At 45.4% G+C, this 288,358-nt stretch overlaps 4 protein-coding genes and 3 pseudogenes across 12 annotated transcripts; 5 read left to right on the top strand and 2 right to left on the bottom strand.

Moving 5' to 3' along the window:
- The first annotated feature begins 31,092 nt into the window (after positions 1–31,092).
- Positions 31,093–32,021, top strand: LOC120400479 (annotated as a pseudogene).
- A 47,489-nt stretch (positions 32,022–79,510) lies between these two features.
- On the top strand, positions 79,511–80,520 carry LOC120400478 (annotated as a pseudogene).
- Positions 80,521–124,192: 43,672 nt separating this feature from the next.
- Positions 124,193–125,202, top strand: LOC120400477 (annotated as a pseudogene).
- A 12,698-nt stretch (positions 125,203–137,900) lies between these two features.
- On the bottom strand, positions 137,901–157,553 carry SNRPB2 (small nuclear ribonucleoprotein polypeptide B2). 4 transcript variants are annotated; one of them, XM_039532295.1, is made up of 7 exons: positions 157,505–157,553; positions 155,934–156,021; positions 150,127–150,299; positions 145,843–145,983; positions 141,882–141,935; positions 140,205–140,293; positions 137,901–138,279 (listed from the first exon to the last, which is right to left on the bottom strand). In XM_039532295.1, the coding sequence occupies exons 2-7, from the start codon at positions 155,995–155,997 to the stop codon at positions 138,120–138,122; spliced, it is 681 nt and encodes a 226-aa protein (XP_039388229.1). In that variant the 5' UTR covers positions 155,998–156,021; positions 157,505–157,553; the 3' UTR covers positions 137,901–138,119. The 4 variants fall into 4 exon arrangements, with proteins under 4 accessions (XP_039388229.1, XP_039388226.1, XP_039388230.1 ...); XM_039532292.1 differs by having other exon boundaries at positions 157,425–157,523; XM_039532296.1 differs by lacking the exon at positions 157,505–157,553 and adding an exon at positions 157,483–157,501.
- Positions 157,554–161,830: 4,277 nt separating this feature from the next.
- On the top strand, positions 161,831–176,808 carry CCT4 (chaperonin containing TCP1 subunit 4). The gene is made up of 14 exons (XM_039531845.1): positions 161,831–162,119; positions 164,301–164,353; positions 165,536–165,625; positions 166,383–166,491; positions 169,230–169,372; positions 171,523–171,644; positions 171,755–171,887; positions 172,905–173,044; positions 173,416–173,512; positions 173,901–174,011; positions 174,478–174,608; positions 174,739–174,973; positions 176,154–176,267; positions 176,633–176,808. The coding sequence occupies exons 1-14, from the start codon at positions 161,999–162,001 to the stop codon at positions 176,645–176,647; spliced, it is 1,614 nt and encodes a 537-aa protein (XP_039387779.1). The 5' UTR covers positions 161,831–161,998; the 3' UTR covers positions 176,648–176,808.
- A 4,431-nt stretch (positions 176,809–181,239) lies between these two features.
- FAM161A (FAM161 centrosomal protein A) lies at positions 181,240–199,347 on the top strand. Of its 6 annotated transcripts, none has more exons than XM_039528286.1 (8): positions 181,240–181,409; positions 188,208–188,455; positions 190,934–192,109; positions 192,499–192,666; positions 194,584–194,683; positions 197,395–197,549; positions 198,765–198,909; positions 198,994–199,347. In XM_039528286.1, exons 1-8 carry the CDS (start codon positions 181,281–181,283, stop codon positions 199,108–199,110), a joined length of 2,238 nt encoding a protein of 745 aa, XP_039384220.1. In that variant the 5' UTR covers positions 181,240–181,280; the 3' UTR covers positions 199,111–199,347. The 6 variants fall into 6 exon arrangements, with proteins under 6 accessions (XP_039384220.1, XP_039384218.1, XP_039384217.1 ...); XM_039528284.1 differs by having other exon boundaries at positions 198,765–198,957; positions 199,006–199,347; XM_039528283.1 differs by having other exon boundaries at positions 198,765–198,957.
- Positions 199,348–212,934: 13,587 nt separating this feature from the next.
- On the bottom strand, positions 212,935–265,383 carry LOC120401307. The gene is made up of 10 exons (XM_039531100.1): positions 265,322–265,383; positions 260,670–260,776; positions 257,493–257,567; positions 254,685–255,230; positions 252,894–253,040; positions 242,793–242,984; positions 232,079–232,126; positions 224,771–224,912; positions 216,330–216,459; positions 212,935–214,850 (listed from the first exon to the last, which is right to left on the bottom strand). The coding sequence occupies exons 2-10, from the start codon at positions 260,718–260,720 to the stop codon at positions 214,718–214,720; spliced, it is 1,464 nt and encodes a 487-aa protein (XP_039387034.1). The 5' UTR covers positions 260,721–260,776; positions 265,322–265,383; the 3' UTR covers positions 212,935–214,717.
- Between the last annotated feature and the right edge of the window lie 22,975 nt (positions 265,384–288,358).

Raw genomic sequence — 288,358 nt, 5'->3', positions numbered from 1 at the left:
TAAATTAAAAAAAAAGAGTTGTAGACTAGTAGCTGATGAATATTAGATGGAAAAACAGTGATTCAGTTGCTGATGGTTATGTATTTTAGAAGGTGGGGAAGGGATGCAGCCACCATCCCCCTAGTGACTCCCAGAAGTCCGACAGTATGTAATTTTAAACATATACTTCAATATATTTTTGTAACTAGGTTTTAAAATGCTGCTCATTTTTATTGCATTACTCATTTCCCATCAACATATCACATGACTCTTTTTTACCATTTTAGACTATTATCATTTTACTGCATATTACCGTTTTACCCTCAATAGAATCTAAAAGAATTTGATTATTCGCTGGCATGGTAAATAGACTACTTCCATTTTACCATATTCGGTCAAAGATAAAGAAATTATAACTGCAGAATCACCTGACCCATTTTTTAGTCCATAGGTCCTGTGTCCCATAGTATATTCCCTACAGGGATAAATGTTCTTATTTCAACAGAGAATCATGATCATGTTTTTCAAACTATCTTTGTCTGTCTACTCAGCCTGTTCAGTGAATAATCCTAGGTCTATGTGATTCAATATGAAAACATCTAACAGACATAAAGCTTTTGTTTTGTAAACTGTACATTATACATTAATTCTTCAGGGATGTGGTTGTAATGGCGAAGAAAAATTGTCCTATATTCTAACCCAGTACATAAAAGATTATCTCAAAAATTGGAAATCTATTTTATTTATAGACACACATACAAGATATTATGAGAGTTAATAGTTAAACTAGAATGGAGGACAAGCTTTTGACTTCACAAAAGAAAGTGAATGATAACCTTCATAATATGTCATGGATACATTACTTTGTCAGCTGCTGAGAGACAATACCGATTCAATTGAGTCAGTGATCTGCTTTTATTGCAGCAGATGTGAAATATCTGGGTATATTACTGTTTTGTTAATGCAGTTGTATTAAAACTATACTGAAAAAAGTCACTCCTTATTTTGTTGCCAGTGCAAAAAAAAGTGTGTTTTTTAACTCCGGTTAGCCAACCTGGGTTAAAATAGCAATGAACATATGGCAATTCAGCTTTTAATTTAAGTTAACACCTCAAGTTAAAGCCTATGCACATCCTGGCATTGAATTTGCGTTACTAACCTGAGTTAAAAGCCAAGTTGCCATGTCTTGACTGTTACTATAACCCAAGTTAGCAAACTTTTTTGCAGTGAAGATATAGCCTTAGCAGATGTGTGTTCTCTTTACCCCTCTGTGACGTTATTGATATAAATTGGGACCATATAGAACATGGGTTGCAACCAAGGTGCAGCAGGAGACTCACAAAATACAACAAGAAACTGCTAGACTCCAGCTCCAAGTCAAAAAAGCAAGGGAAGAACGGCAGAGACTGTATCCTCTTGAAAATCCAGTTTATAACTGTGTTGATATATGGGGTTACTCTGGGCAGTTTTCTATGTTTAACCAGTTTTGCTATGGCTGGGGAGATGGGAGTTCTAACCTGGGGAGAAATATCTGTTTGTCTGTGCAAGAAAGCAGTTTGTCTGGGAATGAAGTTTCTGAATGTCTGTCTGATGTCTCAGAAGTTAATCTGGAGTTAGATCAAGAGCAGAAAGATCTCATTGGTGAGGAAAATGTTTCTCAGGAGCAGATTAAAGTAGATGGTCAGGTTAAATCCCTAACTGAGGAAGGAGAGGGTAAATTTGTAATGGGTAATGGATTGGTGGCTAGTGCAGCTTGTAGAAGTAAACCTGAAATGGGTAACTGTGATTTGCTAAAAGTAGCTCAGTGTAGTGAAAAGAGCAGCAGCTTGTCTGTTGGGAGAGGCAATGTGCCTGGTAGGGAAAGTTTGCAGGAGACTAGGCAGCCTTGTGAGCTGATGGCTTTGTCTAATCAGCAATTTGGGAAGGGAGGGATAGTGGAAGATGAGTGTCCATATCCCTTACCTGTTTCCTGTGTGGAGAAATGTGACAGTGGAGGGAACGTGCCTGTGTCTGTCAGGAGTATTGACTTGCCTATAAAGGAAGCTACCCCAGTCTCCAAGCAGTTGTCTGTGAACAGCCCTGTGTGCTGGGACAAGGGAAGTAAAATCCCAAGCTGTGTGTCTGGTAAAGGAGAATGTGTCTCCGGCTCTTCTGTGTCTGTGGAGCAGACAGAAGGTGCCTGTCAGCCTGTAATGGTTGAGGTGATTCAGTTGTCTCGAAGTTGGTTGTAAATACAGCTAAAGCCCAGGAAGGGAATGGTCCTGAGTTTGTGTCTGCTGGGGGGAATGGCACTGTGACTAGGTTGCATCCAGTTAGTGTCTTAGCAAAATCCCAGAGACCAGACAGTTCTGGTGCTTGTAGTTTGCCAGTTGCTAATGTGTGGTTGGAAAAGGGTGCAGCAACTCTGTCTGATCAGGGTGATACCCCAGCCAGGGCACAAGGAGAGCATAAAGGTGATTTAATTGTGTTACCGACTGACAGTTTGACAACTTGTAGCAAGAAGGAAAAGATTCCTGAACTTGTTCATGGCCAAGGAAGGAGACTACTTCTGACCTGTTATCTAGAAAGTCTGTAGCATCTGTGGTTGCTCAGGAAGTGTTCCTTTAGAGCAAGCCCTAGGTGAAGAGGGGAAGGGCAGAATTTCTGAGAGGGGTGAATTGCTGCTTAGAGAAGCTCCTAGGGAAAGGAATCCTCATGGTAGCCTGTGCAAGCAGTTTACTGCAACTGAAGGGTGTAAAGTGATTTAATCAAGAAAGTTTCAGTTCCTAACAGCCAGAAATTTTCTGTTGTGAATGGATCCACTGACTTTCCTTTTGAGAGATCCAGTGTGGGCAGCTTTGAAAAGGTCTCAGGTGGAGTAGAAGCTGTTAAGGAAGTTGAGCAGCCCTATAACCACCTGGCTGTGTGTGGCCAGCTTGTTGGTGGGGAGAAAATGCTGTTGGGACAGGAATGTCTCCATGCTGAATCTGTAAGTGAGCAGTCTGTGCTTCAGGATCTGAGGACAGATTCAGTTACTGGTGTTTCAGGGCAGAACAGTTGTATGGCTAAATGCTTGAGGAGGCAGGGGAGAGCAAGCCAGCTCTCACCCTCAGACTCTTTGGATTTGTGTGGTATCTCTGTAAGACAAAGTCCAGCCGTGGAATCCATAGCAGCTAAGAAGTTAAAAGCTAGTGTCTGTGTTGATGCGAATTACTGGGCTGGCAGGGAGAAGAAAGACTTGCTAATGGCTGTTAGCACGGAGGGCCCACCCCATCAGCCAGTGATCTCTGTTAAGCAAGAGAAATCAGGGTTTAATCCTGAAGAACAAGAAGGAAAGAGAAGACTGAATTTTGCAAAGGGAACCCACAGGTTAACCCTAAAAGGCCCAAACTCCAATGGTATTGAGCCAAGGGTGTGGCATGACAAACATGTTTGTAGATGGACACTTGCAATCAATTTGTTGTTATTGCTAATGCTAACTGTAACAATGTACAATGTGCCTAATCTTTTGGAAAATCCCTTGAACATGTTGAAAGGAATACATAAAAACACACTTTATGTTAAAGGGCCTTGCTATACTGATGTTTCACAGTTAATGCCTGTAAACAGTGTTGGAACTTTTCACAGGGGAAAATACATTCCAGACCTGATGTGCTGTATGAGAGGGGAAACTGAGGCACACTACCATATTGCTTTCATGGCTAAATGCCAAGATTCCTGTTCTATGAACAACATCAATATCTACATTGGTGTAATGTTAATTGGGTTCCAAACATTGGCCAAAGCTGGTATGGATAAAGTAGCTGTTTTCTTTAGCTCTTGGCAAGATCACATGAAACATACAGGAACCATGCTGCAAAAGCTAACCAAGTTATACCTTGAGTTTGTAAGGAGATTCATTCATGTTATTGAACAGGACTTTGATAAACCATTTCGGTTATACACTGGTACGGCCTCTAGCCCAACACTAGCTGTAGTGAGACAGACCCAAGGAAAGGGGGCTCTTGGGATGCAGTCAGTGATGTTTTGTCATCCCTTCCTGCATCAATTTTGCGTTGGGGGTGTGACGTTATTGATATAAATTGGGACCATATAGAACATGGGTTGCAACCAAGGTCCTGCAGTGGCACCAAATCTTAGATAAAGGGGGTCATCTAAGGTGTCTAAGACCAGATTATGGGTTGCTGATTATAATTATGCTGTCTATATGTCTGTATCATTTGTAGTTAAAGTTATAAGTATTGGCTCTGTAATGTCTACAGTTTGTATTCTGCTCTGCCTCTGGGAAGTGTCCCAGACAAGCTGATGTTAGCCCGGCATAGCTGGCTTGATGGCCCATTTAAAGAGCCATCAGCTACACAATTGACCCATGGAGAGAAGGCAGACACGCCTTGTGACTCAGCAGAGTATGCAGGGACTGGCTCATGTGACTCAAGGCACCATTTTGCTGTAAATTTCCACAGTGAAGACAAAGGGATTCTTACACCTGGAAAAGTCTATATAAGCCTAATGCCTCATCTCCATCTTGTCTTCAATCCTGCTTCTGACCTCTGGAGGGACTTTGCTACAAACTGAAGCTTTACACAAGGGACTGAAGGACCCATCCCAGTGGGGGATGCTCTCCAGAGACTTAATCTAAACCTGCAGTTTACTCTAGCACTGCTGCAAGCCTGAACTAAGAACTTTGCCATTACTGTATGTAATTGATTGCATTTAACCAATTCTACCTCTCTTCTCTACCTTTTTCCCTTTGTAAATAAACCTTTAGATTTTAGATTCTAAAGGATTGGCAACAGCGTGATTTGTGGGTAAGATCTGATGTGTATATTGACCTGGGTCTGGGGCTTGGTCCTTTGGGATTGAGGGAACCTTTTTCTTTTATTGGGGTGTTGGTTTTCATAACCATTTATCCCCAGGACGAGTGCACTGGTGGTGATACTGGGAGACTGGAGTGTCTAAGGAAATTGCTTGTGTGACTTGTGGTTAGCCAGTGGGGTGAGACCAAAGTCCTTTTTGTCTGGCTGGTTTGGTTTGCCTTAGAGGTGGAAAAACCCCAGCCTAGGGCTGTAACTGCCCTGTTTAAGCAATTGGTCCTGATTTGGCACTCTCAGTTGGGTCCCGCCAGAATCGCTCCGTCACACCCTCTGCTCCTGTTAGCCAGATATAGATGTAGTAAGTAATTCCCATGGTGTTTTGCATAGCATCACATTTTATTTATATAGCATTCAAATATTGCCTCTTCTGCATGATGTTGGGGTGTGGATCCACATCCACAGATTGACTTACTCAGAGAAACTATCCTTCATTGCAGCTGATAAAATAGTAACATGAATATTTTGCATTTCCAGGGAGGAAGGATTGCCATATGATTAGGGAACAGGATGGGGGTTCAGAAGGGTTCTATCAATTCTGCCATGGACTCTTCCCCCCACGTCAAAGGAGATCACTTGAGTGCCCTGTACTTCAGTTTCTCCATCTATATAATGGGGGTGTTATTAGCCTGCCTCACAATGCTCTTGTGTAGTTAAATAAACTGATCTTTATGAAGCAAGTTGAGATCCTCAGATTGAAGGTGCTATGTAAGCATGACATATATTTATTGGGAAAATAGGAATTATCATACCAGGTTAGAACCATCGAGTCCAATACCTAGTCCAAAACAACAGTGACCAGTACTGAATGACACAAGAAGGGGCATGAAACCAAACTAGAGGGAACTGTGGTCTGACCCTGTATGACAATTTGTGTTCCAATGTTTATGAAATAGCATCGTCTAGAGGCATGAATTAGAGTTGGGGAACAGGGTGAGGGAATCCTTTGTTTCCCCCAAACTGGTAAAGATGACAAGCTCCTGTAGATCTTCAAATTCTATGATTGCTATTAAGACCAATACCGAGGGGTGGGGGTGGGCGATTTAAAGGGCTTCAAACAGTAGACCTGCAAACTTGCTCTGTACAGACACAGGTTTGCAATATACTATTACCAATCTTCACAACACTGTCTACTAATTGACACTATTTAAACTTTAAACAAACCCATATTATGCAATGTTGTACAGATGCCAAACTTAGTTGCATCCAGCCTATCTCGAAAGCCTGAACTTAATAACTATTAATAACTATTTATCTTCCTGTCCACACTGCTGACATACAGAATGCAACTTATTCAGTGCTAACATTCTGAAAAAATCAGCCGTTAACCTCTGTACCAATCTATCAATGAATGTCAGCTGACCATTCTGTCTGACCTGGGCCTATGATATTCACCCAAATAATAAGGCACATCTGTTTAACATGGGCTAGCTCAGTATGACCCCTAAATGTTGAAACATCAGGTTATATCTATATTGCTTCAAGGATCATCTCAGAGTTGATTTCTGAGACTAAGGAGCTGAGGCTGATAGAGAACACATCTTTGTTTCATACATTGTTTAAAAGCGGGGAGGATGGTCTCTGGCAGATGTGCAGGAGTAAAGCTAATATTAGCCAAAGTTCTGAAGGGGAACAAGAGGCTTTTACAACTCGTGTTCTCTCTGTGGGTCTGTTCTCCCTGATAAAGAAGATAAGAACGGCCCTACTGGGTCAGACCAAGGGTCCATCTAGCCCAGTATCCTGTCTTCTGACAGTGGCCAAGATGTGGGCATATCATGGATTTATATAGTGGCAACATGATATTTTCTGTCCTATTATCTATCCCTTTCTTAATTATTCCCAGCAGTCTGTTCGCTTTGATTGCCGCTATACGCTGAGTGGATGTTTTCGGAGAACTAGCCACAATGATTCCAAGATCTTTCTTGAGTGGTAACCGCTAATTTAGACCCCATCATTTTATATGTATAGTTGGGATTATGGAGGATAGGTCTGTGGAAGTAGAGAAAGAACTGACAGGGATTTGAAGGGGATTTCAATGCATGACAGTCTCTGTTAGCAAGAGTTAGGCTAGCTGTAACCCTAATAATGCGAGATTTGTAGAAGCGAGGCTTGTGTGAGGTGAGTGGGAAAGAACTATGTGAGAAGTTTTTGCGACCTTGTCAATAAATATGGAATGTAGACTAGAGTCTAAATAGTGAGAAAAATAAGCTATCAAGATGACCTATGTACAAACAAAATGCAGCTGTTGCTTATTGTTTGTAACAAAAGGTATAAATGCTGCTGTAATTGTTTACCCGTAGAGAGACCTGCCTAGGAGGGGGAAAACCCTGTGTCCTAGTGCACTCTCTCCCTCTATGCAATTGCTTGAGAAATAAAGTATCTGACTTTGCTGCACCCAACCAGAGAGTGAGAACTATGTTTTTCTCCGACAGGTCCATCACTGGCTATTAGCCAGGATGGGCAGGAATGGCGTCCCTAGCCTCTGTTTGCCGGAAGCTGGGAATGAGCGACAGGGGATGGATCACTTGATGATTACCTGTTCTGTTCATTCCCTCTGGGGCCCCTGGCATTGGCTACTGTCGGAAGACAGGATACTGAACTAGATGGACCTTTTGGTCTGACCTAGTAGGGCTGTTCTTATGACTAAACATTCACCTAGAGGGGTAAGATCTCTATTCAAATCCCTTCTCCCTCTCAGGTGCAAGGGAGACTTGAATTGGAGTTCTCTGACCTCTCATGTGAGTAGTGTAACCATTGAGCTAAAAGATATGAGGGAAGTCCTCTTCTTAACCTCCCCCTGTTGCTGAGAGAGACATCTTCCTGCAGCCTGAATTTAGGTTCCTATCTCCCTGAAAGGGGATAGGTCTTAGGATACACACTTCTTCATGGCATCTCCCACTGGCCAGTTTAGGCAGGAATCCGCCTACCAATCTGGCTTCTATGAATCCCATTCTCAAGATGAGCAATGCAGATTTATTAATTGGTTCACCACTTAATCAATGGGAAGTGGACATACACCAGTCTTTGCAAAGCTGAGCAAATTTGCCACACACTTTGTACAAACTCACTGTTAAAGATAAACAATAAAACAAATTTATTGACTATAAAAGGTAGACTTTACGTGATATTAAGTGATAGGCAAAAAGTCAGAGTTAGTTACCAAAAGAAATAAAATATAAGCACACAGTCTAAACTCTCAACCCTATTAGACTGGGCAACATCTAGATTAAGCAGTTTTCTCAGCCCACTGGTTACTGAAGTCCTTAATATACAGGTTTGTTCCTTAAACCTGGGCCAATCTCCTCTGTTGGAGTCTTGTCTTCTTCTTAGTGTCTTAGTTACTTGCAGCGTGGTTGGGGGCAGAAGAAGGATCCCAACACATGGCCACTCGGACTGAGGGTATAAAACAGACAATGTGCTTGGAAAACACAAGTCCAGGCATGTCTGGGTGCATTGCTGAGTCTCCAGACAAAGTTGAGTAATTCCCTTGGTGTGGCCTCATGCAGGTGAGTCATTGCATTGTAGCTCCCTTGCTGGACAATGGTGGTTGATGGATTAATTGATACCCTACCTGGGTGTTGGTTACATTCCTTGCTGTTGCCTCTTTGGCGGTAATATCTGGCTGATTCCCCAATTTACAGCATATTTTAGTGACAACCATACAACACAATTCTCATAACTTCATATGCATTAATGATATACATCTATGGAGAGAGAAATGACTTTCAGCAGATTGCAACCTTTCCCCTAATACCTTACAAGGCATGTTTTATATGTAAGTTCACAATTATATACAGATGAGGAATAGGGATGGTTATAGGGTGGTCCCCCAAGGTACAGAATGTCACAGTGTGTACCCCATGGAAGACTGCACACTAGTCCTACAGGCCATCATGACATAGGGAAGCAAGCTGTCTCAATTCTATTGACTGGCATCTACAAAGGATGACAACATAGCTGCCAGCATACAGTTTAGATGTTTCACTAGCCCATCTGATGACAGGCAGCAGGTCCAAACAAGGTGTGCTATTCTGGCAGGCAAACTGCTCAACATCTACCTTAACAACACTCAGTCCTTGAGCAGGGAGTGGATGAACTTCCTGCCTACATGGAGAAGTAGCCTACTATCACAAGGAAGTACTGACTATCTCACTTAGTGACAGGTACAGGTCCCAGAATATCCATAGCTACCCTCTGTAGGGTGTGGCTCATCAGAGTAATAACCAGTGTGATCCAGTGGTAGAGTGTACTTGGACTTTCAGAGAACCGTTGATGATGGTCCTCACCAAAGGCTCTCAAGCAAACTAAGCAGTCCTGGCAGAAGAGGGAAGGTCCTCTCATGGATTAATAACTGGTTGAAAGATAGGAAACAAAGAGTAGGAATAAATGGTCAGTCTTTCACAGCAGAGTGAGGTAAATAACAAGGTTTTCCAAGGATCTGTCCTTAGACTAGTGCTATTCAACATTTTAATAAATGACCTGGAAAAATGAGTAAACAATGAGATGGCAAAGTTTGCCGATATGTTATTCAGGATAGTAAATCCAAAGCTGACTAGAAAGAGTTACAAAGGGATCTCAACACTAGGTGGCTGGGCAAAAAAATTGCATTTCATATGCTATGTTGATAAATCCAAAGTAATGCAAATTGGGGAAGAAAAACAATCCCAGCTATACATACAAAATGATGGGTTCTAAAGTAGCAGTTACCACTCAAGAAAGAGATCTTGGAGTCAGCGCGAATAGTTCTCTGAAAACATCTACTCAATGTCCACTGGCAATCAGAAAAGCTAAAAAAATGGTCAGAACCATTAGGAAAGGGATAGATAATAAAACAGAAAATATCATAATCCCCCTATAGATACAGATAGATAGTTATATCTCCATGGTGCATCCAGACTTTGAATACTGCATGCAGTTCTGGCCCCCCATCTCACAATCGATATCTTAGAATTGGAAAAGGTGCAGAGAAAAGCAACAAAATTTATTAGGCTATGGAACAGCTTCAATAGGAAGAGAGATTAAAAAGAGTTGGACTGGTCAGCTTGGAAAAGAGACAACTAAGGGAGGGTATGATAGAGGTTTATAAAATCATGATTGCTGTGGAGAAAGCGAATAAGAAAGTGTTAGTTACCCTTTCACATAATGCAGGAACCAAGAGATGACTCAATGAAATTTATGGGCAGCAAGTTTAAAACAGACATAAGGAAATGCTTCTTCACACAATGCATAGTCAAATTGTGGAACTCGTAGTCAAGAGATGGTGTGAAAGCCAAAAGTATAACTGGGTTCATAAAAGAACCGGATGAGTTCATGGAGAATAGGTCCATCAATGACTATTAGCCAAGATAAGGGACGCAACTGCATGCTCTGCATGTCCCAAAACTTCTGACCGCCAGTAGCTCTGACTGGACAACGGGATGGATCACTTGATAAAATGCCCTTTTCTGTTCATTCCCTCTGAAGTGTCTGATACCAGCCACTGTCAGAAGACTGATTACTGGGCTAGATGGACCACTGGACTGACCCAGTATTGCCATTCTTACATTTAACCAGAGGTGCTCTGAGTGTAGTAGGAGCTGTCTCATGGGCCCCACAGAGCTAGCAAAACTTTACCCTGCCCTTAACAGACCTATGCCATCCAGGCCAGCCGTACTGACTGAACCATTCGCGTAAGCTGGTCTAACCTCAAATGTGCCCCAGTCTTGCTGCTTCAAAATCTCATGTCCCCACGGAACCACTAGATGAGTGTCAAGGGCCATGTTCCTCACTGCTCCTGGGTGCCTGCATCTTTACTACCATGTACTACAGTGAGAATCTATACCAGAGAGGGAAATTATTAGGGCTGTCAAGCGATTAAAAAAATTAATGACAATTAAAAAAAGTAATTGCGATTAATCACACGATTTAAAAATGTATTGTGATTAATTGCACTGTTAGAAATAATGGCATACCATTTAAATATTTTTGGATGTTTTCTACATTTTCAAATATAATGATTTCAATTACAACACAGAATAAAAAGTGTACACTGCTCACTTTATTTTTGATTACAAATATTTGCATTGTAAAAAAACAAAAGAAATAGTATATTTCAATTCACCTAATACAAGTACTGTAGTGCAGTTCCTTTATCATGAAAGTTGAACTTACAAATGTAGAATTATGCACAAAAAATAACTGCATTCAAAAATAAAACAATGTAAAACTTTAGAACCTACAAGTCCACTCAGGCCTGCTTCAGCCAATAGCTCAGACAATCAAGTTCGGTTACAATTTGCAGGAGATAATGCTGCCCATGTCTTGTTTACAGTGTCACCTGATTGTGAGAACAGGCATTCGCCTGGCATTGTTGTAGCCGGCATTGCAAGATGTGTCAGATGTGCTAAAGATTCATATGTCCCTTCATGCTTCAATCACAATTCCAGAAGACATGCATCCATGCTGATAACAGGTTTTGCTCGATAACGGTCCAAAGCAGAGTTGACCGATGCATGTTCATTTTCATCATCTGAGTCAGATGCCAATAGCAGAAGGTTGATTTTCTATTTGGTGCTTCAGGTTCTGTTGTTTTTGCATCAGAGTGTTGCTCTTTTAAGACATCTGAAAGCACGCTCCACATCTCATTCCTCAGATTTTGGAAGGCACTTCAGATTCTTAAACCTTGGTACCTTCTTTGCATTTTGTCAAATCTGCTGTGAAAGTGTTCTTAAAATGAACATGGACTGGGTCATCATCCAGGACTGCTATAATATGAAATATATAGTAGAATGTGGGTGAAACAGAACAGGAGACATACAATTCTCCCGCAAGGAGTTCAGTCACAAATTTAATTAACACATAATTTTTAACGAGCATCATCAGCATGGAAGCTTGCCCTCTGGAATGGTAGCTGAAGCATGAAGAGGCATATGAATGTTTAGCATATCTGGCACATAAATACCTTGCAATGCCAGCTGCAAAAAAGCCATGTGAACACTTGTTCTCACTTTCAGATAACATTGTAAAGAAGACGCAGTCAGCAGTATCTCCCGTAAATGTAAACAAACTTGTTTGCCTTAGCAATTGTCTGAACAAGAAGTAGGACTCAGTGGATTTGTTTTACATTGTTTTGTTTTTGAGTGCAGTTGTGACAAGAAAAAATCTACATCTGTAAGTTACACTTTCACGATAAAGAGATTGCACTACTGTACTTGTATGAGGTGAATTGAAAAACACTGTTTATCATTTTTACAGTGCCAATATTTGTAATGAAAAAAAAAGTGAGCACTGTACACTTTGTATTCTGTGTTGTAATAGAAATCAATATATTTGAAAAAGTAGAAAAACTTCCAAAATATTTAATAAATTTCAATTGGTATTCTATTGTTAACAGTGCAATTAATCATGATTAATTTTTTTAATCAGTTAATATTTTTTAATTGCTTATGTTAAACTGCGATTAGTCGATAGGATAGTATTTCTAGGACTATCTCTCAAGATGATTGTGAGGTTAAATTAACTCCTGTTCCAAAGACTATGAATCATTTTGAAGGCCCTCTGCAGTGACAGCAGGGAGGGGGTGGGGAAGAGTCTATCTGCCTCACTGCAAAACTTCTACCTAAAGACGAAGGAATGTTAGGAATAATGCAACTCTGCTTATTCTAATACAGTTCCTTGTTCGGTGTTAGAAGCAAGGGACTCTTTCTGTGTTTTGTTTTTTCCAAAGTCACATGACATGGGATACCTTCCTTATTATCAGGAAATCTTCCATTAGGTTGGTTGAAAACATGTATTAGCTAGACATGACAGCAGCATAGTCAACCTGCATTAATTTATGAAAACTTTAACCATTAATGCACTTTCAACTAGAATCTACCAGGTGGAACAAGGAAATTAATCATAATATAGTTTAGCAAATTTCCTTTCAGAATAAATGGAGAGATTTAATTTATACCTTTTCTAACTTCCAGACTTCACAATTGCATTATCAGATTGTATAGTTTGGACAAATGACTTCAGCATGCAGATCACACTGGAACTCTGTCTAATCTTGTGGACGCTGACTGTAATGCAGCTGAAAGCATAACACTTCATGTTTCCTTATTAACTCTCCTATCCGCATCATATAACACGCTGAAGGAGGTGATGGCGGAAGTGAGGTGACAAGAGAACCCTGCATGAGAGATATTTGAGCTAAGTTTACAAACTGGCACCAGACCTCAGGACCCTATGCTGCTGTCTTAGTCTCAGTCTTATATGAGCCAGTTCATTTATTCTGTTGACTTTCCTTTCAGTTTATTTAATTTTAAAAATTAATACAAAATTATATCTAAAGTACTCCTTTGGATTGAGCATAGACCTGTCATCACAGATTATAACAGTTGATTCAGAAACAAATAACAAACTACGGATACACAATGTTGGGAAATCTGTTAACTTTTCCAAGCTCCTAACAGGGATGTTATCTGTTACCAACCCCTCCCCATACCTCCACACACATCTGTGAGCACACACACACACCTTTCTCTTGCACAAAATTTATCAAATGCAAATCAAAGGGATCATACAAGTATCATCCACGCAAGTGGTGGACTGTATTTGAACAAAAGCTCATGAATCTTTTCATCGATATTCTCCCAACTCTATTAGAGAGTGTGGTTGCCAGGTGTGAAATATGCAGAGAAGAGCTGTTCACTGACTTCAAGGTGATGATCAGAAGCACAAACTCCATGCAGAGGTCAAGTGAAAGCCACTCAATGAACTGAAATAGAGAGACATGTCTAAGTAGCTACTAAGGTTAGACATTTTTAAATCAGCAGCTCCAGATAACTTGCATCCAAGAGTTTTAAAAGAAGTGGCTGAGGTGCTCGCTGGACCATTAATGTTGATTTTCAGTAAGTCTTGGAGCACTGGGGACGTTCCAGAAGACTGGACAAAAGCTAATGTGCCAATTTTTAAAAAGAGTAAATGGGATGACCTGGGTAATTATAGACCTCTCAATCTGATGTCCATCCCAGGCAAGATAATGATATGTGACTTGACTAATAAAGAATTAAAGGAAGCTAATGTAATGAATGCAAATCAATATGGTCTTATGGAAAATAGATCCTGTCAAACCGATTTGTAATCTCTTAAAAAAATAAGTGTTTGGTTGATAAAGGTAATAGTTTACCAAGTCTAAGGCTTTTGACTTGGTACCACACAACATTTCGATTAAAAAACTAGAACAGTATACAATTAACATGACACATTAAATGGATTAAAAACTGGCTAATGGATAGGTCTCAAAATGTAACTGTAAATGGGGAATCATCATCAAGTGGGTGTGTTTCCAGAGGGGTCCTGCAAGGATTGGTTCTTCGCTCTATTCTAGTTCACATTTTTATCAATGGCCTGGAGGAAAACATAAAAAATCATCACTGCTAATGTTTGCAGATGACAAAAATAATTAGAGGAGTGGTAAATAATTAAGAAGACAGGTAATTCTTTCAGAGTGATCAGGATCTCTTGGTAAACTGGGTGCAAGCAAATGATACACATTTTAATACAGCTAAATGTAAATGTATAAATCTAGGAACAAAGAATGGAGACCATACTTACACAGTGGGGGACTCTAATCTGGGAAGCAGTGGCTCTCTAAAAGATTTGGGAGTTGACCTGCATAATGGTCTGAACACGAGTTCCCAGTGCAAGGCTGTGGCCAAAAGGGCTAATGTGACCATGGTATACATAAACAGGAGAATCTCGAATAGGAACAGAGAGGTTATTTTACCTCAGTATTTGGCATTGGTGTGACCACTGCTGGAATACTGTGTCCAGTTCTGGTGCCCACAATTCAAGAAGAATGTTGATAATATATAGAGAAGAGCCATGAAAATGACTAAAGATTAGAAAACCTGGCTTATATTGATAGACTTAAGGAAATCAATTTATTTATCTTAACAAGGAGAAGGTTGAATAACTTGATTCCAGTCTATAAATACCTATGTGGGGAATAAATATTTAATAATATTTGTGTGCTCTTCAGTATAGCACACAAAGGTATAACATGATCCAGTGACTGAGAGTGGAAGTTGGATAAATTCAGACAGGAAATAAGTTGTACATTTTAACAGTGTGAGTAATTAACCATTGGAACAACTTACCAAGCATCATGATGGATTCTCTATCACTGACAGTTTTTAAATCAAGCTTAGTTGTGTTTCTAGATTATTTTTTTTTCAAGAAATTCTCTGGTCTGTTGTATGGGAGGTCAGAGTAGAGGATCATACTGATCCCTTCTGCCCTTAGAATCTATGAATCTATGTAGTGTGAGAGCAGATGGTTCTTCTACCTATAGGAATTGCTCACAGTCTCATGTATCAGAGGGGTAGCCGTGTTAGTCTGGATCTGTAAAAGCAGCAAAGAGGCCTGTGGCACCTTATAGACTAACAGACGTTTTGGAGCATGAGCTTTCATGGGTGAATACCCACTTTGTCAGACGCATGTAGTGGAAATTTCCAGGGGCAGGTATAAATATGCAAACAAGAATCAGTCTAGAGATAATGAGGTTAGTTCAGTCAAGGAGGATGAGGCCGTCTTCTAGCAGTTGAGGTGTGAACACCAAGGGAGGAGAAACAGCTTTTGTTGTTGGATAGTCAGTCACAGTCTGTTTAATCCTGAGCTGATGGTGTCAAATTTGCAGATGAACTGAAGCTCAGCAGTTTCTCTTTGAAGTCTGGTCCTGAAGTTTTTTTGCTGCAGGATGGCCACCTTAAGATCTGCTATTGTGTGTCCAGGGAGCTTGTAGTGTTCTCCTACAGGTTTTTGTATATTGCCATTCCTAATATCTGACTTGTGTCCATCTATCCTTTTACGTTGGGACTGTCCAGTTTGGCCGATGTACATAGCAGAGGGGCATTGCTGGCATATGATGGCATATATAATATTGATGGACATACAGGTGAATGAACCGGTGATTGTGTGGCTGATCTGGTTAGGTACTGTGATGGTGTCGCTGGTGTAGATATGTGGGCAGAGTTGGCATTGAGGTTTGTTACATGGATTGGTTCCTGAGTTAGTTACTATGGTGCGGTGTGTGGTTGCTGGTGAGAATATGCTTAAGGTTGGCAGGTTGTCTGTGGGTGAGGACTGGCCTGCCTCCCAAGGTCTGTGAAAGCGAGGGATCATTGTCCAGGATGGGTTGCAGATCACTGATGATGCACTGGAGAGGTTTAAACTGAGGACTGTAGGTGATGGCCAGTGGAGTTCTGTTGGTTAGTCAGATATTAGGAATGGCAATATATAAAAACCGGTAGGAGAACACTTCAATCTCCCCGGACACACAATAGCAGATTCAAAGGTAGCCATCTGACAGCAAAAAAACCTTCAGGACCAGACTTCAAAGAGAAACTGCTGAGCTTCAGTTCATTTGCAAATTTGACACCATCAGCTCAGGATTAAATAAAGACTGTGAATGGCTTGCCAACTACAAAACCAGTTTCTCCTCCCTTGGTGTTCACACCTCAGCTGCTAGAAGAGGGCCTCATCCTCCCAGACTGAACTAATCTCATTATCTCTAGATTGATACTTGCCTGCATATTTATACCTGCCTCTGGAAATTTCCATTACATGCGTCTGACAAAGTGGGTATTCACCCATGAAAGCTCATGCTCCAGTACATCTGTTAGTCTATAAGGTGCCACAGGACTCTTTGTTGCTTTTCACATTTTCTTGTTACCACTAACCTCAGCTCAGAGTAAATCACTTTCTTCTGTGCCTTTGTCATTGTACTTGTCTTGTCAGAGTATGGCAGCAGTGATATTATTGCTAAAGAAAGAGACCGCATACATGTAAAAGAAACCTCCACAATTTTCATTGGAAAGGAAACAATCTGGTCTCATTTCCCTCTTCTCCTGGGTTACCGTCTACCAAAATTTAGAGCTTTTTACAGAGACCATATTTTAACTGTTACCCCAGCCATTGTAGCATGATTAAACAGAGAATTTAGGGGGCTCACTCTTCATGGAGAAACGGAAAATAATATCTCCTAATTCATAATAAACTGGATTGAAAGTCTTTCCCAAGCTGTATGGGAATATAGAGGGTTTTATTCCACATTTTGCCATCCCCTAATGTCACCATTGAATAACATCATTATGCTCATTGTCTTCTAATTGTTGGAACTAATTTGTCCAGATTTATGTGCTCTGTTCAATTAATCTAATGCAATTTAATCTCATAACACTACAAGCTTTATCAGTAGTCACAAAATAACCCCTGAAGAACCCCAAGAGACAAAAATGCTTGTTGAGTTTAGCTGTTGAGGCTGGATGTCTGTGCTTGATGAAAAATGAAGTAATTGTTTGGGGGAAAAGCCTCCAGAAAATTGCTGTTTCTTTCTGAATTCTTTGTCCTTCATTGGACACATTATCCGGCTGTAATTTGGCTTTTATTTTTACATCAATCACAACGCTTTTTTTGTGCCTTTGGTAAAGCTGAAGATTTGAAAATTTCCCCAAAGCCTGCTCCATAAAATCTTCTACAGTTAAAAATACAAAACTGATCTAATGTTTTCCTGAGCTGAATTGTGGACTCTTACCCAGTGCAAAAATGCATGCAAATAGTAAGATGCCTGTTTATCATGAAGTTACATACAAATAAGCCTCATGTATACATATTCTTTGCAATTTTTTCATTATATTCAGTACATTACAGAGGAATGAACCCCCAACGTTTCTAGCTGCATAAATATAGACAATCATTCTTCTTTTTCATAAATAAGGAACCTTTAACTGAATGACTTACATTTTTATCAGATACATTTAATTGATTTCAAGAATCTTTGAGTTACCTAAGAAAAAATGTCAGACAATTTTGAAATTAAATATTTTATTAAACTTCTTGTCAAAAGTCACTTCTGGACTAAGGCTGCTTTTGAAAAACTCATTCAATTTTTTAAAAAAATGAATAATGGCTGAAAATATAAATTAGAAACAAACTGTCATCTAAGCCTGATTCATGGCATTGCTAACTCTTTAATACACTGTGTGGAATATGTGGGACACTTTGATATTGTTGACAGAAATATAAAATTGCAATGAATTTGACCAGATATGTGAGGTATCCGTGAAAATGTTACAATTGACCAAGTATGATAATTTTGTTTGTTTCTATCACCTTTGTGTTACGAGTTATAGATATGTAGGTTTTATCTGTATTTCCAAACTTGTTCTGTGTTTCTGGGTGACACCCACAGGCAGATTGACATCAGCACTGACTAGCCTGCTTGTCTATACTGGCACATGACAGCGCTGAAACTTGCAGAATGTATCTCCCATGAAGCAGCAGTGATACCCGGTGGCCAGTCAGGATGATGTACATGGGTCCCTTGGCGCCGCAGAGACACTGAGTGGCCAGTTGTGGTAAGGCAGGGAAGGTGTTTCTCTAATGGAGGAGCAGTGACACCTGGTGGCCAGTCAGGGAAATGCATACAGTAGGTCTCCCTTGGAGGAGCAGTGACACCCGGTGGCCAATAATGGTAATGCACAGATCATGTTTCCCTTGGCACAGCAGACACACCTGGTGGCCAGTTGGGGTAATGCACAGAAGGTGTTTCTATTGGAGGAGCAGTGACACCTGGTGGCCAGTAGGGGTAATGCACAGAAGGTGTTTCTATTGGAGGAGCAGTGACACCTGGTGGCCAGTCAGGGTAATGCAGAGTATTTATCTTTTACAGCTATCCACCTGGGCCTCTTAACAATTCAGATCCCCTTCACCGTCCAATTGCAGGCCACTTCCCCAGTGGCTTATGGAGGGAACCCAGGTCTGCCCACTACTCTGGGTCCCAGCCCAGGGACCCTAAGAAAAGCAGCCATGTGCTGCTGTATCCCTTTAACTAAACTGCTTTCAGTTCCCTGTGTCACTTCTCCATGGCCCCAGCCTTTACCAATGCTTCACCCTTAACTCAGGGCTCTTCTATGTTCAGTCCCAGCAGCCAACTCGGAGCTCTTCCTCACTCCCCCATCCCTGCCAGCACTGAGCTGTCCATGGTGCTGCAGTCCTTCAGTCTGCTAGGAGCACCAGTTTTGCTCCTCAGGCCCTGAGCAGCAACTGACTCTGGTGTCAATGAGTCCTAAAGAGAAGCTTAGGGATAATGGTAGGATGACAAATGGGAATGAGGATATGGAGGTAGATATTACCACATCTGAGGTAGAAGCCAAACTCGAACAGCTTAATATCAGGGAGTGAATTGGATGTCTGCCCTTGGAGTACATGTATTTTATCCTCCTTTCGAACTGCGCAAGCTAGTAAACACACCAAAATGTGGCATACTGAAAACAGCTATATAAATAAAAACAAAGTAATGGCCCTTAAGTAAAAGCACAAAAAATATGCACCAGAGGCCCAATTTAATAACCTACTCCTACCATAGACCACTAAATCTTCAGGGAAAGCTGCTCTCAAAAAATGAAGCATCTGCCAAAACACTAGCATGCTACAGACTTTTGCAGTTCACAAAACTATCCCTCTTGCATGCATATTATCTGCACACAGAACTCAGCCTTAAAATGCCAAACAAATGTATGAGTCAACTAGAAATAGTCATGCTCTCATCGCAAATATTAATACAATATTTTCTGATACTGGAAAAGAGAGTAAAAGGCACTTCATTCACTCAGACTTACACGATTTCTATGGGATATCAACTCTTAATTTGATACTTCACACACACAGAACAGTAAAAATAAGTAATAAAGTGACACAGACAACAAACAAAACCACTGACAAGTGACAACACTGAAAATACGAAGGGAAGTAAAACATCAAATGGGTATTTTAAATGAATGTTTAGGGCCCACACTCTGTAAATGCAACAGAGCCCTGTAGAAACAGGCAAAATTCCCTTGGTTTCACATTGTGTGTTACCAACTCAAAAACTCAGAGTAGGCTCATTACGTTTTTACAAGCCCCGTAAGTAAGTGGAGCACATTGACCCATGGCTTTGGAGTTTGCAGACAGATCCCTGCTTCCAAGAGCTTGCAAATAAGCTCTCCAAACCTGGAGCGGCTTGCTGTTTATGAGTCAATGGGAGTACTCTGAAGAGCCAGCACTATACCAGATAGCAAAGATCTGGCGTTAATTATTTCCAATACCTCTTCCCAAACAAGACAAGTGAATCCAGACAAGTGATTTCCATTAGGTTTTAGAATTTGTTTGGGGAGAAGCATCTCTCCCCTGTGCCGTAGCCAGTGACAGATTTAGAGTTAGTGGCGCCCTGTGCTCAGCTTCATTTTTGGGGCCCACCCTAGGGACCCAGCCAAGAAAAAGAACATCCTCTCATCGCCCCCCCCTGTTTTTCATTCTCTTTTCCTTCATCCTTCTATATTATGAGTAATAGGCAGTAAATGAAAATAAAGTGAGGCACCTTAATGCAGGGACACTGGATGGTCACTCAGGGTAATGTACAGTTGCTCCATAAGGGAAATGCTTTGTGCAATACCCGAGTGGCCACCCAGTGTCACTGTTGCTCCACGAGGGAAATGCTTTGTGCATTCCTGCAACTGGCCACCCAGTGTCATTCTTCCTCCATGTGGGAAATGCTTTGTGCATTCCCCTGACTGGCCACCCAGTGTCACTGTTGCTCCATGAGGGAAATGCTTTGTGCATTACTCCGAGTGGCCACCCAGTGTTACCCTTGCTTTATGAGAGAAATGCTGTGTGCATTATCCGGAATGGCCTCTTGGTGTCACTGTTGCTTCATGCTCTTGCATCCGACGAAGTGGGTATTCACCCATGAAAGCTCATGCTCCAAAACGTCTGTTAGTCTATAAGGTGCCACAGGATTCTTTGCTACTGTTGCTTCATGAGAGAAACACTTTTTGTGCATTACCTCGAGTGGCCACCCGGTTCCACTGTTGCTCCACCAAGGCAGTTAATTGTAGCTATAAAGGTGTAATGGGAGATGAGAGAAGAAGAACCTACACAACAGTGCAGATTCCGATGATAACTTTTGTTTTTCCCTCTTGTGTGGTGGTTGGTACCAAGGGGAAAGAAGTCAAGCATAAGAGCCCACCCCTGTTGTGAGATGGAAAGCGCGTGAGAGCCATGACACAGTGAGCATTGTTGATACCAGGCTATGGTGATGCTGTCCAGCTGGAAGTGGAGCAGCCATCACTGTCAGTGAGATCAGTGTCTGGTTTGGTGAGGACCCCACCTGGCTCCAGGCAGGGACGCTCTGTTAGGTAGGGCTATGGTTGTAAGAAAAGTTTCCTGACTAGCTGTGGCTATGAAGCAGACAAGGTCCCCGTTATCAGGCGCTGCTCATTTCTCTGGTCAGGAGCGGTGTGTCCTCTGCAACGGAAGGCTGGATCCAGGAGGATGACTCCAGCTGGTGAGTTTCTTGCCTTCCTCCCAAGTTTCTGTCTCTTCTCTAGTGTGTTGATCAACTCTCTCTCCTTGTGTCATCTCCCTTCATAGGACAGGGGCATGTTTGCTAGGTGTGCATCCCCAGAGGCTTGGTTTCAGGAGCTTTGATAACTGAAGCGGGAGGGATAGCTCCCTTATGAATACCCAACCAGCCAGTTAGCTGTAAAATTCTTCTTGGTGTCTGTTCTCTGCCTGCTTTTCCTGTAAAGGGTTAACAAGCCCACAGGTAAAAGAAAAGGAGTAGGCACCTGACCAAAAGAGCCAATGGGAAGGTAGAACTTTTTAAAATTGGGAAAGAAACTTTCCCTTTGACTGTTCTCTGGAGAAGAGGACATGGAGCAGCAATGCTATAAGCAGGAATGCTGTGTAAGGCTTGAACCAGGTATGAAAATTCATCAGAAAATACCAGAATTGCTTATTTGAAACCCCCAAATATGTAAGTAAGTTAGGAATGTTTAGCTAGACGCGATCAGGTTTATTTCTTTATTTGGCTTGTGGACTCCTCTGTGCTAACCCCAGAGGCTTTTGTTTGCTTGTAACCTTAAAGCTGAACCCCCAAGAAAGCTATTTTGGGTGCTTAATTTTTGGAATTGTTCTTTTAAAATCTAGCAAAACCTAAGTTCCAGATGTATTTTCTTCCTTTTTGTTTTTAATAAAATTTACCTTTTTTAAGAACTGGATTGGATTTTTTGTGTCCTAAGAGGTTTGTGCATGTTGTTGGATTAGCTGGTAGCAACAGCTAATTTCCTTTGTTTTCTTTCTCAGCTCTTCCCCGAGGGTGTGGTGAAAGGGCTTGAGGATACCCCACAAGGAGAAATTCTCAAGTGCTCCTCCCTGGGTCAAAAGGTTGTTGTGTGTGTTTTTGCATTTGGGTGGTGGCAGCATTTACGAAGCCAAGGTCAGAGAAAAGCTGTAACACTGGGAGTTTAATACCAGCCTGGAGTGGACAGTATTAATTTTTAAAATTCTTGCGGGCCCCCACCTTCTGTACTCAAAGTGACAGAGTGGGCATTCAGCCTTGACAGGAGTCACGAACAAGTAGGAGGGAACGAAAATCATGCGGGGTAGTGGTAGGGTGAGTATGGCACTGTATGGAACCTGGGGGACACTTTAGGATATTATTAATACCAATATTGTAAAATTGCAATGAGCTGTGCCAGATAGGCCATGTACGGTGATGGGGTTCGGTCACAGAGACCCCTTGGGACTGTCACCTGATGTGCTGAAGCTACCTCTGAGCCCGTTTTTCCTGTCAGCTTGCCTTGTTGAGCCAGACACGCAGCTCCGCTCCAACACAGACCCAGGATCTGAGCCACGTCCCCAAAGCTGCAGGCTTTAACTGAAAACCACTCAGCAGGTACTCTTATCTCCAGCACCCAGATGCCCAGTTCCCAGTGGGATCCAAACCCCAAATAAATCCGTTTTACTCTGTATAAAGCTTATGCAGGGTAAACTCATAAATTGTCCGCCCTCTATAACACTGATAGAGAGATGCACAGCTGTTTGCTCCCCCAGGTATTGATTACTTACTCTGGGTCAATTAATAAACAAAAGTGATTTTATCAAGTATAAAAAGTGGGATTTAAGTGGTTTCAAGTAATAACAGACAGAACAAAGTAAGTTACTAAATAAAATAAATCTTAATACATAAGGCTAACTTAATACACTAAGGATTTAGTTACAAATACTAACTTCTCACCCTAGATGTTATCTCAGGTACAATCTTTTTCAGACCAGTGTTGTAGTTTATGGGTCTAGAAATTACTCACACCCCCGTAGTTACTGTCCTTTGTTCCAGTTTCTTTCAGGCATCTTTTGAGGTGGAAAGGCCATCTCTTGATGAAGACAAAATGGAGAGGCTTCCAGGGCCTTTTATATTCTCTCTCTTGTGGGCGAAAACCGCTTTGTTCTGTGCAAAATTACAGCAACAAGATGGAGTTGGTAGATACCTGGGCAAGTCACATGTCCATGAATGATTCAGCTTTTGGCAGGCCGACGCCATTGGCCATTATGTTTGAAAACTCATGGTGATCGGGGGAGGTCCTGGATGACTGGAAAAAAGCTAATGTAGTGCTGATTTTTAAAAAAGGGGAGGAGGATCCAGGGAACTACAGGCCAGTCAGTCTCACCTCAGTCCCTGGAAAAATCATGGAGCAGGTCCTCAAGGAATCAATTCTGAACCACTTAGAGGAGAGGAAAGTGATCAGGAACAGTCAGCATGGATTCACCAAGGGCAAGTCATGCCTGACCAACCTGATTGCCTTTTATGATGAGATAACTGGTTCTGTGGATGAGGGGAAAGCAGTGGACATGTTATTCATTGACTTTAGCAAAGCTTTTGACATGGTCTCTCACAGTATTCTTGCCAGCAAGTTAAAGAAGTATGGGCTGGATGAATGGACTATAAGGTGGATAGAAAGCTGGCTAGATCTTCAGGCTCAGCAGGTAGTGATCAATAGCTCCATGTCTAGTTGGCAGCCAGTATCAAGCGGAGTGCCCCAGGGGTCGGTCCTGGGGCCAGTTTTGTTCAATATCTTGATTAATGATCTGGAGGATGACATGGACTGCACTCTCAGCAAGTTTGCAGATGACACTAAACTGGGAGGAGTGGTAGATATGCTGGAGGGTAGAGATAGGATTTAGAGGGATCTAGACAAATGAGAGGATTGGGCCAAAAGAAATCTGAAGTTCAAAAAGGACAAGTGCAGAGTCCTGCACTTAGGATGGAAGAATCCCATGCACTGCTACAGACTAGGGACTGAGCGGCTAGGAAGCAGTTCTGCAGAAAAGGACCTAGGGGTTACAGTGGATGGGAAGCTGGATATGAGTCAACAGTGTGCCCTTGTTGCCAAGAAGGCTAACGGCATTTTGGGCTGTATAAGTAAGAGCATTGCCAGCAGATCGAGGGACATGATCATTTCCCTCTATTCGGCATTGGTGAGGTCTCATCTGGAGTACTGTGTCCAGTTTTTGGGCCCCACACTACAAGAAGTCTTGGCACATCAGTTGTCAGTTCCCAAGGGAGTTTCTGTGATCCAACGTATCACAGGGCGGTTTAGGTTGATATTAGGAAAAAACTATTTCACTAGGAGGGAGGTGAAGCACTGGAATGGGTTACCTAGGGAGGTGGAGGAATCTCCTTCCTTGGAGGTTTTTAAGACCTGGCTTGACAAAGCCCTGGCTGGGATGATTTAGTTGGGGATTGGTCCTGCTTTGAGCCGGGGGTTGGACTAGATACCTCTTGAGGTCCCTTCCAATCCTGAAATTCTGATTCTATGGTTCTAACCCCTTTTGCTCCTTTCTGCCCTCCCCCACTGTGGTCCCAAGACCGGAGAAGCTCTGTCTCTGTGCCATGGCCCCAGGGTGCTGCCAGGGTTGGGGGCAGCTGCAGGGGGTGTGTGCTTCCACTGCCCAATGCTTCTGCTGGAGAGCGGGGTTCCAGCATTGGGGCTTCCAGCCTGGCAGCCAGAGCTCTGGGCTTCTGCCACCTAGCAGCAGATTCGATTTCTTTCCTTCTTCTTGGCAGTAGCTGCTCTCCAGCAGCTGGAAAACACTACTAGGAATTACCATCTTGAGGGTCAGTGAGAGCCTGTACAATGCCCAAACTCTTGAATCTTTGCTGTGACTTTGGCGGATTTAAATTTGTTCCTAAATACTAATAAATCTGTGACGTAGAGTGTTTGGGTCTTTTGAACTCCTCTGAATTGTGACCTTGCTGCCTTGTGAGCCATTACCTAGCCAAAAACTTATAGAGCTGCACAGACAAAGAAACTATTGGGCCTGATCCCCAGCTGGTATAAGTCAGTGTAGCTCCATCTAGGTAAAAGGAGCCAGATCCCCAGATGGTGCAAATCAGCATATCTCTAGTAAAGTCAATCGGCCAGACTCCCTAGCTGGACTAAACTGATGTTTTTTAGGAGTTACAGCAATAAAAATAATAATTGATAATAAGTCTATACCACCATGCCAACTTACATCAGCTCAGAATTTGGCCCAATTAACTTTTAAAGTGAGCGATCCCAAGATCCAAAAATAACTTTGTTTGCTTCCTGTTCTCATCCCTTGTAACTATGATCACAGACTTGCCATGAAATCCTTTAACAACACTTACAGTGGGTATAATTCAAAGTAGACTTTAACATGGTCCCAGTGTGATGCAACTTGTGAATAAGTTACAACAGCAAATCTAATTCCAGTTTTCAGCCGCAAGTTTATGGGAACACTAGAGACCTCAAAATTTGCTTCTCAGTGGGAAGCTGATGCGATATGAAGTTTAATTGCTTTCCAAGTGCTGCTGGAATTGGAATTTAGTCTCTAGGTGCATGAATTTCTATGTAAGTTACTTTACCTAGTTCTGCTTCAGCTTACTCCTCAGGAGATAAACGACTGCCAGAAGAAGGGAGTGGGTTGGACAGAGTGAGAGAGGGAAGCTGCCCACTTAAGTCAGGGTCTGCCAGCAAGGACATAAATAGCCATTGCTCCATTCTGAGCTCAGAAGGACCTTAGTATGAAAATTTCACTGAGAGCTGATGGCTTAACGTCCTCCCCATATCCCTAAGCGGGTCATTAGTGACGCACAGACTGCACAGAGGGACCCTAAGAATAGAGGGCGAGGTTTATACATCAGCAAACAGCGCTGTGCTGGCTGGCCAGTGTCATAGTTTAAATAGCTCTCTATCAATCAGGCTTCCCATGCTGTACACACCGAAGGACTTTTTCTTCTGAGCAGGTGAAAGCAGCGGAAAGTAAAGCAAACCTCAATGGGAAAGCTTCGGCAATGCATCCAGAGTAAGTGTTCCATCTGTCTGTCTGTGTGTCTGTCTGTCTGTCAGGCGTCCATCGCCTAGCACTAAATACAAGGATTAGTTGACGCTTGATTACTCTTCCACTAGGGCCATAGTCTAAGTCGTGTTTCCTGGATTTCTTTCTCTCACAGATAAATTAAGCACAAAGGGCCAGATTTTTAAAGGTATTTAGGTGCCTAACTCCCATGGAAATCAGTGGGAGTTAGGCACATAAATACATTTAGAGATCTGTCCCTAAGCCCATTGATGTTAATGGGAATCTTTCCATTCACTTCAGGGACCTTAGACTGGCACCCTAGCTCTGGCTCAGTGTAATTAAACTTTTCCCTTTGATGAATGTGTTTTCCTTTCTCTATCTGTGTTTCGTTGGTTGCTGTGTATTTACCATGAGTTAGGGCTGGTGAAATGTGCTGGATTGTCAGAGCTGGAGAGTGACTTCCACAATTATCACCAGAACAGGTAACACCCCCCCGGCCACCGAATGCCCCAACAATGTGCGTTAGCCATGACTGTGAAAGCCTGCCCTGCCCTTTCTCACACACACTATTTGTGACAGGGGAGTTCAGCCACCACAAGTCATTCAGACCTTGTCCTCTGACAGACCAGGTGGGACAGCTGGTGCCAATTGTGGTGGTAGTTTTTCCTTAGTTGACACCTGCCCAGTAAGGAACTGTACTGAGAACCCATCAACTCATTTCACACATGCTCTTGAACAGCCAGCAGATTGCAATGGTGTGTGAGACCTACCAAGCTGGACTGACATAAATAGATGAGTTAGAGGTGAAAGGATCAGTGACCCACAAACAGTGTAATAGACCACACAGTCCTTACTCCTTTGGATAGACCGTCGTCATATGAAAACAATCCTGACTGTAGGTGCATGGACATCCCATATGAACATATGGAGCCTCACTTTCCTAGGCCACTGCTGGTTTGATTATAACCCATTTTGTTAGGGATTGAAAATCATTCCTCTCTGATGGCCAATTTGAAATGAACTGAGGGTTTCAGTCTGGTTCCTAGAGCCTCATTGTAGAAACCCGTGGTAGGTCCATGAGCTCCAGAGGGAACACATCCCCAGTGAGAGACAGCCCCTGCCCCCAAACAATCCCAACAGACAAGAGACAAAGGCTGGGGTAGGAAACAGAGGGTAAGTGGCTTGCTCGGAGTCCCATCACAGGTTTGTGGTAAAGCCAAGAACAGAACTCAGATCTGCTGAGTTCCATTTCATTGTCCCAGCCCCTGGACACATTGCCTCAGGCTGTCGTCCCCTAGAGTCTGATCTACCCAGATCAAGGAAAAAAATTACATGCACAGGCACACAAAGTATATCTGAAATATACATCCAGCACCAGTGAAACAAGAATACCCTCATGGTGTTGAATAGTTGCTGTTGTGACTTGTTGAATTGTTGCTGACAATAGTTTTCTAATGTCCATGTAAAGTAGCTAGACCCTCCCTTTTCTTCTTAAAGTTTAATCTAAAATTAACAATTAACTATTCGTGGTACCTTGTGATAGGACTGACCCATCCACATCTCTGATTGACAGTGTGACGGAAGACCGTGAGCTGAAATAGCATGTTCTTTTGTTCATCTGAACTCTAAAAATGAAAACACTTCATGTAAGTTTTGGGCTTCCAGAGGCCACTTTCTTTTCAAAAGCAGATTTATTTAATATTCAGGAGTGCAATGGGACATATTGTAAAGTTGTACCAGTAGTTACACTATTTCATAGCTCCACTTAGTGAATAAAGTCAATTCCTCTCTGATCCACAGGTGAGACTTCCTACCTGTACAACAAGAGCTCAGCTGCATATTCCATACTCATAGATTTTTAAAGCCAGAAGGGACCATTATGGACTAGTCTGAAACTCCTGCACAACATAGGCCAGAGAACTTTACCCAGAGATTCCTGCAGTGGATGGCGTATTCTTCCCTATGTTGTAAATGAACACTGTTGGACCAAATAACTAGAGTATTATCCTTTTAGAAAGACATCCAAACTGCATGTGAAGACTCCAAAAGGTAGAAAATACCCCACATTCCTTGGGAAGCTGTTTCAATGGTTAATTACCCTCTCTGTTAAAAAGGTCACTTTTTTCCAATTTGAATTTTTTTAACTTCGAATTCTAGTCAATGAAATCTACTTATGCCTTTGTCTGCTAAATTAAAGAGCCGTCCCCTATTAGATGTCTTCTCCCCTTTGGTAGCCCATGATGAAATCACCTTTTAAATCCTCTCTTTGGTTAGTTAAATAGATTATACACTTTTAGGGTGTCCCTGCACTGCAGTTGGGGGTGTGACTGTAGCCGTGTACACATACCTGAGCTCACTTTAATCTAGCTAGCATGAATATCGATAGCACGAAGCCACAGCAGCATGGTCTTCAGCCTGGGCTATACAAGCTTGCTGAGGACCCTGGGTACTTACTCAGGCAGCTAGCCTGTACTTCCACAGCTTCACTGCTCTTGGTACTTGCACTAGCTAGGTTAAAGCTAGCTTGAGGATGACTACATGAGCTGCAATCACAGCTCTGACTGCCGCGTACACATACCCTGAGTCTCCCACTGCACAAACATGTTTTCCAGACCTCAGATTACCTCTGTAGCTCCCTTTCGGACCCTCTCCAATCTTTCAACATCCTTTTTAAAGGGCCCTAGAATTAGACACAACATTCTAGTAACAGATCATTCCCTTCTGACTTAATGGAAGTTATGCTCACGGAAGAAGGAAAGAATAGTACAAATCAAAATCAGCAATGTGGCACCTGAGATAATTTTATCCATTAAGCAGCCACCAAATTCTTCATATTTGGAGTTTAAAAGTTCTCTGTTTTGCAATGGAACCATGATTCTCAAAGTATTGGCATATAAGAAATATGATAAACAGATAAGCAGACCTATAGATGATCGATAGATTATCCTATAACTAGGGCTGTCAACTAATCACAGTTAATTCACATGATTGATTAAAAAAAATGAATTGTGATTTAAACAATTAATTGTGATTAATCGCAGTTTTAATCACACTGTTAAACAATAGATGCCGATTGAAATTTATTAAATATTTTGGATGTTTTTCTGCATTTCATATAGCATTCTGTGTTGTAATTGAAATCAAAGTGTATATTATTTTTATTACAAATATTTGCACTGTAAAAATGATAAATTGTATTTTTCAATTGACTTCATACAAGTACTGTATTGCAATCTTTTTGTCATTAAAGTGCAACTTACAAATATAGATTTTTTTTGTTACATAACTGCACTCAAAAACAAAATGATGTAAAACTTCAGAGCCTACAAGTCCACTCAGTCCTACTTCTTGTTCAGCTAGTTGCTAAGACAACCAAATTTATTTACATTTATGGAAGATAATGCAGCCCTCTTCTTATTTACAATGTCACCAGAAAGTGAGAACAGGCATCTGCCTGGCACTTTTGTAGCCGGCATTGCAAGGTATTTACATGCCAGATATGCTAAACATTCATAGGCCCCTTCATGCTTTGGCCACCGTTCCAGAGGACATGCTTCCATGCAGATGATGCTTGTTAAAAAAGTAATGTGTTAATTAAATTTGTGACTGAACTCCTTGGGGGAGTATTTTACATCCCCTGTTCCGTTTTACCCACATTCTGCCATATATTTCATGTTATAGCAGTCTCAGTGATGATGACCCAGCATTGCAGATTTGACAAAACGCAGAGAAGTACCAATGTGAGATTTCTAAAGATAGCTACAGCACTTGACCCAAGGTTTAAGAATCTGAAGTGCCTTCCAAAAATCAAGATCTGGGATGAGGTAGGGAGCATGCTTTCAGAAGAGAAACACTTTGATGGGGAAACGACAGAATCCAAACCACCAAAAAAGAAATCAACCTTCTCCTGGTGGCATCTGACTCAGTGAAAATGAACATGCGTCAGTCCACACTGCTTTGGACTGTTATTGAGCAGAACCTGTCATCAGCATGGACGCATGTCCCCTGGAATGGTGGTTGAAGCACGAAGGGACATATGAATCTTTAGCACATCTGGCATGTAAATATAGACTCATAGACTTTAAAGTCAGAAGGGACCATTATGATCATCTAGTCTGACCTCCTGCACAATGCAGGCCACAGAATCTCACCCATATCTTGCGACGCAGGCTACAACTGTGCTATGAGAACACCTGTTCTCACTTTCAGGTGACATTGTAAACAAGAAGTGGGCAGCATTATCTTCTCCAAATGTAAACAAGCTAGTTTGTCTTGAGCAATTGGTTGAACAATAAGTAGGACCCAGTGAACTTGTAGACTCTAAAATTTTACATTGTTTTATTTCTGAATGCAGTTTTTTTGTACATAATTCTACTTTTGTAAGTTCAACTTTCATGATAAAGAGATTGCACTACAGTACTTGTATTAGGGGAATTGAAAAATGCTATTTCTTTTGTTTTTATACAGTTCAAATACTTGTAATCAAAAATAAATATACAGTGAGCACTGTACACTTTGTATTCTGTGTTGTAATTGAAATCAATATATTTGAAAATGTAGAAAACATCCACAAATATTTAAATAAATGGTATTCTATTTTTTTTAACAGTGCAATTAATCACCAGATTAATCATGACTAATTTTTTTAATCGCTTGACAGCCTTCACTATAATCCTTTATTGATATTGACCACAAACACAAGAATGGAGTGTTTCTTTGGAGACGTTCTCAGCTGGTTATGGGCACTCTCTCTCTAGTGATCTTGAGAAATCCCATCCAACCCCAACTATTCCTAGGGTTCATAGGCATCCCGCAAACAGAACCCTCATTTATGTCATAATTAATGTGCTTGTTGCCCAATTCACTTCAAATCTGGCAGAAAAGTTCTACCTCGGTCCTAGGTATAACTGGCCAAATTTAAGGCCGGTATGACTTTTCTGGTGGATTGTAGAGGGGATTCCAGGAGTAAGCATATAATGGAAATAAGTTGTAGCCTTAGTTATGGAGTGACTGCACTTGCTCCATAATAACTGTAAGGTATTTCTATGTGTCAATGCAGGTGAATTATTTCTGACCCATCCCCTGTGCTGAGTACATGGAGAACAGAAACAACGTGACTGTGTTCATCCTCTTGGGACTCTCCAAGAATGCGATTGTGCAGCGGGTCTCCTTTGTCCTGTTTCTGCTCATCTATATGGTGATCGTGCTTGGGAACCTTCTGATCGTAGTCACCGTCAAGTCCAGCCAGCACCTCCACACGCCCATGTACTTCTTCCTCTCGGTCCTGTCCTTCGTGGACATCTGCTACTCCTCTGCCACCGTACCCAAGCTGATAGCAGACCTGTTGGCAGAGGGCAAGACAATCTCCTACCAGGGCTGCATCACACAGCTCTTTTCTGTGCACATTTTCGGCTGCACCGAGATCCTCATCCTCACGGTGATGGCCTACGACCGATACGTGGCCATCTGCAAGCCCCTCCGCTACACAGCGATCATGAACCAATGTTGGTGCAGCCAGATGGTGGTGGCCTCTTGGCTGGGGGGCTTTGTGCATTCCATGGTTCAGACTCTCCTGACCACCCAGCTACCCTTCTGTGGGCCCAACGAGACTGACCATTATTTCTGCGATATCTACCCTTTGCTGAAACTGGCCTGCACTGACACCCATGTGGTGGGAGCCATGGTTGTTGCAAACACAGGGATGATTGCCTTGGGCTGCTTCCTTGTCTTGCTCATCTCCTACGTCATCATCTTAGTCGCTCTGAGGACACACTCCTCTCAGGATAGACGCAAAGCCCTCGCACCTGCACCTCTCACATCACCGTGGTGGTGTTACTGTTCGGGCCCTGCCTCTTCATCTACATCCGCCCTTCCACCACCTTAGCGGTTGATAAGGTCTTTGCCTTGTTTTACACCATTATCACCCCGATAAACCCTATCATCTACACCCTGAGGAATGCCAAAATGAAAAGCGCCATGACAAAGCTGTGGAGCAGAAAAGAGGGTGCTTGGCAAGCAAGATAAATGGAGTGATGTGGGTTGGGAGGGTCTGGTGGGACAGGTGGCAACATTAAACCCAACCAAAGCACAATCGTAACTGGTACTCAGTGGACCCCAGGTTGGCAGCCATGGTAGAGAGACCAGAGACTGGGCTTGGAATTGAGATTCCATGGCAGGACAGAGGCGCATTGGCAGAGGTGCGGTGTGTGTTTGGGAAGTTGTCTCTTGCACTGCCTGTGCTCTACCTGTTCTAGGGTTAAACACTGAACATTGGACTGCAGGGCTGTCATTCTGGAACCTTTCATAGCCTTTAAAGTATGTCTACACTAGGAGTTAGGAATGTGATTTCTTAACTTGTATAGACACACCCGCATTAGGTATAATTGAATTACTGTGCTAATGGTCCTGCTTTGAGCAGGGGGTTGGACTAGATGACCTCCTGAGGTCCCTTCCAACCCTGATATTCTATGATAACAATGGGAATGTTGGTTGCAGTGAGGTCTAATCTAGTCAGCAAACAGCACCAGCGAGCTTTTAAACGTCCAAAGGCACATTCTACCACCATTCTGCACTTTCTCAGCCTATAGTTGAACTGCTCCTTACTACTGTCCAGGTTGCCTGTGTATGGTTTCATGAGCCATGGGAGCAAGGGGTAGGCTGGGTCTCCAAGGATAGCTATTGGCATTTCAACATCCCCAATGGTAACTTTCTGGTCTGGGAAGTAAGTCCCTTCTTGCAGCTGCTCAAACTGCCCGGAGTTCCTAAAGATGCAAGCGTCATGCACCTTTCATGTGAGCGTCATGCATCCCACTTTGATGTCGGTGAAACGTCCCTTGTGATCCACCAGTGCTTGCAGCACCATTGAGAAGTACCCCTTGTGGTTTACATACTGGTTGGCAAGGTGGTCTGGTGCCAAGATAGGGATATGCAGTCCGTCTATCACCCCACCACAATTAGGGAACCCCATTGCAGCAAAGTTATCCACTATGACCTGCACATTTCCCAGAGTCACTACCCTTGATAACAGAATGTCAGTGATTGCATTGGCTACTTGGATGACAGCAGTGTTTGTGGACTGCAATGTAATGATCATGCGCCATCACCTTGAGGATGGAGCCAAAGAAATGGACTCCAAACTTCAATTCAATGTGTCTGCTGTGATCTACAAATTGTCTGGGTCACCGCCCTGCAAGACATGGCCCATCTACATCTATTCCATCATCGGAGATCAACTCTCACTATTTGTAGTCAGGGCTAAAGTTACCATGCCAAATTATTCATGAATCACACCCAGGCAATGGTATGGAAGTTAATTGGCAGCACACGTGTAAATAGTGGTAGACTTTGGCCTAAGGCAGTGGTTCCCAAGCTTTAACTACCCACGAACCCCTTTCACAAAAATGTGAACTCTCATGAACCCCCATGGCAAGAAGACACTTTTACACCTCTGCAGAGACAATCAAAAGCAAATGGTGAAGAAAACCTCTTCACCAACAATCAACAACATTCAGCATTTAAATGAGGTATATTTGATCCCAGAAAGTGCACACGCATCTTCTCATATCCCAAGCTCTGCCAACCTGCTCCAAAAATCCCTCCGCCATTTAATACAGCTCTTCTCAGCCCAGTGGTAGCAGCTGGAGTGCGTGACAAATGCTGGAATTGAACACCAGTATGCTCCTTGCCTTTCTCTAGTCTCGCTCTAGGTGCCTGTGCCAATGCCACTGTGCATACGTGTACTGAATTCAGTCTGTCCTTTGGTCACTCCAATGTCCTCCATCATTTCTTCTGTGATATTCACCCACTCCAAGAAATCTCCTGCTCTGACTTTCTCATCAATAAGCGAGTGCATTTCATCTTTGCAGCCATAGAAACAATAGGCACCATTCTCACCATCCTCATCTCCTACATTTACGTCATCTTTGCCATCCTGAGGATCTGCTCCATGGCAGGAAGGCACAAAGCCTTCTCCACCTGCACCTCCCACCTGGCTGTCGTTTCCATCTTATATGTGACCCTGATCTTTACATATTTATGACCCTCGTCTGGCACCTCAGTGGACTGGGAGAAAATGGTGGCCGGGTTCTATATCCTTGTGATCCCCCTGCTGAACCCCCTGATCTACAGCCTGAGGAACAAGGAAGTGAAGGATGCTCTGAGGATGACAATATACCAAAAAACTGTTCCTCCCTGTATGTAAATATGGGGACTGGTTTTTCTGATCAGTACTGGAGTGCAAATATGAGCTAGTTCTCACTCATTAAGTCATTATGCAGAAATTTCTGTCATCGTGTGATTTACAAGAGAAAACAATATGGCAATGGAACTTGAGCCAGATAATGAAGGAAGGTGCCATGTTCCTTGAAAAACAGTGTCCAGTAACTGTTACAGCTTCTCCTTTATGCACTGATATGCGATTTCTGCAATATAGGCACCTCCCCCTGCGTGTTCCACCTTTTGAACTATATTGGTTAACTTAGCAGATGATATAAAGAGGAGATACTCAGACTGTAATTATTTCCATTTGCCACCACTATTATCTCAGTTCCCACAGCCCCCACCTAAAATCACTGTACAATTAAATAAAGGGAGGGGCACATGGAGAGGTGTTTTTATAGATAGATATTCAGAGAGATGGTTCTGTTTGGGGACAGACGGATAGACACTAGAAAGACAGATGTTTTTCTATGGGGATAGAGACACGTTTCTGTCTATCTAACCCCAGACATAACCACGTCATTAGACACACACAGGAGAAAGGAAGGATGCCAGAGGTTATCGCACTCACCTAAGACTTGTGGCGTCTGAGTTTAAAGTCTGCCCCCGCTGCAGACTTCCTTTGCGATCTTGAGCAAATCACTTAGGGCCAGATTTTTTAAAAGGATTTCAGTTCCTAATTCCCATTTAAATCAATGGGATTTATGTGGCCTAAATACCTTTAAAAACCTGGGTTTAGTCTCCCTTTGCCTTTGTTTGTCACTTGTAACATGGATGTAAGAGAAGGAGTGTGGTGAGCAAGACATGAGAAGTGATTCTTCTGCCCTACTCTGCACTGATTAGGCCTCAGCTGGAGTCTTGTGTCCAATTTTGAGCACCACTTTTCAGGAAAGATGTGGACAAATTGCAGAGAGTTCAGATAGGAGCAACAAAAATGCGAGTGCCATGTCTCCGTGTGGCTCGCAGAAGCAACGGCACATCCCCTATCTGGCTTCTATGCACAGGGAAAGCCAGGAGGCTTCACACACTGCCCGTGCCCCAAGCACCGCCCCTGCAGCTCCCATTGGCTGGAAACCGTGGCCAATGGGAGCTGCACGGGTGTCGTCTGCAGACGGGTAGTGCATAGAGCCTCCTGCCTGCATCTCCCTTTCTGTGCCCCACCCGTGAGCTCCTTCCCGCCCTCTATACCCTTGATCCCAGCCCAGAGCACCCTCCTGTACCCAAACTCCTCATCCCCAACCCCACCCCAGAGCTCACATTCCCCACCCCTCATGCTCTCCCACACCCCAACCCCAATTTTGTGAGCATTCATGGCCCTCCATACAATTTCTATACCCTGATGTGGCACTCGAGCCAAAAAGTTTGCCCATCCCTGGTCTAAGGCCACCAAATGTTCGCAGTTACATGGCCCATGATGCCAGCCTCCAACACTCACTGCTTAAATCTTCAAACAAGCCCCTTCGTGCTTTCTCCCATTCTGACCCCACACTTGGGAGGAGCTCCCTGTAAACATCAGCAAAACGACCTCCTCATCCCAGGGGCTGTTTGACTCTTTAATTATTCCCATGTCCAGCAGGCTTGCCATCTCCTTCTGAACGCACTGCTGCAATGTACCAGTTCTGTGGTAAGCTTTGCTAGGTGCACGTTGTGATCCCACAGTGTTAATCTTAGGTAACTTTTGTGAGTCAGGCCTGGCCTGCTTGATAATACCTGCCAGTCACTTTGCAACACAGCCATGACCACTGTATTTTCAGTTACGTTGACCTCTTCACACACCTCAAAGCTCTCGAGGGGGATATCCCTATGGCATTCAGGCCTCAGATCAGGAACAGGGGCTGTCTTACAATCCTCTGCACAGAATAGCATCTTGACAACGGCTTCACTGTTGTGATGCACTTTTAACCTGTTTATATGGACAGTCCGAGGTGCGTCCCTGCTGTGGGGACCGCGTTCATTGCAGGTAACAGCGTGACCCCTCCCTACCACCTCAGAAGGCCCCTCCCATCAGTTTTGCAATTTGTACTTTTCCACAAGGAATAACACCAGCAGCAGATCCCCTGCATCAAACGATCGCTCACAAGGAGAGCAGAACCCCCTTTATCCCATCGAGTTGGGACCAGGGCCGGATTGGTTAACCAAAACGTCGGATAATTGGATGAATGGGAAAGTGCCAGGCTGCAGCGCCATCTAGGGACCATAGGAGAGATTGCCCACTTCTGGACCTGTGTGCGCTGGTTTCTGGATTAATAGGGAGAGCTGGATAATGGAGGGTCAGGTAAGCAGGGTTCTAGTGTATTGTGATTGTTGATGTCCCTAGGCCTAAATAAACCAAAGTGGTAACCAAAGGTCTTCCATGCTGTGAACTTTAACCAGCCTAAGATGCTAACAGACAGCAAGCAAAATATGTAACTGTCAGCTGTCTCAGCTTGCAGCTGTAGGACAGTTTGAAACAGCAAAAAGCGGCGGGGAGGAGGGGGAGGAAAATCTGCATGCGTTTGTGCTGTGAAGGCCATAGATAAATATGCGAATGGGAACTTTTCTAACACGCTGAGATGTAATGTTTAAAGTAACTGCTGTTGGGAAGGGAGGGGTGAGGGGGAAAACCAAACAAAAGGCTTACACAAACAAGGGGGGTATAAATGCTGGGACCCCGCCTGCGTGCCGGTGTGCAGGATTTGAGAATGCACCTTGCATTCTCCCTGGCACCTTATTTGGGCTCAAATAAACTTGGTTTGCTTCTCCACCCTGGTGTGTTAATTAGTGCGACGCACACCGGGCAACGAACCCCCGCTGTTGCTTTTCCTCAGGCCCTTTGAGCCGGCAACATGATCATCCCATTCTTTCCGAGCTGCTTGGCTTCTAGTGAGGCTTTGCTTCACTATTCCAATTATGGATTTAGGGAAACCTAATTTAGGCTCCTCCCTGTGAAAGGGAAAAGAAAAGTGAAGTGCTTCTGTAACAGCAAGCTTATCAGAATAAATGGTTCCATTTTTTTGTTTCAAAAGGACATTTGGCTTCATAAGTTTATTTTATTTTGGATGAGATTGTGCCTTTCATGTTTTGTGGCACACAAGCAGAAAAGTTAGAGAAAACATAAAATACTCTTGCTGGACGTTCGCAAAGTCTCGCTAATTTGTTTCTTAGGAGCCAGAACAATAACACGTAAGAACCCAAAAACCAGAGGGAGAGAATGTAGGCTACTGCCTATAACAGAGAGGCACAACTCACTGGGGACCTGCTGACTGGCTGCTGCTACGCGCCAATTGTGTGCTGCCCTACTGAGCTCCCTAGCATGCAAGCACACCCAGGAACCCTGCCCAACATTTAAAGTCACAGTATTCAATTTTAATGCAACCACAAATACACCAGAGCATTAACATTTTCTGTTTTACAAGGTCTCTCCTTTTTTGGAACCCTTGTTTCTAAACATGCCATACGGGATTTGAATCAAATTTCAGCGACTAATTATCACATGGGTGGAATCATCATTAATGTGTATTCTGGGTAGTTACATTGTTGGCTTCTTTAGGAAATTTGTGAAAACAGGAGCACTGGGAAAGCCTGCCCCCCCCACAAACACAGATACACACCATACATTTGCCGCCCACTGGTGCTGCTTGAGCAGTAGCATTGTGACATCAGAGATAACCCACCACTCAGCACTCCCTCCCTCCGCTTCATTTTCATACTTGGGGAGAATGATTAGCACCCTGGCTGCCATGGCAACAGCTACCTTTGACAGCTGGTTGCCTCCTTATTACCAGATCATCATCACAGACAGGAAGTTTGTAATGAAACAGGGCCAGATCTGGATAACCAGGACAGCCCCTGCTGTGCTCAGTGGGGTTTGTGCTATGGTACGGTGCTGTGTTCCTTCGCAAAGGGCAGGTGCTTGCTACTTTCCTCAGTAAGGCCTAGGTGAAAACAAGATGCAAAATTCCAGCTCTTTTTCTTGGATATTGTTTATCTGCTTCTTGCACATTCAGGGTTATAGCTGAGAACTTTCACTGACCCTGAAGTTGCATAAAATGAGTTTTGTTTTAATACAGTTTAATTTCATTACTTTCAATACTCTGATAAGCAGAGCACTGAGTGGTAACAGTGGGATTTTCACAAAGATAACAATGGAAATAAAATAGAGACTGAACCAACGCATGAGTAAGAACTTCATTGTTTAAACAGCTTGTAGAGGTGCGGACTACCTTGCGGCGTCTCCTGCTGGTGACTTCTGGGAATTAGCTCGTTCCAGCTCCGGAGCACCCTCTGCAGGCCAGTGATCCACCTGTCCTCTGGTCCCCGTGCCCCTCCCTGGACCCGGTGCCCCTTTAGCTGAGGTGCTGCCCCCTGGTAGTAACCTCTTTCTCTCAGGGTCTCCTCTCCCCGTGGAACCCTCCACCTTCTATCCCCACCTCGCCTAAGTATAAGGCTACTGCCAGTCATTGTCTAGCCCCACACCCTGGGGCAGACTGCAGGATCAGCCACTCATCACCGGCAAGGTTGAGTTTGGACCTGCTGCCTTAGCCTACCCCTGGGCTGCCCTATGCAAACCCCAGGACCTCTTGGCCTTATGCTAGGCCACAGCCTGGGGCTTTCCAGGCTGGAGCTCCCCAGCTCCTCTGCCTGTCCCCAGCCCTACTCCACTCAGGTGCCCTGTCTCTAGCTCCCTGCAGCCAGGCCCGTCTCCCTCTACAAACAGAGCCTGATCCTTCCGGCTTCCCTGGCCTTCATATAAGGCCCTGTTGCTCAGTTTGGGGCGTGGCCCCAGCTGCAGCCACTTCCCCCAATCAGCCAGGGTTTTACCTTGCCCAGCCCCAGCCCTCTGCAGGGCTTTTCCAACCCCTTCCAGGCTGGAGTGGGGGGTCACCCTGTCACACAGCACAGAGATAAAAGATTTTCTTTCTATTAAAAAAAACAAAGGAAAATAACAAACAAAACCTCTTCATTTAACATTACTCACGTTTGCTTTCATCAATAAAATCATTAGGAAATACAAAATCAAGGTTTTTAAACAGGATGGAAAGGTTACAAAGTGAAGCATTCTCAGGTTAGCAAATGTCCAAAGAAGTGTTGCCCTGGCACCCTCAATTCAGTCCTCTTGTGCATTTGCAGGATGATGCAGACTTTAATGACATAATCCCATAATATTTTTCCCCCCACGGGACCCCTGCCTTATTCAGTGTACAGGGTTTTCTTCTCAGGGGCTGTGTACTGAAGGAGTCTGTTGCCTGTAGGATCCCTGCCTCATTTACTGCAGAGTTAACATTGCACAGGCAATGCTCATTCTGGTATTTCCTAACTTGAGAGTGCTTCCCTTTGCAGCCTTTTAGATCTCTGTGCATTTCCTAATGTTTATAGCTTGGTTTACTGAGGAGAACAGTCTTTATGACAACGGGTTCAGGTTTTTTTTTGTGATGTCTCCATTATTTATCTGGTCAGTATCAATATTGTTCGCTTTACAAAACAGAAAAAGGAAGGACACTCCCTGATACAAAGCCCCTGTGATCTAGGGAAGACTGACACATACAAAGAAAGCAGGAGATGTAAGAACTAGGATGTTCTTTCTTTCTTTTGATGAATAGTCATTTATTTATTATGAATTATTTTTATGATTAAAGAAAGGGTGGTGGGTTGGGGAACTTGTGTGGTAAGGATGTTTTATGCAGAAGTTTCCATTGTTTGGCACATGCAGCTGATCTGAAGTGCCATGCAGTGCTAGGTTTGGGGTAACAAGCACTCTCACAATGGCAAAAAGCCTTTTCAGAACTCTGATGCAATCTTCTCTTCATGCTGATCATCTATGGTGGCCTTTAACCTTAGTCTCATCTCAGGTTCTTCCCACCTATGGAATGCTCTCTGGTGATTTGCTGCCTTCTCATGGCATGCCACATTTCTAGCCACATTTTTCCGGTCCTTTGTTCCTGTAGAATGCAATGTGGCTGGAACATTAGACTGGAGGAGTTTGCAACAAAAACAGTATGCAGCATTCTGGGGTTTTGAGTACCTAAGCCATGGCCTCTCCACTTTGTCACCATTGGGGATTTCACACCAGGAATGTGTTGGATGGAAACTTCTATTTTTATTGTCTTTGGGGAACCTGAAGTTTTTCACTTGCTGTGGCCCAGGCAGTACAAGGAAGTCCCTCAGGCTACTGCTCAAGTGGGTCCACAGTCCTGGATCATCTAGACTTAAGGAACTAAACTCAGCAGCAGCTGTTTCTTGTGCCTCCACCACACTCTTCTCTGATCTACACTTTTCTTCAGGCATGTGCATGGTTTACATCCATTTGCGATGGAGATCAGGATGCTGCAGTAGCTGCCAGGTCACCAGCACTCTGACTAACTGGAAGATCAGGCATCTCCTCACCACTCACATCCTCACTGGGGCCGGAAGGCTCAACGTGAACATTTGTGTCTCTGTATCTCAGGAGAGCTCCTTCCTGCTTAGACAGAAAAGCTTCCTTTGCTTTCTTTCTTTTTCTGAATGCTGCCCCAGAGGGGCGTTTTCTTCTTTCACTCATGACTGCTGTTCTGTGCCAGCTAGAGTGGCTCTCAACACTCCGTTGAAGGAGACAAATAAGCAGGCTGGTAGCAGGGCCTGAGTGAGGGAAGATATCAGCCTCTTAAGGGCCTACTTGGCTCCTACTACTTCAGTTGACTGCCTGTTCTCCTCAAGCGGATTCAGGGAAGCAGCAGGAAACAGGAAGCTCCCTGACAAGCTGGTGTTAATCAGTCCAGGCTCCTGGGGGTGCTGGAGAGGTACATAAGAGGCTCCTCCTCCTCTCTCTCCCTGCAGCTCCTGTTGCTTTCTGTTATTCCCTCTCCCCTTTTCTCATGCCTGCCTGATATGTCTCTTGTGCCCCCCTTCCTCCAGCACAGCACTCCACCATCTCTGTGCATCTAGAGCAGAGAGAAAACATACACACCAGCACCAGACACAATTTTCTACACTCTGGGTCCTAGTCGCATCCTCCCACAGTCTGGCACCTGAGGCAGCCGCCTCAGTTCGCCTCATGTTAAGGCCAGCCCTGTCCTGTGGGCATGGAGAACCTAACTCCCATTGAGGTCAGCCGGGGAAGCTGGATGTGCACATTGCAGGAAACAGATGGTCAGGGCAGCATAATCCACTGAAAAAAACGCGTATTCCTAATTGCAACCCAGGCTCTCACTGTGTGGCTCTTGTCCTGCCTCTGTTGGCTGGAGCATGAGCACAGCTTTCTGAGACAGCTGCTGCGTCTGTGGCCAGCCAGCGAAGCGCATTTCCCATTGTCTCTCTTCTGGCTGTGGATATTTGACTGCAGCAGCTCTGCAGAGGTCCCAGCCTCACTCTCTAATGTCCATTCTCCCCTTGCTTGCATGGCGCTTCATGGACCATGGAGTAGCCTCAGGAAAACATCCCAGCTGTGAACACAGGCACCAGCACTGATTCCCCAGCTAAAGTCCCCTTTGCAATCCAGAGAACCAGCCTGGGTTGTCTGGAGCGCAGGGTTTGGCCCACGGTGACTGCAGACACTGCCCCTGCTCCACAGCGACTCCTGGGACCCCTCTAGCCCATCAGCACTCGGCTCTCCCGCATTCTGCTGAGCCGCTGAGATCTGGGGGAACAGAAACCCTTTGTTAGAGACGGAAAATCTCCTCCCAGGAAAACTCTGTCAATGGCTGCCAGAGGCCGTCCATGTGAAACCCCAAATGTGCATCCCCTTGGATTCCCACAGGGGAGATCTCAGCTCATTCACTTGTCACCCGTGGCTGCAGTCTCTGACAGGGGGACCATGGAGTAGCCTCAGGAAAACATCCCAGCTGTGAACACAGGCACCAGCACTGATTCCCCAAGCTAAAGTCCCCTTTGCAATCCAGGGAAACAGCCTGGGTTGTCCGGAGCGCAGGGTTTGGCCCACGCCAAAAACCACGTACAGGGGTTTTTGCCAATGGTCCCTTCTACAGTACCCATAATAGGTGGAGGTTTGGCTTTGTGATGTGAGGTCTGGGTCTGAGAATCAGGGCTCCTGGGTTCTGTGACTCTGGAATGGGGTGTGATCTAGTGGGTGGAGCTGGATTTGTTGACAGTGAGTGAGAGGGGCTTGTGCTGAAGGACCCTGGGTCAATCCTCATCAATTCCTGTGATGTCTACATGTGGCCACGATTTTACTTACCTCTCAATGTAGGGTATTTAGCCCATTCCTGGACACACATTTTAAGGAAGTTTCCATTGTTTGGCATATGTAGTTGATCTGAAGTGCCACACAGTGCTGGGTTTTGGGTAGCAGCATTCTCACAATGGCAATGAGCCTTTTCAGAACATTTTGCCAGTAAAGAGCCTCTGATGCAATCTTCTCTTGATGCTGATCAGAAAGGGTGGTGGGTTGGGGAACTTGTGTGGTAAGGATGTTTTATGCAGAAGTTTCCATTGTTTGGCACATGCAGCTGATCTGAAGTGCCATGCAGTGCTAGGTTTGGGGTAAAAAGCACTCTCACAATGGCAACGAGCCTTTTCAGAACTCTGATGCAATCTTCTCTTCATGCTGATCATCTATGGTGGCCTTTACCCTTAGGCTCATCTCAAGCTCTTTCCACCTATGAGATGCTCTCTGGTGATTTGCTGCCTTCTCATGGCATGCCACATTTCTAGCCAGATTTTTCCAGTCCTTTGTTCCTGTAGAACGCAATGTGGCTGGAACGTTAGACTGGAGGAGTTTGCAACAAAAACAGTATGCAGTATTCTGGGTTTTTGAGTACCTAAGCCATGACCTCTCCACTTTGTCACCATTGGGGATTTCACACCAGGAATGTGTTGGATGGAAGCTTCTATTTTCATTGTCTTTGGGGAACATGAAGTTTTCACTTGCTGTGGCCCAGGCAGTACAAGGAAGTCCCTCAGGCTACTGCTCAGGTGGGTCCACAGTCCTGGATCATCTAGACTTAAGGAACTAAACTCATCAGCAGCTGTTTCTTGTGCCTCCACCACACTCTTCTCTGATCTACACTTTTCTTCAGGCATGTGCATGGTTTACATCCATTTGGGATGGAGATATGGAAGCTGCAATAGCTGCCAGGTCGCCTGCACTCTGACTAACTGGAAGATCAGGCATCTCTTCACCACTCACATCCTCATTGGGGATGGAAGGCTCACCGTGAACATTTGTGTCTCTGTATCTCAGGAGAGCTCCTTCCTGCTTAGACAGAAAAGCTTCTTTTGATTGCTTTCTTTTTCTGAATGCTGCCCCAGAGGCGTTTCCTCTTTCACTCATGACTGCTGTTCTGTGGCAGCTAGAGTGGCTCTCAACACTCAGTTGAAGGGGACAAAGAAGCAGGCTCGTAGCAGGGCCTGAGTGAGGGAAGATATCAGCCTCTTAAGGGCCTAACCGGCTCCTACTACTTCAGGAAATAGGAAGCTCCCTGAGAAGCTGGTGTTAATCAGTCCAGGCTCCTGGGGGTGCTCAAGAGGTACATAAGAGGCTCCTCCTCCTCTCTCTCCCTGAAGCTCCTGTTGCTTTCTGTTATTCCCTCTCACCTTTTCTCCTGCCTGCCTGTTATGTCTCTTGGGCCCCCTTCCTCCAGCACAGCACTCCACCATCTCTGTGCATCTCGAGCAGCGAGAAAACATATGCACCAGCACCAGACAATTTTTCTACACTCTGGATCCTAGTGGCGCCTGCCCACAGTCTGGCACCTGTGGCAGCCGCCTCAGTTCGCCTCATGGTAAGGCCAGCCCTGTCCTATGGGCACGGAGAACCTAGCTCCCACTGAGGTCAGCCAGGGAGGCTGGATGTGCACATTGCAGGAAATAGACGGTCAGGGCAGCATAATCCACTGAAAAAAAACGCGTCTTGCTAATTGCAAATCAGGCTCTCTCAGTGTGGCTCTTCGTCCTGCCTCTGTTGGCTCGAGCATGAGCAGAGCTTTATGAGACAGCTGCTGTGGCTATGGCCAGCCATTGAAGCCAGTTTCCCATCGTCTCTCTTCTGGCTGTGGATGTTCGACTGCAGCAGCCCTGCAAAGGCACCGGCCTCGCTCTCTAATGTCCATTCTCCCCTTGCTTGCATGGCGCTTCATGGACCATGGAGTAGCCTCATGAAAACATCCCAGTTGTGGACACAGGCACCAGCACCAATTCCACAAGCTAATGTCCCCTTTGCAATCCAGGGAACCAGCCTGGGTTGTCTGGAGCGCAGGGTGTGGCCCATGGTGACTGCAGACACTGCCCCTGCTGCACAAAGACTCCTGGGACCCTCTAGCCCATCAGCACTCGGCTCTCCCACATTGTGCTGAGCGGCTGAGATCTGGGGGAACAGAAACCCTTTGTTAGAGATGGAAAATCTCCTCCCAGGAACACTCTGTCAATGGCTGCCAGAGGCCATCCCTGTGAAACCCCAAATGTGCAGCCCCTTGGATTCCCACAGGGGAGATCTCAGCTCATTCACTTGTCACCCATGGCCGCAGTCTCTGACAGGGGGAATGTAGAGGAGGTTTTTGCCAATGGTCCCTTCTACAGGGCACAGAATGGGAGGAGGTTTGGCCTTGTGATGTGAGGCCTGGCTCTGAGAATCAGGGCTCCTGGGATCTGGGGCTCTGGAATGGGGTGTGGTCTAGTGAGTGGAGCTGGATTTGTTGACAGTGAGTGAGAGGGGCTTGTGCTGAAGGAGCCTGGGTCAATCCCCACCAATTCCTGTGATGTCTACATGTGGCCACGATTTTACTTACCTCTCAATGTAGGGTATTTAGCCCATTCCTGGACACATGTGTTACATCTGCTGCTGGCCATCCCTGAGATGTAGGTCCTTCATCCACACAAGGACATGGCACATCAAGGTCAGTCCAGCAGCTCTCATCTGGTCTTCACCTCCACAATGGACGGTGAGCCCTAGCCTGACCAGAGAAAGACAGGGTGGTGTTCTTCAGGGGAATCTGCTGGTGCTCCTGTATTCCCTGCTCCACCTCACACCTCGACACGCTAAGGGTTTTCCAAAGATACCACTAATCTCAGATAAACAAAGCATCTGAGATGAGGTCAGTGTGGGTGGATTTACTGAGCAGACTGGTTCTAACGGAAGAACAGATTTCTCCCCTGCTCTGGGGAGATTCCCATAGGAAAAGTCTCTGATGGTGGGGGTGGGGGCAATGCAAACCCTCAGCCCCTTGAATGGCAGGAAATCAGGACTCGGGGAGTTAAGGGGTGTCTCTGTCCTGCTGAAGGGAGCAGACCTGGAGAGCAGAAAGAGCACTAGTGGCATAGTAGGAAAGCCAGTGACTTCTACCTGTGAAGGTGGCTGAAGCTTCTGGCAGACATTAGAGCTCCGGATCCTTACATCTCCTTTGGGGATCTTTTTCATAGGAATAAAATAAGGACACCACACCGAGAATGACATTTGAATCCCAGGGAAAAGGGATGATCTCAGCCAGGCTACGTACCAGGAACCCATTTTTTGTCCCAAGAGCCACATTTACCCAGATGAGGTTTTCTTCCCCATTTGCTTTCAGGTTATTTACTCACAGTATTCATTTGTTTGCTTTGCCGGGTCTCCACTCTCTGCAGTTGTTCATTGGTTTTAGTAACAATCTTTCAGTTTTTGATTCTCTTTCCTCTTCTTACAGTGTAGCATCTGCTTAGCACTTTTTTCTTAAATAAAAATAAATTTAAACCAAAATCCTGATCTTACATTGAAGAGGAAGGTTTCCGAGAATTTGGCTGCAGAACTTTAGTGTCTGCATATTTCAGTCACTATTAATTATTCACGTGCAGGTCTGATGCAATCGGCACACACAAGAATGCCCATATGCTGCCCGGGGGCCTTAGAATACCTGTTAAAAGAGAAGAAGAGAGTAGATTAAAGGTGGAAATCAACCAATGCATCAGCACGTCTCTGCATCATTGAAGCACCAGGCATAGGAGCAAAACAGGCTAAAAATCCCCATGGTTCTTTCCCACTAGACAGACATCCAAAAAGAAAAAGGCTTTCAGACAATTATTTCCTTACACTCTGACGGGGTGAAATTCAGCCCTGTGCAGCCAGCCAGGGCAAGGTCTGTGCATCACAGCGGGGTTAAGTGGCACTTCACTGCCCAGGTGCTGGGAGACTTCGGTGGCACAGTTTTCCTCCTGGATTGGAACAGCCGGCTGGAATCCTGTGAGGTACAGAGCAGAGAGGTTAGGGCCACAACGTTCACCTCAGAGGCTGAGCTTCTGCAGACTTTTGGGATGTTCCCATCTGAGGAGGAGGATTTTGGCCAGCCCCAGCTCAGAGCTTTCAGTCACTTCAACCAGTGATTCTCTGGCACAGTTGATCTAAAGCAGCTGAACTTTTCAGGCCTTGCCCCCATCTCCGACCCCCCTCCCACCTCGCATTGCCCTCTAACAGCCCTCTCCCTTCTCTCGATCCCTGCCAAGCCCAAATACAGAGCCTAGCCCACAATCCTCCTCTCTTAGACCCTCTCCTCACACGACCCTCCCCTACCTTTGAGAGGATGATCCCTGTGCCCTTTACCCAGCTCCTGGAGAAATCATGGCTCCTCAGGACAACCGGGCAGTGGGTGGTTCCAACCTCTGTGTGGGGTGCGTGGTTTTTCGTCTAAGCATCACTGAGAGCCAGCACGTCTCGATTTCACAGGATGAGTGAAGTCTAGGAAGCGCTGCACTTCTTGAGGACTTCCAACTTTGCCCCATTTATGAATGGCTTCCACCTTATTTGCATCAATGGTAACATCTTCTGGGGAGTGGATGTACCCCCAAAACTCTGTGGAGAGTTGGCTGGAGGTTCCGCTTTTCCAATTCTGTGATGAGACCATGCTGCTGAAACCTCTCCAGGTTTGGATGTGCTGCGTGTGCTGCTCTGGGTTCTCCAAAAAGAGACGTATGTCACCCCAATAGATGACACTGTCCCCAAATACATCACTGATGAAGTGTTTCAAGGTCAGGGGACCCTTAGTTAGCTCAACTAGCATATCAGACCGTTAAAATGTCCATCGTCTGTTTTGAAATCTGTCTTCAATTTGTCTCTTGCCCAAACGAGGGTTAGATTGGAAATCCTTGCAGATGAAGTTTGATGAAACCCTTTGCAGATTTCCTGTGAGCCAACAATTGTGGGATTTGCAGCAGAGGGTCTTCTTCCTCTTATTCACTCCCGGTGGAGCATAAGGCGTCAACCATTCTCCTCCATTTGTTTCATTCTTGAGCGAGGCAGCAAATTTCATCCCACTTCATTCCCATGCCTTTCATTTCCTCTTCAATGGTCCTTCGCCACATCCCCAATGGTCTACCTCTCCTCCTTCTTCCTTGTGGTGTCCATCGTAGGGCAATATGAGGGTGTCTATCAGAACCCATTCTCAACACATGCCCCAACCATCTCCATCTTCGTTGTTTGGCTTCATCCACTATGTTGTTAATGCCCGTTAAGCGGCTCACTTCAACATTGGTGATACGCTGCGGCCAGTGTATGTTAAGAATTCGCCTAAGACACCTTCCTTCAAAACCCCGAAGCCGACTTTCTATCTTCTTGTTGGTCCTCCATGTTTCCACCGCATAAAGCAACACAGAGCGGACGTTCGACCTGTAGATCTCTACCTTGCTTTTCATTTGCAAGATGGCCGACCTCCAAATGTTCTGAAGTCTATAGAATTCAGTTGCTGCAAGACCAATTCTGGTAGATATCTCCTTCTGAATATTACCATCAGCTGATATGTAACTACCAAGATAGTTAAAATCGTTCACCTCCTCCAATTCTACGACACATACTACTGTCTTCGTCGAGCTGGCTGTTTTTATTTTCATTGTTTTGCTCTTACCGGTGTGGATATTAAGTCCCACGCACCTTGCTGCTCTACCAACTCTATCAGTCTTCTCTTGAAGGTCCATCTGAGAGCTTGAAATCAGGGCGATGTCATCCGCAAAGTCACAATCTTCAATATGACCAGAGGGTCCCCATGCGATCCCTCTTGGCCTATCTTCGGTGGCTTTCCGCATCACCCAGTCTATAACCACAAGAAATAGGATGGGCGAAATAACACATCCTTTTCTAACTCCCGTTCTCACATGGAACCACTCGCTCCGCTGTCCTTCATGGCGAACACAACACTTATTATCGGCATACATATCTTTGAGGATGTTAATAACTTTCGGAGGGAATCCATATGTTTTTAGGATATTCCAGAGAGATGGATGGTGGACGCTATCAAATGCCTTCTTGAAATGAAGGTAGTTAATGAACAGTGGCGAGTTCCATTCAAGGGATTGTTCCATTATCATACGTAATACAAATATCTGATCAACGTATCCTCTCCCACTCCTAAATCCTGTTTGTTCTTCCCTCAGGATCTCTTCTACTGCTTGTCTTATTCTCTGTAACAGGACTCTGCAGAAAACCTTCGAGCACTGATAACAGGTTTATACATCTCCAATTATCACACAAATACAAATCACCCTTCTTTGGTAATTTCACAATGATACCTTTCCTCCATGCTTCAGGTACTTTCTCTTCTTCCCATGCCTTGTTGAATAGCTCCTCTAGAATCCCGGCACTCATATTCAGGTCGGCTTTTAGCATTTCTGTGGTTATTCTATCTTCGCCTGGTGCCCTATTTTCTTTTGTCTGTCTAATGGCCTCTTCTATCTCTCACTCTGTGATAGGCCCTTGTTCTACCTCCATCTGAAAACTCGTTTCCTCTATTTCAACTACCTCTTCAGGATTTGGTCTATTTAGAGTCTCTCTAAAATGCTCTGCCCATCGATTAATTTGTTCTTTCTCTTCTATCAATATTCTCCCATCCTTTCCTCTAACTGCTGTTGACCTATTGCTGAACCCTCCTGTCAAAGTCCTCGTGATTCTATACAGAGTTCTTTGTCGCCCCCACTGACTGCTGATTGTGCCTCTCTTGACAGACTGGTAATATAATCCCTTTTATCTTTTCGAACACTTCTCTTCACAGCCTTGTTTTTCTCCCTGTATTCTTCATTCGCAGCTTTCTGTTGTTCACCACTTCCAGTCAGCATACGTAATTTTGCTATCTTCCTCTCCTCAATGAGTATGTATGTATGATCTGAAATCCATACTTTCTGCTCTCTTTTCTTATAGCCAAGCACTGTCTTGCTGGCCTCCGCATATACCTTCTCAACGTTATCACAAATAGTATGTATATTACCAGTTTGCAAATCATTTAGAAGTTGAAACTTTTTCGAGAGCTCCAGTATGAACTGTGCCTTTACCGACGGTTCTTTCAACTTCCTTGAGTTGAAAATTTGTTGCCCATAAACTTTCTTCGTCTTTCTCAGTTTTATCTGAAGCTTACTCAATACAAGGTGATGATCGCCACCTACATCTGCACTTCTTGATACTCTGGTGTCCAACAACGACCCTCTCCACTTCGATTGATCGCAATGTGATCAATTTGGTTCCTGGTTTTCCCATCCGGTGATATCCACGTCAACTTGTGTATTGTCTTGTGTTGGAAAATTGTTCCACCTATCACCAGTCCATTCTCAAGACATAAATCTACAAATCGTTGACCATTATCATTTCTCTCACCAACTCCTTCCCGCCCCATACATGCTTCATACCCGTCGTTATTGGAACCGACTTTAGCGTTGAAGTCGCCCATCAAAATCAGGATGTCATGGCATGGGGTCTTAAGTATCTCTTCCTGAAGTCTGATATAGAACAAGTCTTTTTCCTCTTCCTCGGCTTGTTCAGTAGGTGCGTAACATTGGATGATGGTGGTCTTCGCATATCTGGAGAAGAATCTCGCTCTTATTATTCTGGAGGTAACAGGACTCCATCCTAACAAACTCTTTCTCGTCTGTTTGTCGAAAAGGATGCCCACCCCTTCATGGTGATATCCATCTATGCGTCCTGAATGAAAAATTGTCTCACCAGAGTCCAGTGTTAACATACCAGTGTCCTTCCACCTCATCTCACTGATCCCAAGGATGTTAATACCATATTTTCTCATTTCCTTTGTTACTAATGCTGTTCTCCCTGTTTCATACATTGTTCGAACATTCCATACCGCTATCTTTATTTGTTTTTTGGGTTTAACCAGAGACTCCATCGAAACAGGGACTTCCTTTTGGCTTTGATCCCTGTTTGTCATATTTGGCATCTCTGGCTGGCTACCTACGATTTTGTGAATTTCTGGAGATTTGATTGACATTTCTGTGGCACTTTTTTTTTGTGGCAGCAGAGGGTAATGGTTTCAAATGATCACTTTGTTTAGGAGCTGATTGTCTAAAGAGAGGCGTAGCAGAGTCCCACATTTCTTCTTCCCCAAAAGGGCCTGCTCTTAGGACTGGTTTTCATGATTGTACGCAGGGAGATCCACCATCAGGAAGGCCACCATCAATCAAACCCTAACCCCTCCCCTTGACCCTCCCAAGCCCTACCCGTTGACCCCTTAGTCTCTCCCACCTGTCACCGGAAGTCCCGCCCCATGGGGGGGTTTAACTCCGGGGTCAAGGTGGCCACATGACTGGAAGGAAGGTGTATCATGTGACCCCTCTAAGAACTCCTCCCACCACTCTCTACCAATCAGGATGGTTTTCATCCCAGAAGGACCACCCTGAGAGGAGATTTGACCAGTCAGGGTGAGTTCCGAGGTGGGGTGACCCATCCAGAAGTGGGTCGTGTGACCCCTCTAAGAACTCCTCCCACCGTCATCTACCAATTAGGATGGGTTTGACCCGATAGGACTGCCCTAAGAGGAGATTTTGACCAATCAGGGAGAATTCCGGGGCAGGGTGAGCCGTCCGGAAGTGGGCCGTATGACCCCACTAAGAACTCCTCCCAAGGCCCTCTGCCAATCAGAGTGCAGGACCATTACCCCTTAAGTCCCAGCGCCGGACAGATGAGGCCATCTCTTACCAAGAACACATGGTTTAGAAATCGTGGGAAGGCTGCTGAGAGGAAACCTGGACTCCTTCACCATCCCCGTGAGAACTTCAGACTGTCTTCATCCCAAGGGTCTTTGACTATCCGCGGAGAAAGCGCTACATCAGCGACAGTGCCGAGGAGGAGGAGGGAGTGACCGAGGGGAGCCCTTCGGCCCAGCCATTGATGGATAAACCGGAACCAGAACCCCAAACCCAACTGCTTGTGAGACACCCCAATGAGCATGGTGACCTCTCTTTGTCCACCCACTTAGAGGTGGAATGCGATTGAGGCTGGGGGGAGTCACCGGTGGACAAGGTGAATGGTAAAGACGTCACACAGGTAAATGAATGATTAAGAAGCAATTGCTTCTTAACGGGTAAGGAACCAGGAGTTGTGTAAATCTAAAAACAAACACTGTGGCGCTTACACTGTTTCTGTTCTGAAAATCTCTCAACAGCTCGACAATGCCTTTCTAGACGGCCTGAAAGCCCTGGACAGCGTTGCATCAAGCAGGGAAGATGAACTGGGCCCACCTCGGTTTTGCTCAATGCCGATACGAATTGTTGAAGAGGACTCTGAGCATGATGGCCATGAGGGGTTTCGGAGGAGGCTTGGCATAGAACTAACTGAGCCAGTGCCACGTCGTGAGCGTAAAAAAGTCACGCAGACTATTGTACGCGTTGCTGTTTATGCTGCCCTTAAGCACTGCCTGAGGGAAAAGCTTTGTGAAGATTGCGAGGGCCGTGTCATAGATGCACCAGGCCAACAGCCCCACGACTAAGTGTCTTGGACTTCAAACCACAATCTCCGGGGCCTATGTGCTGAGCTGGGTTTGGAAAGCTGATTAAACACCGTGATTGCCAGAGGTTCTGCTGTGCAATGTCTGTGCCTAAGCCAAGAACATTTAGTGCAAGGGGGGACCTTGTTCAATGCTGTGCAGTTGAGTGGAGCCCCTGACTGTGTTTTAAAGAAAATAACCTGCTTACAGCTGGAGTGAAAAAATTGCAGGCACCTTCTGGTTCATTTTCTTTACAACACAGTCAGGGTCTCCACTCACTCACTTGCACAGCATTTCTCCAGTTATGGCAATCATGTGAACAAGGACCCACAAATTGTGGGGTTTTTGCTATAAAACCTGTTGAAAAATCTCTATTCAGGGGTAAGCCAGTTTGCTGGTCCCCGCCCCCGGCATGCTTGTAATAAAGGGGCCTCGTGTGATTCTGATCCAAACACAACGCGGGGTCATTTATCCACGACACGGCGTGATATTGGCCGTCTAGTCTGCACAAAAAGTTACAGATTCCTGCTTAAGGAAAAGACTATTTGTAAGAAATCTAAAAGGATTCAGCTAGAGAATGGTGAGGGGACAAACACGCAATAGAAAACTTGGTAGCTGTAAATTTTAAAATAAACCCTATTGAAAAGGGCTTTGTGACTATCTGTGTTTCTGTTCAAAGGCCTTTGGCCCTTAAATGAGCTAAAAGTGTTAATGAAGCATCTTGGCTTGGTTTCAAGGAGCTGTATGTCTTTTAAATAAAAAATCAATTGTTTGTGAGAAGCTAGCGCTTGTGGGCTTTGAGTGTAAAAGTGACCCATTTACAGCAAAAAGCTGAAATGTATGTTGTGGGTGGGGGGAAAATCCTAAGAAATGTGTTTACAGTAAAACAAGCAGGCTGTTCAGACCTGTGTTTGAGTACAATACAGTTGACTTATCCTGTTGAACTGAGTGGGTTCCCCCCCCCCACTGAATAGCCAGGGTGACTGCGATTACTTACCCTTGTTGCCATAGGGTTAAATTTGATGGGGGTGGATGGTGAGTTCTGATTAATATGAAATGAAATAAAACCTCAGGAATTCGCAGATGCTATTGGACAGTTTCAATATAACTGCTGGAGTTGGCAGAACTCAATTAGACAGTTTCAGTATGACCCCAGGAGCTGGTGGAACACTATTGGACAGATTAAATATGGCCCTGGAGTTGGTCGAATGCTCTGGGTCATTCTTTCTAGAAAACACCCCCACCCCAAACTTTAAGCATGAAAGAAACGTGTTTAAAAAAAAAACCCAAGACCCAAGACATTCATTGATATCTGCAAAGGGCCCCCCGCTTGGAAATGGGGACTGTTCAATACTCTAAAAAGGCCCCACAGAAACATTTATGTTAACTTGCAGAAAAAAGGAAAAAAGAAAAAAAAAAGCCCTGTTGTGCAGACAGCTTGGTTCCCCCACCCCAGATCACCATAGGGGGTGCTGCGGGAGGGGTGCCTAAAGTCCTTAAGGATCTATTAGTTCAGAGCCGTGGGGATTAAATTAGCCTGCTAGCTACTATGCTGAAGTCTGTTTGAACAATGGGCTAAGATGGTCTAAAAAACTCAGGTCTGTTGGAGACTGTCCATTTCAACAGAAACTTTCTTGGAAGGCTGCCGGACGGCAGACAGAGGTAGGGCTGGCTGGCTTCAACTCTGAAACTATACATTGTATAATGCCACTCTTTGCCCAGGCTGTCTTAGGAAAATCATGGTGCCTATCTTCATTGCAGCATGATCTGCTTAGCATGGACCCAGAACGTTAAGCTGCAGTTCACCACCAGGCCAAGGTAAAAACCATTTTAACTATAGTTGTGCTTAATACTGTTTTAAAAATCTTTAAGTTTTGCACAGTTTGTATAGGGACTTGGTGGTAATAGTAACTAACATTTTTGCTTGTTCTTTAACCTGAAGGCCCAAACACACATGGGAGAACAGGACAAGCATGTGCCTGCAACACTTGATCCCTTAGTGAAAGGGAACTTTTTTGCAACTGACTTTTAAATGCATAGGGGGGTGGGGGTTATTGAAAAGTATATGGAGGCAAACTTGGTTTAGTGTGTTTCTAAAGATGCTAATTTGTGTGTGAGAGGGGTCTGGGCAAGGCATAGGTGTAGGGTTTTAAAAGTACTTGGTTTGTTTCAAACAAACAGGGTTTTTTCCTGTGCAAAATGTGGTTTAAAATGGATTTTAAAAGCAGTTTGGTTTTTATTCTGCAAAATGAGATGTATTTTAAAAAAATGTTTTTGAGGTTTTTGTTGTTTGTTTGTTTGTTTGTTGTTTTTTGGTTTATGTTTTAAGTGGTAGAAATAAACTCAAAACTGGTGTTTCTCGTACAGCCTGAACTGGATGATTTGTTTTAAAGCTGTGACTTTTTAAACAGAAAAACACCGTAATGAATATTTAGTTTTTAAGTTTACCAGACGGTTTCATGTGTTTTATAATAATGCTGTTTGCTCCACAGTACGGTGGAAACATGAGAGATCCTTAGAGCAGAGGGAAAACAAGCTCAGAAGAAAAGGGAACGAGACAGCTGAAAGGGAAAATTCACCAGCATCAGTGACTGATGGATGGAAGAAGCCCAGTAAATATATTTTGCTTATTGGTTGGGTTGTTCTGTGAGGTTTTGTATTTGAAGTGAATACATAGGTGTGGGTGAGAAAGATGGTAAAGTTCAGTTTTGTAAAATGGTTCCCCCCACCCCCCATAGGCATGGGCAACTTTTCTGACAACGCTTAGTCCGCGCTACAAGGACACCTCCTCCAGAACCGCCAAAGAACCAGGAATCTGCTTTGAGACTTTTAACAACGCAAAACAGCACAAGAGTGCAGATGAAGCATCCAGGCAGTCCAAACCTCATATCCGGCAAACCCAAGGGCAAAACAAGACTCTGGTAAACAACAACCACAACTCCAGTTCCTCAGCGGCCACTGCCACAGCAAACCCTGAAAAAACACCCACATTCACAAACCCGGAGCATGCGTTCGAGGGACTCTGAACATGCGCAGAACCACACACATTCACAAACCCACATGTCGGCGGACTCTGAAGGTGCGCAGAACCACACACATTCACAAATCTGGAGCATGCGCTCTAGGGGTTGTGAATAAAACACCAAGGACTGACAAACCATTCTCCCAAAACCATAAGCTCGTCACCGCTCCCCTATATTCTAGTATTTGGGAACAGTTTGATGGTTCATTCAGAAAACTGATGGATGCTGTGTCCCCAGAGGGCGGAGGGGCTAAAGAACGGCATTCTAAAGAGAGTTGGGAAAAATCTGATGCTTCGCTCAGAACACTGGTGACCTCTGTATCCTCAGGGGGCCTAACGACTGACCACAACTCACTTACTAGATGCTGAAACGAGTCTGTTCTTCAAAGAACCGACTGAGCCGAATTCTAAAAGGCTAAACCTTACAGCGCTGAGCTTCAAAGGTGCCTAATGTACGTGAAGCCGAGTGACACGGAGAAAGTGAAAATCAGTCTGTATCTACCAGAACAGGGACAGAATGTACCTGCAACCCCCCAGAAACACCAAAGAGCTCAGAGTCTGTTGCTCAGCAGGTGCTGGATAACGTGAAGAAGCGTTCTAAGAAAAATGCATTCGTACTGCTAAAGAAGCTGGGCCAGGCTACAAATCTCTCTTCATGGAACAATAAAGGGGCTTTTGTGTACAAAGGCTCTGTGGTTAATGGTTCTAACATGCTCGACTTAGTCCGGGCCGTGACCCAGGCAGCGCTCAGTTCCTAGCAGACATGGACCTTAAAGATGGGATGTGTTTATGAATGTCATGGCGGAGCGGAACGTACCACCTTCCGTCATGGGCACTGCGGCCAGGAGAGCTCTATGGAACATCTCACGACCTCGACCGTCACTTAATCCAGAGGTGAAAGTAAGCTGGTGCGGGCCAGTACGGAGTACCAGCCAGAGCCAGTACGCCGTGCCGGACCGCACCGGCTTCCTCGGCCGAGGATATAAAGGGCTCAGAGCTCTGGCAGCTGTAGAGTCCAGAGCCCTTTAAATTCCCCATGCAGCTCCATCAGCTGGGTTGGGGCTGGGATTTAAAGGGCTCACAGCAGGGGGGAAAGTAACTTCCAGGACTTACCGGTACTGCCGGTATCCCGAGGGGGCATGGCCTCAACCGGAAGAGACGGGGCCTCTCAAGATTTAAAGATCCTGGGGCATCGGCTGTGGCTGGGAGCCCCAGGGTCTTTAAATTAACCCTGGGCTCAGGGGCAAATTAAAGGGCCCAGGGCTCAGGCCGCGTGAGCCCAGGCCCTTTAGATTCCCCCCGCAACTCCGGCAGCCGGATTCAGGTGTGGATTTAAAGGGCCCAGAGCTCCCACGGCTGCGGGGAGCACCGAGCCCTTTAAATCTGACCCCAGCCTGGCTGCCAGAGCTGCGGGGGAAAATTAAAGGGCTCTGGGCTCCCTGCAGCCGCCAAAGCTCTGAGCCGTTCAAATCCTGCTCAGGAAGCCGGTGCGGTCCGGCACGGCATATTGGCTCTTCCTGGTACGCCGTACTGGTCCGTAATGGCTTATCTTCATCTCTGCTTCAGAGAACCCACGGCTGCGGGGAGCCCAGAGCCCTTTAATTTCCCCCTGCAGATCTGGCAGTCGGGCTGGGGCCAGGATTTAAAGGGCTCGGAGATCCCGCGCCTGCGGGAATCCCAGAGACCTTTAAATACCCCCTGCAGCTCTGGAAGCCAGGCTGGGGCTGCGAATTAAAGGGCTCAGAGCTCCCATGGCTACAGGGAGCCCAGAGCCTTTTAAATTCCCCCGCAGCTCTGGCAGCCGGGTTCGGGTGTGGATTTAAAGGGCCCGGAGCTCCCATGGCTGCAGGGAGCCAGAGGGTTGCCGGGCTGGGGCCGGGATTTGAAGGGCTCAGAGCTCCGGCAGTTGCTGGGAACCCAGAGCCCATTAAATCCCCCCTGCCCCCGCAGCTCCAGCAGCTGGGCTGGGGCTGGGATTTAATGGGCTCAGCGCTCCCCGTGGCTGCATAGATCCCAGAGCCCTTTAATTCCCCTCCATGCAGCTCCAGCAGCTGGGTTGGGGCTGGGATTTAAAGGGCTCACAGCAGGGGGGAAAGTAACTTCCAGGACTTACCGGTACTGCCGGTATCCTGAGGGGGCGTGGCCTCAACCGGAAGAGGCGGGGCCTCTCAAGATTTAAAGATCCTGGGGCATCGGCTGTGGCTGGGAGCCCCAGGGTCTTTAAATTAACCCTGGGCTCAGGGGCAAATTAAAGGGCCCAGGGCTCAGGCCGCCGCGGAGCCCCGAGCCCTTTAGATTCCCCCCGCAGCTCCGGCAGCCGGATTCAGGTGTGGATTTAAAGGGCCCAGAGCTCCCACGGCTGCGGGGAGCACCGAGCCCTTTAAATCTGGCCCCAGCCCGGCTGCCAGAGCTGCGGGGGGAAATTAAAGGGCTCTGGGCTCCCTGCAGCCGCCAAAGCTCTGAGCCGTTCAAATCCTGCTCAGGAAGCCGGTGCGGTCCGGCACGGCATATTGGCTCTTCCTGGTACGCCGTACTGGTCCGTAATGGCTTATCTTCATCTCTGCTTCAGAGAACCCACGGCTGCGGGGAGCCCAGAGCCCTTTAATTTCCCCCTGCAGATCTGGCAGTCGGGCTGGGGCCAGGATTTAAAGGGCTCGGAGATCCCGCGCCTGCGGGAATCCCAGAGACCTTTAAATACCCCCTGCAGCTCTGGAAGCCAGGCTGGGGCTGCGAATTAAAGGGCTCAGAGCTCCCATGGCTACAGGGAGCCCAGAGCCTTTTAAATTCCCCCGCAGCTCTGGCAGCCGGGTTCGGTGTGGATTTAAGGGCCCGGGCTCCCATGGCTGCAGGGAGCCAGAGTGTTGCCGGGCTGGGGCCGGGATTTGAAGGGCTCAGAGCTCCAGCAGTTGCTGGGAACCCAGAGCCCATTAAATCCCCCCTGCCCCCGCAGCTCCAGCAGCTGGGCTGGGGCCGGGATTTAATGGGCTCAGCGCTCCCCGTGGCTGCATAGATCCCAGAGCCCTTTAATTCCCCTCCATGCAGCTCCATCAGCTGGGTTGGGGCTGGGATTTAAAGGGCTCACAGCAGGGGGGAAAGTAACTTCCAGGACTTACCGGTACTGCCGGTATCCCGAGGGGGCGTGGCCTCAACCGGAAGAGGCGGGGCCTCTCAAGAATTAAAGATCCTGGGGCATCGGCTGTGGCTGGGAGCCCCAGGGTCTTTAAATTAACCCTGGGCTCAGGGGCAAATTAAAGGGCCCAGGGCTCAGGCCGCCGCGGAGCCCCGAGCCCTTTAGATTCCCCCCGCAGCTCCGGCAGCCGGATTCAGGTGTGGATTTAAAGGGCCCAGAGCTCCCACGGCTGCGGGGAGCACCGAACCCTTTAAATCTGGCCCCAGCCTGGCTGCCAGAGCTGCTGGGGAAAATTAAGGGGCTCTGGGCTCCCTGCAGCCGCCAAAGTTCTGAGCCGTTCAAATCCTGCTCAGGAAGCCGGTGCGGTCCGGCACGGCATATTGGCTCTTCCTGGTATGCCGTACTGGTCCGTAATGGCTTATCTTCATCTCTGCTTCAGAGAACCCACAGCTGCGGGGAGCTCAGAGCCCTTTAATTTCCCCTGCAGATCTGGCAGTCGGGCTGGGGCCAGGATTTAAAGGGCTCAGAGATCCCGCGCCTGCGGGAATCCCAGAGACCTTTAAATACCCCCTGCAGCTCTCGAAGCCAGGCTGGGGCTGCGAATTAAAGGGCTCAGAGCTCCCATGGCTACAGGGAGCCCAGAGCCTTTTAAATTCCCCCGCAGCTCTGGCAGCCGGGTTCGGGTGTGGATTTAAGGGGCCCGGAGCTCCGATGGCTGCAGGGAGCCAGAGGGTTGCCGGGCTGGGGCCGGGATTTGAAGGGCTCAGAGCTCCAGCAGTTGCTGGGAACCCAGAGCCCATTAAATCCCCCCTGCCCCCGCAGCTCCAGCAGCTGGGCTGGGCCCGGGATTTAATGGGCTCAGCGCTCCCCGTGGCTGCATAGATCCCAGAGCCCTTTAATTCCCCTCCATGCAGCTCCATCAGCTGGGTTGGGGCTGGGATTTAAAGGGCTCACAGCAGGGGGGAAAGTAACTTCCAGGACTTACCGGTACTGCCGGAATCCTGAGGGGGCGTGGCCTCAACCGGAAGAGACGGGGCCTCTCAAGATTTAAAGATCCTGGGGCATCGGCTGTGTCTGGGAGCCCCAGGGTCTTTAAATTAACCCTGGGCTCAGGGGCAAATTAAAGGGCCCAGGGCTCAGGCCGCCGCGGAGCCCCAAGCCCTTTAGATTCCCCCCGCAGCTCTGGCAGCCGGGTTCGGGTGTGGATTTGAAGGTCCCGGAGCTCCCATGGCTGCGGGGAGCACCGAGCCCTTTAAATCTGGCCCCAGCCCCGCTGCCAGAGCTGCAGGGGAAAATTAAGGGGCTCTGGGCTCCCTGCAGCCGCCAAAGTTCTGAGCCGTTCAAATCCCTGCTCAGGAAGCCCGTTCTGTCTGGCACGGCATATTGGCTCTTCCTGGTACGCCGTACTGGACCGTAATGGCTTATTTTCATCTCTGCTTCTGAGATCCCACGGCTGCGGGGATCCCAGAGCCCTTTAATTTTCCCCCGCAGCTCCGGCAGTCAAGCTGGGGCCAGGATTTAAAGGGCTCGGAGATCCCGCAGCTGCCAGAATCCCAGAGACCTTTAAATACCCCTCGCAGCTCCAGAAGCCAGGCTGGGGCTGCGAATTAAAGGGCTCAGAGCTCCCGTGGCTACAGGGAGCCCAGAGCCCTTTAAATTCCCCTGCAGCTCTGGCAGCAGAGTTCGGGTGTGGATTTAAAGGGCCAGGAGCTCCCATGGCTGCGGGGAGCCAGAGGATTGCCGGGCTGGGGCCGGGATTTGAAGGGCCCAGACCTCCTGCCGCTGCAGGGAGCACCGAGCTTTTTAATTCCCAGCCCAGCTGCCGGAGCTGCGGTGGGAGGGGAGGAGGGATTTAAACGGCTCCCTGCAGCCGCCAGCGCTCTGAGCCCTTTAAATCCCCACTGAGGAAGCCGGTGCGGTCCGGCACAGCGTACTTGCTCTTGCCGCTATGCTGTACTGGCCCGTACCGGCTTACTTTCATCTCTGGCTCAGAACTCCTACGGCTGCGGGGAGCCCAGAGCCCTTTAAATTCCCCCCGCATCTCCAGGAGCTGGGCTGGGACCGGGAATTAAAGGGCTCAGAGCTCCGGTGGTTGCTGGGAACCCAGAGCTCATTAAATCTCTCCCCACCCCCACACAGTTCCAGCAGCTGGCTGGGGCCGGGATTTAATGGGCTCAGCGCTCCCTGTGGCTGCGTAGATCCCAGAGCCCTTTCATTCCCCTCCACGCAGCTCCAGCACCCAGGCTGGGCCAGGGAATTAAAGGGCTGAGAGCTCTCCGGAGCGGCAGGAGCTCCGGGCCCTTTAAATCCTGGCTCCAGCCGGGGAAGGCTCAGGATCCCCACAGCCACGGGAGCTCCGCACCCTTTAAATCCACGCTCGAACCTGGCTGCCAGAGCTGCGGGGGGGATTTAAAGGCCCTGGGGCTCCCAGCCACAGCCGATGCTGCAGAACCTTTCAATCTTGAGAGGCCCCGCCCCTTCCGGTTGAGTCCACGCCCCCTCAGGACTCCGGCAGTACCGGGAAGTCCTGGAAGTTACTTTCACCCTTGACTTAATCATTCCTTTACCTGTGTTCACCTTGTGCGTCGGTGACTCCCCCGAGCCGCAGTCGCATTCCACCTCGAAGGGGGTGAACAAAGAGAGGCCACCATGCTCATTGGGGTGTCTCACAAGCAGTTGGGTTTTGGGTTCGGGTTCCGGCATATCCATCAACGGCTGGGCCAAAGGTCTCCCCTCAGTCGCTCCCTCCTCCTCCTCGGCACTGTCGCTGATGTAGCGCTTTCTCCGCGGATGGTCAAAGACCCTCGGGGCGAAGACAGAGTCCGAAGTTCTCACGGGGGTGGTGAAGGAGTCCAGGTTTCCTCTCCGCAGCCTTCCCACAATTTCTAAACCATGGGTCCTTGGTGAGAGATGGCCTCATCCGTCCAGCACTGGGACTTAGAAGGTGATGGTGCTGCACCCTGATTGGCAGACGGCCCTGGGAGGAGTTCTTAGTGGGGTCAAACAGCCCACTCCCAGACGGGTCACCCTGCCCCAGAACTCGCCCTGATTGGTCAGAATCCCCTCTTGGGGTGGTCCTGTCAGGACAAAACCGATCCTAATTGGTCGAGGGCAGTAAGAGGAGTTCTTAGAGGGGTCACAAGACACACGTCGGGATAGGTCACCCTCCCACCCCAGAGCTCGCCCTGATTGGTCAAATCTCCTCTTGGGGTGGTCCTTCCAGGAGGAAACCCACCCTGATTGGGAGAGGGTGGTGGGAGGAGTTCTTAGAGGGGTCACATGACACACCTGGCTTCCAGTCATGTGGCTGCCTTGACCACGAAGTAATACCCCCATGGGGCAGGACTTCCGGTGACAGGTGGGAGGGACTAAGGGGTCATGGGGCAGGGTTAGGGTCTGATTTATGGTGGGGCCTGTCTACTGCATCCAGGTGTTGACTATGTGCAGGCACATCCGGAGCCAGAGTCCATATCTGCGCCGGAGGTCGAAGCCGGGTGGTCGAAATTGCCGTTGTCGGGGAAGATCAGGAGGAGGAGGCAGGGCTGGAGCGGGTGGCTGCAGGGCCTGGAGCGAGGCTAGAGAAAGGCAAGGAGAATACTGAGACGGGGTTCAGAACCCAAATCTGGAGCCAAGAAGGGTCACGCCAAAGTCATAGCCAGAGACCGGAGTCAAGAGTCCAGCCAGAGTCAACAGCGAGAAACCGGAGGGCAGGGCAGGGCAGGGGGTACATGCGGGCTGGAATGAGGATGACTTACTGGAGCCTGGAGACCCCTCATCGGGGGACTCCCTTCCTAGCAATAACAGAAGGACAGCGGGATGACAAAGATGTCTCTGAGCCTGGGCTCCAAGCCAAGGGGAGCTCCCATCCAGGCTGTGTGCCAGGACCCCGTCACCCTCCCTGTTCATTTCACACTCTCAGACCCCCCTAGCCGGAGGGGAGAATAAAGGGGCAGAAACGAAGGTGCCCCTGGGGGAAAGGCTCTAGGCCGGGACCCAGTCCACTTCCCAGATCTGCACCCAGGATTGTGTGACCAGGCCCACAGCCCTTCCTCTGCATCTCAGTTCCCACCTGCCAGACAGAGAGGCTCCTCCCCTGCCCCAGGGTGTTCGGGGGGAGTTTCCTTCCTGCCTGGGAAGGGCTCAGATACTGGGTGGGTGGATTGGGCCCTGGCTGGGGGATGGTCGGATGGGCACAGGTTGTTACTAGTCCCCACCGCCCCAGTCCTCCTCCCTTTCCCCTGGGTCTCCCCTCACCTCCAAAGAGGGAGCCTTGAAACACAGGGCTCCCAGACCCCACGGACGAGCTGCTGGACCCGCAGGAGAATACGGAGCTGGTGCTGTCACTGAACTCCTGCTCTGGGCTGGGAGGAGGCGCCACAAGTGCCAGGCTGGGGCTGGCGGGAGGCTTCTGAGTTGCCAGGCTGGGGCTGGCAGGAGGCTCCTCCATGGCCAGGGTGGGGCCGGCGGGAGGCTCTTCCATGGCCAGGGTGGTGCCGGCGGGAGGCTTCTCCGGGGCCAGGGTGGTGCCGGCGGGAGGCTCCTCCGGGGCCAGGGTGGTGCCGGCGGGAGGCTCCTCCGGGGCCAGGGTGGTGCCGGCGAGAGGCTCCTCCGGGGCCAGGGTGGTGCCGGCGAGAGGCTCCTCCGGGGCCAGGGTGGTGCCGGTGGGAGGCTTCTCTGGGGCCAGGGTGGTGCCGGCGGGAGGCTCTTCCGGGGCCAGGGTGGTGCCGGCGGGAGGCTCCTCTGGGGCCAGGGTCGGGCTGGCGCAGGGCCCCTCAGCTGCCACGGTGGTTGGCAGCTCCTGCTGGGCCCTGGGGTGCAGCTCCTGGATCCTTGGCTTTCTGAAAAGGAAGCCACAGAGCTGCCGTCCCCGGCTCCTGCCCTCCCCTGGCTCTCTGCTCCATGGCTGAACACGGGACCACCTCCGTTTCGGCCCAGAAGGTGCCTCCGGGTCAGCTAGAGGAGCTGCTGTCTTCCGCCTCCTCCAGCAGGCGAAGCAGCTCCTCCCTTTCCCCTGGCCACGAGCCTCTTCCCCGCCTGCGGGGACAGAGGGGCCGCTCTCCACCTGGGCAGACTGGCTGATGTCTTCTGGCTGTGGAGCCACCTGCCCGGCCTTCCTCCTGAGCATCTGCCTGATTCGCCTCATCCTGGAAGTGAGTGGGGAGCAGCCATGAGTCTGGCTTCAAAGCAGCCTCTCATTAACGAGCCTGCCTGCTCCCCTGCCCACCTCCCCTCTGCTGAGGCAATTTCTCCTCCCAACACATCCCACCGCAGGGCACAGGAACCCTTAACCTGGGGAACAAACCCTGACAAGGGACGGGCTGGGAGCCCTAGTGGTGGGATATTCCCACCACACTGGGGATGGCTCTGGAGAACTCCACTTACTTACTCTAGATCAGATGGACCCGAATGGCAGATGCTCGGGGTTGCTCCTCCCTTCACCCTCCTCGCTCTCCGCACCCAGGTGGCCGGCAACGGGTGCCGCTCAATGCCCTGCCAGCAGGGCAAGGGATAGCAACCAGCGATCGAAACTGGCTGTGAAAACAATACAATGCCACTAGCGGAACACTCCTGAGACACTCCATAGCTGTACCCGGGGCCACCTCCATTTGGGCCCAGAAGGTGCCTCAGGGTCAGCTAGGGGCTTCCTCCTCCTCCAGAAAGCCAGAGCTGGCAGTGCCAGCAGGACTCGATTCCCAGTCTCCCTGGCTCCGAGTGGGACCTGTTGTAGTGACTGACGGATTTGCTCCTTGTCCCCCATCCAAAGCCAATAACACATCTCTGGGTTGGCAGTCATGAGTTAGACCTTCTCAGCACCCCTCTGTCTCCCGCAGCCCTCAGCTGTTCCTTGGACTGCGGTGGCTTGGACGGTAACAGGAGTGGATATTGTTACTGGCTCACTGGGTGCTTCTAGCCAATGAGGGTCTCAGTCTAGCCTCAGAGGCCCACACCCCGAGAACCTACAGGTCAGGGTGGATTGATTTCATTCCAAATGTTTTGTAGTTGTATTTTTGAGTGATTTTCCTAATGAGAGATTGATTCTCATGAAATTCTTAGTGGTGGCCGATGACAGAACACGGAGCAATGGTCTCAAGTTGCACTGTGGAAGGCTTAGCTTGGCTATTAGGAAACACTAGTTCACTAGGAGGGTGGTGAAGCCCTGGAATGGGTTCCCTAGGGAGGTGGTGGAATCTCCATCCTTACAAGTTTTTAAAGGTCAGCTTGACAAGGCCCTGGCTGGGATGATGAAGTTGGGGTTGGTCCTGGCTGCAGCAAGGGGTTGGACTAGATACCTCCTGAGTTCTGTTCCAACCCTAGTCTTCTATGAGGCTAGGAATAGGGATCCATTCAAACATGTTGACTTGCTGGTTTTGCAGGATACAGAAAAACAAAAAGGTTGACTGAACCATTTGTTTTCATTTCAAACAAACTGAGATAAAGAAGTATCTCTAGTTCGTGCACTGAACTGATTGTTCCTGCTCATAACGTCCTTCCAGATTTTAGAAGTAGTAGCTCACACCTCCTCCTCTCTAGCCTTTATTCATATATTACAAGAGGAAAAGAAGCCTTCATCCTTTTCAAACTCCCAATCAGTTTCTTACATTTGAATGAAGTAGCTGCATCAACTGGAATGAAGAAAATATTCTTTCTGCATCTGCAGAAGAGGCTAGTGCTGCCAAAATCTGGCTGAGTGTTTCAATAACTTCTGGACCCCCAGGTTCTTAGGCAATGACTTCCAACAGTTCAGTGCTTTGACTTCCTCTGACACTTGGCAGCAAACATGGACTTCTTCATATATGTAGTTATTTAAATTACTTTAATAGGCTGGAGCAACTAGAGGCCTTAACATCACTTGTCATCATTTCAAATTTTATACTGGATAAGTTTAAAAAAAAAACTTTTTCAATATAAATTTAAAAAACCCAGTTTAAATAAAAAAACATCTCGGGGCGGGGGGGTGTGTGAAAAAGCCACTGATTGGTCTTGCCCTTGATTTTAGAAGAACTACTTCATCTGAGAGAATCAGAAACTGCTTGTATTCTAGTCAAGGAGAGGAGGCAGCAAAATTCACCCTAGCAGTAATCTGTTGGGCCTTATTTGCTCAGTCTCAAACAAACAAGTGTGCAAAACTCTAGCTAGTCTCTTTTATGTAGGCCCAGCTAAGAGGTGGTGGGAGGGGCATTAATGCTGTCTCCCTCCCGGATCCAGTAGCAATTGCACAGGATATTGCCACAAAACCTACATTTTACTGCCAAACTCTCTAAGCCATTTCTCTCCTGCGCTTCCTGGTTTCTAAGTTTCAAATCCACAAAACCTTCCCCTTGACAGTCACTGCCCAGGTGGTGCAGCAGGCAGAGGAACCTGAGCAGTAACATTGTGACACCAGAGGTAACTCGGCCACCTGTCGCTCCCTGACTCCACTAACCCTGAGCATAAACACGAAACCTGAGCCCTGCCTTAGGCATCGCTCCCACGGAAACCTGCAGGTTCCTTTACTGACTTATGCAAATCACCTGTGGAGAGTTAGCACTGACTGGCTGAATTCACTCTCAAGTCACAATGCCCTTCAGCTTACAGCACGAATGGAAGGGGCACAGGGTGGAAATCAGGCTTTTCTGGTGGCCCGTTTTCCAATTGAGAAGAAGGGACAAGAGGGAAGGAGGAAGAGGGAAGCAAAATGGCCACATTCCAAACGCCCCCAGCGAGTCACAGGTTAATTCCAAGCCCAGAGGAAACCACTGTCGTCTGACTTTCTCTTTCACTTCGGCCATAGAATGTGCCTCAAAATAATTCCCATAGGAATTAGAGCAGATTTTTTAGTAAAACACCCAAGCTTGATTTTAAAAGAGGCCAGTTGTGGAAAATCCAGCACAACCCTCAGTGAATTGCTCCAAACTCTGATGGTAAAAATGCTCCTCGCCTTATTTCCAATGTGTATTGGTCTAGCTTCAGCTTCCAGCCATTGTCTGCTCATAACCTTTCTCTGGTAAAGCGAAGATGGAGGCTTGCTGCAGCAAGGCTCCAGGGCTCTGCGAGGTTCCCCCTGCCCCGCATCCCTGTCCTGCCTGGCTGTTGGCAAGGGAGCTCTGTGAGGTCACAGACGCCTCACTCATAGAATCATAGACTATCAGGGTTGGAAGGGACCTCAGGAGGTATGTAGTCCAACCCCCTGCTCAAAGCAGGACCAATTCCCAACTAATTGTCTTTGCTCAATGGGCTGAGTTCCTGCCAAAAGCTTTTGTGAAGTCACTGCCACACCCACCTTTCCCTGGCAGGCCTGACCTCTGCCCCTGGCCAGCCCAGCTGGATGTTTGAGCTGCACCCCGGATCACCCCACTTGCTCATTATTGATTCTGGGGAGCAAGCAGGCTACCCAGTAAAACAGCAGAGTCTGTTCCGCACCCCACACTGAGTTTTTCATAGAGGCTGTGAAACAATTGTTGTGAAACAATTCAGTCTCCTAATGTGGCCTCTATTTCACGGGCTATGAAATTTCACACTCTTAGCACCCAATTAAGCCCAATTGCTTGTAATTCACTAAAAGGCACCTTCCCAACCAGTTATGAGGGTAGGACACCAGGAAACAGAGACTCCACCTCTCCCCTGGGTAATTTCTTCCAGTGCCTAGTCTCCCTCACTGTCATCATTACATTGGAAATTGACAACCTCTGATAAGGGCCCAATTTATGACAATCTTTTAAATAATTTAAATAGAAGAGAAAAAATAACATTCAGTAGAACATGTTCACTGCCAAGCTTTTCAGCCAGTCGCACCACTGATGTGATAGCTAAGGCCCTGGAAGCAAAGCTAGCTGAAATGCTAACCCAGCTTTGGGCAGCAGTAAAGGTGCAGAAAATATTGTCTTCCTTTCAGTTTATTCAAATCGTTCAGTTCAATCGACTAGTTTGTGGAAATTCAAGAAAGCCATTGGGAATTCACAAAACAGGCAAACTTGTTTTCCTCCCTCAATCTAGGGATAAAAACTAGGGGATAGATCTACTGGATCATCAATCTAGAAACATGTGGAGACAAGAGTCTATCATTTCAGTTCACGAACCACACATCAAATTGCCTTTGTTTAAGACATCTGTCAGTTTGAAATGCAAAACATTTTGATACAACTTCTTTTTTATGCTTCTTGTTCTAGCTCTGGCATGGCCTTGCTGTGTGACCAAAGAGAGGTCACTTCTTTTCTCTTTCCCTCGGTATCCTGGGGGATGGAGAAAGTTCTCTCAGCCCTAGCAGGGGAGAGATTGAGCAAGTCAGGCGCGTTAGGGCCCTCGTGCTCTAAAGGACAATGGCTGATTGTTGTTTGGGACAAGAATCCTGACGGATTTGTTACTTGTCCCCCAACCAAAGCCAATAACACATCTCTGTATTTTCAGTCATGAGTTAGACCTTCTCAGCACCCCTCTGTCTCCCGCAGCCCTCCGCTGTTCCTTGGATTAGGGAGGCCTGGATGCTAAGAGAACTAGAATTATTTTACTGCCTTCCTGGGTCTTACTAGCCCATGAGGGTCTCAGTCTGGCCCCCGAGGCCCACACCCCAGACACTAAAGATCAGGATGGGTTGATTTCACTCAAAGTTTTTTGTATTTGCATTTTTGAATTATTTTCCTAATGAAAGATTGATTGTCATGAAATCTTAGAGCTGGCAGATGACAGAACAAAGAGCAATGCTCTCAAGTTGCAATGTGGAAGGCTTGGATATTAGCAAAACTTTTCCCTAGGAGGGTGGTGATGCCTTTGAATCTGCTAGGATAGAGTCCCTATCTTGTATCTATATCTAGAGCCTATATTTTTTCTTACCTTCTACACAGATGACAATGTCTTTGAATCAAATCCACACAGATAAGACAAACGCACGAAGAGAATCTCTTCTACAGCAACTGTCTCTTGGTCCTCGGTGAAAGACCGCGAGCTGGAGGCTTGCTGCAGCAAGGCTACAGGGCTCTCCGAGGTTCCCCCTGCCCCGCATCCCTGTCTTGCCTGGCTGTTGGCAAGGGAGCTCTGTGAGGTCACACACGCCTCATCATCTTTGCCCAATAGGCTGAGTTCCTGCCAAAGGCCTTTGTGAAGTCACTGCCACACCCACCTTTCCTGGCAGGCCTGATGTCTGCCCCTGGCCAGCCCAGCTGGATGTTTGAGCTGCACCCCGGATCACCCCACTTGCTCATTACTGATTCTGGGGAGCAAGCAGGCCACCCAGTAAAACAGCAGAGTCTGTTCCGCACCCCACACTGAGCTTTTCATAGAAGTTGTGACACAATTCGATCTCCTAATCTAGCCTCTATTTCACAGGCTATGAAATTTCACACACTTTGCATCATATGAAGCCCAATTGCTTGTAAGTCACTAAAAGGCACCTTCCAGAATGACAGGCAGTTGTGACGTGAGGACACCATGAAACAGAGACTCCACCTCTCCCCTGGGTAATTTGTTCCAGTGGCTAGTTTCCCTCACTGTCAAAAATGTGTGCCTACGTCTCATTTGAATTTCTCTGGCTTCAGCTGGCAGCTGTTGGTTCTTGTTGTGCCTTTTTTGGCTAGATTGAATTAGCCCTGCCCCATGAAATGCAGTCTTCCCGTCCTACTGGACCCCTCAGCCAGGAGAACCCAGTAGGGCCTCCTAGCTGTTTGTCTGCCCGTCTGGGGACAGGACTTCCTCTCCGTGGGGATATCAGATGCACCTGCAGCGGCAATGCAGAAGTGAGTGCGCTGCATCAGCCCAGGATTGAGCTCAGGGCTTTAGCAGCTTCTGCTCCAGTCACCTCTCTGGGTGCCCGGACTCAGAGCTTCTGGCCCCCTGTGGCTGCAGCCAGTGCTGGGGCACTGGGCTCAGGACTTTCATGCCCCTCCCAACTCCTGCCGGCGCTCTGGGTGCCTAGGCTCGGGGCTTCTGCCTGGCATCTGCAGCGGGGGCTCTGGGCTTCCCTTGCAGTTCCTTCTGGGGCTCAGGGGTCCATTTCTCTGGATGCCCCGAAAATGGTAGGAGCCGAGGTGCTCCCAAGTAGTAGGTAGGAACTGAGGTGCTGCCAACAGCAGGGACCCACCTGCACATCTGGGAACCTCCTCTAGCTTCAGAAAGGTTGCTGGCTGCTGCCCTTGGAGCCCAGCTCTGAAGGCAGCACACAAGTGAGGGTGACAATGCTGTGACCCCCCCACAACAACCTCTGAACTCCCCCATTCTCCCAGGTTGGTCGGGACCCCCATGGTTACAATACCAGGAAATGTCAGGTGGAAACATCTGAAATGGTGACGTCGGTCAATTTCAAGGCAAGAGGGTTTGTAAATTAGTCAAAGTGAGCCCTGAATTTGGTAGGGACGTGGCTATTATGGAGGCCCGAGCAGGTTTGCACTCCCAGTTCTCCTGAAAGGCCGTGGAGAATTCCTGCTGCCTGAGAAACTTCCCAGAACAAGCTACCAGGACTGGGGGGAAACGAAGGAAACCAACCAAAGCCTGAGCTAGGATGGAGAGCATTGATCCAAGCCGTGTTTGAACCCTCCACCCCCACCTGCCTGCCTGCTGTGAAACGGACAGAGGGGCACTGATTTCTAGTTGTGAACTTGCTACAGACCGTGGGCTTCAGCACAAGCCGTACAGCCCATACTCTGAACTCTTGGATAAACAGCAAAGCTGGCTTTTCCGAAACCTTTTCCCCCAGTTCCCTGCATCCACTTGGGATTGTGCCCAGCAGAGGCTGGTGGAGGGGAGGGGAAGGGAGAGGAGGCCATGCAAATGTTGTGGCGTCTGCACTCCCCACAGACACACACACACAGCAATGCAGGGCATAATATCCAGGACAGTAAATTATTGGCCATAACCTACAAAATCCTCAGTGTTGAAGGTCCAATTTCTCTAGAAAACAATGGGAGGGAGGGGTTAGAGAGTTGCAGTAACCACCTGGACTTCCGGTCTCTGGCCAGGCACATCCCCCTCTCCAGAGTTTTCACTGCTATCGTCTCCAAACTGGCCCTCCTGATCTAATGTGAGGTCACATCCTGGCCTTTAGGGACATTGGCAGGATCTTCCCTGTTCCCAGCTGCAGCATCACCCTCGTTATCCTGCCTGATAAGGATCCCGCCAGGGCTCAGCTAAATGGCATGTGGCATGACAGGCTCTTTGCTGGGGGCCCTTGACAGCGCCCAGTCGAGATCTGAATCGGACGGGCACGTGCAGGTGCATTGCATGACTTTTTACTGGACTCCTGGACCCTCTCATGCCGCTGCTGCAAATGTTCTTTCTCGCTCAGTGCTGAGCAGCAGAATGCTCCTTGCCCTTTGGCTGTGCGACATCCAGACATCTAGTCCTGCTGCTCTGAAAGAAACCATCTTCACAGCTCTAATCCTGGCAGATATTGATTAAAATCTTGCCATGCTCCTCTAAGTGTATTTGTGGGCTGGAAGGGACCTCAGAAGGTCATCTAGTCCAACCCCCTGCTCAAAGCAGGACCAGTCCCCAGACAGAATTTTACCCCAGGCCTTAGATAGCCTTGTCAAGGATTGAATTCACAACCCTGTGTTTAGCAGGCCAATGCTCAAACCACTGAGCTATTCCTCCTCGGACTGCTGAAGCTCCCGTCAGGCACAGGTTAATATACAGTGAACCATTGTGAACATAATCTTACTGATTTCAACAGGAATGCTGGTTATTGAACTTAATCAGAATTTATTCCTAGGTTGTGATTTTAATTGACTTCTTATTCATAGCATAGCTCCTGGTTTAATTATGAAAAAGTGATAGACAGGAAGACACTAGACAGATGGATGCTTTTCTATGGGGCCAGATAGACAGAGACACGGTTATGTCTGGGGTTAGATAGACAGAAACACGTCATTAGACACACACAGGAGAAAGGAAGGATGGTCCAGAGGTTATTGCACTTGCCTAAGACTTGAGGGGTCTGAGTTTAAATTCTGCCTCCACTGCAGACTTCCTTTGCGACCTTGAGCAAATCACTTAGGGGCAGATTTTTTAAGGGGATTTCAGTTCCTAATTCCCATTGAAATCAATGGGATTTATGTGGCTTAAATACCTTTAAAAACCTGAGTTTAGTATCCCTCTGCCTCTGTTTGCCACTTGTAATATGGAGGTAAGAGAAGGAGTATTGTAAGCAAGAGACAAGAAGTGATTCTTCTGCCCTACTCCACACTGATTAGGCCTCAACTGGAGTATTGTGTCCAGTTCTGGGCACCACGTTTCAGGAAAGATGGGGACCAATTGCAGAGAGTCCAGATAAGAGCGACAAAAACATGAGTACCATGTCTCCGTGTGGCTCCCAGAGCAGCAGCACATCCCCTATCTGGCTTCTATGCATAGGGAAAGCCAGGAGGCTCCACACACTGCCTGTGCCCCAAGCACCGCCCCTGCTGCTCCCATTGGCTGGGAACCACAGCCAATGGGAGCTTCCAGGGCAGCGCCTGCAGACAGGGCAGTTTGCCCACCCCTGGGCTAAGGGCACACAGTGTCCGCAGTTACATGGCCCATGATGCTAACCCCCATCACTCCCTGGTTAAATCTTCAAACAAGCCCCTTCATGCTTCCTCCCATTCTGCCCCCACACTCGGAGGAGCTCCCTGTAAACGTCAGCAAAACGACCTCCTCATCCCAGGGACTGTTTGAATCTTGAATTATTCCCTGTCCAGCAGGCTTGCCATCTCCTTATATACTTGCTGCTGCAATGGACCAGTTCTGTGGGATGCTTTGCTGGGTGCAGGTTGTGATCCCACAGTGTTCATCTTAGACAACTTTTGCAAGTCAGGCCTGGCCTGCTTGATAAGACCTGCCAGTGACTTTGCAGCACAGCCATGACCACTGTCTTTTCACTTAGGGTGACCTCTTCACACACCTCAATGCTCTCGAGTGGGATATCCCTATGGCATTCAGGCCTCAGATCAGGAACAGGGGCTGTCTTACAGTCCTCTGCACAGAATAGCATCTTGACAACGGCTTCACTGTTGTGATGCACTTTTAATGTGTTTATATGCACAGTCCGAAGTGCCTCCCTGCTGCGGGGCCTGTGTACATTTCAGGTAACAGCGTGACCCCTCCCTACCACCTCAGAAGGCCCCTCCCATCAATTTTGCAATTTGTACTTTTCCACAAGGAATAACACCAGCAGCAGATCACCTGCATCAAATGATCACCCACAAGGAGAGCGGAACCCCCTTTATCCCATCAAATTGGCACCAGGGCCAGATTGGTTAACCAAAACGTTGGATAATCGGATGAATGGGAATGTGCCCGGCTGCAGCGCCATCTAGGGACCATAGGAGAGATTGCCCACTTCTGGACCTGTGTGCGCTGGTTGTTGGGTTAATACGGAGAAGCGGATAATAGAGGGTCAGATAAACAGGGTTCTACTGTATTGTGATCATCCCATTCTTTTTGAGCTGCTTGGCTTCTAGTGAGGCTTTGCGTCACTATTCCAATCATGGATTTAGGGAAACCTAATTTAGGCTCCTTCCTGTGAATGGGAAAGGAAACGTGAAGTGCTTCAGTAAGATCAACGTTACCAGAATGAAATGGTTCCATTTTTTTGTTTCAAAAGGACATTTGGCTTGAGAAGTGTATTTTATTTTGGATGAGATTGTGCCTTTCATGTTTTGTGGCACACAAGCAGACAAGTTAGAGAAAACAATATACTCTTGCTGGACATTCGCAAAGTCTCGCTAATTTGTTTCTTAGGAGCCAGAACAACAACACGTAAGAACCCAAAAATCAGAGGGAGAGAACGCAGGCTACTGCCTAGAACAGATAGGCACAACTCACTGGGTACCTGCTGACTGGCTGCTGCTACGCCCTGATTGTGTGCTGCCCTACCGAGCTCCCTAGCATGCAAGCACGCCCAGGAACCCTGCCCAACATTTAATGTCACAGTATTCAATTTTAACACAACCACAAATGCACCACAGCATCAACATTTTCTGTTTTACAAGGTCTCTTCTTTTTTGAAACCCTTGTTTCTAAACATGCCATGCAGGATTTGAATCAAATTTCAGCGACTACTTATCATGTGGGTGGAATCACCATTAATGTGTATTCTGTGTAGTTATGTTATTGGCTTCTTTAGGAAATGTGTGAAAACAGGAACACTGGGAAAGCCTCCCCCCCAACAATCACACACACATCACACATTTGCTGCCCACTGGTGCTGCCTGAGCAGTAGCCTTGCGACATCAGAGATAACCCACCACTCAGCACTTCCTCCCTCCGGTTCATTTTCATACTTGGGGAGAATGACTAGCACCCTGGCTGCCATGGCAACAGCTACCTTTGACAGATGGTTGCCCCCTTGTTACCAGAACATCATCACCGAAAGGAAGTTTGTAATGAAACAGAGCCAGAGCTGGATAACCAGGACAGCCCCTGCTGTGCTCAGTGAGGTTTGTGCTGCGGTACGGCGCTGTGTTCCTTCGCAAAGGGCAGGTGTTTGCTATTGTCCTCAGTAAGGCCTAGGTGAAAACAAGATGCAAAATTCCAGCTCTTTTTCCTGGATAGTGTTTATCTGCTTCTTGCACATTCAGGGTTATAGCTGAGAACTTTCACCCTGAAGTTGCATAAAATGAGTTTTGTTTTAATACAGTTGAATTTCATGACTTTCAATACTCTGATCAGCACAGCATTGAGCAGGAAAAGTGGGATTTTCACAAAGATAACAATGGCAATAAAATATAGACTGAACCAACGCATGAGTAAGAGCCTCATTGTTTAAATAGCACATATATAAAATATTTTCTTTCTATTAAAAACTAAGGAAATTAACAAACAAAACCCCTTTGTTTAATGTTACTTAAGTTTGCTTTCATCAATAAACTAAACCATAAAATAATTAGGAAATACAAAGTCAAGGTTTTTAAAAGGATTAAACATTTACAAAGTTAAGCATTCTCAGGTTAGCAAATGTCCAAATAAATGTTGCTCTGACATCATTAATTCAGACCTCTTGTGCATTTGCGTGATGATGTAGACTTTAATGACATGATCCCATATTATTATTTTTCCCACAGGACCCCTTCCTTATTCAGAACACAGGGTTTTCTTCTCTGGGGCTGTATATTGAAGGAGTCTGTTGTCTATAGGATCCCTGCCTCATTTATTGCAGAATTAATGTCACATAGGAAATTCTCATTCTAGTATTTCCTAACTTGAGAGTGCTTCACTTTGCAGCCTTTTAGTCCTCTGTGCATTTCCTAATGTTTATAGCTTGCTTTACTGAGGAGAACAGTCTTCATGACAAAGGGTTTGGTTATTTAATTTTTTTTGTGATGTCTCCATTATTTATCTGCTCAGTGTCACTAGTGTGCGCTTTACAAGACAGAAAAAGCAAGGACACTCCCTCATACAAAGCCCCTATGATCTAAGGACGACTGACACATACAAAGAAAGCAGGAGATGTAAGAACTAGGACTTTCTTTCTTTCTTTCTTTCTTTCTTTTGAGGAATAGTCATTTATTTATAATGAATTATTATTATTAAAGAAAGGGTGGTGGATCGGGGAACTTGTGTGCTGAGGATGTTCTATGCAGAAGGAGCAATATGTAAACACACAAAGAATGGAATGGGAGAATGAAACACGCGTGGCATTGGTGCTAGCTGTACTGGTAAAACAGAGAGGGAGGGAGGTGATGTTTAGAAAAAGACCAGATTTTTGATTATGGCCTGTCCCTGTAAATAGCCCTGTCATGGGGTGGCTTGGCATTAAGAGGACTGGAGGCCTGAGCTCAGCCAATCCTCGGGGCTAAGGAGGCCCACCTGAACAGGGATCAGCTGATTCGTGTACTGATCAGCAGGGTGCAGAAGAGGAAGTGGCTGAGAGAGTTGCAGGAACTGCAGAGAAAGGAAGGAGCAGCAAGGACGGCGAGAGAGAGAGTTTGGCAATAACCTTGGAGGAAAGACCCAGAGAGCAGAGACTAAGGCCAACAACAAAATTGCCTTATGCTGTTCTTCTCCTTTTGGTTTGTCTCTTGGAAAATAAATAAAACCCGGCTGGAAGAGTCAGCAAGACTGATCCGTTGTGAGTGCAGCTCTGGAGCCTGGAGGAGGGAGAGATGGATGGCAGGGTGCTGCAGGACCACTCAGACCACGAGGGGGTGCTTGGGAGGAGGTCCTGAGCAGGGGAGGAGTGGGGTTTGGGAGGAGACAGCTCTACAACCAGGGCCAAACAGGAACCCTGAATGTGTGCACCCAACAGCTTTCCTGCTATTTCAAGTTCTAGGCTCCAATCTGGTCGGAAGGTGGCAGTTCAGAACCATCCCTAAATCACATTTAATTCAGCTGTGAAGTTTCACAGACACAAGGTCATGCTCTCAGAATTCAAATAAATTGGAAAACCAGCATCATACATTGCAAGTAGTACCCTGTTCCGGTAAACAGGATGGAACATGACAGGTACCATTGCTGGAGCGGATGCTGCATGCCAGGGACCAAGTCATGCTCTCCACCACACTATTTCAGCCCGTTGGGAATCAATGATGAGAATGATGTTAAATCGACTCAGGGTAACTACACCAGCCTAGTAGAACCACAAAATAGTGCAGTCTGGCCACATCCTGTCCTTCCCCTGGATTGCTCCAACATGCCTCCTATAGCAGGTGCTGGGTCGGGGAGGCAAGGGATGGGTTCTACATCAGCCACAGAGCCCATATCCCCCCAGTGGCAAAAACCTTTGCAAAACTTTTAAAGATAATGCATCTGCATGTGATTATCCCCTGTCCCCTAGAGCAATATGCTGTATTTTAATGAGTCTGCCTGTGCTTGTCTTGATGATCAGAGCTCAAAGGTGCTACAGGGATCCTCTCCCAAATGATGCTATGCCAAACATGAACACACTTCCATCCTAGACTTTGAAATCAAGAAAGACGACATCTCTCAGAAGGTAGGAGTGAACACTATTTCCACTACAGTAGAACTGAAATCTCCTTTTGTTAGTTACAGCAGGTAATAGCACTTTTCAGGTCATCTTACCCAAGGCAGAAATTTGTAGAAGTCAACTTGTTGATTATTTGAATCTATAATGCAGCCATGTGGGAACCGAAAAGAGATTGTTCTGAATCTTTCACATGAATTGTCTCTAATAGTCCATACCTTTTGGAGTGGACCTCCACCATGAGAAACTCAGCCCAAGCACAGCTACTGCCAAATGCAGCAGTCCACTAAATTGCAGCAGATATTTCACCTAAGAGGAAATCCTGGGCCACTGAAACTAATGGTAATTTTGCCATAGACTTCAATGGGGCCAAGATTAAATATGTGAGGATTGATGGTTGAGCATTCTCACAGAGGAGTCTTCTAAACCTGAAGGTCATTCCCCTGGGTACACACGTCCAAACTCTGAGTTTTCAAGGCACAGTGTAAGGCTCAGCTCTTTCTCTGAGTGCCATGTGGAGGTTTGGTTGTGCGGAGCGCGGCAGGTTGGAATGCATATTCATTAACACTTTGTAGAACATCACTCCTTTGCCGAGCAGAGATAATGTCTACAAAGGCTCAGTCCAATGAAAATAAATCATTTCTGTGAATCGGATGGGCTTTCATTGATATGGTCAGCTCAGATGCTCTACTGAGCATTATGTAGAATGTGTTTACATTAGTCTTTTCTCTGATGTTTTTAACTCCATCTTTCCTTGAATTATAGAGAGGGGAATTCTACAGCCTCTTTTGAGAGCACTTTTCGCTTGCAGATAGATAGATAGATAGATAGATAGATAGATAGATAGATAGATAGATAGATAGATGAGAAGGGTGTGCAGGGATAGATAGATAGATTTTTTTAGGATCTGAGATCTGTGAACAGGCAGGAGAGCTCTTTTAGCATTAAAAATGTGTTTATGGTCATCAAGCCTGCACCTCCTTTAAAAGTGGGGGTAGGAAATAGCAGAAATTTGCTATACTGTAACTAGCTGAGCTCTGATTCAGATTCTTTCTTTAGAAGGAATTTGGTCTGCAGAAGCATTTGGATTCACCGGTCTTTTTATGAAACACTGAATAAACACACAGAAATTGCCAGATTCGATCAGACCTGAGCTCCATCTAGTGTCTTGTCTCTCATAGTGGCTAGTAGCAGATGGTGCAAAAGAAGGTTTAATAACCTTCAATAGGCAGGTGTGGAATAATCAGCCCTTCCCCCATCTCACCCTGATTTCTAATAGTTAGAGATTTGTTGAAGTCCCTCCAGTTTCTTCTTAACAGCACTCCTAGGATCTACAGACATTTCCCAACTTCTCAGCTCATCCAGAAGAAGAGCTCAGACCACCAAGGTACTGAGCACCTTAGCCCCAATCCAAAGAAACATATAAGCACATGCTTAACTTTAAGCAACTTGAAGAACGTAAGCAGCCCCATTGAAATCAACATGCTTAAAATTCTGGGTGCTCCACTTCAGGAAAGATGGAGCTAGATTGGAGACAGCCCAGAGGAGAGCAATAAAAATGATGAAAGGTTTAGAAGCGCTGGGGGATGGACTAGATGACCTCTTCAGGTCCTACATTTCTATGATTCTATGAAAAGTTATGCACCTGCTTAAATGTTCTGCTGGACTGAGGGAAGAATGCTCAGCTCCATGCAGGATCAAGCCCTGAATGACCTATTGTTCTTTGCTTGGATGCGTTTGATGAAATAAGTCAAGTCCTTCTTCCTTTCTATCTTCTGTAGAACTGCATGTTAAGCAAGCTGCCTTTGAAGTTGAATAATCATTTTATTTGTTTCACAGTAGCAGCTGTGTTAGTCTCTATCTGCAAAAAGAACAGGAGTACTAGTGGCATAAGGTTTTGTGGACTACAGCCCAATTATTTGTAATATTTGTCTGAATACCGACTGACTGACATGCTATTTGGCCAACACCAAAGAGTGGGTAAAGAAATAAATGACATGTGTGTGTACATATGGCATGTGTATGAATATGTACACACACACACACACACACACACACACTCTTTTTCTTGATCTTTGTACAAAAAACATACCACACATAAATACCTGAGGATCAAGCCTAAATGACCTATTTTTGTTTGCTTGGATGCATTTGATGAAAGAAGTCAGATCTTTCTTCCTTGGTACCTTGTATAGAACTGCACATTAAGCAAGCTGCCTTTGAAGTTGCCTAATCATTTTATTTGTAATATTTGTCTGAATGCTGACTGACTGACATGCTAAGTGGACAAAATCAAAGAGTGGGTAAAGAAATAAATGACACATCTCTGTATGTATGTCATGTGTATGAATATGTACACACAGACACACACACACATACATACTTTTTCTTGATCTTTGGCCACAAAAAACATACTACACATACATACCTCATGATCACACCGGACGTTCACTACCTTTCATCTTGCCAGGGTGTTAGGAATGAGAACCAAGCCATCCCCATAATTTCACAAACTGGAATGTGCGACATGAGCTAAGTACAATTAACAATTGTATGATTTGGCAATCGCTATTGTGACATGGGGTGAGGAAAGAGGTGCATTGAGGATATTGACATACGATGAAACAGGTTTACAGGCAGTTAGTTTCTTATCCCTATAAAGACAGGTTAAAAGATCAATCTATACATAGAATATTTTTTCTTATTATGAATATGTTTCTAAAAATATGTTCACTGTTGTTAATTTTCTCAGAAATATTCACCCCTGGCTACACGCTTTTAGTCTGATCATTAGACGTGCACGTGTGGTAATTTTTCAGCAGCCGAAGAACAAGAAGCTACAGGATTTAGTCAGCATGGCTGCAGTGTCCAGAAGGGATAAATTTGGAAGCTCCATTTTTGAAATATTTTCTCAATGAAAGTATGTCAACCAATAACCAGAGAGTGCGATGCAAACTATGCGTTCCTCCTAACCATGTTATTGTTCCCAGGTGTAATGGAGATCCACGGATTCTACTATTGTCTAAGGTACCAGTCCCACAAAATTGAATATATTCCTTAATGTTATTCATGCGAGGCATTCCACTGAGTCTGTGGGGCTACACTAATAAATGAAATTAAAATATCAGCAGAATCAGGGTCAAAATGTGTAAATCAGACTAACTGGCAGGGTAATGCACTTTCCTAGAGATAAAGGATTTTTTTCTCCCTTAGAAGAAGTGAAAGAGTTCTGGGTTTTCCCATCAGTTGTTCCAGGTTCCATTCAGGAGCGGCTCTAGGCATTTTGCCGCCCCAAGCACGCCAGGCAGGCTACCTTCGGCGGCTTGCCTGCGGAGGGTCCGCTGGTCCCGTGGCTTCAGCGGACCTCCCGCAGGCAGCGGACCCTCCGCAGGCACGCCTGCGGGATGTCCACCGAAGCCGGGGGACCAGCGGACCCTCTGCGGCGGCCGGCAGAGCGCCCCCTGTGGCTTGCCGCCCCAAGCACGCGCTTGGCGTTTTGGGGCCTGGAGCCACCCCTGGTTCCATTCCACAACTCAAAGGGTCTTTACGCATATGACCACAGTTCTTTATATTAGCATACACCGTTTGCATAAGAACTAAGGCCTTCCTTTATGGTTGTTCCCGCAGCTAGCGCTCCAGGCTGAATGAATGGCTGGAGGAAATTGTACGGCAGTGACCGAGTTCATTCTCACAGGTGTGACAGATCGTCCAGAGCTGCAGGTCCCCCTCTTTGTGGTGTTTCTAGTGATCTATGTTATCACCCTGGTGTGGAATCTGGGGATGATGGTTTTAATCAGGATCGACCCCCGTCTTCACACCCCCATGTACTTCTTTCTCAAGAATTTGTCTCTCGTGGATGCCTGTTACTCCACAGTCATCACTCCCAAGATGCTGATGAGCTTCTTAGCAGAGAAGAAAGCTATTTCCTATACAACGTGCATCATCCAATATTTTAGCTTCATATTGTTTGTCATCTCTGAATGCCTTCTGCTGGCAGTAATGGCATATGACCGTTATGTAGCCATCTGTCGCCAAAGCACTGCCTGCAGCTGGTGGCTGGTTCATATCTATGGGCCTTCCTGAACTCCGTGATACACACGAGCGGTTTGTTAAGATTATCCTATTGCGACTCCAATATCCTGAATCATTTTTTCTGTGATATCAACCCACTTCTAAAGCTCTCCTCTTCTGGCACCTCTATCAATCAGCTGCTTGTTTTCCTCTTTGGCAGTCTGATTGAGGTGATCAGCATTGTGACCATCCTCATCTCATACATCTAAATTATTGTGACTGTGCTGCGGATCCGCTCCACCGAGGGCAGGCGCAAAGCCTTCTACACCTGCACCTCCCACCTGACAGCCGTCTCCATGTTCCACGGGACAATTCTCTTCCTGTATTTCCGACCCAGTGCCAGCTACTCGTTGGACACAGACAAAATGGCCTCCGTGTTCTACACTGTGGTGATCCCCATGCTGAACCCCCTCATCTACAGCTTGAGGAACAAGGATGTGAAGGATGCCCTGAGGAGAGCAATAGAGACAAAATTGAGGGCCCATTTTTCCCCAAAGGGTGTCAGAATAGGACAACCAAATCCTTCAGTGGCTTCTCTGCACACATGGGATTTGTCTCCACTACGGGGTGGATCAATGCTGCAGTGATAAATCCACCGGGGGACAATTTAGCAGGTCTAGTGAAGACCCACTGGATCAACAGACTATCACTCTGGCATTGACTCCACCAGAACGAGATAAGTAAGGGGAGTCTACGGGAGAGTTTCTTCTGTTGACCCAGTGCAATGTGAACCCCGTGGTAAGTATATCAAAGCTATATCAACTTGAGTTATGCAACTAACGTAACTCAAATTGTGTAGCTTAGATCGCCCTGTCCCCGTAGCGTAGACCTGCCCATTGGCTCTGATTCAGAAAGTCCTTAAGCACATGTTTAAGTATCTCTCCCTTTGACTTCAGTGGGGCTTAAGCACATGTTTAAAGTTAAACATGTATTTAAGTGCTGCTTTGAAGAGAGATGTGTTCCTGAATAGAGGCCTTATGTGCATAAAAAGGCCATGTCAGTTATTAAATGATGGCTTGCTCCCCTGTGCCTATAATAAAATCCTTTAAAATTGGTTTTTCAGTGTAAGATATAAGAGGTTGATTTAAATATTGTTTAGAATTACTGAATAAAAGGGAAAAGTTCACACTGCAACAATGGATTTATGAGCAATAACCAGGTCTGGTTTTAATGACCAAAAACTTTGACAGATATTTGTTCAATTAAATTTTGTGATTTTGCTTCAATCAGATCCACAGCCCAACTCATCTGTTTTTTGAGAGACATTTGTGTGTGTGATACTATATTCAAAGCTGTGTTTGTTGAAAGGAAGAATGCTCAGTCAGATGTAATATTTCTTCAGTACTCACACTAAAAGTCCCCCACCCAACTCTTTATGAGTTTAGGAGTCACACAATTAAAGAGCAGGTAGTTTAGGTGACCAAACATATACAGACACGTTTTCAAAGATAGTCGTTGGTTGTGAATGCCACTGTTATTGGGATCTCAATGTAAAAGACCTTGGACCTTATTTTCTTAAGTGCTGAGTACTTACAGCTCCCGTTGACTTCAGCTGGAGTGGTGGAGTTTCTGGAAATCAGGACCGAGGGGACTGAAGTTGGGCACGCATAAACAGAGGCTACCAAAATCACTGGCCATTGCTGAATCTTTTGGGTATGGCAAATTACAAGAGTGAATTTTGGAAGCACCAGTCACCTCACAGTACATCTATCATGCAATGTAAGCCCAGGGTTCGAACTCATGCTCAAGTTAAGGCTTAGCCATTTATACAGGGGTGCATGAAACCATACCTGCCGGGATAATAAGAGTGAGCAGCATGGAAGAAGGAAATTTCATGGCATGAATTAAATCTGAATGACACCATTGGTCTTGAATGTAGGTAGTGAATATCTTACAGGAAACCAGCCGCTGTGATGTCTGGGAAGAGTTGGGATGGAGCTTTAGATTTACACTCACTTTTTAACAGGGCTGAGATTTTCAAGGCTGTCTAGGAGATTTAGACATCCAAGTCTCCATAAAATTGACTGGAATTAGGCATCCAGTTCCCCATAGGGAGTTTCCAGTTTCATGTACATTATCACAAAGTTTCTCCAATGAAATATACCTGGTATGTGTTTGGGTTTGAGCTGGTACTTTATAGTGTCTGCTCGCTGAGGGTAAGTTAGAAAGCATTCATACTTTTTAGATCGTTCCAGATTAGGGTGACCAGACAGTAAATGGGAAAAATCAGGATGGGGGTGGGGGGTAATAGGAGCCTATATAAGAAAAAGACCCAGAAATCGGGACTGTCCCTATAAAATCGGGACATCTGGTCACCCTATTCCAAATAATCCTTTTAGATGACCACAATGTCTGTTATGTCCCAGTCACTTGGTTACTGCTGCTTCATAACACATCCCATGAATCAGGCTTCCAAAAATCATGCAATTGGCTTAAAATATTGAGATCGTTTAAAAAATAACACACCCAGCGTTTAAAGAGGGGGCAGGGAAGTGTAATTCTGTTTTGTGCACGATTTTTATAGTTCAGAATTTGGTATCGTAAGAAGGCAAAACTATGAAACACCTCAAAAGTGAGGCTGTCTCCATTTGCTTCCTTCTTCTGGCTCCCCCTTCCCCATTTCATCAAACACAAACAGCTTGTTTTCAATCTAAGGCCTTGTCTACACTACAAGACTATTTCGAATCAACTTAGTTCGAATTTGTGGATTCGACCTTATGAAGTCGAATTTGTGTATCCATACTAAATACACTAATTCGAATTTCTGAGTCCACATTCACGGGGCCAGCGTCGACTTTGGAAGCGGTGCACTGTGGGAAGCTATCCCACAGTTCCCGCAGTCCCCGCTGCCCATTGGAATGCTGGGTAGAGCCCCCAATGCCTGCTGGGGGGAGAAATGTGTCGAGGGTGGTTTTGGGTAAGTGTCGTCATTGAACCGTCAATCACAACCTCCCTCCCTCCCTCCTTGAAAGCGCCTGCGGGCAATCTGTTCGTGCACTTTTCTGGTCAGTGACAGCGCGGACGCCACAGCACTGCAAGCATGGAGCCCGCTGCGATCATCGCCGTTTTCTCCTCCTCGCACTTTATCGTCCACCTCTTCCACAGTCAGCTGCTGAGAAATTGGGCCACTTTTCAATGGTGCTGCAAGTACTGGGGGACCATAGGGGACGTTTTACAAACATCAACGTCGGGTGGCCGGGCAAGGTTCATGATGCGTGTGTTTTCAGGAACTGTGGGCTGCTCAGACGCCTGCAGGAAGGTAGTTTCTTCCCGGACCACGAAATAACTCTTGTGGATGTGCAGATGCCTATAGTCATCCTCGGGGACCCAGCCTGCCCGCTAATGCACTTGCTCATGAAGCCCTATACAGGCGCCTGGGACAGCGACAAGGAACTCTTCAAATACCAGCGAGCAGCGTGACCTGTGACTGTTCAGTTTCTTTACAGAGAAGCTGAACCTGCCCCTGTTTCTTTACCCAGTTACTGTTGACTCTCCTCTTGATTTACATACCCGTTCACCCCGTTACCCCCACTTCCAGCACACGTGTAAAAATAAAATACATGTCCCATTATTACTTAACAAAGGTTTCTTTATTCATGACTTTTCGTGAAAGGGTTGAAACTGGGACGCAGGCTGTGCTGGGTAGGGTGTGCGGTGATGTAAAGACCGCCTCTAAACTCAAGGAATGACAGGCTCCTGCTCCTAGAGCGGTCCGCAGTGCCGGAATGCTTCTTTCAACGGAGCCTGCCATTCCTCTTTATGGAATTCTGTGTGCGGGCGGATATGTGACCTTGTGGTGGAGGAGGACGGATACAGATTCCTCAGCTGCGTGACTCAGCGGTCCAGGACAAGGACCGCTGTATAAGATCTGTAACCGCCCTCCCCCGCTGCAAAGGCACATCTCCCCCGCCCACACAGATCCTGGAAACCACCTCCAAAAACCGACCAGGGTGCCTACTGACTGCACCGTGTGTGTGACCCGCTGCTGATCCTGCCCCCGTGTCTGTAACCTGGGAAAGGTGACTGTCCTATGCAATTAACCACCCCCTTCCCCACGCCCCCCATTCAAACACAGTCTTCTTTGAAAAAACATTACGGAAACAGTAATTAACAGCAAAGCATTTTTATTAATTAAGTACACAGTTAGGGGATGGGACTGGGATTGGGACTACTGTGAGTGTGGAAGTGAAGGACTTCGGCAAAGGTAGGGTATGAGAGCTTTTGGGTACTTGAGCACTGTGCTGTGGTGCAGTGACAGTATTCACGTCTCCGGCCGCCCCTCCTCCTGATTACTTTCGTTGAGGGGGGTATGGGACTTTGTGGCAGGGGAGTGCGGTTGCAGATACAATGCAGGGTGTCTCTGTCCTCCTGCGGTCCTGCAGAACATCCACAAGGCGCCTGAGCGTGTCCGTTTGCTCCCTCACTAATCCAAGCAGCGTTTCAGTCGCCTGCTTGTCTTCCTCATGCCACCTCTCCTCCCGTTCGCTGTGTGAGCGCTGGCACAGAGAGACGGTCTCCCTCCACTGGCTTTGCTGGTCCGCCTCTGCTAGGTAGCAGCCCATACGTTCCTCGAACATCTTGTCCCTTGTCTTTTTCTGTCGCCGCCTAATCTTTGCCAGCCTCTGCGAGGGGGATGCTGTGGCAGGTCTGGAGACAGTGGAAGCTGTGAGATGGGAAACAGGGAGTGAATTCCTTGCAAAGAAACATTTTGGCGAACAATTAACTGAGTCTAGGCTGTCTCTGTGAATTCTGGGTTGAGACCCCTGTGCCTGCTGGGGCACAAATCATTTTCGTGGTGGATTCTGGGTAAATGTCACCAGTCATTCCTTCCTCCGGGAAAGCAACGGCAGACAATCATTTCAAGCCCGTTTTCCCAGAATTGCCCTGGCATACGCCAGAGCGTGGCAACCATGGACACTGTTTTGCCTTTTGTGTTTGTCACCGTATGTGTACTAGATTCCGCTGACAGAGGCGGGCCAGCAGCGCTACACAGTAGCATGCTTTTGCTTTTGCATGACAGCAGAGATGGTTACCAGCCATATTGTACCATCAACCATACCATAAATTGGTAATAAGATGGTAATAAGATGGGCATGGTTACCTGTCCTTTTGCACTGCAACATTTGCTGCTGTCATAAGTGCCCCTGGCCGAGCAGCCAGGGGCGCAAAAGCAAAAACTGGGAATGACTCCCTGAGTCAATCCCTCCTTTTTGGTATCTAAAAATAGAATCAGTCCTGCCTAGATTATGGGCAAGTGTACTAGAGAACCACTGTATCATAGAACCAGAGAGCACAGCTGCTCTGTGTCCGATCCTGCATAAATTATGAGCTGTATGCTATTCACAGGGGGTGCTCCTGCAACAACACCACCTGTTCATTCCGTTCTTACCCCAGCCTTCCTGGGCTACCATACCATTGTCCCCCCACTTGTGTGATGAAGTAATAAAGAATGCAGGAATAAGACACAGTGACTTGTTTGTGAGAAATGACTGGAAGGAAGCCTCCAGCTGCAATGATAGTCCAGGCAGGACATTAAGGAGTGTGGATGAAGGAGCCCATCATCCCTCTGCTAGTCCAGGGGCAATTGAATCTTTTATTTACAATGAAGGGTGGGGGCTGATGGAGCTCAGCCCCCTGTTGCAATGATGAGGACGGTTACCAGCCATATTGTACCATCAGCCATCAAAAATTAGGGACAGGCGCCCTTGATCGACCTTACTGATACTAGTCGGCATGGTTACCAGCCCTTTTGCACTGCCCCATGTGCCAAGAGGCTGATGATGAGGACGGATTTCCATCTTTTTGTACCATCAGCCATCCATAGCGTGGGGGGAGCAAGGATGTTGGTGTTGAGTGCTGCACCATCGCGTCTATCTGCAGCATTCAGTAAAGATAGGGTGACATGTAAAAGAGTCAACAGAGGATTGTTTTCACTTCTGGTGGTGGGTGGGGTGTGTGCGCAAATTGCCGAACTATGCCCTGACCCACCGCAGACACTGTGTTTGACCCTAGAAGCATTTGGAGCTCATCCAAGAATGCAAATACTTTTCGGAGACAGCAGGAACTGTGGGATACCTTGCGTCCTCATTCCCCCCTCCCTCCATGAGCGTCCATTATATTCTTTGGCTTTCCGTTACGCTCGTCACGCAGCTGCGTGCTGAGTCTGTGCTATGCCGTGTGTCCGTAGATTTTTTAAAAATACTTTGGACCAGGCGTAACATTACAGTAATTACCCTAATTAGATGCAGGAGTCTCCGAGCGAGATCACCCTGAGGAGGGTCACTGAAGGAGATAGAGAGCGCATTCTGTGCTCGGGGAGGCAGTGCTCCCTGAGTACCTCATGAAAGCCTGGCGCGGAAAACTGTGCTACCACGGAGCACCCAATAAGGCAGCTCTCCCCAGGAACCTCCTGCGGAGGCTTTTCGATTACCTCCAGGAGAGCTTCGTGGAGATCTCCCAGGAGGATTTCTGTTCTATCCCCATATATATAGAGACCTCCTTTTCACATACTTCAGATTCCTGTTATATTAAGAATAAAAGTTTACATGTTTAAAGCACTTACCAACTGCTCCTTCCCCTGATTCAGGGTCCGGGTTAACGGCCGGGGAGGGTTGGTAGGGGATCTCCGTGACGGTGATGAAGAGATCCTGGCTGTCGGGGAAACCAGCGTTGTAAGCGCTGTCGCCTGCCTCGTCCTCCACAAACCCTTCCTCATCTTCCCCGTCCGTGAACATCACCGAGGAACTGGCCGTCGACACTGTCCCATCGTCACAGTCCACGGTCACTGGTGGGGCAGTGGTGGCAGGCTCCGTAGCGTCCGTTTGCCGCTTTGATTTTTTGGTAGCCTTGTCTGGGGTCCTTGATTTTCACGCGGCGCTGTGTTGCATCCCGGCTGTATCCTCTGTCTCTCATGGCTTTGGAGACCTTCTCGTAGGTCTTCGCATTCCCTGTTTTGGAGCGCAGCTCCGAAAGCACAGACTCCTCGCCCCACACACAGATCAGATCCAAGAGTTCCCAGTCAGTCCATGCTGGGTCCCTCTTTCTATTCAGAGATTACATGAACTCCTCTGCTGGAGAGCTCTGCATCGTTGCAGGTGCTGCGGAGCTCGCCCCGATGTCCAGCCAGGACGTCAGATTCAAAGTGCCCAGACAGGAAAATGAATTCAAATTTTCCCGGGTCATTTCCTGTGTGGCTGGTCAGAGAATCCAAGCTCTGACTGCTGTCCAGAGCGTCAACAGAGTGGTGCACTGTGGGATAGCTCCCGGAGCTACTAAGTTCGATTAGCATCCACACCTAGCCTAATTCGAGCTAGCCATGTCGAATTTAGCGTTACTCCACCTGCCGGGGTGGAGTACCAAATTCGAACTAAAGAGCCCTCTAGTTCAAATTAAATGGCTTCCTGGTGTGGATGGTTGAGCGGTTAGTTTGAATTAACGCTGCTAAATTCGAATTAAAGTCCTAGTGTAGACCAGGCCTTAAAATGCCTTGTTCCAAAATTTTAAGTAACACAACTTTCAAATGCCTGAACAGCAAACGTAACTTTTCTTGTCTGCATGGTAAACACTGGCATTTTTATCTGTTTGAATAATCAAAGCGGTGTTTTCCGTGCCTTCTTGGTTGCAAAGATTTGAACTGCTTCTGCTTCCTGCATGTCCACCGTCTGGGCCAGCTCACGCTCTATTGAGATGGATGCAAGGCTGACCTGTGTCATTGTGGAGTGTAGACGTGTTTTTATTAACTTCAGCTTGGAGAAGCTGCGTTCTCCAGTGGCAACTGTTACAGGAAGTGATAGAAGTATGTGCAGAGCAACAAAAGCATTTGGAAAGAGGCTGGTCATCTTATTTGTGCACATATATTCCAGAACAGCCTTTGGAGTAGATCCCGCTGAAATGTAACTTGAAAGGGCTTTCAGTTTGGGGTCTCTTATGGGATTATCCCCTGCCTCGTAATCAAAATGTCTTCTTCTTCGGTGACTCTTGTATTCTTGAATGGGTGGGAAAATAGCTTCAGTGTGAAGTTCCTCTGCCAACTTCTGTGCACTCTTCAGAACGGTTTGAAATCCCTCATCTGACCGGTCAGACTGTAGGTCTGACTTTGCTTTGTCCAGTTGTTCCATTGCGCCAGATATATCAAGGTCAACACCTTGGAGTCTCTTGCTTACAACATTTATTTCAAACAGTATGTCATGCCACAACACTAAGCCACACAGAAATTTGAAGTTATGTATGTTTCTGGTGATTCCATTTCCCTCTGCTACTGTTCTCCCAAGAACAGTTCCTGTCATAGCATTATCCTCCATAATGACAACTATGGCATCAAACTCAGCCATCAGCCCCACAATTTTAAGGAAGTTTCCATTGTTTGGCATATGTAGCTGATCTGAAGTGCCACACAGTGCTGGGTTTTGGGTAGCAGCATTCTCACAATGGCAATGAGCCTTTTCAGAACATTTTGCCAGTAAAGAGACTCTGATGCAATCTTCTCTTGATGCTGATCATCTATGGTGGACTTTACCCTTAGGCTCATCTCAAGCTCTTTCCGCCTATGAGATGCTCTCTGGTGATTTGCTGCCTTCTCATGGCATGCCACATTTCTAGCCAGATTTTTCCAGTCCTTTGTTCCTGTAGAACGCAATGTGGCTGGAACGTTAGACTGGAGGAGTTTGCAACAAAAACAGTATGCAGTATTCTGGGTTTTTGAGTACCTAAGCCATGACCTCTCCACTTTTTCACCATTGGGGATTTCACACCAGGAATGTGTTGGATGGAAGCTTCTATTTTCATTGTCTTTGGGGAACATTAAGTTTTTCACTTGCTGTGGCCCATGCAGTACAAGGAAGTCCCTCAGGCTACTGCTCAGGTGGGTCCACAGTCCTGGATCATCTAGACTTAAGGAACTAAACTCATCAGCAGCTGTTTCTTGTGCCTCCTCCACACTCTTCTCTGATCTACACTTTTCTTCAGGCATGTGCATGGTTTACATCCATTTGGGATGGAGATATGGATAATGCAGTAGCTGCCAGGTCGCCTGCACTCTGACTAACTGGAAGATCAGGCATCTCCTCACCACTCACATCCTCATTGGGGATGGAAGGCTCACCGTGAACATTTGTGTCTCTGTGTCTCGGGAGAGCTCCTTCCTGCTTAGACAGAAAAGCTTCTTTTGATTGCTTTCTTTTTCTGAATGCTGCCCCAGAGGGGCGTTTCCTTCTTTCACTCATGATGGCTGTTCTGTGCCAGCTAGAGTGGCTCTCAACACTCAGTTGAAGGGGACAAAGAAGCAGGCTGGTAGCAGGGCCTGAGTGAGGGAAGATATCAGCCTCTTAAGGACCTAACCGGCTCCTACTACTTCAGGAAATAGGAAGCTCCCTGAGAAGCTGGTGTTAATCTGTCCAGGCTCCTGGGGGTGCTCAAGAGGTACATAAGAGGCTCCTCCTCCTCTCTCTCCCTGAAGCTCCTGTTGCTTTCTGTTATTCCCTCTCACCTTTTCTCCTGCCTGCCTGTTATGGCTCTTGGGCCCCCTTTCTCCAGCACAGCACTCCACCATCTCTGTGCATCTCGAGCAGCGAGAAAACATATGCACCAGCACCAGACACAATTTTTCTACACTCTGGGTCCTAGTGGCGCCCGCCCACAATCTGGCACCTGTGGCAGCCGCCTCAGTTCGCCTCATGGTAAGGCCAGCCCTGTCCTATGGGCACGGAGAACCTAGCTCCCACTGAGGTCAGCCAGGGAGGCTGGATGTGCACATTGCAGGAAATAGACGGTCAGGGCAGCATAATCCACTGAAAAAACCACGTCTTGCTAATTGCAAATCAGGCTCTCCCAGTGTGGCTCTTCTTCCTGCCTCTGTTGGCTGGAGCATGAGCAGAGCTTTATGAGACAGCTGCTGTGGCTGTGGCCAGCCATTGAAGCGAGTTTCCCATCGTCTCTCTTCTGGCTGTGGATGTTCGACTGCAGCAGCCCTGCAAAGGCACCGGCCTCGCTCTCTAATGTCCATTCTCCCCTTGCTTGCATGGCCCTTCATGGACCATGGAGTAGCCTCATGAAAACATCCCAGTTGTTGACACAGGCACCAGCACCAATTCCACAAGCTAAAGTCCCCTTTGCAATCCAGGGAACCAGCCTGGGTTGTCTGGAGCGCAGGGTGTGGCCCATGGTGACTGCAGACACTGCCCCTGCTGCACAACCACTCCTGGGACCCTCTAGCCCATCAGCACTCGGCTCTCCCGCGTTCTGCTGAGCGGCTGAGATCTGGGGGAACAGAAACCCTTTGTTAGAGATGGAAAATCTCCTCCCAGGAACACTTTGTCAATGGCTGCCAGAGGCCATCCCTGTGAAACCCCAAATGTGCAGCCCCTCGGATTCCCACAGGGGAGATCTCAGCTCATTCACTTGTCACCCGTGGCCGCAGTCTCTGACAGGGGGAATGTAGAGGAGGTTTTTGCCAATGGTCCCTTCTACAGGGCACAGAATGGGAGGAGGTTTGGCCTTGTGATGTGAGGCCTGGGTCTGAGAATCAGGGCTCCTGGGATCTGGGGCTCTGGAATGGGGTGTGGTCTAGTGAGTGGAGCTGGATTTGTTGACAGTGAGTGAGAGGGGCTTGTGCTGAAGGACCCTGGGTCAATCCCCACCAATTAATGTGATATCTACATGTGGCCACGATTTTACTTACCTCTCAATGTAGGTTATTTAGCCCATTCCTGGACACATGTGTTACATCTGCTGCTGGCCATCCCTGAGATGTAGGTCCTTCATCCACACAAGGACATGGCACATCAAGGTCAATCCAGCAGCTCTCATCTGGTCTTCACCTCCGCAATGGACGGTGAGCCCTAGTCTGATCAGAGAAAGACAGGGTGGTGTCCTTCAGGGGAATCTGCTGGTGCTCCTGTATTCCCTGCTCCACCTCACACCTCGACACGCTAAGGGTTTTCCAAAGATACCACTAATCTCAGATAAACAAAGCATCTGAGATGAGGTCAGTGTGGGTGGATTTACTGAGCAGACTGGTTCTAATGGAAGAACAGATTTCTCCCCTGCTCTGGGGAGATTCCCATAGGAAAAGTCTCTGATGGTGGGGGTGGGGGCAATGCAAACCCTCAGCCTCTTGAATGGCAGGAAATCGGGACTCGGGGAGTTAAGGGGTGTCTCTGTCCTGCTGAAGGGAGCAGACCTGGAGAGCAGGAAGAGCACTAGTGGCATTGTAGGAAAGCCAGTGACTTCTACCTGTGAAGGTGGCTGAAGCTTCTGGCAGACATTAGAGTTCCGAATCCTTACATCTCCTTTGGGGATCTTTTTCATAGCAATAAAATAAGGACACCACACCGAGAATGACATTTGAATCCCAGGGAAAAGGGATGATCTCAGCCAGGCTACGTACCAGGAACCCATTTTTTGTCCCAAGAGCCACAATTACCCAGATGAGGTTTTCTTCCCCATTTGCTTTCAGGTTATTTACTCACAGTATTCATTTGTTTGCTTTGCCGGGTCTCCACTCTCTGCAGTTGTTCATTGGTTTTAGTAACAATCTTTCAGTTTTTGATTCTCTTTCCTCTTCTTACAGTGTAGCATCTGCTTAGCACTTTTTTTTTAAATAAAAATAAATTTAAACCAAAATCCTGATCTTACATTGAAGAGGAAGGTTTCCGAGAATTTGGCTGCAGAACTTTAGTGTCTGCATATTTCAGTCACTATTAATTATTCAGGTGCAGGCCTGATGCAATCTGCACACTCAAGAATGCCCATATGATGCACGGGGGGGGCCCTTAGAATACCTGTTAAAAGAGAAGAAGAGAGTAGATTAAAAGGTGGGGAAATCAACCAATGTATCAGCACGTCTCTGCATCATTGAAGCACCAGGCATAGGAGCAAAACAGGCTAAAAATCCCCATGGTTCTTTCCCACTAGACAGACATCCAAAAAGAAAAAGGCTTTCAGACAATTATTTCCTTACACTCTGACGGGGTGAAATTCAGCCCTGTGCAGCCAGCCAGGGCAAGGTCTGTGCATCACAGCGGGGTTAAGTGGCACTTCACTGCCCAGGTGCTGGGAGACTTTGGTGGCACAGTTTTCCTCCTGGATTGGAACAGCCGGCTGGAATCCTGTGAGGTACAGAGCAGAGAGAGGTTAGGGCCACAACGTTCACCTCAGAGGCTGAGCTTCTACAGACTTTTGGGATGTTCCCATCTGAGGAGGAGGATTTTGGCCAGCCCCAGCTCAGAGCTTTCAGTCACTTCAACCAGTGATTCTCTGGCACAGTTGATCTAAAGCAGCTGAACTTTTCAGGCCTTGCCCCCATCTCCGACCCCCCTCCCACCTCGCATTGCCCTCTAACAGCCCTCTCCCTTCTCTCGATCCCTGCCAAGCCCAAATACAGAGCCTAGCCCACAATCCTCCTCTCTTAGACCCTCTCCTCACACAACCCTCCCCTACCTTTGAGAGGCTGATCCCTGTGCCCTTTACCCAGCTCCTGGAGAAATCATGGCTCCTCAGGACAACCAGGCAGTGGGTGGTTCCAACCTCTGTGTGGGGTGCATGGTTTTCCGTCTAAGCATCACTGAGAGCCAGCACGTCTCGATTTCACAGGATGAGTGAAGTCTAGGAAGCGCTGCACTTCTTGAGGACTTCCAACTTCGCCCCATTTATGAATGGCTTCCACCTTATTTGCATCAATGGTAACATCTTCTGGGGAGAGGATGTACCCCCAAAACTCTGTGGAGAGTTGGCTGGAGGTTCCGCTTTTCCAATTCTGTGTTGAGACCATGCTGCTGAAACCTCTCCAGGTTCGGATGTGCTGCGTGTGCTGCTCTGGGTTCTCCAAAATGAGACGTATTTCACCCGAATAGATGACACTGTCCCCAAATACATCACTGATGAAGTGTTTCAAGGTCAGGGGACCCTCAGTTAGCTCAACTAGCATATCAGACTGTTAAAATGTCCATCGTCTGTTTTGAAATCTGTCTTCAATTTGTCTCTTGCCCAAACGAGGGTTAGATTGGAAATCCTTGCAGATGAAGTTTGATGAAACCCTTTGCAGATTTCCTGTGAGCCAACAATTGTGGGATTCGCAGCAGAGGGTCTTCTTCCTCTTATTCACTCCCGGTGGAGCATAAGGCGTCAACCATTCTCCTCCATTCGTTTCGTTCTTGAGCGAGGCAGCAAATTTCATCCCACTTCATTCCCATGCCTTTCATTTCCTCTTCAATGGTCCTTCGCCACGTCCCCAATGGTCTACCTCTCCTCCTTCTTCCTTGTGGTGTCCATCGTAGGGCAATATGAGGGTGTCTATCAGCACCCATTCTCAACACATGCCCCAACCATCTCCATCTTCGTTGTTTGGCTTCATCCACTATGTTGTTAATGCCCGTTAATCGGCTCACTTCAACATTGGTGATAGGCTGCGGCCAGTGTATGTTAAGAATTCGCCTAAGACACCTTCCTTCAAAACCCCGAAGCCCACTTTCTATCTTCTTGTTGGTCCTCCATGTTTCCACCGCATAAAGCAATACAGAGCGGACGTTCGACCTGTAGATCTCTACCTTGGTTTTCATTTGCAAGATGGCCGACCTCCAAATGTTCTGAAGTCTATAGAATGCAGTTGCTGCAAGACCAATTCTGGTAGATATCTCCTTCTGAATATTACCATCAGCTGATATGTAACTACCAAGATAGTTAAAATCGTTCACCTCCTCCAATTCTATGTCACATACTACTGTCTTCGTCGAGCTGGCTGTTTTTACTTTCATTGTTTTGCTCTTACCGGTGTGGATATTAAGTCCCACGCACCTTGCTGCTCTACCTACTCTATCAGTCTTCTCTTGAAGGTCCATCTGAGAGCTTGAAATCAGGGCGATGTCATCCGCAAAGTCACAATCTTCAATATGACCAGAGGGTCCCCATGCGATCCCTCTTGGCCTATCTTCGGTGGCTTTCCGCATCACCCAGTCTATAACCACAAGAAATAGGATGGGCGAAATAACACATCCTTGTCTAACTTCCGTTCTCACGTGGAACCACTCGCTCCGCTGTCCTTCATGGCGAACACAACACTTATTATTGGCATACATATCTTTGAGGATGTTAATAACTTTCGGAGGGAATCCATATGTTTTTAGGATACTCCAGAGAGATGGATGGTGGACGCTATCAAATGCCTTCTCGAAATCAAGGTAGTTAATGAACAGTGGCGAGTTCCATTCAAGGGATTGTTCCATTATCATACGTAATACAAATATCTGATCAACGTATCCTCTCCCACTCCTAAATCCTGTTTGTTCTTCCCTCAGGATCTCTTCTACTGCTTGTCTTATTCTCTGTAACAGGACTCTGCAGAAAACCTTCCCGAGCACTGATAACAGGTTTATACCTCTCCAATTATCACACAAAGACAAATCACCCTTCTTTGGTAATTTCACAATGATACCTTTCTTCCATGCTTCAGGTACTTTCTCTTCTTCCTATGCCTTGTTGAATAGCTCCTCTAGAATCCCGGCACTCATATTCAGGTCGGCTTTTAGCATTTCTGTGGTTATTCTATCTTCACCTGGTGCCCTATTTAATTTTGTCTGTCTAATGGCCTCTTCTATCTCTCGCTCTGTGATAGGCCCTTGTTCTACCTCCATCTGAAAACTCGTTTCCTCTATTTCAACTACCTCTTCAGGATTTGGTCTATTTAGAGTCTCTCTAAAATGCTCTGCCCATCGATTAATTTGTTCTTTCTCTTCTATCAATATTCTCCCATCCTTTCCTCTAACTGCTGTTGACCTATTGCTGAACCCTCCTGTCAAAGTCCTCGTGATTCTATACACAGTTCTTTGTCGCCCCGCACGGCTGCTGATTGTGCCTCTCTTGACAGACTGGTAATATAATCCCTTTTATCTTTTCGAACACTTCTCTTCACAGCCTTGTTTTTCTCCCTGTATTCTTCATTCGCAGCTTTCTGTTGTTCACCACTTCCAGTCAGCATACGTAATTTTGCTATCTTCCTCTCCTCAATGAGTATGTATGTATGATCTGAAATCCATACTTTCTGCTCTCTTTTCTTATAGCCAAGCACTGTCTTGCTGGCCTCCGCATATACCTTCTCAACGTTATCACAAATAGTATGTATATTACCAGTTCGCAAATCATTTAGAAGTTGAAACTTTTTCGAGACTCCAGTATGAACTGTGCCTTTACCGATGGTTCTTTCAACTTCCTTGAGTTGAAAATTTGTTGCCCATAAACTTTCTTCATCTTTCTCAGTTTTATCTGAAGCTTACTCAATACAAGGTGATGATCGCCACCTACATCTGCACTTCTTGATACTCTGGTGTCTAACAACGACCCTCTCCACTTTCGATTGATCGCAATGTGATCAATTTGGTTCCTGGTTTTCCCATCCAGTGATATCCACGTCAACTTGTGTATTGTCTTGTGTTGGAAAATTGTTCCACCTATCACCAGTCCATTCTCAAGACATAAATCTACAAATCGTTGACCATTATCATTTCTCTCTCCAACTCCTTCCCGCCCCATACATGCTTCATACCCGTCGTTATTGGAACTGACTTTAGCGTTGAAGTCGCCCATCAAAATCAGGATGTCATGGCATGGGGTCTTAAGTATCTCTTCCTGAAGTCTGATATAGAACAAGTCTTTTTCCTCTTCCTCGGCTTGTTCAGTAGGTGCGTAACATTGGATGATGGTGGTCTTCGCGTATCTGGAGAACAATCTCGCTCTTATTATTCTGGAAGTAACAGGACTCCATCCTAACAAACTCTTTCTCGTCTGTTTGTCGACAAGGATGCCCACCCCTTCATGGTGATATCCATCTGTGCGTCCTGAATAAAAAATTGTCTCACCAGAGTCCAGTGTTAACATACCAGTGTCCTTCCACCTCATCTCACTGATCCCAAGGATGTTAATACCATATTTTCTCATTTCCTTTGTTACTAATGCTGTTCTCCCTGTTTCATACATTGTTCGAACATTCCATACCGCTATCTTTATTTGTTTTTTGGGTTTAACCAGAGACTCCATCGAAACAGGGACTTCCTTTCGGCTTTGATCCCTGTTTGTCATATTTGGCATCTCTGGCTGGCTACCTACGATTTTGTGAATGTCTGGAGATTTGATTGACGTTTCTGTGGCACTTTTTTTTTTTTGTGGCAGCAGAGGGTAATGGTTTCAAATGATCACTTTGTTTAGGAGCTGATTGTCTAAAGAGAGGCGTAGCAGAGTCCCACATTTCTTCTTCGCCAAAAGGGCCTGCTCTTAGGACTGGTTTTCATGACTGTATGCAGGGAGATCAACTAATTCTGGTCCCAACAATGCATAAATACAGGGAAAAGCAGCTTTCAACCAAGGTGGTAGGTCAATAGGGCAGTCATAGTCCCGGTCCAGAGGTAACGAGTCCACATTTCTTTCGAAGGTATCCATGTTATCTTGGTATTTATCAGGAATGCCACCATCAATCAAACCCTAACCCCTCCCCTTGACCCTCCCAAGCCCTACCCGTTGACCCCTTAGTCTCTCCCACCTGTCACCAGAAGTCCCGCCCCATGGGGGGGTTTAACTCCGGGGTCAAGGTGGCCACATGACTGGAAGCAAGGTGTATCATGTGACCCCTCTAAGAACTCCTCCCACCACTCTCTACCAATCAGGATGGGTTTCATCCCAGAAGGACCACCCTGAGAGGAGATTTGACCAGTCAGGGTGAGTTCCGAGGTGGGGTGACCCATCCAGAAGTGGGCCGTGTGACCCCTCTAAGAACTCCTCCCACCGCCATCTACCAATTAGGATGGGTTTGACCCGATAGGACTGCCCTAAGAGGAGATTTTGACCAATCAGGGAGAATTCCGGGGCAGGGTGAGCCGTCCGGAAGTGGGCCGTATGACCCCACTAAGAACTCCTCCCAAGGCCCTCTGCCAATCAGAGTGCAGCACCATTACCCCTTAAGTCCCAGCGCCAGACAGATGAGGCCATCTCTTACCAAGGACACATGGTTTAGAAATCGTGGGAAGGCTGCTGAGAGGAAACCTGGACTCCTTCACCATCCCCGTGAGAACTTCAGGCTGTCTTCATCCCAAGGGTCTTTGACTATCCGCGGAGAAAGCGCTACATCAGTGACAGTGCCGAGGAGGAGGAGGGAGTGACCGAGGGGAGCCCTTCGGCCCAGCCATTGATGGATAAACCGGAACCAGAACCCCAAACCCAACTGCTTGTGAGACACCCCAATGAGCATGGTGACCTCTCTTTGTCCACCCACTTAGAGGTGGAATGCGATTGAGGCTGGGGGGCGTCACCGGTGGACAAGGTGAATGGTAAAGACGTCACACAGGTAAATGAATGATTAAGAAGCAATTGCTTCTTAACGGGTAAGGAACCAGGAGTTGTGTAAATCTAAAAACAAACACTGTGGCGCTTACACTGTTTCTGTTCTGAAAATCTCTCAACAGCTCGACAATGCCTTTCTAGACGGCCTGGAAGCCCTGGACAGCGTTGCATCAAGCAGGGAAGATGAACTGGGCCCACCTCGGTTTTGCTCAATGCCGATACAAATTGTTGAAGAGGATTCTGAGGATGATGGCCATGAGGGGTTTCGGAGGAGGCTTGGCATAGAACTAACTGAGCCAGTGCCACGTCGTGAGCGTAAAAAAGTCACGCAGACTATTGTACGCGTTGCTGTTTATGCTGCCCTTAAGCACTGCCTGAGGGAAAAGCTTTGTGAAGATTGAGAGGGCCGTGTCATAGATGCGCCAGGCCAACAGCCCCACGACTGAGTGTCTTGGACTTCAGTGGATATAAACCACAAGCTCTGGGGCCTATGTGCTGAGCTGGGTTTGGAAAGCTGATTAAACACCATGATTGCCAGAGGTTCTGCTGTGCAATGTCTGTGCCTAAGCCAAGAACATTTAGTGCAAGGGGGGACCTTGTTCAATGCTGTGCAGTTGAGTGGAGCCCCTGACTGTGTTTTAAAGAAAATAACCTGCTTACAGCTGGAGTGAAAAAATTGCAGGCACCTTCTGGTTCATTTTCTTTAAAACACAGTCAGGGTCTCCACTCACTCACTTGCACAGCATTTCTCCAGTTATGGCAATCATGTGAACAAGGACCCACAAATTGTGGGTTTTTTGCTATAAAACCTGTTGAAAAATCTCTATTCAGGGGTAAGCCAGTTCACTGGTCCCCGCCCCCGGCACGCTCGTAATAAAGGGGCCTCATGTGAGTCTGATCCAAACACAACGCGGGGTCATTTATCCACGACACGGCGTGATATTGGCCGTCTAGTCTTCACAAAAAGTTACAGATTCCTGCTTAAGGAAAAGACTATTTGTAAGGAATCTAAAAGGATTCAGCTAGAGAATGGTGAGGGGACAAACACGCAATAGAAAACTTGGTAGCTGTAAATTTTAAAATAAACCCTATTGAAAAGGGCTTTGTGACTATCTGTGTTTCTGTTCAAAGGCCTTTGGCCCTTAAATGAGCTAAAAGTGTTAATGAAGCATCTTGGCTTGGTTTCAAGGAGCTGTATGTCTTTTAAATAAAAAATCAATTGTTTGTGAGAAGCTAGCGCTTGTGGGTTTTGAGTGTAAAAGTGACCCATTTACAGCAAAAAGCTGAAATGTATGTTGTGGGTGGGGGGAAAATCCTAAGAAATGTGCTTACAGTAAAACAAGCAGGCTGTTCAGACCTGTGTTTGAGCACAATACAGTTGACTTATCCTGTTGAACTGAGTGGGTTTAACCCCCCCCCCCCCCCGCACTGAATAGCCAGGGTGACTGAGATTACTTACCCTTGTTGCCATAGGGTTAAATTTGATGGGGGTGGGTGGGGGTGGATGGTGAGTTCTGATTAATATGAAATGAAATAAAACCTCAGGAATTCGCAGATGCTATTGGACAGTTTCAATATAACTGCTGGAGTTGGCAGAACTCAATTAGACAGTTTCAATATGACCCCAGGAGTTGGTGGAACACTATTGGACAGATTAAATATGGCCCTAGAGTTGGTCGAATGCTCTGGGTCATTCTTTCTAGAAAACACCCCCACCCCAAACTTTAAGCATGAAAGAAATGTGTTTAAAAAAAAAACCCAAGCCCCAAGACATTCATTGATATCTGCAAAGGGCCCCCCGCTTGGAAATGGGGACTGTTCAATACTCTAAGAAGGCCCCACAGAAACATTTATTTTAACTTCAGAAAAAAGGAAAAAAGAAAAAAAAAAGCCCTGTTGTGCAGACAGCTTGGTTCCCCCCTCCCAGATCACCACAGGGGGTGCTGCGGGAGGGGTGCCTAAAGTCCTTAAGGATCTATTAGTTCAGAGCCGTGGGGATTAAATTAACCTGCTAGCTACTATGCTGAAGTCTGTTTGAACAATGGGCTAAGATGGTCTAAAAACCTCAGGTCTGTTGGAGACTGTCCTTTTCAACAGAAACTTTCTTGGAAGGCTGCTGGACGGCAGACAGAGGTAGGGCTGGCTGGCTTCAACTCTGAAACTATACATTGTATAATGCCACTCTTTGCCCAGGCTGTCTTAGGAAAATCATGGTGCCTATCTTCATTGCAGCGTGATCTGCTTAGCATGGACCCAGAACGTTAAGCTGCAGTTCACCACCAGGCCAAGGTAAAAACCATTGTAACTATAGTTGTGCTTAATACTGTTTTAAAAATCTTTAAGTATTGCACAGTTTGTATAGGGATTTGGTGGTAATAGTAACTAACATTTTTGCTTGTTCTTTAACCTGAAGGCCCAAACACACATGGGGGAACGGGACAAGCATGTGCCTGCAACACTTGATCCCTTAGTGAAAGGGAACTTTTTTGCAACTGACTTTTAAATGCATGGGGGGGTGGGGGTTATTGAAAAGTATATGGAGGCAAACTTGGTTTAGTGTGTTTCTAAAGCTGCTAATTTGTGTGTGAGAGGGGTCTGGGCAAGGCATAGGTGTAGGGTTTTAAAAGTACTTGGTTTGTTTCAAACCAACAGGGTTTTTTCCTGTGCAAAATGTGGTTTAAAATGGATTTTAAAAGCAGTTTGGTTTTTATTCTGCAAAATGAGATGTATTTTAAAAAAATGTTTTTGAGGTTTTTGTTGTTGTTTGTTTGTTTGTTGTTTTTTGGTTTATGTTTTAAGTGGTAGATTTAAACTCAAAACCGGTGTTTCTCGTACAGCCTGAACTGGATGATTTGTTTTAAAGCTGTGACTTTTTAAACAGAAAAACACCCTAATGAATATTTAGTTTTTAAGTTTACAAGACGGTTTCATGTGTTTTATAATAATGCTGTTTGCTCCACAGTACGGTGAAAACATGAGAGATCCTTAGAGCAGAGGGAAAACAAGCTCAGAAGAAAAGGGAACGAGACAGCTGAAAGAGAAAATTCACCAGCATCAGTGACTGATGGATGGACCTTAAAGATGGGATGTGTTTATGAATGTCATGGCAGAACGGAACGTACCACTTTCCGTCATGGGCACTGCGGCTGGGAGAGCTCTATGCAACGTCTCACGACCTTGACCGTCACTTAATCCAGAGGTGAAAGTAAGCTGGTACGGGCCAGTACGGAGTACCAGCCAGAGTCAGTACGCCGTGCCGGACCGCACCGGCTTCCTCAGCGAGGATTTAAAGGGCTCAGAGCTCTGGCAGCTGTAGGGAGTCCAGAGCCCTTTAAATTCCCCTTGCGGCTCCAGCAGCTGGGTTGGGGCTGGGATTTATTGGGCTCACAGCAGGGGGGAAAGTAACTTCCAGGACTTACCGGTACTGCCGGAATCCTGAGGGGGCGTGGCCTCAACCCGAAGAGGCGGGGCCTCTCAAGATTTAAAGATCCTGGGGCATCGGCTGTGGCTGGGAGCCCCAGGGTCTTTAAATTAACCCTGGGCTCAGGGGCAAATTAAAGGGCCCAGGGCTCAGGCCTCCGCGGAGCCCCGAGCCCTTTAGATTCCCCCCGCAGCTCCGGCAGCTGGATTCAGGTGTGGATTTAAAGGGCCCAGAGCTCCCACGGCTGCGGGGAGCACCGAGCCCTTTAAATCTGGCCCCAGCCCAGCTGCCAGAGCTGCGGGGGGAAATGAAAGGGCTCTGGGCTCCCTGCAGCTGCCAAAGCTCTGAGCCATTCAAATCCTGCTCAGGAAGCCGGTGCGGTCCGGCACGGCATATTGGCTCTTCCTGGTATGCCGTACTGGTCCGTAATGGCTTATCTTCATCTCTGCTTCAGAGATCCCGCGCCAGCGGGAATCCCAGAGACCTTGAAATACCCCCTGCAGATCTGGCAGTCGGGCTGGGGCCTGGATTAAAAGGGCTCAGAGATCCCGCGCCAGCGGGAATCCCAGAGACCTTGAAATACCCCCTGCAGCTCTCGAAGCCAGGCTGGGGCTGCGAATTAAAGGGCTCAGAGCTCCCATGGCTACAGGGTGCCCAGAGCATTTTAAATTCCCCCGCAGCTCTGGCAGCCGGGTTCGGGTGTGGATTTAAAGGGCCCGGAGCTCCCATGGCTGCAGGGAGCCAGAGGGTTGCCGGGCTGGGGCCGGGATTTGAAGGGCTCAGAGCTCCGGCAGTTGCTGGGAACCCAGAGCCCATTAAATCCCCCCTGCCCCCGCAGCTCCAGCAGCTGGGCTGGGGCCGGGATTTAATGGGCTCAGCGCTCCCCGTGGCTGCATAGATCCCAGAGCCCTTTAATTCCCCTCCATGCAGCTCCATCAGCTGGGTTGGGGCTGGGATTTAAAGGGCTCACAGCAGGGGGGAAAGTAACTTCCAGGACTTACCGGTACTGCCGGTACCCTGAGGGGGCGTGGCCTCAACCGGAAGAGGCGGGGGCTCTCAAGATTTAAAGATCCTGGGGCATCGGCTGTGGCTGGGAGCCCCAGGGTCTTTAAATTAACCCTGGGCTCAGGGGCAAATTAAAGGGCCCAGGGCTCAGGCCGCCGCGGAGCCCCGAGCCCTTTAGATTCCCCCCGCAACTCCGGCAGCCGGATTCAGGTGTGGATTTAAAGGGCCCAGAGCTCCCACGGCTGCGGGGAGCACCGAGCCCTTTAAATCTGGCCCCAGCCTGGCTGCCAGAGCTGCGGGGGAAAATTAAAGGGCTCTGGGCTCCCTGCAGCCGCCAAAGCTCTGAGCCGTTCAAATCCTGCTCAGGAAGCCGGTGCGGTCCGGCACGGCATATTGGCTCTTCCTGGTACGCCGTACTGGTCCGTAATGGCTTATCTTCATCTCTGCTTCAGAGAACCCACGGCTGCGGGGAGCCCAGAGCCCTTTAATTTCCCCCTGCAGATCTGGCAGTCGGGCTGGGGCCAGGATTTAAAGGGCTCGGAGATCCCGCGCCTGCGGGAATCCCAGAGACCTTTAAATACCCCCTGCAGCTCTGGAAGCCAGGCTGGGGCTGCGAATTAAAGGGCTCAGAGCTCCCATGGCTACAGGGAGCCCAGAGCCTTTTAAATTCCCCCGCAGCTCTGGCAGCCGGGTTCGGGTGTGGATTTAAAGGGCCCGGAGCTCCCATGGCTGCAGGGAGCCAGAGGGTTGCCGGGCTGGGGCCGGGATTTGAAGGGCTCAGAGCTCCAGCAGTTGTTGGGAACCCAGAGCCCATTAAATCCCCCCTGCCTCCACAGCTCCAGCAGCTGGGCTGGGGCCGGGATTTAATGGGCTCAGCGCTCCCCGTGGCTGCATAGATCCCAGAGCCCTTTAATTCCCCTCCATGCAGCTTCATCAGCTGGGTTGGGGCTGGGATTTAAAGGGCTCACAGCAGGGGGGAAAGTAACTTCCAGGACTTACCGGTACTGCCGGTATCCCGAGGGGGCGTGGCCTCAACCGGAAGAGGCGGGGCCTCTCAAGATTTAAAGATCCTGGGGCATCGGCTGTGGCTGGGAGCCCCAGGGTCTTTACATTAACCCTGGGCTCAGGGGCAAATTAAAGGGCCCAGGGCTCAGGCCACCGCGGACTCCCGAGCCCTTTAGATTCCCCCCACAGCTCCGGCAGCCGGATTCAGGTGTGGATTTAAAGGGCCCAGAGCTCCCACGGCTGCAGGGAGCACCGAGCCCTTTAAATCTGGCCCCAGCCCGGCTGCCAGAGGTGCGGGGGAAAATTAACGGGCTCTGGGCTCCCTGCAGCCGCCAAAGCTCTGAGCCGTTCAAATCCTGCTCAGGAAGCCGGTGCGATCCGGCACGGCATATTGGCTCTTCCTGGTACGCCGTACTGGTCCGTAATGGCTTATCTTCATCTCTGCTTCAGAGAACCCACAGCTGCGGGGAGCCCAGAGCCCTTTAATTTCCCCTGCAGATCTGGCAGTCGGGCTGGGGCCAGGATTTAAAGGGCTCGGAGATCCCACGCCTGCGGGAATCCCAGAGACCTTTAAATACCCCCTGCAGCTCTGGAAGCCAGGCTGGGGCTGCGAATTAAAGGGCTCAGAGCTCCCATGGCTACAGGGAGCCCAGAGCCTTTTAAATTCCCCCGCAGCTCTGGCAGCCGGGTTCGGATGTGGATTTAAGGGGCCCGGAGCTCCCATGGCTGCAGGGAGCCAGAGGGTTGCCAGGCTGGGGCCGGGATTTGAAGGGCTCAGAGCTCCAGCAGTTGCTGGGAACCCAGAGTCTATTAATCCCCCCTGCCCCTGCAGCTCCAGCAGCTGGGCTGGGCCCGGGATTCAATGGGCTCAGCGCTCCCCGTGGCTGCATAGATCCCAGAGCCCTTTAATTCCCCTCCATGCAGCTCCATCAGCTGGGTTGGGGCTGGGATTTAAAGGGCTCACAGCAGGGGGGAAAGTAACTTCCAGGACTTACCGGTACTGCCGGAATCCTGAGGGGGCGTGGCCTCAACCTGAAGAGACGGGGCCTCTCAAGATTTAAAGATCCTGGGGCATCGGCTGTGTCTGGGAGCCCCAGGGTCTTTAAACTAACCCTGGGCTCAGGGGCAAATTAAAGGGCCCAGGGCTCAGGCCGCCGCGGAGCCCCGAGCCCTTTAGATTCCCCCCGCAGCTCTGGCAGCCGGATTCGGGTGTGGATTTGAAGGTCCCGGAGCTCCCATGGCTGCGGGGAGCACCGAGCCTTTTAAATCTGGCCCCAGCCCGGCTGCCAGAGCTGCGGGGGGGAATTAAAGGGCTCTGGGCTCCCTGCAGCCGCCAAAGCTCTGAAACGATCAAATCCCTGCTCAGGAAGCCGGTGCGGTCCGGCACGGCATATTGGCTCTTCCTGGTACGCCGTACTGGACCGTAATGGCTTATTTTCATCTCTGCTTCAGAGATCCCACGGCTGCGGGGAGCCCAGAGCCCTTTAATTTTCCCCCGCAGCTCCGGCAGTCAAGCTGGGGCCAGGATTTAAAGGGCTCGGAGATCCCGCAGCTGCCAGAATCCCAGAGACCTTTAAATACCCCCCGCAGCTCCAGAAGCCAGGCTGGGGCTGCGAATTAAAGGGCTCAGAGCTCCCGTGGCTACAGGGAGCCCAGAGCCCTTTAAATTCCCCTGCAGCTCTGGCAGCGGAGTTCGGGTGTGGATTTAAAGGGCCAGGAGCTCCCATGGCTGCGGGGAGCCAGAGGATTGCCGGGCTGGGGCCGGGATTTGAAGGGCCCAGAGCTCCTGCCGCTGCAGGGAGCACCGAGCTTTTTAATTCCCAGCCCAGCTGCCGGAACTGCGGTGGGAGGGGTGCAGGGATTTAAAGGGCTCTGGGCTCCCTGCAGCCGCCGGCGCTCTGAGCCCTTTAAATCCCCGCTGAGGAAGCCGGTGCGGTCCGGCACAGCGTACTTGCTCTTGCCGCTATGCTGTACTGGCCCGTACCGGCTTACTTTCATCTCTGGCTCAGAACTCCTACGGCTGCGGGGAGCCCAGAGCCCTTTAAATTCCCCCCGCAGCTCCAGGAGCTGGGCTGGGGCCGGGAATTAAAGGGCTCAGAGCTCCGGTGGTTGCTGGGAACCCAGAGCTCATTAAATCTCTCCCTGCCCCCACACAGTTCCAGCAGCTGGCTGGGGCCGGGATTTAATGGGCTGCGTAGATCCCAGAGCCCTTTCATTCCCCTCCACGTAGCTCCAGCACCCAGGCTGGGGCAGGGAATTAAAGGGCTGAGAGCTCTCCGGAGCGGCAGGAGCTCCGGGCCCTTTAAATCCTGGCTCCAGCTGGGGAAGGCTCAGGATCCCCACAGCCATGGGAGCTTCGCACCCTTTAAATCCACGCTCGAACCTGGCTGCCAGAGCTGCGGGGGGAATTTAAAGGCCCTGGGGCTCCCAGCCACAGCCGATGCTGCAGGACCTTTCAATCTTGAGAGGCCCCGCCCCTTCCGGTTGAGTCCACGCCCCCTCAGGACTCCGGCAGTACCGGGAAGTCCTGGAAGTTACTTTCACCCTTGACTTAATCATTCCTTTACCTGTGTTCACCTTGTGCGTCGGTGACTCCCCCGAGCCGCAGTCGCATTCCACCTTGAAGGGGGTGAACAAAGAGAGGCCACCATGCTCATCGGGGTGTCTCACAAGCAGTTGGGTTTTGGGTTCGGGTTCCGGCATATCCATCAACGGCTGGGCCAAAGGGCTCCCCTCGGTCGCTCCCTCCTCCTCCTCGGCACTGTCGCTGATGTAGCGCTTTCTCCGCGGATGGTCAAAGGCCCTCGGGGCGAAGACAGAGTCCGAAGTTCTCACGGGGGTGGTGAAGGAGTCCAGGTTTCCTCTCCGCAGCCTTCCCACAATTTCTAAACCATGGGTCCTTGGTGAGAGATGGCCTCATCCGTCCAGCACTGGGACTTAGGAGGTGATGGTGCTGCACCCTGATTGGCAGAGGGCCCTGGGAGGAGTTCTTAGTGGGGTCAAACAGCCCACTCCCGGACGGGTCACCCTGCCCCAGAACTCGCCCTGATTGATCAGAATCCCCTCTTGGGGTGGTCCTGTCAGGACAAAACCGATCCTAATTGGTCGAGGGCAGTGAGGGGAGTTCTTAGAGGGGTCACAAGACACACGTCGGGATAGGTCACCCTCCCACCCCAGAGCTCGCCCTGATTGGTCAAATCTCCTCTTGGGGTGGTCCTTCCAGGAGGAAACCCACCCTGATTGGGAGAGGGTGGTGGGAGGAGTTCTTAGAGGGGTCACATGACACACCTGGCTTCCAGTCATGTGGCTGCCTTGACCACGAAGTAATACCCCCATGGGGCAGGACTTCCGGTGACAGGTGGGAGGGACTAAGGGGTCATGGGGCAGGGTTAGGGTCTGATTTATGGTGGGGCCTGTCTACTGCATCCAGGTGTTGACTATGTGCAGGCACATCCGGAGCCAGAGTCCATATCTGCGCCGGAGGTCGAAGCCGGGTGATCGAAATTGCCGTTGTCGGGGAAGATCAGGAGGAGGAGGCAGGGCTGGAGCGGGTGGCTGGAGGGCCTGGAGCGAGGCTAGAGAAAGGTAAGGAGAATACTGAGACGGGGTTCAGAACCCAAATCTGGAGCCAAGAAGGGTCACGCCAAAGTCATAGCCAGAGACCGGAGTCAAGAGTCCAGCCAGAGTCAACAGCGAGAAACCGGAGGGCAGGGCAGGGCAGGGGGTACATGCGGGCGGGAATGTGGATGACTTACTTGAGCCTGGAGACCCCTCATCAGGGGACTCCCTTCCTAGCAATAACAGAAGGACAGCGGGATGACAAAGATGTCTCTGAGCCTGGGCTCCAAGCCAAGGGGAGCTCCCATCCAGGCTGTGTGCCAGGACCCCGTCACCCTCCCTGTTCATTTCACACTCTCAGACCCCCCCTAGCCGGAGGGGAGAATAAAGGGGCAGAAGCGAAGGTGCCCCTGGGGGAAAGGCTCTAGGCCGGGACCCAGTCCACTTCCCAGATCTACACCCAGGATTGTGTGACCAGGCCCACAGCCCTTCCTCTGCATCTCAGTTCCCACCTGCCAGACGGGGAGGCTCCTCCCCTGCCCAAGGGTGTTCGGGGGGAGTTTCCTTCCTGGCTGGGAAGGGCTCAGATACTGGGTGGGTGGATTGGGCCCTGGCTGGGGGATGGTCGGATGGGCACAGGGTGTTACTAGTCCCCACCGCCCCAGTCCTCCTCCCTTTCCCCTGGGTTTCCCCTCACCTCCAAAGAGGGAGCCTTGAAACACAGGGCTCCCAGACCCCACGGAGGAGCTGCTGGACCCGCAGGAGAATACGGAGCTGGTGCTGTCACTGAACTCCTGCTCTGGGCTGGGAGGAGGCGCCACAAGTGCCAGGCTGGGGCTGGCGGGAGGCTTCTGAGTCGCAAGGCTGGGGCTGGCAGGAGGCTCCTCCGTGGCCAGGGTGGGGCTGGCGGGAGGCTCTTCCGTGGCCAGGGTGGTGCCGGCGGGAGGCTTCTCCGGGGCCAGGGTGGTGCCGGCGGGAGGCTCCTCCGGGGCCAGGGTGGTGCCGGCGGGAGGCTCCTCCGTGGCCAGGGTGGTGCCGGCGGGAGGCTCCTCCGGGGCCAGGGTGGTGCCGGCGGGAGGCTCCTCCGGGGCCAGGGTGGTGCCGGCGGGAGGCTTCTCCGGGGCCAGGGTGGTGCCGGCAGGAGGCTCTTCCATGGCCAGGGTGGTGCCGGCGGGAGGCTCTTCCGGGGCCAGGGTGGTGCCGGCGGGAGGCTCCTCTGGGGCCAGGGTCGGGCTGGCGCAGGTCCCCTCAGCTGCCACGGTGGTTGGCAGCTCCTGCTGGGCTCTGGGGTGCAGCTCCTGGATCCTTGGCTTCCTGAAAAGGAAGCCACAGAGCTGCCGTCCCCGGCTCCTGCCCTCCCCTGGCTCTCTGCTCCATGGCTGAACCCGGGGCCACCTCCGTTTCGGCCCAGAAGGTGCCTCCGGGTCAGCTAGAGGAGCTGCTGTCTTCCGCCTCCTCCAGCAGGCGAAGCAGCTCCTCCCTTTCCCCTGGCCACGAGCCTCTTCCCCGCCTGCGGGGACAGAGGGGCCGCTCTCCACCTGGGCAGACTGGCTGATGTCTTCTGGCTGTGGAGCCACCTGCCCGGCCTTCCTCCTGAGCATCTGCCTGATTCGCCTCATCCTGGAAGTGAGTGGGGAGCAGCCATGAGTCTGGCTTCAAAGCAGCCTCTCATTAACGAGCCTGCCTGCTCCCCTGCCCACCTCCCCTCTGCTGAGGCAATTTCTCCTCCCAACACATCCCACCGCAGGGCACAGGAACCCTTAACCTGGGGAACAAACCCTGACAAGGACGGGCTGGGAGCCCTAGTGGTGGGATATTCCCACCACACTGGGGATGGCTCTGGAGAACTCCACTTACTTACTCTAGATCAGATGGACCTGAATGGCAGATGCTCGGGGTTGCTCCTCCCTTCACCCTCCTCGCTCTCCGCACCCAGGTGGCCGGCAACGGGTGCCGCTCAATGCCCTGCCAGCAGGGCAAGGGGTAGCAACCAGCGATCGAAACTGGCTGTGAAAACAATACAATGCCACTAGCGGAACACTCCTGAGACACTCCATAGCTGTACCCGGGGCCACCTCCATTTGGGCCCAGAAGGTGCCTCAGGGTCAGCTAGGGGAGCTGGGGGCTTCCTCCTCCTCCAGAAAGCCAGAGCTGGCAGTGCCAGCAGGACTCGATTCCCAGTCTCCCTGGCTCCGAGTGGGACCTGTTGTAGTGACTGACGGATTTGCTCCTTGTCCCCCATCCAAAGCCAATAACACATCTCTGGGTTGGCAGTCATGAGTTAGACCTTCTCAGCACCCCTCTGTCTCCCGCAGCCCTCAGCTGTTCCTTGGACTGCGGTGGCTTGGACGGTAACAGGAGTGGATATTGTTACTGGCTCACTGGGTGCTTCTAGCCAATGAGGGTCTCAGTCTAGCCTCAGAGGCCCACACCCCGAGAACCTACAGGTCAGGGTGGATTGATTTCATTCCAAATGTTTTGTAGTTGTATTTTTGAGTGATTTTCCTAATGAGGGATTGATTCTCATGAAATTCTTAGTGGTGGCCGATGACAGAACACGGAGCAATGGTCTCAAGTTGCACTGTGGAAGGCTTAGCTTGGCTATTAGGAAACACTAGTTCACTAGGAGGGTGGTGAAGCCCTGGAATGGGTTCCCTAGGGAGGTGGTGGAATCTCCATCCTTACAAGTTTTTAAAGGTCAGCTTGACAAAGCCCTGGCTGGGATGATGAAGTTGGGGTTGGTCCTGGCTGCAGCAAGGGGTTGGACTAGATACCTCCTGAGTTCTGTTCCAACCCTAGTCTTCTATGAGGCTAGGAATAGGGATCCATTCAAACATGTTGACTTGCTGGTTTTGCAGGATACAGAAAAACAAAAAGGTTGACTGAACCATTTGTTTTCATTTCAAACAAACTGAGATAAAGAAGTATCTCTAGTTCGTGCACTGAACTGATTGTTCCTGCTCATAACGTCCTTCCAGATTTTAGAAGTAGTAGCTCACACCTCCTCCTCTCTAGCCTTTATTCATATATTACAAGAGGAAAAGAAGCCTTCATCCTTTTCAAACTCCCAATCAGTTTCTTACATTTGAATGAAGTAGCTGCATCAACTGGAATGAAGAAAATATTCTTTCTGCACCTGCAGAAGAGGCTAGTGCTGCCAAAATCTGGCTGAGTGTTTCAATAACTTCTGGACCCCCAGGTTCTTAGGCAATGACTTCCAACAGTTCAGTGCTTTGACTTCCTCTGACACTTGGCAGCAAACATGGACTTCTTCATATATGTAGTTATTTAAATTACTTTAATAGGCTGGAGCAACTAGAGGCCTTAACATCACTTGTCATCATTTCAAATTTTATACTGGATAAGTTTAAAAAAAAAACTTTTTCAATATAAATTTAAAAAACCCAGTTTAAATAAAAAAACATCTCGGGGCGGGGGGGGGTGTGAAAAAGCCACTGATTGGTCTTGCCCTTGATTTTAGAAGAACTACTTCATCTGAGAGAATCAGAAACTGCTTGTATTCTAGTCAAGGAGAGGAGGCAGCAAAATTCACCCTAGCAGTAATCTGTTGGGCCTTATTTGCTCAGTCTCAAACAAACAAGTGTGCAAAACTCTAGCTAGTCTCTTTTATGTAGGCCCAGCTAAGAGGTGGTGGGAGGGGCAGGAATGCTGTCTCCCTCCCGGATCCAGTAGCAATTGCACAGGATATTGCCACAAAACCTACATTTTACTGCCAAACTCTCTAAGCCATTCCTCTCCTGCGCTTCCTGGTTTCTAAGTTTCAAATCCACAAAACCTTCCCCTTGACAGTCACTGCCCAGGTGGTGCAGCAGGCAGAGGAACCTGAGCAGTAACATTGTGACACCAGAGGTAACTCGGCCACCTGTCACTCCCTGACTCCACTAACCCTGAGCATAAACCCGAAACCTGAGCCCTGCCTTGGGCATCGCTCCCTCGGAAACCTGCAGGTTCCTTTACTGACTTATGCAAATCACCTGTGGAGAGTTAGCACTGACTGGCTGAATTCACTCTCAAGTCACAATGCCCTTCAGCTTACAGCACGAATGGAAGGGGCACAGGGTGGAAATCAGGCTTTTCTGGTGGCCCGTTTTCCAATTGAGAAGAAGGGACAAGAGGGAAGGAGGAAGAGGGAAGCAAAATGGCCACATTCCAAACGCCCCAGCGAGTCACAGGTTAATTCCAAGCCCAGAGGAAACCACTGTCGTCTGACTTTCTCTTTCACTTCGGCCATAGAATGTGCCTCAAAATAATTCCCATAGGAATTAGAGCAGATTTTTTAATAAAACACCCAAGCTTGATTTTAAAAGAGGCCAGTTGTGGAAAATCCAGCACAACCCTCAGTGAATTGCTCCAAACTCTGATGGTAAAAATGCTCCTCGCCTTATTTCCAATGTGTATTGGTCTAGCTTCAGCTTCCAGCCATTGTCTGCTCATAACCTTTCTCTGGTAAAGCGAAGATGGAGGCTTGCTGCAGCAAGGCTCCAGGGCTCTGCGAGGTTCCCCCTGCCCCGCATCCCTGTCCTGCCTGGCTGTTGGCAAGGGAACTCTGTGAGGTCACAGACGCCTCACTCATAGAATCATAGACTATCAGGGTTAGAAGGGACCTCAGGAGGTATGTAGTCCAACCCCCTGCTCAAAGCAGGACCAATTCCCAACTAATTGTCTTTGCTCAATGGGCTGAGTTCCTGCCAAAAGCTTTTGTGAAGTCACTGCCACACCCACCTTTCCCTGGCAGGCCTGACCTCTGCCCCTGGCCAGCCCAGCTGGATGTTTGAGCTGCACCCCAGATCACCCCACTTGCTCATTATTGATTCTGGGGAGCAAGCAGGCTACCCAGTAAAACAGCAGAGTCTGTTCCGCACCCCACACTGAGTTTTTCATAGAGGCTGTGAAACAATTGTTGTGAAACAATTCAGTCTCCTAATGTGGCCTCTATTTCACGGGCTATGAAATTTCACACTCTTAGCACCCAATTAAGCCCAATTGCTTGTAATTCACTAAAAGGCACCTTCCCAACCAGTTATGAGGGTAGGACACCAGGAAACAGAGACTCCACCTCTCCCCTGGGTAATTTCTTCCAGTGCCTAGTCTCCCTCACTGTCATCATTACATTGGAAATTGACAACCTCTGATAAGGGCCCAATTTATGACAATCTTTTAAATAATTTAAATAGAAGAGAAAAAATAACATTCAGTAGAACATGTTCACTGCCAAGCTTTTCAGCCAGTCGCACCACTGATGTGATAGCTAAGGCCCTGGAAGCAAAGCTAGCTGAAATGCTAACCCAGCTTTGGGCAGCAGTAAAGGTGCAGAAAATATTGTCTTCCTTTCAGTTTATTCAAATCGTTCAGTTCAATCGACTAGTTTGTGGAAATTCAAGAAAGCCATTGGGAATTCACAAAACAGGCAAACTTGTTTTCCTCCCTCAATCTAGGGATAAAAACTAGGGGATAGATCTACTGGATCATCAATCTAGAAACATGTGGAGACAAGAGTGTATCATTTCAGTTCACGAACCACACATCAGATTGCCTTTGTTTAAGACATCTGTCAGTTTGAAATGCAAAACATTTTGATACAACTTCTTTTTTATGCTTCTCGTTCTAGCTCTGGCATGGCCTTGCTGTGTGACCAAAGAGAGGTCACTTCTTTTCTCTTTCCCTCGGTATCCTGGGGGATGGAGAAAGTTCTCTCAGCCCTAGCAGGGGAGAGATTGAGCAAGTCAGGCGCGTTAGGGCCCTCGTGGTCTAAAGGACAATGGGTGATTGTTGTTTGGGACAAGCACATCTCTGTATTTTCAGTCATGAGTTAGACCTTCTCAGCACCCCTCTGTCTCCCGCAGCCCTCCGCTGTTCCTTGGATTAGGGAGGCCTGGATGCTAAGAGAACTAGCATTATTTTACTGCCTTCCTGGGTGTTACTAGCCCATGAGGGTCTCAGTCTGGCCCCCGAGGCCCACACCCCAGACACTAAAGATCAGGATGGGTTGATTTCACTCAAAGTTTTTTGTATTTGCATTTTTGAATTATTTTCCTAATGAAAGATTGATTGTCATGAAATCTTAGAGCTGGCAGATGACAGAACAAAGAGCAATGCTCTCAAGTTGCAATGTGGAAGGCTTGGATATTAGCAAAAACTTTTTCCCTAGGAGGGTGGTGATGCCTTTGAATCTGCTAGGATAGAGTCCCCTATCTTGTATCTATATCTAGAGCCTATATTTTTTCTTACCTTCTACACAGATGACAATGTCTTTGAATCAAATCCACACAGATAAGACAAACGCACGAAGAGAATTTCTTCTACAGCAACTGTCTCTTGGTCCTCGGTGAGAGACCGCGAGCTGGAGGCTTGCTGCAGCAAGGCTACAGGGCTCTCCGAGGTTCCCCCTGCCCCGCATCCCTGTCTTGCCTGGCTGTTGGCAAGGGAGCTCTGTGAGGTCACACACGCCTCATCATCTTTGCCCAATAGGCTGAGTTCCTGCCAAAGGCCTTTGTGAAGTCACTGCCACACCCACCTTTCCCTGGCAGGCCTGATGTCTGCCCCTGGCCAGCCCAGCTGGATGTTTGAGCTGCACCCCGGATCACCCCACTTGCTCATTACTGATTCTGGGGAGCAAGCAGGCCACCCAGTAAAACAGCAGAGTCTGTTCCGCACCCCACACTGAGCTTTTCATAGAAGTTGTGACACAATTCGATCTCCTAATCTAGCCTCTATTTCACAGGCTATGAAATTTCACACACTTTGCATCATATGAAGCCCAATTGCTTGTAAGTCACTAAAAGGCACCTTCCAGAATGACAGGCAGTTGTGACGTGAGGACACCATGAAACAGAGACTCCACCTCTCCCCTGGGTAATTTGTTCCAGTGGCTAGTTTCCCTCACTGTCAAAAATGTGTGCCTACGTCTCATTTGAATTTCTCTGGCTTCAGCTGGCAGCTGTTGGTTCTTGTTGTGCCTTTTTTGGCTAGATTGAATTAGCCCTGCCCCATGAAATGCAGTCTTCCCGTCCTACTGGACCCCTCAGCCAGGAGAACCCAGTAGGGCCTCCTAGCTGTTTGTCTGCCCGTCAGGGGACAGGACTTCCTCTCCGTGGGGATATCAGATGCACCTGCAGCGGCAATGCAGAAGTGAGTGCGCTGCATCAGCCCAGGATTGAGCTCAGGGCTTTGGTCTTGGCAGCTTCTGCTCCAGTCACCTCTCTGGGTGCCCGGACTCAGAGCTTCTGGCCCCCTGTGGCTGCAGCCAGTGCTGGGGCACTGGGCTCAGGACTTTCATGCCCCTCCCAACTCCTGCCGGCGCTCTGGGTGCCTAGGCTCGGGGCTTCTGCCTGGCATCTGCAGCGGGGGCTCTGGGCTTCCCTTGCAGTTCCTTCTGGGGCTCAGGGGTCCATTTCTCTGGATGCCCCGAAAATGGTAGGAGCCGAGGTGCTCCCAAGTAGTAGGTAGGAACTGAGGTGCTGCCAACAGCAGGGACCCACCTGCACATCTGGGAACCTCCTCTAGCTTCAGAAAGGTTGCTGGCTGCTGCCCTTGGAGTCCAGCTCTGAAGGCAGCACACAAGTGAGGGTGACAATGCTGTGACCCCCCTCAACAACCTCTGAACTCCCCCATTCTCCCAGGTTGGTCGGGACCCCCATGGTTACAATACCAGGAAATGTCAGGTGGAAATATCTGAAATGGTGACGTCGGTCAATTTCAAGGCAAGAGGGTTTATAAATTAGTCAAAGTGAGCCCTGAATTTGGTAGGGACGTGGCTATTATGGAGGCCCGAGCAGGTTTGCACTCCCAGTTCTCCTGAAAGGCCGTGGAGAATTCCTGCTGCCTGAGAAACTTCCCAGAACAAGCTACCAGGACTGGGGGGAAACGAAGGAAACCAACCAAAGCCTGAGCTAGGATGGAGAGCATTGATCCAAGCCGTGTTTGAACCCCTCCACCCCCACCTGCCTGCCTGCTGTGAAACGGACAGAGGGGCACTGATTTCTAGTTGTGAACTTGCTACAGACCGTGGGCTTCAGCACAAGCCGTACAGCCCATACTCTGAACTCTTGGATAAACAGCAAAGCTGGCTTTTCCGAAACCTTTTCCCCCAGTTCCCTGCATCCACTTGGGATTGTGCCCAGCAGAGGCTGGTGGAGGGGAGGGGAAGGGAGAGGAGGCCATGCAAATGTTGTGGCATCTGCACTCCCCACAGACACACACACACAGCAATGCAGGGCATAATATCCAGGACAGTAAATTATTGGCCATAACCTACAAAATCCTCAGTGTTGAAGGTCCAATTTCTCTAGAAAACAATGGGAGGGAGGAGTTAGAGAGTTGCAGTAACCACCTGGACTTCCGGTCTCTGGCCAGGCACATCCCCCTCTCCAGAGTTTTCACTGCTATCGTCTCCAAACTGGCCCTCCTGATCTAATGTGAGGTCACATCCTGGCCTTTAGGGACATTGGCAGGATCTTCCCTGTTCCCAGCTGCAGCATCACCCTCGTTATCCTGCCTGATAAGGATCCCGCCAGGGCTCAGCTAAATGGCATGTGGCATGACAGGCTCTTTGCTGGGGGCCCTTGACAGCGCCCAGTCGAGATCTGAATCGGACGGGCTCGTGCAGGTGCATTGCATGACTTTTTACTGGACTCCTGGACCCTCTCATGCCGCTGCTGCAAATGTTCTTTCTCGCTCAGTGCTGAGCAGCAGAATGCTCCTTGCCCTTTGGCTGTGTGACATCCAGACGTCTAGTCCTGCTGCTCTGAAAGAAACCATCTTCACAGCTCTAATCCTGGCAGATATTGATTAAAATCTTGCCATGCTCCTCTAAGTGTATTTGTGGGCTGGAAGGGACCTCAGAAGGTCATCTAGTCCAACCCCCTGCTCAAAGCAGGACCAGTCCCCAGACAGAATTTTACTCCAGGATTAAATAGCCTTGTCAAGGATTGAATTCACAACCCTGTGTTTAGCAGGCCAATGCTCAAACCACTGAGCTATTCCTCCTCGGACTGCTGAAGCTCCCGTCAGGCACAGGTTAATATACAGTGAACCATTGTGAACATAATCTTACTGATTTCAACAGGAATGCTGGTTATTGAACTTAATCAGAATTTATTCCTAGGTTGTGATTGTAATTGACTTCTTATTCATAGCATAGCTCCTGGTTTAATTATGAAAAAGTGATAGACAGGAAGACACTAGACAGATGGATGCTTTTCTATGGGGCCAGATAGACAGAGACACGGTTATGTCTGGGGTTAGATAGACAGAAACACGTCATTAGACACACACAGGAGAAAGGAAGGATGGTCCAGAGGTTATTGCACTTGCCTAAGACTTGAGGGGTCTGAGTTTAAATTCTGCCTCCACTGCAGACTTCCTTTGCGACCTTGAGCAAATCACTTAGGGGCAGATTTTTTAAGGGGATTTCAGTTCCTAATTCCCATTGAAATCAATGGGATTTATGTGGCTTAAATACCTTTAAAAACCTGGGTTTAGTATCCCTCTGCCTCTGTTTGCCACTTGTAATATGGAGGTAAGAGAAGGAGTATTGTAAGCAAGAGACAAGAAGTGATTCTTCTGCCCTACTCCACACTGATTAGGCCTCAACTGGAGTATTGTGTCCAGTTCTGGGCACCACGTTTCAGGAAAGATGTGGACCAATTGCAGAGAGTCCAGATAAGAGCGACAAAAACATGAGTACCATGTCTCCGTGTGGCTCCCAGAGCAGCAGCACATCCCCTATCTGGCTTCTATGCATAGGGAAAGCCAGGAGGCTCCACACACTGCCCATGCCCCAAGCACCGCCCCTGCTGCTCCCATTGGCTGGGAACCACAGCCAATGGGAGCTTCCAGGGCAGCGCCTGCAGACAGGGCAGTTTGCCCACCCCTGGGCTAAGGGCACACAGTGTCCGCAGTTACATGGCCCATGATGCTAACCCCCATCACTCCCTGGTTAAATCTTCAAACAAGCCCCTTCGTGCTTCCTCCCATTCTGCCCCCACACTCGGAGGAGCTCCCTGTAAACGTCAGCAAAACGACCTCCTCATCCCAGGGACTGTTTGAATCTTGAATTATTCCCTGTCCAGCAGGCTTGCCATCTCCTTATATACTTGCTGCTGCAATGGACCAGTTCTGTGGGATGCTTTGCTGGGTGCAGGTTGTGATCCCACAGTGTTCATCTTAGGCAACTTTTGTGAGTCAGGCCTGGCCTGCTTGATAAGACCTGCCAGTGACTTTGCAGCACAGCCATGACCACTGTCTTTTCACTTAGGGTGACCTCTTCACACACCTCAATGCTCTCGAGTGGGATATCCCTATGGCATTCAGGCCTCAGATCAGGAACAGGGGCTGTCTTACAGTCCTCTGCACAGAATAGCATCTTGACAACGGCTTCACTGTTGTGATGCACTTTTAACGTGTTTATATGCACAGTCCGAAGTGCGTCCCTGCTGCGGGGCCTGTGTACATTGCAGGTAACAGCGTGACCCCTCCCTACCACCTCAGAAGGCTCCTCCCATCAATTTTGCAATTTGTACTTTTCCACAAGGAATAACACCAGCAGCAGATCACCTGCATCAAATGATCACCCACAAGGAGAGCGGAACCCCCTTTATCCCATCAAATTGGCACCAGGGCCAGATTGGTTAACCAAAATGTTGGATAATCGGATGAATGGGAACGCGCCCGGCTGCAGCGCCATCTAGGGACCATAGGAGAGATTGCCCACTTCTGGACCTGTGTGCGCTGGTTGTTGAGTTAATACGGAGAAGCGGATAATAGAGGGTCAGATAAACAGGGTTCTACTATATTGTGATCATCCCATTCTTTTTGAGCTGCTTGGCTTCTAGTGAGGCTTTGCATCACTATTCCAATCATGGATTTAGGGAAACCTAATTTAGGCTCCTTTCTGTGAATGGGAAAGGAAACGTGAAGTGCTTCAGTAAGATCAACGTTACCAGAATGAAATGGTTCCATTTTTTTGTTTCAAAAGGACATTTGGCTTGAGAAGTGTATTTTATTTTGGATGAGATTGTGCCTTTCATGTTTTGTGGCACACAAGCAGACAAGTTAGAGAAAACAATATACTCTTGCTGGACATTCGCAAAGTCTCGCTAATTTGTTTCTTAGGAGCCAGAACAACAACACGTAAGAACCCAAAAATCAGAGGGAGAGAACGCAGGCTACTGCCTAGAACAGATAGGCACAACTCACTGGGTACCTGCTGACTGGCTGCTGCTACGCCCTGATTGTGTGCTGCCCTACCGAGCTCCCTAGCATGCAAGCACGCCCAGGAACCCTGCCCAACATTTAATGTCACAGTATTCAATTTTAACACAACCACAAATGCACCACAGCATCAACATTTTCTGTTTTACAAGGTCTCTTCTTTTTTGAAACCCTTGTTTCTAAACATGCCATGCAGGATTTGAATCAAATTTCAGCGACTACTTATCATGTGGGTGGAATCACCATTAATGTGTATTCTGTGTAGTTATGTTATTGGCTTCTTTAGGAAATGTGTGAAAACAGGAACACTGGGAAAGCCTCCCCCCCAACAATCACACACACATCACACATTTGCTGCCCACTGGTGCTGCCTGAGCAGTAGCCTTGCGACATCAGAGATAACCCACCACTCAGCACTTCCTCCCTCCGGTTCATTTTCATACTTGGGGAGAATGACTAGCACCCTGGCTGCCATGGCAACAGCTACCTTTGACAGATGGTTGCCCCCTTGTTACCAGAACATCATCACCGAAAGGAAGTTTGTAATGAAACAGAGCCAGAGCTGGATAACCAGGACAGCCCCTGCTGTGCTCAGTGAGGTTTGTGCTGCAGTACGGCGCTGTGTTCCTTCGCAAAGGGCAGGTGTTTGCTATTGTCCTCAGTAAGGCCTAGGTGAAAACAAGATGCAAAATTCCAGCTCTTTTTCCTGGATAGTGTTTATCTGCTTCTTGCACATTCAGGGTTATAGCTGAGAACTTTCACCCTGAAGTTGCATAAAATGAGTTTTGTTTTAATACAGTTGAATTTCATGACTTTCAATACTCTGATCAGCACAGCATTGAGCGGGAAAAGTGGGATTTTCACAAAGATAACAATGGCAATAAAATATAGACAGAACCAACGCATGAGTAAGAGCCTCATTGTTTAAATAGCACATATATAAAATATTTTCTTTCTATTAAAAACTAAGAAAATTAACAAACAAAAACCCCTTTGTTTAATGTTACTTAAGTTTGCTTTCATCAATAAACTAAACCATAAAATAATTAGGAAATACAAAGTCAAGGTTTTTAAAAGGATTAAACATTTACAAAGTTAAGCATTCTCAGGTTAGCAAATGTCCAAATAAATGTTGCTCTGACATCATTAATTCAGACCTCTTGTGCATTTGCGTGATGATGTAGACTTTAATGACATGATCCCATATTATTATTTTTCCCACAGGACCCCTTCCTTATTCAGAACACAGGGTTTTCTTCTCTGGGGCTGTATATTGAAGGAGTCTGTTGTCTATAGGATCCCTGCCTCATTTATTGAAGAATTAATGTCACATAGGAAATTCTCATTCTAGTATTTCCTAACTTGAGAGTGCTTCACTTTGCAGCCTTTTAGTCCTCTGTGCATTTCCTAATGTTTATAGCTTGCTTTACTGAGGAGAACAGTCTTCATGACAAAGGGTTTGGTTATTTAATTTTTTTTGTGATGTCTCCATTATTTATCTGCTCAGTGTCACTAGTGTGCGCTTTACACGACAGAAAAAGCAAGGACACTCCCTCATACAAAGCCCCTATGATCTAAGGACGACTGACACATACAAAGAAAGCAGGAGATATAAGAACTAGGACTTTCTTTCTTTCTTTCTTTCTTTTGAGGAATAGTCATTTATTTATTATGAATTATTATTATTAAAGAAAGGGTGGTGGATCGGGGAACTTGTGTGCTGAGGATGTTCTATGCAGAAGGAGCAATATGTAAACACACAAAGAATGGAATGGGAGAATGAAACACGCATGGCATTGGTGCTAGCTGTACTGGTAAAACAGAGAGGGAGGGAGGTGATGTTTAGAAAAAGACCAGATTTTTGATTATGGCCTGTCCCTGTAAATAGCCCTGTCATGGGGTGGCTTGGCATTAAGAGGACTGGAGGCCTGAGCTCAGCCAATCCTCGGGGCTAAGGAGGCCCACCTGAACAGGGATCAGCTGATTCGTGTACTGATCAGCAGGGTGCAGAAGAGGAAGTGGCTGAGAGAGTTGCAGGAACTGCAGAGAAAGGAAGGAGCAGCAAGGACGGCTAGAGAGAAAGAAAGAGTTTGGCAATAACCTTGGAGGAAAGACCCAGAGAGCAGAGACTAAGGCCAACAACAAAATTGCCTTATGCTGGTCTTCTCCTTTTGGTTTGTCTCTTGGAAAATAAATAAAACCCGGCTGGAAGAGTCAGCAAGACTGATCCGTTGTGAGTGCAGCTCTGGAGCCTGGAGGAGGGAGAGATGGATGGCAGGGTGCTGCAGGACCACTCAGACCACGAGGGGGTGCTTGGGAGGAGGTCCTGAGCAGGGGAGGAGTGGGGTTTGGGAGGAGACAGCTCTACAACCAGGGCCAAACAGGAACCCTGAATGTGTGCACCCAACACCTTTCCTGCTATTTCAAGTTCTAGGCTCCAATCTGGTCGGAAGGTGGCTGTTCAGAACCATCCCTAAATCACATTTAATTCAGCTGTGAAATTTCACAGACACAAGGTCATGCTCTCAGAATTCAAATAAATTGGAAAACCAGCATCATACATTGCAAGTAGTACCCTGTTCCGGTAAACAGGATGGAACATGACAGGTACCATTGCTGGAGCGGATGCTGCATGCCAGGGACCAAGTCATGCTCTCCACCACACTATTTCAGCCCGTTGGGAATCAATGATGAGAATGATGTTAAATCGACTCAGGGTAACTACACCAGCCTAGTAGAACCACAAAATAGTGCAGTCTGGCCACACCCTGTCCTTCCCCTGGATTGCTCCAACATGCCTCCTATAGCAGGTGCTGGGTCGGGGAGGCAAGGGATGGGTTCTACATCAGCCACAGAGCCCATATCCCCCCAGTGGCAAAAACCTTTGCAAAACTTTTAAAGATAATGCATCTGCATGTGATTATCCCCTGTCCCCTAGAGCAATATGCTGTATTTTAATGAGTCTGCCTGTGCTTGTCTTGATGATCAGAGCTCAAAGGTGCTACAGGGATCCTCTCCCAAATGATGCTATGCCAAACATGAACACACTTCCATCCTAGACTTTGAAATCAAGAAAGACGACATATCTCAGAAGGTAGGAGTGAACACTATTTCCACTACAGTAGAACTGAAATCTCCTTTTGTTAGTTACAGCAGGTAATAGCACTTTTCAGGTCATCTTACCCAAGGCAGAAATTTGTAGAAGTCAACTTGTTGATTATTTGAATCTATATTGCAGCCATGTGGGAACCGAAAAGAGATTGTTCTGAATCTTTCACATGAATTGTCTCTAATAGTCCATACCTTTTGGAGTGGACCTCCACCATGAGAAACTCAGCCCAAGCACAGCTACTGCCAAATGCAGCAGTCCACTAAATTGCAGCAGATATTTCACCTAAGAGGAAATCCTGGGCCACTGAAACTAATGGTAATTTTGCCATAGACTTCAATGGGGCCAAGATTAAATATGTGAGGATTGATGGTTGAGCATTCTCACAGAGGAGTCTTCTAAACCTGAAGGTCATTTCCCTGGGTACACACGTCCAAACTCTGAGTTTTCAAAGCACAGTGTAAGGCTCAGCTCTTTCTCTGAGTGCCATGTGGAGGTTTGGTTGTGCGGAGCGCGGCAGGTTGGAATGCATATTCATTAACACTTTGTAGAACATCACTCCTTTGCCGAGCAGAGATAATGTCTACAAAGGCTTGGTCCAATGAAAATAAATCATTTCTGTGAATCGGATGGGCTTTCATTGATATGGTCAGCTCAGATGCTCTACTGAGCATTATGTAGAATGTGTTTACATTAGTCTTTTCTCTGATGTTTTTAACTCCATCTTTCCTTGAATTATAGAGAGGGGAATTCTACAGCCTCTTTTGAGAGCACTTTTCGCTTGCAGATAGATAGATAGATAGATAGATAGATAGATAGATGAGAAGGGTGTGCGGAGATAGATAGATTTTTTTAGGATCTGAGATCTGTGAGCAGGCAGGAGAGCTCTTTTAGCATTAAAAATGTGTTTATGGTCATCAAGCCTGCACCTCCTTTAAAAGTGGGGGTAGGAAATAGCAGAAATTTGCTATACTGTAACTAGCTGAGCTCTGATTCAGATTCTTTCTTTAGAAGGAATTTGGTCTGCAGAAGCATTTGGATTCACCGGTCTTTTTATGAAACACTGAATAAACACACAGAAATTGCCAGATTCGATCAGACCTGAGCTCCATCTAGTGTCTTGTCTCTCATAGTGGCTAGTAGCAGATGGTGCAAAAGAAGGTTTAATAACCTTCAATAGGCAGGTGTGGAATAATCAGCCCTTCCCCCATCTCACCCTGATTTCTAATAGTTAGAGATTTGTTGAAGTCCCTCCAGTTTCTTCTTAACAGCACTCCTAGGATCTACAGACATTTCCCAACTTCTCAGCTCATCCAGAAGAAGAGCTCAGACCACCAAGGTACTGAGCACCTTAGCCCCAATCCAAAGAAACATATAAGTACATGCTTAACTTTAAGCAACTTGAAGAACGTAAGCAGCCCCATTGAAATCAACATGCTTAAAATTCTGGGTGCTCCACTTCAGGAAAGATGGAGCTAGATTGGAGACAGCCCAGAGGAGAGCAATAAAAATGATGAAAGGTTTAGAAGCGCTGGGGGATGGACTAGATGACCTCTTCAGGTCCTACATTTCTATGATTCTATGAAAAGTTATGCACCTGCTTAAATGTTCTGCTGGACTGAGGGAAGAATGCTCAGCTCCACGCAGGATCAAGCCCTGAATGACCTATTGTTCTTTGCTTGGATGCGTTTGATGAAATAAGTCAAGTCCTTCTTCCTTTCTATCTTCTGTAGAACTGCATGTTAAGCAAGCTGCCTTTGAAGTTGAATAATCATTTTATTTGTTTCACAGTAGCAGCTGTGTTAGTCTCTATCTGCAAAAAGAACAGGAGTACTAGTGGCATAAGGTTTTGTGGACTACAGCCCACTTATTTGTAATATTTGTCTGAATACCGACTGACTGACATGCTATTTGGCCAACACCAAAGAGTGGGTAAAGAAATAAATGACATGTGTGTGTACATATGGCATGTGTATGAATATGTACACACACACACACACACACACACACACACACACACACTCTTTTTCTTGATCTTTGGCCACAAAAAAACATACCACACATAAATACCTGAGGATCAAGCCCTAAATGACCTATTTTTGTTTGCTTGGATGCATTTGATGAAAGAAGTCAGATCTTTCTTCCTTGGTACCTTGTATAGAACTGCACATTAAGCAAGCTGCCTTTGAAGTTGCCTAATCATTTTATTTGTAATATTTGTCTGAATGCTGACTGACTGACATGCTAAGTGGACAAAATCAAAGAGTGGGTAAAGAAATAAATGACACATCTCTGTATGTATGTCATGTGTATGAATATGTACACACAGACACACACACACATACATACTTTTTCTTGATCTTTGGCCACAAAAAACATACTACACATACATACCTCATGATCACACCGGACGTTCACTACCTTTCATCTTGCCAGGGTGTTAGGAATGAGAACCAAGCCATCCCCATAATTTCACAAACTGGAATGTGCGACATGAGCTAAGTACAATTAACAATTGTATGATTTGGCAATCGCTATTGTGACATGGGGTGAGGAAAGAGGTGCATTGAGGATATTGACATACGATGAAACAGGTTTACAGGCAGTTAGTTTCTTATCCCTATAAAGACAAGTTAAAAGATCAATCTATACATAGAATATTTTTCTTATTATGAATATGTTTCTAAAAATATGTTCACTGTTGTTAATTTTCTCAGAAATATTCACCCCTGGCTACACGCTTTTAGTCTGATCATTAGACGTGCACGTGTGGTAATTTTTCAGCAGCCGAAGAACAAGAAGCTACAGGATTTAGTCAGCATGGCTGCAGTGTCCAGAAGGGATAAATTTGGAAGCTCCATTTTTGAAATATTTTCTCAATGAAAGTATGTCAACCAATAACCAGAGAGTGCGATGCAAACTATGCGTTCCTCCTAACCATGTTATTGTTCCCAGGTGTAATGGAGATCCACGGATTCTACTATTGTCTAAGGTACCAGTCCCACAAAATTGAATATATTCCTTAATGTTATTCATGCGAGGCATTCTACTGAGTCTGTGGGGCTACACTAATAAATGAAATTAAAATATCAGCAGAATCAGGGTCAAAATGTGTAAATCAGACTAACTGGCAGGGTAATGCACTTTCCTAGAGATAAAGGATTTTTTTCTCCCTTAGAAGAAGTGAAAGAGTTCTGGGTTTTCCCATCAGTTGTTCCAGGTTCCATTCAGGAGCGGCTCTAGGCATTTTGCCGCCCCAAGCACGTCAGGCAGGCTACCTTCGGCGGCTTGCCTGCGGAGGGTCCGCTGGTCCCGTGGCTTCAGCGGACCTCCCGCAGGCAGCGGACCCTCCGCAGGCACGCCTGCGGGATGTCCACCGAAGCCGGGGGACCAGCGGACCCTCTGCCGCCGGCAGAGCGCCCCCTGTGGCTTGCCGCCCCAAGCACGCGCTTGGCGTGTTGGGGCCTGGAGCCACCCCTGGTTCCATTCCACAACTCAAAGGGTCTTTACGCATATGACCACAGTTCTTTATATTAGCATACACCGTTTGCATAAGAACTAAGGCCTTCCTTTATGGTTGTTCCCGCAGCTAGCGCTCCAGGCTGAATGAATGGCTGGAGGAAATTGTACGGCAGTGACCGAGTTCATTCTCACAGGTGTGACAGATCGTCCAGAGCTGCAGGTCCCCCTCTTTGTGGTGTTTCTAGTGATCTATGTTATCACCCTGGTGTGGAATCTGGGGATGATGGTTTTAATCAGGATCGACCCCCGTCTTCACACCCCCATGTACTTCTTTCTCAAGAATTTGTCTCTCGTGGATGCCTGTTACTCCACAGTCATCACTCCCAAGATGCTGATGAGCTTCTTAGCAGAGAAGAAAGCTATTTCCTATACAACGTGCATCATCCAATATTTTAGCTTCATATTGTTTGTCATCTCTGAATGCCTTCTGCTGGCAGTAATGGCATATGACCGTTGTGTAGCCATCTGTCGCCAAAGCACTGCCTGCAGCTGGTGGCTGGTTCATATCTATGGCCCTTCCTGAACTCCGTGATACACACGAGTGGTTTGTTAAGATTATCCTATTGCGACTCCAATATCCTGAATCATTTTTTCTGTGATATCAACCCACTTCTAAAGCTCTCCTCTTCTGGCACCTCTATCAATCAGCTGCTTGTTTTCCTCTTTGGCAGTCTGATTGAGGTTATCAGCATTGTGACCATCCTCATCTCATACATCTAAATTATTGTGACTGTGCTGCGGATCCGCTCCACCGAGGGCAGGCGCAAAGCCTTCTACACCTGCACCTCCCACCTGACAGCCGTCTCCATGTTCCACGGGACAATTCTCTTCCTGTATTTCCGACCCAGTGCCAGCTACTCGTTGGACACAGACAAAATGGCCTCCGTGTTCTACACTGTGGTGATCCCCATGCTGAACCCCCTCATCTACAGCTTGGGGAACAAGGATGTGAAGGATGCCCTGAGGAGAGCAATAGAGACAAAATTGAGGGCCCATTTTTCCCCAAAGGGTGTCAGAATAGGACAACCAAATCCTTCAGTGGCTTCTCTGCACACATGGGATTTGTCTCCACTACGGGGTGGATCAATGCTGCAGTGATAAATCCACCGGGGGACAATTTAGCAGGTCTAGTGAAGACCCACTGGATCAACAGACTATCACTCTGGCATTGACTCCACCAGAACGAGATAAGTAAGGGGAGTCTACGGGAGAGTTTCTTCTGTTGACCCAGTGCAATGTGAACCCCATGGTAAGTATATCAAAGCTATATCAACTTGAGTTATGCAACTAACGTAACTCAAATTGTGTAGCTTAGATCGCCCTGTCCCCGTAGCATAGACCTGCCCATTGGCTCTGATTCAGAAAGTCCTTAAGCACATGTTTAAGTATCTCTCCCTTTGACTTCAGTGGGGCTTAAGCACATGTTTAAAGTTAAACATGTATTTAAGTGCTGCTTTGAAGAGAGATGTGTTCCTGAATAGAGGCCTTATGTGCATAAAAAGGCCATGTCAGTTATTAAATGATGGCTTGCTCCCCTGTGCCTATAATAAAATACTTTAAAATTGTTTTTTTCAGTGTAAGATATAAGAGGTTGATTTAAATATTGTTTAGAACTACTGAATAAAAGGGAAAAGTTCACACTGCAACAATGGATTCATGAGCAATAACCAGGTCTGGTTTTAATGTCCAAAAACGTTGACAGATATTTGTTGAATTAAATTTTGTGATTTTGCTTCAGTCAGATCCACAGCCCAACTCATCTGTTTTTTGAGAGACATTTGTGTGTGTGATACTATATTCAAAGCTGTGTTTGTTGAAAGGGAGAATGTCATGAATGCTCAGTCAGATGTAATATTTCTTCAGTACTCACACCAAAAGTCCCCCACTCAACTCTTTATGAGTTTAGGAGTCACACAATTAAAGAGCAGATAGTTTAGGTGACCAAACATATACAGACACGTTTTCAAAGATAGTCGTTGGTTGTGAATGCCACTGTTATTGGGATCTCAATGTAAAAGACCTTGGGCCTTATTTTCTCAAGTGCTGAGTACTTACAGCTCCCGTTGACTTCAGCTGGAGTGGTGGAGTTTCTGGAAATCATGACCGAGGGGACTGAAGTTGGGCACGCATAAACAGAGGCTACCAAAATCACTGGCCATTGCTGAATCTTTTGGGTATGGCAAATTACAAGAGTGAATTTTCGAAGCACCAGTCACCTCACAGTACATCTACCATGCAATGTAAGCCCAGGGTTCGAACTCATGCTCAAGTTAAGGCTTAGCCATTTATACAGGGGTGCATGAAACCATACCTGCCGGGATAATAAGAGTGAGCAGCATGGAAGAAGGAAATTTCATGGCATGAATTAAAGCTGAATGACACCATTGGTCTTGAAAGTAGGTAGTGAATATCTTACAGGAAACCAGCCGCTGTGATGTCTGGGAAGAGTTGGGATGGGGCTTTAGATTTACACTCACTTTTTAACAGGGCTGAGATTTTCAAGGCTGTCTAGGAGATTTAGACATCCAAGTCTCCATAAAATTGACTGGAATTAGGCATCCAGTTCCCCATAGGGAGTTTCCAGATTCATGTACATTATCACAAATTTTCTCCAATGAAATATACCTGGTATGTGTTTGGGTTTGAGCTGGGTACTTTATAGTGTCTGCTCGCTGAGGGTAAGTTAGAAAGCATTCATACTTTTTAGAGCCTTCCAGATTAGGGTGACCAGACAGTAAATGGGAAAAATCAGGACAGGGGTGGGGGGTAATAGGAGCCTATATAAGAAAAAGACCCAGAAATCGGGACTGTCCCTATAAAATCGGGACATCTGCTCACCCTATTCCAGATAATCCTTTTAGATGACCACAATGTCTGTTATGTCCCAGTCACTTGGTTACTGCTGCTTCATAACACATCCCCTGGCAGTGTTGCTAATCCCAAGCATTTGAAAACCATGAATCAGGCTTCCAAAAATCATGCAATTGGCTTAAAATCTTGAGATCGTTTACAAAATAACACATCCAGCATTTAGAGAGTGGGCAGGGAAGTATAATTCTGTTTTGTGCACGATTTTTATAGTTCAGAATTTTGGTATCGTAAGAAGGCAAAACTATGGAACACCTCAAAAGTGAGGCTGTCTCCATTTGCTTCCTTCTTCTGACTCCCCCTTCCCCATGTCATCAAACACAAACAGCATGTTCTCAATCCAAGGGCCTTTCCAGTCTATTAACACAGTGAGGCTCATCTGCTATTGCAATGTCATCTACCACCTCCGCCCTTCCAATGCTGCCCAGTGGTTACATTTTTCAAACAAACACGACCATGACTGCGGCTGCTGCAGTGCAAATAATTATTGTTATTTCCTCCTTATGGTTAGAGATCAGCCACACCAGAACCCGCTGGCTCCAAGTGTCCATCCTCCCCCACTCACAGGCATACACAACACTGGGTAACGGTCAGACTGGCACTAGGGGCATTAGACTGAGATCGTCCTTCAATTCCTGGCTCTGCTACAGACCCCCTGTGTGCTTTTGGACAAAGCAAAGATTCCCTCTTTGCCTCGATTCCCTCTTTGTAACATGTGGATAATAATCCTTCCTTTCGCCCACCCTCTTCTGTCTTGTTTATTAGACTGTAAGCTCTTGAGGGCAGGAACTCTCTGTTACTATGTTTTTCCAGAGAACCTAGTACAGTGGGGCATTGACCTCTAATTGACAACACAACAGCAATAAATACAAATTTTACATCCCTGAACTTATCTCTATAATTGGCTGGAACCAAAGCCCAGAATCTGAAAATCCTCAAAGGTTGAAGAAGTCAGATCTGAATCTGATTCCAGATCTGAAGTGTGTAACTCAGGTTCATCAATATGTATAATACTGGCGTCTTACCTAATATCCATCTGGACCTTTCAGGGTCTTCCATGAACCATGTCCATTGCCACTGCAATTTATCCTGAGACAGAAGAATGAACAAACAAACAAACAATGTCTGTCTTAAATTGCAAAACTGTTGACTGCACTAACATCACATTTCCAAGTACATGAAGAAAATGGAAAGTTATGTCCAGGAATCAGAACCAAAGGAAAATAGCTATGCCACCTCCACTGAAAGAAAGAAGTATTGTATCACAGCTACTGGCAGAAGAGAGTGTCCAATCACTCCTTATCCCTAAGGGATCATGTTAGGGCACCAACAACCTTTATATATTAATTTCTGTGTCATTTAGAGATCACATGCCTGAAGTCACACCTCCAATTGTAGTCTCAAGGCAGGCACAGAGGGGCTCATTACAATGCCCTCCTTGGTGCCCTAACATGCTTAGTAGATTTGGTTATTTGCCTTTGCTTACTTTTATGGAAAGCTCTTGATGTTTTGCTGACCCACAGGGAGAAGTCTCAAGAGCAGTGTCACTGAAAACGAATGGTTCCGTCTTTCCTTCCGTAGGGAGGACTCAGTGAATTTGGTGTCAAAGTTAGGCTTAAAAGAAATCCAGACATGTTTAACTATGGAAAAAGCACAGTTACAGCAAACAGACAACTTTAACTTTGTTCTGCGTAGATGCCAAGCAATCACCCTACCCTTACAATTAGTGCCTAATAATGCCTTACAATTTACTGTTACCTCTGTAGGCCACGCAGCCGGCTCCCCAGCCTTTAGAATTGCTTTTCCCTGGCCCTGGGGCTAAGCTGTGTTGGGAGCAGGGGAGTGAGATGAAAACTCCTCTGTGTTTGGGTGAGGGCAGAAAGGGGGTGGCAGCAGTAGGAGGCAGAAGGGAGCAAATTGGGCATCATGGGTCTGAAAGGCAGCGGGCCTAGGGGTTAGGCTGTGATTCCTCAGAACTTTTCAATCTCTCCATTCCTGAAGGGGGGAGCCTTGTTGGGTCAGACATATAAAATCAAAGAATCCTAGAAACTTGCCCGTAGTTCAATGTTGTTAGTTTTACAGTAGTGACTGGACGTGCAAACTGAGACCAGAGCCCCAGGGTCCTTGATTTCAACAGGGCTTCTTACAGTCTAAAGCATGTTAAGCTTGTGCTTATGTTTCTTTGGATTGGGGCTAGCGTGCTCAGTACCTTGCTGGTCTGAGCTTTTGTTCTGGGTGAGTTGAGACGTTGGGAAATGTCTGTAGATCCTAGGAAAGCTGTTAGAGCAGCACTGCAAAGAAACTGGAGGGATTTGACAGCTTTATATGGCATAGTGTATGGATCATGTGGATGCTTAAGGGATACTAAACATCATGCTTCAGGGCTTAAACAAATCTCTAATTATTACAGATCATGGCAGGATATGGGGAAGGGCTGATTGTTCCACATCTGCCTGTTGAAGGTTATTACACCTTCTTTTGAAACCTCTGATACTAGCCAGTATCAGAGACAACATACTGCACTAGATGGAGCTCAGGTCTGATCCAATCTGGCAATTTCTATGTGTTTATTCAGTGTTTCATAAAAAGACTGGTGAATCCAAATGCTTCTGCAGATCAAATTCCTTCTAAAGAGAGAATCTGAACCAGTGGGTTCTGCCCCATTCCAAACTGAGTGAATGTAGGCACTTATCCGCCAGAGAGGGGGTGCTTGTGACAGGCGGGTTTCGAGGCTGTTACAATGAAAATTGAAATCTGAAGTCAGATTTGATTCAGGTCTCTCTTAAACAGCTATAAACAGATGCAAATCAAGAGGAACTACACTGAAATCCTCTGGCGTTCCAGCTGTGTAAACCAGCTCATAATAAATAATAATAATTAATAACCTCAACCACAACAATATACTCCACTGTACAGAGATTTCTCCATGGGGTACTCCTGGGGGAATACTGCACCAAAACAATATTTTAAAATTCTGCATGTTTAATTTGTCAAAATAGCACTATATAATCACACTGGTTTCAATTATTTGGGTAATTTTTCAAAATACCTGCCAGCCACAGGGCCCCCCTGGCACAGACACCTGTACCCCTACTGTCCCCCCGAGCCCAGCTGCAGCCTTCCAAGCCCAGACACTCGCACTCCTCCCTTTCCAAAGCCCAGGGATCCAGAGGGAGAAACAACCCGACGCTGGGCCCTGTGCTTGTATGGCGTTTCCTGCATGTCACCTCCTCCTTTCAGGGTGTGCCGGGAACCCATCATCTCCATCTCTCTGTCCTGGCAGCATCTTCTATGGGCAAGCTGGGAGCTGGGCTCTTCTGGGTCCAGCGGCCCCTAGTGGCAGCCAGCAGCTCTGCATTACCAAATCTGGGGGAGGTGAAGGAAATTCTGCACAGAATATTAATGCAACGTGAATTGCGCATTGTGCAATGGTGCAGAATTCCCCCAGGAATAATGGGGAGAAGAAGCGAGAACAAATAATCATGTCACTTAATACACAGCAGGAAGATGCTCAGATATTATGGTGATGTAAGTCTATATAGAATAGAATCAGAAATTGGAGCTTTATTTTGGACCTTCTTCCACCCAAATGTGGAAGATCCATTATCCCTGTGCAAGAAAACAGGAATAGAAATAGTGGGCATGAGTAAAAATCTCTTCTCGCACCCCCACTCCCAACAGAACAATATATCTGAGGGCAGTTATTCTGTACCCAAAATGGCTGTCTGCAACATGAGTCTTAGTTACTTAATTGTGCGATTCTGTCATCAAGAAATCTGAAAACTCCAGGGAATCTGTATTGGCTTTATAAACTAGCAATAAACACTTCAACTTAAAAATCCATCCTTTTACTTATGTAAACCCTTTGAAGCCTTTCGGTAAACGCCAGCTTTCATCAGCGGGTAGGGTTCTATTTGAACCAAGCTGAACTAAATAATGGAGTAAACCACTTTATTTTCCTGAGATAGAAACATTTTCTTTTTAATGTAACCCTATTTTATCTTATTTGACTAACCAATAAAGTGGAATGTAGCTATCAGGATGGAAAGCTAAAATAATAGGAAGCAAACAATGCAGAAATTATTCATGATGGACAAGATTCTGAGACAGTCTCTCTTGTTGGGCAGTAACTTAATCCTCAGATTGCACCATTCATATACATTAGAGCTGGTTAGAAATTTTAAATTATAATTTCACCACACACTGAAAAATGTCCCGCCCAAATATTTGGGGTTTGGTTTCCTTTGGTTTCCCCATGAAACATCAGAGGAAGTTGGACTTGACCTGGGTAGCAATATACCACATTCTGGTCCTAAACAAAGAAGGGGCTACATCGATGACAAACAGTTTTACCAGTGTTACACAAGAGTTAGGAAACAGCAAAGTTAAACATACAGGTGAAATCTTAACTCTTTCCCCTTCTGCATATGCATTATTAGAGTTCAGGTAGTTTGAAGTCAATTGAAGTTTTGCTACTTGTCTTTAATAAGATCAGGATTTAGTGCAAAATATAGACATATATGCAACTGAGATGAAAATTATCAATATATTTCTAACCAGTAAAGCAGAACTAAATGACAAACTAACTTTTCTGCAACACTGAAACAAATTTCCATGTGGCTGAAAGCGCAATGTATGTACTGGATAGCATGGAGGTAGTGCCACAGATAAGGCTGAGTTTGCTTCCACTTAAGCAGAGATTCACTGTGGTGTGCTGAGGTCACTGCCTTTCATGCTGACCATATTAATTCCTTGTTTCCTTGTACACCCCTATTAATCTGTCTGTGTCCAGTTGTTGACTCTGGAGATATTTAAGCCACGTCCTCCTCCTATTTACACCCTAACTAAAGAATGAATTTTCTGAGAATTTGCTAGTGAATCTATTAATTATTTTGAGTTAAAATTAATTTTAAAAATATGTCCTTTAAAAATTTAACAGTGTCAAACCGTTTATTTCTCCCTAAATAACCCAACCCAGGTCCTCCCGATCTCAATGGAAATGACCAAAGAACTAAGTCTTGGGTGGATCTGGCGTAGTGGGTAGTTTTTTTAAAGAACTTTTTAGGTCTTTTTCCCTGCTATTTTACTGAACTGAAAATGTCCCCTTCAGAGCAAGATGTATTAACAAAACACTATTGATAGTGTCATAGTCTTTGAAACAATTCACATAGTAATTTATTTCTAAATCACTGTACCTGCAAGCTTGTTTTCGTTAGTACTCTGTCTAAAGGGTCACCACTTTTCCCAAGGGCAGGACATGCAGCCTCAGTTGCTCTGGGACTGGGTGGTGGAGCTCCAGCACGCCCTGTGCCCCCTTGTGAGCTCCTATAGCAACTCCACCTTAATTCAGACTCCATGGAGATTTTACCTTCCTACGGCGTGATGCAACCCAGGAAGTGTTTACAGTGACCCGGGGCAGCCTTTTCAAAGTGAGGTAGCATTTCATAGGCACCTGGAGTATTGCATGAGCAAGTCCTGAGGCTAGCAGAGGAAAACCAAGCTTCAGAGAAAGTCCAAGTGTAAAAATAGAATCAGGCAGGCCATCAAAGCATTTGAAGAGCAATTAGCAAAAAAGACACCTAAACAGAAAGTTGTTTTTAAGTACCTCAGCAGCAGGAAGCCTGTTAAACAACCAGTGGGGCCACTGGACAATTGAGGTGCTAAAGGAGCACTCAAGGAAGATAAGGCCATTGGGAAGAATCTCAATGGATTTTTTTGCATCAGTCTTTACTGCAGGACCAGATGTTATTCAAGCACGAGTTCTGAAGGAACTCAAATATGAAATTTGCGCAACTACTAACTGTGGTATGTAACCTATCACCGAAATGAGCCTCTGTATCAGATGACTGCAGGAAAATTAATATAACCCTGATTTCAAAAAACGACAGAGATGATCCTGGCAATTACAACAGTAAGCTTAATTTCATTACCAGGCAAATTGGTTGAAACTATAGTAAAGAACAGAATTATCAGATACACAGATGACCATGATTTGTTAGGGAAGAGTCAACATGGTTTTTGAACGGGCAATAATGCCTCATCAGTCTATTAGGATTCTTGGAGAGGGTCAACAAACATGTAGGCTAGGGTGATCCAATGGATATAGTGTACCCGGACTTTCTGAAAACCTTTGACCAAGCCCATCACCCAAGGCTCTTAAGCGAATTAAGCAGTCATGGGGTAAGAGAGAAGGTTCTGTCATGGAGCACTAACTGGTTAAAAGACAGGAAACAAAGGGTACCAACGGGGTTCCATAAAGAACTGCATTAAACTATTCATAAACTATCTGGGAAAAGGGGTAAACAGTGAGGGTTCAAAGCTTGCGGATGATACAAAACTACTCAAGATTGCAGTCAGGTTTGGACTTAACTAAGAGTTAGAGGGATCTCACGAAACTGGGCAATCAGCCAAGGGAATGACAGATGAAATTCAGTGTTGATAATGCAAAGTAACGCACATTAGAAAGCATAATCCTAACTATACATACAAAATGATGGATCTAAATTAGCTGTTACCACTCAAGAAAGATCTTGGGAGTCCTTGTGGATGGTTCTCTGAAAACTATGTGAAGTGGTGGTTCAAAAAGCTAACTTCATGTTAGGAACCATTAGGGAAGGGATAAATAATAAGAAAGAAAATATCATATTGCCTATATATATAAATATATTGTATCTTCAGTCCCTGAATACTTTGTGCAGTTCTGGTTGCCCTATCTAAAAAAAAAAGATAGATAGATTAGAATTGAAAAAGTCCACAGAAGAGAAAAAAAAATGTCCAGAGTTCAAGTTTTTTTTTTTTTTTTGAGAAAAAGCTGAAATTTTCTGCTAAAACGGTTGATGCATAAGAATTTATGTGTATGTGTGTAAAAAATCCATAGGCAAGGGGCACATTTTCCGAAAGTTTTAATGGTGAATTGTTCTTCAGAGAATTGCAACCTTTCCAAATGGCCACCAGCTCTCATCATTGTTGACAGGAATGAAGCTAAAGCTGCCTTTAAGCAAAGAGGTCCTCTTTCAATAGGAACACCACCATCTGCCATTATTTCCAAAGCAGTAAAGTCAAGCTGCCCTCACAGAAGCTGGTGGTCCATGTCAGCCCAGAGAGCCATCCTTGAGAATAGAAGACCCAAGCTGTTTTGAAAGAGGGCAGTTCCTCTTGGTATCTTCTGAACTGAGTGTGGCTTTAGGTTAAAAATCCATCTTTTCCCTATAATGTTTTGTGCGCACGTGAGCGCTGATTTTCACTCTGACTGGAAAAAGGGGGCTCTCAAGTAGCTAGATATCTGGCTTCCTTTAATTGCAAACACAAAAACCGCAGAGACAAACAGGGAGGACGAGCTTTTAACTATTTGGACCATTGCATCTCTCATATTCCACTTTTGCAGGCTAAGCTGCTGCGAGAACACTCTGAGCACTGATCCCGTGGCTGGGCCGACCCACAACATTTTGGCACCTGAGGCAGGGAGCTCAAATGACACCCCCATACCCCCTCGCTCGGGCCAAAACTTTGAAAGGTCTCAATTCTGCCTTCTTCCTGTTCTACTCCTCTCATGGTACTGCTCTGCTACCTCCCCCAAGAAAGGAGAAACTAATAACTTAAAATGCCTTGTTCCAAAATTTTAAGTAACACAACTTTCAAATGCCTGAACAGCAAACTTAACTTTTCTTGTCTGCATGGTAAACACTGGCATTTTTATCTGTTTGAATAATCAAAGCGGTGTTTTCCGTGCCTTCTTGGTTGCAAAGATTTGAACTGCTTCTGCTTCCTGCATGTCCACCGTCTGGGCCAGCTCACGCTCTATTGAGATGGATGCAAGGCTGACCTGTGTCATTGTGGAGTGTAGACGTGTTTTTATTAACTTCAGCGTGGAGAAGCTGCGTTCTCCAGTGGCAACTGTTACAGGAAGTGATAGAAGTATGTGCAGAGCAACAAAAGCATTTTGAAAGAGGCTGGTCATCTTATTTGTGCACATATATTCCAGAACAGCCTTTGGAGTAGATCCCGCTGAAATGTAACTTGAAAGGGCTTTCAGTTTGGGGTCTCTTATGGGATTATCCCCTGCCTCGTAATCAAAATGTTGTCTTCTTCGGTGACTCTTGTATTCTTGAATGGGTGGGAAAATAGCTTCAGTGTGAAGTTCCTCTGCCAACTTCTGTGCACTCTTCAGAACGGTTTGAAATCCCTCATCTGACCGGTCAGACTGTAGGTCTGACTTTGCTTTGTCCAGTTGTTCCATTGCGCCAGATATATCAAGGTCAACACCTTGGAGTCTCTTGCTTACAACATTTATTTCAAACAGTATGTCATGCCACAACACTAAGCCACACAGAAATTTGAAGTTATGTATGTTTCTGGTGATTCCATTTCCCTCTGCTACTGTTCTCCCAAGAACAGTTCCTGTCATAGCATTATCCTCCATAATGACAACTATGGCATCAAACTCAGCCATCAGCCCCACAATTTTAAGGAAGTTTCCATTGTTTGGCATATGTAGCTGATCTGAAGTGCCACACAGTGCTGGGTTTTGGGTAGCAGCATTCTCACAATGGCAATGAGCCTTTTCAGAACATTTTGCCAGTAAAGAGACTCTGATGCAATCTTCTCTTGATGCTGATCATCTATGGTGGACTTTACCCTTAGGCTCATCTCAAGCTCTTTCCGCCTATGAGATGCTCTCTGGTGATTTGCTGCCTTCTCATGGCATGCCACATTTCTAGCCAGATTTTTCCAGTCCTTTGTTCCTGTAGAACGCAATGTGGCTGGAACGTTAGACTGGAGGAGTTTGCAACAAAAACAGTATGCAGTATTCTGGGGTTTTGAGTACCTAAGCCATGACCTCTCCACTTTGTCACCATTGGGGATTTCACACCAGGAATGTGTTGGATGGAAGCTTCTATTTTCATTGTCTTTGGGAACATGAAGTTTTTCACTTGCTGTGGCCCATGCAGTACAAGGAAGTCCTCAGGCTACTGCTCAGGTGGGTCCACAGTCCTGGATCATCTAGACTTAAGGAACTAAACTCATCAGCAGCTGTTTCTTGTGCCTCCACCACACTCTTCTCTGATCTACACTTTTCTTCAGGCATGTGCATGGTTTACATCCATTTGGGATGGAGATATGGATGCTGCAGTAGCTGCCAGGTCGCCTGCACTCTGACTAACTGGAAGATCAGGCATCTCCTCGCCACTCACATCCTCACTGGGGATGGAAGGCTCACCGTGAACATTTGTGTCTCTGTATCTCGGGAGAGCTCCTTCCTGCTTAGACAGAAAAGCTTCTTTTGATTGCTTTCTTTTTCTGAATGCTGCCCCAGAGGGGCGTTTCCTTCTTTCACTCATGACGGCTGTTCTGTGCCAGCTAGAGTGGCTCTCAACACTCAGTTGAAGGGGACAAAGAAGCAGGCTGGTAGCAGGGCCTGAGTGAGGGAAGATATCAGCCTCTTAAGGGCCTAACCGGCTCCTACTACTTCAGGAAATAGGAAGCTCCCTGAGAAGCTGGTGTTAATCTGTCCAGGCTCCTGGGGGTGCTCAAGAGGTACATAAGAGGCTCCTCCTCCTCTCTCTCCCTGAAGCTCCTGTTGCTTTCTGTTATTCCCTCTCACCTTTTCTCCTGCCTGCCTGTTATGTCTCTTGGGCCCCCTTTCTCCAGCACAGCACTCCACCATCTCTGTGCATCTCGAGCAGCGAGAAAACATATGCACCAGCACCAGACACAATTTTTCTACACTCTGGGTCCTAGTGGCGCCCGCCCACAGTCTGGCACCTGTGGCAGCCGCCTCAGTTCGCCTCATGGTAAGGCCAGCCCTGTCCTATGGGCACGGAGAACCTAGCTCCCACTGAGGTCAGCCAGGGAGGCTGGATGTGCACATTGCAGGAAATAGATGGTCACGGCAGCATAATCCACTGAAAAAACCACGTCTTGCTAATTGCAAATCAGGCTCTCCCAGTGTGGCTCTTCATCCTGCCTGTTGGCTGGAGCATGAGCAGAGCTTTATGAGACAGCTGCTGTGGTTGTGGCCAGCCATTGAAGCGAGTTTCCCATCGTCTCTCTTCTGGCTGTGGATGTTCGACTGCAGCAGCCCTGCAAAGGCACCGGCCTCGCTCTCTAATGTCCGTTCTCCCCTTGCTTGCATGGCGCTTCATGGACCATGGAGTAGCCTCATGAAAACATCCCAGTTGTGGACACAGGCACCAGCACCAATTCTACAAGCTAAAGTCCCCTTTGCAATCCAGGGAACCAGCCTGGGTTGTCTGGAGCGCAGGGTGTGGCCCATGGTGACTGCAGACACTGCCCCTGCTGCATAACCACTGCTGGGACCCTCTAGCCCATCAGCACTCGGCTCTCCCGCGTTCTGCTGAGCGGCTGTGATCTGGGGGAACAGAAACCCTTTGTTAGAGATGGAAAAAGCTATCCTGCAGCAGCATTGTAGAGTACCAGAAAGGTCCCCTAAACCACCTTGCCATTAAAGACTCCAGAATCATTAGAAACAAGATATAGAGATCAGAGATACAAGAATAGGAAAGCAGGAAAGAGACCCAAACTATCACCTGCACACCTTCCCCCGCCCCACCCAGCCCACAAATTCCTTTTCTACGTGTATCACAGTTTCAGGGGATGAAGCCACCAGTGACATGCTTCACTCCCTACTCTCAGGGACTGGAGAATCACCACTCCCCTCTTGCTTCCTTTGGCTACAAGAGCCTGACCTCCTTATCAAAGAAAGGATTGTTTTTCAATCAAACTGAAAACAGTGTAAATATGATGCTGTATTTAATCCAAACATATTGGATTCCTGTCTCCATCATTCTTGTTCCAAAGTTAGGCTTTGTTTTAAAAAAAAAAACCCAAAAAAAACCCAACAGTCTTCTGAGACAGTGAAACATCAGTAGGAAAATCGTTAGCCAATAAAACAGATGCAAAACCACAGCTTCAACAAAATAAAAATAGCATTTATTTTTAACCAAGTTAGGATTTCAGCACAGCAAGTTACTATCCACTAGATGTAGAAATCTACAGTTGTCCTACTTGAGTATCTCTTACAGTTTTACACAAATGTCTCCTTACTCTTAAAAAAAAAAGAAAATTTTAGTTGGCCAAAAAGGTGGTATCATGTTATACAAAACAGTCCTTTTAAGATAACATCCATGTTATTTCTTAGCATATGTGATTTTCATTGCATGGGATGGAGTAATCTTGAACCCTTGGAGAGCATCACGAGCAGCTCCTGCCTGTCCTTCATTTTCAAACTCCACAAAAGCAATGTCATGTCTCCCAGGCACTAGACGTACTTCTTTGAAGCCAGGGAACCTTTAAAATAAAGGAGAAGTCATCCAGATAAAATGACTGATTATATCGGATGGTAAATCTCTCAAGCAACTGTTAAGGCTTATCATAAGCACCCAATACTATAACAGTCACTACTAGTAACACATTTAAAAGTAGCAGAGTAGTTATCTTTAAGGAAATGAGATGCTACTTGACTAGTGAATGAAGTGGGAGAGAAACTCATTCTCCACACTGCAGTTGTCATATCTGCAGCAGCACGAGGTTACATCATCATTGCTCCATTATGTGTGGGGCATTAGGGCAAAAACATCAAGCAAACGAAGTCAGGATGTCATACTATTCTGATAGACCATCAAATGAAGCTTTCTCCCCATGACACAGGGACCCCAGGAGGGATGTTTTCCCACCTCCTCCCCACTCTCCGCACTTTCCTGCTTCACCTGAGGGAACATGGTACTTCCATTCGCTTCAATCCCTATGCTACATTGGATGAGACCAAGAATGGCTCCACTGAAATTCAAAGATTCCCCAAGAGCTACATATCCAGGCCCAACGCAGCATATGTGGAGTATCATTGCGATAGTAGATTAATACTTTAAAGTTATTTAAGTAACATTTCCTATTCCTGGAACACAGTACAGCAAAGATCATCATTACAATTTCATATCGATTATAACTCCATTGCAAGTGCTTATAACTGTAAATTGTCCCTGAATTGCTGAAACTTTCCTAAATCAATCTCAACCCAGTAGTGAATTTTCTGAGCAGATGGAGTAAATTCATGTAGCCGTTTAAGTTATTTAGAAAATGAGGAAACGCAGAGGAGGAAGAAACAAACAGTGTCACTATAAGACAAATGAGAATGGAAAACAGACAAATTATTCATGAGCAAAACAAAGTTTGGAGCACACCCCAAGTCTCAGACAGCATGTACAATACTTTCAATTGTCTCAGCTTTTTTTTTTTTTTTAAATGAAGTGTTTACTGTTATGGTTGCAGAGAAAGCCTTCAAAACAAGAAGCAAATTAAAATGATGCAGCAACATCTGCCTGCGTTTGCAGAGAGCCTGAACTAAGAGCACCAAGATGTGAAATTCCCCATTAATTTCACTGAATGCTAACTCAGGTACCAATGACAGTTTAAAATGTTGATATTGATTGTATAAGAAAGGAGGAGGATCATATTATGAAGCTCTATAACATGCCCAAGACAGTGGGTTGTATATTCCCGGGACCACATGAAAGACTAGCCAGCATGAGGAAGATGCATCTGGTAAGATAAGTGGACCTTAAAAACCAAATGATGGTTGCAAGGAGGAAGAAAGTGGGTTTCATCTTCCCAAAGGGGGAGCTGAGCTTCCAAAAGTTTGAGATTGACTTAAAATCATATACATTCTATAGTCATTTCTGTGACTGGAGTCTTTCACTGCAAAGTCACTAGCTTGAACTCTAACCCAGATTGGTTGCAAGTCATAACCACCTGATGGGTGTAGGTGGTCTACGTGAATTGAGCTAGTTCCTAATGCTGTATGCAGTGCTGTTGTAGCTGTGTGGTTCCCAGGTTATTAGTGACAAGGTACATGAGGTAATATCTTTTACTGAACCAACTGCTACGGTGAGGGACACAAGCTTTCGAGCTTATAAAGAGCTCTTCTTCAGGTCTGACCTGAAACTTGTTCCTCTCACCAAGAGAAGCTGGTCCAATAAAAGATATTACCTCATCCACCTTGTCTCTCTAGTTCCTAATGGGCAGGTGTTCATATTAAAGAGCCACCACAATTTACATGGCTGTATTTTCAGCAGTAAGGCCAAGGATTAAATGGACCCAAGACTGAACTTTCATATTTTTAAGTATCCCCTACAGGTCAGGGCTGAGGAAAGAGTGAGTGAGTGTGCGCGCATATAATGGAGAATGAAAGGAGAAAAAATGTTATATACACAACTTACTGATTAAATAGCATAGACAGCATCATCTCATTTGTCTCTTCTGGCAAGTTATTAAGGAAGAGTATATAGTTTGGTGGATTATCAGGCACCTACAACAACAGGAAAACATAATTCAACAAGTCATGCAAAATATAAGTAGCACTCATCTACTTTCTTTATACTTCCACTGAAACTACTGGAAAGAAACTAACGTACTGTTAATGTTCCTCATAAGACTGGTTTAGACTTCAGTCACTTATTGGCTAAGCTGTATCTTTCACAATCCCTTTAGTACATTTTTAATTGGTCCATTTTCTCTGCTATCAGTGTTAGTATGTTATTAGTATAATATCAAGAGATGCAGTAAGTTGGGGGACAGAGGTATTTCAAATTCATTTACTGTAAGCATGTAGAACTGCTAATTTTAAAAAGGCATAAATATCTAAAAAGGTAGTTGACCATGTCAGTTATCACTTCCATAGAATTTACCAGCTTTGAACAGCGTGCTGTAGTAAAGTCGAGGGAGTAACCATTCTATTTGAAGATATGTATACTTCCTGATGTTGCTTCAGTGGCACACTGAATATTCATTGCTAGAGACAGATTTGCTGATGCTTTGCATATAGTAGTTCAGTACCTTCTCAAGTGAACAGGGAGGTGTCTCAATGTCAGGGATCAGCAAAGTATCTCTACTTTACTTGGCTTTAGTATAATTAGGTAATTCCCTTCAGCTGAGAAGAATAAGCCAGGTATTACAACTAGTTACAAAGTCATCAACTTTGAAGGGAGAGGGCTGTACAGAGACCTGAACATTCAGCATTGTCCGTTACACTTTTCTGGCCATGCTTCTTATGAAGGTATATATATTAAATTCCTCAACAGCAGAGAGGGGACAATGCCCACACAGACGCTGGGTCTGGAGCATGCTGTGCTCCAGCTAGTCTCAACTGCCAGATCACCCTTAGATGAACTCAGGCAGCTGTCTCTGTTTGTTCCCACAAAGACACCGGGTCCAATTCTCAATCCTTGCAATTGGCACAAGAACCGGGGGGGGGGGGGGGGGAGGACACAAAAATAGCTTTCCGCAATTTTCTGGCTTCTTTGAATTCTTGGCCATGTTAAGGGGCCTACTCAACTCCCAATCTATGTGAGAGCAGCCTTGAGGCAGCTCAAACACATACAGCTGCCCGAGGTCATCTGGGGGTGCTCTGGCCACACTTCCTCTATTCTCCAATACACCCTCTACATTAGGGGACTATCCAGAGGACAACATATAGGTGTTCTGACAGTTCTATGGTGTCCAATAAAATCCCATATACTGGGGATATTCTCCAGATGCTGTTTCTGCCCCCTTTATGCCATGGGAATTGTGAAATAAAAAGAGCTGGGAAAAAACTAAAAATCAGGCCTGAAGTTTATAATAGCAGCTGTCTCTCCATACATGTCAGTTAAGGGAGAAGGGGGGAGGATATAACAAAATTCAGAGCACGTACAATGAACTCATTCTATATACTGCAGAAATTCCCCACCAAAGTCCAATTTAAAACAATTCTAAACTAGTCAAATACGCTTTTTTTAAATACTGGAGTTCTATTGTATAACACAAATATTAAATGATGTTTGTTTAGTGCTCTCTCTTCCTGCTAATTCTCAAACAGAAAACGTAATGGCAGGAATAAACAAACTAATAAGAATTACCTGTTGATTCTGTGACGAAGCCCCTTGGACATTCAAAGAATTCTGTGTTGTTCCCTGGGAGATTAAGCACAGTTAGAAAAAACATGATTTTACCAAAAAAAAACAAAAACCCAGCACTAAAAAGTTTTCTATAATTTTCAATTTGAAAGCACATATCCATACCAGTTTGGTTTTCAAGGAGCCTGAGAGAGCATCTTAATCCTAACCAACCCTTTAATCTTAAGGCACTGTTTCCTAAACTGTGGTCCATGGACCGTTCATAGTTTGCAGAATAGTTGCTAGTAGGAAACATGAAGCCACTGGGTTTTAAACCCCCACCAGACTGCTGGAGAAGACACGGCCATTAGGTCGGAATAGATTCTAAGGTGAATCAGTAGATATGGCAAATTATTGTATTCCATCTGCCTCCTGAAAAGGTGGATTTCACAGACAGAGAAAGGCAATTTTAGAGGTGTTTCTAAACATGGTTCTGTTGAAGACAGTACTATATGCTTTCTGACTGAGGTACAGATAAATCCATATAGGCTCCTCCAGCACAAATTCAAAATCAGTATTTGAGTTCTTTAAGTTATTTCAAAATGGTGGTGAAGTTAAGGCAACAATAGCTCTACAACACCTACCAAAACTATCTACAGAATTTACTGTTTATTCTTAATGTTGGTGTTTTCTATTATACAGGCATTAGTCAACTTCTCCAGTGCAGACCACCTTTTAATGGAGATAATATCTTATGGGCCAACTCCATTCCCATCTGCGATTGCATGGACCAGCTCCCCTCCCATTTGCTATTGCATAGTGCTTAGGTGCAACTATTACACACTGCAGAGTAATACTGTGGAAGTATTTGTGTATTTTTACTTAACATTAAAGATCAGCAAGTGATTTCTGAAAAAAGCTAATCACACTTCCTACTTTTGTTCATTTTGTCTTCTCTCAGATATCTTCTGTTTCTCTCAGCTGGAAAGTAAGACAAGCAGCACCATGTGACCAGCCACTTCTCCACATACCACTAGGAAGTGGTCTAGGGATCACTAGCAGTCCGCAGACTATGTTTTGGGTACTGCTAGTACTACTACTGCTTATAAAGTCAGACTTTAAGTCCAGAAGGGACCATCATGATCATCTAGACATATTTATGTAATCGGAGTTGGACCCAATTTTGGGGTAGTTAGGGAGAAGTTACTTGTTATTTGTTTTCTATATCAGAAGATAAAGAATTTTGATTGTTACATTGTTGATCTGACTATGCACTGGTATGAGGGGTCCAGCTTGTCCTGCACCTTCTCAGTTCCTTCTTACTGGCTAACTCTGACAGAGATGCAAAAGGGTGGATCATGGAATGGACACGAGCAACAAATCTCAGAGAAAACAGTTACAGAAAGTTACTAACCTTCCCTCCTCCCCCCCCCCCCCCCCGAGTGTTTGCTCATTTCTATTCCCCATTAGGTGACTCCCAAGCGTTACCTGCAGAAGTGGGCTTGGAGTTCATGGACATGCGGATTGCAACACTGCTCTACCAAACTTGGCGTCATCCCTAGCCTGCTAGTGGGAGGAGAAAGTATGTACTGATGACCAGGTCTCTGCTCTGCAGATGTCTTTGATTGGGATCTGAGCCAGAAACACCACTCATGAAGCCTGAGCTCTCATGAATGGGCTGTCAAGCTGACAGGAGGTATGACACCTGCCTGCTCATAGCTGCCCTATGAACGCAGGAAGTAATCCAGTATGAAAAACCATCTGGATCGAAACCATTAGGCCTTTCATCCTGTCTGCTACTGCCAACAAGAGCTGTGTAGATTTATGGAACAGTTTGGTTCTCTCAATGTAAAAGGCCAGGAGACACCGCTTCTCCATATTCTTGTGCAGTTTTGGGAAGAAAACAGGCAGGAAAATAGCCTGGTTACTATGAAACTGCAGGACCACCTTTGGGAGGAACGCTGGGTGGAGGCACAGTTGAACCTCGTCCTTAGAGCCCCTGTACACAGTGTTTTCTAACGTAAGGGTCCTGATTTGAGATCTTCCTGGCCAAGGTAACTGCTACCAGGAAGGTGACCTTCCAGGAGAGATATGACAGGGGGCGCGATGCCAGTGGCTCTAAGGGCAGGCCCAGGAATCTTGACAGGACCAGGTTTAGAGTGGGATAGGTTCACGAATTTGAGGGTAAAGTCTCCCTAATCTCTTGAAGACGTGAATGGACATCTCATGTGAGAAGACCAACCTACTGTCCATGAGAGGATGGAAGGCTGAGATTGCTACTAGATGCACCTTGACCGATGAAATGGCTAGGCCCTGTTTCAGATAAAGCAGGTATTCTAGTACTGACTGGAGGAGTGACTGAGTTGGTGAGAGGCCTCATTGGGAAGACCACACCAAGAAACAATTCTACTTGGCTAGGTAAGTCACTGTAGTAGATGGTTTCCTACTACCTAGCAAGACCTGGTGGACTTGTTCTGAACAGGCCATCACTGCTGGATTCAACCATGGATCATCCATGCAGTCAGGTGGAGGGCCTTGAGGTTCAGGTGGAGCCAACAGCCATGATCTTGCAAGATCAGGTCTGGGAGGGGCAGGAGCAGCAATAGGGTTGCTACTTACAGATCCAGTAGTGTGCCGAACCAGTGCTGATGCAGCCATGCAGGGGCTAATAAGAATAACCCTTGCTTTATCTTGCTTGACTTTCACAAGGACCTTGTGTACCAGAGGAATGAGGGGGAAAATGCATAGAACAGAAGCTTTGTCTACAGGAGTAGGAATGCATCTGAGAGAGCACCTGGGCTGTGACCACGCAGAGAGCAAAACTGCTGACATTTCCTGTTCTGCTTGGTTGCGAACAGGTCTACATGAGGAAACACCCCAGCTAGAAGATGGATATGGTTACGCCAGGGTGAAGAGATCACTCATGGTGAGAGGAGAAAGACCTGCTGAGATGATCTTGCAGAGCGTTCCAGGCTCCCGGAAGGTAGGAAGCTTCAAGGTGGATGGAGGGTTTCACTCTGAAGTCTCATAGACGAATGGCCTCTTGACAGGGTGGCACAACGCACTCCTCTCTGTTGATGTAAAACGTGGCTGCCATGTTGTCCATGAGCACTCATATAATTCTGCCTGCGTTCTGCAGTAAAAACACCTGGCACACTAGCTGGGCCGCTCTGAGCTCCGACTTTTATATGCAAGAAGAGCTCCTCCTGGGACCACAGGCCCCAAGGTGCTTGAAGTAAGCCCCCAACCTAGACTGGACATGTCCGAAATTAGGGATACTGCTGGTTGGAGAGTGACAAAGGGAACGCCCACACCCCCTGATCAGGGATCCCTCCACCAGTCGAGAGAGGCAAGGACTGGGGAAGGAACTGTAAGCATTGAGTCCAGCCAAGTACACTGAGGCCAGCCTAACCTGAAGGGGTCTGATGCAAAGTCTAGCATGCTGTACCACGTAAATGTGACCTAAAAGTTTGAGGCAAAAACAGGCTGTCATGACAGGGTTGGCCTTGACCTTTGATATCAGAGCCAACATTGTCTAGAAGCTAGTCTCTGCGAGGAAGACTCTGTCTTAGGTAGAATCGAGCACTGCACCAACAAACTCTATCCTCTGTATGGGGATGACAAGTTTACTTTTGCTCATTTATCAACAAGCCCAGGACTCAGAAGGTAGGTTGGACCAGACTGATGCTGGCTTTCATCTGGGCCTTGGACCAACCAGTCGTCGAGGTAAGGGTAGACTCAAACGCCTTGCCTTCCGAGTAAGGCTGCCATCACCATCATGCATTTTCTGACAACCCAAGGGGCTGCCAACAGGCCAAAGGAAAGGCCAGAATTAGTCTCTTACATATATTCCCCCAAAATACCTATAGTTTTAACAAGGAGGATTGTAACTATTACATTAAAGGAGTTTGTTCCATGCAGAAAAAACCCTTCAAACTTGTTCTAGAAGTCAGGAATCTTGATTTGGTTTACACAGTCCACTTACCTGACCAAGTTTTTTATTTGCTGCATTAGCTGACTGCTCCAGGGATTTAGCCTTTTTCTTTTCTTTCCTCTTTTCCTTATCAGCAAATGTACCGCGCATTTTGGAAATCACATCAGAATCTGTTTTTGCATACTGAATACGCTGTTTAAACAAGAAAGCAGAACATTTTAGATTTCACTATGTTGAACAGCTTGCACTAGCCTCATTAAGGCCCCAAATACCTAGCAGAACCCTGGAATTCCTACAAGAATTTCTTACATTAAAAACTTCACTGTAATAGAAACTACTCACAGAATATGCTGAATTCACCAACCGTCTTTTGTTTAAAACATGCAAAAAGATAGAAGAGGTTGATGAAGGACGGTTAAATGACTCAGCTGAAAAGGATGTTTTTAAATAAACCCTTTTTGGATACTCTTTAAGTGTTTATAAACTAGTCACAGTGGAACCTTAAGGGAACAAAAAAGAATAAGAATGAAATAGAGGAATAATGTGAACTATAGGACATTCTCTTTTATATGAAAGCTACTATGCTGCCGTCAGTTCAAATTCATATCCCCAGGCATGGATTAGAGCAGTGGTTCTCAACTTATTTACCATTGTGGCCATATACTGCCTATATGGCCCTGAGCATGTCAGCTGCATGCTGAGAACCACTGGATTAGAGCAACTGGAAGGAGATAGTCACTATGACATTCCTTTATTACTGGCAGTAAAGAAAGTTGAGGAAACTCTTGAGGCAAGAAACTAGCAGCAGAGCCAGTAAAAGGGAGGCAAAGCCACCACTGAGGATGCAAGACATTGAAAAAGGTGCAAGAGAAAGGGGGAAATCAATATCATTTTAGTAGAGAGATGGTTCATGTGGTAACTTCCTCTCTTCTATGCAGTCATGTAGATCAGTTCCCATCCCATTCCAAAATACTGAACATCCTTCTGGCAATTAAAGCAAGTACTTGGAAAAGTAATTATAAAACATATTAGGGCTGTTGATTAGTCACTGTTAACTCACACGATTAACTCAAAAAATTGTGATTAATCGCAGTTTTAACTGTGCTGTTAAACAATAGAATACCAATCGAAATGTATTAAATATTTTGGGTGTTTTATTTTTCCTACCTTTTCATATATATTGTATTCTGTGTTCTAACTGAAATCAAAGTGTATATTATTTTTATTACAAATATTTGCAATGTAAAAATAGTATTTTTCAATTCACCTCATACAAGTACTGTAGTGCAATCTTTGTCATGAGAGTGCAACTTACAAATGTAGAATTTTGTTACCTAACTGCACTCAAAAACAAAAATGTAGGCTCTGAAGTTTTAGAAGTCACTCAGCCTTACTTCAGCCAATCGTTCAGACAAACAAGTTTGTTTACATTTACAGGAGAAAATGCTGCCCATTTCTTGTTTACAATGTCACCTGAAAGTGAGAATATGCATTCTCATGGCACTGTTGTAGCCAGCGTCACAAGCTATTTATGTGCCAAATGCGATAAAGATTCATATGTCCCTTCATGCTTCAACCACCATTCCAGGGGACATGCATCCATGCTGATGATGGGTTCTGCTTGATAACAATCCAAAGCAGTGCGGATTGATGCATGTTCATTTTCATTATCTTAGTCAGATACCACCAGCAGAAGGTTGATTCTTCTTTTTGGTTGTTCGGGTTCCGTAGTTTCCGCACCTGAGTGTTGCTTTTTTAAAACTTCTGAAAGCATGCACCACACCTTGTCCCTCTCAGATGTGGGAAGGCACTTCAGATTCTTAAACCTGGGTCAAGTGCTATAGCTATCTTTAGAAATTGCACATTGGTATCTTCTTTGCATTTTGTGAGATCTGCAGTAAAAGTGTTCTTAAAATGAACAACATGTGCTAGGTTATCATCTGAGACTCCTATAACATGAAATGTACGGCAAAATGCAGATAAAACAGAGCAGGGGACATAATTCTCCCCAAAGAGTTCCGTCACAAATTTAATTAACGCTTTTTTTTTTTTTTTAAACGAGTGTCATCAGCATGAAAGCATGTCCTCTGGAATGGTGGCCAAAGCATGAAGGGGCATCAAATGTTTAGCATATCTGGCACGTAAATACCTGGCAATGCTGGCTACAAAAGTACCATGCAAATGCCTGCTCTCACTTTCTGTTGACAGTTAAACTCAAGAGTAACGCAAAACAAATAAAAAAAAAGTCATGATTAATTACAGTTTTAATCGCACTGTTGAACAATAATCGAATACCAATTTACAATTATAAATATATTTGGATTTTTTCTACATTTTCAAATATTTATTTCAATTACAACACAGTGTACAGTGCCCACTTTATATTTATTATAAATACTTTATTTCTTTTTATCTTTTACTGTGAATTGAAAAATACCTCATACAAGTACTGGAATTCAATCTCTATCTTGTAAGCTGCTCTTCCATATGTAGAATGTTTTTTTAAAAAAAAACAAAAAAAAAACCACAACACAACCACTACACTCAAAAACAAAACAATGTAAAAAACTGTAGCACCTACAAGTCGACTCAGTCCTACTTCTTGTTCAGCCAATCACTAAGACAAACAAGTTTACTTACATTTACAGGAGATAATGCTGCCCAATTCTTATTTACAATGTCATCTGAAAGTGAGTACAGGCATTCACACTACACTGTTGTAGCCAGAGTTGCAAGGTATTTACATGCCAAATATGCTCAACATCCGTATGCCCCTTCATGCTTTGACCACCATTCCACAGGACATGCTTCCATGCTGATGATACGCGTTAAAAATGCGTTAATTACATTTGTGACTGAACTCCATGGGGAATAATTGTATGTCTCCCCGCTCCATGGTTTTACCCACATTCTGCCATACATTTCATGTTATGGGTGGTCTCAGGATGACCCAGCATATGTTGTTCGATTTGAAAACACTTTGTGTTTTGTCAAATCTGCAGTGAGAGAAGGAACCAATAGGAAATTTCTCAAGATAGCAAGAGCATTCAACCCAAGGTCTAAGAATCTGAAGTGCCTTCCAAAAATCTGAGAGGGATGAGATGTGGAAAATACGGTCCAAATCCTTAAAAAAAGGAACACTCTGAGGAAGAAATACAGAATCTGAATCACCAAAAAAGAAAATCAACCTTCTGCTGGCACCTGCCTCAGATGATGAAAATGAACATGCACTGGTGCACGCAGCTTTGGATAGTTATTGAGCAGAACCCGTCATCAGCATTTCTCAACACATGAATTTTTTAAGTGAAGTGTTCAGCTGAACAGGATGGATGGATGAAGTATCTCTTTTAGATCTTTTATCTTTTTAGTTTGGAGAATTCAGAGCTGTACCACAGTTGTCTAAGCATCTGTTTTTTCTGCTAGACTATAAAATTTCATAAATATCTGGCTATTCCCACACCACGCACAGATGAATTCTACTGGTTCTCTCTCACATATGGACAAGGTGGATGCAGACAGAGTGGCAAGCTATTGGAAAGTGTTCCACACACAGCAAAGACAACTGTGTGTGTGTACTATATTAAAAATGTCTCTGTACAGAGTTTCCTTGTTTGTGTGTTCCTCCACACTACAAAAAATGGGTGGAAGACGCATGCAAAAAAAAAAAAACACCAAGATTTCTAGGCTCACCAACATAGGAAAAAAGCACGCTCTCACACACAAAGCCACTGAAGTAAATAGGACTACTCATGTGCATAGTTATACAATGTGTAAATACTTGTAGTATAAGGCAATTCAGAATCTAGCATTATCATCTCATATAAATTGTTCTGAAGTTTATTTTGTAATCCTGAAGAGGGTAACAGTTTCAGTATTAGCAATATTTATTATGAAGTAGAAATACTATGACAACATTGAACAATTAAAAATGCTTAACTTCAACATAAGTGAATGCAGCCAAATGTTATGGCATCACTACAAAAACTTGACTTATACAAGACAAAAAACAAAAAGGCAAACTAGAGGCATTTAAATGTCATACAATTTTACTCCACCACAGAAAAATTATTGAAAGCCTTTATTTAGAAAACATACAAAATTTAGACTTCTAATTTATAAATGTAAAGTAGTATGATGTTGGAATAAAGCAGTCTTATCTGAAAGCTAAGCATATTGCCCCTCAAATATGCATGAATATATATGTTCACACAGAAAAAAACATGACAATGAAAAATAAATAGCAGACACACCCTAGATAGAAAAATACAAAAATCCGATTCCCTGTTGCAAAATACTGTACTGTCCTAGTGCCATTAAAAAGAGAGAGAGACTTACCATTGGTTTGCCGTAAAATGGAAAACCTTGTAACTGTCTCAAAGCATTGGTGGATGATCCAAGTTCTTTAAATATGACAAAGGCCTGTCCTCTCATTTTCATCGTCTTTAAAGCCACAATGTCTACTACATGACCAAACTGTGAGAAAAGCGCATACAAGGATCTCTTCAGTTCTGTTGAGAGCATAGAAAAGCCATTACTGTATATAGGTTGGATATGTCACTGTGCTTTTATAAAAAAGTTATCCTAGCCTCAAACAGGAAGTTACAACTCTGAAAAATACATAACACATGCTATTCTACTTTACTCAAAAAAAGTCAGAGCCAAAGCTATAAATCAAAGCCATACCACTCATATTAGTGTAAGAACTGATGTGGGCTGTTTATTATTATTATTATTCCTGATTCAATCACATTATTAATTAAAATCAGGCAGGTGATAGCATTAAGAGATTTTTTCCATGTCTGTCTTGCTTAACCAGTTCTTTCAAGAATTAAATGTGAATTGGAATAGGCTTTCTGGATCATCAGCCCATCCCACTGAATTGTGACAGTCATTTTCATTATCTTAAGACAATCTTAAAAGTAGGTGCAAAGTCTGGCCTTAAACATATCCAGTTAACCTATGTTCATCACCCTGCACTGAACACTTATTCTATTGCCTCACTGTTCTTGCATTTAAGATACATACTTCAGTACTTTCGCTCCATGCATCTGAAGAAGTGATGTTTGTTTTTTTTAACCCACGAAAGCTTATGCCCAAATAACTGTTAGTCTTTAAAGTGCCACCAGATTCCTTATTTTTTGTGGATACAGACTAAGACGGCTACCCCCTGATATTTCACTTGTTGAAGTATGTTGTTTTGTCATTGCTGAAGTCTGACAATATCAGATGATTCTTCTGTGTTTTTCTTTTCAACTAAGGTAAACAAAAAATTATCTGACATCAATCATATTACTTTAGGGACCATAACAAGTCATGCAAGAGAAGCTGGGAGAAAACATACTTAGAGACAATCTCTCTAAGCACAGACCAAGAAATCAGATACATATGGCCACATACATTGCTTTTTGTGTGAAGATTATCCTAAAGTTATGTCATGAAAGTCTCCCTTTAAAAGGAATGCTCTCCTGTACACTATGGTAATGGAAAGATGTAGGTATAAAAGCTGTATTCTAAATGCAGTTTTACCCTTCAAAGACTATAACCAAGTATTTTCCACAATGCCAACCTTCTGGTTTATTGGGAATATAGTGTGTGCTCTAAATAAAAGCTATGCTTAATTTTCCCACTGGAACATTCAGACACTTTATCATGTAACGTGCATTGTATAATATTGCAAAGTGACCCAAGAACCTCAATGTCAACTGGCAAGGAGGTACAAAGGATTACAAGAATCTCCTGATTCTGATATGTATATTCTAATTCACTTAAGAATGTCATGTGGGGTCTCAAATGAAAGCCAGTGTCATGCTGGTCATCGATATCATTGTGAAAATATAGATACCATGTAAGGAGTTGTGTGTGTAACCATCCCCAAATACACCAAAAACAAATAAATCAATCTGTTACCTACAGCCAGGCACTCAGATACCACCGAATATGCTCCAAGAAAAGTCCAGGACAGACATCTGAACACTCTCAGAACCGCCTTCACCAAAACAAGGATGCTCCACCAGAGAAGGAGAAAGCATCATATAATGGGCCACCCATACACCCCAAGAGAATCTGCTTCAATACAGATACAAAACCCCCTTTGACTGTACACCCCTACTTGCCACCTACCACCCCACACTTGAACCCATACAGGGTATCAAACAAACTACAACCCATACTTTATGGGATCCACATCGTGAAAAAACTTTCCTGAACCCTCCTCTTCAAGCTTATCATCAGAAACAAGCTCCCGACAAACAAGGACACACCAACTCAAATCGGTACCAGACCTTGTCAGAGCAACAGATGCAAAACCTTAAGACATACCTCTACTGCTAGAGTGATCAATACCCACAACACTACACACCTTTCAAGATCCGTATGTCCTACATGTACCTATCACAACATGTGGCGTACCTTCTCTGGTGCACTAATTGCCTCAATAGCAACTATGTGGGTGAAGCTAGACAATCACTAGGCTCTTGAATGAGCTCACACAGGAAAATGATAAGACGGAAACACCATGTCACCTGTGGGTGAACACTTTGTGAAAACTCTGACCTTATCCTCAAAAGAAACCTGCACACATTCAAAAGACAAGCCCGGGAGCTTAAATTCACAACTTTGCTAGACACTAAAAATCATGGACTGAATAGAGACACACTAGATTTATGGCTTATTCCAACATTCTATAATCCACTAACAACTCCCCTACCTGCCTCCCCTTCTCTTCCTTCCTCCCCCATGATTGGAGGTGCGCTAAAGAGTTACTTCACATTGAACAGTCTCTTGATACAGGTTAACTGTTTACACTAAACCATCTGTTCCACCTTGTATTTAGCTGTGCCACTCTGAGGGCTTGTCATCATGTACAGTGCTACAGCTTTAGTGAAGATTCTACTACACTGAGGGAAGAGTTTCTCTTGTCAGCATAGTTAATCCACCTCACTGGTGGAGGCAATAGCTATGTCAACGGGAGACGCTCTTGATTTTTCACACGCTTGAACAACACAGTTATACCAATATAGGTCTGTAGTAAGGACCTGGCCTTAGTTCAGGTCTGGGAAGTGTACAAGAGCTCTGGCAGGGCTTGAAAGCTTGTCTCTCCCACCAACAGCTCCAATAAAACATATTACTCACTCTCTTTGTCTCTCTAATATATCCAGGGACTGACCCAGCTACATCATCACTGAGGACAAATGAAGGATTGTAAGAAAGAATTTCAGAAAACTAAAAGGAAAAGAAACACAGTAGGTGCACAGAACCTTATTTGGAGGAACACAAAGGTGTTTGCTTTATTATATTTTGGGGCAGAAAAGACGCCCATGCATCCTTCATTGACGAAGAAAAAGAACAGCACTCTTGCTCTATGAAAAAGGGGTCTCAAGTAAGGTTGGCTAAAAATACTGGAAAGAATCCTGCATGAGATCAGCTTCTTTAGATACAAGAGTAATTTGTTAGATTAGTCTCTAGAAAGCATGACATGATTTTGTTTTAAGTAACCATTTGTTTCCAGTATTCTTACTATTACTCTAATTTGTTCTTTGATAATAAACTTATTTTTTTCCCCCACTAGAAGTATATCTAAGGCAGGGGTTCTCAAACTGGGGATTAGTACGTGGGGGTTTGCGAGCTATCAGCCTCCACCCCCCAAACCCTGCTATGGATCCCACCAGCATTTATAATAGTGTTAAATATTTTTTTTAAAAAGTGTTTTTAATTTATGAGGGGGGTTGCACTCAGAGGCTTGCTGTGTGAAAGGGGTCACCAGTGCAAAAAAGTTTGAGAAACCCTGATCTAAGGTCTGTGGTGTTAAGCAAAGTGATGGTCTTCTGTTGAATTTTACAAGCTGGGATGTACTGTTCCCTGGGGAATAGCAGGCCTGGTAATTTTGTGAGTGTTCAATGGATAAGAGGCTAGACCGGGGTAGTCTATTTTTTGTCAAGGTCCAAATTTCTTGGTCAAGATATAGTCAAGTCCAGACTCCAGAATTTTTTTTTTTTTTTAAAGCCCAAACAATGATAAGTAAATAAAAAGATTTTCAAGTCCATTCAAAAGCATCTGGTGGTCTGGATTTGGCCCATGGTCCATCTATTGACTACCCCGGGCTAGACATTGCAGGGAACACTCCAAGGACTTTGGGATTAGTGTGTGCCTATAGACATACAGAGAGAGCAAGGCCTTCACGGTGGGCAGGGGGGTTTGCGGAGGCACTGGAAGTTAGTGCTTGTGCTGCCAGAGGCAGTTGGTTTCATGGAGCTAAGCCACAGCAGGCCCAAACAAGACTGCTTCACGCTAAGGGCAGGTAATGGTTAGGTATTTCTTGTGCGAGAATGCTACATGCTCAGGTCCGAGACACTCAGGTTTATTAATTCAAACCTTTATTTGAGCCTAAAGCATACCTTTTGATTACAATTACTATTAAAGAAAAGACAGACACATACAGAAAAAGGAAATGGCCAGTTACCTTCTGGTGCACAGGCAATCACAATGGATTTCTTCTATGAAGCTCTATCACTTAAAATCTCCAACATATTATACATATCCAAATTACATATTCATTTAGTTCTCTTCCAGTCATCATAAAGTGTTATGACTATCACATATCTTATGCAACTCATACAATATGCATCTGTAAATGGGCATAACTTTTGCTGTCCTTGCTATTTTCATGTTATTTCTCTTTTCTAATTAATTTCCAGTTCTCACACACCGATGACCAGGGATCCTAGTTTTCCAGTGATTAAAAAAACATTGATTAAAAAAAAAAAAGTAATCCGTGTTTTTCCACAATTAAAATGAAACGCTGAACTTTAGTTTTCCTAGCCACAATATATATAGGTATCAGTTGAACACGATGTTTTATTGATATATTTACAATTTTTAAGCTGACAGCCAGAGCCCCACTACCCGGGGTTGATGCCAAAGCCCTACCTAATTGATCTAATTGATACTGGGGCAATATCAAATAATCAGGGTTCCACTGAGTGTGTTTTTATTTATTTATTTTTAACAAACTGTTAAAATTAAAAATTCTCTGTAAAAAACACAAATTATGTGGTTTTCAGCGGCAAGCAGATTTCTAAGATCTCTGCTGATCATGCATGCTTGACCAGACCACTTTTACCCTTTACTCGATATTAAGGATTGTTTCTCTAACTGTTTTTTGGCAGCACACTGTGTCCCCCCATTGTCCTGTTTCTCTAGTTTTTCCTACTTGGCTTTCCTGACATACATCAATATGTTCAATATCCCATCGGGAGATTTAAGAATCATGGAGACTTGCACTATGTTTGTTTTTTTTTAAATCCACTCCCTGATCTTCGCATTACTAAGGGGCAATCTTTGGGACTCAATTTTCAGACATTTAGAGCACCACTTTACAGCAGTATTAAACTTGAATGTATACTGGTAATTAGTATATTAGTAATTAGTAATTAGGCTTGCATCCGAAGAAGTGGGTATTCACCCACGAAAGCTCATGCTGCAAAACATCTGTTAGTCTATAAGGTGCCACAGGATTCTTTGCTGCTTCTACAGAACCAGACTAACACGGCTACCCCTCTGATACTAGTTACACTGGTTGCTATCAACTCTACAGTGCTTTTAGTTTCATTTACATTTTTATACCAATATACATCTCCATATGGAGGATCCCAAAACACATCACCTCGCTGCCAGGTTCCATTAGATAGAAACCCAGGTGGTAACCAATTACCACTGTTATTTCACTAGGTTTAGTTACACAATAATTCCACATTGTTTACATCCCAGCAGGGAGTGTGTCTATGAAAAAAGAACCACCACTACTTTTGGAAAGCCACATCCAGACCACAAGAGCCTGATCTGATAACCGACTACTCACAAGTACTGCAGTATCAATAATGTCTGTAGAATCACTTGTATTATGAAAGACTATTCATGTAAGTATGGGTTTGCAAGACTGGAGCCATGAGTCTCAATCTGAAGATAAACACAAGATTCAGTGGGACTAGCCACACAACTAAATTACTTACATTCATAAGGGTTTGTAGAGTTGGACCCTAAGATGATAAACAGAAGAAAGCCAGAAATATACTACTCTGAGATACTACTCTGAGATAGTTTCCCCAACACACTGATGAAAAATATGAACTTTAAATGATTCATACCGTCTTTTTTAATGTTGTCATTTATATTATTGATATAAATGGTATGGTTTGGTCTGATATCCATCTTCTAACTTGCTTATACAAGAGCCTAGAAAAAGAGAAACAAGCACAATGTGTTAAAAATACTTACATTTATTAAGATAAATTCATAGAGTTTTTGTTTGTTTAGGTCAAACAGGTGTTGCCAGAATCAGCCTATATAAAACAGGACCAGAACTGTCTCACTCAATGGTGAAAAGGAAGCACTTTCTAGCACACAGGTTTTAAAGCTATACACTTTTCATATACTAACAAAGGTCCATCACCTCTCAAGGTACAGAAAAATATAGCCTACTACAGGGACCCAAGTCACTGAGAAAGCATCAAGCTCTGCGTGGGCAGGAGTTGTACCACGATCATCCCCACACAGCTCTTTCACTGCCCTTTTCATCAATAACGCTCTGAAGTGTTTATGGTCCCTATCACTTTCATATATAAATATCGATGCCCCCCACCGCCTGCATGGACCCACCACTGCACCACATAGCCAGCTCCTCCAAGCGCAGCCCCCCTTCATACACCACAGCCCCTCTCCAAGCACAGTCCCCCGCACACACCACAGCCCCCCTCATACACCACAGCCAGCAGAGCCGGTGCAACCATTTAGGCGACCTAGGCAGTTGCCTAGGGCGCTGGGATTTGGGGGGGGCACCATTTTCTTCGGCAGCGACCGCGGCAGCCGGACCTTCGGCCACCACCGGCATTTAGGCGGAAGGAGCTGGGGCAGGGGAGCGTGGAGAGGGCCACCTGCAGCAAGTAAGGGGGGGAGGGCAGCACGCAAGGGAACTCCCCACCACAGCTCACCCCTGCCCCGCCTCCTCCCCAAGCACGCCGTGTCTGCTTCACTTCTCCCGCCTCCCAGGCTTGCGGTGCCTAAGCTGACTGGCACCGCAAGCCTGGGAGGTGGGAGAAGTGAAGCAGCGATGGCGTGCTCAGAGTGCTCGTGCACGGAGCAGGGATGAGCTGGGGCGGGGGGGTGCCTCAGGGCAGAGAGTGGGGGGTATGGAGCTGCCGCAAGGGGGGGGACACCTCAGGGCAGAGGGGGTGAGCTGCCGTGGGGGGGGGCGCACCTCAGGGCGGGGAGCAAGGTGGAAGTTTCACCTACGGCACGAAACATCCTTGCACCAGCCCTGACAGCCAGCCCCTCCAAGCGCAGCCCCCCCATACACCAGCCCCCCGCATACACCACAGCCCCCCCTCCAAGCACAGCCCCCACTCATGGCGCCCAGCCACCTTCGCCCCAGCTGCCCCACACCCGGCTCTGAGGAATTCACAGCTCGTGGCTATTTTGGGCCAATCCCAACGCGGCTGGGCGAGCCCGCCCGCCGAGACAGGCTCAGCGCGCCTGCCCCCAGAGGGGAGCGCCCCAGATACTCCCCGGACACAGGCACGGGGTCCCCCGCGCCGCATCGCCCAGCAGAGGGGCAGAAGGGGCACAAACCCGTCCCTCACCCGGCTGCACTCGCTGTCCCCGCGCGCACGCGCCTTCCCACCGTTCCCAGCGCCGCACCCTGACGCGTGACCTCACGTACGCAGGCAGAAGAGTCGAGCTCATGCACAATCGACATATCGCGCACCCAATCATCGATGCGCTCTTCTCCCTCCCCCCATCGCACGTGTGCGCCTTCACAGGGGCGGGACGGGAGAGGCCTGAGCGCAATGGCGGTTCCCGTGTCTCCACACGTGCCTGTGGGGCTCACGCGGCAAGGCTTGGGTATAGCAAGCTCCCGTCAGGGCCAGTAGGGGGCCTGCTGCCAGCCCAGGCTCTGCCTCCGGGTGGATCCAATGGGTGGCGTTGTTCCCTGCCTGCCCAGACCCTGTTGTGCCTCACCCATCACCTGCCCTTCAGCCCCATTGGGGCACAGCCTCGCTGATAGGGCTGCCACGGAGGTTGGCGGCACATCCCTAGAGAAGCCGATTTAGACGTGCATAGCCACCAGGTGTGGAAGAACCAGCTGGGGTAGCGCTACTGGGACGAGCCAGGGTGAACAGGAGCCAGCCTGCCCCGTGGTGCTCCTGTGAAAAGGGCTGGTATCACTCAGGTGTTTTAGCAGGAGTGTTGAATGTAGGACATGTCCTGCTCTATTGGCACTAGGGCAGCCCCAGCTGCAGTACTATGTCTGATTCTGGGTGCCACACTGTAGGACAGATGTGGATGAATTAAAGCGTCCAGAGGCGAGCAACAAAAATGCTAAAAGTTTAGAAAACCTGACCTATGAGAAAAGGTTAAAAAACTGGACATGTTTAGGCCTTGCTTCTTGTGGAGCCCCTTTAAATGCTCCAACAGCTTCACAGTTTCAAATAGGCCTAGTATGCCTATTGTCCCGCTTTAGTCCTTTAAACTTCAGATATTTAGTTTTAAGTCACATGCCTGCTCCTAGTCATGTGCCTTACCGCAATTGCACATATGGCTTCAAGGCAACAGACAAGGAAGCCCCAGGATCAGGAAAGGACTTGGCTTTCTGCACTTGTTAGATGGAAAAGCCTGAGGGCTTGGCTACACTTACAAATTTGCAGCGCTGCAGCAGGGTGTGAAAACACACCCTCTGCAGCGCTGCAAATTGCGGCGCTACAAAGCGCCAGTGTAGTAGCTGTCCGTTATTCCCCACAGGGAGGTGGAGTACGGACAGCGCTGGGAGAGTTTTCTCCCAGCGCTGGCACTTTGACTACACTTAGCGCTTCAAAGCGCTGCCGCGGCAGCGCTTTGAAGTTTAAGTGTAGCCATAGCCTGAGAGAGATATCTGCAGGGACCAGGAGCTGGTTGTGGGGGAAACCTCGGCTGGAGAGAGATGGGATGGTGATACTGTTATGGGTTGCTTTGCATCTTCATTAATGGAAGTCCTAAGTGGAGCTGTGTTGTTGTATGGATGGGGATTCCATCTTTCCTGGCTGGTGCATTGGTTATAATCCCCAGCATATAGTGAGATATTGTGCTGTGTGGCTAATTGAGAGTACGTTTTTACTTCAATGTATATTTTAAACAGGGCATCTAGGGTGCCGAGTCTGGGAACCCGTGATATGCAGTCTCTTGCTGTAGATATGCAAAAAAAATAAATCCCACTTGCTGTACTCCACCTATTGCGTATGGGAATTCAGTGCGGTTTATGAAAACTTACTGTGGCATTTAAGTGTGTGCGGAACTGGGGCCTAACACTGTAACCTCCCTGAGGTGGGGGTCTGCAGCGGGTCTTTGTTCCCACCAGTACTAACGGTCACCGCCTGCAAGCAACGCCAGCCCTGCGGGCCGAGTTAGGCCACCACAGCCAGGGAAGGGCGCGGGCTCAGCATTGCAACGGCAAGTGTGAGGGCAGCACTTTGCTTGGTGACCCAGGGGGGCAGGAGGACCCCAAGCTGCTGCCTCTGGGAGAGGCGCTACCAGCAGGGTTGGTGCTGTGACACGGAGTTTCGTAGCTGCCCCCGCCCAGCACGAAACCTGCTGCCCCGTGCCCATGGGTCCATGCCCTGCCCCCCAGGATGGCCTCGGAACGGACGGGTCCGCCCCTAGACCACCTGCCCAGCACCCACCAAAGCCTTTTCCCCCCAGCCCCCAGCTCATTACTAGCTGTCAGAGAGAGCTCATTTAGACTTTGCTTACGAATCATCATTTGAAATTATTAGGTTGGTTCACGCTCTTGGCCAACATCACTGAAATGAATGCACTGACCTTGTCATAAAAAACAGCAGCTGTATAAGGAAGCTAGTCTATGTTCATACTTCTGAAATCTATTATACTTTTTCAGATACATGTATTTTATCATACACTGTATATGCTTTTAAAGTGTGTATTAATGTTTCAATTTCAATTCAAATTTCCAAACAGTCACTACATTGGCATGTTTCAGGGTAGCAGCGGTGTTAGTCTGTATCCGCAAAAAGAACAGTACTTGTGGCACCTTAGAGACTAACAAATTTATTTGAGCATAAGCTTTCGTGTGCTACAGCTCACTTCATTGGATGCATAGAATGGAACATATAGTGAGGATATATATATACATACAGAGAACATGAAAAGGTGGGAGTTGCCCAACCACCTCTAAGAGGCTAATTAATTAAGATGAGCTATTGTCAGCAGGAGAAAAAAAAACTTGTGGTGATAATCAAGATGACCCATTTAAGACAGTTTGACAAGAAGGTGTGAGGATACTTAACATGGGGAAATAGATTCAATGTGTGTAATGGCTCAGCCATTCCCAGTTTCTATTTAAGCCTAAATTGATTGTATCTAGTTTGCATATTAATTCAAGTTTAGCTGTTTCTTGTTGGAGTCTGTTTTTGAAGCTTTTCTGTTGCAAAATTTCCACTTTTAAATCTGTTACTGATGGCCAGAGAGGTTGAAGTGTTCTCCTACTGGTTTTTTAATGTTATGATTCCTGATGTCAGATTTGTGTCCATTTATTCTTTTGCATACGGACTGTCCGGTTTGCCCAATGTACATGGCAGAGGGGCATTGCTGGCACATGATGGCATATATCACGTTGGTAGATGTGCAGGTGAACGAGCCCCTGATGGTGTGGCTGAGGTGATTAGGTCCTATTATAGTGTCACTTGAATAGATATTGGGACAGAGTTGGCATTGGGCTTTGTTGCAAGGATAGGTTCCTGGGTTAGTGTTTTTGTTCTGTGGTGTATGGTTGCTGGTGAGTATTTGCTTCAGGTTGGTGGGCCTGTCTGTAAGCGAGGATAGGTCTGTCTCCCAAGATCTGTGAGAGTGAGGGGTTGTCCTTCAGGATAGGTTGTAGATCTTTGATGATGCGCTGGAGAGGTTTTAGTTGTGGGCTGAAGGTAATGGCTAGTGGCGTTCTGTTATTTTCTATGTTGGGCCTATCTTGTAATAGGTGACTTCTGGGTACTCTTCTGGCTCTGTCAGTCTGTTTTTTTCACTTCAGCAGGTGGGTATTGTAGTTTTAAGAATGTTTGAATCTTATAGTTGTTTGTCTCTGTCTGAGGGATTGGAGTAAATGCAGTTAAGAACATAAGAACATAAGGTTGTACCTTAGAGCTTGGCTGAAGACAGTGGATCATGTGGTGTGTCTTGGATGGAAGCTAGAGGCATGTAGGTAAGTATAGCAGTCAGTAGGTTTCCGGTATAGGGTAGTGTTTATGTGCCCATCGCTTATTAGCACAGTAGTGTCAAGGAAATGGACTTCTTGTGTGGATTGGTCTAGGCTGACGTTGATGGTGGGATGGAAATTGTTGAAATCATGGTGGAATTCCTCAAGGGTTTCTTTTCCATGGGTCTAGATGATGAAGATGTCATCAATGTAGCGCAAGTAGAGTAGGGGCATTAGGGCACGAGAGCTAAGAAACCATTGTTCTAAGTCAGCCGTAAAAATGTTGGCATACTGTGGGGCCATGCGGGTACCCACAGCAGTGCCGCTGACTTGAAGGTATAAAGAGTGTCCCAAAATGGGAAATAGTTGTGGGTGAGGACAAAGCCGCGAATTTCAGCCACCAGGTTTGGCATGTAACTAGTTCACAAAACTGGAGGGGGTGTTGGGGAAATTCAGGGGTGCCGGGGGGGGGGGTGTACAGGGAAATCACTGCACCAGGCCCGGCCGCTTCTGACTCCTGACAGACCCTCCCTCCCAGTCCCGCTCCGCACGGACACGGCTCGGGCCGCTCCTGAGAGCTCCCCCTCCAGCCCCGCCCACTCCGCACGAGCCGCTCCTTCTGCGGGCAGGGCTGGCAGCCGGCGGACTGTGCTCGCCGCAAGGTAGCGGACTTGGAGCTTCCGTTGCTAGAAGCGAAGCCCCGCCTCCCAAGATGGCCGCTCCAGCCCCACCCCTCCCCTCGCGCAGACATTGCCTCCGGCCCCGGCCGATGAGCACGCGCGGGAGAGGCGGTCCCCAGTGACGTCACGCGCCGCTCCCGCCCGGCCCCTCCCCCCTTTCTCCTGTCGGCCCTGAAGTGCAGAGGCTGAGGCGGCGCGTTCTGGAAGCTTCGCGGCGGGGATCGTTAGTGCGGGCGGGCCAGGCCGATCCGTCTCCATCCAGAGCTTAGCAGCAGCGGGGCGCGGAGGAGTCGCCATGCCGGAGAACGCGGGGTCCAGAGCTTTCACGGGCGGCAATGGGGGCCGCAAACGAAGCGCCTACCAGGACCGGGACAAGCCCGCGCAGATCCGCTTCAGCAACATCTCCGCCGGCAAAGGTGCGGCCTGCCCGGGAGGGGCTGGGGCGGGCCGGGTGGGGCTGTAGCGGGGCTGGGGGAGGAGGGAGCGGCTCGGCCTGTGGAGGGAGGGGGGGCGGCTGGCCTGGCGAGGGGAAGGAAGGGGACTGAGGGAATCTTTCTCCCCCAGCTCCGGGCGGAGCGGGGGGAGGGTCTCCGGGGAGCGGCTCGCTCAGACTCGCTCGCTGTCCGTTTCCTCCTTCTGCCTCTGTGGGGGGAGTGTGAGGATGCGGCAGCTTCTTCCTGAAGTCGCTGATCCCCCCCCCCCCCACCCCTCAGCCCCATAGTCCGGGGGGGGGGGCGGGTCCATCACACGGACCCTGCCCCTCCCCCGCCGGCGGGGCCAGGCGCCTTCATTGTGAGTGAGTTGTGGGGCAGCCGGGGCCCTCCGCTGTCAGGCCGGCTCGGCGCTGCCCAGGCGTCTGAACGCGGTTCCGTTTTGCTCCATCATTGTGTGCGGGTTTCCTGTTCGTGTGGGCCTGACGGCTTCAGGCACAGCCGCTGGGCCAGTTCTGCCCTTTAGTGAACACAGCATGGGCCGTGTCTGTTGGGAAGAGCCTCTTCCCGCCCCGCTAGACTTGTTCGTGGTTTGTTCTTTGGTTTGGTTTTTTGCTAGTGTGGTGGTTTTATTTAAATGTAAATTTGTGGTGCCAGGACCAGAGGCTGGTGGGAGAGAGAGGCTATAGGTGGCTATTGACACAAGCCCTGGTCAGATTACCTGGAGAAAAGGCATTATAACCCACTATCAGATGAGTGAAACCCTTCAGCATTTTTAAGCCTGTGTGTCATGTAATATCGTTAGTACCCCCATTGGATTTTAAAATACTTCATACAAATCAAGTGTTGGTTGTGTTTATTACATCCCAGGGTCTGGTCTATGCTACAGAGTTTTGTCAGCAAAAGTTATGCCACTTTAATTAAAGCACTTTAATTAAAAGCACTGTTGCATGTCCACACTACCTGCTTGTGTCGACAGAGTGCCACGCTAACAGCTGTGGCATCGACACAGAGAGCAGTGCACCATGGTACCTATCCCACTGTGCAACTGGCCGCAGGGTGCTTTGGGAAGGATTTGCAATGCCTCTTGGGGCAGGTACAGCTTCACATGATCCCTGTTTCTCAATCCCATGGTTCCAGGGGCGCCCTAGTAGATTGTGAGCTGCTTTTTCAATGGAAGTGTGTAGGGAGAGCAGAGTGGTGTGTCTGAGGCATGGGAGACTGCAGGCTGGCCAACCTGTCCTGGGGGACAGGGACCCCCCTCATCAGCCCCACCTCTGCACAGCTGTCCGAAGCAGCTCCTTCTGCCTGCCTATGTGGTTCTGATTCCCTTTGAGCTCTTCCACAGCCTCCTCAGCTGCTGGGAGCAGCTCTGTGAGCTCTCCCTGCTGAAGAATGTCAAAGCAGCACAGCTGTCTGCCCCATCTCCCTTCCCCCACCCCCATCCCTCCTCCCCCCCTTGCTCCTTGCAGCAGCAGTCTGTCTGCCCCTGTGTTACTAGTGCAGGGCAGAACAGGAGCATTTCATGGTAATGATTTGCTCTTTGTTCCCCAAATGCAGCAGCATGCTCAGCTCTCAGATACTTCCCAGAGCTTTGAAAGGAGAGGCGCGCATGCTGCAGGGCAGCAAAGATCAAAACAGTGAGCAGAGTGTTCAGGGCAGGCATTGTGGGATACTGGCAGAAGCCAGTTATGTGGACAAAACAAACATCAGTGTCTACACTAATGCTTTGTCACTTTAACTTTGCAGCAAAAAGTTTTATACTTCTCATTGAGGTGGCTTTAATTTGTTGGCAAGACAGCAGAGTTTTGCCGCCAAAATAGCTTTGTAGTGTGTACACCCCTGTTTTGTAGGCAAAAGGCAGCTTTTGGTGACAAAACCTTTTAGTGTACACAAGGCCCAGGTGTTAGAATCAACCATGTATTTATGCCATATCAGTAAGTTTTTCAGACTTTTAATAAACTAGTAAGACTTTTAATAAAGTGGAACTAAATGGCTCCATGTGAGAGTTTATCAGAGTTGTTTGTCCTTTTCTGTACAGAAGAACTGATTATGTTCAGACTGTTAAAGTTTTTTGTAAATTTCCTTAGCATTTACCAGTTTTAATTTAAAGCTGAATGTCAGTGACTATTGCATAAAAGCATCTCATTTTCACTTCCTCTTCAGCGGTTGCTGATGCTATTAGAACAAGCCTTGGACCAAAAGGAATGGATAAAATGGTAAGCTTTGAGACAAGTGTCTAATTATTTTTAAAACCAATTATAAATACATAAGCAAATTTCAATGGTTTTTTACAAGAATAGTTTTCTTTTGTTTTTTTGTATTTGCTATTCATCAAGGTAACTTCTAGTTACATGAATATGTATTGATGATTGTTGTTGGAAAAGGCAATACACTGAAACTTTAATAGTAGTAAGAAGTCCTTTGGTTTAAAGGGAACATCAAATATTTTATGGATCTTAATGTTAAAAAATGTATTCTGCATCTAAGCTCATAAAGAAGGCTACGTTTTAGTCATGGGTATTTTTATTAAAAGTCACGGACAGGTCATAGGCCGTAAACAAAAATTCACGGCCCGTGACCTGTCCATGATTTCTACCATATACCCCTGACTAAATCTTGGGGGGGGGGGCGCGCGGCTGGGCGGGCTCCATGCCTCCCCGGAAGCGGCAACAGCCTCTTCGCTCAGCTCCTAGGTGGAGGTGTGACCAGCCAGCTCTGCACGCTGCCTGTGTCCCAAGCAATGGCTCTGCAGCTCCCATTGGCTGGGAACCGCGGCCAGTAGGGGTGGTGCCAGCAGGTGGTGGCAGTGCTCAGAGCTGTCTGGCCACACAGGGCTGGCTCCAGCGTTTTTGCTGCGCCGAGCAGCTTCCTCCCCCCCGTCCCCCCAAGCCAAGATCTGCAGCAGCTCTACCGCCGCCACTTCATTCTTCAGCGGCAGGCTCTTCCTTCCGAGAGGGAGTGAGGGACCCGCCGCTGAAGAGCCGGACATGCCGCCCCTTCCCATTGGCCACCCCGAGCACCTGCTTGCTGCTCTGGTGCCTGGAGCTGGCCCTGTGGCCACGCCTCCGACTAGGAGCTGAGGGAGGTGAATGTCACAGCTTCTGGGGAGCCCCCCTAGGTAAGCACTGTCCAGAGCCCACCTCACCCTGTCCCATGCCCCAACCCCCTGCCCCTCCCACACCCAAACGCCTGCTTCTGATGGGGGAGGGGTGGCCGGATACTGCCCCAGCAGTGGCTGGTGCAACTGGCCATGGGGCTGCCCAAGCTGCTCAGGCAGTCCCCTGTCCAGGTACACCAGCCACTGCAGAAGTCATGGAATCCGTGACCTCCTTGACAAACTGTCAGCCTTAGTTATAAATATGTGGTGGGTTTTTTTGGTTTTTTTTTTTTTCCCCCAGATTCAAGATGGTAAAGGAGATGTGACAATTACAAATGACGGTGCAACTATTCTGAAACAAATGCAGGTTCTACATCCTGCAGCCAAAATGGTAAGTAACTTTCAGCTTGTAAACCAGTATGTCCCAACCTGGTTGGCAGAAGAATCTAAGGAGGTACCAGATTAATTCAGGATGTTCATGGATCTGAGGAGAGGATAAATGTGGTTCTAGAAAGCTGCAGGGCACTAAAGTACACTGGTGTTGTGGCACTGCAAGTCTGCAATGCACTGAAGTTCTGCCCTAGATGCTCTTTACATGAATCTTGGGGGTGGGGACAGCCTAAAATCCAAACATCAAATGATGGTTTGGGTGTAATGCAATAATTAAGCTTTATGTACTCTGCACATCAGTGATTTATGGGAGGATTCTTAGATTCTAATTAACTGACAGTAAACTGGGCATCTTTACTCTAATTCTTGTCATAATGTCATGGGTTAAAGTTATACCTTGGGACAAGGAGATGTTGGTAACATTGCCTGTATAAATGAGCAGTGTTGCTGATCAGTCAAGAAGCAAGGAATTTCCTGCTGTATGGACCTCACAGGACTCTTTATGTTCTGTATTGTTTATACACAGGTATAAGTGGGCTAAAATATGTATTTGTACCTTTTATAACCATGGGGAAAGATATATATGCACAAAATTAAGGAGAACCAATCTGTATATTTAAAGTTAATAAGTAAAACCACTCTTTATACAATCCCCAGTGGAATATTAAATATTTTTCCTTCTTAATTAAGTACCAGTGGTGCATAAAAGTAACTGGTTCCAATAAATCATGTCACAAGTTCTCAAACTCTTTATTTAGTTGGTAGAGCTGTCCAAGGCACAAGATATTGAGGCTGGTGATGGCACCACATCTGTCGTTGTCATTGCTGGTGCTCTCTTGGATGCCTGCTCCAGACTTCTTCAGAAGGGTACGTTTTACAGCTTGGCTTTAATAAAAGGGGAAAAGGGAAGATGCCTGGAAGAGTTAATTATATATAACTGAATATTAATAAGATTGGGTTTTGGTTAATGAAAGTCCATTAATTGTATAACTTCTTAGTGGTAAAACATTGATTTGAAAAGTAACTCAAAAGAGCTTTGTTTCTGTACTTGCTAATGTCTTATTTCTGGTGGCAATCTCAAATCATTTAGCTTCATGTTTTTGAGCTCGAATCTGCTTCCAGTATTACGGATCAAGTATAGCTATTAAAGGTATTTCGAAATTTTTTATAGATAATGGTTCATGATGGGTGAAATAGTGTGGTATGAAGAAATTAACCCACAATTTGGAGCTAGGAACTCTTGCTGGGCTTTGAGCAGATCACCTGGTCTTTATTTTTTGTAAAACAGAGATATTTATTTATTATTATCAGGACTGTTGATTGGATTGATGTTTGTAAAAGACTTGGAATGTGTGAAGCAGTATAAATTCTTGCGAGGACTAGCAGTTCTGCTGTACCAATCAGCGAGGCTAACAGCATGCCAGCAGCAACCAGATGCTGTGTGAAGAAGCCATTAGAGGCTGAACAGAACAGTTTATATTCCTTGCTTCAACAGATTTTTATTTTACCCCCCGCCCCCACCACCTTTTCTTTTTTTAAGGCTTGCTTTTCAAACAAAAAAAACTTAAATCGAAAAAAGCTTGCCTCAAGTAGGGATTGATCTCTCCCTCTGTATACAGGGCAGTTATGCAGTGCCCAGTGCTCATGCTGGTCAACTAACAGGGCAGGAGAGCCCTGTCAGCTCTTAACCCTACTATCACAAAAGTATAGTAGGCACATGAGAAGTAGTCCACTGATACTGGTGCTGAACAGTGGAATGGTCTGCAAGGCAAGTCACTTTATTAAATAAGCACATTGGAATTATCAAAGGGGGATACTTATAAGTAGTCACCTATATTAAGGCAGAACTAACTTGTGAGACCTGAAGTGAACGGCATTACTGTCTGAGAGGAAGGATGTAGTTAAAACATTGGACTGGGACTTGAGAGATCTGGGTTCCGTTCCCAGTTTTTGCCATGACTTTGTGTGACCATGGGCAAGTCACTTGAATCTCTTTGTGCCCTAGTTCCACATGTATAAATTGGGGAATGTTGGTACTTCCTTACCTCAGTGGTAAATCCGCTAATGACTGAAGCACAGGGATACTGTGTTGATGGGAAGGTCATATAAATATCTGATTAGATCAAATATACAAAAAGTATGTGACTCTGTGTATAAATCTATTCAATATAACCTAGCCTAGAATGGTCCTTATTAATGTAGTATCTCTAGGTAATACTTGGATATCTCTTTGTAAAATTTTGACATAAATTTATGTGCAATACCCAGATAGCTAGTAACAGGGTTATTCAGCATAAACATGGCCTTTTTGAAAGGTAAGCTTGCAGTAATGTGCCGAATTCCCCTTTGTCCTCTCCTTAATTTCTCAAACAGCAGAATAAATATGTGGCAATATCATTTTTCAAATAAAATTATTCAGTTATCTTGAAACCTTTTGAAACTGGGGAGAAATTACCATAGCATAGTAAAAAGGATCTCAATCAAAATCTGTTTTCAAGCTCAGTAGTATTGAATTTGCATGTTTAGTGGGCAATTATAGCAGCGATTTCCAACCTTGTCTTACACCCACCCACTCCCCCTTTGTGCTTGACATCTGGAGTTATTACCAGTGTACTCTTACAGCATTCCCTGCAGTTATTGCCTTATCTTGTCAGTTTCTGTCCTCTTCTTTTTTTCCTCCTTTTCTTCCTATTTTCACATTCTCATTTTTGTTCATCCTGCCTCATTTCTTGTCCCACCTCCCAAAGGCTCTGCTCTCTTTTCTTCCCTCTTTACTGCTGCCAGCTGCCCATTCTCTCTAAACCTTCTCCCACTGCTGGTGCTAGCCAGCAATACTGTCTGCAGCCTGTCAGTTGCTATAAAAGCAAGAAGTACGCTTTACAGGAAGCATGTGTGTAACACCAAGAGCAGAAGAAGGGGATGTGCAGCTGGTATTGGCAGCCAAAGTAGCTCCTTGTGACAAGGCAAAGGGATATTGGGTGCGTCCTACAGTCGTCTGGGAAACCCCTTTGTAGGTGATGGGGCACCAAAAAGAACAACTGTTTAGGTTACTTAGGTCTGAACCCTGTTTTGTTCGTAAAGGTTTTATAAACATAATAATATATTTGTTTTCATAAGACTCTTAAAACTGATGAATACAGTTTTGTGGGATGTAAGTATTTGGGCTTCAAACACTTCAGGGAGATAATGAGAATTAATAAGTAAAATTGAGATTAGTCCACTTTCATTATTCAAGTAGAGAAAACTACAAATAATAAAACTGTTTCTGTTGAAATGTTAGTTTTAGATAATTTGTCATTATCAGTCCAAAAATCAAAGGGTATTGTAAGAACATAAGAATGGCCCAACTGGGTCAGATCAAAAGTCCATCTAGCCCAGTATCCTGTCTTCCGACAGTGGCCAATGCCAGGTGCCCCAGAGGGAATGAACAGAACAGGTAATCATCAAGTGATCCATCCCCTGTCGCTCATTCCCAGCTTCTGGCAAAAGTTGAAGCTGGGATGAGATTGTAAGTGGAATGAACCAGCTTCTAAAATTTAAAGAAAATCAAATGATAAAGTTAAGTGAACAATTAGTCTGAAAACTTGAATTTAAACTTTTAATAGGAATCCATCCCACCATCATTTCGGAGTCATTCCAGAAAGCTTTGGATAAGAGTACTGAAGTCTTGACCGACATGGGACAACCAGTTGAACTAAGCGACAGAGAAACCTTGCTAAATAGTGCAACTACTTCACTGAATTCAAAGGTAGTAATTATCCATTTAGTGGGGGTGGATGGGGGCATTATTCAGCCTAACTTCTGTGTAAATTAACTGTAATGTGTGTTCATGGGTATTGTTTTACACATTTTCCCACTCTTTGTATGTCATTTGTCCCTTTGTTCTATATTTCTATAGTGTTTAGCAAAATGAATTCTCTAGGTGCTACCATAATACAAACAATAAATACCGATCTTTTAAATCCAGTAATTCATCCATTTATTAGCTGAATTCAGATCTTCTTTGAACTAGACTGTTTTCTTTGTACAGACTTCTTTTGTGTGGTTTATATTGTTTCATATGTGCCAGATTAATAGGGACAATAGATAATTTCAGTAACTGTTCCTGGTCATCTAGCATGCTGACTTTTCATGATGCTGCAGTTGATTGATGCTGACAGAACAAGGAGTAATGGTCTCAAGTTGCAGTGGGGGAGGATTAGGTTGGATATTAGGAAAAACTTTTTCACTAGGAGGGTGATGAAGCACTGGAATGGGTTACAGTACCTAGGGAGGTGGTGGAATCTCCTTCCTTAGAGGTTTTTACGGTCAGGCTTGACAAAGCCCTGGCTGGGATGATTTAGTTGGGAATTGGTCCTGCATTGAGCAGAAGGTTGGACCAGATGACCTCCTGAGGTTCCTTCCAACCCTGATATTCTTTGATTCTATGATTCGCATTTACTCGCAACCTAAAAATTTAACTGAATTTAATCTTAGTCACATTTCAGTTCTGAAATTTTTATCTGCTATATTTAGGTAACACCTAAGATTACTAAAACTGAATACAGACTAACATGGCTGCTACTCTAAAACTGAAAGAACAGTGAAAAAAATTGTCCCCTCTTTCAGTTGGCTTACTTTGGGCATCCTGTGTGTAGTCCATTACACTATTTCCTCTGTTCTTGTGGGTTTTTCATACTGCACTGGGGAGAAACTTTTTTTTAAACAGTCATTTTAAGCCTAACTCCCCAAATTGTCAGGGAAAGCTCCCAAAAGCAGCTTACTTCTGTTTCCTAAAAAGATGAGATTTCAAGTTTACTATGTCTTTAAATGCAAAGACTATGAAGACACAATTTTCTTGTAGTTCTATTACACCTTTGAATCATACATTTATTTAAAAAATGTTTCCTCCATATCTGAATAATATTGCAGTTGATTACAAGCTTTACCTACCATATCTGCTCTCTGACCCTGTTTGCAAAATCCATGCTGTTCTTTTATGTCAAGTTAAATGTTTTCTTATTTGCTTTTTTTAATGGGGGAGGGGAGAGCCAGAGATCATGACATCCCCTGATCAGCACAGAGGAGGGGCCTGCATGCACAGATCTTACCCTTCTATTGTGGAAGTGATGTTGGTTGCCTTTGTGGCACAATCCGTCTCCTCTGCAGGGTCCCAGGGAGAGCATTCCGACACCAGAATCTATAGAGGAGGAAGGGGTTTGGGAGGGTCCACATTGGGCAGCAGAGGAGATGTATACATGGGTCACTTCCCCCGTGGGTCCTGTAGAGTCTATGCAAAAAAGAATAATACGGACCCAGGCTGTACTTTCTTTCTCTAGAAGTCACTGTGCATTGGGGAATTCATTTTAAAGGCAATTCCTTGGGATGACTGAAGACAAACAGAAAAATGTGGGGCAGAGCTCTGAGGTTCCCGTCAATGTTCTGTCTGTGTGCCAGGTCGCAACACCACTCACTCAGATTTGGTCCGGCCACCCCCTCCATGATTGGGGGTGGACAAGCCAAATTCAAGTGCTGTTGCGACCCCATGAGTAAGTGGGAAGGCTTGCTGTACCCTCTAAAGTTTGATGTGCCTACCCCCCGATTGAGAACGACTGTGCTAGGCCTGAGCATAGGTTTTTACCGCAGAAGCAATTGTTCTACCTTTTGTTGGTAACCCAGCATGTACAAGTAATACTACAGTAATAAACTACTTATTGGAAGGGAAAAATATGAAGAAATCAGATTTCATTTTCAAACTATATAGGGTTATAAGCACAAAAGAAAAGTAATGAGATTATGAATGGCTTGCTAGTGTAATTTTGAAATTGGTATTTTCTTAATTTTGATTATGCCACTGCCACTAAGTTGTAAGTGTTCTTCCGCACACTAAGTTTATTTATCTTAATTAAATCCCTTTAGGTTGTATCTCAGTATTCTAGTCTCCTTTCTCCAATGAGTGTGGATGCAGTGATGAAGGTGATTGATCCAACTACAGCTAGCAGTGTAGATCTTAGAGACATTAAAATTGTTAAAAAGCTTGGGTAAGTAGCAGTCCATATCTAGCAATTCTGTTAATTACAGTAACTTGTCCAACTTTTAAAAATTGTTTCCCTAAGACATTAAATTAATGTTTTACTACTCTTGTTTCCAGTGGAACAATTGATGATTGTGAACTGGTTGAAGGACTAGTCCTCACTCAGAAGCTGGCGAATACTGGTGTAACTAGAGTGGAAAAAGCCAAGATTGGACTCATTCAGTTTTGCTTGTCTGCTCCAAAGACTGATGTGAGTTAGCCTGATCCTGCTGAATTTAATATCTTTGTGCATGGGGATTTACATGTAATTAGACAATGAAGAAAAAAAATACTCCTTAAGGGCTTGTCTACGCTGCAGAAGCCATCGCAGTAATTCTGTCGGCTTTTGGTGTCCACACTGCCCTCCTTCTGCTGGTGGTATGCATCCTCACCAGTAGCACTTGCACTGACTGAAGTGGGGCACTGACAGACGTGTGGGACTCACAGCAGGAGCCCCTCACCTACCGGCGGGATGACAGTCTGAGCAGTGAGCCTGGCATCAGTTTCATGGTACTCTCTGGCTCAGAGCAGCAGGTCAGGGCTCACAGCTGGAGCTCTATGCTGTGAATTTGAGCCCCGCACAGGGCTCACAGCTCAGGCTGTCACCCCGGGGTGGGTGCTTCAGCTGTGAGCCTGGCACCCCGCTGACAGCTGTGGGAGGGCCATCTTAGCCCAGTATTGAGCCTGCCGGCAGTGAAATTAACATTCTTGTCAGTTTTGTGTGAGCTCAGCAGCCATGAAACTGACAAGAATGACAGCCAGCAGCCCAAGTAAGTTGCGTCACCCTAACTACAGGAACATAAGTGCTATGTCTCATGGAGGTGGAGTTCTGATGTCAGTTAGCAGGCCATTTACTTTGGCGGAAGCAGCATTCTAGTGTAGACACTGGCATAATTACATCAATGTAAACTGCCTTGTGTTAACCTAAATCTAGTGTAGACCAAGCCTAAGTCAGTTATAGTCATACATAACTTTCCTGTTCCACAAATTATATCAGAACCCCATTAGTTTTAAACTTATCATGTAGTAGTAAAAGGTTGTAACTTAAAACCACAAGTCCTTGTATTGGAACATTAAAATGTGTATAGATGCAATGGTGTATTCAGTCTTGTTTGCCTTACATCACAACTGCACTGAATTATAGAAACAGCATGAACAACAAGAAATGTACTTCTGAGCTTACATTCAATAATTTTTGAAGAAATTAAATATTTTTCTCTTTTAACAGATGGACAACCAGATCGTTGTTTCTGACTATGCTCAAATGGACAGAGTATTGCGTGAAGAGAGAGCCTACATTCTAAACTTAGTTAAACAAATTAAAAAGGCTGGATGCAATGTGCTGCTCATTCAGAAGTCTATTCTACGGTATGCTAACTGCCTGAAAAAATAACACTTCTGTTTCCTAAGTAACTATTAGATTAAATCATCGGTACTCTTCATAAGCTGAAGCTGAATTGTAACGCTAACATCAAAGGAGGAAATTTCAAAAACTGGTAGCTTCTGAATCCCCTGTACTTTCAGTGAGCATGCAGATTCTGTCACACACCCTCTGAACAATAACATACCTCTGACTTCACAATTTTTGTTGTTGTTGTTTTTTTATAAGCCAATACTGAAATTCTTCAGTGGATTTTTATTACTATGACACAAATCCTAATTATAACTAATAATCACATGCTAGCACTATTGGTTTTATAGTGTTGTGCAGTCACTTTTTAAACTGTCTTTGATTTTAGGGATGCTCTTAGTGATCTGGCGCTACATTTCTTGAACAAAATGAAGATCATGGTGATTAAAGATATTGAAAGAGAAGACATTGAATTTATATGTAAGGTAAAGAAGTGTTTTGTTTAAATAGCTGTGCTGAAGGATATCTATACCCTGTCACTACTATATAACTTAAGTGGACCATAACACCTTGTTTTATTGGAGTGGACTTTGTGACACACACACACACACACACACACACACACCCTCTCTCACTCCCTCCCTGTGTGTGTGCGCGTGCACACACACACAACACGTATGAATAAACAGGATAAATATCTCCAAAAGACTTAACTACACTCTCATTCCCTTTTATCTCCAAGAAAAATAGCAAATGGTCAGGCTTGGGTGGGGGGGGAGTAGGGCATCTATATTAAAGCCATTATGAACCAACTATAATGTATAGAAAAGTACACTAAACTGTATATTTTGCCTGTTTAACTTGTTCCTGTAGACAATTGGAACCAAGCCAGTTGCTCACATTGATCAGTTCATTGCTGATACATTGGGATCTGCTGAATTGGCAGAGGAGGTCAACCTAAATGGTTCTGGGAAGCTAATAAAGGTGAGGAACAGAAATGAACATCTTTCTTTGCTGATTATAAGATAGTAATATAATTTTAAGGGGTGGTACCTCAAAACTTGCCTGTTCTGGAACTGTATGAGAGCTGAAACTTTTAGTTTTTTCTGTAGTATGCAACAGTATTTACTTCTATCATCATTTTGTATTACCGTAGCACAGAGGACCCCTAGTCATGGACCCCTCATTGTGCTGCTTGCTGCGCAAATGCAAAACAAAAAGACAGTCCCTGTCGCTGTAGGCTTACTTGATTGTATTGACTTGGAAAGCTTAGTGTGGTTTACCAGAGCTCAGTCTGTGTTAGGTAACTGAATATGTCAAGTCTCGGGCCTTAATCCAATGTAACTTTCATTCCCTGATAATGGGTAATGCCCCAGATTTTAAGTTTCCTTACTATTTTTTGTTTTGGTTTGGGTTTTTTTTTTGGTCCAACTATGTTTTTATGTTATAGATTACAGGCTGTGCAAGCCCTGGAAAAACTGTTACAATTGTGGTACGTGGATCCAACAAACTAGTAATGGAAGAAGCTGAGCGTTCAATTCATGATGCTCTGTGTGTCATACGTTGTTTAGTTAAAAAAAGGTAATGCTTTCTATTATGTAGTGGCTTCATATACCAATAATACAGTAAACTGTAACCACTTAAACATTTGTCAAAGGCCACAGCTTGTAATTTTTTAAATAGAATTTTACTTTTTTTTGTTTTCCCCCAGAGCTCTAATTGCGGGAGGTGGAGCACCAGAGATCGAATTAGCACTGCGCTTGAATGAGTATGCTCGCACTTTGAGTGGTATGGACTCATACTGTGTCCGTGCATATGGAGATGCAATGGAAGTCATCCCATCTACACTGGCTGAAAATGCAGGCCTTAACCCTATTTCTACTGTAACAGAGCTGAGAAACAGACATGCACAAGGAGAGAAAACAGCAGGCATTAATATCAGAAAGGTAATATACAAAAGGATTATACATCTGTGATGATAAATTAAAATGTTCAGTTCTTTTTGAGCAAAAATAATTGAGAATAAAGACAGATAAAGGTTGCCCAAGTTGTAGCCCAAAACTGTCCTCCGTCAACCTCCTGTATCATTGCAACATAACAATTGAGCATTTTTATGGTCTGAGACGCCAGATAAGCAGTGCTTTTAAAAACTAATTAGAAGAACTGGTTAGAAATCTTTTCAGTTTTTTTTTTGATGGTAAATGCCCTTTTTGCAAAAATTAAATATTTCAGCTGAAAACTTCAGTTTTACTGGAAAAATTGAAATGATGACTTCTAAGTAGATGCCTGGGATCTGCAGGGAGGCCAAGCAACTCAGCTCTCCACCTCCCCTGCAGCCTGGATGCCTCTCTTGTCATCTTTCAGACGGGCAGCCAACAAGTCAAAAAATTCTGTGTTCTCCTGAAATGGAATTTTTCAGAATTTCTGTCCCATGAGAAATTTCACGGTTTTTATTTTTTGTCCTAAATGGGACAATATCTTGTTCCAAAAACATCAATTTTCCATGGGTTAGAAATTGTATTTTCCAGCCATCTTTGCTAGTTAGCAATTTATTTGTCTGCTAAAAGTCTCAGGTGCACTCAGAAAAGTGTGTGTTGTGTTCCAGACTCTGCCATGACATCCAGTGCAATGTTACTTTCAGTAGTTCTCCTTTTTTTAAAGCCATAAGAGCTAGAGTATCACTTTTTTTTTTTTAAATAAACATTTTTAGATGCATGAGCACAGGATGTAGCCACCAGGGAAAATATCTGCTCAGTCCGCTGCTGTGAGCTGGCCTATTTTTTTACACCCTCCCCTTTGCTTCCTTAGTAACTTGGAGTATCTAGCTTCTTGCCTGGGCATTGGACCGGACAGTAGCATTGGGTGGGCATAGCTTCACAAGTATCTGGTGTTGAGTGGATTTCCTGAGTATTGCGACATACATTTTATACCATAGCATTCCTGCTGGGGACTGAATGGGTTCAAATAAACTGTACATGGCCATCTGCTCATAAAGTGTTTTTGTTTTTTTTTTCTCTTTAAACTATGCTAGGCGGGGGGCTACTGGGGATAATTTACAAGTATGTTTAAATCAGATTTGTGGCATCTGCTTTTATACAAACTGAGGATACAGTTCTGGTTCTGTAGGGTGGAATTTCCAATATCCTGGAGGAGTTAGTGGTCCAGCCTCTGTTGGTGTCTCTCAGTGCTGTGACACTAGCTACAGAAACTGTCCGCAGTATTCTTAAGATTGATGATGTGGTAAGTAATATTTTTGATTATTACTTTCATGTTCTGTTTAATGTGCTGCGAATAAGATATATCCCTTATGTTAAGGATTTGTATTTAAAGTAAATATTTTACGATTATTGTATTTCATACCCTTATATTTCTAGGAGTTATATGCCATTTACATGTAATTCATCAGTCTTCTGATAACTGAAACTATGAAAAATGAAACAATCCTTGTGGGAAAACAATAACCAAAACCAAGTATTGGTAAATACAGCAGCCAGTTTAAAGTACAGAATACAAAAGGATTAGATATAGAGTGGTATCTTTAAAGTGAGGGATGTTGATAATTGTTTCCCATCCACATGCCTGATCGTGTTAACTTGTCTTTGCAGGTGAACACTCGATAAGGTGATTAAAGGAAATGGCAGTACAGGCGAGAGTACCACAGCATAGTTTGGAGTATGGTTTCTTCACAGAATCCCTATGTCAAGCATTCTCCTAAAACCCACTTAAGTTTATGTACTTTTATCAACTTAATTTAATAAAATCTCTGGTTTCAAGAGGCAAACTTTGTTTGTAAATGAAGGTGCAGTATTCTATAACTGAAACTTGGCATTAAAAACTCTCACCAGAGTAGTACTAAAACAAATTAAAATGTTACCACTTTTGCTCTGTATTAAATCATGCACATTCATTCACACTAATCCTGTTTTGATAAGTAAGAAATCTTCAGTGCAAGTTGTTAGCTTCTGTAATATCTAGTTTGAAATAATTCTCTTACTATGGAATCTTAGCAGTAACTGCAGTACCTCAGAGCTGTTTTCCTCCAAAGGTTGTCCAAAACAGAGTAATATTTCCTATCCAGAAAGCCTGACAAACATCCATCCTCTTACCCAGGCAGTTGCTACAGCCACTAGGGTGCATGGCAAGTATAGGATTGTACTGTGCCCTATAATTTCAAATGTACATTTCTTTCTGAAAATGTCTCTTCATCCATTAATGCCTATATACAAGTGTATTTCCTCTCAGTCCACAGCCCTTCAATAAACTTCATTGTAGTTCAGCTACCTAGGACAATGTCTTCTAGCTTTTAATTGCTAAAGTTTCCTTCATTAACTGCAAATGGAAATACTTACTAGTTGAGATTCTTTAACAGTAAGTTTCAGGGCCACATTCTAGTGTTTGGTCATTAGTTGCCATGGTATCTTGATAATAAACCTGCCAAACACAGCCTAATACAGGATTGAAAAGCTGATCTAATCTTGTAAATACCAATTTAGATATTTTCTAATTTTTCATGTTTTGACCTTATGGAAATATGCTGCCAAAACCAATCCCATACTGACTATACAGGACTTTGCTCAATCTTAGACTTCTTGATATTAACACCTTTTTTGATGTAGGTGCTCAACAGTTGATAAATATACCAAGCATCAATTCTTGGTTTCTGATATCCCCATTCAGCAAATACTGTAAATTGTTAAGCCAGCTTCCATATTTGATAGTTATTAAATGATGGGGGTAGTAATTAGTTACACAAATGGACTATTACCCACATTATTGTAGTGCAGCATGATATAGGAAGATGCTTCTGACTCCTGTTGAATAGCAGCAGTGTATTAACTGGTGTACAATCTCTTCTAAGAAAACAATAATGTAGCTGGATTTTAGTCCTCGCTAATCATTCAGCTAGTCTTTCTATCCCTCTCAGTGCTTCCTGCCTGCTGTGGATTAGATATTTTGTGGGATCTGGAGGCACTGGGGTGGAGGGGAGAGGAGTGAGGGCACAGCATGCTCGGGGGAGGGGAAAAGCAGGGTTGGGGCCTTGTGGGGAAGGAGTGGAGTGAGGGTGGAACACTCCCTGGCAGATTAGAAACTCAGCACCTGTGTTCCAGGCCCTGCACCCCCTTTGGGACAGCCCTGGTCCTAGATGTGGAGGATATTAAAAGCATGACTATCTTAGAGAGTATCCTCTTGTAGCTAATTGAAAATGGACTAAAATTTTTCAGGTACCGCTAGTGCTGTTTACTCCTCGGGGAATTCTGTGCCAAAAAAATTAAAAATTCTGTGCACACTATTTTAAAATTCTGCATATTTAATTTGTCAATAGCAATAGAATCACTCCAGTTTCAATTATTTTGATAATTTATTTCAAAATACTTGTCAATACACACTAGAACAAAAAAGATTCCCCTAAGAATAGAGTTAAAGAAACCCCTATGACAATCCAGTTCCAGTTGCAGGGGCCTGCATGGGGCCCCAAGACTCCAGACACCTGCACCACTTTCCTAGACCCAAGCTGTGGGGTGAGTCCAGACGCTCACAACCTACTGCATCCCCCAGAGTCCATACTTACCCCTCCCCACCCAGCCAGCTTTTTTATTGTCCCACCAGGGGAAGTGGTGTGGTGCGGCCCTGCCCTGCCCTGCCCTTCCTCCCCCTTTGCCAGAGATGTCTCCTGCGCCCTCTCCTGTTTTCAGGACAATGAGGATCAAGTCGGGTAGCCAGAGAGAGCATGTAGCCTCTATAGCTGTCATGGCCTGCAGAGTCTAGAAGTCCCTAGTGGTGGCCAGAAGCTCTGCAGCCCCAATTCTGCAGGAGAAACATGGAATTCTGCACAAATTCTGCATTGTGCAGTGGTGCAGAATTCCCATAGGAGTATGTGTTTCCAACAATTAAACAACATTCAAATCCACTACTTTTGTTCTTTTTAGGAGCAGCAAAGAGTCTTGTGGCATGAGCTTTTGTGGGTGAATACCCACTTCGTCGGATGCAATCCGATGAAGTGGGTATTCACCCACGAAAGCTCATGCTCCAAAACATCTGTTAGTCTATAAGGTGCCACAAGACTCCTTGCTGCTTTTACAGATTCAGACTAACACGGCTACCCCTCTGGTTCTTTTTAGGGTATTCTTAATTAGGTTTTTTCCTTGTGAGTGTTCACTGGGGACTTAAAGGAGCAGGGAGTTTTAGCATACCACTTCTACCTCCAGAGATGAGTTGAAATCCTTGCATGCATCAAGTATAAAACGTTTACTTTAAAAAATCTTCACAATATCACTGCTCAAGAGGCTGCTACTTTTAGAATAGAATGAGGTATTCCAACTCAGCAGTAAGGGGCTGGTAAAGGTGCAACTAGAACCCTCTACAGCATATTCCTGCCCTGTTGCTATTATGAGTGAGCATTAAAACAAATTTCCCCTTCCTCAAATATGGTTTTAGTAGCCAATATAGCACAAAGAAGCTTTAAGAGCTACTCAGGTGGCCTTTAGCCAATTAACTTCCCCCGTTGGGAATGTCACTCCAGAGAAAGAGCTTGGCCCTACCCATGTTCACATTAAATGAAAGCTGCCAGCAGGATGCCAGAACTAGACTTTCTTGCTAGCTCTCTAACCAAGGGAGCTGTGGGAATGGAGAGGGTAGCACCTTCTCTGCCCATTCCCTAACTGATCAGACTCGATTGCCAGCACCGGCACAATCACATTGCAAGCATATGGAGTGGGGACTGCACCACCATGCCATCCTTTAAGGCTCAGTAGTGCCTTTGCCTTGGTCCTTAGTGACATTCAAGATATCTAGTACTCCAGTAACATTTTGTTAGTCTGTGTGCATGCATACTTCCACTTCATTGGCATCTATACAGATTTCAAAAGGAGCCTTGTACACTTTTTATAAGGTAAATCCAACTACATACAGGTTTATATTTAATAATTTTTTTTAGTAGAGGCATTAGCAGCCTGCTGCACATCCTTATATTCTACACCAGTTAGCACTAACGCACGGGGTGGGTTTTGCAAGTTACAACACTGGTAGCCTTAAAAGGCCATACTATTCTGGGGCTCGTTCGGAATAAGTTTTTTAAAAGGCCAAAACTAACTGGGTTCAAAAAAAGAATTGGGTAAGTTCATGGAGGATAGGTCCATCAATGGCTATTAGCCAACCTGGGCAGAAATGCAATGCCATGCTCTGGGTAATCCTGAGCCTCTGACTGCCAGATGCTGGGACTGGGTGGTGGGATGGATCCTTTGATGACTGCCCTGTTCTGTTCATTCCCTTTGAAGCATCTGGTAGTGGTTACTGTTAGAAGACAGGATACTGGGCTAGATGAACCATTGGTCTCACCCAGTATGTCCATCTTTATGTAAGAGTTAAAATAATTTAAAATGTACTATTTTTTGTACACTTTATTTATTTTGCACAACTGCCTATGGCCTCAACTGGACCCTTCGATCATCTCCACCTTGTGGGAATCAGGACCTGTACAATGCAGCATTTTCCCATTCACTTTATTTCTGCATGGCCTTGTACAACTTTAAATAACATGTGAGTCACCCGATATTAATTCCTTAGGATGACTATTTTGACTGTAACAAGTTGACATCACTCCTTTTATTTAATGGTCAGTTATCTATGGTTCCAAAAACATTACATGTAGACACATCTGAGCTTGGGAATTGGGTCCTAAGGAGAAAGATGTGCTCCTTGGAGTGAAAGGTTTGACAGCTTCCACAAGTAGGTACTCTAGGACTCTAAGACAAACATGTGGCCCATGGGCCAGATGCACTCTGCCTGGTGGGTTTGCAGCCTGCATGACATAGGCAGATTCAGCACAAGCTCCGGGAGCCCTACTGCACTGAACGCTAGTACTTGGATGGGACGGGAGACCGCCTGGGCATTCCCGGGGCTGCAGGCAGCCTTCCTGGGAACAGCCGCAGAATGGGGGGGCCGCGGTTACTAGGCTTGCTCAGCTCTCACAGGGGACAGCACAGGACTTGACAGCCACCCCGGCAACACCTGGGCAGGGCAGGCGTCTCCGGGGCTCCCCCTCCGCCTGCTCTGGGGGCGGGGCGGGGGTTTCCCGTCGTGCCCCGGGTGAGCTCTGAGGAGGGGGAGGGGTTGTAGTTCAGGGCTCCGACCCGAGCAGGTTTGTCCCAACGGAGGCGCCGTAGCGTCCCAGGTAACGAGTGTAGCTGGTAACTAAGCCCGGCGCTGGGGGAAGGAGGCGGCGGTGGCGGCCGAGCCTGCCCCTGCCCGGGGGCCATGGACGCGGCGCACCGAGCTGCGCTCCTCACCGCCTCCTGCCTCAGGACGCCCGTGAACCCGCGCACCAGGGCGCCGCTGGCTCTGTACGAGCGGGAGAGGCGCCCGCCGGCCGCGGCGGAGCAGCAGGTACTGCGGGGGCTCGGCTGGGAGCCTGCGGGGCCCCTCTCCGCCCGGGGGCCGGCTCGGCAGCGCGGGCACGGGCTGTCTCCTGCCCCGCTGGTCCCTGCGGTGGGGGCAGGGAGATCCCGCTCGCCTCTGCCTTGTGTGGGGAGCCTCCCCCCTCCTGCCTGAGCTGACAAGGGCCCCGAGTTACTGCGCCCCTGGGCAGGGGCCCGCTGTGGGATGGGTTCTGTACAGCGCCGAGCATATCACTGGGGCTCAGCAGCTAACCTGGGAGTGCAAAGCTGCACAGTCTGTCTGTGAGCATCTGGCCACTACTAACACTTCCTGTATCTTCGCGTATCTGTTGTGTAAGGGAGGCGATGAATTAGAAAACGTGGAAATGCTGGCATTCAGACCTGGCAGGTACTAACCTCTTCGTGGCTCTGATGCTGTGCTTTATGTTTCATCAACTCCCGTGGAGGCATATAGACCTGCTAGGAAAACCAGAGTTTAGTGTAGAGATGGCTGCTCTTTGTCAGAAAGGGTCAGCAGATCATCTGATCTGACCACCAGTGTATCATATGCCACCAGTGCCACCCTGCATGCTAAACCCCGCAACCAAAATTAGGCTAAGGTATTTCAGCTTTCAGGCAAGGCAGAGAATAGGAGGAACCAAGGTACACTAATGCCTGAGGCCCCTGGAATGGCAGGAAATTGATTGAGAGCTGTACCCAGATGATCCTGGCAGGAAACTTGCATCCCATGCTGCAGAGGAAGTTGAAAGTTCCCCAAGGCCGCTGCCAGTCTGTTTATTTGACCCCCAATATGTTGCTATAACATTCTCGTGGCAACTGTAAGTAAGGAACAAAACATTGGAGGGGAAAGGATTTATATTTTAAGTAGGGCAAGATGATCTTCTGAAGATTAGCCTCTGGATTAATGGTGTATTTTTAATGCTGTCTTCAAGTGAGGTTTTAAAACCAAAAGTAATGTAAGTTTTGTCTCTTAGTTTTAAAGTATTTTCCTATCTTGTATGAGAAGTAATTTCTTCTATATAATGACAGCTACGTTCCCAATCTGCTTTTTAAAAACAAAATGCTATGAGAACTGTAAGAGATGATAAGGAGATTATCGATGAGAAGAAAGGAAGGATTCCTCCTGTAAGAAATGGGTTTTAAAGATGGGCAGGAAGTGGGATATGGTTGCAAGTTTAGGGAAAAGATGTTGAAAGGTCTGAAGGCAAGAATGGAGGGAAAGCTTTAAAGCAAGAGGAGATGTGGATATTGAGAGGTAGAAATAGGAGTAGGTGTGGGTAAGATTATGTAGTATCATGAGAGTCAGAACAAAGACCTTGAATGTGATGCACTAACACACTAGACACTAATGGAAGGGGTTCAAGGACATGGAGTAAAAAGGAATTCTACAAAAATGGAGACAGATTACTAAGGATGAGTACGAACAAGTAGGCACAAAATCAGAAAGGATAAGGCACAAAATGAGGTACACCTAGCAATTGACATAAAAGAGGTTCTATAAATATATTAGGAGCAAGAGAAAGACAATGGAAAATGTAGGTTTGCTATTTAGGTGGGGAAGAAATCTAGTAATGGATGATATCAAGAAGGCTGAGATGTTTAATGCCTATTTTGCTTCAATCTTTACTAAAAAGCTTAATGAACCAGATATATAACACAATTTATTCATATTAACAAGAGGAAAGGAATATAAGCAAAAATAGGGAACGAACAGGTTAAAGAATATTTAGATAAGTTAAATGTATTCAAGTGAGCATGGCCTGATTAAATTAATCTTAGGGTGCTTAAGGAACTAGCTGAAGCAGACTCGAAAACGTTAATGATTATCTTTGAGAACTCATGGAGGACAGTGAGTCCCAGATGACTGAAGGGAAAACATATCCCATCTCTTTAAAAAGGGGAACAAAGAGGAATTATAGACCAGTCAGCCTAACTTTGATATCTGGAAAGATACCGGAACAAATTATTAAACATCAGTTTGTAAGCATGTAGAGGATAATGGGGTAATAAATAATAGCATGGATAAACATGGATTTGTGAAGCAAATCATGCCAAACCAATCTAATTTTTTTCTTTGACGGGGTTACTGGAAGGGGGAAAGCTGTAGATGTGATCTATCTTGATTTTTAGTAAGGCTTTTGATGCTGTCCAACATGATATTCTTATAGGCAGATTAGGGAAATAGTATTAAATTACTAAAAGGGTGAGTGTATAACTGGTTGAAAGACCATACTCAAAGAGTAGTTATCAGTGGTGCACTGTCAAACTGGGAGAGTGTATCTAGGGGTCTATCCTGTGTCCCGTATTGTTGAATATTTTCATTAATGACTTGCATAATGGAATGGAGAGTATGTTTATGAAATCTGAGAATGACACCAAACTGGGAGGGCTTGCAAGCACTTTGGAGGACAGGATTAGAATTCAAAATGATCTTGATAATTAGAGACTTGGTGTGAAAGCAACATCATAAAGTTCAATGAAGACAAGTGCCAAGTACTAAACTTAGGAAAGAAAAATCAAATGCACAAATACATAATGGGGAGTAACTGGCTAGGCAGTAGTAGTGCTGAAAAGAATCTGGGGTTACAGTGGATCACAAATTGAATATGAGTCAACAATGTGATGCAGTTGCAAAGAAGGCTGCTATCATTCTGGGGTGTATTAACAGGAATGTCATATGTAAGACCAAGGAGAATAGGAGATCATTGTCCTGCTCTACTTAGCACCGGTGAGGCCTCATCTGGAGTATTGTGTCCAGTTCTGGGTGCCACCCTTAGGAAAGATGTGGCTAAATTGGAGCGAGTCTAGGGGAGAGCCACAAAAATGATAAAATGTTTAGAAAACCTGACCTGTGAGGAAAGATTAAAAACCACCAGGAAAGAAGACTGAGAGGGGACCTGATAAATCTTCAGATATGTTAATGGCTGTTATAAAGAGGACTGTGTTCAATTGTTTTCCATGTCTGCTGTAAGTGGGACAAGAATTAAAGGGCTTAATCTGCAGCAAGGGAGATTTAGGTTAGATATTAAGAAAAGCTTTCTAACTACAAGGATAGTTAGGCACTGGAATATGCTTCCACAGGAGGTTGTAGAGCCCTTGTCATTGGAGGTTTTTAAGAATATGTTGGACAAACTCTTGTGAGGGATGGTCTAGGTTTACTTGGTCCTACCTCAGAAAAGGGGACTGGACTAGATGGCCTCTTGAGGTCCCTTCCAGCCCTACGTTTCCATGCTTCTGTGACTGATGAACTGAGTGATTTTAGCTGAAATGTTCTGGATGGATTAAAAGAGGAAGAATGCAAGTTCCTAGGTAGAGAACAATGCAGAAGAGAAGGGGAAATGGGAAATAAATTCAAGGACAGAAGATAGAAAGGAATTGACAAGAGTTGACCCTGGAGGAGGAGAAAAGCTTTAGAAAGAAAGAAGAGAATCAACTTAGTAGAGGATGTTGGTGTAGTCCAGCTCCTCAGATTTTCTCCCAGTGGCATTAGGCATTACAGGAGCAAGTGTGGAAATAGTAAATGCAGGTAGACAGCCAAGTTTGAGAATGAGGGAGATGAACAGGATGATGAAAGAAAATCAAAGGAATCAAGAGTAGAGGAGATGACGGAGCTGCAGGGAGTTTGGAGGAAGAAGAAAAGAGAGGACCAAGAGTAGCAGAGAAGTCAGACAAGTTTCCTGAAGATCAGAGAAAGCATGAAAGATAAAATGAGGAGGCATCTGAATGTGTGGAATTGGAGTGGTCAGAAACAGGGAATTCTGACAGAGATTTCTAGGACAAGTTGCTAGGAAGTAGGACAAGTTGTCGTTGATTCATGGGAGGCATTAAGGGAGCACAGCTAAGCTGTTTCCAGGCTGGTAGCGATGTCTCTGTTAATTCAAAGAAAAATATTTGTCCTTTTTTGTATTGATGCAGATTATGAACTCTTGCAATTTGCATTTGGCTGTCTCTTCTTAAAAAATCCTTATAGCTCGCTCTTCTGGTCAAGCAGTGTATTGTGCCTGTGACTCTCCCTACCAGCACACGTTCACCGAATCACAAAAAAAGGCAATCATGTGAACTGTGGAGAGCGGAGAAGTGAAGTGTAAATTAAAAAAATAAAAAGACATAGTTCAGCAGGGAACCTTGGACAAACATTCTGTGCCACTCACAGCTCCCCCCCACCCCCAAATGCCTCAGCTGTTTCCATAGCAGGCAGCTTAGCAAACCTTGTCTACTGTGCCCAGCTGTCTTGGACAAACAAACCACCTCAATTGTAGGCCCATCAAGTGGCAGCCTTGTACCCGAAGCTCCAAAAGATGTTCTGTTGAGGCAGCAACGTTGTACAATGGTTCATTCATCACTGATTAAAATCAGGCAAGCCAAATGCCAAAAATCATCCAGAGTTCCCTTGCAAAAGGATAGGTTAATGTAGAGTTAATTTTAATAGCCAAGTTGTGTGCATTGCCATAGTGGCTGATTAACTTGTCCTTTATATTTACAATAAATACAGACTTTGAAGCAAGTGTTTCTAAAAATCTGTTATTGACAGCGTAGTAAGCACACAATGTGGTATCTCCTAATTTAGACTAACAGTTGCCAGATGGCAGTACTGCATCACTTGTGCCCACACAAATCTCTTAATGAGCTTTTTTTTTTTTACACAGAAGTGTCTGAAGAGAGGATTTAGGAGTTGATATGCAACTCAGTGGAAAATAATGTAGGATCTTTCCATGGATCCAAAGCTGAGATCACCATCGTTTGTATACACAAGGTCAAAAGAAACAAAGATACCAGCAAGTAGTAGAATATTAAGCAGTATTTATGCTTGGTCTTTCATGGGCAATCTCTATCTGGACACCTTGCAGCTTCACTTCCTTGTGACTGTATAATTAGTCTGTGTCAAGTCGTTTGTACTGTATGAAACTTGAAATAGAATGTTGGGATGAAAACTTAACTAAAAATCTAGCCAAACAAGAATTTTCAGTTAGAATTTAAGATTCTATAACAACCAACCAACCAAACAAAAACAAAAAACCCCACCGAAACTTAGGACTTGTGGATAGAACTCTAAAGTGCTTTACAAAGCAGAGTAAATGTGATTCCCATTTCACAGATGAAGAAACAAATGGGTCCTTTAACTTTACAATGGATCATTGAAAATAATTGCAGAAAACATTTTTAAAATATATACACTACCCTGTTTTTACTGTACATCTTTCTCCAACTTCCTACAACCTTAAAAGTGTTATGAAAAACGTGATTATCTGGACCTAAGTAGTTGTTGGTAAAAGAACATGTAAACTGATAGTCTAGTGTAGGCCCCACCATTCCAAAATTTGATCTCCATAATATGTTGTTAAAATGGGGGTTTAAACCTTTTCGTGTCAGATGGCTACTTATTTTCAAAATGCTTGTGGTAATAGAAAGTAAGGCTCCTCATGCATTGTTTAGTCTTTTTGCATTTAGTTTTATACCAGAGGAATTCTTGTGTAAAACAAAAACAAAACAAAAAACTCTATTGTGTTTATACAGCAGTATCCAATAGGTGAATAGGCTGAGGGATTTAGTCTGCAGAAGAGAAGAGTGAGGGGAGATTTGATAGCTGCTTTCAAATACTTGAAAGGGGGTTCCAAAGAGGATGGATCTAGACTGTTCTCAGTGGTATCAGATGACTGAACAAGGAGTAATGGTCTCAAGTTGCAGTGGGGGAGGTTCAGGTTGGATATTAGGAAAAACGTTTTCACTAGGAGGGTGGTAAAGCACTGGAATGGGTTACCTAGGGAGGTGGTAGAATCCCCTTCCTTAGAGGTTTTTAAGGTCAGGCTTGACAAATCCCTGGCTGGGACGATTTAGTTGGGGATTGGTCCTGCTTTGACTAGATGACCTCCTGAGGTCCCTTCCAACCCTGATATTCTATGATTCTATGAAAAAATTACCGGTAAGTGTAATTTTGACTTTTCTGAAATATATACACGCAGAGTCTGACTTCTATTGACCTCACTTCAAAACATGTACATTTTTACCTTTTCCCTGATCAATGCCACTTAATAGTTAGTACTGAAAATACTGTATTAATATTAGCTATCTGCCAACAGCAACTCTAAAGACTTTAATGGTGACTACAGTTCTTCCAGGCTTCTTCATTTTATGTTAGGCCTGCTTTTGCCCATCTCTGTCTGAAACACACAGCCCCTGTCTATGCCATCTAGAGAAATGGTGTTGGCATCTTTATCTCAGAACTATGGTCAATGACTTTTTCTGACTAGAAGAGAGCCAGAATTGTTTCCTGGGCTAGTGCAGAGAAGATTTAAACATGTAACATCTTGTCTTAATAAAATGTGCTATAGATTAGGGTTCAAAATATTTTCAAGGGGCAGGAAAGATGAGGAAGCTATACAAAAGCTACTGACTGCATAACTGTCTTGGGACAACACTTCACAGCACTCAGCATATGATTCTGAGGCTATTTAGGCACAAAAGTTTGAAGCTGTTCCTCACTTTGGGGGAAGTAAAATAATAAAAAAATAAAAATATACCTATCTCCTAGAGCTGGAAGGGACCCCAAAAGGTCATCGAGCCCAGCCCCCTGCCTTCACTATTAGGGCCAAGTACTGATTTTGCCCAGATCCCTAAGTGGCCCCCTTAAGGGTTGAACTCACAACCCTGGGTTTAGCAGGCCAATGCTTAAAACATTGAGCTGTGTCTGTTGAGTAATGCAGCACCTGTTACCTAAGCAAACTGCTTGCTGGCCACTAACTCTTTTCTTATGTTTAGAAGGAAAATAATACAATTCCTTATTTTTTAGGATGATTTTGACTTGGACTATAATACTGAGAGACAGCAAAGCCCCACTCTAAGTGGGGATTGCGAGGACTGGATAGACTTTCCCAAAATGTGCCACTCAAATCAGGAATATTACTTGAAGCTGGAAGAGCTGAAGAATGCCCACCTGGAGACAATGGCAAAACTGGAAAACATGTATCAGAATAAGCTGCATTTGAAAGGAGTACAGCCCCTGGACAATAAGGATGCTGCTCCTAGTTTGTGTTATAGGTAAGTGTAATAATTATCTCTGCTTCTGTATTGCTTTTAATCTGAGTCATAGAGTTCATGGCCAGAAGGGACTACCAGCTCATTTAGTCTGATCTCCTGAATATGCCAGGCCACTAATACCACCCAGACACTACGAGCAACAACCAGAATTAGACCAAAGTATTACAATCCTCAGGAGATTAAAGTATTGTGAGCCACAGGCAAAGAACAGGGGGGACCAAAGTGCATCAATGCCCAAGGTCCCTTTAATGGCAGGGATCTGATTAAGTGAAATACACACCCAGATGACCTCAAAGCACGTTGGAAATATTAATGAACATTGCACTCTTTTGAAGGGAAGTATTACTATGCTCATTCCACACGTGGATTTCAGGCACAGAAAATCTAATGACCTAATTTTCAAAGGTGCTGAATACCCTTAGCTTCCATTGAATTTACATCTGAAAATCAAGGTATAAGTGACTCCCTCAAGGCCATGCAGTAAGAATGACAGATCATCATTCATCCAAAGATCTTAAAACACTTTGCAAGTATTAAGTAAGCCTCACAACTTCCTTTAGCAGGGTAGACATTATCCCTATTCTATAGATGAGGACCTGAGGTTAAAGTGACTTGTCCAAGGGCACACAGTGAATACTGACTCCCATTCCTCTGTCTAGCCATCATGTTTCTCCTCCAATTCTGTCTCTTAGGAAATAAGAACCAAATTCTATCAAATATTATTCTTGCCTTTCAAGTGATATCCCTTCTGTATGTGCAAGCACAGCCATATGTTATATTAATCTTGAATATTTAAACCACATGCAGGCTCTGGATGGAGGACTTGTTTGTTTTACAGCAGTGGTACCCAAAATTTTCAGGGTAGCAACCTTCCTAACCTCTGTCCAGCTGCCCCTCCCTCCGCCCCTGCCTCTCCGGCTGGAAGCAGGGGCCGTGACTCCTGGGGCAGGGGTGGGAAGGGTCGTGGACGTGATAAGGGGGCCAGGGCTAGGAGGTGGACCCGTGGCCAGGTCTGGAAACAGAACAACAGACGAGTTTCAGTAGGAACCAGCTGCTGGGCCCGCAGCCAGGTGCAGAGCTGTGCTGAGGCTGGGGATGGGACCAGGTGTGGGGACGGGAGCCGAAACCGTGGCTGGGGATGGGCCTGGAGGAGAGTTAGGGGCGGGGCTGGGTGGCGCTCACTCCCTGCCCTCCAGCCCACTGAACACTGTTTCCCCCACCACCACACCCCGCTATTAACAATGCTGTTTACAGTATCTCTTCTATAATACATTTTGGAATGAAATATTGCCTGTGGCCGGATACACAATGTGAAAAGAAACTTGCTACTTTGTTAAAACAGTTCAGTACAGACTTCTAGTGCCTGGCTAAAACATTCTTCTCTAGAACCATGTCTTCTGCCCTGGCAAAAACTGACTAAAATGGATGCCCCTTATTTGGGCTTCTTGTAGAGTAGATAGACCCAAAATCTTGTAATAAAATGATCTCCTGATTGTTGTAGATCACTACTAAATATCTTAATGACCCTTGTCCTAAGCTGTTTTCGATGTACAGTAAAAGCTGTGTTACCCGGCACTTTACCAACCAGAAAGCTCTATAAACCAGCATTTCTGATCTTCATTGAAAGTCTAGTTTATAGTCTGGTTAGCGCAGGGCTGGCAGGCTCCCTACCTGGCTCCGCGTGGCTCCCTGGAAGTGGCGACATGTCCCTGCTGCTCCTAGGCGGAGGAAGGGCCATGGGGGCTCCATGTGTTGCCCCTGCCTCGAGCGCTGGTTCCGCAGCTCCCGTTGGCCGGGAACCATGACCAATGGGAGCTGCGGGGGGCAGCGCCTGCAGGTGAAGGCAGTACACAGAGCCGCCTAGCCATGCCTTCGCCTAGGAGCAGCCGGGACATGTTACCGCTCGCGGGGAGCCGTCTGAGGTGAGCGCTGCTCACCTCAGGCACCTGAACCCGCTGCCCTGAGTCCCCTCCCATACCCAAACTCTCTCTCTCCCAGAGCCTGCGCCCTGCACCTCCTCCTGTGCCCCAGCCCCCTCCTGCACCCAAACTCCCTCCCTCTTAGTTAATTGGAATTTTTTACTTACCGGCTCCCCCATTCACCCAACATGCCAGATAACAAAGCCTTTACTGTATTTGAACTAACAGCCCCAGCCAGAGATGATGCATCTGGTTATTGTTGTTGATCTTAAAACAGGCTTCTCCTTTTTAAACACTAATTGTAGTAGTGTCTTAATGCCTCAGCTAGGTCAGGGCCTGTTATGCTAGGTGCTGTACACACACCTAGTAAATACGAGTTTCTGTCCATCCCACGCTGCCCAGCCTCCACACTCTTCCAAAAAGTGGAGTAATGCTGCTTGCCATCTTTGGTAAAGTGCCTTGCAATTTACAGATGGGAAAAAGAGTGGAATGATTTATTGTTGGCTTTTGTCTCAAGATTAAACCTGTTACACCCAAAACTTCTTTTTTCCTTTTTTAGATCAATATGGGATAAGAGCTCATTTCGGCCTCTGAATTTGCATAAATCTTTTTCTGAGCCCGACTTAAATGATCTATCCTATTCAAGTTTATCTGATGGGTCTGATGAAGAATTAGAGTTGGAAGAAGAAAATGGTAGTGAAACTGAGTCACTGACATTTGCTAAAGAGCAGATCGAAAAAATGTGGGATGGGTTTTCTGTGGAGGACTATGTCTATCACACTAAACGTAGCTTACCAAATTCACCAACATTCAGAATGATGGGGAAGAAGCAGAAAGAGTGGTCACCAAAGGTCACTGTGCCTAAGCCTTTCCAGATGACTATTCGAGAAGCTAAGAAAAAACAACAAAATGTCAAATCAAAGTCACAAATAGAAATGGAAAATAATTTATTGAAGAAACATCTAGAGGAAGAAGCAGAGTGTCAAAAGAAATTCAGAGCCAATCCTGTGCCTGCTTCTGTCTTCCTTCCGCTCTATCATGAAATAATGGAAAGAAATGAAGAACGCAGGAAGTTTGTGAAAGAGAGAAGCAAAGATATTCTTTTGGCCTCTCAGAGACCATTTCAGTTTATCAAGAGGGAGGAGCAAAGGAAAGAAATTAGGAAAATGCAATTAAAAGACCATTCATTGTCTGAAAAAAAAACAAAATTATTCCAAGCAAAACCTGTCCCTAAATCTGTTTACAGTCCAGCCATTAATGATAAGTTAAAAGAAGAAGAGCTCTATAGAGAAATTAGGATCCAAATGAGAGCTGAAGAGTTGCTACGTAATTCTTCTCTTCCCAACAGCAGACTGGCTAGTAGAACTATCAATAAACAGAGGAAACAAAAAGAAGAACTGGAGCATAAACCAAGGATCAAATCTAGGGTTCCAGACTTTGAAACACTACATCAAAAATTCCAGAATAGGCTCCTAAAACAGAAACATGTGAAACATATCACAGTTTGTGAACCTTTCAATCTTCGTACTCCACGTATCCCATCCAACAAAGGGAAGATTCTGCAGGACATTCAAACAGATGAAGAAACATTAAAAGAAACACGCTGGCCATACGCCTCCCCAAGATGCAAACCTCGAATGAGGTGTTCAAGTGCAAATTCATCTCCCTTGGGACGTGAGGAATCTAAATCTCCAAGAATCACAGAGTCTACCAAAAGACGAATACAAGCTATAAGGTGAATAGTTCTGTAGTATGTTGCATACAGTACTAGTTACTTTATAAATCCTTGAGAAAACAGACTGCTAGTTTATGCCACCAAATATTTAATTCCGTATTTTTTTCATTACCGCTAGTTGTTATTTTCATCTTTTGATGATGTTTTCTAGCTGCTGTAATACACTTTCTTTTCCCATACAGACATTTGAGGAAAAGTACTATAACAGCCTATTGGTTCCCAATATATACCTGAAGCCCCCACTTCTCAAATGAAACATAAATATTCCCTTGTCTTGTCCCACCCTTGTTTTCTCCCTCCTCTTCTCTGTTGAATTGCCTTTCACAGAGCCTTCCTTATGTTCTCTCTAGATTAAAATTAATTCAGTCTTAGTTTATTTTTCCACTCAGGAAATCACTTGAGGAAAAGAGAAAGCTGGAAGAAGAGCAAAAAAGGATCAGAGCAAAGCAGAAACAAAGAGTGAAAAAACTGCAAAAACTTATAACAACCCGGGCTGAGGCCAATGACCCACATCAGAGCCTAGCTCGGATGTCTAAATCCAAATTAAAAATAATCAGGTATTCTGCTATATCCCCAAAATCCTGAACCTCTAGATGCAAGTTGTATGTTTAACATACAATCCAGTAGTAATATAATGTTAATGTAACTATTCATATATTGTCAACAATTCTAGCTAGAAAAGTGTATGAACAAATACAATATTTTGATCAATCGGGAATTGAGAACTGGTGTCCCTTTTGATGAATTCAGGTTTATATGCAGTTCCTTAAATTGTTATACCACAAATAACAGGGCAGGCTTGTTTTTAAACCTGCATATAATCTGAAGAGGGAAATAGGAGTTCTCACTAATAAACACAGTTAAATTAACATGTAGATAGTACAGTTCCAGCTTTAACTCCACTCTTACAGCTTTCAAATTGCTAAGGAAAAAGACAACCATGTTTTCTCTTTATTTTTTTAAATTTAACTTATATTTATGTTTTTATACACCTCTACCCCGATGTAACACGACCCGATGGAACACGAATTCGGATATAACGCAGTAAAACAGCGCACCGGGGGGTGGGGCTGCTCACTCCGGCGGATCAAAGCAAGTTTGATATAACACGGTTTCACCTATAACGCGATAAGATTTTTTTGGCTCCCGAGGACAGCGTTGTATCGAGGTAGAGGTGTATTAGGTGTCTTCTGCTTCCTGATTGCTGAGCAAATATCTTTTTTTACTCTGATTTGGGAGTCAAATCTAATGAGAGCAGGAAGTGGGGCAGATGTATTACATGACTCTGATATGTGTATCCATAGCTTAACAGGAGGCGCATGGGACTCAGGAATCAGGCATGGGGGAGGCAGCAGTTGTGTTTCTTTGTAGAGCAGGCATAGGAGAGTGGGCAGCGACAAGGCCAGAGACCTTTTTCTAATGGATTGTGAATCAGAGTACTGTGGGGGGGAAGGGTCCTTATAAAAGGTGCTATAACTTAGAGGTTAGAGGATAGGACTGGGATTCAGGAGAGGTGGATTCTAGTCCAAAGCTGCTGCGTGACCTTGGGCATGTGACTTTTAATTCTAGATTTTGGTTTCCCCTTCTGTAAAATGATGAACAGTTTTTTCTTGCAGGGTGAATGAATGAATATTCATTAATATTTGCAGTGTACTTTGAGATTGTTGCACATCTTTAGTCATCTATGTTAAGTATTATTATTATTATTACATGGAGGAGATGATAGCAGCATTAACAGGTGGTTGTTTATACAGTTCTGTAGATATGCAGGATGCTTTTAAAATGACATGGGAAAGATGTCTGCTCTGCAACTAAAAATGGAAGGCACCTAGACTTTTTCTGTTTTTGAAAGATAAATTAAAATGTTAAGACCAAAACAAAAAAGAAAGATGTGGGACTCTCAGTAGTTGAAACATTTGGTAAGAGATTTTAACACTTCTTAAAGTACCAGTCTTCCATGGTATATTCTAACTTCCCCAGCTCTTCCAAAAGCCTCCAGTCTCTTAACTTTTCTTAGAAAAACAATTATATGGGATTGCTATCAAAATGAGAATGCAGCAATTAAAGGAAGTTCAATATAAGTTGAAAATCCTAAAATGTATGAAATGTGCACAAGTTAGAGCCCTGAAGTTGTGCTTTTAAACTCATTTGTAAGGACATCTACCTGTTTTTCCAAATTGACTACATCAAAAAACTACATTTAAATGTTCTTTAGTTTTTCCACTGTCAAAGGTACATGGTTGCTGTGGTAAAAGAACTTGAGGCAATTAACCTGGCGCATAACCAATGTAAAATACATAAATTTTGACTTTAAAAACAACAGCATGATGTTCTGTCTGTCACAAGCAATGTAATTTGCAGTTATTCTAGGAAGTTGCATCTTGTAGCATAGCCTGATCTTTCTGCTACCACTTCTCTAAATAATAACTAAAGACAATCAATTTAATTTCTGTGTCATGCTATATTTATAATAGGAAACATGAGAAGCAAAGAATGCAAGAGTATCTGCGGGAGCGGGAAGAAATGGAAGAAAGAGTAAACCAGAGGCCATTGCTTTTGGAAAGAGCCACTCAGGTTGTCTTCCTACCTTGCTCTCACTCCTTAATTAAACTCATCTCCGAATATTGCCCAATCAATGCCAGTGTCAGTGCTGAATATTTTTTAGAGGATGTCTGAAAACTTTTGTAGGCAGGCATGTCAATTCCCCTCTGACTATAAAACTCTGCCTGGTATCTGTCCCCATGAAAATAAAATTATATGACCATGCATTGCGGCCCAACACTCACTGCTGCCTGCCTGCTTAGAGGGGTGTGGGCCATCTTCTAACTATACATTTTTTTCCCCCCTCCGTTTTGGCTTGCATATGAGGTGAAGAAAGGATACTGTGTAATTATGACTTCATTATTTTCCCACAAACACATAACATGCTTTGCACTTAACCTGCACATGAACGTGAATGCTGAATATTCGGTAATGGGACTGAGATTGTAACTAAGGTTTTGCATTATTAATGTGGTGTATAGTGATTTCCTTCTCTTAGAGGCAGAAGGGTGTTCTCTGTGGCAGTGCAGAGTTTGTCACTGTCAATGAAAATGGGCTGTATGGCCATTAGGTCACAGTTAAGAGGTATCTTGTAAATTGGCATTTCCTTGCCTTTAAGGGTTTGTGTCTTGGGAAGATGTCTCACTAACAACACTTTATTTAAAAGGAAAGAAGTGTTTACCCATGGACTGGAGTTGAGGTGTGTGTGTCTGTGGAGTGAAGGCTCTTTGTGTGTCTTTGAACATTGTGATGCATTGTGAGGCATGTAAGTTGAGGTTGATGTGGAGGTGTATCTGGGCTTAACTGACTTCCTGGATTTTTAATGATCACATTTATAGGAAATGCACACGAACAACTTTATCTCTAAGTTGATTAAGGGGGTTGTTGATTAAGGGTCCTGTCCCAGAACTAATTCAGGTCTAAATGAGGTCTATTTACTGCTTAATAGCTTTCCCTTGCCATGAACAACTTATGAAACAGACCTGACCATCATTAGAACAGATAAGTGTATTATGCTGGAGGCATCACAGTAAGAGCTAGCCAACAGTACTGATAGGATGTTTCATAAGGTTTGTTTGAAGGGAAACTACTACTATTAAAACTAGTAATACAAATATACAGCAATTAAATGATCGCTTGGAACTTAAAATAATCTCTGGAGGCCTGAAGAAGCAATGAGTGTGGGGGCTTTTTCCACTTGTATGAACTAAAGCCTATTTTCCTCACTCCTATCTCACCATACAAATAAACTCCATCCTAATAGATTATTGTCCAGCCTAAATGGCACGAGGATTTGACGTACTTATATGTACCACACTCAAGCCTCTGTCCCAAATGGAATTGTCATTGGCTAGTGGTGTTGCTCTGTCCTTTGTGGAGTGTATGAGTAATACTGCCAAACAAGGAGTTCGGAATATAATGGTGCTTGGTAATTTAATCCTGTTTGTAATGTTACCCCATAACCCTACAGTACATTACAGAACATTCGCAGTGTAATCTTGACACTGAGGAGCAAATCTTACATCTCTGCCCCATTTATGATGGCATGAAAAATTCCAAATACAGCAGAAACAGCATGTTTCTGCTGCAAAGAGGGTTAGGCAGCAGAGGTTCCTCACAGCTATGGAATATGTTACATTGTTATATACACCTCTACCCCGATATAACGCGACCCGATATAACATGGATTCGGATATAACGCGGTAAAGCAGTGCTCCAGGGGGGCAGGGCTGGGCACTCCGGCGGATCAAAGCAAGCTCAATATAACATGGTTGCATCTATAACGCGGTAAGAATTTTTGGCTCCCAAGGACAGCGTTATATCGGGGTAGAGGGGTGTGTGTGTGTGTGTGTGTGTGTATGTATGTATGTGTATATATATATATATATATAAATATGCTATGTTATAACAGGAGAAAGATGTATGTGGGCATATTGAGGGTGTGGGTCCATGCACAGCACACTTCAACAGGGTCACAAACCCACAGAGATAGCAGCAGGTGATATCTTTCAATCAGGCCTGTCTGGGCCATTGCCTTGGGCTATCTATGCATGTGGGTTTGGAAGGGAAGACTCTATCCCACCCAACCTCTGTGCCCTTCCCCTGGGCAAAGCCCTCTTACACAGGCTTTACTTGCAGGATCGCAGGTCTGTGAACTTTTCAATAGTGCTCTAAAAGAAATTCTGCCATTTCATATTCATACGGAGTATCACGCTGAATTTGAGGGGATTACGATGGTGTAGGGCAGTGTCCTCAACCAGGGGTATGCGTACCACTGGGGGTTCTCAGAGGTCTTCCAGGGGGTACATCACCTCATCATTTGCCTACTTTTACAACAGGCTGCATAAAAAGCACTAGTAAAGTCAGTACAAACTAAAATTTCATACAGACAATGACTTGTTTATACTGCTCTATATACTTACCATACACTGAAATGTAAGTACAATATTTCTATTCAAATTAATTTATTTTATAATTATATGGTAAAAATGAGAAAGTAAACAATATTTCAGTAATAGTGTATTGTGACACTTGTATTTTTATGTCTGATTTTGAAAGCAAGTAGTTCCTAAGTGTAGTTTTAAGTGAGGTGAAACTTGGGATACACAAGACAAATCAGATTCCTGAAAGCGGAAAGATTGAGAGCAACTGGCATAAGGTACTATGCAACCTAATTTAGGGTATTGGAATCTGGCCCTTAATAATACATTAATTTTTAGAATGCTGTAATTTTTTTTATATAGAAAAATGCCAGAATAGCAGCAGAAAAGCATTACTCTGATATACTGAGAGAACTGGGGATTTGTGAGGACTTCCTTTCAAAAAAACGTCAAACTGCTAAATTGCTGGACCAGTCCAATGCTAAAGGCTTTGGAAGCTGCACTGAAGACAGAGAAAGGTAATAGTTATCAGTGGTTTGTTGTGGTGGTTACACAACTAGTAATAGCAAGTTTTGTTTTAGTTTTAGAAGACAAAATTATTTGTATTTTGGAGGTAACTATTTGGCTGCATATAATTCTCATTTTGTCAGTGTTTCTATAAAAAGTTTAATTCACAAAAGACAATGAAAATGATACTCTCACACAGAAAATTTGTAATACAATATCCTCTTCAATATTTTAACACGGGGTATATAACTCAATGCACATTTTTAAAAAAATACATTGCTTTTTCTCCCCGTTTAATTTTTATTTCTGAACCTTTGCCAGAAATCCTGGCAGGTTGCTAGGGAGAGGGTTTTTTTGGGTAGAATGTTGTTGGGGTGTTTTGTATAAAAATTAATATTTAAAAAATGTTAACTTTTCAAATGTTCATTACATGCTTGGATAAAATATATTTCTTTGCCAACTCTGCACAGCTGTTCAGGGCAGCCAGGTCTATAATGTGTCCTACATTGCCACTACTGAGATCCAGGGACCGTTGTTTCTTGCAGGATGGGGACACAGGCAGCATGGGGGGGGGATACTGCAGCTGCTCTGCAGTGTAGAGAGAGGAGTCCTTCTTCCCCATTGTTAGAGCCCCTGAAATTCTTATATTTTATAATTTTTTGTTTTAGTTTTCAAGAGTTTAATGTTTTCTTTTTATCCACATCAGAGGGACAGGGAGGGAAGGGGTGGAAATCCTGGGGGGGTTGGGTTCCGCCTCTAGGAATGAGGCTGCAGAATGTGAGCCCACCCCACAGTGGCGGCTCCTGTCCTGTGAAGCTGGGCTCAGCTCCCCCTTCCAGCATTGCGACCTGGTGCACAAGGTCACAGCACTGCTCAGGTTTGGCCTGGCTGCCTCTTTGTCAGGAGGCATGGCCAGGCCAAATTTGTGTGAGTGGTGCTGCAACCCCGTTTACCAGGTTGCAACTTCCAGAGCAGGCAGCTGGGCTCAACCTCATGGGACAGGAGCCGCTGCTGCAGAGCGAGTTTGTTTCTATTCCATGTTGTCTTGCTTTTGGGAAAAATAGGGGGCTCTACCCATAATAAATACCCCCCTCCCCCAAGAGATTATGACTCTTACTGGCAGGATTTGGGCCAGAGTACTCAAGAGTTTTATTCCTTTAAAACCGATTTAAAAAAAATTCCCCTCCCCCCCCAAGATCAATAAATGCAAATCTTCATTTTTGTAGTCTTAATGAAGATAAAGTTCAAGAAAGAGAATCCTGTGATGGGGAGAAGGCAAATCCTCACTATGACCAATCTTGTGGGGAGGTGGAAGAGGAGAAAGCAAGCTCAGAGTCTGACCAATCCTGTGAGGAGGAGGAAGAGGAGGAGGCAAGCTCAGGGTCTCACCAATCCTGTGAGGAGGAGGAAGAGGAGGAGGCAAGCTCAGGGTCTCACCAATCCTGTGAGGAGGAGGAAGAGGAGGAGGCAAGCTCTCAGTCTGATCATGATGATGAGCATGTTGTGGAATATGAGGATGATAAGTATGAAGATGGTTTAGAAGAAAACCCTAGTAATGCTGAAGCTAACTGAAAGGAAGGAAGGCAGACTTACTTCTCTTACTGCCTTGGAGCTCAACACACATTTTATTGCTGGCAATGGGTATACTAAAGAAAAACCTGACTCTTGGTGCTATGGGCATTTTGAACTGCATACATGTAGGTCTTGTGTGAATTTCCATTTGTTAGCATAATATAACTTCTAATGCTGAATTTGCTTTTTTTTCCAGTAAGAACAAATTATCATTACTCATTTCCATTAGCAGTTGCACTTGTCAGTGTATGCTTTATTCTACACTTTCATTGCATGAGCGCATTTCTCTGTTCAGAAATATTAACCACAGTTTAAAACTCACTTCTGCCATTCCTGTTGGCTAATACTTAGGCTTTTACATTTCCAGCTCTTTGCCTTCATGCTGACAAAATAGGGTGGGAAGCAGTCATCAGGAAGGAGAAACAGGGGCGTTACTCCATAAGCAAAGATCTTAGAGCAACATTACCTCTCATTTCAGCACTTCTAGGATCTGCTCAGATTTAACCAGCCCTGAATACATTTTCCCATTATGGCAGTGGAAATTTGGGTGTAACTCTCATTAAGGATGATGATGGGAGTTTCTTGTGTAAATCCTCTGGCCATCATTGGCCAAGTGGTAGCCAGGGACACCAAAATGCCAACTTACTATGCAGCTGGACTGTCCTTGCAACTGCTTAATGAATGCTCCTTTTAATATAATTTATTAATAGCACCCTGCATACTAGGGCTCTTGGGACACTGAACAGGATAACAAAACCATGACTAATATACAATAAACACATATGGAGCCCCTCATTAAACTTCTATGGGACTTTGTAATGCTAAAAGAAGGGAGGGGGAACGAATTTGTAGCATGAACTTCAGAAGCAGTATTTGTATTTTTGTTATACTGTGGATTATGTATTAGAACAAATGTCTAATCCAGGGGTAGGCAACCTATGGCACTTGTGCCGAAGGCGACAATGCGAGCTGATTTTCAGTGGCACTCAGACTGCCCAGATCCTCGCCACTGGTCCAGGGGAGCTCTGCATTTTAATTTAATTTTAAATTAAGCTTCTTAAACATTTTAAAAACCTTATTTATTTTACATACAATAGTTTAGTTATATATTATAGACTTAGAGAAAGAGACCTTCTAAAAACGATAAAAATGTATTACTGGCACATGAAACCTTAAATCAGAGTGAATAAATGAAGACTCGGCGACCACTTCTGAAAGGTTGCCGACCCCTGGTCTAATCAAAGCTCCAAAATTGCGTCCTCTGTATGATATCTTTAATCTCTTTTAAGAACCATTCCAAGATCACGTGAAATAATTCATTATAATGTAATAATGCAGATTAAAACTAATGTTCAAGTTAGTTTCTTTGAGATAGTTAACAGATGCTGTAAATCAAGAAATTATTACAGGTGTGAAAAATACAACACTTGCAGCTGTATTTAATTTTTTTTTTTGAGTGAGTGAGTAGAAGAAAAGGGGTTTAGTAAACTTAAGTAGTCTTTCTACTTCTATTTGCTACTCAGCCCATCAGCTTTCTTCTTAGGCTACTCCTGAAATAAGGACCCAAATGAAAACATGAATGCTTCATATGGAAAGCACGTTCTGGTTCCCTCTCCTATTCTGTGCCTGGCCTTCCTACTGTTCTCAGTCATTGCCAACGTAGGGACGGAAAAGAGAAATATATCTCCATAATAATCAGCAGCTGCTGAAGAGCTTCAAATGATAGTTTGCAAGCTAAATAAAGGATGATGCAAAATATCTACACACAGCGCATACACCCAAAACATCTTGGGTAACCGGCACATATTAGTAAGTTGCATTTTTGTCTGAATACTGAATTAAAAGTGGTTTCAGATGCTTTTGTAATCAAGTATTAGGGTTTTATTTTCCTTTTTTCTAACAAGTTTTGCAATACTGTTGGTCAGATTATTTCTTATTTGGTTAGATCTGCATCAGAAGACTTTCACTAACATTTGAATTCAGATGAAGTATATATAATTGTCATGTTTCTAACAACTGTGAAATTTAAGCACAGATGTGTTAAATTTTGAAAAGTTAATTTTAATACTTGATGAACTTTGATTTTTTTTAAAATAAAATATTCCTTTGGTGAAGTGTATATGTGTAAATGTAGTAATATAAAATAAGTGTATTTTAATATCTGACAGTGAAGTCGCAGACAGTTTAAAATCTCTAATTAGGCTGAGAAATGTTACACTACACACTTAAGAAACTGATTTGTTTGGGTTTTTAAATTAATTTGTTCATCCTTCCATGATCAGAACAAGATTTTTCAGCTTCAGTCCTTTCTTTGCTAATATTGGAGGCAGTAGTGACGGTAGATGTTGCTGATGCACATTGTTAATGCAGAGTTGTTTGCACATCACGAGCTGCGATTTTTGTGTTGCTGTATACTTAGTATGGAAAGCTGATGGATTTTTACAATGTGATGCTACTCAGAAAGTGACTGTAAAATGGCACTTTCTTCGACTGCTTCCATTCCATGCTAGGTGTGCGCATGCCACGGGCACTGGTGCTGGAGACTTTTTCCCTCAGTAGTATCCATTGGGCCATCTCTAGCCCCCTTGGAGTCACACGCATATGTGCTGGTATATGCTGTGTTGGGCCACTTGTCCTCCCAGTGATGGCACCACTGACTCCGCCTAGAATGCCTAGTCCAGTTCGGGACTCACCACCAACTCCTGCAGCCAGCCGCAGGACCAGACGTTTTCTGGCTCCTTCAACCCCGGAGGCTTTCCAAGCAGCAAAGGACATGCTGTCTCCTCCGGTCCTGCCAACTCTGCAAGGACCCTCGTAAACCAAGACGGCAAAAGACAGGAGAGAGGAAGGAGCATCAAGCTCCTTCCTAGCACCGGCCACCTAGGCACCTTCTAGGGACAAGCCCTCCATGATCCTGACACAATGATCATCAATCTGCTGCTGGTCCCCGGATCCCTGATACCGCCTGGAGGCAGAAGCGGGTACTGCTCCTCTTCACAGTCCGAAGAGGAATCTTTCTGTCCACCCAAAACCTACACTCCACCGGACTTTGATACTGATGCAGTGGCTGTACTGGAACCCTTGGGAGCTTCCCCTGGTACTGGCCTGCCTTCCCACCACTCATACTCAAAAAGACAGGCTACTGGCCCTTCCCATTCAGCACTGGACCCTGACTCTGGTACTGACCCCACTGCTGATGTCCAGAAGGTGACCCCAATGGATGTGGTGGAAGCAGAGGAAGAGGAGGGAGCCCCTCCTCCAGGGTAAGCCTCCTCCTCATCTATTCAGATGAGGCGGTTGCAGGACCTAGTAACCTGCTCCCTCAAGACAATTTCAGGGCCCACCAGGATCTCCTGAAAAGAGTTGCTGCAAAGCTGGATCTGGAGGTTGAGGAGTCAGCATACAACCAGATTGATATTCTAGCTGCAGCTTCTTCCTCCAGAGTGGCCTTGCTCATCAACAAAGTGGTGATGGGACCCATCAAAATGCTGTGGCAGACTCCTCCTCCTCTGCCCCCCACCTCAAAGAGGGCAAAGAAGAAATACTGTGTACTGGCAAGTGGGTTCAAATACCTTTATTTGCCCCACCCTCAGGGTCCTTGGTAGTGTCGGCAGCAAATGAACGGGACAGGCAGGGGCAGTCAAGAGCTATCTCCGAGAATAAAGACGCTAAGAGACTAGACCTTTTTGGATGAAAGGTTTATTCAACAGGCAACCTCCAGTTATGTATCTCCAACCAGCAGGCTTTGCTGGGGAGGTACAATTTTAATCTATGGGACTCATTGTCCACATTTAAGGACTTCCTCCCACAGGAGTTGAGGCAGAAGTTCATGGCCATCCTGGAGGAGGGCAAGAGTGTGACCAGAACCTCCCTTCAGGCAGCTCTGGATGTGGCCGACTCAGCGGCCAGGACTACGGCATCTGCAGTCACCAAGAGGTGTTGTTCATGGCTCCAGTCCTCTGGCCTATCTCATGAAGTTCAGCAGTCCATTCAGGACCTCCCCTTTTGAAGGCTCCTCACTGTTTTCAGAGCAGACTGACTTGAAACTTCATGGCCTCAAGCACTCGAGGGCTGCCCTTCCTTCCTTTACACGTCACTAGCTTCCAGGAAGCACTTTAGGCCCCAGCAGCCTTCCAGGTTCATGGAGCCTTCCAGGCAGGAGCCCTACAAAAGAAACGGGTAGGGTTACAAACGATGCCAAACCCGCCCTTCCACCTAAGCCTCACAATCAGGCTCTCTCAGATACTCCGGTGGAGCCAAGCAGGCCTTTTGAAGGTGCACCCGAGGGCTATACACTAGTCTCCAATCCAGATCCGCTCCCTCCTTTGTTTTCGGCCCAGCGTGGTCATATATAACGTCAGACCATTGGGTCCTGAGTACAGTAGCAGTCCGGTTACACCCTTCAATTTTCATCCATCACTGTTCCACCCCCACCCCAGTCCATCTTCAGGGACCTGTCTCACGAGCAACTCATTGCCCAGAAGGTGCAATTCCTCCGAAATGTGGGGGCCAAAGAGGAAGTTCCCTGAGACAAGAGGGTAGGGTTTTACTCCAGGTATTTCCTAATGCCAAAGGGGGCCTATGGCCCATCCTGGATCTGTCGCCTCAACAGATCGCTGAAGAAACAGATTTTTTGCATTGTCTCCTTGGCCTCCATCATTTCCCTTCCTGGATCCAGGAGACTGGTACACCGTCTTTGACTTAAAGGACGCTTATTTCCACATCTTTATCTTCCATGGTCACAGGAGATTCCTCAGATTTGTAGTGGGTCAATGTCACTACCAATTCACTACTCTCCCCTTCAGGCTATCAGCAGCCATAGGGGTCTTCACAAAGTGTATGATGGTAGTAGCAGCCTTCCTCAGGCGCTGAGGCATGCAAGTCTACCCATACCTCGATGACTGGCTGACCAAAGGTCGGTCGCAGGCTCATGTACGGCACAGCATTAGTACAATCTGGGCCACCTTCCAGGTGCTGGGTCTGCTCATAAATGAGAAAAAGTCAACTCTGGTCCCAGTTCAGAGAATAGAGTTAATTGGGGCAGTGCTTGACTCAACCCAAGCCAGAGCATTCCTGCCGGATCTGATATCTGAGGTCACGGTCCACCCAATAACGACTGCTCAGGTCTGCCTCAAACTATTGGGACACATGGCAGCATATATTCAAGTGGTACAGTAGGCAAGGCTGTGCCTCAGGCCTTTCCAGATGTTGCTGGCATCAGTCTACTCCATGAGCAGACTCCGCTTAGACTCAATAAGCACGATCCTGCCTTTGGTCCTCACTTCCTTGGGCTGGTGGAAAGACCCAGGATTGGTAGTGAGGGTGGTACCTTTTGTTGCCCATCAGCCATCAGTAGCCTTAGTCTCGGACACCCGAGACCTACAGTGGGGAGCCCACCTCAACAATCTCAGGAAGAACTCTCCCTAGATATAAATGTCAGGGAACTCAGGGCAGTGCACTTAGTTTGCCAAATGTTCCTTCCCCAGATCTCAGGCAAAGTGGTGCATGTCCTAACAAAGAACACCGCATCCATGGTTTACATCAACAAGCAGGGAGGGACTTGATCTTCGGCCTTGTGCTAGGAGGCCCTCTGGCTGTGGAACTTCTGCGGGAAACACGCCATTCACCTTGAGGCAACGCATCTCCCGCGAGCCTGTAACATGCTGCCAGATCATCTCAGAAGATCTTTCCCTCTCACCACAAGAGGTCCCTTCACCTGGAGCTTACCAGATCCATCTTCCCGATGAACCTGTTCACTACCAAGCAGAACAGGAAATGCCACCAATTTTGTTCACTGTGCAGACACAGCCCAGGCTCTCTCTTGGACAGCTTTCCTGCTGTCATGGGCAGACGAGCTCCTCTATGCCTTTTCCCCCAATCTCCTTGGTTCACAAGGTCCTCCTAAAAATCAAGTGGGACAAGGTGAGGGTTACTCTGATAGTCCCAGCATGGGCCATGTGAACATTGGTTTAGCACTCTCTTGGAACTCTCAGTGGCACCTCCACTTTTGCTCCCACTCCACCCAGACCTGATTTCTCAAGACCACAACCAGCTGCTTCACCTGAACCTCGCTGTCTTGCACCAGACGGAATGGATGCCACATGGCAGAACCCTGAAGAACAGGCATGCTCAGAACAGGTCTTGCTAGGTAGTAGAAAGCTTTCCACCAGGGCTACCTACTTGGCCAAGTGGAAATGTTTCACTTGTTGGGCCTCTGAATGGGATCTCTCTCCACCTCGATCTTCTCTTCACTCTATCTTGGACTATCTGCTCCACTTAAAGCAGCAAGGTCTGACACACGCATCTATTAAAGTTCATTTAGTGCCTATATCACCCTCCTGTGAGTTGCAGATCAGTGTTCTCCCATGAGATGACAGTCCGATTTCTCAAGGAAAGACTCTATCCTCAGGTTCACAAACCAAGCTCCCCATGGGACATAAACCTGGTCCTGTTGAGGCTCACACATCCTACTTTGAGCCATTAGCATCCTGCTCCCTACTGCTTCTCTCCTGGAAGGTCGCCCTTCTGGTGGCAATCACCTCAGACAGCAGGGTCTCTGAGATCAAAGCCCTTATGTCAGAACCACCCTACATAGTGTTCTTCAAGGACAAGGTCCAACTGTGCCCCCATCTGGCCTTCCTACCAAAGATGGTGTCGCAATTCCACAGCAACCAGGTCATTTTTCTACCTGTCTCCTTCCCAAAACCTCACAAGACCTCTGAGGAATGTTAGCTTCGTATGCTGGATAGTAGGCGAGCCCTTGCCTTTTATATTGAGGGAACTAAGCCCTTCCGCAACTCTTTGTAGCAGTAGCAGAAAAGATGAGAGGGCTACCCATGTCAACCCAAAGAATTTTTGTCTTGGATAACCACTTGTATCCGAGCTTGCTACAAACAGGTGAACGTTCTGCCTCCATCCATTGTGACCGCTCATTCCACAAGTGCCCATGCTTTGTCAGTAGTATTCCTTACACGGATACCAATCCAGGACATCTGCAAAGCTGCAACCTGGTTGTCGGTTCCTACCTTCGCGTCCCACTATGCCATCAACCAACAGGGCCGTGACAATGCCAGTTTCGGGAGAACAGTGTTGCAGTCAGCACATCCAGGAACTTCGAGCCCACCTCCAGGAGTACTGCTTGTGAGTCACCTAGCAGGGAATGGACATGAGCAAGCACTTGAAGAAAAAATGGTTACTAACCTTTTGTAACTGTTGTTCTTCGAGATGTGTTGTTCATGTCTATTCCATGACCCACCCTCCTACCCCTCTGACGGAGGTATCGGCAGAAAGGAACTGAGAGGGTGTGGGTCTGTGGCACCCCTTATGCATATGCACACGACTCCAGGGGGTGCTAGAGCCAGCCCAATGGATACCATTGAGGGGGAAATCTCTGGCAACTGTGCATGTGGTGCACACACACCTATCATGGAGTCTACCTGAGCAACACATCTTGAAGAACAAGAGTTACGGAAGGTCAGTCATTGTTCTTACTCAGCAACTGCAGTTCCTGTGTTCAGAGTTACATCTGTTGACTGTAGTGACTGATGTCTCTTTGCCAAAATAGCTCTGGGAGAGTGAGCTGCATTTGGTTTTTTGTGCCTCGCGACTGTTCACAAGTGTCCAATCTGTACTAACTCTAGTGAAGGCAATGGGGTTGTTCTGGGTAATGGGATTTACCCTCACAATGCTATTTTTAATGTCATTCAAACTATATAACCACATTTTAAGGAGTTATTTTGAAAGCAAATTTTAAGCATCAAATTTTGGGCTTCTCAGCCTTTATCATCCTTTTCAGTTCTTCTACCATCCAAAAAAACCTGTGAAACTATTAGTACAAATATTTCTCTTGTCTTAGGACTGTGTCTGTTGAAATAGTGGATTTCTGGACTGGGTGAATCAAAAGTATCTTGGGTTAATATACTGACATTTCCCTGTTGGAGACTGATTCAAATCTAGCTTTGCTCACAGAAATGTTTCTTATGTTTTGTCAGTGATGGACTCTTGGTTTTCACAAAAACATTATCCAGCTGTGTCTACTCTGATGAAAAGACTGGAACAGCAGAAATATTATAGCAGTAAGAACCTGCATCGCTGTTTTTTGTTTTGGTTTTTGATCCATGGACAGTTAACTCCTGTCTCACTTGCCTGTTTCCACTCACTTTAGTTTATTTTTTTAAAAGTAGTGTTTCTTGTCACTTTAGTTCTGCTATGCTACGATAGTGACACCAACCACTGTTTTACAAGAGAACTGAAGGACTGCAATTCAAATACCCTGGGCTTAGTAAATAAGGTATGACTTCACTGACATTAAATAGATGTATTTAAAATGTAATCTATTGTTTGGGATTCTATCAACTAAGGGTACGTCTACACTACGGGACTATTCATAAACCGGTTTTGTAAAACAGATTGTATAAAATCGAGTGCGCGCGGCCACACTAAACACATTAAATCGGTGGTGTGCGTCCACGGTCCAAGGCTAGCATCGACTTCTGGAGCGTTGCACTGTGGGTAGCTATTCCGTAGCTATCCCATAGTTCCCGCAGCCTCCCCCGCCCCTTGGAATTTCCGGGTTGAGATCCCAGTGCCTGATGGGGCAATAATCATTGTCGCGGGTGGTTCTGGGTAAATGTCGTCAGTCACTCCTTCCTCTGGGAAAGCAACGGCAGACAAGCATTTCGCGCCTTTTTTCCCTGGATTGCCCTGGCAGATGCCATAGCATGGCAATCATGGAGCCTGTTTTGCCTTTTCTGACTGTCACCGTATATGTACTAGATACCGCTGACAGAGGCGATTCAGCAGCGCTACACAGCAGCATGCTTTTGCTTTTGCATGACAGCAGAGATGGTTATCAGCCATACTGTACCATCTACCAATCCATAAATTGGTAATAAGATGATCGTGGCTACCAGTCCTTTTGCACTGTTCCATTTGCTGCTGTCATAAGTGCCCCTGGCTGCTCTTAGCCAGGGGCACAAAAGCCAAAATTGGGAATGACTCCCTGAGTCAATCCCTCCTTTTTGGTATCTAAAAATAGAATCAGTCCTGCCTAGAATATGGGCAAGTGTACTAGAGAACCACTGTATCAGAGAACCAGAGAGCACAGCTGCTCTGTGTCAGATCCTGCAGAAATTATGAGCTGTATTCTATTCACAGGGGGTGCTCCTGCAACAACCCCACCTGTTGATTCCATTCTTCCCTCAGCCTTCCTGGGCTACCGTAGCATTATCCCCCCACTTGTGTGATGAAGTAATAAAGAATGCAGGAATAAGACACAGTGACTTGTTAGTGAGATATGAGTGGAAGGCAGCCTCCAGCTGCTATGATAGTCCAGACAGGACAGTAAGGAGTGTGTAGGAGAGGAGCCCAGCATCCCTCTGCTAGTTCAGGGGCACTTGAATCTTTTCTTTACACATGAAGGGTGGGGGCTGATGGAGCTCAGCCCCCTGTTGCTATGACGACGATGGTTATCAGCCATACTGTACCATCTACCAGGAAAAATTAGGACCAGGCGCCCTTGATCGACCTAACAGATGCTAGTCAGCATGGTTACCAGTCCTTTTGCACTGCCCCATGTGCCAATAGGCTGATGACGAGGACAGATACCAGTCATTTTGTACCATCAGCCAGCCATAGCGTGGGGGAGCAAGGATGTTGGTGTTGAGTGCTGCACCATCGCGTCTATCTGCAGCATTCAGTAAAGATAGGGTGACATATAAAAGAGTCAAGAGAGGATTGTTTTCCCTTTCACTTCTGGGGGTGCGTGGGGGGGTGCGTAAATTGCCGAGCTATGCCCTGACCCACCGCGGACACTGTGTTTGACCCTAGAAGCATTTGGAGCTCAGCCAAGAATGCAAATGCTTTTCGGAGACTGCAGGAACTGTGGGATAGCTTGAGTCCTCCAGTCCATGAGCGTCCATTTGATTCTTTGGCTTTCCGTTACGTTTGTCACGCAGCAGTGCGCTGAGACCCTGCTATGGCGTCTGTCTGGAGATTTTTTAAAAATGATTTTGAATTTCATCTTCTGTAACGGAGCGCTGATAGAACAGATTTGCCTGCCCTTACAGCGATCACATCCGCATGGTCCATGCGGGAGCTCTTTCTTTATTTTGATTTTTAACTGCATTGCCACACGTGCTGATCTGAGCTCCACGCTAGGCAAACAGGAAATATTCAAAAGTTCGCGGGGCTTTTCCTGGCCACTGCATCCGAGTTCAGATTGCTGTCCAGAGCGGTCAGTGGTGCACTGTGGGATACCGCCCGGAGGCCAATACCGTCGATCTGCAGCCACGCTAACCCCAATCCGATATGGTAATACCGATATTAGCCCTACTCCTCTCGTTAGGGAGGAGTACAGAAACTGGTTTAAAGAGCCCTTTATACCGATATAAAGGGCCTCTTAGTGTGGACGGTTGTGGCGTTAAATTGGTTTTACGCTCCTAAAACCGGTTTAAACGCGTAGTGTAGACCAGGCTTAACATTTTTCAGCTCACCTTTATATCTGTTTCTAGGTCTTTATGCTGAGTGCTGGGCATAGTTGAAAATTAAGGTTTCTTTATCACCCTAACCTAAATTTTCCCCCAAAACCAGGAAAATTGATCATCAGATTAATTTAAACTAAACAGTGTTTACTACTTAGAGAGATCTAAATCTAATCAGCTGTAAAAAATAAAAATAAAAAAAATTCACATTATCTGCTGACCTGAAAGTTGCTACAATTTTTATTTTTTGAAAATGCTTTAAGTACAAATAAATATTCCAGTAATAACTAGACAGCAAACTCCACACTTCCCCTCTTATGTTTGTAGTTCTGTATCTTTTTCTATGATTATATTACTCTCTTTAGCAACTTAATATCTTTAATAGCCATGTAAAGGGAGACACACAGACTCTTCACAGAGAAACAAGTAACTGCTGAGAACTCCATTCATTTCTAGGGTTTCAGGAGGCTGTTAGGGGATACTATACGAGGGATGAGGGAGGGTTTCAACTGCTTGGAGTAGGCAAGGCGGGATTTGCTCCCTGCTGCTTGGAAGCCATCCACCGTATTGCTATCATGATGCTATAACTATTAATGGAAGGTTGTCAGATTGGAGAGAGGGCTCAAGTGAGGTTGCACAGGGAGCTGTTGTGGGTCCACTGTTGTTTAACATCTTTATTAATTACCTGAATGTAGGAATAGAGAGCGTGCTGCTCAAGTGTGCAGATGACACAAATCTAGGGGGAGGTTGTCAATACTTTGGAGGATAGAGCTAAAATTCAGAGGGATCTTGATACATTGGAGAACTGGGCTCTAGACAACAGAGACAAATGTAAGGTGCTATCCTTATGGAAGAAAAACCAAATGCACAAATACAGAATGGGGGAAACTGGCTTGGCAGTAGCACTGCTAAGAAGGATCTGGGAGTTGTGGTGGATCACAACCTCAACGTAAGTCAGCAATGCAATGCTGTTGCAAAAAAAGCAAATGCTATTTTAGGTTGCATTAACAGAGGCATAGCATACAAGTCACAGGAAGTGATAGTACTGGGTCCTGGTTAGACTTCAGCTGGAGTAGTGTGTCTAATTTCACCAATGTATAGAGAAACTGTGTAGAGAAACTGGAAAGGATCCAGAGGCAAGCAATAAAGATGATCAGAGGGATGGAATGCAAGCCATATGAGCAAAGGCTGAAGGAATGGGTATGTGTAGTTTAGAAGAGGAGATTAAGGGGGGATATGATAGTAGTCTCCAGATACTTGAAAGGCTGCACAAAAAAGATGAAGAAAAGTTGCTCTCTTTTGCTACAGAGGACAAGAAGCAAGGGTTCAAACTACAACATAGCAGATTTAGATTAAATCTCAGGAAAAACTTCCTAACTCTAAGAACAGTAGAACAATGGAACAGATTGCCTTGGGGAGGTTGTGGAAGTTTCTTCACTGGAGGTTTTCGAAAAGAGGCTGGAGAGCCATCTGTCTTGGATGGTTTAGATACAACAAATCCTGCATCTTGGCAACAGGTTAGACTAGATTACTCTTGTGGTCCTTTCTAGTCCTATAGTTCTATGCCTTTTCCACCTACCAGTTCTTAACCTAACCCTTGGATTAGGGGCCAGTAGTTATGTTGGGAGGTGAGACCAGGAGTTGGAGGAAAGTTTAGATATCATGCTGATTAGGGTACTAGATGTATGCAGTAGACAGCCAACAGCATTTGGAAAGAGTCTGGCATTAAACTGGCCACTTGGGCTTTTCTGGTGCTCAGTTCAGAGGATGGGAAGGTGTTGGGAGTAGAAGTAATAGGATTTATTGGAGAGAGAACAGGGTGGGAAGAAAAGGGAATGGTACTGAAAATGAGAAGCAATCGTCTTCATTAGCTTGGTGCTGAATTCCTGAAAAATCCATCCTCACTGTTCTCACATATTAAAATGCTCATAGGAAGGGAACATTGTATATGGTGTTACCAGATTTGTCTGTTACTTTGGGGTATGCTCATTTATTAGAGTTACTCCTCTGGGGGGCGGGGTTTCTATAATTCTATCAATGTACTGCTTGTGTCACTTGTGTTCTTATATGGAGCTCTACTTCTTCCTTCTGCAGGTTTCCCCCCACAATGGAGCTATCCTGCAGGACCTAGGTTTCCCAGGGTTGGATTCTTCCAGCCCCAGAATCGGATGAACACACACTCTCCCTCTCTCTCTCACACTCACTCTCTCTCTCTCTCTAACAGAGTGTGTCTGAGAGGACCAGGTTAATCAGCACTCCCAAGATGACCCCTTATATGTCCCTGGACTGAGTAGGCTGCATTGAGCAGCATTTCCAAGCTATCACCCTCATAGGCCCTTGGATTCAGCAGGCTGGGTCGAACAGCACCTCCAAGCTGCCACCTTCATATGCCATGGGCACCGCACCAGAATAGAGTATGCCTGAGCAGGCTTGGTCAAGCAGCACTTTCAATCTGCCACCCTCATATGTCCCAGGTTCAGCACGTCCTATCCCCACTTTCACATTACAATTGTTCTTGTAGTAACCCACTCGATAAGCAAACCCTGCAGGATTTTTGGGTGCTGCAGAGATCTTTAGCTTCAGTACGAGGTGCGTTGCTGCAGAGTGAATGAGGAAGCCAAAAAAAAAAGAAAAAAAATCACGAGGGGAGAGAGAGAGAGAAGCAACCAGCTTAACCATAAATGTTATTTATTGCCAGGTAATAACCATAGGGGAGCCAAATAAACAAAAAAGTTATAATATTAAATCTAACTTAAATTTGATTATAAAAGTCCGGTTTAGAAACCTATAACTCATCACATAAGTCAGGATCAGAAGGCTCTATCTAGAGAGAGAGATGGGTTCTCACAACTCCCTGAAGCTTGAATTGATTGGGGTTCCCAGGTGGTGGTGGTAGCTGAGGGTCCAGAGTGCTGGAGACAGGCAGAGCCCCCAGCACGATCAGTCAGGAGAACATGAAGTCCCAATGGAACTGATGCAGATGTTGGATCCAGGCATCAGAACCCTTACTTGAGTGTGGGTATGGTTTTTGCAGGGAAAGAACAATGGGTCAGGGGAGAACACTAGATTTGTTTATGGGTAAACTGATGGCTCAAGGGAGAATACCAGAGTTGTTTTGTTCAGGCTAGACAATAGGAACTGATAATTCCTGGCTATGGGTGATGTTCCTTTGAGGGAGCTCACAATGCACTTAGGCAGCTTTAGTATTTTGGATACCAATAAAGGATTTATTACTAGAATTGGTCTGATAACTACTGAGCTGGGTGTGTGCAGGCGTGGGTTCATTAACATCTGGAGCAGAGATTCCCCCATGATGCAATGCTTCCCTGCTTTTCTGGTCCCGGAGTTCTGCGCGATTCTTGCCTTGGAATCTCTGTTCTCCATTCTGTATGCTAATGGAGATGCCTCCCTGTCCCATCTTTGATGCAAATGAGGCTAGGGGAGTTTCCTTAACCCTGTCACTCTTGTCCGGAGGAGTTTAGGTGTGTCTCCCACTGCCTTTTCGCTGTTTTTTGTAAGTCCTTCTTCTGATCGGCTTTGGTTCAAGCAGAGGCTGGGGGGGTGGGGGAGGTCTTTCATGAGTCAAACAGGCTGGGTGCTGCACCCTGGTTCCCCAAGAATACAGAGCTGACAGGTAACAAAGGTTTGAAACCTCAATTTCTGCAATAGGTGTCCTGCTTTGAGCAGGGGGTTGGACTAGATGATCTCTTGAGGTCCCTTCCAACCCTAATAATCTATGATTCTATGACATATTTGTAGATTCTAAGGCCAGAAGGGACCCATTGTGATCATCTAGTCTGACCTCCTGTGTAACACAGGTCATAGATCTTCCCCAGCATAATTCCAAAATCATAGTACACACGAGCTGCTGAAACAGGATATGATGTAAGTTTCCTTTACTATTGTTATCCAATATAAGCTCCACAAGTTGTTTCAACAGTTCAGCATTTTCACCAAAATAAATGCATAAAACAACTGAAGGGGTTCTACAGTGCTACCATAGACAGGTGGCAAGGTGTGTTAACTCCATGTTAATGTGTTCATTAATATAGAAAGTATTTAAATAGTTGTCGAATGACCTATTTGTCTCTCATACACAGTCATTTAGATGGCTGCAGCAGTACAATGCAGAACTGTATAACAATACGGAAGAAACGTATTAGATGTACTACTGAAGCATTCATTTCTGACTGAATTCAGGACCAGGTAATTTGTTTAAATTATCAAGCTAACTATCTTTTATTGGTGTGCAGGGTAATCTTAATGGGTGTGTTTTACATCAGCAGCAAACTCCACCAAAAAAAAGTTTTATAACATAAACCCCTGAAGTGTAGGGTCCACATGAGTATAAATGAAGATAATTTCACCTGCTAAGAACCTTATGCTGGTGCCTTGTATGCCCATGTCCTCTGACATCTGTAGAAGTTTTGTGAACCTATCTAGGTGGTATGGTCCTAAAAGGGAAGAACATTGGCAGATCATACCAAAGAGCCCAACTTTGTAACACGATGCCTAAAATGAGGCAATGAGATCTGATTTAGCCACCTGATGCCCTCCAGCCAAATTTTCAAAAGAGGTCACTGATCTCTGGGTGCCTCAATTTTTAAACACTAACTTGACACCTTGGGCATGATTTTTCAGAGATGTTGATGTAAGTGTGATCTGTGGGTGTTATAAGCACCCACTTTAAATACCCATTTCAGGCACGTGAGTGCTTGAAGTTAGGCACACAAGTTTAAAAATCAAGCTTCTACAGTATTGGATTTAATTATGCTCCCACTGATCTCTGAGTATGTTTATGCTGCAATTAGACATGCACAGCTGGCTTGTGCCAGTTGGCTTGGTCTAAGAGGTTGTTTAATTCTGGCATAGACACTTGGCTGGGGCCCAGGCTCTAGGACCCTGTGAGGTGGAAGGATCCCGGAGCTCAGGCTGTAGCCAGAGCCCAAATGTCTCCACCACAATTAAACAGCCCTATGCCTGAGCCCCACGAGCCCGAGTCAGCTGGCATGGACCAGCCACGCTTGTCTAATTGCAGTGTAGACAAACCCTCTGAAGCAAGAACAAACCCTGTTGTGAGTTATTACATTAAATCTTGTGTTTTGACTGGATAAGAGATCCGAGTTTCAGTTTCTGTCTTCTGAATTTACTCCGCATTTCCTAAGAGTTCTTCTTATATAGGGTATTGCTTCTTCCAGAAACCATCGTCTTGTGTACATAAGTAGCATGACATCAAGCAGAAGGTTACGTTCTCTCTTCCTTTAAGAACAAGATGATTACATCACCACCTTTTTGTATATCTGAATTAAACAATGTTAACAATTGCTACTTAGAGAGAATTTTAAAAGAAAACTTGATTTTTTTTAAAAGAATATGTGTTTAAAGGGCTGCCTACGCTGATGTTTAGCCTACAGGATGGCAGGAAATGAACTGATACCCAATGTGAGTGTAGCTGACTCAGATATTTTAAAAGGTCAAAATATCAAAAATGGTTTCTCAATTTATACCTACAATTTTATTCACACACACAAATTTGAGCCAACAAAGAGTATTTGTGTGCACAGAAAGAATTTTCTAAGCCTACTGACCATTACATGATTTTAATCACACAAATGCTGTTTCTTGCAGGCTCAAATGCAATGTGCAAAATCAGCGATAGAGATGAGGTTACCTTGGAAATTTTGGTTTTCAGTATTTGTTATGGGACTCTCTGCAACTACAGTTAAGATTTAGGTAGAGCTGTGCTTGCAGACAGCCCTATTCTGAATTCCACAAGAACTCAAAACTGTCATTGTCTTCAGTGGAGCTTTAGGTGCTCAAGGAATGTGTGGGATCAGACCTATGATTTGCCATAGCAGTAGAAATGCCTTATACCCTGTAATTTGTTCAGCAGGGAAAGCAGGGACAAGGTAGGTCAGACAAGTTCTGTCACTGAAATAGAAACAGTGCTTCAGAGTTGCCTGACTTGTAGACTTTGATTTTGTATTATATTACAATAGCGCCAAGAGGCCTCAGTGAGGATCAAGGCCCCATTGTGCTAAGTGCAGGGCAAACACACACACACACTTTTTCAGTAATTTTAGGACCCATTCCTGCAAACCTCAAAGCATGTGGGCCACTTCTGTTCATATGAATAGTTCCATTAGTGTTGGTCACCTGAGAAAAATTACACACACGCTTAAGTGCCTGCAAAAGCAGGGACTACATTTGTGTATTTAATATTATGTGCCCTCTTTGTAGAGAGATAATCCTTTTCTACCAGTTTTGTTATTTTTCCACTGACCACAACTGCAATCCTTCCACTGTAGGACCCAATCCTGCAAATGTGAACATGCTTAATTTAAACATGTGAGAAATACCATGGATGCCAATAGGCCCACTCAAGTGTGTACAGCGAAGCATGTTCATAAGTATTTGCATGATCCACAACTTACTGCTGGTATTCAGGATTTCCTGACAAAGCAGGTACATGAAGTACACCAAAGTTGGGAAATCTATGCCAGGATAGTAAGTTTGTTACAAAACCATCCTGACACTCCATTTAGATTACTTACTCTGTTTTTTATGTATCTCCCCCTATTTGTACAGGTGCAGTTGGTTGTGCCAAGTTGTCCCTGTTGTATGCTATTTGAATTCCTTACAATATTTTTCACACCCACTATAAACTTTCCAGAAGGGACAATGGTATCCAACCCCCTTTTACATTTGTAATAAGAAATAACAAAAATCAGTTCTTACAGCTGTTTATACATCTCTTTCATTCCGATTTCATCATCCTCCACTGAGCTTGTCCCAGCAACACATTTACCCCTTTGTGTTCCAGAATTGCAAGTTGCACCACCACAACTATTGAAGCAATGAGGGCTTTCTGAAAGAGACAGACAGATTCCCTTGTGGTCATTCTGGGTCAGCTTTAATTGAATGAATGTGTTCATTTCCCTTTCTTCTTAAAGAAAATATTGTCTTTGCAATGATCAAGTAACAGACAGCAAGGCTAAAAATGGTCTAGATGTTCTGCTTTAACATGATGTTTTTTGTGGTGGATTTGTTTTGGTTTTTTTTGTTTGTTTGGTTTTTTGGCTAAAATAAATCTTGTAAACATCTTTCTGTTACACTGCAAGTGGAGATAACTTAGTGGATGTGTTAAGCAACTACCAAGTATCACATGATCTAACATTTCATTGTTAATTCGCTCCAAGCAGGGAAAAAAATGTTTCATCAAAGCAGGCTGGCTATAATTCTTCAAACTTTCACACACAATTCCAGAATTTATTTCAGATTACGAAAATATTTTCCCCACTGCAAAAAAAACAAAAACAAAAAAACAACCCACAAAAACATACTCCAGTTAGCCTCACAGAACAAAGGCATAATTCCACCTGAAAAATAGGTCTTTGTTTCTAACTCTGGGACACCTAACCACACATTTTTAATGTGAAGTTTGCTACTGAAGTCATCCACATTGTACTGTGCAGGCTACAGTTAACTACATTCTACTAGAGTAACATCGAAAGGATTATTTATGACTAGAGCTGTTGGGGCTTAGTAGCAACAGTATTGGTCTAGCTGTCAGCCACATGGCCTTTGTCTAGACTAGAATGAAAGGTATGGTATCCAAATATTTTAGCTAACATGTTCTAACTACCATGTTTGAAAAGTAGGACGTAAACAGGGTGGGTGAGATAATATCTTTTATTGGACCAAATTCTGTTGGTGAGAGAGATGAGCTTTTGAGCCATACAGAGCTATCTTCTATACACTCAGACCTCCCTCTATTGGTTGACACTTTGAGTCTATTGGAGTGTAATCACTGAAGGGAGAGGCAATTTCTTAGGTCACTAGATCCAGGTCAGGCTGAAAAATCAGGACACTGAATACTTAGAATATGTCACCCTGACGAAGAGCTCTGTGTGCCTCGAAAGCTTCTCCCTCTCTCACCAACAGAAATTGGTCCAATAAAAGATATTACCTTACCCACCTTGTTGGTCTAATATCCTACGCCCAATACGGCTACAACTACACAGCATATAATGTAAACAAGGCCTTTAATACACGTTAAATTGGTTAAGGTATAGAGAGAAGTCTAAACTTTCTTGATCAGCTTAGACTGTATTAAAGAATACATACTGCCTAGTCTACACTAAACTTTTCAGACATGTTACAACATGTTAGCTGTCATGTTCTATCATCAGATCTTTAAATCTTAATCTTGATAAGGTCATTATTATAGGTGTACCGGTTGTGACTTTACAGTTAAAACTGAATCTAGACTTTTACATAGTATTATTTTCTGCCGCTTCTAACCTGTGAATGGAATAACCGATTTGTTTTCACACTTGGTGGGTCACATTATGGTATGAGATTAATTTGTTTTCTGGGAATTTGGATAGTGCAGGACTAAAAATGCGTATATGCTAATTAATACAAGGTGACGTGTTCTAAATATTCAGTGTCATGATTTTTCAGCCCAAATTGGATCTAACTACCAAAGAAATTCTCTCTCCCTTCACAGTAATGGCACTCCATTAGACACAAAGAAATTGTCAACTGGTAAGGTCGGTCTGAGTATATGGAAGATAGCCCTGGACCCTGGAACTTATTACTAATCTTGCCATTCTAAGAACTAATAGTTGAGAGGCGCTTAGATATGGCAGTTAATGGGCTATGTAAATACCTAGCTAGAGAATTATTAATGCATCCTATGACATGACATTCCATATTCTTTATGACTATGCTTATGATATAAATATGACATAACTGAGATATACTTTATGCAAGATGGCTCATGTGAGATATCATTGGGAAGGTTATGATTTACTGAATGTAATTATCCAGTTTGTCTGCCTGTATCATTTCTGTATTCGAAGTTAGTCAATATTTCTATGTATCTGTATTTCACCTGTGCTACTTTGGGTGACGCCCACTGCTAACACTTCAGGCACAACAATGGAAAAGCCAGACAGGGCGGACGGCCCATCAGCAAGGACAATGAACTGTGAAAAGCTTGGCCTTCCTGTGGATGCGCCATACTGCCACTGACTCATGGACGCTGTGATACTACAGGGTCAGGTGGTCTTGTCACCTGATACTACAACAGTATCTGGGACTTCTTGTAACTTTCCACTGTAGGGGGGGGAGGGTCAAGTTTGGGAAACAAAGGATTCCTGCCTTATGTAACTTCTATTTAAGGGTGGGGAAGAAGGCAAACAGGACTCCTCCTTTCCTTGGCCTGTCTGCCCAAGAAGAAAGACTGCAAAAAGGACAGCAAGGGGGAGTCCAGACTGAGACAGGGGTCCAGTCTGAAAAGGAATATAACTGGAACTCTGAACCACAGAAACTTTGCAAACTGCCTGCAACAATATCTAGGGTGAGAAATACTATTTGTAACCAATTTCTTTAGTGAAACTAGCTTAGTTTGCGTGTTTGATTTCCTTTGCTTACTAATCTGCTTTGTTCTGTTTGTTACCCATTTTATCACTTAAAATCTGCCTTTTTATGGTTAATAAAATTTGTTTTATTACTAAACCCAGTTTCTGTAATTTCTAATGTGGGGGGGGGGGGCGTGCACACCTCTCTCCACATTGGGGAGGGGGTGAATTTCATAATGTATCTTTGGGTCTGCACTCCAAGGGAGGTGGACATCTGAGTGCTGGAGCAAGTCCCTTAAACTGAGTCCTCCCAGAGCAGATCTGCAGCTGGGTGTGGCCCTGCCTCTGTGTGTGTTAGAGGAGGTTTTAAGACCCTGGCTCAGCAAGACAAGTTAAAGGGGCCCATGCGGGCAGAACAGGTAGACCCAGTAGTATCTCATCAAATTAGGTGGCTTCCCAAGGGGTCCAACCCATCACACATCCCTCATGGAGGGCCAGTCTAACAGGCTTTAGACATTAGCATAGATACATAATACACACATTACATAAGGTTAACTAATTAAGTACCCACAGCAGATTTCTCAGGGATTAACTGAATTTAGTTGCTTAGCTAAATTACAGGTTCAAAAATACTATACATTTATCTGTTTTATTAATACAGAATGTAAAGATGAGAAATTATAGAAAGTAAAACCAAGTGGTTATGACGGCTTACAAAGTTTAAATGAATGAATTTAATAGGAATGCATTTAAATACTGATGAATTAATAACTCAAAATATTAAAATTCAAAATTTTATCACAGAGATAACCTAATTCTATTTTCAGCCAACATCTAGTCTAGTGATAAATATGAATTAATGAAAATGAAGTCTAAAATAGTTACCCTTGAGTTGGGTGCAATACCTTTGGTATTAGAAAATTATAATCTATAATTTTTAGACACTCTAATGATGTTTTAATACTGTCTAAATGGGATCTCCAGCATGTCTCCCAACTTGAAGTCCTCCATGAAAAAGGGTTACCAACCTTTCATAACTGGTGACCATGTGGAAATTTATTTTCTTGAGATAGCTATTGAGGTGGTGTAGGTGTAGAATTGGTCTGACACCTCCCTTGGCTTTTGGGATTAAGAAATAACGGGAGTAGAACTCATTCCCTCTTAAATTCTGCATAACCTCTTCCACGGCTTCCACCGAAAGAAGAGATTGAACCTTTTGGACCAGAAGGTTTTCGTGAGAGGGGTTCCTGAATAGGTATGGAGAGGGAGGGTGAGAAGAGTGGAAATAAACTGGAGAGGGTATCCCACTTCCACCATGCTCAACATCCAATGGTCCGTGGTGATATGGGACCATGCACTGAGGAAGTGGGAAAGGCGGTTTGTAAACAAAGGAGAAACAGTCTGACATCATGGGACCTGGTATGGCATCCTCAAGTGTCATATCAAAACGCCTGCTTAGAACCCCCTGGATATCTGGGTGGGGCAGGAATCAATGTTACAGTAGAAAGGGGGGAGGGGAGGCCCTACATCTAAAACACCTGCTTCTTTTTCTCTGCAGATCCTGATGGACAGGCAGGGCAGAGTACTGATCAGGCTGTTGGGGCCTGTACTGCTTTATTGAAGTTGCTGATGTGTACAAACCAAGTGACTTAAGGTCACATGAGTTTGTTCTGAAAAGAGCAAGGCTCCCTCAAAAAGGCAGGTCCTGAAGGGTTTGCTGGACTTTCTGCGGGAGACCCGAGGACTGAAGCCATGAACTGCTGCGCATGGCCACTGCCAAGTCATGGACCTGGCTGCTGAGTCAGCCACATTCAAAGCAGCTTGCAATGAGGCCCTCGCTATCGATTTTTCCCTCATCCACCAGCGAGGAGAATTCTTGCCTGGCCTCTTGTGTGAGCAAGTCCTTGAACTTCTGCATGGAGTCCCACATGCTGAAATCATATCTGGCCAGCAGCACCTACCGGTTTGTAATCCTGAGCTGCAACCCCCTAGTAAGATAAAATAGTCTACCAAACAAATCCAATTTATTGGAGTCCTTTGCTTTTGGGGTTGCATCCTGCCAGTCCTGCCTTTCTTCTTTCTCTTTCATTGGCAGCAGATACCACCAGGGATGCAGGGGGGGTGAGGGAGGGGTGTATAAGAACTCATAAACCTGTGCATGAACAAAGTACTTTCATTAAGTCCTTTTGGATGCAGCAGTCTGCCATACAGCTTTAACAGGGTCCATAATGGCCACATTGAGAGGCAGGACCACTCTTGAAGGGCCCGCAGTGGCTAAAATGTCAACTAGGCTGTGGGAGGATTCTTTCACTACCTCCACCTGTATGCCTAGATTTAAAGCCACCCTTCTCAACAACTCTGTGTGAGCCTTATAGTCTTCCCAGGGATGTGACACGCCTGCTTCTGAAACAGCCTCGCCAGGGGAGGAGGAGGAGGCCAGCACCGTTTATGGACACTCTTCCTCTCTTTATGCCGTGGCAGGATCCATTGAGCTGGCTCCTGTAGTTCTGTGCCAAGTTAGTACTGCAGTCTGGCCTGGTTGCAGCCCCATGAGACAGCGGTGCCCTTTGTTCCAAGGCCACCAAATAGGAGCACCTAGAGTTAGTTCCAGAAACTGGAGGGAAACCCCATGGATTCCGAAAGGGCCACTGGACCAGCATAGGTCCCCAGTGATGACCTGACCATGCACTTGATGGCACCCCTGTGCCTAGGCCCGTGGCTGGGTAGAAGCATCTGGGGGAGTAGCAGGGACAACTCCTCAAACAAGAGGAGTAAGAGTTGAACTCTGACTCAGAAGACAAGTCTATACAGTGACCATGGAGGTGCAGTTCCCACCAGCTCCGAGGCCAGCATAGCCGGTTTCCCTTTTGACAGTACCAAAGGGCCTGGCATTGAAGGATGATCAGAAAAAATGGGTTCCCTCCTGACCATCAGCACCAATACCACTGTCCCTTGTACTACCAGTGATACTGGCACCAAAAGTGACAGAAGGTCTCTGGCTGCAGCAAACGCCTCCAGCACGGTCGGTACTGAGACAGTGTTGGTACCAATACTGTAACGCAGATGTAGACTCATCCGGTACTGAACTTGATGGTGTTTGCACAGGTGCCAGATTCAATGGTGCCGACTTCTGCAGTACCGAGGCAGTGGAGTGCCCTGACTTAGGTCACACTCTACTCTGAGCCCCATGGCTGGCCATCTTCAGTGCCGAGAACCACCCCCTCTCGGCCGACTGCTTCTTGTGCCTTTTCCTAGGCACTGGGGACGGTGAATGGTGCTGGAACTCCGGTATAGGAGGAGCACACCTTATTGAAGCCGAGGCACTCTGTGCCGAATAAGACTGGCCTGGCTCAGATGGAGGTCTCAGTGCTGTCTCCATGAGCAAAAACTTCAGCCTAGCCTCCTGGTCCTTCTTCGTGCAAGGCTTAAAGTCTCTGCAGATCTGGCAGCGGTCTCCCACGTGAGCGTCTCCCAGGCACTTCAGACAGCATGAATGCAGGTCGCTCAGAGACATAGCCTTGTTGCGGAAGGCGCAGGGCTTGAAGCCCAGTGACCAAGGCATACCTCGGTACCAGGGAATGGACAAAAACTCAGCTAACTCAGCTAATTCAGTAAGTTACGAACTTACACTAAAACTATTTACAACTAACTAACTATGTCCAAATATACAAAAGAGAAGATTACAGAGAGATCTTGCCAAAGAAAGGATAGCTGTTCCAGTGACTATCACAGGTGGTAAGAAGGAAGTGCAGGGTTGGCTGGGTGCTTTATACCGGGGCTATGAGTGCACGGCACCAGAGGGCACTCAAACTGCCCCAACGGGTACCACAGAAGGAAAACGCACATGTACAATCACTTGAAGAACACAGTTTCTTTACATGCGTTGCAGACAGGTGCTTAAGAAGTAACTCATCCTGTTCTCTTATTTTAATAATCTATAACAGACCTCTAGCAGACTCTGTTCGGGGCTTGGTTAGTTAGCATATTGATTTATGTGCACTCAAGATCCTGTGATTCTGAGTTATTGATAACTCTAAAACAGGTATAGGCATCTTTAATGAAGAGTGCCACTCCCCACTCTATCCACTCTATCCTTCCTAAACAGATTGTAACCGGTGATTATAATATTGCAATCATGCAAATTGTCTCCCCTTGTTTTAGTAATGCTAGTTATATCAAATTTCTCCTCAAGATATGAGAAATTCCATTTCCTCTTGCTTATTACCAAGACTCTTAGCTTGGTATATATAGAATTGAAAGAATTATTCTCTTTACATTCTGTGTCACCGCCGTTCAATTTTTTCACAACCTACTAAGTTTGCCTTTCTCCTGCATTTGCCTCCTTACTACCGTCCCCTTTCACCAGGCTTCAACTGAGATGATTAGCCCTACCTACCCGTGAGATGCCGGCCGTCCCATTTGCACAGCCCCCTTTCTCCCCTGGAATGTGGCCCACTGTTCCACAAAATAAAATCCTTCAGCTTCACACCAGTCCTGCAGCCAGTGGTTCAACTCCAGTATTTTCTGCCTTCTACCTTTTCTCGCTCATGGAACCGGAATGATTTTTGAGATTACTTGGACTTTCCTAATAGGACCTACTTAATAGCTAAGCCTTTACCTTGTGCGCACCCTTAACCCAAGTAAGCACCCATGATCTGATCCAACTCCCATTCAGCTGAATGGAAAGACTCCCATTAACTTCAGTAAAGTTGGGTCAGGCTCTTACTGACTCAAAGCTACCTCTAGTTTCCCCAGGGCCGCCTCTGGCTTTTTTGCCGCCCCAAGCAAAAAGAAAGGGGGTGGGGCGGCCAGAGCAGCAAAGCAGGGGAAAAATAAAAATAAAAACACGGTGCAGCTGAAGTGGCAAAGCGGAGGAGGGGGACAAAACAAAAAGATGGCATGGCTGGAGCGGCAAAGCGGGGGGGGGGGAACACGGCGCGGCTGGAACGGCAAAGCATGGGGAAAAAAAAAAAACCTGCGGCATGGCCGGAGCGACAAAGCAGGGGAAAAAAAATAACAACACGGCACAGCCGGAGCGGCAAAGTGTGGAGGGGGAACAAAAAATGGCGCGGCTGGAGTGGCAAATGGGTGGGGGGGATTGGCGTGGCCGGCGAAGCAGGGAGAAAAAAACAAAACAAAAAAACCCTACAGGGCAGCCAGAGCCAGGGTGCAGGGGGACTGCCTATGTTGCAGAGTGCGCACCCGGTCTAATGGGGGGGAGAGGGAGGGACCGGGGGTGGAGAGAGAGAAGGGGGATGGCCAGGGCTTCAGCGGGGCGCTCACCCCACGGCCCCGACTTCTGCTCCGCCTGCCGGGAGGGCTCTGGGAGGGAAGGACACGGGCTGCCCTGCCGAGTTTGCTGCAGGGCGCTCCTCTCCTCTGCCTCCTACAGGGCAGCCAAATCGGGGAACCAAAAATAAAAACACCTGCTGTGCCGCCCTAGGATTGGGCGGAATGCCGCCCTACAGAATCTGCCGCCCCAAGCACGAGATTGCTCAACTGGTACCTGGAGCCGGCCCTGAGTTTCCCTTTAAATTCAACAGTAGCAATAACCATAGGTAATCTGTAACCCTAATCTTTATTTATACTATACTCATCTTACTTTAACCAAATGTTAAAACAACAGTAAGCTTTGTAGCTCATAACTCAGTAAAAAGTTTATGCCCCTTGTTTGAGAAGCTGGCAATTTCATGTGACATCACAAATCATGTGTTATCAGAGAAAATTCTCTGGGTCAAGCAAATAGAGCAGATTTAGCCCAACACCTGTACTTCTTTCTGAAAACAGGATGTTTTTAAAGATCTGACATACCTGCATCAACACTAAATGTGCTGTGGTGAGAAATAGTTAGTATTTCTGCATTGCCATGAGCCACGGAAGCCAAACAACAACAGGAAGACCTATTCTCCAAGGCTTTCATTTTCTCCATAAGTGAACTGTTCTCTGTGCCCATCTATAGAAACAGAGGTGTTACTGTATTAATGCAAGACAGAAAAACAACCCATCAAAAGCAAAAATGCAATGAGCTCAGTTAGCTCTGAAGACAGCAGGGTTCTGTACACCAAGCTTCACAAATAACATGGAGAATAATGTGAAAATGAAACATCAAAAACCCCATTAGATGTTGTATTATAATGTTACACTGCCTGCAAACACCATTATCCACCAACAGTGCTAGGGCTAGTTATAAAATGTGTACAGTCAGTAACACATGCTAGCATTGCTGGGGCAGTAAATAGTGTGTATAGTGCAGTTCTCCATGAAAAGAGACTGTCAAAATTGTGCCTGCTGTCTCATCGGCTCTGCTCCCCATGTGTATTCTACTGACTTCACTGACACATGTCATCTACTTTTTACTCCTGTTCCCACAGTAGAATAAGCACAGGTCCAGTGTGAGCCTGGACTCTTCTGGTCATCTCATTCAAATTCACCTTAAAAACTGACTTGAGACAAATAAAATAAAATAAAATAAAATAAACCAAAAAACCTGCTCCCCAAGAAGTATAAATGCACATTCCCTCACTTGTATCACACCTAAATTCTAGGTTGTGTTCTCTTTGGTAAAGGGACATTTGTTTTCTGAGGCTCCCAGTGCATCTTTGGGCATGGTACAAGTAACAAATGCCAATGAAGAATAGCAGAACTGTTAACTAAATTCTGACTGCAGATTCTTTATTGGTGATGGATGGGCCAGAAAGAACCCAGCTTGGCTTTCCAATCCCAGTTTGAGTTTGCAGGGGTGGCAGCTAGAATAAACATCTTTTCCCATGTAAACTTAGCAAACATGATACTGCACGTTGAGTGACAGTAAACCTGGAGCCCCACAAGGCCATTTTTACAACCACCCTTTTCAAAGTCAAAACACACTTTAAAGAGACAGCAAGTAGTCCTGCCAGGCAGGATAATATCCAATCGTATTAACGCATCTTCCTTCCCCCTCAGCAGAAATCCACTCCGTACGTGTGTTTATTGTAATGTACCTGTTTGCCTCTAAGTGGCAAGCGCTTCAGGGTAGTGATACTGTTTTATGGATACTTTTTTACTACTGTAAAGGACAGCATTCATCAACAGCACTATGCAAATGATGCAAATAGCAGTATTTGAATGATGGTGGCTATTCCTTCAGGACTATGTTAGCCCATGAGTACCAGTTGGTTCTAATGCTCTGGAGTGGTTTTAGTAGGGTGACCAGATGTCCGGACTTTATAGGGGCAGTCCTGATATTTGGAGTTTTGTCTTATTTAGGCGCCTATTACCCCCAACCCTGTTCCAATTTTTCACACTTGCTATCTGGTCACCCTAGTTTTAGGGACATCATATTCACTTCTGAGCACTTGTAGACAGCATGTAGGTACAATGAAAACCTTGAACTTTTTTCTCATGTCCTTGCACATGAGTGAGCAATAAGCTACTTCTCTGTAAATATTATTTGCCATCCATTACACTGTCCATAGCAGTACTAAATTATTGTTTTCTTCTTGATGTTTTACTGACAGACACCTTTTCATTCTAACACTTCATTCTATGATGTGATCAGCCTGACCTGAATTCATTGTTTTTCCATTTTTCCATTTTTTTCCATTGTTTTAGGTACCTAGCAACCAACGTTTGAGAGAAAAACAATCTAGATGAGTCAATCCTGCTACATCAACAAATACAGGAAGGAGAAGAAATTGATTTTAGATCCAGGCAGAGAAGGGAAGGTAAAGGGAAGGGAGAGGAGATGCAAGCAAAACAAAATGCTAGATGTACTGTGCATCATGCCCATACCTGAGCTATAGGAACAAGCTGAAAAGTTTGGGTGCACTGAATTCTTTTCTGTGAACTTTGTACACAAATGAAAGCAACATAGCCAAATTGAGCTTTCATGTTAACACTGTCTCAATCTGAAGTAACACCACTGAAATAAATGGGATTACTCTGAAGTGGCACTAGTTTGCTGACAGCAAAATTTAACCCACAGCTGCACTGTGCACTGTTGGAAAGCAAGAAAATGGAACCAAAGAATTCATAAAATGGACTTCATCTACAGTGCGGTATCCCCTTTTTCTAGTTCCATTTATGCAGGCCAAAAAAACCCTATGTTTCTAGCCTTTCTGTAACTGTTGTTCTTTGAGATATGTTGCTCATGTCCATTCAATGTTAGGTGTATGTGCACCATATGCACAATTGCCAGAGACTTTTCCCTCAGTTGTATCCATCAGGCCGGCACTAGCACCCTCTGGTGCCACACGCTTATGCGCCAGTATAAGGGGTGGCGCCAGCCCCACACCCTCTTGGTTCCTCCTTGCCAGCCAACTCCAACAGACAGGTTGGAGGGTGGGTCGTGGAATGGACATGAGCAACACATCTCAAAGAACAACAGTTACAGAAAGTTTAGTAACAGATTTTTCTTCTTCCAGTGCTTTCTCATGTCCATTCCATGTTAGGTGACTTACAAGCAGTACCCAAGGAGGTGGGCTCAGAGCTCTTGGACATGCAGACTACAACACAGCTCTCCCAAACCTGGCGTCATCTTCAGGGCCGCCCAGAGGATTCAGGGGGCCTGGGGTCTTCGGCGGAATTGCCTGCTCGTTGCAATTCCCAAATACAGGAAGCTATTCAGCGTGAGAGCCTCTAGGCTGACACTAGTAGGCCTTTCATCCTTTCTACTATTCCACAAAGAGTTGCATGGATCTGTGAAAGAGTGAGAGGGCAAACAATTTATGAATTTACCCTGTATAAGCTTTATACAGAGTAAAACGGATTTATTTGGGGTTCAGGCTCCCAGAAAGGTTGAACACTGGGCTGGGAAAGCCCCTGTTAACTAAAAAGCCCCTGGGCTGAGTGAATCTGAGTTTCAGTGAACTGCAAAGAGGTGTGGCCCAGCTCATTGATTGACAGCCTCGAGGGGAGTCTCTGTGACCGAACCCGTCACACCTCCTCTATGGCCCCCATCTGTAGGAGGGTCTGCACCTCCTGGACAAGGAGTTGCTCATGAGAAGGGTCCCTGAAGAGGAACAGGGATGGGGTGGGAGGGAGGAGTGGGTGAAAACTGCAAGGTACAACCGATTGCCACAGTATTTAGCAGCTAGCAGTCCAATGTTTTGTGGGACCACGCCGGGCTGAAGTGGGACAGTCAGTCCAAAAATAAAGGGGAGGCAGGATCTGAAGCAGGACCTGTTATAGTGCCTGGAGGCGCACCTTCAAAAGACCTGCTTTAGCCCACCAGAGTACCTATGTGACCCTGGATAGGAGGTGGATGGAAGTAGTTGAGGTGGATGGAAGTAGTTGACGGCACTTGTAACCTCTCCCTTTTCCCTTATAGGGGTCCTGTCTTGGAGGCACAGCTGAGAAGCGTGGCAGCTGTTGGGGCCTAACACGCTTCATAGAAGCAAATGGAACATAGAGGCCCAGGGACCAGAGAGTAGCTCTTGAGTCGTTCAGGCCATGTAGTCTCATATCCATCTGCTCGGAAAATAGTGAGCAGTCTTTGAAAGGGAGGTCCTGAATAGACTGCTGGACCTCCTGAGGGAGTCCCAAGGACTGCATCCAAGAGCATCATCTCATGGTGGCTGTGGAGGCCATTGTCCTGGATGCTGCATCTGCTGCATCTGATGCCTCCTGGAGAGAGGCTCTGGCAATATTCTTTCCCTCATCTAAGAGGGCTGAGAATTCCTGCTTTAAGTCTTGGGGCCTGGAGTCCTTAAATTTGGACAAGGAGTCCCACAAATTGTAGTTGTATCTCCCCAGTAATCCAGAAAGACTTCCCCCTCTCATCATTCCAAAAAAGAGAGGGTGGGTGACCTGTTTTAAACAATTTTAGAAGCATTGTTGTCCTTATAATGCTTCTTCAATGCTGTCTTGAATGGTGAGAGCACTAGTGGTTGACTGTCTGGTGTTATACCCAAGAAAGAAGAGGTGGCCATCAAGCTATACTATGTGTATGAGTTAGGAGACGTGTCACTGGCATGAGCACAGGCCAAATTAGACTAAGCAGGAACCAAATGCACTACACAGAGCTTTCAGTGCAATCTATCACACCAGGCATCTTAATATTCTGGACAATACTACAACAGCCCTATGTGGAACAAGTCTAACAGAAGGAGAGAATACTTTATCAGAAGCAAACAATAACCCTAAGGAAATTTTAAGGGTCAAAGGAGCAGAGAAATGTGAGGGGAAACTTACATGATGATTAATATAAACTGCAATAAATTAATAGCTGGCTTTTAAAACACACCAGTCCCAGAGAAATAAGGTAAAGCTTGTGTGCTTCCAGAGGGAAAGGGATGGAAACATTTTAGAAAACTCTTAACTCATCTGTTCACTTTAATCACAAGACGATCCAACGTCCAAGATTAAAGCATCGTCAGGGGACCTGACAAGACTATGTGTATCACACAGAGTCATTTCACTATACAAGATTGTCATCTGGTTCTTACTTGCCCAGAGAGAAATGAGAAATGTATTATAATCCTCCAAAATTATTTTATTCACACATTTCAGTGGAGGATTTTTGAAACAAGTTGTTTATATCAAACAAGGGTTTTGTGCACGGATGATGAAGTTATACTGGCTCATTCTCAGCACAGATACGCATAAAATACAAAGAGCTTTCCTCTTTGTTTACTAGAACAAAAAATGCACTAAACTTTTTTGGAAGCTGGAACTAGATGTCTGAAGAAGACAATGCTGTGGCCACTCTATACCTGGCTCTCCGGCTGTGTTGCTGTGGAAACCAACAATGATTTCACCAACCTTTCTAATTGAAAAAGAATGAGAGGAGGACCATGGCCTGGATTGGTTCTGTCCATTCTGTCTAGGCATTTTTACTGCATGCATCAGCGTGGTATCTGTGTACGGGACTCTTCATTGCTGTTTAGAAGAGAAGGGGTTGATTGCTGGTTTGAGCCTATCACCTCTGGGCTTGGGTGTTTATAAAGGCTTTGCGCTCAGGCCCTTGTGGCTGAGAAAGTGACTGTTTTTTCCCCTACTATTACTCACACCTTCTTGTCAACTGCTGGAAATGGGCCATCCTGATTATCACTACAAAGTTTTTTTTTCTCCTGCTGATAATAGCCCACCTTAACTGATTACCCTTGTTATACTTAGTATGGCAACACCCAGTTTTTCATGTCCTCTGTGTATATACATCTTCCTACTGTATTTTCCACTGCATGCATCCGATGAAGTGGGCTGCAGCCCATGAAAGCTTATGCTCAAATAAATGTGTTAGTCTCTAAGGTGCCACAAGTACTCCTGTTCTTTTTGCGGATACAGACTAACATGGCTACTACTCTGAAACCTTCCATCATTCAGTGACTCCTCTGCCCAATTAAGGAACAGACGTGATAAGATCTAAAGGGATTCTCATCCAATCCTTCTCACCTAGAGAGGTTAAGATGGTGCAGGAACCTTGAGCTAATGTGCATTTGTATAAGGCCCAATGCAGCAAGGTGCTGAGAGACCTCAATTCCCATTCATGTCAGCAGAAGTGCAGCCCTTCTCAAGACAAAAGGTGCTCTGTCCCACTTAGGACTGCCCCATAAAAGGAAAAACAGAGGTACCTTTCAGGACCTGATAAGAACCACAAAAATCCCCTCCCCCAAAAGACAGCTGAGTTTTAGCCAACACTTCCACTTTACAGCGAGACAGTGTGGGCCCGTTTGGACTCTAAGCTGAAAGCCAGGAACTCCGAAGTTCTAATCTCAGCTCTGACCCCTGTTGTGTATCCTTAGAAAGTCACTTAGTGCAACTGACAAAACGGAGGCAGGGAAGTTAATCTTATTCTCACAACACGGCTGAGAGGTAAGTTAATGTTTGTACTTGAAAAGAGAGTAAAGCATTAAATCAGTGCTAAATATAACTACCCTCCAATACTTTCCCTTTAACCATTCAATACTTGGATGGGACAATACTAAAGAAAACCCTGGTGCTAGTGAGTCAGTAGGTGCTACTGTTCCCGCTGAATCAATGCCCAAGATCGTTTAGGGGTCTATTCTGCAGCTGGAGATACTAAATCATTGTGGTCATACAAGATCCCACAACATTTTTTCTAAGAGCAGGGGTGTTAAAGGCTAGTGTCCTGCCCAAACTCCCCCTTGTGGTTTCAACTCAGGACAGAAGAATTCACGTTCTCTTCCAAGCTGCTATGCAATGTTGCTGTGACCTATTAGACAGCTACTATGTTCCACCTCAGAGGTGGCTGCATTTCACTGACGGATGAAGTGATACTTTACCCCTCTGTTGTCACACTAGATTAATTAGAGAAAGATTGTGGCCAGCCCCTGCAAGGGAGGACAAAGTAGGGGAGAGGGTGAAAGGGGCCTCACTTGCTGCCCCAGTCCAGAGGCTGCACACTATGGCACTCTTGCTTTCAGAGAACACAAGGCCTGTGAGATGCTAGTGCTATGGCTTGCATTAGCCTCAACAAATATGGATTGAGGGGGTGGACTTTAGCCTCACCCTCCCCACTCTACACCACTCAGCAAAGCTGGCTGGATGCTGTACCCACTTCAAGATAGTAGAGGAGCGTTAGGCATAATCCCACCCAGGGCTCCTACTGGGGCAGAGCCTCTCCACGCCATCGCTAACTCAGGGCCATGCCACAAGCGTGATAAAAGTTTCAACTGTTTGCAAAGTGCTTTGAGTAATTCAGATGAAAGGAGCTATAGAAATGAGGAGCATCACCATAAATAAACGAAGTGACACTATACGGGTAACTAATCTCAAATGGAGAATCCCTCCATTTCATTCAGTGAAGATACAGTACTCCGTTTTCCAAAACGCACTAAGGACCCAATCTAACTCCTCTTACGTCAATGGAAAGATTTCCAGTGGCTTTTGAAAGGTGCTGCTGCATTGGGTCCAAAAGTAGACTTCATTTTGTAAGTGTTTTAGCCGGAATTCTTAACTTCCCTTGGAAGAAGCAAATAATTTTCAATCTCCTGATTATTATTTTTCTTTTTACAACAAATTTCTAAAAAAAAACCCCAATATATAATCAAAGGAATATTTAGAGATGTTAAGACGCATACATGGGTTGCACAGAAAAATAATGAATTTCCTTTTCACTTTCACCAGTAATGTTATATTTCTAATCCTCTCATTTAGAAGAGATTCATTTTCATACTTTACCTTCTCAATGCAAGTTTTCATTTCTGCTATTTCCCTCAGACAGGCATCCTGTAAAATAATTCAAAGAATAATCACAATTTTGTGGTAAAGAGTTTGTTGTTCATATATACTTATATGTTCGGGGGATATAGTTTGTTTGAAACAAAGCTGTCCGCTATCAATAATGCATTGTTTTCTTATTAAATGTAGGGAGGGATTTTTCAAAAGCACCTAAGGGAGTTGTGTACCCAGTTCCCATGGGCTCTCATTGGAAGTTTGGTGCCTAACTCTCTTAGGTGAGTTTGAAAATACCACCCTTAGAGTACATGAAAGAGGTTGAATTGAAATCTCCATTCCCAGAACAGGTACAGCACAGGCAACAGGAGAATAAGCTTCCCCACACCGGCCTGCCAAGACCTCAACCTTGAAGAGGAGGGACCAACTCCAGGAGTGAGGAAGTAGTTCAGCCTCCCCACTAAAACGGTTTGAAATTTCAACAACAAAAAATTCCACAAAATTTTATTTTCCATTTTTCTGCAAGTCTACTCCCCGCCTGCCCATCAATCCTCTACTTCTTGTAGACAGCCAAGAAGGAGGCCATTTAGGGGCCATTTGTTCACTGGGAACTAGACTGAGATTACCAAACTCATTTCCCATGAGCCACCGAACAGCCATCTGATACTAACCGCCCTTGGTCACCATCTGTGTAGGTTAGATTTGAAGAGAGGCCCTTAGGCCTTAGCCTGGGAGGTCTCTGTAAGGAGCTGACCAACTTTAAGTCACATGGATGTCAAAGGGAATGGAGGGTCCTTAGCACCTCACGGCAGGTCTACATTTTGCAGGAAAGGGAACTTAAGTACTGCAATAGGCTATGCCAACACTTAAATTGCTACAGCACTTCAGTGTAAGAACATAAGAACATAAGAAAGGCCGTACCGGGTCAGACCAAAGGTCCATCTAGCCCAGTATCTGTCTACCGACAGTGGCCAATGCCAGGTGCCCCTGAGGGAGTGAACCTAACAGGCAATGATCAAGTGATCTCTCTCCTGCCATCCATCTCCATCCTCTGACGAACAGAGGCTAGGGACACCATTCTTACCCATTCTGGCTAATAGCCATTTATGGACTTAGCCACCATGAATTTATCCAGTCCCCTTTTAAACATTGTTATAGTCCTAGCCTTCACAACCTCCTCAGGTAAGGAGTTCCACAAGTTGACTGTGCGCTGCGTGAAGAAGAACTTCCTTTTATTTGTTTTAAACCTGCTGCCTATTAATTTCATTTGGTGACCCCTAGTTCTTGTATTATGGGAATAAGTAAATAACTTTTCCTTATCCACTTTCTCAACATCACTCATGATTTTATATATCTCTATCATGTCCCCCCTTAGTCTCCTTTTTTCCAAACTGAAGAGTCCTAGCCTCTTTAATCTTTCCTCATATGGGACCCTCTCTAAACCCCTAATCATTTTAGTTGCTCTTTTCTGAACCTTTTCTAGTGCTAGAATATCTTTTTTGAGGTGAGGAGACCACATCTGTACACAGTATTCGAGATGTGGGCGTACCATGGATTTATATAAGGGCAATAATATATTCTCAGTCTTATTCTCTATCCCCTTTTTAATTATTCCTAACATCCTGTTTGCTTTTTTGACCGCCTCTGCACACTGCGTGGACATCTTCAGAGAACTATCCACGATAACTCCAAGATCTTGTTCCTGACTCGTTGTAGCTAAATTAGCCCCCATCATGTTGTATGTATAGTTGGGGTTATTTTTTCCAATGTGCATTACTTTACATTTATCCACATTAAATTTCATTTGCCATTTTGTTGCCCAATCACTTAGTTTTGTGAGATCTTTTTGAAGTTCTTCACAATCTGCTTTGGTCTTAACTATCTTGAGTAGTTTAGTATCATCTGCAAACTTTGCCACCTCACTGTTTACCCTTTCTCCAGATCATTTATGAATAAATTGAATAGGATTGGTCCTAGGACTGACCCTTGGGGAACACCACTAGTTACCCCTCTCCATTCTGAGAATTTACCATTAATTCCTACCCTTTGTTCCCTGTCCTTTAACCAGTTCTCAATCCATGAAAGGACCTTTCCTTTTATCCCATGACAGCTTAATTTACGTAAGAGCCTTTGGTGAGGGACCTTGTCAAAGGCTTTCTGGAAATCTAAGTACACTATGTCCACCGGATCCCCCTTGTCCACATGTTTGTTGACCCCTTCAAAGAACTCTAATAGATTAGTAAGACACGATTTCCCTTTACAGAAACCATGTTGACTATTGCTCAAGAGTTTATGTTTTTCTATGTGTCTGACAATTTTATTCTTTACTATTGTTTCAACTAATTTGCCCGGTATCGACGTTAGACTTACCGGTCTGTAATTGCCAGGATCTCCCCTAGAGCCCTTTTTAAATATTGGCGTTACATTAGCTAACTTCTAGTCATTGGGTACCGAAGCCGATTTAAAGGACAGGTTACAAACCTTGGTTAATAGTTCCGCAACTTCACATTTGAGTTCTTTCAGAACTCTTGGGTGAATGCCATCTGGTCCCAGTGACTTGTTAATGTTGAGTTTATCAATTAATTCCAAAACCTCCTCTAGTGACACTTCAATCTGTGACAGTTCCTCAGATTTGTCACCTACAAAAGCCAGCTCAGGTTTGGGAATCTCCCTAACATCCTCAGCCGTGAAGACTGAAGCAAAGAATCCATTTAGTTTCTCCGCAATGACTTTATCATCTTTAAGCGCTCCTTTTGTATTTTCATCGTCAAGGGGCCCCACTGGTTGTTTAGCAGGCTTCCTGCTTCTGATGTACTTAAAAAACATTTTGTTATTACCTTTGGAGTTTTTGGCTAGCCGTTCTTCAAACTCCTCTTTGGCTTTTCTTATTACACTCTTGCACTTAAGTTGGCAGTGTTTGTGCTCCTTTCTATTTGCCTCACTGGGATTTGACTTCCACTTTTTAAAGGAAGTCTTTTTATCTCTCACTGCTTCTTTTACATGGTTGTTAAGCCATGGTGGCTCTTTTTTAGTTCTTTTACTGTTTTTCTTAATTTGGGGTATACATTGAAGTTGGGCCTCTATTATGGTGTCTTTAAAAAGGGCCCACGCAACTTGCAGGGATTTCACTTTAGTCACTGTACCTTTTAACTTTTGTCTAACTAACCCCCTCATTTTTGTATAGTTCCCCCTTTTGAAATTAAAGGCCACAGTGTTGGGCAGTTGAGATGTTCTTCCCACCACAGGGATGTTGAATGCTATTGTATTATGGTCACTATTTCCAAGCGGTCCTGCTATAGTTACCTCTTGGACCAGCTCCTGCGCTCCACTCAGGATTAAATCTAGAGTCGCCTCTCCCCTTGTGGGTTCCCGTACCAGCTGCTCCATGAAGCAGTCATTTAAAGTATCGAGAAATTCTATCTCTGCATTTTGTCCTGAAGTGAAATGTTCCCAGTCAATATGGGGATAATTGAAATCCCCCATTATTATTGGGTTCTTAATTTTGATAGCCTCTCTAATTTCCCTTAGCATTTCATCATCACTATTACTGTCCTGGTCAGGTGGTCGATAATAGATCCCTACTGTTATATTTTTACTAGAGCATGAAATTTCTATCCATAGAGACTCTATGGAACCTGTGGATTCGCTTAAGATTTTTACTTCATTTGAATCTACACTTTCTTTAACATATAGTGCCACTCCTCCCCCTGCTTGGCCTGTTCTGTCCTTCCGATATATTTTGTACCCCGGAATGATTGTGTCCCATTGATTGGTCTCAGTCCACCAGGTTTCTGTGATGCCTATTATATCTATATCCTCCTTTATCACAAGGCACTCTAGTTCACCCATCTTATTATTTAGACTTCTGGCATTTGTGTACAAGCACTTTAAAAACTTGTCCCTGTTTATTAGCCTGCCTTTTTCTGATGTGCCAGATTCTTTTTTATGTGACTGTTTATCATCTGATCCGGCCCTTACGTTATACTTCTCATTCCTCTGCTCCTGACTATAACCTGGAGATTCTCTATCATCAGACTCTCCCCTAAGAGAAGTCTGTGTCCGATCCACACGCTCCTCTGCAGCAGTCGGCTTTCCCCCATCTCCTAGTTTAAAAACTGCTCTACAACCTTTTTAATGTTTAGTGCCAGCAGTCTGGTTCCACTTTGGTTTAGGTGGAGCCCATCTCTCCTGTATAGGCTCCTCCCATCCCAGAAGTTTCCCCAGTTCCTAATGAACGTGAACCCCTCCTCTCTACACCATTGTCTCATCCACGCATTGAGACTCTGAAGCTCTGCCTGCCTACCTGGCCCTGCGCGTGGAACTGGGAGCATTTCTGAAAATGCCACCATAGAGGTCCTGGATTTCAGTCTCTTCCCTAGCAGCCTAAATTTGACTTCCAGGACATCTCTCCTACCCTTCCCTATGTCATTGATACCTACATGTACCACGACCACCGGCTCCTCCCCAGCACTACACATAAGTCTATCTAGATGCCTCGAGAGATCCGCAACCTTCGCACCAGGCAGGCAAGTCACCATACGGTTCTCCCGGTCATCACAGACCCAGCTATCTACATTTCTAATAATCGAATCTCCCATTACTAACACCTGCCTTTTCCTAGAAACTGGAGTTCCCTCCCCCAGAGAGGCAACCTCAGTGCGAGAGGCAACCCCAGCACCATCTGGAAGGAGGGTCCCAACTACGGGAAGGTTTCCCTCTGCTCCCATTGACTGCTCTACTTCCCTGGGCCCTTCTTCCTCCTCAACAGCACAGGAGGTGGGACAATTCTACAGTGTCCCGGAAAGCCTCATCAACATACCTCTCTGCCTCTCTCAGCTCCTCCAGTTCCGCCACCCTGGCCTCCAAAGTCCGTACATGGTCTCTGAGGGTCAGGAGCTCCTTGCACCGACTGCACACATACGCCACCCGCCCACAGGGCAGGTAATCATACATGCGACAGTCAGCGCAATAAACTGGATAGCCCCCACTCTGCTGCTGGGCTTCTGCCTGCATTGTCTCCTAGTTAGTGAAAGGGTGGTTTACGGAAAGTAGTTTTGGAATGTGGTTCGGTTTATAGGTTTTAGGGGGGGGCCACGGGGAAGGGGTTAGGGCTGGCGAGGGGCTCCCACTCCCTTCCCACTCCCCTGCCTAACTCCCTTGCGAAACTCCCTGTTAGCAGCCCCTGTTCGCAAAAGACACTCACTGCAACAATGGGAGGGATTCTCCCATCACTGTAGTTAATCCACCTGCCCAAGCAGCGGTAGCTAGGCTGACAGACGAATTCTTCCATAAGCATAGTGCTGTCTACAGCGGGGGTTAGGTTGGCGTAAGTACATCGCTTAGAAGTGTGGATTTCTCAGATCCCTGAGCAATGTAGCTGGGTTGACCTAACTTTTTAGCGTAGACCTGGCCATAGGTTCTTGTGAAAGAAAGATACTGTAAATTGGAAATATCCAGTTTCTGCAGCATCTTAAGGCAACATTTTTTAAAAAACAACCTTCGAATAAAGAGGAAGAGGAGGGTGGCTCTGCTCCATTGTTATCTTTATATAGATCTTTTTAGCAAGGAAGAAGAATTGACTAAGGACCTGATCCTGCAATGAGATCCATGCACGCTGACATCAATAGGGTTTTCTGCAGGCGCAAGGGTCTGTCCATGTGAGTCTGAAAGGGGCCTAACTGACTATACAGGGTAACAAACTATACACAAAGTGATGTCAGGTACAGGTAATAAAAAGACAAAACAGAGAAAAATATACGTTCATTGACTTCTTTTAACTAGAATAATCAGAGGGGTTTCTGGTAACTAACAGGTACAAAATTTTCAGCAAGAGAGGTGGTTTTCTACATTTATTCCTTTCAACTGTATAGTCTACATGTCAGAATTTGTATGCAAGGAAACAATCACGCTGCATGATTGGAACAATGGCATAGTCATTTTCTTTAGAATGTTCTTTCAGATTACTCATGTGGATTTTATCCTTTGTATTGTGCTGCAGAATGTCCCCATTATTTTGTGATCTCACAGAGAACATTCTAAATGAAACTGGCAATATATACAAAATGCTAAACTCCAGCAGAATGGAATAGAAAGAGTAAAATAAGGAAAATACAGTAAGAATTAAGAATAGATCTTCCTTTTTTTCTTCCCAAAGGAAATAAGTGATTTTTATTCAGACATTTTTTCATTACTGCAACAATGGTTCACTTTGGCCACACCTCAATATGCATTAGAGGTCAGGAAAATCTCATGTAAACATACCAGGGCCAATTGTGCTTTTTTTCCATTGTAAGTCTGGCATAACTCCACTGATTTCACAAGAATAACTGCAGTTTGGCTCACTAAATATAGATTCTGAGCCACCTAACTACAGAAGAATTCTGCTAAGATCCTTAGCATTTAAATACATTAGTACAAATAAACTGAGTCCTCACAATTGAAGGTCACTTCATTCAGTCTTCCAACAACATTTTATAATGTTTCTCATGTTACAAATTAAGTGTAGAAAAAATACTAAAATGATTAACAAATGTCTGGGCCCAACATAGCTCAGGCTTACTAGATGTCTTTCTTCGTTCCCAGGTTGACAAAAGCAGGGAGTGCTGCAGATGGATGATCAGCTCCTTGAGTGCAGCAACTCATTGAGAGCTTGATTGTACTCCTTGAGCATACTCCCACTGAACTCAATTCAAGCCTTACTGTTGACTTCCAGGGGAGCTGCAAGTGATCAGCAATTCTCAGGATGTGAGCCTAATAAAACAAATGGCTTTGACAAGTCCAATGGGATTAACAGTCAACTCACCTTGATCATAGGGAGTGGTGTTCTGATCTGGGATCTCTAAGAGTCAGGGGGAATTGTGAAGGTCAGATTTTTTCTTCTGCTCTCACAACTCCACTTGCCCCAGTGACCCCATCCCATCTCCTGATCTCCCCTGTGCCCACTCTCATCCCTCCCTTACTTTTCTCCTTAAACTGTCGCTCTTCTCTGGCTCCTTCCCCTCAAAAAGCAAACATACTTTAGTCTCTCCCATCCTAAAAAAAACCAATACACCCCACTTGCCTCTCCAGCTACTGCCCCATCTCCCTTACACTTCTAAGCTCCCTGAACATGCTATTTACAATCACTGTCTCAGAACCAGAACACCATCTCATCTGCCTTGATCTGTCAGCTGCCTTCAACCCAATCAACCATGCTCTTGAAATCATGTTCTCCCTTGGCTTTCATGACTTTGTCTTCTCCTAGGCCTCCTCTTACCTCTCTAACTGCTCCTTCAACTAGTCCTTCTGAATATCCTCATCCGCCCCGCAGTGGTGATTCCAAAGGCTCTGTTCTTTGCCACATTCTCTTCCCTGTCTACATCAGTGGTACTCAGACTGAGGATTGCTAGCTGCAAATGGCTCTTTAATGTGTCTCCCGCGGCTCTTTGCAGCACATATTAAAACACTGTGTGATTTAACTATTAACCAATCTAAGTTATTAACCAAGCAGGATGCTTTTAGTATGTTACTAACCAATTAAATGATTAACTTGCACTAAATTATTAACCAATCAGGATGCTTTTACTATGATCACATGTTTCCTTGCATGAACTATTATATATATATAGTACTATAGTAAATAAAACAATGAATTCACACAACTGTGGCTCTTTTGGGTATTGTTGATCGCTAATTTGGCTCCTGAACCACTAAGGCCTGAGTATCACTGCTCTATACCTTATATCTGGGTAATCTCATTTGCAAACACAAATTCAACTACCACTCCATTCTGACTACTGACTACTACCTCTCTACTCCAGACCCATCTCCCTGTGTCCAAACTAAAATCTCTGCCTATCTGTCTGACGTCTCCTTGTGCATGTCTAAATATCAGCTCGAGCTCAACATGGCTAAAACAGAGCTCTTAATCGCCCCTTCCAAAACTCTCCCTGCTACCTCCTTTCTTGATTACTGTGGACAATACCATCACCCTGCCTGTAACCTGGGTGTCATCTTTGTCACATTTCTCTCTCTAGCACCTCACATTCAGGCTATGTCTTAGTCTTGCAGATTCTTTCTGGATAACATCTCTAAAATATGATTTTTCCTGTCCATCCACACAGCTAAAACTTTCACCCAGCCTCTCATCACGTTGCATCTTAATTACTGCAACATCCTTTTCTCTGACAATCTTGCCCCACTCATGTCCATTCAGCATGCTGCTGCAAAGATCACTTTCCTAGTGCACTGCTTTACCATGTCATCCCTTTGCATCCCTTCACTGGCTCCCTCTTCTCTAGAGAATCAAACGTAAGATAGCTCTCTTCACTTTCAAGGCCCTTCACGGCCAATCCCCACCCTACTCTGTCATCTCCCATTCAGTACTGAAATGTTGATTCCTGCCTCCATCTAGCCCTTCCATCACTCCCTCGTTAAATTTTCAGACTCCTTTGTGCTTTCTCCCATGCTGCTCCTCACGCATGGGAGGAGCTCCCCATAAACATCCACAGAACTAATACATTATACTCTTTCAAAATCTTCCTTAAAACTCTCTTTGCCAAGATACCTACCAAAAAATTTTACAGGGGTTAGGCTGCTGGTATGCTGAGACTATTGCCTCTCATGCTGACTAGCAGGGCCGGCTCCAGGCACCAGCATTCCAAGCTGGTGCTTGGGGCGGCAATCTGCAAGGGGCGGCAGTCCCTGTTGTTTTGCCCCCAAGCAGCACGCCGAATTGCCGCCACAGGGGGCGGGGGCAGTCCGTGTGCCGTTAGGGTGGCAGGCGCTTTCCGCAGTGGCAGCAATTCTGCAGCAGCTTCTATGTTTAGCTGTCAGGGGCGGCTTCAGCTAAACATAGAAGCTGCCGCCGAATTGCCGCCTCCGCAGAAACGGGCCTGCCGCCCTAACGGCACATGGACTGCCCCTGCCCCCCACGTCGGCAATTCCGCATGCTGCTTGGGGCGGCGAAAACTGCAGAGCCGGCCCTGCTGACCAGTACTGTCTCATTGTTTACTTGCCCTCCCCCAACTGTCTGTATCCATCTGTTGTATCTTGTCTTATATTTAGATTGCAAGCTCTTGGGGCAACAACCATCTTTTTCTGTGTTTGTACAGCTCCTAGCACATTGGGGTCCTGGTCCATGACTAGGACTCCTAGGTACTGTGCTGCTGCTGCTAATAATAATAATTAATAAAGGTGTTAATATGTATCAAAAACTTAACTGTCTCTTCAAATGTTTACACTGGGAGTTTATACTTCACTTTGGGTACAATCTGTAAGTATTTTGGATGGTGCACAGTAGCAAGGCACCAATTTGTGTATATCATGTCAGAGTTTTAGAGTAAATGCAACCTCAGTTACTGAAAACAACCCAGTGATCATGTTAACTATATAGTGAAGGAGAAAGACTCTACCCTGACTACATTCTTCTGCCATAACAGGAACCCCCAAAGCTGGTCTTAGCTGAAAAAACAGTAAATAGCCATCTTCCTGAAAGCTACTGTGCAATATCGCAGGCTAGCTCCCTGTTTAGGCCTGATCCCGAATCACAGAAGTCAGCGGAAGAACAAACAGATTTCAGGGACACAAGATTGGCCCCTTACTAGGGTTGCCAACTTTCTCATCGCACAAAACCAAACACCCTGGCCCCGCCCCTTCCCTGAAGCCCCCCTCCTCCCCCCCGCGGACACTACATTCCCCCTCCCTTGGTGGCTCGCTCTCCCCCACCCTCGCTCACTTTCACTGGGCTGGGGCAGGGGGGTGGGGTATGGAAGTGAGTGAGTGAGGGCTCTAAATGGGGGTGTGGGCTCTGGGGTGGGGCTCAGGGTGTGGGAGGGGGCTCTAAGCTGGGGCAGGGAGTTGGGGTGTGGGAGGGGGTGAGGGTTCCAGATGGGGGTGTGGGCTCTGGGGTGGGGCTGGGGATGAGAGGTTTAGGGTACAGGGGGTGGGCTCCAGGCTGGGGGTTGGGGCTGAGGGATTCAGAATGTGGGAGGGGGCTGTGGGTTGAGGCAGGGGATGGAGGTGTGGGAGGGGTGAGAGCTCTGGGCTGGGGGTGTGGGCTCTGGGGTGGAGCTGGGGGTCAGGGGTTTGGGGTGCAGGAGGAGGCTCCAGGTTGGGGGGGGGTCAGGGTTGGGGCACGGGTTTACCTCTGGCAGCTCCTGGTCAGCAGCACAGCGGGGCTAAGGCAGGATCCCTGCCTGTTCTGGCACCGCACTGCACCCTGGAAGCAGCCAGGAGCAGGTCTGGCTCCTAGGCGGGAGGGCCAGGAGGCTCCGCGCGCTGCTCTCACCGGCAGGTCTCCCCCTGCTCCCATTGCCTGTGATTCCTGGCCAATGGGAGTGTGGAGTCAGTGCTCAGGGCAGGAATCACAGAGCCCCGTGGCCACCCCGCCTAGGAGCCAGACCTGCTGGCGGCTTCCAGGGCACAGCACGGTGCCAGGACAGGTAGGGACTAGTCTGCCTTAGACCTGCAGCACCGCTGACCGGACTTTTAGCGGCCCGTTTGGCAGTGCTGATGGAGCCGCCAGGGTCCCTTTTCAACCCGGTGGGCCGGTTGAAAACCAGACACCTGGCAACCCTACCCCTTGCTTATGTATTCCACTAAAAAAGAAGCAACAAGCCACTTTTTGCCAATATTGCCACACTCTGATATTATCAAAGACGCTGACAAGTAAACTCCAGTGTGTTAACATGCAGTGCAGCCTTTACAAATTCAGTGCAAACACACGTCCTTTCATAAGCACCTTCTCATTTTCTAAAACTGATACTTTTTGCCTTTCCCGCTCCTTTGTTTTTTCAAGTTGGGACTTTAACTCTTCCATTTCAAGAACCAACTTGCTTTGCTTCATTTTGGTCATCTGAGCTTGTTTTTCCTCATTATTCTGAATTCTTTGCAGCTGGGCTTTTAACTCCTCCATTTCAACTAACAAACTATCCTGGGGGAAAAGAAAAAAACATAAGAGCACACTTACTATTAGTCTATATTCATTCCAAATAAATGTTTAACACGCCCTGATTCTGGGTAATAAATATGCATGTATACATCCTGGGACAAGATCACACCTCTAGATCTGCCCCAACCATAAAGGAGTGTCACAGCTCTAGTTACAGACTCAAGAGTTCCATGTATGGAGCAGGCTTGGGGTGACATTAACAGTTCTGTGGATTCAGGGGTCAAATTGGGCTGGGTCACATTGTTTCAGATGACTTTGCCTGGTTTTTTTGTTTGTTTGTTTATTTTTTGGCTTTTTTTAAGGCTGCCACCTTGTTCTCCAGAAATTGAGCAGTTATTTTAAAAAGTAAGCATGAAATCCTAGTCTCATTGAAGCCAATGAGAGTTTTGCCACTGATTTCAATGGGGCCAGGATTACACCCCAAGTCTCTAATCCTTATGGGTTGCAGAGCAAACCTGGAAACCTTGAAAATGTGACGTCAGCATAACGAATGCAGTATCACCTACCTGCATCTGCGCAGAGCAGACTAAGCCTCCAGCCATGGGGCATCAGACTCCAACCCCTGGCCGCGTGGCAGCGGGCTCCAATCCCTGCTCTGGCTGCATGGCACTGACCTCCAATCCTGCCAGCGGCTGCTGGCCCCAGGCACTGACCCCTGTCCGTGCACTTTGACCCCCAGCCCCGGTTGCCAGCCCCGGATCAGATTGCCAGCCCTGGTAACACAGCAATGGGCACCAACCCCAGGCTCTGGTGGGTGCTGGCCCAGGACACTGACTCCTAACCCCGGCTGTGCAGCAGCAGGCATATACCCCAAGTGCCAACTCTGGGTGCCGACCCCCGGCCCCAGTCGCACAGCAGCAGGTGCTGGCTCCGGGTTCCAACCCCGGCTGCATGGTAGTGGGTGGTGATCCCCGGCTCTAGCCATGCAACTGTGGATGCTCACCCTGGGATCCAGTGGGTGCTGGCCCAGGGCATCAACTCCCGGCCTCAGGTGCCGATCCACATCTCCGGCCTTTGCTGTCTCACCCTCCACCCCTCCATCCATCCTCCCTGGCCCCCGCTGCCTTACCCCCAATCCCTCCATCCAGTTCATAACTTGCCAGATTTGCTGTGAAAAGTGATGTTAACAAACATACAAATATCACTTTTCACAGCATTATATTTATTATTGAGTCCGCAAAAAAAACCCTACATAAATAAATTACAATGATCTGGATGTGTATACATGCATATTTATTTGTTTTTCCCAACGCTAATAAAGTATTTTAGGAAAAAGTGTCAGTGCAGCCACCAGCAAGAGTTGGTGGCCACACACTGAGCAGTATTTGTTGTGAGAACCCCTGTCTTAGATTCAGGATTGAGAAAGATCACATTTCACTTTTTTCATTCTCCAAGGATATAGCTAGCAAAAACAAGGAACTTGAGACTTTATATTCCTGACTTTTCCAAGAAGAAGAAAAAAAGGTGTACTAATTTTTCAGGTATCAGAGAGGTAGCCGTGTTAGTCTGGTTCTGTAAAAGCAGCAAAGACTCCTGTGGCACCTTATAGACTAACAGACGTTTTGCAGCATGAGCTTTCGTGGGTGAATGCCCACTTCGTCGGATGCAAGAGTGGAAATTTCCAGGGGCAGGTAAATATAAGCAAGCAAGAAGCAAGCTAGAGATAACGAGGTTAGATCAATCAGGGAGGATGAGGCCCTGTTCTAGCAGTTGAGGTGTGAAAACCAAGGGAGGAGAAACTGGTTCTGTAGTTGGCAAGCCATTCACAGTCTTTGTTTAATCCTAAACTGATGGTGTCAAATTTGCAAATGAACTGAAGCTCAGCAGTTTCTCTTTGAAGTCTGGTCCTAAAGTTTTTTTGCTGGAGGATGGCCACCTTAAGATCTGCTATTGTGTGGCCAGGGAGGTTGAAGTGTTCTCCTACAGGTTTTTGTATATTGCCATTCCTAATATCTGATTTGTGTCCATTTATCCTTTTCCTTAGAGACTGTCCAGTTTGGCCGATGTACATAGCAGAAGGGCATTGCTGGCATATGATGGCATATATTACATTGGTGGATGTGCAGGTGAATGAACCGGTGATGGTGTGGCTGATCTGGTTAGGTCCTGTGATGGTGTTGCTGGTGTAGATATGTGGGCAGAGTTGGCATCGAGGTTTGTTGCATGGATTGGTTCCTGAGCTAGAGTTACTATGGTGCGGTGTGCAGTTACTGGTGAGAATATGCTTCAGGTTGGCAGGTTGTCTGTGGGCGAGGACTGGCCTGCCACCCAAGGCCTGTGAAAGTGTGGGATCATTGTCCAGGATGGGTTGTAGATCCCTGATGATGCGTTGGAGGGGCTTTAGCTGGGGACTGTATGTGATGGCCAGTGGAATCCTGTTTTTTTTCAGGCCATTGGTGGTACACCATAAATAAACCAAAAATAAATCAATAAAAATACGAGTGTAAAACACCATCACCCCCAACCCCTTACAGGTAATTTTTAAGAGCGTTATTGTGTTATCTGATTTTGAGACAATTATCTCATGACTCTGGTCATCCCTCAAGAAATCTTTATACCCTCAAGATTAATGTTATATAGAGGCACTTTTCACAGCAACACATCAGCAATCACTGCTAGCACCAGAAACAGACTACTCATTGCACATTACAACTGGACAGTATCTTGTAGACCAGTGGGTTTCAAACTGCGGGTCACGACCCAGTACTGGGTCACAGAATGTAAGGCACTGGGTCGCGGCAGCTCTGGTCAGCACCACCAACTGGGCCGTTAAAAGTATTGTCGGCGGTGCTGTCCGGCTAAGGCAGGTTAGTCCCTACCTGTTCTGACAGAAGCGGCCAGCAGCAGGTCCGGCTGCTAGGACGGGGGGAGCCATGAGGCCTAGCAGCCAGACCTGCTGCTGGCCGCTTCTGGGGCGCAACACGGTCCCAGGGCAGGCAGGAAGCCTGCCATACACCCCACCACCACCACCACTGTGCCGCTGACCAGGAGCTGCCTGAGGTAAGCCCCCAACCCCACGCCCCAATCCCCTGCCCCAGCCCTGAGTCCTCCCTAACCTGGAGCCCCTTCCTGCACCCCAAACTCCTCATCCCAGCCCCACCCCCGAGCCTGCACCCCCAGCCCAGATCCCTTCCTGCACCCCAACCGCCTTCCCCAGCCCAGAGTCCCCTCCCACACCCTGAACCCCTCATTCCCAGCCCCACTCCACAGCCCTCACCCCAATCCTCTGCCCCAGCCCTGAGCCCCTCCCACACCCCAAACCCCTCATCCCCAGCTCCGTTGGGTCGCAGCCATCAACAATTTTCTTCAAGTGGGTCACCAGGAAAAAAGTTTGAAAACCACTGTTGTAGACAACAGATAAGACCTCCTGAACAAATCCTCTGTCCTCAGACAGCTACTGGAATCCTATAACTGAGTCCCTTGTTCAGCTTTGTTAATATCTTTGACCTGCTGAGTCCAGTACACAGCATATTCTGAAGAAGGAGGCTGCTGATGGATATAACATATGGCAGAGTATGTCCTTCCAGGTAAGGCTGAAGACTTTTGTTCCTTTCCAGTTGTACAGTATGTTAAGTCCACCTTCCTCACAGTGTATACTATACCTAGGAAAAGGTCTTCCCACCCGACCTCCATTATCCCAGGCTATCCAGATCCCTTGCGTGAAGGCCACCAGCTACTCTTTCCTAGTTTCCTTGATGTTCTTCCCCTGAGGGAGGGAATTTCTCTTCAGACTTTGCCAATACTGCACTACAATATCCTGGAATTGGGGAGGGGAGGGGTTAACAGGTGCATCTTTCTTCCCATCTCCCAGATCATCTGCTGAAGCCTCTCTGGCAGCGGTGGGCAACCTGCGGCCCATGGGCCTCACGCGGCCTGTCAGGGAATCCACTGACGGGCCACTAGGCAGTTTATTTACATTTGCACGGCCGTCCGCAGCTCCCAGTGGCTGGGATTTGCCGTTCCCGGCCAATGGGAGCTGCGGGAAGTAGCGACCAGCACGTTCCTGCGGCCCGCACTGCTTCTCGCGGCTCCCATTGGCCAGGAACGGTGAGCCGCAGCCACTCGGAGCTGCAGGCAGCTGTGCAAATGTAAACAAACGGTCTGGCAGCCTGCCAGCGGACTACCCTGACGGGCTGCATGTGGCCCACAGGCCACAGGTTGGCCACCACTGCTCTATGGGCAGCCACTGCAACTCCATGCCCTGCAATGAGGCAAGAGGCTACCTGAGCAGGCGGTGGGCTTCCACCTGCAAATCTGCTTCCATCTTCCACCTCCTTTGTTTTGCAAACATAAATTTTTATGTATATTCCAAAAGATAAAGACTGGCCACACACTCACCCAGACCATCCTTTTCATGAGATGTGAGGGTCAGTTAAAACTCGAGTGCAGCTGCACTTTAATTCCTTCTTTCTATGGTAAGCATTTAGTCATGTCGTCTCTGCTGTTCCAGAGCTCTAGACTGCAATGGCTGTACACTGATGGCACTATGGATGGGCAGGGTTTTCTTCATCCTCAGGTTTGCATATTTAATGATGTCTCAGGACTTGGCTTAATCAGATATAAAGTCAGATGTACTGGTCATATAAAGACACCTTATCAGGAACCAGGAGTTGTATTTTTCATTACTGGGGGAAAGCCTCAATTCAGTCAGTAGGCAAACGGATTAATGTCCTTGATGCCTATTTATCATTGGAAAAAGCTATTTACAGAGTAAGAGGTTCTCCTAAAATAGTGAGCAAAAATGGGAATCCTATCTGAGGTTTAAAACACTCAGTAAGGTGCATTGTTTGTATTGCCTGGGGGTGTTGGATTGTTTCTGAATGTTTACTTGAATATTTGTAAATGCCTTATTCTTTTCTTTTGTTAGGAACAGTTTTGAGTAGGACTCAAATAAGACAAAAATAGTAGAGATGCTCTTCCAAACTCTACCCACAAACTAAACGCTACCCTCTCATGGTACAAAAATGAGATGCCATTCACAATAGATTGTGCAGATCTACATACTATGATTGTCCATCAGCTTGATCAGCTGTAAAATAATCAGTGCTTAATTTGTGCCTGGGCTTGCCAGGGTTGAGCCCCGGAACCTGTGGATTGGCAGTTCATAGCCCTGGCACCTCTGGGCTTGCTGCATCAGTTATGAATGTAAAAAACCTGCTTGAGCCCCAGCACCTCTTTCATTATAAATTAAGCACTGGAAATAATTCATGTTGATACTGTATGTATAATTAGGCTTCAGAATCAACACCTCACAGAGATGAATGGCAGTTATTCACCTTTCTCAGAACTATCATTTCAGGCTGCCTGGAGGCTCTGTGTCAACAGGTTCTCTGAAACCATGAGGGCTAGATTTTCTGGTGTGCTAAGGCCACTCTGTGCTGCATAATGTACACTTAAAGCAGCTGGCAATACTCAAGGGAGCATTCTCCCTACATATGAGGGAATTACTACTGGCACAGGCAGTTTGTCTACCTTCTGTCTCCCAACTCCTGATATGAGAGTTTAAGGTGCAGCCAGTCTAGAACCCAGGCCTGTAAAGTTGCCAGATAGTAGACAGCACTATGGTGCCATCTGTAATCTGTTGTTGCTTCATTACCTACAACCCTCTGTGGACACAGACCGTGGAAAGTCCCACCTCAAGGGGTCTGACAGCCAGCAGCCTCATGGCTTTTGATTGGCTCCCTACCCTACATAAACCCAAAGGGACACCCAGGTAATAGTGTGGATCTCATGTAGCTGCTACAACCATTCCTGCTCTTGAATTCCTGGTTTTGACCAGGGCTTGATCTGGACTTTGCCTCCTGATCTGGAACCTGAATCCTGACTCGGACTCTGACCCTTGGTATTGACCCTAGTCTGGAACCTGACTATGAGAACTCTGCCGTTCCTCCCAGCCTCAGCTCTGACCCTGCCCTAACCCTTGGTTCAGAATGCCCTTGTCAGGATCCTGACAGAGAGTGAGAAGGAGGCAAGGCAACATGGAGCTTTGCTTTGCTTGATTCTCCACAGGCATACATTAGAGCTGCTCCCCTGCAGCTCAACATCAGGAAGCCCTCTGCTTGGACACTGTGGAGAATTAAGCCCTTAATTTTCAAATGAAAAGTGACATCTAATGCTCCAGAATCTGAGCTATCACAAAAAAGTACTTGGGCTTGCTGAGTTGCTGTGAATTGACCCAATTTACCTCTGGCTTTGTGTTGGTTCTAAAAACTGCAGAACAGGACATACTGGTCTCCTTTAAATAAAGATTATTTTTTGTTTTTCCCTCCTTCTCTGATATATCAGTTTATTCCTGAAAGCAGTTTAGCACTGAATAGTTATTAGGGGCTTGAAATCCAGAGGCCATGGAAGTCAATGCCAAAACCCAGGCCCAGATCCAAAGGGACTTAGATGCTTAAACCCCAGATTTAGGTACCTAAACCCTACACCACCTAATTCCAGGAGAGGGGTTCCTGGCTGCAGATCACAAGCAGTGATAAGCACCACTCTGGCTAACTCTGTGAGAGGGATGGGGCTTAGGACACACCCCCAGCAGAGATATGCTTATGAACGACTGTGATTTGGAGATGCTTCCTCATAAGGGACTGTGTTGTGAGTGTTAAGAATTTGGAGATGTGCCCTGGAAGTAGGGGTTGGGAACAGTGCATGGGCTGCATGCAGCAGTTCATCAGAGATGCTTTCCAGTTTGTTTTATTAAAGTTTTATTCCTTTCTCATTCACTGGTTTGTTAGTTAATGAATCCCAATATTGTTACAGCCTTCTTGCTGGCTAGCTGAAGCAGCTCCTCAGGATGCTAGCTTTTGTGGATCCTGTTCTTAGGCATCCATCTCTCTCCATTCATTACTTAACTTAGGCTTTGCGGATCCTGTGATTTTCAAGGCACCTAAAAGTTAGGAACTGCAACACTGAGCATCGCAACATCTAAGTCCTTTTGTGGACCTGACTTCTATGGGCTTTGGCTCAGTCCTTAGCACACTTGACTCGGAATTAGGAGCTCTGGCTTCTCTTCTTGACCCACTTCTCTGTCTTTGTTTCTCCTTCTATAAAATGGAAACAAAATTTACCCACCTCTCTAATATACTTTGAGATCCTTGTATGGAAAGTGGTCTACACATGCAAAAACACTTTTATTGTAATTATTGTTCAAATAGCTAAAAGTGTTGTTATTTCCCTCCATTGTCCACAAAAATCAGGACTGTAGCTTCCTCACGGGACAAGAATGAACCAACATTTATATTTCTGTCACTAATGGTGGCTTATACGAAGTTAGCCAGTGGGTAGGTTCCACATCACACCTTGTGGACAGTATAAGCAAAGTACACAAGGTCTGCATAGGCATGGAGTTTAAACTACCCTGTCAGCCCCAGAGCTGGTCCCTCTAGGGCAGGGCTGGAACAGACTGGCAGAGCAGCATAGGACAGACTCTCCTGGCACTGTGTGGCTATATCTGTTTCATGTGTAACCCACTAGTCAGTGGGTTACATGTGGACTTCACTCTCCAGAGACGTCTCTCGGGTATCTTTAAGGAGCAGTACGTTCACTTTCAAATTCTGAAAGTGTATCAAGAAATAGAAACAAGCACAGACAACAAGCACAATAAAGCCAGTATATTGTTCATTGTATCCAGCAGATGGCAATCTGCTTATAGCACCAGATAGAAAACAGCGAGCAGAATCTAACTCCTAATATGTGCCCAAGGATGAGTGTGTTGAGAGGAAAGAAGTTGACGGTCATAACATATTTTAATTTTGTGTATTTAAAAAATTTTTTTTAAATGAGTGAATTTGAAAAAGGCACTGGATGGCAAGCAGGCCTTATATAATAAGGTTACGAATAAACCATATAATTATTAAAACACTTATTTTTAAAATACTTTCAATTTACACACATTCCATGAAAGAGAGTACCTATCGTTTGCTCCCTAACAGGTTTTAAAAATACAACTAAACAGAGTTCTCCAGGAATTCTTTGACCAGTAAGTAACGTAAATCATTAATATTGAACAATTCAAAGAAAATAAGATAAGAAAATGAGAACAGGAGCAGGTTCTGGAACCAACCCTATTAAAGGAAAACTTCATCCTAGATGGGGAATTTTATCTTCCCAGATCTTGAATGTTTGATGCAGATATTCAGGGATGCAAAACAAAGATTCCTGAATGGGGGAGTAAAAACTGTTTCCTGCATGATTAATAGTGGTTTCTAATGAAAGGGTTGGATCTTTTAAGAATTATTCCCCAACGATTAGAAAGAAGACAGTCTGAAAGCAGAAGGATGTGAAAGGACTCTGTTACTTACAGTAGAACCTCAGAGTTATGAACACCTCAGGAATGGAGGTTGTTTGGAACACTGACATGTTCATAACTCTGAACAAAACATTATAGTTATTCTTTCAGTAGTTTACAATTGAGCATTGACTTAATACAGCTTTGAAACTTTACTATGCAGAAGAAAAATGCTGCTTTTAACCATCTTAATTTAAATGAAACAAGCACAAAAACAAACACTTTCCTTACTTTATCAAATATATATTTTTAAACTTCCCCTTTATTTTTTTAGTAGTTTACATTTAAAACAGTACTGTACTGCATTTGTTTTTTTTGTCTCTGCTGCTGCCTGATTGTGTACTTCAGGTTCCAAATGAGGTTTGTGGTTGATCGGTCAGTTCATAACTCTGGTGTTCGCAGCTCTGAGGTTCCGCTATAGTTACCATAATGCTATTTTACTCTGCAGTTATTTATTTATTTTTGCAAAAAGATCCAGTTACATAATGCTTAGAGAAGATTGGTTCTACAATTGTTAAATTTAGTTGAATTTTTTTTGTTTTTGGTGTGCCAATTTGGGTCCCAATCCTGCAAAGACTTACACCTTCATGCACTGTGAGTAGTTCCATTGATTATGCACATGTGCAAGTCTTTGCAGGATCAGGATGTTGGGGTTATTTGCACAGGATCTGACAGATAGGTCTCCAGCAGCAAGGGTGTACAAAGCTCCTTTGATTTCCCTTCTCCCATGTCATGCCAGCAACTGCTGAGCTGTGCTTTGTGCTTTATATTCCTACCAAAATCAATTAAGGTTGGGCCCTGTATTTACACTTTGTGAGCTTGTGAAAAGCTAAATAAGCATAATGTTGCAGGGAATATTTAAATTTGTAAATAACATTTATAAATTAAAAGTAAATAAAATTAGCACTGTCAGTACCCATCATTTTCAATCCAAAGGAAAAGCAACATTATCTACCAGGGTATTTTCCATGTTATATTTCTGATACTTCAGGTCAAGTCCTTCATTTGTACAAGTCTAGCTGTGTTTCCCTTCAGAGTTAAACGAATCTCTTATCTCTTCTGCACTAAAACTAATAGTAAATCAGACTATTTCCAGATTGCAGTTTCAATCATGGATGAAAAATTGTCACACTGCATGTTGACAAACCAGCAAGACAAGTTAATTCATGAAATTTCAGGTGTATGGCAGCAGGTAGATACAAACTTTGCAACTTTTTTCTAATTCAGTAGATTCAACCATATTTCAGGCTTTCTTCAATGCAGGTAAGGAGGGAAGGAGAAAACACATATGGAAAGAAAAGTCTGATTTATAAGAATGTTTATCCTTCCTAGACTACTACAAGTCTTGTTCTTGGAGACAGCCCGGTACAGGTAATATGCTTGATGAAACTGGATTCTGCAGGCTTCACTAAGTTCTTTCTCTACTGATTCGGTTTCTAGTTGATATTTAAAACTTGACCCATTGGGGTGTCTGTGTTTTTATCTCTCAAGCAGTTCTGCTATTCAGTGTGATCTTTTTAAAAAGTGCTCTGTAAAGATACTCCCAATTTTTGAGATCTCAGAAGTACTTTGCAGGAAAAACAACAAAAACAAAAAGTGAAACTGACTTTTACCATTTGTTGCCGCTTCCGTTTGCTCTCCTCTTCCAGTTTGTTCACGTCTGATCTGCTTCTCATATATGCTAGTTCATTTTTACACATTCCTTCCAAACCATCAAGAAGAGAAACTTCCCCTCTCAGGTACTGCTGTTCTTCCTGATTTAATAAAAGAAAAAATTAAGTTGGTGCAAGAGTCAATGCACATTTTATAGAGGCCATGCACATTATGTTTCTTGTTTTCACATGACAAAAAAGAGGATCTTGTTAATACTTACAATTCCAAGTTGCTATTGTTTTCATGGATTCTGGCTGTTGCACACCAGCATAACTTGTGCACTGGTTGGTCACACCCAGGACAAACAAGTCAATTCAGAGAGAAAATATAAACCTACATAAGGCAGAGAGTTGCTAACTAGTCATTTACTGAGGAGGAGACACTTAGATCCTGATATTACAGTTACATGCTTGACTTTACACATGGGAGTAGTTGCACTGACTTCAACAGGACAACTTGTGTAACGTCAAGCATGTGAATAGCTGTTCGCAAGATCTGAGCCTAGGCATTAAAAATATGAAAAAAAAAAAAGCTTTAGGGGAAAACCCACTATAAAAAATCCCTTATGGAACATTCTCTATCCTATTGATTTTTAAACAGAAAATGATAACCTTCCTATGGAAATTGAAACATACTGTAGAGTTCAATAAAGAATTCTATCCCTGCTGTAGAAGTCTATAGTGTGGTTCAAAAAAACCTAAGAAAGGATAGAATTCTCTATTCATTCTACAGATCTTAAAATAAAACCCTATTCCAGTTCTAAAGTAGCTTGTCGGTTTAGGTCCCAGTTCCTCAAGGTACTTAAGCACATATCTAACTTTTAAGCATGTGACTTCAATGGGACAACTCAAATGCTTAGGTTTAGGTTTAGTACCTCACTGAACTGAGGCTCTATTCTCTAAGTTCTCGAGGAACATTCTATAAGGGTAAATCCATAGGTGTTCAGAAAAGGAGAGTTCTGTTTATTGCTGAAGTTCTAAAGGGGTGAGGAAGTGAAAAAAAATTCTTAAAAAACAGGATTACAGAAGGCTAAAGTTGTGCTATGGGATACCATAATTTTCAATATACAATAGCAGAAGTTCTCTTCTACTTCAAACATTTAGAGTCAGATTCTGCCACCATACTGAGTAGCACCTTATTCTAGAGGCAAGTCTGCTTAATTTTAAAGTAGATTTTGCAGTACAATATAGACATGATGGAATTACACCAAGGATCAGGTTGGCTTGCAGAGTTCTTTACCATCTTAAAGACCAAACATGAACATTTATTCTTCAGTCACTGTTTCATTACAACAGGGCTCCCTCCAATGAGTATCCAAAGGCCTCAGCAAAATATTCATTATTATTTTGGGGCACTTAAAATGCTGTATAATAAACATGCCATACCATGTCATGTCATTACCTCTAACATGTCATTAACACTAATGCCACCAAAAGTGAAAATACTGGAAAATTGTGGGGAGTAGGGGGAAGTTATATTCTCTTTTTAAATCCACATATTTCCATTACTTAGGTTTCAGCCACCTCACCTCATGTCTGATTACAGCAAAAAAGTAGATAGCAACCAGACATAATTAGAAAAGATGAATGATTCCATCTGGAACTGAATAGTGTTGGTTCTGTTTAAAGTTCCCTCCTTCCTTGCAATGCCCTCTGATCCACATATGCACACTGATATGCAGCACAGGGAATAACAGAAGCACACTCCTCTGAAGTCATATTAAAAGGCAGGTATCTTTGACTTACCACAGAGCCAGTTACTTCACTCTCTTGTCTTTGAGCTCGTTTATGATGCTCTTCATATCTTTTCAGCTCAGCTTCTAGCTTCACAATCGTCTTCTGCAAGGCCTCCTTGTCCCTCTTTGACTGCAAAATGAACTTGTCGTACTCATTTTGGATCCTCCTTTCCTTTTTGCAATTTGGACACTCTGGAACTTTGTGTGTCTTGGCTGACAGTCCTTCTGATGCTACCTTTGAAGATGGCAAATCTAACCTGGATTTGTTTTCCAGTTTAATCTCTCTAGTACTAAGAAAAGGCACTACTAAAGTGTTTGAGCGAGCCCTGAGGTATCGACTGTGGTCTGTTGTTACTTTACTTTTATCCACAGCAGTAACAGACTGGATGGGTGCTGAAATTTTCTCCGATGGCTTCTCCACTTGAGGTAGGTTGATTTTCTGCCCCTGGATGTCTCTGGAAACATCTAGATTTGATACATAATCCTTGCAGCTTTTGTACGTAGATCTGGAGGGGGTACTGAGACTGAAGTGAATAGGAGGAAAGGAAGTCTGCAGCTGTGGGACCCATTTTTAATTGTATTACTTTCTCAAAAAATAATAGTTAAGTCAACTGTACTATATCTAAAGAAACAAAACAGCATGATTATTTCAAGATATCATCAAAGCATCGTTAATTTGTAGTTAATTTTTTTGTTGCATTCTTGCATTCTCCTCCAATCTCCATTTGTAGGCACAGAACAATAAATAAGAGCTCTAAGTACTGAATTATGGAGATATTCCTAAGGAGGTTACTACCATGATGTGAAGCCTTTAGCATTCATAAATCTCCAGGTATTTTATTAAGCAAAGTAAGCATTATTATTCTCATTTTACAAATAAGGAAACTGATGCACAGAGAAGCTGAGTGACTTGCTCAAATTTACACACCAAGTTAGTAACTAGATAGGGTGACCAGATGTCCTGATTTTATAGGGACAGTCCCGATATTTGGGGCTTTGTCTTACATAAGTGCTTATTACCCCCCATTCCCGTCCTGATTTTTCACACTTGCTATCTGGTCACCCTATATCTCGACCAAGAATAAAACCAAGTTATAGAAATTTCAGAAATTCCTAAGTGACTTGTAATCATAAATCATGTAAGCGCGTTTGAAAATACCACTCCAGCTCTCCTGGTTCGCCAACTAGGGCTCTGACCACTGAATCACTCTGCCTACCATGAAGCTAATGGGAATTTCGCTGCAGTAAGGAATGACTAAGAAATGCAGGATTTGGCAGGTACAGAATTCTTCCCTAGATTTATTATTTATATTTATTATTTATTATTATAGTAGTGGCACTGAATTCCATAGTACATTGATAGATACTCACCAGGTTGAAATTCTCATTTGCAGACTCTCTCTACTTTCAATTGTATTCCAAGTTTTAAAAATTATGGCTTGATTCTCAATTACTTTGCACCTTGTGTAATCATTTACACCCATTCATAGCTATAATAATGACATCTAACTCTTATACAGTGCTTTTCATCCATAGATCTTGAAGCATTAGCTCCAATTCATCCCCTTGCTAGTGCTCAGTCTGGGGGAAGCCAATGCACCTTCCCTATTCTGGGGTTGTTGGGGGTTAGACCAAGTCTCGCACAGTTTAGAGCAGCCTTAAGGGTTGCCCTAACTTGCACTGCAACTGCAATGGCCCCTACAGGAGCTGTGCCACCCAAGAACAGCTGGAGTCATGACCACCTCATCTCAATCTGCACCCAACATGCTTCAGGCACCAAAGGCTCCCAGATATTCCTTGTGGAAGTCCTTATAGCTGCTTTATTGTAGGTGTAAACTGCTACCATTCTGATTTGTTATTGTTTTATAGTCACTTTACACAGGTGTAAATGACTATTCACAGTGCAGAGCTCTGGAGAACCAGACCCTCTTAGTAATTTTAAAGTAACACTGTCTACCTGAAATCTAGTCCATTTAGAAAATGGAATTCAGTGTACAGTCATTTCAGTTACTGGACTACAACTGCCCCTGAGTCCCCTTGACAATTCTGTGATTTTAAAAATCACATTTTCTTACCTTTTTTCTTTCCCCTGATGCTGTATGAAAAGCCCACACAAACAGCGGAACCTGACTAGCTATACAAGGAAATAGTGAAAAAGACTGTACACCACGTACTGTCAAATGCACAAAGTAATCAAGCTGGAAGAAAGATCTCATATTTTGCTATAATAACCTTTGATGCTAACTAAAATAATAGCAGGTAAAAAGTTTTCAGACAGAAGTGAGATTTTTTTCAAGTTGACAGTGTCCCTCTAAGAGGTATAAATAGGACTGAGAAAAGGGAGTGAAATAATTAGCTGACAAAGATTCCAACCTCAGCCAAAATAGCACAACAAAACGGCAGAAACAGTGAGCCTTATAGCCCTTTCCAGATCAATAGATCAAAGGAATAAAACAGCATGGGGAAAAAAAACTATTTTTTTAAGGTGCAGATAATTACGGAAATACGAGGCATCCAAGATGAAAGAAGAAGAGCCACATAAGAAAGACAAATAAAAGTGTCAAAATAATTTTTACACACACTTACTTAACCTGTGTGGTTTTCCACCACCTTCAACTTGGTCTTAACCCTACAGGGCTGATTCTGCTACCATTTGCACTAATATAATTAAGGAATAACTTCACATTACATTAAAGTAAATCCAGTGCAAGTAAAAGGTAAAAACCAGGCCCAAAGTTTTAAGCACCAGGAAGTAGAGAAAACATGTTCAACTTGAATGCAGTTGTAACTGGTCTAGTAGCAAATGCTTTGGCTTTACCTTTCTTGCACTTGTAGTCTCAAATAATCCACTTTTTTTCCTGGGATTCTTCTGAGCAGAAAGTGCACAGAGTGTCTTCAATTAAAATAGAAATAGCAAAAGATCAACAAAGCTTTTCACCATACTAATACAAACAAACCTGTTTTATTGAACCAGTTTATATGTATTTTCTATAGCTAAGATCTGCTACTAGTAAAGTTGGTAAAAAATGTTTCATAAAGCACTTCGAGTTCTGAACTGAAATACAAAAATCTGACCCACTTCATGTAAAAAGTAACTCTTAGCTACAGGCCACATTTTAGAGACAGACTGACATTAGAAAAGTGTTCTAATTCACCAGGAAGCTACATTCAGAAAGTTTCACACACACCCTTCATCACAGTTTTGAAATAAGATTCAGCTAAATCAATTATATGTACAGCTTTTATTTTTGTACATGTTGTTACTGTCACTCTTATCAACATAATTAAATTAATACAACAATAGAACTGAATTGCATCAATGTTTTTCAATTATTAGGCATCAGGGAGGAGGTGGAGTGGGGGTGGGAAGAGATGGAGTGACAGAGGGGCCTCAGGAGAGGGCGGAGCAGGGGCAGGAAGAGGCAGAGCAAGGGCAGGGCCTCGGGGGCAGAGAGGGAGCAGGAGGAGGTGGAGCGAGGGCAGGGCCTCGGGGGCGGAGAGGGAGCAGGAGGAGGTGGAGAGAGGGCAGGGCCTCGGGGGCGGAGAGGGAGCAGGAAAAGGTGGAGCGAGGGCAGGGCCTTGGGGGCAGAGAGGGAGCAGGTGGGGGTGGAGCGATGGCAGGGCCTCGGGGGCAGAGAGGGAGCAGGTGGGGGTGGAGCGAGGGCAGGGCCTCGGGGGCGGAGAGGGAACAGGAGGAGGCGGAGCGAGGGCAGGGCCTCGGGGGCGGAGAGGGAGCAGGAGGAGGGGGAGCGAGGGCAGGGCCTCAGGGGCGGAGAGGGCACAGGAGGGGGCGGAGCGAGGGCAGGGCCTCGGGGGCAGAGAGGGAGCAGGAGGAGGTGGAGCGAGGGCAGGGCCTCGGGGGCAGAGAGGGAACAGGAGAAGGTGGAGCGAGGGCAGGGCCTCGGGGGCGGAGAGGGAACAGGAGGAGGCAGAGCGAGGGCAGGGCCTCGGGGGCGGAGAGGGAGCAGGAGGAGGTGGAGCGAGGGCAGGGCCTCGGGGGCGGAGAGGGAACAGGAGGAGGTGGAGCGAGGGCAGGGCCTCGGGGGCGGAGAGGGAGCAGGAAGAGGTGGAGCGAGGGCAGGGCCTCGGGGGCAGAGAGGAAGCAGGAGGAGGTGGAGCGAGGGCAGGGCCTCGGGGACGGAGAGGGAGCAGGAGGAAGCGGAGCGAGGCAGGGCCTCGGGGCGCAGGGAGCAGGAGGAGGTGGAGCGAGGGCAGGGCCTCGGGGGCGGAGAGGGAGCAGGAGGAGGCGGAGCGAGGGCAGGGCCTCGGGGGCGGAGAGGGAGCAGGAGGAGGTGGAGCGAGGGCAGGGCCTCGGGGGCGGAGAGGGAGCAGGAGGAGGCGGAGCGAGGGCAGGGCCTCGGGGGCGGAGAGGGAGCAGGAGGAGGCGGAGCGAGGGCAGGGCCTCGGGGACAGAGAGGAAGCAGGAGGAGGTGGAGCGAGGGCAGGGCCTCGGGGGCGGAGAGGGGAGCAGGAGGAGGTGGAGCGAGGGCAGGGCCTCGGGGGCGGAGAGGGAGCAGGAGGAGGCGGAGCGAGGGCAGGGCCTCGGGGGCGGAGAGGGAGCAGGAGGAGGTGGAGCGAGGGCAGGGCCTCGGGGGCGGAGAGGGAGCAGGTGGGGGTGGAGCGAGGGCAGGGCCTCGGGGGCAGAGAGGGAGCAGGAGGAGGTGGAGCGAGGGCAGGGCCTCGGGGGCAGAGAGGGAAGAGGCGGAGCGAGAGAAGGGCCGTGGGAGAAGAGGCGGAGCAAGGGCCTTGGGGTGGGGCACTCACCAGGAAAGATAAGTCAGTGCCTGTGCTCTAAATACCTACCTCTCTTCTGGTAGCCCGTCTCATCCCCCCACTGTTGCTCACCCTCACACTTCTCCATGCATCCACCCATATTCTCACCTGAAGGGCTTGGAAATATTACCAGACACCTACTAGTCCGAGAATTACACTTGCTACTGGCCTGTACAAAGGATGAATGGGTGGGAATTGGCCAGGGGTAATGCTGTGGTAAGAGACCAATCTCCCCACAGCTGCCAGGCAAGAGGAGGATGCTGGAATTTCTACCAAAATGCTGTCTCTGGCCCCTTTTTATTGGCTCTTTCATATCAGTCTCTAGCTACTAGATGTCAGATGAATGTGAAACTCTCTGAGGCCTGGTCTACACTAGGGGGGCGGGTTGATCTAAGGTACGCAACTTCAGCTACGCGACTAGCGTAGTTGAAGTCGAAGTACCTTAGTTCGAATTACTTACCCGGCCTCACGGCGCGGGATCGACGTCCGCGGCTCCCCCACCGACTCCGCCACCGCCGTTCGCGGTGGTGGAGTTCCAGAGTCGACGGGAGCGCGTTCGGAGTTCGATATATCGCGTCTAGATGAGACGCGATATATCGAACTCCGAGAAATCGATGGCTACCCGCCGATATGGCGGGTAGTGAAGAAGTACCCTGAGAATCCTTGGTTGGATGGGGTGTCCACTACTCTAACTATATCTTTGTTTTTGAGTAATCCCTCTCAGTGAATAGCTCCATTGCCTACTTAGGCTCACAGCGTTCCCCACCAGCATTAGGGTGGAGTTAACTTTAATTCTTGCCACTTTCACAACTGCCCACAGGATTCTGAATAGCAACAGACACAAATGACCAGAGTGATTAGCTTTTACTGTGCTGCATCTTGGGAAAGCTCTGAGCAACAACAGAAACACTGCACTTGGACTGTACATTTGCAGACTTAGGAAGACAGCACTGCATCAGTTTACTTGCGGTTCATGTTTATAATGGTTAGAAATGTGAGGCCTGCTTCACTTCTTGTTTATGCTATTTTAAATCAGAAATAAGGCCACTGGAAGTCAGTGTAAGACTAGTGGGGGGTGGGGGGAGAAGAGACCCATTTTTTCAAATGAAAATTTACTTTCCACAGAAATTGATCAGATTTACCCAAGAAAGCCTCCTTTCACCATGAGCACGTGGATTTTTAAGACCTGCTGCAAATCACTGCCAAGAAAAAAAAATTATACCTGGTAAGCGCTATCTTGCATCAAGGTGTTTTTCATAGCTTGACTTTTCATACGCTCCGCTCTACTAGCAAAACTCCATGCCCATAGGAAATGATGAAGAGCAATAGCTGAAAACAAAGATCTGTGTGAGCTTTGATGTTGTTGGTAAACATATTTTACGATATTTCAGTGAGATTTTCAGTCACTTATGCACTTTTCAAATCCCATCCAATAATTCTGATGCACAAGGAATTACATGCAATATCCCCATTAAAAATAACAGCAGTAGTATTCATGAGTAGGGCCCTACCAAATTCACAAGCCATTTTGGTCAATTTCACAGTCAGGATTTTAAAAATAATAAATTTAAGCGTGGCATAGTATGGTACTGCTACCCTTACTTCTGCGCTGCTGGTGGGACGTTGCCTTCAGAGCTGGGTGCCTGGACAACAACCACCGCTCTCCAGACACCCAGCTCTGAAGTCAGTACAGAGTAAGAGTAGCAATACCGCGACCCCCTTAAAATAACCTTGCAACTGACCCACAACTCCCTTTTGGGTCAGGACCCCCAATTTGAGAAACGTTGGTCTCCCCTGCAGGGGCGGCAGCTTATATGGGCTTGAGGTGCTCAAGCACCAGGAATATTCAAGGCTGGGGGCTGTGCTCCACCAATAGCTGGAGCTGGGTTTCTCCCCTGCCCCCGCCTCGGAGCTTCCCTGCCTGAAAGAAAACAGCCAGTGACTCTCTCCCTTGTTTGTGCTGCTTCTGCCTAAGGCTATAGAGATCAGCGGCAGGCAGCCTCTTGGAGCACCGGGGGAGGGGAAGAGGGAGAGAGGAGGGGGAAGGAGGCACACACGTGCTTGGGAGCCCTCTCCCCCGCCCCCCGGCACCCACGGGCAGCAGCAGGGGTGAGGAGGCCACACATGATGGCAACCCCCCACTCCGGTACCCACCACAGGGGAGGCGAGTGGGCTTTCTGGATCTGAGAGAGTCCCTAGGAGCATGTGCAGTGACTGGGGTGCAGAGTGAGTGTGCTGCGGGGTGGGGGGGGGGAGAGGAGGGGTCCCTCTCCTGGAGCTTGCTGCTGCCAGTAAGGAGGGGGGAGAGTCCTCTCTGGCCCTAGCCCTGAGGCAGCCTGTCTGCATCCCAAGTTCCTTATCCCCAGCCCTGCCCCACCCCAGAGCCTGCGCCCCCAGCACCCCAACCCTGAGCACTCTCCTGCACTGTGAACCCCTCATCCCCAGCCCCACCCCAGAGCCCTCACTTGAGGGGAAAAACGTGCAACTTAAATTTGGTGGTCAGTTTGGAGCATCATTGTGTTTAGCACAATACTTGATTATTTTACACCCTTTAAAGTATACAGGTGTTACAAAATGGGAATGTTCTTAATGTTTTCTCTGAATACTGTGTGGGTGCCTCAGTTTCCCCTATGCATTTCTCAAGGATCTAGATGGTGGGATAAGGGTGTGTGATTGTTGTAGAGTCCTAGAGTGCCAGTGTGATGCCATCTGCACAGAAAATGGCTGCAACCCTGTCTCCGGGCAACAGATGGCCTGGGTCGCTCTCCTGCAAGGTGCCAACTGAAGGTGTTGGAGAACAAAGAGATCAGGTGGCCTCCTAATGCCTGGAAAAGAGACAGGCCAGAGGAGAGAGCGTCAGTGCCTGTGTGGACTTCCGGGAAGCGCATGGTGCGGAAGGGGATGCAGGGATGCTTTGGTACTACTCCATACAAAGCCAGTCAGGACTCTGGGGGAGCCTCCTCTCTCTGAGCATACCTTCTCCAGGGCAAGAAGCTTCACCTTCCTGGGTCTGACCTCAGAGCATTCAGCATGCCCTTCCACACTGTGCACTTTCCGCAGCGAGTCTGCCCAGGCAGGTCCTGGGGCAACCTGAGGTCCCTGCACCCCAACTCTGCAGTCAGATGTGACTCTCAGCCAGCCGGTAAAACAGAAGGTTTATTAGACGACAGGATCACAGTCTAAAACAAAGCTTGTAGGTACAGAAAACAGCACCCCTCAGTCAGGTCCATCTTGGAGGGTGGGGAGCCTAGACCCAAGTTCTGGGCCTCTCCCCATTTCCCCAGCCAGCTCCAAACTGACACTCCCTCCTCTAGCCTTTGTGTCTCTTCTGGATCTCTTCTGATCTCTTTGTCCCCAGCACCTTCAGTTGGCACCTTGCAGGGGAAACTGAGGCACCCATACAGTATTCAGAGAAAACATTAAGAACATTCCCACTTTGTCACAACAGGTGCAACAAAATATAATACCGTATACTGAAGCAGGCAAGTGCTGCTTCTGACTTTCCACTTTTAGTTGACCTTTGTAATCTTGTGGTGTCGACGCACTGTAGCTTCATTTTATATCGGCTTACAGGGCGAGAGTCGTGGGGGGGAGGCACCACCATTTTGGGCATCACCAAAAATTATACAAACCTGCCGCCTATGCTCCCCTGTGAAATATAGTATAGTATAGGGCAGGGGTCGGCAACCTTTGGCATGAGGCTCGCCAGGGTAAGCACCCTGACAGGCCGGGCCAGTTTGTTCTTACCCCGCCGTGTCGCAGGTTCCAATCGCGATCCCCACTGGCCGGCCGCGGTCCGCCCCCAGGGGGGGGGGGCGGCGGACGCGCGAGCAAGGGATGTGCTGGCCGCAACTTCCCGCCACCCCCATTGGCCCAGAGCGGCGAACTGCAGCCAGTGGAAGCCATGATCGGCCAAACCTGCGGATGCGGCAGATAAACTGGCCCAGCCCGCCAGGGTGCTTATCCTGGCATGCCGTGTGCCAAAGGTTGCTGACCCCAGTATAGGGTAAAAGCACACAAAAGACCAGATTTCACGGTCCGTGACGCATTTTTCATGGCCTTGAATTTGGTATGGCCCTATTCATGAGGTAAATTCTACTACTAGCACACAACTGACCCGGATCTGGAGATGGAGTGCTTCAAATCACAAGTGCACTCAGTGGTTGAGGGGAAGGCAATGTCACCTGTCACTTTGTAGTAGCTCCTTTACCTTAAGACTGACAATGATGGGCTTTTCAGGGAGTCCTAAAGTTTATACAATATAGGGCTTTTAGGGTAGATGCTGTCTCTTGCTTTTTGCACAACGAAAACAACATGTACAAACCACAGAATCAGAGTTTAGAGCACTCTCCTGAGAAGTGGGAGACCCCTATTCAAAGCCTTTGTCCGCCTCTGGCAGAGAGAGGGGAATTGGAGCTGGGTCTTCCACACCCCAGGCGCTTGCTCTAGTCTTCAGGTTAAAAATTACAAGGTAGGCACCACCTCTTCCTCCAGCCATTTTGTGAAGAGTAAGGCAGGCACCAAACTCATTCCCACAAGAAGCAGCTTGGGTGCCTAAGTCACCTGGCTCCAGTTGATTAGATTTCATTTGTGGATTGCTAGCAGAGACAGGCACCTCCCTGCAGCCTGAACTTAGGCGCCTACCTCTGAGAGAGGGGAGGGTCTTAGCGCATATTCCTGTCATTGGCTCCCGACCTAGCCTGTTAGCTTTTGTGGGTCGCATTCTTAGGCACCTCTCTCAACACATGCATTGGCTAGGGAGCCTAGGCCAAACTCAGGCTTTGTGGATCGTAGTGTTGCTCCTGAGAGGTGCCTCCAAGTACACCTACTGTATTGGGCCCCAAGGATACGGTAGGCGCAGGAGCATCCATCCTCCCCTGGTTTGTGGATTGCTTGGAGACTTAGAAGGGAGATGAGCGTCCAGATGCTTGGAGTAAGGCAGTAACATGTGCACGCCTGGAAAAACTTAGATGGCTAGGAAATTTTTACAGTGGACATTTTGGCTCCAAGTGAATTTAGGTTCCTACAGGAATAGGTGGCGGTCGAGCAGGGGTTTTGTGAATCACAGTGGTGCCTAAAATTGGAACTTAGGCACCTATGTACCTTTGTGTATCTGGGCCTTAGTAATTTGCTGAACATCACACAGCAACTCAACTGCAGATTAAGGCATAAGAATCTAGAATTCCAAAGTGTCTGTTCTAATCACTAGATATTTTAGCTTGTTAGTTCTTTGGGGGCAGGAGCTGTCATTTATTATGTGTATGTACTGTGCCTAGTAAAATGAAGCCCCAAGCCAGCTGAGGCTTCTAGGCACTACCATAATATAAGTTAAACAATAGACCCTGCTGCCTCTAGGAATGAAGTGAAAAGACTGGATAGGGTATTAGTATCTTTTCCACAGCCTTTGCTAAAAATTGATTATTAAAATGTTTTGCTTAAATGTTTGACCTTCCTGGCCTGTACAATATCACAAACTGAAATAGACAAGATTTAAATGCCAAAATCCACTGACACTCTGCTGGGAGAACAAAATATATAAAAAAACACTTACAGGACAATCTAAAATATCATTTTAAAATGCTGTAAGGAAAGATTGCTTCAACATCTACTCCTGCTGAAGACACTCACAACAGACTATCTGCCAGGAAGAACACTGATCAAAAATGATGAGCCAAATTCACTGCTGGAGTAAGTGGGTGCAGTATCATTTATTTCGATGGACTTAGCCAATGTTTCTGTAGTTTATAGTTGAGATCAGAGTCATCCCTAGCTATTCTGGGGCCCTACGCAGCCCCCTCCATAGGGGGGGCAGGCCTCAGCGGGGGGGAGGGAGACTGGCTTAGGGGGCAGGGAGGAACCATACCCAGCACTCACCGGTGGCGTGGCTGGGGTCGGGTCCCTGCACTTCCTGCCGCCGGTGCGTGCAGGCCCGGCCCTGCTGCAGTCCTCAGGGGTGGGAAGAGGTGGGACTGGGGCAGAGTAGGGCGGAGGCTTTGGGGAAGGGGAGGAGTGGGAACGGGGCTGGGGCGGAGCGGGGCAGGAAGAGGTGGGGTGGGAGGACTGGGGAAGAGGCGGGGCAGGGGCTGGAGCAGCATGCAGCTGCGCAGGGCACCAGGAAATGTGGTGCCCCAAGTTTCCTGGTGCCCTACGCAGCTGCGTACTTTGCATATGGGTAAGGACGGCCCTGGCTGAGATGACATATGGTACAGACTGTTGGAGGATGAATGAGGTTAAAACACTGACATTATTAGAGTGCTCTCACTGAGAGTAATATATCAGTTTCAGCACATATATATTTATAGACTCGAAACCCAAGAATGTGGCAGCTATTCACTTGAGTCAGTATAGTTTAAAGGAAAAGGTAGGATATTTTTACAATGATAAGAAAAACATATGGCCACTACTGACAGTTTAAGGGACTCTTAGAAAAATTTCCCTCTATCTAATTTGCCTTATAACTACACTAAATCCTACAATAATTGCTCTCATTTAAGTATTTACTGAATCTGGATTCCCTTGATGATTTTTTGTTTGGTTGCTTTTGTGTCTAGAAACCTTCTCTACGCCGGTTTCTAGATAACCCCCTACAGATTCTAGAAAGTGCTTGGCAGATTTCCATAACTGCAGGCAGATGCCTACTGCCCTCTGTAACAGGACCCATTTCACTTCTAAGATTCTATATATTACTAGGGCCCAGATCTGCAAAGGTACTTAGGTCCTTAAACTCCAGATGTAGGCACCGAAGTTCCATTTTTAGGCACCACTGTGATCCATAAAAATCCTGTAGGTGTCTGCATTGCAATTAAACACCTGCAGGTGGCTCAGGTCAGCTGACTTGGGCTCACAGGGCTCAAACTGTGGGGCTGTAAAACTGTGGTGTAGACATTAGGGCTCAGGCTGGAGCCCGGGTTTTGAGACCCTTCCACCTTGTAGCTCCCAGAGCTCAAGCACCAGCCCAAGTCTGAATGTCTACACTGCAATTTTGCAGCCCTGTAGCCCAAGCCTGGAAACCCTGAGTCAGTTAACACAGGCGTTTAATTTCAGTGTAGACATACCCTATATTTCTGCTATAAACGTTTCCCAGCTACCTATATTTCTTCCTCTGCTGCTTCTCTTTAGGCATCCAGATGCCTACCTCACACCTAAGCTCTACTACAATCCACAAACCAGGGGAAGATAGGTGTTCCTTAACCTATCTTTCCCACGGGCCCCCGTCCAGTGTACAGCTTCTGAGCACCCCCAACTTCGCACAAAACAGACATTGTGGGAAAGGGGCAGGTGCTCCCTCATAGCCCAGTGGCTAGGGTACCTGCCCCAAATGTGGGAGCCCCCAGTTCTTTTACCACCTCTAGCAGGTGAGAAGGGATTTCAGCTAGAGCTTTTTACTTCTCAGGTGAGTGCTCCAACTACTGAGCAGCCTGAATTATCTCAATCTCTTTTGTTGAAGCTTTTTCATTTTAACTGAATAATTAAATCTTAATTGGGCCATAGACAGTATGAGAGTCACTCAACACTCCAGTGGAAAGTCCCTATTCTCAGCAGGTAGAGGAAGGAATTGAACTGGGGGATTAGACCTATTTTCTGGGTGAGGGCCCTAACCACTGGGCTACAGGCTAGCAGCGAGGCCTCCCTCCCAGCCATCATGTGTGGAGTTAAGCAAGTGCCTAACTCCGTCTCCCAAGAAACAGCTTAGGTGCCTAAGCCACCTGACTCCAGGAGAGGGGTTCCAGCCGTGAATCGCCTGGACTTCAGCACCTAATTCCATGAGAGGCGTGGGCTTAGCATGCACAAACACACCTCTCATTGGCATCTCCCATTGGCTAGCTGAGACAGCTCCCCTCCTAACATGCTGGTTTTGTGCTCTCAGTCTACCCCTCCCCCCCCATTTATTGTACAGGGAACCTAAGCTTTGTGGATTCCATTGTTATTCCTAGACACCTACAAGTTAAGTGCTGCATCACCTAAATTGCTTTTGGGATCTATGCTTCGCTGTTTGGAGGTATATTTATTCCATACAGGGAACAGCAGGGAGAGCATTCAATATCCTGTCTCTGAGGAGGAGAAAGGACCATAGCTACATGCCTTAAGCACAAGGACTGTAGGGGAACCTGACCTGGAAGGAAGTCTAACTGGACCCAGCTGTGGCTAATTAGGAAATTCCCCAGCATATTATAAGTGTGCTTAGAGATGTTTGGCCTGTGCTCCTCTCTTGGGGGTAGGAAGCAGGTTATGCTAGTTGACACCTCTCCCCAAATATACCACTATAGAAAAGCTATATTTATGGGCACATTTATTAATGCCACTGATAACATAATAACATCTGATGAAGTGGGTTACAGCCCACCAAAGCTTATGCCCAAATAAATTTGTTAGTCTCTAAGGTGCCACGAGGACTCCTCATTGTTTTTGCTGATAACAGAGAGAAGACTAAGAGGGATTTGGGGGGGGGTTGGTGGTTCAGAGTGGGGAAAATGCTAAATATTTGGCTAGGAAATAGAAATCATTCCTTTTAAATAGAGTTCCTAGAATGTAGACAGCCTTCTGGTGAGCTACTCAGTCATGTGTTTGGCAAATTTAACTTAAAAAACACACTGATAAAATCCTTTTGGGTTCCTAATTTAAAACCACCAAAACCTGGCCCTGTTGCCTGCTTGGTATGGGGCCCAGACCTGTTCTGTGGCTATAGTGTGCCTAGCCATCCTAGAAGGGGCCTCACTTCCCCTGGGGCTGCTCTGTGGCTGTCACAATCTGTCCCTTTTGGAGCAGGAGGGCTGCTGAGTCTGTAACTCCCCTGTTAACTCTTGTGACTTTATCACAAATCTCGTGATATTTGGTGTTTTTCTTGAAGCCCCAGCTTCCAGAGTCATGTAATTAGGTGAGGCTATCAGCTCTAATGGGGGGCAGGGGGAAGTCATGGAACAAAGCTTGAAAACTTGACCCCATGAACTCTAAAGTCTCAAAACCAGAAGGCCAATATAAAAAAATCTAAATTGTATTTTTTTAAAAACTGTTACGATTTTTAGGCCAATGTCATCGTGATCCTTGAGAGGTGGGGGTTAGCAATGCTCTAACTCTGCCCCACCTCTCAGCAAGAGGCTGTATGTGCACAGTGCTCCTGATTTGGGGAGTGGTGGCTAATCTCCAAAGCTGGGTAACAGCCTCCTTTAAAGGAGCCATGTGCTCCTTAATCTCCAATTACTCCAGCTGTCACCCAGGAAAGGGTCAGAAATTATCAGGGTTTAAAAGGAATCACGAGAAGGGATGACATAAACCCAAACTATGGCCTCTGCCCATAAAAGGAAACAAGACTATCTAGAGAAAGGACCACTAGTGTGGGGATCTGACTGCTGCTTATCTTTCTCTGCCATGGCAGCTTAACAGAGTTGCTGTAGTAACCCCAGGGGCACTGCATGGAGAATAGGGAGTGAGTGACAGGCTGAGCTGGTATTGGGAGGAGCCAACACTCTTCTCTGAGGGATTCCGGCTGCTCTACACTTCTCCCAAACTGTTCAGAATTAGTGAGGCTAATGTAGAGCTGGGTTATATGGCAGTAAATCCTTGCAAAATTCTACTTGCCCAGCCTGTCCAGACTGATTTTTGTTTTAATGAGTAAGTGAAATATTAACTTTTCACTACCACAATGGTAAGGATGGATGGGTGACTTCTGCCTGAATGAAAAATCTCATCACAATTTTGCCAGGCTGATGTACCTCCCTATTCTCATGGAATCACTGGCTAGGACAGGGGTAGGCAACCTATGGCACGTGTGCCGCAGGCGGCACGTGAGCTGATTTTCAGTGGCACTCACACTGTCTGGGTCCTGACCACCGATCCGGGGAGGCTCTGCATTTTAATTTAATTTTAAATGAAGCATCTTAAACATTTTAAAAACCTTACTTACTTTACATACAACAATAGTTTAGTTATATATTATAGACTTATAGAAAGAGACCTTCTAAAAACGTTCAAATGTATTACTGGTACACAAAACCTTAAATTAGAGTGAATAAATGAAGACTCGGCACACCGCTTCTGAAAGGTTGCCAACCCCTGGGCTAGGATTTAGCCCTCTGGCTGCAGGAAGTCTCTTGTTTGTCTTTAACTGGGTAGTGAAATGCTTGATTTTACCTATTAGGTAGGGTTTAGGAAGCTGGGGGACTGGTACCACAGCAAACTATGGCTTGTCTGACTACTGACAGGGTGGCCTATTATATGAAATGTGTTTCTAGCAGACTAATGTCTATGTTACAAAAAATATAACCACAACTGCAGTGATACTAATTAGCCTGCAAAGAGGCAAAGGACTGAATGAACATGGAGGCTGAACTGCCCACTCAGAGACTATTCATTCTGGGTCAGGACTGAGGTACATTGGCAAGGCAATATGGTGAAACTTACACTGCGGCTACTCTGCTCTATCTGTTGTGTGGGTCAAACTGGCACCATTCACAACACTAAAAGTCACTCTAAAAACACCTGAAATATACTTTGTACACACTTGTAAGTCAAAATGCTCCTGAGTAAAATATGATCACTCCTGTATGAACATGTTTTCAGATAAATCAGAGTAATTTTGTTTTCCACCCTAGTTATAAACCCCTGTGCTCTGGTGGTTATAACAGAAAGGCTGACAGACTTTACTACTGCCAAACGAATGGCATCACTATTATATGATACTAATACAATAAGACTGAAACTTGATAACAGTCTGACTTTCATGCATTCAAATGAGAATACTGTTACTGCCATGTACATCTAACTTAAAATACCAACAGTTAAATTGACAATTTCCTCTTCATTTGTATGGAAAGCGCCACAAAAAATGCTTCACGTGAGAAGAAGCACAGGTCTATTTATAGCCAAAGCAGCTGTTTTTTACACTCCAGGTCATGGCCTCAGGGCTGCGCCAACTCCTGTTTGTGCTTGAATAGCCTGTGTACGGAGTTACCTTGTGATGGACTGAAATGTGCAGCCTCTTTCCCAAACAGCTAAATTGTTGGGTTATTTTTTTTCACTTTGTACAAACACCTTTTATATGAACACAGCTTTAATGCTGACCTTTTACCATTTGGACAGGGTCTGTTGCCTCTCTGGTAGGATCAGAGTTTCAGACTCTGTCTTGGCTTGCTTTGAAAAACAAAAAGTACAGAAGAAGCTTTTCACCATCTAGTCCACAGCTGCTTTCCCCTCCATATCCTTCCTGAAACTCACATTAAACTAAACAAACCATACAATAAGCAAACACCTCCAGCTAAAGCTAGTTCATCCAGAAAATAGCCCAGCTCCTCATGTATCTACTGATATGCATGCTACAGGATTCTGCTCTAATCACCAATAGCTACAGCAAACATTTTCTATTACTTCTGCTTGTGTAGTTACCAGTGTATAACAACACTGCAATGAACACCTTTCTATAGCCATTCTGCACCAAACACATGCTTTGAAATCCTTAGATGGAGGACACTGAAAAGGCAAAGCACTGTGCACTGTTATTAATAAAATGCAATATCTATGTTAATGTAAATGTCCATTAATACTTTTAAAGAAAGTCTAAAACATGAATATAGTTTGCATGTGAATATTTAAAATATTTCCACTGTAAAGAGGATCTATAAAAATGCTGAAAACTAGGTCTGCCATTGCAATATTAACTTTTTTTCATTTTCTCTTTATTTGTTCTCAAACATGAAAAAGCTAATATATTATTTTTAAAAGAATTTTATTAGCACATTAAAACATTTACTCTAACAAGAATTCACATCCTGGAACAATCTTAACTGAGAAGTTCCATATTTTTGCACACTTAAATTTTCATAACTGTAATGTTCTTTCATAGCTATTTTTACATGTTGGAAACAAATTAACAAACGTTTTTGTAAGAAAGTATAAGAGATGTATATATAAACCTTGAATTTAGTTTCATGGTTACTTATTTCTCTTTGAAGCAATTTCATTCACTGTTGCCTTTCTGAAACCCCTGTCCTGACACCAGTGTCATCCCTATATTGAGAACCAACAGATATTAGGGGCTTTGATTTCTCCTCCACTGAGAAGCTGACCTGCAGTGACATAGATTCTAAATTTAACTTGTTTTATTTACACACACACACACCAGTCCTGGAACAAAGGTGGTCAAACAGCATGCAGGGCAATCCCTTCCTTCTGGAATTTTAATCCAACATCAGTGCCCAGTTCCCAGGAAGCAACTTTGACTCAAGAATAGACTCTAATCAGAGACCAAAGAAGAGAACAAATCCTCATGCTGCTCACACAGCTCCCTCTCCAAGGACCACTGCCTCTACACAGTACCCTGCATAACCCAAAATGAACAATAATACAGCATATCTTCCAAGTCAAAACATTCACCCACATGTTAAGGAAAAAATCTTGGAAGACTGTAACACTGCCAGTTGGTGATGCCTGCTATAACAATAAGTTATTAAATTCCATGGGTCAAATCCTGTCCCAAAATGAAATGGGATTGCATTGAATATGTTGGGAAAGAATGTGGCCCTGTTTGTGATGTATTTTTCACACACTGGACCAACCATGCACGTTCAGCATGAATTACTTGTTTTATATTAAGGGACACTAGAAGTCTAAATACTAAGATGGGTGAACTTGACTGGCTGGCTTTAATTGAGGATACTGATATAATAGGCATCATGGAAACTTGGTGGAATGAGGATAATCAATGGGACACAGTAATACCAGGGTACAAAATACATAGGAATGACAGAAGGTCACATGGTGGGGGAGTGGCACTATATATGAAAGAAAGAATAGGGTCAAATAAAGTAAAAATCTTAAATGAATCAAACTGTACCATAGGATCTCTATGGACAGACAGTCCATGCTTGAACAATAACAGTATGGCAGTAGAAATATACTACTGACCACCTGACCAGCCTGGTGACAGTGACTGTGAAATGCTCAGATAGATTAGAGAGATTACAAAGGCAGAAAACCCAATAATAAAGAGGAATTTCAACTACCCTCATATTGATTGGGTATATGTCATTTCAGAAAGGGATGCAGAGATAAAATTTCTCAACCAATTAATGATTGCTTTTGGAGCAGTTTTTCCTGAAATCTACAAGAAGAGAGACAATTCTTGATTTAGTCCTAAATGGAGCATAGGATCTGTCCAAGAGGTGAATATAGCTGAACCACTTGGTAATAGCGACCATAATGTAATTAAATGGAACATCCTTGGGGGAGCGATACCAAAGAAACCCACCACAGTAACATTTAACTTCAAAAGGGGAACTACACAAAAATGAGGAAGCTAGTTAAACAAAAAATAAAAGGAACAGTCACAAGGGTGAAATGCCTGCGAACTGCATGGAGACTACAGTAACTCCTCACTTAAAGTCGTCCCAGTTAACGTTGTTTTGTTGTTACGTTGCTGATCAATTAGAGAAAATGCTCATTTAAAGTTGTGCAATGCTTCCTTATAAAGTTGTTTGGCAGCCGCCTGCTTTGTCCACTGCTTGCAGAAAGAGCAGCCCGTTGGAGTTAGCGGGTGGGGGCTTGGAACCAGGGTGAACCGGCGGCCCCTCTATCAGCTCCCCACTCCCCTAAGTTCCCTGTACAGCAGCCACCCAGCAGGCTATCAATTGCCGGCAGTTCAGCTGTCCCTCCCCCCACTGCCATGTGCTGCTCCTGCCCTCTGCCTTGGAGCTACTCCCAGGAGCCTCCTGCTTGCTGTGCAGGGGCGGAGGAGAGGGGGGCAAATATCAGGGTGTTCCCTTCCCCTCTTCTCCTGCTCCCCGCTTACCCCATCTCCATAGAGCGGGGGGACTAACAACAGGGCTCAGGACGGAGGGAGCTTGCAGGCAGCAGCTGCTGTCTCAACTTCCTGATCTACTTGGAGTGGAGTCAGCGTACTTAAAGGGACAATGCGCATCTCTCTCTCACTCAGGGTGTGTGTCTCTGTCTGCCATGCTGTCTCTCCTCCCTCCATTCATGCTGCCTTGTAGGGTATGAGGCTACATAAACAACGTGTTAACCCTTGAGGGCTCAGCCAAGTTCTAGTTCATCATTTAGCAGTAAGGCATTCCCTGGGAAATATCGCACCCTCTGACTCCACCACTTCAACCAAGCTTCACAATCATCATTGCTATGTACAGTATTAAATTGTTTGTTTAAAACATATACTGTGTGTGTATATACATATATATAATATAGTCTTTTGTCTGGTGAAATTTTTTTTCCCCCATTTACATTCATTCTTATGGGGAAAATGGATTAGCTTAACATTGTTTTGCTTAAAGTCGCATTTCTCAGGAACATAACTACAACGTTAAGCGAGGAGTTACTGTACTTAAAAATACTATAATAGAGGCTCAAATTAAATGTATACCCCAAATTTTAAAAAAACAACTGTAAGAAGACAAAAAAGTGCCATCAGGGCTAAACTGTTAAGAGGCGAGAAGAGATCCTTTAAAAACTGGAAGTCAAAAACTAATGACTAAAATACAGAAAGGAGCATAAATTCTGGCAAATCAAGTGTAAAGTATAATTAGGCAGGCCAAAAAAGAATTAGAAAAGTATCTAGCAAAAGATATAGAAATGAACAGCAAAAAAAAAAATTAAATACATCAGAAGTAGGAAGCCTGACAAGGAGTCAGTGAGGCCTCTGGACAATAAACATGTTAAAGGAACGCTCAAGGAAGACACAGTCATTGCAGACAAGCTAAATTAATTCTTTGCATCAGTTTTCTCTGCAGAAGATGTGAGGGAGATCCCCACACTCAAGGCATTCTTTTTCTGTGACAAATCTGAGGAACTTTCACAGATTGAGATGTCAGAGATGGTTTAGGACCAAATTGATAAATTAAACTGTAATAAGTCACCAGGACCAGATGGTATCACCCAAAAGTTCTGAAGGAACTCAAATGTGAAACTGCAGAACTCCTAACTGTGGTATGCAACCTATCACTTAAATCAGCCTATATACCAGATGACTGGAGGATAGCTAACATAAATCCAATTTTTAAAAAAGGTTTCAGAGGCGATCCTGGCAATTACAGGCCAGTAAACCTAACTTCAGTACCAGGCAAAGTGGTTGAAATTATAGTAAAGAACAGAATTACCAGACACATAGATAAACACAATATGTTGGGGCAGAGTCAACACTGGTAAGGTATGATTTCCCTTTACAAAAGCAATCTATTAGAATTCTTTGACGGTGTCAAGAAGAATGTGGACAAGGGTGATCCAGTCGATAATGTCAACTTTCAGAAAGCCTTTGACAAGGTCCTTTACCAAAGGCTCTTAAGCAAACTAATCAAGCAAACTAAGCATTCATAGTATCAGAGAGAAGGTCTTCTCATGGATCAGTAACTGGTTAAAAGATAGGAAACAAAGAGTAGGAGTAAGTGGTCAGTTTTCACAATGGAGAGGGATAAATACCTTGGTCCCCTAAGCAGGAGCACCATCAGCTTTTCTGCTGCCCTAGGCGGTGGAAGGTCCCGCCCCTGAAATACTACTCCCGACAGAGGCGGCAGAAGGTCCCGCCCCCAAAATGCCGCTGACGACAGGCGGCCGAAGATCCGGCCGCCGTGGTTGCCACCCCCCAAATGTTAGTGCCTTAGGCAACCGCCTAGGTCGCCTAATGGGTTGCGCCAGCCCTGCCCTGTAAGGATCTGTACTGGGACCTGTACTGTTCAACATATTCATAAATGATCTGGAAAAGGGGCTGAACAGTGAAAAGGCAAAATTTGCACGCAAAACAATTACTCGAGATAGTTAAGTCCAAAAATGATCAGGGGTATGAAACAGCTTCCATAAGATTAAAAAGACTGGAACTATCCATCTTATAAAGGAGACCATTGAGGGGGGACATGGTAGAAGTCTATAAAATCATGAATTCTATGGAGAAAGTGAATAGGAAAGTGTTATTTATTAGGACTGTCAAGCAATTTAAAAAATGAATCATGATTAATCATACAATTAAAAAAATGAATTGTGATTAATTTCACTGTTAAACAATAACAGAATACCATTTAAATATTTTGGATGTTTTCTACATTTTCAAATATATTGATTTCAATTACAACACAGAATACATAGTGTACAGTGCTCACTTTGTATTTATTTTTTATTACAAGTTGTGACGAAGTGGGAATGTTCTTAATGTTTACTCTGAATACTGTGTGTGGGTGCCTCAGTTTCCCCATATGCATTTCTTAGGTATCTAGGTGGGGGGATCAGGGTTTATGATTATTGCAGAGCCCACAAGGCCCCTGTGATGCTGTCTGCACAGAGAATGGCCAACACTCTGTCTCCTGGCAACTAATGGCCTGGGCCTCTCCACTAAAAAGGTGCCAACTAAAGGCCAGAGAGGAGGGGCTGGAGAGTCTCAGTTTGGAGCTGGCTGGAAAAATGGAGGGTAGCCCAGACGGGGCTCTGGCCTCCCTGGGCCCCCCCCCCCCAAGATGGACCTAACTAAGGGGGTCCTGTTGTCTGTACCTGCAAGACCTGTCTTGGACTGTGTTCCTGTCATCTAAATAAACCTTGTTTTACTGGCTGGCTGAGAGTCATGGTGAATCGCAGGAAGCTGAGGATGCAGGGCCTTGTCTCTCCCAAACTCTGTGACACAAGTGTTTGCACTGTAAAAACCCCCAAAAGAAATAGTATTTTTCAATTCACCTAATACAAGTACTGTAGTGCAATCTCTTTATCATGAAAGTTGAACTTTCAAATGTAGAATTATGTACAAAATAACCTGCATTCAAAAATAAAACAATGTAAAATTTTAAAGCCTGTCCACTCAGTCCTGCTTCTTGTTCAGCCAATCACTCAGACAGACAAGTTTTTGTTTACAATGTCACCTGAAAGTGAGAACAAGCGTTCGCATGGCATGGTTGTAGCCGGCGTCACAAGATATTTACGTGCCAGATGCGCTAAAGATTCATATGTCCCTTCATGCTTCAACCACTTCAACCACTATTCCAGGAGACATGCGTCCATGCTGATAACGGGTTCTGCTCGATAACAATCCAAAGCAACGCAGACTGACACATGTTCATTTTCATTATCTGAGTCAGATGCCACCAGCAGAAGGTTGATTTTCTTTTTTGGTGGTTGGGTTTTGTAGTTTCCGCATCGGAGTGAAAGCATGCTCCACACCTCATCCCTCTCAGATTTTGGAAGGCACTTCAGATTCTTAAAACTTGGCTAGTGCTGTAGCTATCTTTAGAAATCTCACATTGGTACCTTCTTTGCGTTTTGTGAAATCTGCAGTGCAAGTGTTCTTAAAATGAACAACATGTGCTGGGGTCATTATCCGAGACAGCTATAACATGAAATATATGGCAGAATGCGTATAAAACAGAACAGAGAACATACAATTCTCCCCCAAGGAGTTCAGTCACAAATTTAATTAACACATTATTTTTTTAACAAGCGTCATCAGCATGAAAGCATGTCCTCTGGAATGGTGGCCAAAGCATGAAGGGGCATACGAATGTTTAGCATATCTGGCACGTAAATACCTTGCAATGCCAGCTACAAAAGTGTCATGCAAATGCCTGTTCTCACTTTCTGGTGACACTGTAAATAAGAAGAGGGCATCTTTGTCTCCTGTAAATGTAAACAAACTTGTTTGTCTTCGCTATTGGCTGAACAAGAAGTAGGACTGAATGGACTTGTAGGCTCTGAAGTTTTTACAGGGTTTTTTTTTTAGTCCAGTTATGTAACAAAAAAAATCTACATTTGTGAGTTGCACTTTCACGACAAAGAGATTGCACTACAGTACTTGTATGAGGCAAACTGAAAAATACTATTTCTTTTGTTTATCATTTTACAGTGCAAATATTTGTAATAAAAATAATATACACTTTGATTTCAATTACAACACAGAATTCAATATATATGAAAATGTAGAAAAATATCCAAAATATTTAAAAATGTCAATTGGTATTCTATTGTTTAACAATGCGATTAAAACTGTGATTAATCCGGATCCGGAGCTGAGACTGGTAATGCCTTCAGGCGTACCTTCAAAAGGCCTGTGTGGCCCCACTGAAATATCTATGAGAGCCCAACTGGGAGACTGAGGTAGAAGAGAGGGGTTGTTGTCATTTGTAACCGTTTCCCTTTCTTTTGTAGGGCTCCTGCCTGGGAGGTGCCACAAACCTGGGAGGCTGCTGGAGTCTGATGTGCTTCCTGGAGGCTGGCAGCATGTAAAGGCCTAAGGAACAAAGGGTGGCCCTCAAGTCCTTCAAGTCCATCTGCTCAGAAAACAGTAAGGAGCCTTCAAAGGGAAGGTCCTGGATGAACTGCTGAACCTCATGAGGAAGGCCAGATGATTGAAGCCATGAACAGCACCTCATGGTGACTGCTGATGCCATGGTCCTGGCTGCTGAGTTGGCCGCGTCCAGAGCCACCTGAAGGGAGGTCCTGGCCACAGTCTTGTAATCCCTAAGATGCCCGCAAATTCCTGCCTCAATTCCTGTGGGAGGGAGACTTTAAATTTGCACAGCAAGTCCCACAGATTAAAATCACATCTCCTCTAGGAAAGCCAGCTGGCTGGAGATACATAGTTGGAGACTGCCCGTCAAATAAACTTTCGATCCAAAAAGTTCCAATCTTTTAGCTTCTTTATTTTTGGGGTAGCACTCAACTGTCACTGTCTCTCCCGCTCATTTGCCACACACACTACCCAGGATCCCTGCGGGTGCGAGTAAAGGTAGTCAAACCCGCTTGCTGGGACATAGTATTTCTTCTCTCCCTCTTTGAGGAAGAAAAGAAGGGGTCTGCCACAGTGTCTTAACGTGATCCAACATTGCTTTGTTTATAAGTAAGGCCACTCTGGAGGAGGCAGCAGCCTCCAGACCCAAGTTTGCCGTGACCCTTTTCAGGAGGTCCTGGTAGGCCCTGAAGTTGTCTTGAGGGAGCAGGGTACTAGGGCCTGCAACTGCCTCATCCAGAAGGAGGAGGCCAATGATGGGAGAGGGAATCCCTCCTCTTCTCTGCTATCACTATGTCCATTGTGACCATCTCCTGGACGTCAGCAGAAGTTGGAGTCCAGCGCCAGATGAGAAGAGGCAGTAACCCACCTACCTGATACCACTGAGTATGAGTGGTGGGAAGGGGGTCCCAGTACTGGGAGAAACCCTCAAGGGTTCCAGTACTGCCACTGCATCGGCCAGTGGCCCTGTGGCCAGGCGACGGCAAGAAGGCCAGTATCAAAGTTTGGAGGCCCAGAGGCTGGGTACTGGTAGGTCTTCGATGGAGTGAAGGATTTCCCCTCATGACTCCGAAGAAGATTCTTCCCTTGGAGACCATGATGGTGCAGTACCCACTTCTACCACCAGGCGGTACCGAGAGATTGGGGACCAGTATCAAAATGGTGCATTATTAGCATGGAGGACTTGCCTCTGGATGGTGCCGCCATGGTCACTACCAGGATGGAGCTTGCTGGACCTTGTTCCCTTCTGACCCCAGTCACCTTAGCCAGCGGGAGTCCTTGAGGGGTCAGCAAGATCAGGAAGGACACCACCTAAAAGGCTTCCAGTGTCAAGGGGATCAGCAAATGTCTGGCCCCATAGCTGCTCCCGGGAGTTGGTGGTGGTCCCATACCAGAGTCGGCGCTCTAGCAGGAGTCTGTAGCGCCATCAGTGGCTCTGGGGAGGACAACTGGTCCGACATGGGTCTCACTACACCAGTCCCTCCCCACTTGTCTCTCTTCATCACTGGAGAACATCCTCTGTCAATGCACTGTTTCTTATGTTTCTTGTTCGGCACTGGAGATGGAGAACAGTGCCAGGAAGAACACAGTGCCAGGGGAGCGCTCCAAATGGATGCCAAAGTACTTAGCACCAATTCGGAGTGGCTCAGCTCCAAGACTGGTCTGATGGCCACCTCCATAAGAATGGCTTTCAGCCGAATATCCCTGTCCTTTCTGGTATGGGGTTTGAAGTCCCTGCAGATCTAGCACTTCTCTTTAACATGAGACTCCCCCCAAACACTTTAGACACCTAGTGTGTGGGTCACTAACTGGCATCAGCTTGCCACAAGAGGCATACGGCTTGAAGCCCAGGGCATGCCCAACCCCTGGGGCAAAAAGTCCCTTGATGACAGGGACAATCATTAACACTACTATATACACTAACTCTGGAAACTATACTGAATATGAACAGAGAAAGTCCAACCACTGAGAAAGAACCATCAAGAAGCCACAGTAAGAACCACCGTTTCCACAATCATCATGGTCGCGCAGTAAGAAGGAACTGAGAGGGTGTGAGGCCGGTTGACCCCCCTGATACTGGCACATATGCACACGGCTCCAGAGGGCACCTCAGCCAGTCCTACAGATACCACTGAGGGAAAAATCTCCAGCAACTGTGCATGCGGCGTGCGGCGAGCAAGCACTCGAAGAAGAAGAATTAACACATTGTGTATTGTTACTTATCTATGTAAAAATGCCCTGGTTATTAATAAAGATACCTTGATTCCTACTTTGCTGGTCTAAACACACAGTTGACTGCTGGGATTTTAAACAAATTTAGTTAAATTGGTGCAGTTTTGTGTGTCAATACTTTAAGCGATTTAAATCTGAATTACAATTTACAGGTGCAAGCTAAACAGATATAACTAGTTTTGAACAGATTTGTGTGTCCACACAGTTTTGCACCAGTGTAACTAAACTGATAAATTAAATCACTGCAAGTTTGTGCATAGACAAGCCTGAAGCATACTCACCCTAAAGATGGATCTTTCAAAACAAAACAAAGAAAAAATTCAGGAATTTCAACTCCCTTCACTATGCAAACAAGTTGGGTCAGGTCCTCAGCCTCTCTTCCAGACGTTTTTTGCTCTACTATTCAGATAGTGCAAAGTAGCTGCAAAGTTGCCCTAATGTGGCAACTGAAGACTCTTCTGGTGTAGGGGAATCTCCAGCAAGCATAAAACTGGCATAGCCAGTGTCATCTGGCCCTCTGGCATTGAGGACCTGTCAGGGGTGTGGAACGATTACTATTGGCTGCCCTCAAGCTCTGATAAATTACAGCATAGACTGAAACAGTCTCGACACCAGCCCCAGGATTGAAAGAGCAGAAAGGTGTCTGAGAGCCAACTTTTCACACCTTCCCCCTCCAGTCCTACGTTGGTTCTGAGCATAGCTCTGCCAGATCCCAGGATCTAGCCCTGAGGTTTGTAAGATGAGTCTAATCATCATACAGCTCAACAAAGACTTCATAAATCTTTTTCTTCTCTTCTTTACTTTCTCACCCTTTCCCAAAGCCATAACAAAATGTTTGGCTCCTCTCTGACTGCAGACTGCCAAGTTCTATAAACTGACCAAAAGGCTGGCAATCGGAATGCAGAAGTCTAGTTATGATATCCATAGCTTAATGTCTATTTTTATATATAAAATTAGCATGAACATTTGAGAATATGTTACTATACTGCATTTTTTTTAAATAAGAGAAATTATCTAAATTCCCTTTAAAGATTCAGACTCTCCCTCAGGTAATTTATAGCACATGAAACAGACTTTAAAACAGACTTTTCTCCTGACACTGTGGAATTTGCAAGTCAGTATGCTGCATATAAAAGAGTAGAATAAATTAGTCTGTTCTTATCCTACTGCTTTTGTTATTTCTCTCAGCTGACAGAGATCTGCCAAGCGCCTGGTGTTTCATTAGTGCTATAGTGCTGCTCACTTATTGTTCTAAAGGCAACATACTTTAAATCTATTTAGCAGTATGTCTTTTAAAAAAAGGGGCACAAAATCTAGTGTTGGGTTCAGGATAATTATAGGAGATACAGGTGGTGCAAGTATCCTCTTACACAGCATTTCTGATTGTATGACAGTAGAGAAAACTTAAACTTTACTTACATTGGACTTAAGGAAACTTCCCTAGTGAGCTATTCCTATTGCATCCTGGAACTATAGTAAATACCCAATATAGACAAATTTGGCTAAGCTGGCAAAGGAAGATATAATCACACTTGCCTGTGCCAGCTAAACCCATTATACCTGAATGATGTTCAACCTTCTTTAGAGGGAAATTAATGTTTCTACCTCTGCCCTCTGTCAGGTTTCTGCCAGAGTAACAATTTCATTGTGCACTGGTCCCTTATAGACACTTTATTGCTGACATCTTCTCTAGAAAGCTGCTGCATTAGCTGACTCTCCTGGCATGCTATGTATCCCTTTCCTGGCAATGCCATCCGCTTTCTGTGTTGTATCAGTCCCTGCTGCTATGCCATGCCCCAAGAGTTGCATTACAGCAAAACAAATGAAACTCAGTCCCCTGGTGAAGTTTCCATCCCAAGGGAATTATACCGTCATTTACATTGGCACAAGCAGCCTGTGAATCTAGCCCAGTGTTTTCAGCATATCACAACAGAAATTCTTTTATCCCAGGAATGTTAGAAAATGTATTGGGTTCATCTCAGATATTCAAAAGACTGATTATACTGGTCCAAATTATACAGTGTGAAACTCAGCCCTCTGGAAAGGGCCAGTAAAAGCTGTATGCCCCACTTCAGTCCCACTCGCGCCTTAGAACTGTCAATTTCACCTGCAATACTTACTCAAGCAAAATTCTCATTAAAATTAGGTCATGTTTACATATAAACAGCTGGATTTGCCCCATTATAAACAAATTCCCACGCCTGGAAAAAATTATCATGATTTAATTTTGTAATGGAAACTGTTATCTAAAAATACAGATTTAGTACCACAAATAGGACTATCATGCACCCTTTACATGCATGCAACTCCTATTGGGAGTTTTGACTGTGTGAAGACTGCAGGAGTCAGCTTGTGTTTGTGCTAAAATTTAATCTCATGAAACATGTTTTCAGGTTGAGAAATGTATTACTGAGTGGTTTAGTTTGTCCTTTGCCCTTGTCTGATGTTGAATAATATTCCATAGTGCAAGGGGATTTCTTAACCCAGAGAGGATTTTATTTGGAGATCAGCTTTCCATTTTTCCACACAGGAATTTTTCATGTTATCAAATTCATTTGTAGCTGCCAGAGAACAGACTCAGCACATTAATGTGGTAGTTGGTTGATCCTGTTGAGCCTATTTCAAATCCCAACAAAGCCAGACTGAGGATTTATGTGTTTTGTAGAGGGTTATACATATGCAACTAGATTTTTCAGTTAAGTAGGACCCAAAAAGTAGAGAAGAGGGCAGACGTTTCTCCTACTTGAGAACATAAAAATAAACAATGAGAATGAGGCTATTCCTTCTATGAAGGTTAATTATTTTTGTGGCATATGTAGCATGTGCCAGTTATAACTTATTTTCTGTGTATTGCATCTTTAAATGAAGCCTATTTTTTCATCTCAAAGTTATGTGGCCAATGCTGCTTGAGAATAGTTTTGTCCCACCTGTCTATGAGCATAGTCCAGGCACAAAAGTGACATGAGACCCCGTGAAGTTGATCTGCAAGCACAGTGGAGAGCCATCTCCTAGGATTTCAATGAAAGCACAACGATTCCATCATGACTGCATCAGCGAACTGGTCTCTGGCTCTCAGCAAGTACTGCCAGAACATCCTCCACTGCCTCCGCTTAGCTGCCTCAGCGGTCTGCTCACTGCTTTATAGAAACTTCAGCAGAAACTTTTGCTGAGCAATGGGCAAGAGCTAACTGGTCACCCTGGCCACCATTCTGATAAAAGCACTAGCCAACAGCACGGGCACCAGGAGACTTACAGGAATATGACCTCATTTCCTACAATTCCCCGGGTCTCCCTGAAGCTTTCCAAGCTCTCTCAAAAGCCACAGCTTCAGGAAGCTATTTTGGGAACTTAGGGAGAGGTACCCAAATGCCAGTGCAATTGCAAAGGTATAATGCAGCACCAGGGTGGTCATGGGACAGAACTGTACTTGACCTGAACTTCAAACAGCATGGCTTGAATGGAGACACGGCACTGTAGGTATTTACATCAGTGTTTTCCCACGACTTCCAAAGACAAGGCCTTATGGAGGAGTACCTCTGTCATGGTGATCTTACTTTTGCGGTTTATAGCAGCGTGATTACCTGCTCCTGCCCTTCGGGGCTTAAAACAGCCCAGGAGAGGGCTGTGGCTGGGGCAAGAAGCCTGGGCTGATTGTGAGAAAGCAGGGTCAGCTGTGGCCAGGTCCCAATCAGGCCCAGCTGGCCCCTGTAAGAGGCAGTGAACCAGGAGCCCAGTCAGTCTCCCTCTGTTTGTAGAGGGAGAAGGGCCTGGCTGCAGGGAGCTAGACATGGGGCACCTGGGTGAAGCAGGGCTGGGGAAAGGCAGAGGAGCTGGGGAGCTCCTGCCTGGAAAGCCCCAGGCTGTGGCCTAGCATAAGGCCAAGAGGTACTGGGGGTTGCAGGGGGCAGCCCAGGGGTAGGCAAAGCAGGTCCAAACCCCTTTGCCTATGATAAGTGGCTGATACTGCAGTCTGCCCCAGTGAATGGGGGCTAGATGGAGACTGGGCAGTAGCCTTATACTGAGGCAAAGTTGGGATAGTGGGTTGGGGGTTCCCCAGGGAGGGGAGACCCAGATTGGTGGGGTACTGCCAGGGGGCAGCACCCCAGTTAAAAGGGCACCGGGGTCCAGGAAGGGACACAGGGGCCAAGAGGACAGGTGGATCAGCGGCCTGCAGAGGGCGCTCCTGGCTGGAAGTGAGCTAATTCCCAGGAGTCAACAGCAGGAGGCACCGTAGGGGTGAGTCCGCACGTCTACAGGTTGTATTGTCATTCTTGTAATATTAAATGTAAAATTAAGGCCATTCATACTGAATGTATATGGCTGTGCTTTGCATATGGAAAAGCATACAAAATTTGGCAACAAAGAGCTTGAAGAAAACAAGTAAGCTGAGAAGAGATCTCTTGGTTAAAAAGAAGAAAAAACATAAGGAAAGGAAAATGGCCACCTACAGAAATATGGGAGGTTTCTAGTTTTAAAGAAGAACAATTTGAATCAGGTTTTCAGATAACAGTGCAGTATTTTCTACATATGCTGTAGAAGACAGTTGGGAAGGAAAAAATACCAGGTTTTCCAATATTGGTGGGACATTGGCAATACACTAAACAAATCATTACAGATTCAAGAATCGGATATAAAAGCTTTCATTACTGTTTTTCGCTTATGATTTTTCTTTAATAACTGAAAACTCTTGTTACAGGTTACAACCTTTCAAAATGGAGCCATCTCACATTTATCACACCATACTGAAAGGCTGGACATGCATCCTTAGATCTGGTTATTTCGCCATACAATATGACTCTTTGTTGCTATTTCCGATAAATCAGACATAATTTATTTGATACTGTGTATATTTGTAACAAATTCTACATATAATCTAATTATGCAATTTGGCTTCCCCAGTTTTTCAGTTATTTAACCCTTTCTAGTTTTAGTCCAGGAATCAAGTTATTTTTCCTTGCACCGTACTCAGTGCTATGAGGTTCTCTCTGGAAGGTGTCAAGCCAAACTGAAATGAACTGCATATTATAGGTGAACTCAAACTACAGCCACAGTCAATAAGTATTTTTAAAACCTACATTCTCCTGTCACTGTAATATAGTTTTATGTTAAACTATTTCAGTGATTTTTCCAATTCCTTCGCCATGGCACGTAGATAATCCATTGAATCATCCAGAATTTTTTAAAAAATGAAAACAGACCTATATGACACTAGTACTGAATTAAAGCCATATGGACAAAATCTACCCTCTGGTACTTCAGTAGGGTTTGGCAGGTGTAATTGAAGGCAGAATTTAGCCCAGAAAGTTTAACAAAAAATTAGAATATCTGGAGTGAAATCCTAGCCCTACTGAGGTCAATTGAAAAACTTCCATTGACTTCAACGGGGCCAGGATTTCACCCTGGGTCTTCTTAAAAAATGTCCAGCTGTAATGCATTCCTGTTCACCAAGCACTCAAACTCGCAATTTGCTGAGCACATCTACATGCATCGCTGGACTGGAGACAGAGTGCTTCTGCACCTTGCAAGATCAAGCCCTGTTTAAGCTTTAGCAACACAGTAAAGTGTGCACACAGTATCCAGCATTTCTCACTAATCACATTTCACTTAACTTAGACTGACACATCAGTTTCCAAACTCCACACGTAATTTATACAGCCTGTTTCTGTAGTAAAAACATCAGATTCACAAATAGTTTCTGTTTGAGGCATTGCATGAACAAAACACAAAGGCCCTGATCCTCAGCACAATGCTAGGGGGCACAAAGCAGTCTTAACATGGCTCAAGATCTGACCTAGATCTGCAGTGCTGGCCACAATCATACAGAGGACACTAGACTGGTTGGACCAGAAATGTGATTCAGTATGGCTGTTCCTATGTCTGTTTTCCGCACTCTTACATTTAATTCATGTTAATTATTTCTAGAAAGAGAATTCATTATCATATATCTTAATTATCAAGACACATATATGCACTAGCATCCTCAGGCAGCACACAATCCTACTGCCCTTGTCCTGCCCTTCCCAGTCATCTCTTTGTTGTCCTCCCTTGCTGTTGTCATCGATCTAAAGTAAACTTCTGGGCAGGGAAGCAGCCATTACAAAATTATCACTCATTAATTTTATAGCTCAAAAGCCTGAAAGGCACCTTACAAGAAGACATAGTCCTTGCCCCAAAGACCATACAATCTTATTCATTTCTCAATATTAATACTGAAAAATATTACTGCACATGAAATAAATGTCTGGTTCAATATCAGTTGTGAGAGGAAGGAAAGCTACATCTACTGTTTATGCAAAAGCTCTAAGAACATGTATTAGGGCACTATGATTTTTTAAAGTAATTTAAAGGACAAAGTGAACATCCCTATTTAGGGAAATTTATGGGACAGATCCTCAGCAGACATAAGTTGTCATAGCCCAATGACTTCAACTATGCTACAGCAATTTACACAAGTTGAGGAGGATCTGGCACTATATGCCTTTGTTCCCTTCTAATATAAACAGAATGAGCTGTAATCAAAGGTAATCTCTTTTTATTTCCGTTAAAAAGAGAGATCAGCATTTCCGGCCTTTCATCTTTTTCAGATGCTTTTCCAGAGGTTTGATTTTGTTCAGCACATAATTGCATTGTTTTATAATGAGATCTAAAATTCTGGTTCACTGTGAAAACTTCACTGATCAAAGACTGTTTGCAGTATAGTACAACATTGGTACCATGGAAGCACACGGTTAAAATTATTGTGCTCTGAAATCTATTGATAATTCTGATGGCCATAATAAAACACTTGTAGAATTAACACTGTAACACAAGAGCTATCAACAGAATTGAATTAACTACCCTATGAAAATGTAAGAGTCCAAAATACAAAATAAATATGGAATATGAATATGATGTGCATATTATTAAAACTGTTTAACTTGATTATACATGCAGTTTAAATGATATTTTCTTTCATGACTGCCTATAGCAGAAGTTTAAAATTACCCATGCAAGTTAAACATACAGTAGTCTTTATTTATTATTAATAGTAGGACTAAAATAACAAAATATTTCACTTCTACAGCATTTTATAGACAAGGTTTTCAAGGCATTTACAAACATTAATCAATGAAGCCTCACAAGGAGATAATAATAAGGTATCAAAATGTTAATGCCAAAATTTTCAAAAGCAATTCAGAATGTCTCATTTTGGGGGTGCCTAGCTTTAGACATCCGGGATCTGATTTTTATAGATGCTAAAAATATACAGCCCTAGTTTAAGCAACTGGCAGATACTCAGCATCTCTAAAACACAAACTCTGAGTGTTCAAGGTTGGACAATCAAAATTACAGGACACTTCTGAAAATTTGTGTCACAGTGACTTGTACATGTTCACACTGCTAATCAGTGGCAGAGCAAGAAAGAGACTTCAGAATTCCTGATTCCCAGCTGGGTGCTCTAAACACTAGACTATTCTGCCTCCATTCCAAAAAGCTAACAAAAAAAGTATATCTACTATACTATTAGCATGCAGAGGAGCAACATACCCATTATTATTTCAACTACTTTAATTCACCTGAAATGTAGTTTTGTGTGACTCACTATAATGAAAAATGCTTTTCATAATGCACCATTTTATAATCGGAGAATAGTGTTCCTCTATAGTGATTGCAACCTTTCAGCAGATGGCATTTAGCTACAACCCAGCAGGATGTTCAATAACATATAAAATTACCTTGTTTGCTTCAGTGCCTTTTTTCTTATGAAATGTTGGTGCTATCCAGAAGGCCACCGCCAGAGTTCTATAAAAAATGTAATACTCGACATTAAACTAGGACAAATTATATTGCCTGCCAAGCAGCCTGAGACTAAGAAAAAATCATATTTGCATGATGAAAATTTCCAAACAAAACCAAAAATGAGTGTCATTAAACTATCACCATTGTTTAGAAAGAGTGAAAAGTTTGGAAAGCAGACTCATAGCCCTAGACTCACTAGGAGCCTGATCCTAAAACCACTGAAGTCAACAGTCCTATTTACCTCATCGGGCTTTGGATCAGGCCTTATAAGAATTACGATGACTAGAGAGTCCTGGGAACAGACTTTGAATCAGATGCCAGGTAAACGTTACCAAGTTTCATTGTTCTGGGGATGTCCTATCAGCTCTATGGGTCTGTTGAGAAGAGTATACAGAGGCCTGACCAGCGTCCAGAGCAATACTGTCCTTAGCTTTTAGAGGGTGAATCTATTAAGTGCATCACCGGGAATTCCTTGTTTGTGTATGGCACCCATCTAACTATAACATACCCACTGAGGCATGCCACTTTGTTTTGTTTATAACAAAATTCAGTCAACCTAAGCAAGTGCAACAATGATTATGTAACTCACGTGTGATATGCTAATTTTTGCAGTTATATGGGCACTTTTTCATGCATAGATCTCAAAGCACTTTGCAAAGGAGAGTAGGTATTGTTATTCCATCTTGTGGAGGGGGAAACTG

The sequence above is a fragment of the Mauremys reevesii genome, linkage group 3 (genome assembly GCF_016161935.1).
Source record: "Mauremys reevesii isolate NIE-2019 linkage group 3, ASM1616193v1, whole genome shotgun sequence".
NCBI lineage: Eukaryota > Metazoa > Chordata > Testudines > Geoemydidae > Mauremys > Mauremys reevesii.
This window is presented reverse-complemented; position numbering and strand designations above follow the sequence as displayed.

Excerpts from the sequence above, each read along its gene's own strand:
- SNRPB2 (XM_039532295.1), bottom strand. The coding sequence starts at position 155,997 with ATGGATATCAGACCAAACCATACCATTTATATCAATAATATAAATGAC. Across the intron at positions 145,984-150,126 it reads CATTTTACGGCAAACCAATG|CGTATTCAGTATGCAAAAAC; the intron begins GTAAGTCTCTCT and ends TTGTTTAAACAG. Across the intron at positions 141,936-145,842 it reads CAAATAAAAAACTTGGTCAG|GGAACAACACAGAATTCTTT; the intron begins GTAAGTGGACTG and ends TTAATCTCCCAG.
- CCT4 (XM_039531845.1), top strand. The coding sequence starts at position 161,999 with ATGCCGGAGAACGCGGGGTCCAGAGCTTTCACGGGCGGCAATGGGGGC. Across the intron at positions 171,645-171,754 it reads AAAATTGTTAAAAAGCTTGG|TGGAACAATTGATGATTGTG; the intron begins GTAAGTAGCAGT and ends TCTTGTTTCCAG. Across the intron at positions 173,513-173,900 it reads ACATTGAATTTATATGTAAG|ACAATTGGAACCAAGCCAGT; the intron begins GTAAAGAAGTGT and ends TTGTTCCTGTAG.
- FAM161A (XM_039528282.1), top strand. The coding sequence starts at position 181,281 with ATGGACGCGGCGCACCGAGCTGCGCTCCTCACCGCCTCCTGCCTCAGG. Across the intron at positions 192,110-192,498 it reads AGACGAATACAAGCTATAAG|GAAATCACTTGAGGAAAAGA; the intron begins GTGAATAGTTCT and ends TTTTCCACTCAG. Across the intron at positions 197,550-198,764 it reads TGCACTGAAGACAGAGAAAG|TCTTAATGAAGATAAAGTTC; the intron begins GTAATAGTTATC and ends TCATTTTTGTAG.
- LOC120401307 (XM_039531100.1), bottom strand. The coding sequence starts at position 260,720 with ATGAAAAGTCAAGCTATGAAAAACACCTTGATGCAAGATAGCGCTTAC. Across the intron at positions 257,568-260,669 it reads TGCAAGATAGCGCTTACCAG|ACACTCTGTGCACTTTCTGC; the intron begins GTATAATTTTTT and ends TTTTAATTGAAG. Across the intron at positions 232,127-242,792 it reads CAGTTTTAGAAAATGAGAAG|GATGCCTGTCTGAGGGAAAT; the intron begins GTGCTTATGAAA and ends ATTATTTTACAG.